The 259,380-nt window shown below is 43.7% G+C and overlaps 8 protein-coding genes, 1 long non-coding RNA gene, 1 other non-coding gene and 2 pseudogenes across 15 annotated transcripts; 7 read left to right on the top strand and 5 right to left on the bottom strand.

Moving 5' to 3' along the window:
* Positions 1-16,214: 16,214 nt before the first annotated feature.
* On the bottom strand, positions 16,215-18,477 carry LOC112441557 (macrophage-expressed gene 1 protein-like). Its single transcript, XM_024975615.1, has 2 exons — positions 16,801-18,477; positions 16,215-16,634 (listed from the first exon to the last, which is right to left on the bottom strand). The coding sequence occupies exons 1-2, from the start codon at positions 18,475-18,477 to the stop codon at positions 16,215-16,217; spliced, it is 2,097 nt and encodes a 698-aa protein (XP_024831383.1).
* A 2,730-nt stretch (positions 18,478-21,207) lies between these two features.
* Positions 21,208-22,279, bottom strand: LOC787861 (tropomyosin alpha-3 chain-like; annotated as a pseudogene).
* A 13,632-nt stretch (positions 22,280-35,911) lies between these two features.
* Positions 35,912-35,984, bottom strand: TRNAF-GAA (transfer RNA phenylalanine (anticodon GAA)). The gene has a single exon. It is a non-coding gene; the product is annotated as a tRNA-Phe (tRNA).
* Positions 35,985-56,431: 20,447 nt separating this feature from the next.
* Positions 56,432-63,684, bottom strand: CNTF (ciliary neurotrophic factor). The gene is made up of 2 exons (XM_003587031.5): positions 58,617-63,684; positions 56,432-57,393 (listed from the first exon to the last, which is right to left on the bottom strand). Exons 1-2 carry the CDS (start codon positions 58,728-58,730, stop codon positions 56,908-56,910), a joined length of 600 nt encoding a protein of 199 aa, XP_003587079.1. The 5' UTR covers positions 58,731-63,684; the 3' UTR covers positions 56,432-56,907.
* Positions 60,517-100,234, bottom strand: ZFP91 (ZFP91 zinc finger protein, atypical E3 ubiquitin ligase). 4 transcript variants are annotated; one of them, XM_024975932.2, is made up of 11 exons: positions 99,792-100,234; positions 94,407-94,435; positions 70,567-70,776; positions 70,278-70,314; positions 69,782-69,886; positions 69,120-69,254; positions 68,421-68,471; positions 67,909-67,987; positions 66,913-67,027; positions 64,415-64,514; positions 60,517-64,209 (listed from the first exon to the last, which is right to left on the bottom strand). In XM_024975932.2, exons 1-11 carry the CDS (start codon positions 100,124-100,126, stop codon positions 63,699-63,701), a joined length of 1,707 nt encoding a protein of 568 aa, XP_024831700.1. In that variant the 5' UTR covers positions 100,127-100,234; the 3' UTR covers positions 60,517-63,698. The 4 variants fall into 4 exon arrangements, with proteins under 4 accessions (XP_024831700.1, XP_024831701.1, XP_059731167.1 ...); XM_024975933.2 differs by having other exon boundaries at positions 69,782-69,883; XM_059875184.1 differs by lacking the exon at positions 99,792-100,234 and adding an exon at positions 99,436-99,586 and having other exon boundaries at positions 69,782-69,883.
* A 3,255-nt stretch (positions 100,235-103,489) lies between these two features.
* Positions 103,490-145,124, top strand: LPXN (leupaxin). 3 transcript variants are annotated; one of them, NM_001025082.1, is given in 9 exon segments: positions 103,556-103,640; positions 110,735-110,892; positions 118,910-118,956; positions 125,485-125,584; positions 130,267-130,434; positions 131,623-131,796; positions 131,899-131,980; positions 143,246-143,394; positions 144,207-145,123. In NM_001025082.1, coding segments are annotated over 9 exon segments (1,161 nt in total). In that variant the 5' UTR covers positions 103,556-103,627; the 3' UTR covers positions 144,477-145,123.
* Positions 145,125-162,560: 17,436 nt separating this feature from the next.
* LOC112441556 (olfactory receptor 5B21-like) lies at positions 162,561-163,433 on the top strand (annotated as a pseudogene).
* Positions 163,434-167,909: 4,476 nt separating this feature from the next.
* LOC101907482 (uncharacterized) lies at positions 167,910-176,135 on the top strand. Its single transcript, XR_237635.5, has 3 exons — positions 167,910-169,613; positions 175,184-175,355; positions 175,609-176,135. It is a non-coding gene; the product is annotated as an uncharacterized lncRNA (long non-coding RNA).
* A 15,819-nt stretch (positions 176,136-191,954) lies between these two features.
* Positions 191,955-192,908, top strand: OR5B142 (olfactory receptor family 5 subfamily B member 142). The gene has a single exon (NM_001389845.1). It carries the CDS (start codon positions 191,955-191,957, stop codon positions 192,906-192,908), a length of 954 nt encoding a protein of 317 aa, NP_001376774.1.
* A 17,650-nt stretch (positions 192,909-210,558) lies between these two features.
* OR5B150 (olfactory receptor family 5 subfamily B member 150) lies at positions 210,559-211,488 on the top strand. Its single transcript, NM_001390696.1, has one exon. It carries the CDS (start codon positions 210,559-210,561, stop codon positions 211,486-211,488), a length of 930 nt encoding a protein of 309 aa, NP_001377625.1.
* An 11,518-nt stretch (positions 211,489-223,006) lies between these two features.
* Positions 223,007-223,924, top strand: OR5B144 (olfactory receptor family 5 subfamily B member 144). The gene has a single exon (NM_001389962.1). It carries the CDS (start codon positions 223,007-223,009, stop codon positions 223,922-223,924), a length of 918 nt encoding a protein of 305 aa, NP_001376891.1.
* Positions 223,925-245,181: 21,257 nt separating this feature from the next.
* On the top strand, positions 245,182-246,126 carry OR5B143 (olfactory receptor family 5 subfamily B member 143). Its single transcript, NM_001389977.1, has one exon. It carries the CDS (start codon positions 245,182-245,184, stop codon positions 246,124-246,126), a length of 945 nt encoding a protein of 314 aa, NP_001376906.1.
* The last annotated feature ends 13,254 nt before the right edge of the window (positions 246,127-259,380 follow it).

Here is a 259,380-nt window from a genome sequence, read left to right as displayed (position 1 = left end):
TTGGAAAAGACCCTGATGCTGGAAAAGATTGAAGGCGGGAGGAGAAGGGGACGACAGAGGATGAGATGGTTGGATGGCATCAACGACTCAATGGACATGAGTCTGAGCAAGCTCCGGGAGTTGGTGATGGACAGGGAGGCCTGGCGTGCTGCAGTCCATGGGGTCACAAAGAGTCAGATACAATTGGGCAACTGAACCAAACAACTGAGAGGAGCCTGAGATTTATGATGGACAGGATCCAGACTTTCCCAGCTTCTATATGTTGGGATCTGATGGGAATCCTGAGCTATCACCCAACATGGTAAATATCCCACCCTCTCCTTCCCTACCTCTCCTTCCCATCCCCTCCCCGTGTTTAAAAGTCAAGTGACAATGAAGTAAATGGCCCAGGGGATTCCATTCTGAAAGCCCGGAATGCTCCTCCGTGTCATGGGCACCACTGACCAGCAGAGGGCAGTGCAGACAGCAAGCGACACCAGTTGGCAGGCTGGTGAGCCTGAGACTTTCCCGTTTTCCAACTCGGAACAGAAGCCACAGTGCTTGCCCTCACATCCTGCAAAGCTTTTTTAAATTTCAATCGTGAGAGTGGAGGCAGAGTGTGGAAAGCCTTACATCCACTCTGAACTGCTTGGCAGGCGAAGTGACCGTCACTTGTGGTATTGTTCCCATGGGCAAGCACTTAAAAAAAAAGGTTATTTATTTTATAGCTTGCTTTTCACTGTGAAAATTTGTTCATTTGTTCATTCCATACAGTGAACGTTAGTTCATTCCTTAGGAACAGAACATAGCAAGAGCGAAAGGAAGTCCCTCGGCAGATTAGGTAAGGACTTATTAGATCCTGCATCTGGTCACATCACTTCATGGCAAATAGATGCGGAAACAATGACAGACTATTTTGGGGGGCTCCAAAATCACTGCAGATGGTGACTGCAGCCATGAAATTCAAAGACGCTTACTCCTTGGAAGGAAAGTTATGACCAACCTAGACAGCATATTAAAAAGCAGAGACATTACTGTGCCAACAAAGGTCCGTCTGTCAAGGCTATGGTTTTTCCAGTGGTCATGTATGGATGTGAGAGTTGGACTGTGAAGAAGGCTGAGTGCCGAAGAATTGATGCTTTTAAACTGTGGTGTTGGAGAAGACTCTTGAGAGTCCCTTAGACTGCAAGGAGATCCAACCAGTCCATCCTAAAGGAGATCAGTCCTGGGTGTTCATTGGAAGGACTGATGTTGAAGCTGAAACTCCAATACTTTGGCCACCTGATGCGGAGAGCTGACTCACTGGAAAAGACCCTGATGCTGGGAAAGATTGAGGATGGTGGGGAGAAGGGGACAACAGAGGATGAGATGGCTGGATGGCATCACCGACTCAATGGACATGAGTTTGGGTAAACTCTGGGAGTTGGTGATGGACAGGGAGGCCTGGCGTGCTGCGATTCATGGGGTCGCAAAGAGTCGGACACGACTGAGCGACTGAACTGAACTATGTCTTGCCCACAGTCTCTCTCTGACTCTTCTCGGCTCCTCTGTTGTTGTGTTTTTTTTTGTTGTTGCTTGTTTATTTGCCTGCGTTGGATCTTCATTGCGCCATGAGAGCTCTTACTTGCCTCATGTGGGATTCAGTTCCTCGGACCAAGGACTGAACCCAGGACCTCTTCATTGGGAGGGTGGAGTTTTAGCCACTGGGCCACCAAGGAAGTCCCCCCTTGGCGAGTAATTAATCACAGGCTCTTTAACTATGTGAGTTACTGGGAAATGTAATATCTCCCCATTCTTCTAGTAAAAAATAAAAAAAAGAGAAAATGATTTTTGCCACAATTGAAAGAGAGAAAATCATAAGCACATAGACCACTGTCTCTGTCATAACCTATCATTTTTTTGGTTACCAAACCATTTTATTTTTCTTCTGACACATAGAACACACCGTCTTCTTCCCAGAAGAGATAAATGAAAGTTCCTTCCAACCAATACTTACGGATCACAGTTGAAGCATCCCAGGGATACACAGCAATCTGTCTGGCCCAGAGGCTCCAGGGTCCAGGTTCCACCTGCAGGGATGTTTTTTATCTCATCTTGGTTTAAGTACAGCTTGCACACCATCTTGTTCCCAAGATGTTATTTGTTCAAGGAAATCAATGTACTCTGCTCATGCTGTTTTTTATATGTATCCACATGCTTAGAGGGTTCTTAAATTACATTAAGCAAATATTTAAATTAAATGTTTTTCATTAGAGAAGATTTATTGAACATCAGCTATATGAGAAACACTGGCTAGGAACTCTAGAAACACAAGTAAGCAAGTTTAATGTCTTCCATATTTACTTATATGTTATTGTATAGTCGCTAAGTCGTGTCCAACTCTTTGTGACCCAAGGGCTGTAGCCCACCAGGCTCTTCTATCCATGAGATTTCTCAGGCAAGAATCCTGCAGTGGGTTGCCACGTCCTTCTCCAAGGGATCTCCAGGGGATCTTCCTGATCCAGGCATCAAACCTGCATCTCCTGCATTGGCAGGCAGATTCTTCATCAGTGAGCCACTATGTCCTATGTGTCCATTAATTACATGGCAGTCCCAGGTCTGTGTTGCTTGCTTTTTAATTCTTTTTGGTTACACCATGCCTCTTGCAGAATCATAGTTCCCCAAGCAGGGACTGAACCCACGCCGCAGCCATGAAAGCAGCAAATCCTCACCCCTGGGCCTCCAGGGAACTGCTCCCCAACCCTCAGGTCCTCATCGGACATCCCTGCTTTCCCTGGAGAATTTCCGAGGGCACACAACTCCTCAGGTGCCATCCACAGAGCACATCCATCTGCTTCAGGTTTGGCAGATGTTCTGTGTAAGTAGGTGTCCTGGTCCACACGGGAATACATGGGAAAGCTCAGCTTATTCAGAGCCTGGATCTGATACAGCAGAAGGTATGGGAGAGGAGAAGATCCAGGATAAGGTCCTGGGTACCCAGGCATTCACAGCTCTCAGGCTGGTCACTCGGGGTCCAGGTCTCAGGATTCCCATCAAATCCCAGCAGACAGCAGCTGCGGAAGGCCTGGATCCTGTACATCTTGGATCTCAGGCTCCTCCCATCCCCACCAAAATGCCAAAATTCACTCAGCAAGGGAGCCCCAGTGACATCCAGGGATGAAAGTTTAGAGGTCTCTTATACAAATTCTCATATAAATTCTGTGTATAGGAGATAACATATGATATTGTCTTTGACTTTTTTTCCCTCTGGGACTTCTCCAATGTTCTCAGCATCTGGATACCATCTAAGGCAAGCCTTTTGGCTGAAGCTTTATTCTAGATAAAGGGTCAAGAAACCTTAGGGTTTCTTGAGAAGAGCTGGGAGAAAGGAGACTCAGGATCACCCTGTGTAATGGTCCAGGCCCCCAGCAACACCATTTCCTTCTCTGGGATCATTAAGTGGGGCTCCATATCCATAAAGGGGATTCCACTGGCGAGGGCAGCTTTTTCATCTTGACGTTTTCCACCTCTGCTGATCATTTCACTGCCCTTATCTCCACTCATGCGTTTTTTTCTTCATTCAGTCAGTCAGCCATTTACTCAGTTGTGCGGTTCTTCACAGCAGCGTACAGGGTTCTTAGTTGCAGCCCGCAGGATCTTCCAGTTGTGGCAGGGGGATCTCGTTCTCTGATCAGGGATCAAACCTGGGCCCCTGAATTGGGAGCACATAGTCTTAGTTAGGTACAGGACCACCAGGGAAGCCCATATTCATGCATTTGACAGGATAGAATCTTCTTTTTACCACATTCCTTTCATTATCCCCAGACAAGCTATTCTGAGGGAATGTGAGGGTTCCGGGAGGAATTTGTAACTTTGACACACTTAGCAGAGTGGGCGGCATAAAGACCCTGAGATCCTTGAGAGAAGCCTGAGGAGACGAGGAGGAGAGAGATGAGGGACTAAGGATAAACTGCCCACGGTTCTCATACGATTGCAGCACCACGAGTCTGGCCTGTGCAACGATGCACAGCATCACAGCCTCTGCAGAGATTCTATGCACGCCTCCCCCGCTCTGCTTCTCCTGAGAATCTCAGGTCACCACACGTGAAGGCTCCAAGCATGATTTGGGTGAACTGCACAAGTCATGTGCGTCCAGCTTTCCAGCCTTCATAGGTATTTTCCAAGTGAAAGGCATTTCGCTGGTGCACGTTGAATCTGCAGAATCTGGCGAGCTGGGCCTTGTCTGACCCTGATTCAGAACAGATAAAAACTGCTTTCCTGCAACACCTGAGTTTGCCACCTGTTCTCTGGGAAAACTGTATTGACCATGGAACCACAAACTCAGTAGGTCTGAGCTTGGCTAATTGCTCCAGATAGGAAATGCAGTTATTATGCGGTCAGGGTAGGTCCCCTGACACCTCATGAGTGTGAAGATGAATTAAAGAATGCTTACTCAAAGCTGGAGTTGGAAGCCACGAAGGGAGGGTGTTCAGGCCCGTGCTCATCACTGCAGCTTGCGTGGATCAGCAGGGACAAGGATTTCCTCTCTCACCCAGCAACAGCAGGCTGCCCTGCTCTGCAGCCAGTTAGGGTCTCCACCGCTTCCAACTTTCCTTTCCTCCAATGAATTTCTGTTCAGAGCAACCCCTCCTTTCTCCTTTCTTCTATAAAAGAATGCTCTCCTTTCATTCTCTGGACTTGCCTATTTGTTAACCACAGTTTGCTTGTCTTGAAATGTGATTCCTCTGCAATGCCTGAATAAACTGGGTCTTTTTTTTTGGGGGGGGGGGGACTTACATAAAATCACCCTTGGCTCTGTTTAAGCAGGATATTCCCCAAAGGAAAACAAGTGGAAGGACAAGTTGACCTTGTCTAGTGAGGCAGCTCAGTGGATAGGAGCTTGCCTGCCAATGCAGGAGCCGCAGGGTCGATCCCTGGGTCGGGAAGATCCCCTGGAAAAGGAAATGGGTGCCCACTCCCATATTCTTGCCTGGGAAACCCCATGGACAAAGGAGCCTGGTGGGCTACGGTCCATGGGGTCACAAAGGATCAGACATGACTGAGCGATTAGACGACAGCAGCAAGGTGAGCAAATCCGTAGCAGAGCTGAGCCACGGGGAAGCCCAAGGACACTGGAGCGGGCAGCGCGCCCTGCGCCAGCGGGCCTTCCCCACCCAGGGATCGAACCCAGGTCTCCCGCACTGCAGGCGGATTCTTTACCAACTGGGTTATCAGGGAAGCCCTAAATAAGCATTCAGTTTCAATAAGGCTTTTCCTTCGTTTATTAAGTATGGTCATGTCATCTCCTTAATCAGTTCATGCTGTGGGTTATTTATATGTATTTGTTTCTTCTATTGAAGTTAGTGTATGTGTGTGTCCTCTGTTCTTAAGAGTTACTTCAATTCTTTTGGTTTGTCTTTGCTTAGTCCATGGGATCACAACTGAGCGACTTTCGCTTTCCAATGCAGGATACATTGCAAAAAACAGAAAAAAACCTGGCAGAGGCAGAACATTTCTTTAAGAAGGTAAATTTAGAAAGCTTCGCTGGACTCAGGTCAGACTTTCCTCCAGGGCATAAGTGGAGGAAACACATTCCTCTTGGTGGCAGACAAGGGATGAATTACTAAGCAGTGGTGTGAGTGCGGTGGGCTCACCTCCACTCAATGGCATTCAGGACAACACGTGACCCACCAGAGGGACAGCAGCTTACTGAGCTCTGGCTGATTATTGCCTCATGGGCAGAAGGTCTGCTTTGGCCAGATCTGAGATTTCAAGAGAACTGTGAATGAAATTCTGCATCAAAATGACCTATTTTTAAAAATGTTAGCATCTGAACCAACTGTTTCCTGAAACACTACACGGACCTCATTCCACAGACTCTGGAGCTTTGGAGGACGGGCTTCCTTCCTCTCCACCACCTGCTCCTTTGTTGCTAAGCACCTTCTCCTTGCATATTTCTGCTCGGTGTGTTAGTTGCTGGTGGTGTGGCTCCGCAGGAAGCGAAGGAAAACCCAGAAGAATAGGACAGCTTGTTGACCTCAAGGAGCTCACGGTGTGGTAGCACAATAGGCAACAACCTTAGTAAGAGAGCGGCAGAAGTGGAGCAATATTCAGCCATAAACAGAGGGATCTTGCTAGTTACACGGATGGAGGCACCTTGTTGGCGTTCAGTAGTTGGAATCTCTTTTTCCAATGCCGGGAGTGCAGGTTAGATCCCTGGTTAGGGAGCTAAGACATCACGTGCCTCTGGGCCAAAAAAAAAAAAAAAAACTCAAAACATAAAACAGGAGCAATATTGTAAGAAATTAATAAAAACCCCTTTAAAGTGGTCCACATCCAAAAACAAACAAACAAACAAAAAGACGTAAAGAATAAAATGAAGGAATTGGAGGGTATTGTGCTTAGTGAAATAAGTCAGACAGAGACAGACAAATGCTGTGTGTAATCACTTATATGTGGAGCCTAAATGTAAAAGAGAAGGTGATGAGAAGGCGACGGCTCCCCACTCCAGTACTCTTGCCTGGCAAATCCTGTGGATGGAGCAGCCTGGTGGGCTGCAGTCCATGGGGTCACTAGAGTCGGACACGACTGAGCGACTTCACTTTCACTTTTCACTTTCATGCATTGAAGAAGGAAATGGCAACCCACTCCAGTGTTCTTGCCTGGAGAATCCCAGGGACGGGGGAGCCTGGTGGGCTGCCGTCTATGGGGTCACACAGAGTCGGACACGACTGAAGTGACTAAGCAGCAGCAGTAAACATAAAACAAAGGGAGCAGATATAACCAAACAGAAACGGGTCACAGATACAGAGAACAAACTGGTGGTTACCCACAGGAATGAGGAAAGGGGGAAGGATGGGGTAGGGAGTTAGGAGTTACAAACTATGGTGTGCAAAAGAAGGGACGTGTTGTACAGCAAAGGGGATGTGGCCATTCTTCTGTAACTGCTTTAAATGGAGGACAAGCTACCAAAACTTTGGACCTCTATGTAGTACACCTGAAGCTAATATAAGTATTGCAAGTCAACGATGCTGCAATAAAGTATGTTTTCACTTGAAATAAATGCAAACATAAAAAGACATTTAACAGATGGAAAATCCCCCCCCCCCCCCCGCCTTAAACTATAATTGCTGTTTCAAGAGGAGAAAATATATAGGAGAAACTGCGGGGTCTCTGCAAATCCTTTTCTTTTCTTTTCTTTAAGAAATGGCAAAGTGACAGGACCTAACTTGAGTTAGTACACACAAGGGCCAGCTTCCCGGGCACAGCAGGGGCAGAAGGCCTTGGGGCTCTACCCGCACACCCAGCAGGGTGAAAGCGTGGAAGGGACACGATGCGGGAAACAGGAGCCCGTGAGTAAGGCGCACCGGTGTGCAGGTGTCACAGACGTGCCTAAGAGGTGGCTCTCGGTCGCCCTCTTGATGTTTGCTCTGCAACCTCGAATACCAGGAAGCCTGCTACACGCCGGAAGTTCTCATGCGATTCTTAACTTACAATGTTAGAGAACAGAGGAAAGGGGCTGTGCTGAACAAAGTGAAGTGAGTCAGGAAGAGAAAGATAAACACAGTGTAGTGATGCCTGCGTATGGAATCAGCAACACGGTACTGGCGAGCCTGTTTGCAGGGCAAGAACGGAGACACAGGCCGAGAAAACAGGCTTGTGGACGCAGTGGAGGAAGGCGGCGGCGGGGCAAACGAAGAGAGACGCACCGGCACATCCGCACGGCCGCGCGCAAAGCGGGCAGCTGGTGGGACGCCGCTGTTGAGCACAGGGAGCTCAGCTCTGAGCCCTGTGATGACCGGAGGGGAGGAATGGAGGCGTGGAGGGGGGCTCAAGAGGCAGGGAATGTGTGTACACGTATAGCTGGTCTGCGTTGTTGTACAGCAGAAACCAATACACGATTGTAAAGCAATTATCCTCCAATTAAAATAAATACATAAAACCCAAACTTGAAAGGGGGCGGGAAAGACTGAGTTTCCCTGGAGTGACTAGGACACAGAGACGACGGTAGCATGGTGACAGAATGCATAATCTGAACCCACTGTGGACCCTGATGAGGAGCGTGCGGCCGGCAAACTCAGTCCCCAGTTACTGACTGTAGTGCTGAAGGCATCAGGACCTCTTGGCAACCATTGGACAGTCTGTGCTCTACATGAAGAGCTAACAAGCCATTTCTTGAGAACCAGACGTTTGGTATTTTAAATCATTGCTGTAGTCATTCTTAAGGTGTTTCTAAGGTGGATGACACTTTACCAAGTGAGGAAGATGAAAACCACTGAAGAAAATATAGGAAAGAAATCATTGCAACTTGCGTAGGGGAAAGATTTTTCCATGGGATACCAAAAGCACCATTCATAGAAGCACAAATTAATAAGTTGACTTTGAAGGAAACCAGAATGCTAACCCCAAAAGAGAAAAACATACAGTTTAGTAAAACATGAAGTGCACATCATTCAGGAGAGACCTAAACCAAAAGTAACTCAAAACGGTGCCCTGGGACTCTGAAGTACATAGTGTCTTCAGCAAGAATAACAAATTTGTAGAGAAATGACAGGGTGAAGGAAGTTAGGCTTCCAAGGAGGGCAAAATATGAGAAGTTAAATATACGGGAGGAAAATTATGGGGCAAAGTTTGTTTGCAGATTCCTCTGGGCTGATAAGAATCTGGCTTGGAAAAAGTAGAATTTATATTCTGCCTTTAGGCAGAAAAAGAGGAGCTTTTCTGTTTGCTGGGACTTCCCTATAGCTCAGATGGTAAAGAATCCGCCTGAGTGCAGGAAATCTGGGTTCGATACGTGGGTCAGAAAGATCCTCTGGAGAAGGAAATGGCAACCCACTCCAGTATTCTTACCTGGAGAATCCCATAGACAGAGGAGCCTGGTGGGCTACAATCCATGGGGTCACAAAGAGTTGGACACGACTAAGTGACCAACACACACAATTTCTGTGTGCTGCTTCTTCAGTTCAGTTCAGTCCAATCGCTCAGTTGTGTCTGACTCTTTGCAACCCCATGGACTGCAGTACTCCAGGCCTCCCTGTCCATCACCAATGCCCGGAGTTTACCAAACTCATATCCATTAAGTCACTGATGCCATCCAACCATCTCATCCTCTGTCATCCCCTTCTCCTGCCTTCAATCTTTCCCAGCATCAGGGTCTTTTCAAATGAGTCAGTAATTGAATTTAATTCAAAATAATTATGTCAAAGAGCCTATTTGGGATAACATTCTGGTTTCCTTCAAAGTCAACTTATTAATTTGTGCTTTTATGAACGGTGCTTTTGGTATCCCATGGAAAAATCTTTTCCCTACTCAAGTTGCAATGATTTCTTTCCTATATTTTCTTCAGTGGTTTTCATCTTCCTCACTTGGTAAAGTGTCATCCACCTTAGAAGCACCTTAAGAATGAATGCAGCAATGATTTAAATAAAGAGTGGAAAATTCTTCCACATCTTCCTTACCTGCTACTCTCCCTACCCTAATGCCTCTCATAGTAAACAATCTGCCTGGAATTCAGGAGACCCAGGTTCTATCCCTGGGTCAGGAAGATCCCCAGGAGAAGGTCATGGCAACCCACCCCAGTACTCTTAGCTGAAGAACCCCATGGGGATGTTCATGGGGTCACAAAGAGTTGGAAACAACTGAGTGACCAACACACACACTGGCTTCCCTTCTCTGGATTCTCCAAACCATGAAGCGCAGCAAAGATTCCTTAAAATCCAGTCTGATTTTTGAGCTCCCAACATTTTGCTGATATGTTTGCCTATAACGTAATGATTGCCTATAACCTCAGATATGCAGATGACACCACCCTTATGGCAGAAAATGAAGAGGAACTAAAGAGCCTCTTGATGAAAGTGAAAGAGGAGAGTGGAAAAGCTAGCTTAAAACTCAACATTCAGAAAACTAAGATCATAGCATCCGGTCCCATCACTTCATGGCAAATAGATGGGGAAACAGTGGAAACAGTGACAGACTTTATTTTCTTGGGTTCCAAGATTACTGCAGATGGTGACTGCAGCCATGAAATTAAAAGACTCTTGCTGCTTTGAAGAAAAGCTATGACCAACCTAGATAGCATATTAAAAAGCAGACATTACTTTGCCAACAAAGGTCCATCTAGTCAAGGCTATGGTTTTTCCAGTAGTCATGTATGGATGTGAGAGTTGGCCCATAAAGAAGCTGAGTGCCAAAGAATTGATGCTTCTAAACTGTGGTGTTGAAGAAGACTCTTGAGAGTCCCTTGGACTGCAAGGAGATCCAACCAGTCCATCCTAAAGGAAATCAGTCCTGAATATTCATTGGAAGGACTGATGCTGAAGCTGAAGCTCCAATACTTTGGCCACCTGATGCAAAGAACTGACTCACTGGAAAAGGCCCTGATGCTGGGAAAGATTGAAGGCAGGAGGAGAAGGGGACGACGGAGGATGAGATGGTTGGATGGTGTCACTGACTCAAAAGACATGAGTCTAGGTAAACTCTGGGAGTTGGTGATGGACAGGAAGGCCTGGCGTGCTGCAGTCCATGGGGTCACAAAAGAGTCAGACACAACTGAGTGACTGAATGACTGAATTTAATGATTCTCAGACTTTCAATGCTGCAACATTCTTTTTACAACAAACACAGACTTTTTTTGCTCCTCTAAGCTGTTTAAAAAACATCATAGCTTTACAATTAAATTTAAAATTAGTCTTCATTGTCAAATTTTCAGGAACTCCTTGAGATAACCAGAAGCTATCTGATTTACAACAGTCCATCTCTATGGAGTCAGTACAGTACAAGTCAGTCAGTACAAGATGAGTCAGACCAAGCCTAAAGCTCCAGGTGGTGAGATTGTGGCTGAGATAAAGAGTGGGCGTGGAAGCTGGGGCTCAGAATTGACCAGGTTCACCCTTGTGACTGCTCAGCTGTTATCCATTTCTTTATATTTTAAAATAACATATGGTTTTTTTATGTAAATAAAAAATAAATCTTATAAAATTTGAAAAAAATGAGTTAAGAGGAAATAAAAATGCAGAAAAATTAGAGCTAAGATGGAGTTTAGTAACAAGAATGCTGTAGACAGGGCCAAATTTGGCTTGAAGCTCTCTGAAGGTCAAAATAAGGAGAGAGGCCTCTTTGTTCTGCGGGACTTACCATGAGATCGCAAGCACCCAGTGTCCCAGAGAAGCCTCTTTCAGGAGGAGGCGCTGTGTGATGTCCAAGAGCGCCTCCCGGGCAGCACGTGGTCCGTTGGTCTGCGTTCTGTGTTCGGCTGGGATGGAGTTTCAGCAGCCCCTCCACCCTGCTCCTCAGAGTTCTGAAAGGAACCTGGAGACTCGGGGCCCCCCGGCCAGCACTTCCCCTTCCCCATGTTTTTTTGTTTTTTGTCTATCTGCCTTGAATATCTTGAGTCAGTGAAAACTGAGTTATATTGATCATTGTATTTATTCAAGCACTTATACTGGGCAAAATGAGGCTTAAAACTCACTCATTCATGACTTAATACATGTAAGTATCCCAGAAGGGCAAGGAACCTAAAAGGATTTGATGGTTGAGGCTTATCACCTGGGGCCTCCCAAGATCTCTTCTGGTTTTCTTTCATCCAGCAAACTTGTAGAGCAACTAATGCATGTTCTGTCTGACACTGAGCTCTGGAAATAAGTCCAATGAGCACAGCACCTTCCCTTCCCCGATTCAGGGAGCTCCTGATCAGGTTAGATGAAGAACTCATAGCAAGGGACAGGCTCACAATTACATGCTAAAGAGGTTAGGAGGAGTAAGAGACAAATTCTTCCTGGGAGATGGAAGGAATGTGTGGCTTCCCTGGTGGCTCAGATGGTAAGGAATCTCCCTGCAATGTGGGAGACATGGGTTCGATCCCTGGGCCGGGAAGATCCCCTGGAGAAGGAACTGGCAACCCACTCCAGTGTTCTTGCCTGGAGAATCCCATGGACAGAGGAGCCTGGAGGACCATGGGGTGGCAAAGAGTCGGACACGACTGAGCGACTACCTGATGAGACGGCGATGTGGGGTGGGGGAGAGAGGGCAAGCAGACATGCATTCTCCTGCGTCCTCAGGGAGGTGACCTTTGACCCTAGTCCTTCTTTTCTTCCTTTATTCACTTTTGGCTGTGCTGGATCTCTGCTGCCACCCACGGGCGTTCTCGAGTTGCTGTGAGCAGGGGCTACTGACTGGTTGCAGCGCATGGGCTTCTCAGCCTGGTGGCTTCTCTTGTTGCAGAGCCTGGGCTCTTGGGCCCTGAACCCAGTCTGGATTGATGAGCAGGATTTCATCCGTCATCACTGGACATGCCGTGGAAGTCAGCGTGTGCAGCAGAGAGAGTGTGCGACACGGGGAGAGGCTCAGGGTGACAGAGCCGCCCTGTGCCCGCTGATACTGCTGTTGCTGCTAAGTTGCTTCAGTCATGTCCGACTCTGTGCGACCCCATAGATGGCAGCCCACCAGGCTCCCCCATCCCTGGGATTCTCCAGGCAAGAACACTGGAGTGGGTTGCCATTTCCTTCTCCAATGCATGAAAGTGAAAAGTGAAAGTGAAGTCGCTCAGTCGTGCCCAACTCTTGGTGACCCCATGGACTATAGCCCACCAGCTCCTCCATCCATGGGATTTTCCAGGCAAGAGTACTGGAGTGGGGTGCCACTGCCTTCTCTGGCCCACCTCCAAAAGCGGAGTGAGGACTTCCCAGCTGGCCCAGGGCTTGGGCGTCCACCTGCCCACACAGGGGACGCAGGCTCACCCCCTGGTGCAGGACGATGCCGCAGGCCGTGGGGCAGCTGAGCCTGTGCCCACGACTGAAGCCGGAGGGCCTGGAGCCCTCCTCCACGAACGTCATTTCAGCAAGATGCCCCCACACCGCGGCTAGAGTAGGCCCTGCTCAGCATAACTAGGGAAAGCCCAAGCCCAGCGAAGACCCAGTGCAGCCAAAAACAAAATCAACAAATAATTTTCAAAAATGTAGAGTGACGCATCTTTAATTTAACAGGCCCTAGGGCTTCCCTGGTGGCTCAGGTGGTAAAGCATCTGCCTGCAATGCAGGAGACTCGGGTTCGATCCCTGGGTCAGGAAGATCCCTGGAAGAAGGCAATGGCCACCCACTCCAGTATTCTGGCCTGGAGAATTCCATGGACAGAGGAGGCTGATGGGCTACAGTCCATGGGGTCACAAAGAGCTGGACCAGACTAACACTTTCACCTTCGTGTATTATTTATCATGCTTCTTTTTGGTCTCCTCAAGGGTCCAGATTTGGATGGTCATCACATAGTCAGTCTTAAAGGGCGGTCCCTCTTGCCCCCTTCCTATTTATTCCACACCAAATCCTTTTATTACACCCCAACCCCCGCCCTGCTTGGAGAGAGCTGTTTTTGAAGCCTGGAGGACGGTTGCAGGAAATGAATTGAGACCATCAGAAATGGGAGTTCAGTTTCTGTTGAAAGGATCCTCCCAGGCCAGTAGAACAGAACTAACCTGAAAATATGCCAAGCTGACCCAAGAGTCCAGTCCCATGCCAGAATTCCTATGAGTGCCTCCCCACCAGCTAGAATTTGTGGCCCTAACTCGCTTTCCCATAATGTTTCGTCTGAAGCTCTATGACATTGTTACTGCAGGTGATCTGTGTTTTGTAGGTGTCTTACCCACTCAACTGAGCCCCAAACACACACCTTTGTGTCCTGAGGCCTCATGATGAGACAGCTCACTGGGAGCTGCCAGATGAGAGGCCCCGTACCAGGGGACTTCCACGCATTTCTCATGTAATCCTCGTAAGAACGTATGACATCAGTCTACAGTCATCCCCATTTACCAGCTGAGACTAGTTCTCAGAGAGGCGAGTCCATCTTCTCATAGTCACGGTAGGAAGCAGCTGTGCTGGGACTCAAACCCAGTTTGTCTGATTTGATTCTGGAATGCCACTCTTAAAGCAGTGGCAAGTCAGACCCCATAATGCTGGTGTTAACAGTTCCAGATTGAGAAAGGCCAGGCTATTTAATGTTGGCCACCTGATGTGAAGAACCGACTTACTGGAAAAGACCCTGATGCTGGGAAAGGGAGGAGAAGGGGACAACAGAGGATGAGATGGTTGGATGGCATCACCGACTCCATGGACATGAGTCTGAGTAAGCTTCAGGAGTTGGTGATGGACAGGGATACCTGGAGTGCTGGAGTCCATGGGGTTGTAAAGAGTCAGACACAACTGAGCTACTGAAAAATAACAGCAAGCTATTTCAAGGGACTTTGCATCCATTAGCTAATTGAATCTTCTCAAGTAACCTGAGAATTTAACATGCTATCTACATTTAACAGAAGACCAAACTGAGGTACAGGGAATTTCCAGAGATGCATATCTGCCCAGATCAAGCCTGTGGATTTATTGTGGTCCTCAGCAAATAATTAAATGAAATAATCTTTCCAAAGGGCAAATTCTAAATATTCGGAAGGCACAAGACATTTTTTTTCTTCTTCTTTTCTTTAATTTTCAGACCATGCTACAAGGCATGTGGGATCTTAGTTTCCCGACAAGGGATTGACCCCATGCCTCCTGCATTGGTGGCATAGAGTCCTAACCTCTGGGCAGCCAGAAATGTCCCACAATTACTGTTCTTAATATTTGAGTCATGTAACTTTGGGCAGGTCAACATCTGAACCTCAGTTTCCTCACTCATATCATGAGAACTACTTACCTACTTAAGGTTTGTGAAGATGAAGTAAGATGCTATCATAAAGGTAACTTTCATGTAAAGAAAGCCTCTATAAATGGTAATAACCACAAATCTGGAGAAAGCTCAGGAGAGCCACTGGTCAGTCAGTTCTTAGCTGACAGCCTACTCCAACGTGCACATATCGGACCAGGAGAAATAGCTCAAATATCCCAGAATCACTTGGATTTCTATTGTCTGCCCTCTCAGGACTCAGACTTTGCACCAATACCACCCCATCAGGACCCTGGAATACAGTGCACTGTGTAGCTAGAGTCGGTGAAACAGCAAGAAGTAAAATGATTCACCTAGGTCACTCAGGCCATGGAAATACAGGTCCTGTCCACCCTAGGGGTGCAACACTTGCTGTTACCTAGGGTCTCTCCAAGTGCCTTCGGATCTGGCTCTAAAATTCCACATGAGGGAATCATCTGGACTTGGTCCTGCAGGTCCTAGGGTTTAATGGGACACTCTGAGTTTGTCCTTGTGACAACTACCGACCCACCCACACTCTGGGCTTAAATCGTGATGAGGCTTTTGTTGCAAGAACATTACAAATGGAACACTGGCCCCAAGAGACTTGTCTTGGATTAAAGAATGACATTTACTCTGGTGTACTGGAGATAAATAGAATATGCAAAGGGAGACCTTTTCCACCATGGGTGAGGACTCTTAGTTCTCCAAAGCTGAGTCTCACAGAATGGAGGATGAAATGGAAGAGCTCTCCCATGGGTTTCAAGTCTTTGGAGTGTGATCATCGCTTGTATCATATTTTACATTGTGATCACAAATATATGTGTGTGTATATACCTGCCACTTTAGGGTGAGGCAAAATGGTTGGATTTGGGCAATTTTATGTGATTAACTTATTACACAAAATAACCATTATAGCTGTTTCATGCAATATACTGTTTTCTGTCATTTAAAAAATTGCTTAAAAAATGTGATTAAAAAAAACACACCTAATTCATTCCATCATCCACAAGTAGGTCAGGCCCTATTTGGAAAACAAACAGACCTGACTTAAAACGAGTCCAAGAGGGAACTTTTGGGGTTCAAGGCAATGATTCTGGGAAAATGAATGGACAAAATGAATTTTATAACAATTACAAAAAAAAAAAAAAAAAAACTAACACAAAGCTATATCATATATCCTGGGGTCATTACTGATTCTACCTTCTCCCTTGCTTCCCCTCCTACCCCATCCCATCCCCCGCCAAAGAACACCAGGAACACACCTGTATTTGAACAAAGTTGGATTTATTGGCTCTTCGCAACAAAGAAAGTGCCCAACATAAGAATATGGCAAGAAGAATGGTGGGGGGGGGGGGGCGGGGGGGCGTTGCTCTCAACAAGAGGACTTTAGGGAAAGAGATTGTTCCAGGAATTGAGCTTGTATTAGGTGATTTGGGGCACGACTTGAGAAAGTACAGTTTAGTCCCTGTACCTTGAGAAAGGGGGCCCATTCTACGAGTAGGTATCGTACATCTGGTTACCCAGGCAGTGGGAGAAACAAAGTGGACTGAAGCTCTGACCAGGGACGAAGGACGCTGCCGTTTCGTCCAAGTCTAGACAGAATTGCTGGCATTCTCTGAGCAGTCAGACGGAGCTGGGCTCTCAGCAGTCTCTGCGGTCCCATAGACTGTCTGCTCCTCGGCCAGGATTCCCTCCGGCAGCCTCCTGTAACCCCGCTTCTGGTAGCGCCTGAAGCCCCAGGTTACCCCCAGAGCCAGAGCCACCACGCCCAGGACGGCCCCCAGGCAGGCGCCCACGACGGCCCCAGCACTGGGCTGGGACCCCCCCTGATCCCGGAGCTGGGCTGCCACGGATGGGTCGTGGATATCGGCCTGCCGCCAGCGGCTGGAGCCCTGCAGCTTCACCCAGGCCCGCTGCCCGCTGGCGTCCACCAGGACTGAGACCCCGAGGCCACTGCTGTTGCCCAGCAGGCTGGGGCGGGCCGCAAAGGGCGGCAGCCGGATCATGAGCTGCTGCGGGTTCAAGAGGAACCCCGGCCCGGAGGCAGTAGAGGATCTGGCAGCCACTGCTGAGGTAAGCCGGGTGTTGGCTGTAGCCCGCAGGGCAGGTCATGGGGTGGTCCATGGTGACGCTCAGGTTAAAGACTTCCTTCAGGAATTCGGAGCCCTGGCCCCTTGCCTGGGCCGCCAAGGGGTTGCCCACCTGGCAGCTGAAGAAACCCCCGAAGGGGACCGCGTGGGCCACGCCCAGCTCCCAGTCACTGCTGACGCACACCTTGAGATCACCCAGGAGGGTCAGCGGGAAGAAGGACGAGGGGCAGGCCTGGGCTCCGGTGCGGGGGTTGGGGCGGCCGGGGCTATAGAGGCCTCCGAAGAGGAGGCCGGGCGCGGCTGTCGGGGTGGCCCCCGAGGGCGCGCACCAGGACGCATTGACGCGCACGACGCGCTGGATCTCCAAGTTGCCACACATCCTGTGGCAGCAAGTGAAGATCAGCCAGCAGCTCTGGCACTGCGGCCAGCACTGGTAGCTCCTCTCGCTCCACACCTTGACCTCGCTGCTCAGCAGGCTGGCCGTGTAGTTGGCCGGGCAGGAGGTCTGGCCGGTGAGCGGGTTCAAGATGGTGTAGGGCTTGCACAGGCGGCCGCCCTCGGGGCCCGTGATCGCCTCGCACTCCTGGAAGACGCCCCCGAAGCTGAAGTTGGCGTGCTGGCCGTCGGTGCACGAGCCGTCATCCACGTTGGCCAGCGGGTCGAAGTTGGGGGCCCCGCGCTTCACGCACCCGGGGTGCATGTTGACCTCGTAGTAGCGGCCAATGGCGCGGCTCACGGCCGCCTCCACGCGGCGCACGGCGGGCGCCGGGAGCTCGGGCAGTGCCTCGGGCTGCAGCAGCGCGGGCAGCGGCAGGCCTGAGCGGCCGATGGCCACCAGCCGGTTGGCGACGCCCTCCTGCCACTTCTGCAGGGTGAGGCCCTCGTAGAAGGGCGGCCCCCCACGGCTGTGTATCTTGGAGGCCACTGTGCCCCGCTGGTATGCCTGCACCAGCTGGCTCTCCTTGTCCCAGGAAACCGCGTCGCCCACCCCGACCTTCCGGTCGAACAAGACGGAGGCGGCAAAGGTGACGTTGAGCCTGTCCTTGTCCTCGTTGCCCACAAGCTCCCGACTCACCTGGTCCTCCTGCACCAGGGTGGCCCCCACCTCCACCTCAGTGAGGACGTGCGTGCCGTATGCGAACACGAGCATCTCCGCCAGGTACTCTGCCTCGCGGGTCTGGTTGTTCTCCAGGTGGTCGCTGAGGGTCAGCAGGCGCTGCCGGAAGTCGGGGTGGAAGTCGGGGGTCCCCCGGACCCTCACGGAGTAGATGCTGTGCCGCCGCTGCACGCGGGTGGTGATCGTCTGGTACTGCAGGCTGTACCTCCGGACGTTCTGGCACTCCGCGGAGAACTTGCCGTTGAGGAAGGAGAGGAAGGAGAACTCCGCGTTGACCGAGGCCGCCCAGGCGTCGGTGTAGTTTACCCAGCTATCCATCAGGTCGGCGCGGGTCTGCACCACGGTCTCGCGCCGCGGCACCGCCAGCATGCCGTCGGGGATGAGGTACTCGCCGTCCTCGGTGGTCAGGCACTGCGAGTAGGCGCGCCCGAGCACCAGCCCCAGCTCCAAGTTGCGCAGGTTGTCCCAGCCGGCCCCGGGCAGCGCCCCCAGCACAGACACGTTCAGCTGCTGCTTGCAGCCTTGGAAGCCCCAAGGCCCCCCGTCCGCCCTGCCGCCCGGCCCGGCCCAGAGCAGGACCAGCAGGGGCACCAGGCCCAGGCCAAGGGCCGGGGGCGAGCTTCGCCGGTGCAGCTTGCAGCCTCTCATCTCCTCCAGGACCCCGAGGTCGCTGAGGGGGACCGTCCCCGGCCTGGAGCTGAAATAGGCTCAGCCTCAAAGCCCGGAGGGACTCAGCCGCGCTCAGGCCCCTCCCCAAGCCGGCGGCCCCTCCCAGGCGCCTCTCCCAGAAGTCCTCCCAACAGAGGAGCAAGGCGGTCTCTTATCAGAAGCACCGAGGCGCGTGAAGCTGATTCCAGGCTTGAGGTCAGAGCTGGGTAGATTAGACCAGGGAATGGCCTGACGACCCACCAACAGTCCAGGACTCAAGAACTTCTCTCCTCCCCTTGTATCTGCGAGGAGCTCTCTAGGGCCCCCCTCCCTGAGGGGGAGCTGCTCTAAATACGCTGCTGCTGCTGCTGCTGCTGCTGCTAAGTCGCTTCAGTCGTGTCCGACTCTGTGCGACCCCATAGACGGCAGCCACCAGGCTCCCCCGTCCCTGGGATTCTCCAGGCAAAAACTCTGGAGTGGGTTGCCGTTTCCTTCTCCAATGCATGAAAGTGAAAAGTGAAAGTGAAGTCACTCAGTCGTGCCGGACTCTTCTCGACCCCATGGACTCCATTTTAAACTCTCAACTCTCTCTCTTTTTCCTTTCTGACCTCTCTGTAGCTCAAACGGTAAATAATCTGCCTGCAATGCAGACTAGTGTTCGATCCCTGGGTTGGGAAGTTACTCTGGAGATGGGCATGGCAGTCCACTGCGGTATTCTCGCCTGGAGAATTCCACGGACAGAGAAGCCTGGCGGGCTACAGTCTGACTAACATACATGATAGTCTCTTTTTACACACTAGAAAATAGGCCCCAGAGAAGTCACGTAAAGTACCAAAATCCCAGGTCCATCTGCTGCCAAAGGACAGTTTCCATCCACTGATCTTGGTTTAGGGCTTCTTCTCCTACGCACTGTCAGGATCTTCTTTTTTGGAGGGGAAATGTGTCTGCAGAGTCACTCAGTCGTGTCCAACTCTTTGCGACCCCACAAACTGTAGCCCACCACGCTCCTCTGTCCATGGGATTTCTCAGCCAAGAACACTGGAGTGGGTTGCCATTCCCTTCTCCAGGAGATCTTCCCAACCAAGGGATCAAACCCATGTCTCCTGCATTGCAGGCAGGTTCTTTACCATCTGAGCCATCAGGGAGGAGCTCCTTCTTTATTTCAGAACAATGTTATCAATTTTCAGTATCAGAACAGCTACACTCTTGTTTGTTTTTTTTTCCTCCCAATTGATCCCTACAGAGACCACACCAAAGGAGAGAACGTTTTAAGCCAATTAAGCTGCAGCACACTCACCTAGCAGACCTCACTAGAACCTCACCCAAAAAGGGGGATTGGGTAGGGAAAGAAACTTTAAAAGATCAGCACACTGCCAGCCCACAGACTGTAGAGCACTCTCACAGCCAGAGGGGTCACCCGTGTGCCCCAACCCCAAAGAAGCAATGTACCACAATAATATAAAATTTAAAAACAGGTTTGTACATAAGCTCTTCCCGCTTTCTCCAGCAGTAACCAGTACAAAGCACAACGAGATGGCACTTTTAGACAGCAGCTTCAGACCCAGAAAAGGGTGATGAGAAGAGTTTCCTATGGCTAAATCAGTGGCAAAACATACTTTCCTTTCTTTCAAGGAGGCAGGAGAGAAAATGTGTTCGCCTCAACATAAGGGCCACAGGATCCATTCTGTGAGCCCAGGTTGGGAACAGGGTAGAGCTGGGACAAGGATTTGGTCTCAGAGGTTTCACCATCTTAAATTTGTGGGGTCACTTCTGATGAAAAAAGAGGAAGAAAAAGTTTCAACGATACTGTAAAGCTGAAACCTGGAACAGCACTTTTTTTTTTTTTTTTTTGCTAACTCCTCCTGCAATCATCTTTGTGGTTTGCAGGGTACTTTTCCCAGAGCAATGAGGTTTCCCCAAATGGAGACTTTCCCTGGACTGTGAGGCTCTCAGTAAGGCAGGCCCATACCTTTTCCCTTCCGCTATGGAGAAGGTCTTTGAAAAGACCTTGATGCTGGGAAATATTGAAGGCAGGGGGAGAAGGGGACGACAGAGGATGAGATGGTTGGATGGCATCATCGACTCAATGGATGTGAGTTTGAGTAAGCTCTAGGAGTTGGTGATGGACAGGGAGGCCTGGCATGCTGCAGTCCATGGGGTCACAAAGAGCTGGACACGTCTGAGCAACTGAACTGAACTGATGGAGAAGGCAATATGCATTAAGCCGAAACGTTACCTTCCAAAACTGAAAAAGGGGTTAGACTGTTGCTTCAGAACCATGGAATTGCCTGGAACATTTTTTCAAATGGTTGTTACATCAACAACAGAAAAAGGTAATTACAAAATGTGTACATCACAGCAGGCTTTTAAAGACACTTCGAACTGTGCTCACATTCCCTTAAACTTTGTCCCCAAAGGTGTTCCGCCTCCAGCCCAGCTGGGGTCTCTGGGGAAAGGCAGAGATAGTTTGGCGAAAGGGACACAGGGGTCGGGATGGGAGAGGTGGTGAAAGGAGAGAAGCAGCAGCTGCTGCTGCTGCTAAGTCGCTTCAGTCGCGTCCAACTCTGTGCGACCCCATAGACCGCAGCCCACCAGGCTCCCCCGTCCCTGAGGCAGACTTCCAGTTAAATAAAGATCAGCCCTAGTTTGCAGGTGAGCTTCGGACAGAGTGTTCTCAGCGGAGTCGGGGTCCAGGGAGGCACCACTAGTGGCAGGGGGCGACTGGGCGCTCTACATCTCGTTGAGGTCCAGCAGCGTCTGCTCCAGCATCCTTTGCTTACAGAGGTGCTCCTCTTGGTTACATTTCACTTTCTCTTCCAAATCGTCCACTCTCTTTTCCAGCCCAGCTACCGATCTCTCAGCAAATTCAACCCCTGTCTCTGCCTCCTTGAGTTTATAGGTAGAAATCTATCTCTTCCTCAGATTTGTCTCCTTTTCGAGAGTACTTCTCTTCAGCAGCTCTCAGACAATTCAGGTTCAGCTCCATCAGTCTGATTCTCTCATCCATCTCTCGGCAGTGGCAGTCTGCCAGCTCAGCTCACTCCTCTGTGCATGCCAGGTCTCCCCCAATAATCCCCAGCTTCAGTTCAGTTCAGTCACTCAGTTGTTTCCGACTCCTTGCGACCTCATGGACTGCAGCACGCCAGGCCTCCCTGTCCATCACCAACTTCCAGAGTTTACTCAAACTCATGTCCATCGCGTCAGTGATGCCATCCAACCATCTCATCCTCTGTCGTCCCCTTCTCCTCCCGCCTTCAATCTCTCCCAGCATCACAGTCTTTTCCAAGGAGTCAGTTCTTTGCATCCCAAGCTTATGAGCCACCTCTTCCTACTTCATGTCTGCCTCTTCTGCAGTGTGCTTAGCATCTTTGAGTTGGATTTCCCGGAATTCCAGTTCTTTCTTCATCTTCTAAGGCTCGGTTTTCATACCTTCATACCTCTCTCGATCTCCTCCACAGCTCTCTCAGCTTCCTCCAGCTCTTGCAGGGCAGGGGCCAGGCGCTCTTGAGCTCAGTCCAGCTCCTCTTCAACCAGCTGGATCCTAGGCTCAAGAAAGCCAACTCAGACCCCCCTGCCCTGGGCCTGCCTCTCTCGTGCACCTCTGGAGGTGCTCAGCACTCTGGCCTGAATCACCAGCCTGCTGCTGTGGAACCTGGACCTCCTGCTTCACCGCCTCGATGGTGCTGATCCCGGCCGTGGGCCCACCCAGCTCTCGCTCGGCGCTGCAGCTGCCTTTCGGGGTCTTCTTGGTTTTTGTCTCTCCTAGGACTTTTGGTCCTAAGAAGGCTCTTGGGGAGGGCATAAGGAATCACCTGACCCAGTGATGTCCCTACCAGTTACACCTGTTGGCAATGATGTGTTGGGAGCAGAGGTTTATTCACCCTACCTTGTGTGGGAGGTGCAAGACTCCCTTCCCTGAGGAATGGATACCAGCCTCACCTTCCCGAGATCTGAGTCAGAGCCCAGACTCTGTCATTTCATCAGTTGGGTGCTCCCACTGGTATGGTTTTCTCCTCCGAGTCTGCTTCCCTTGTCTGCTCCACGATGAAAGCGATACAAAGCTGTTCAGGTTCTAGCCACTGATGAAAGATGCCCAGCACATTTTCTGGCACAAAATAGGGTGTTCACTCAGTGGAATGAGTTCAGGGGCTGGCTCAAGGTCTGCGTTTTTGAGTTGGTGTGAATGCAAAGCCTAGTGCCCCGTCTACCCCCATGGGGTTCCCTCCCATCTCTTTGTGTGCTTATGTGTGCATTTCTTTGATCCAGAAGTGTCACCGGTTTATCATAAGATAATTTGGGAGGGACGATTTGCTAGGGAGAAGACTGTTCTCAGAGTAAGCAGTAAAGCTCTCCCCCAGCTCTGAGTGTATCTTCCTGTGACAAGGACAAGTCCTCAGGCTGCTTTCCCACTTTCTGGACTTGTGACTTAGGAACGAGCACCTCATGTCATAAATTCAAAAGAAGCTGGGTATTTACCATGCTGGGTGGCAGCTCTTACATTTGATAGCAGTGGAGCCGAGAAAAGATAGACCTGCTTCGGTGGAGTGGTAGCTGAGCACCTGCCAGTGGGGCTCAGATGCCAGCAGGAGGAAAGCAAGGAAAACTGTGAGGATGTTTTCTTACCAGCCTGGGCAGCATTGGCTGAGACTCGGGGGTTAAAAGGGTCTACGGGTGCCCAGCACTGCCATCCCCCAATTGTCCCAAGGCAGCGCAAGGAAGATACAGGCAGGACAGTCTTGAGTCAGATGCCATTGCCCTGTGGGACCTTAGACAAAAAGTGTGACTTCCTGTAAAACAGGAACAAATTGGACTTTTCTAGCTATTCACTTTTAAGTAAAAGTGAAAGTTGCTCAGTCGTAGTCTGACTCTTTGTGACCCCATGGACTATACAGTCCCTGGAATTTTCCAGGCCAGAATACGGGAGTGGGTAGCCTTTCCCTTCTCCAGGGGATTGTCCCAACCCAGGGATCAAACCCCGGTTGCCCACACTGCGGAGGATTCTTTACCATCTGAGCCACCAGGGAAGCCCAAGAATACTGGAGTGGGTAGCCTATCCCTTCTCCAACGGATCTTCCCGACCCAGGACTCTAACCCGGGTCTCCTGCATTGCAGGCAGATTCTTTACCAATTGAGCTATCAGGGAAAGCCCATTCACTTTTAAAAATCACAAGAAATGATTCTTATGGAAAATGAAGAGTCAAGAGATTAGATAAATGAAAACGCCTCCTTCGCCCAGTTCTACTTTCCATAAATAGGCACTGTTATCAGCTGGGTGTGTATCTTTTCAGCCACGTGCACCCAGGCACAGCGACATCTTTGCATGTCTGGTGCTGGGCCATATGTTGATTTTACTGCAGAGAAAGGGGTTCGCAGGGAAAATGGGGTCACACAGAGATAGACTTGGAAAGGAACCAATCTAAGTCCCCAGGTCTCGATTCGCAGGCTGAATCCACTCCCCACCCTGCCTCACAGCCATGGGCCATGGGGATTCCAGCTTAGAGCTTGGGGTACCCTGGCACACGGGCAGGAGAGGCAGTCTGAATTCCTAACACCCTGCTCGTGGCAGGGGAAGCCAGGAGAGCTCACTGGCTGTAAGCCGACCTCCGGAGGCTGAATATTGGCCCTGCCTGGAGGGATCTTCTGGTCAGACCCAAGTTCCAGTGTGCGATGCTGTGACCCTAAGAATCAGAGGTTTTCATTTTTATCTGTTTAGTATTTCTGTGACCCTAAGAATCAGAGGTTTTCATTTTTATCTGTTTAGTATTTCTTCACAGCTACACTTAGTCTTTGTTGCCTGGTACGGACCTTCTCCGGCTGCAGTGGGCTGGTGCTGCCCTTCGTTGCAGTGGCCTGGCTGCTCTTGTTGGGAACCGCAGGCTGGAGGTTCTCGGGCTTCAGTGGCTGCTGCACACAGGCTCGTCACTGTGACTCTCGGGCTCTAGTGCAGGCTCCGCAGTGTGGCACATGGGCTTAGTTACTCTGAAGCTTGTGGGATCGTCGGATCAGGGCTCAAACCTGTGTCCCCATATTGCCAGGAGGATGCTCACCCACTGAGCCAGCACAGAAGTCCCAAGTCTGGAGCTCAGAAAGGGTTGTTCCAAGTTGCTGGGCCAGGAGAACAGGCAATTCACACTGAAAAGACCCGCACTCCCACGGAGTTTTCCGGGGTAGCATTTCAAAGCCTAAATTTGGGGCGAGGACCTCAGAGTGCATGAGTTTCTTCTGATGGGTTGGTGGACGGGGGGTAACAGGAATCTCAGGAATCTCTGCCTTCTGGTTCCAACCAGCCTGGATCTATGCGCCTGCAACCTTGTGGTCTGCAAGTGTTCATCATCCTCCAGCAGGCAGAGTTGGGGGGAGGACGAGAGTAACTGAGAGATGCATATCAGACTGTTATCTACAGCCCTTCAGGAGGAGCTCAGAGTCCTGTGATTCTCTGTCTAATAACTGCTTGAGCCTGCTCTTTGGAACTTGGGGAAAGCCTAGAAGATTAAAAACATTTTTTTTTAGTTTTTAAAAATCTTTATAAAATTTGAAATTATTTATTTCTTTTACTTCTGGCTGTGCTGGTCTTCGCTGCTGCCTGCGGGCTTCTAGTTGCGGGGAGCAGGGATTGCTCTAGTTGCAGTGCCTTCTGTTGCAGAGCTTAGGTGCTAGGGTGCATGGGTTTCGGTAGTAGCAGCACACAGGCTCAGGTGCTCATGGCATGTGGGATCTTCCTGGACCAGGGATTGAAGCTGTGTCACCTAGAGTGGCAGGTGGATTCCTGACCACTGGACCACTAAGAAAGTCCTTTCTTTCTTATTTACTTTTTTAAAATAAGAAACTGGGGACAAGTAGGAAGTTTTATACCTAAGAAAGCGCCTCGGGGTCCTGTTTAATTTCGGTCTCATTTCACTCCCTACGTGTCTCTAGATGGTTAGTTGAGAACAGAACAGAATGAATGAGGATGAATGCAAAGTGATCTTAAATGGCACCAATAAGGAAGAAATTCCTTTCAATAGAACCACAGTATTATTAACTGCAGCATTACATATGTATATATTTTTAAAATAAGGACAAACGCCAAATAATCCTGCTGCTTGAAAAATATCGAGCTGCTTGTCAAAGAGAAGGAGGCAGTAAAGATAAAGGAGTAGTCAGGGGAGTTGAAGTTCATCAGAGCAGGGTTTGGGACAGAGCATGGTGCTTAGTCCCTGGGGGCTCAGATGGTAAAGACTCTGCCTGCAGCTCAGGAGACCTGAGTTCAACCCTGGGTTGAGAAGACCCCCTGGAGAAGGAAATGACAATCCACTCCAGTATTCTTGCCTGGAGAATTCTATGGACAGAGGAGCCTGGTGGGCTGCAGTCCATGGGGTTGAAAAGAGTGGGGCACGACTAAGTGACTAACAGGCTAATAAGTTCCCACTCATTAGCCTGTGAAATTCCCCGCCCATAAACGCTAATCACACCATATTTCTAGGGCTTCTCTGTGGCTTAGATGGTAAAGAATCTGCCCACAATGCAAGAGATCTGGGTTCAATCCCTGGGTTGGGAAGATTCTGTGGAGAAGGCAATGGCAACCCACTCCAGTACTCTTGCCTGGAAAATCCCATGAACGGAGGAGCCTGGTAGGCTGCAGTCCATGGGGTCGCAAAGAGTCGGACACGACTGAGCGACTTCACTTTCACTTTTCACTTTCATGCATTGGAGAAGGAAATGGCAACCCACTCCAGTGTTCTTGCCTGGAGAATCCAGGGCCGGGGGAGCCTAGTGGGCTGCCGTCTATGGGGTCGCACAGAGTCGGACACGACTGAAGCGACTTAGCAGCAGCAACCAACTAATGGTATATAATGGTGGCTGCGTGGGTGCAGGAGGGCCTAGAGGAGCTATTCCACGTTCAAGGTCAGGAGGGGTGGTGGGTGAGGAGATACCCCTCTTCCAAGGTAAGGAGCAGTGGCTGCGCTTTGCTGGAGCAGCCGTGAAGAGATACCCCACGCTCAAGGTAAGAGAAACCCAAGTAAGACGGTAGGTGTTGCAAGAGGGCATCAGAGGGCAGACACACTGAAACCATACTCACAGAAAACTAGTCAATCTAATCACACTAGGACCACAGCCTTGTCTAACTCAATGAAACTAAGCCATGCCCGTGGGGCAACCCAAGATGGGCGGGTCATCGTGGAGAGGTCTGACAGAATGTGGTCCACTGGAGAAGGGAATGGCAAACCACTTCAGTATTCTTGCCTTGAGAACCCCATGAACAGTATGAAAAGGCAAAATGATAGGATACTGAAAGAGGAACTCCCCAGGTCAGTAGGTGCCCAATATGCTACTGAAGATCAGTGGAGAAATAACTCCAGAAAGAATGAAGGGATGGAGCCAAAGCAAAAACAATGCCCAGCTGTGGCTGTGACTGGTGATAGAAGCAAGGTCCGATGCTGTAAAGAGCAATATTGCATAGGAACATGGAATGTCAGGTCCATGAATCAAGGCAAATTGAAAGTGGTCAAACAGGAGATGGCAAGAGTGAACGTCGACATTCTAGGAATCATCAAACTCAAATGGACTGGAATGGGTGAATTTAACTCAGATGACCATTATATCTACTACTGCGGGCAGGAATCCCTTAGAAGAAATGGAGTAGCCATCATGGTCAACAAGAGTCTGAAATGCAGTACTTGGATGCAATCTCAAAAATGACAGAATTCGTTTCCTTCGTTTCCAAGGCAAACCATTCAATATCACAGTAATCCAAGCCTATGCCCCAACCAGTAACACTGAAGAAGCTGAACGGTTCTGTGAAGACCTACAAGACCTTTTAGAAATAACACCCAAAACAGATGTCCTTTTCATTATAGGGGACTGGAAAGCAAAAGTAGGAAGTCAAGAAACACCCAGAGTAACAGGCAAATTTGGCCTTGGAATACAGAATGAAGCATGGCAAAGACTAATAGAGTTTTGCCAAGAAAATGCACTGGTCATAGCAAACACCCTCTTCCAACAACACAAGAGAAGACTCTACACATGGACATCACCAGATGGTCAACACAGAAATCAGATTGATTATATTCTTTGCAGCCAAAGATGGAGAAGCTCTATACAGTCAATGAAAACAAGACTGGGAGCTGGCTGTGACTCAGATCATGAACTCCTTATTGCCAAATTCAGACTGAAATTGAAGAAAGCAGGGAAAACCACTAGACCATTCAGGTATGACCTAAATCAAATCCCTTATGATTATACAGTGGAAGTGAGAAATAGATTTAAGGGACTAGATCGGATAGATAGAGTGCCTGATGAACTATGGACGGAAGTTCATGACATTATACAGGAGACAGGGATCAAGACCATCCCCATGGAAAAGAAATGCAAAAAAGCAAAATGGCTGTCCAGGGAGGCCTTACAAAAAGCTGTGAAAAGAAGAGAAGCAAAAAGCAAAGGAGAAAAGAAAAGATATAAGCATCTGAATGCAGAGTTCCAAAGAATAGCAAGAAGAGATAAGAAAGCCTTCCTCAGCGATTAATGCAAAGAAATAGAGGAAAACAACAGAATGGGAAAGACTAGGAATCTCTTCAAGAAAATTAGAGATACCAAGGGAACATTTCATGCAAAGATGGGTTCGATAAAGGACAGAAATGGTATGGACCTAACAGAAGCAGAAGATATTAAGAAGAGGTGGCAGGAATACACAGAAGAACTGTACAAAAAAGATCTTCACGACCCAGATAATCACGATGGTGTGATCACTGACCTAGAGCCAGACATCCTGGAATGTGAAGTCAAGTGGGCCTTAGAAAGCATCACTACAAACAAAGCTAGTGGAGGTGATGGATTTCCAGTTGAGCTATTTCAAATCCTGAAAGATGATGCTGTGAAAGTGCTGCACTCAATATGCCAGCAAATGTGGAAAACTCAGCAGTGGCCACAGGACTGGAAAAGGTCAGTTTTCATTCCAGTCCCAAAGAAAGGCGATGCCAAAGAATGCTCAAACTACCGCACAATTGCACTCATCTCACACGCTAGTAAAGTAATGCTCAAAATTCTCCAAGACAGGCTTCAGCAATACATGAACCATGAACTTCCAGATGTTCAAGCTGGTTTTAGAAAAGCCAGAGGAACCAGAGATCAAATTGCCAACATCCGCTGTATCATGGTAAAAGCAAGAGAGTTCCAGAAAAAAACATCTACTTCTGTTTTATTGACTATGCCAAAGCCTTTGACTGTGTGGATCACAATAAACTGTGGAAAATTCTGAAAGAGGTGAGAATACCAGACCACCTCTTGAGAAACCTATATGCAGGTCAGGAAGCAACAGTTAGAAATGGACGTGGAACAACAAACTGGTTCCATATAGGAAAAGGAGTACGTCAAGGCTGTATATTGTCACCCTGCTTATTTAACTTCTATGCAGAGTACATCATGAGAAATGCTGGGCTGGACGAAGCACAAGCTGGAATCAAGATTTCTGGGAGAAATATCAATAACCTCAGATATGCAGATGACACCACCCTTATGGCAGAAAGTGAAGAGGAACTCAAAAGCCTCTTGATGAAAGTGAAAGAGGAGAGTGAAGAAGTTGGCTTAAAGCTCAACATTCAGAAAACGAAGATCATGGCATCTGGTCCCATCACTTCATGGGAAATAGATGGGGAAACAGTGGAAACAGTGTCAGACTTTATTTTTTAGGGCTCCAAAATCACTGCAGATGGTGACTGCAGCCATGAAATTAAAAGACGCTTACTCCTTGGAAGGAAAGTTATGACCAATCTAGATCATATATTGAAAAGCAGAGATATTACTTTGCCAACAAAGGTCCATCTAGTCAAGGCTATGTTTTGTCAAGTGGTCAGGTATGGATGTGGGAGTTGGACTGTGAAGAAAGCTGAGTGCTGAAAAATTGATGCTTTTGAACTGTGGTGTTGGAGAAGACTCTTGAGAGTCCCTTGGACTGCAAGGAGATCCAACCAGTCCATTCTGAAGGAGATCAGTCCTGGAATTTCTTTGGAGGGAATGATGCTGAAGCTGAAACTCCAGTACTTTGGCCACCTCATGTGAAGAGCTGACTCATTGGAAAAGACTCTGATGCTGGGAGGGATTGGAGGCAGGAGGAGCAGGGGACGACAGAGGATGAGATGGCTGGATGGCATCACTGACTCAATGGAGTGAGTCTGAGTGAACTCTGGGAGTAGGTGATGGACAGGGAGGCCTGGTGTGCTGCGATACATGGGGTCGCAAAGAGTTGGACATGACTGAGTGACTGAACTCAACTGAACTGAACTGATACCAACTAAGGGTCAGATATGCCAAAGGGTCTGGGGGACTTTTAGTTTGTTCTGTTTATACTTCAGTACCAAGGGTTTGCATGCTCATTTGCTCAGCTGTAGCTGACTCTTTGCAACCCTGTGGCCTGTAGCCCACCAGGCTCCTCTGTCCATGGAATTCTCCAGGCAAGAAGACTGGAGTGGATACCTCCTCCAGGGTATCTTCCTGATGCAGGGATAGAACCCTGCATTAGCAGGTAGATTCTTTATTGCTCAGTCACCTGAGAAGCCCCAGTATCATAGGCAGACCAGACTTCAGGATTTCAACATCCTGAATTTGAGCTGATGGGGATTATGAGTTATCTAAGTAACTCCTGTCTCCTCTGGGAGCACCCCCATCCCCACCCTGCCATCCACACCTAAGAGTCACCTGACCAAGGGACTTGCAGGATCAAAGACCAGCTCCCCTTCCTTCCCTCCATCCCTCCAGCACCTTGGAATCACTGCCTCTTGAATTCTCCCTGCCTTTCCTGTGATACTTTTCCCCAAGGATTCTTCCTGGGTTTGCCTCACCTGGCAATGGATATATGTATTCTCTGCAGCTTAGCTTGGAAAGCTCAGACGGTAAAGCATCTGCCTGCAATGTGGGACACCTGGGTTCGATCCCTGGGCCAGGAAGATCCCCTCGAGAAAGAAATGGCAACCCACTCCAGTATTCTTGCCTGGAAAATCCCATGGATGAAGGAGCCTGGTAGGCTACCAGTCCATGGGGTCGCAAAGAGTTGGACACGACTGAGCAGCTTCACTGGTCACTGGTAGCTTGGAGAAGACCTAGAATCATCAAAGACTTGAGGAAACTGACAGGGGACATAAAATCCAGGAAAACCCTGACCACATCCCTGATTTAACCTGTATTTATACCATCATTGTATATATTTTGTATTTGTTTGTTTTGGCTGAACCTCGTAGCTGGTAGAACTTCCAGAACCAGGGATGAAACTGTGGCCCCCTGCGGTGGAAGCTTGGAGTCTTCACCACTGGGACCAGCCCTACCCAGAATCATTATATCTCAACCTACAATGGTTAATAAAATTCCAAAGTGGCTCAGTGGTAAAGAGTCCACCTGCCCGTGTAAGAGATGCAGGAGATTCAGGTTCAGTTCTTGGGTCAGGAAGATCTCCCGGAGGAGGAAACAGCAACCCACTGCAGTGCTCTTGCTGGGAAAACCTCATGGACAGAGGAGCTCGGTGGACTACAGGTCGCAGAGTTGACATGACTGAGCAAGCACACACAGAGGTTTGTAGCTTGGTAGAAGAGGAAAAATAATTTCCCTCCACCTTTCAGAGCTTGACTGTGATCCTCTGTAATAAAAATGGATCGACAAGAGAAAGACACATTTAAAACATGTCTACTTCATGTATGTGTGAGAGAGAGCTAGGGGGAAATGAATAGCTTAAAGAGGTTGGCTTTGGAATTTAGGCTTAAATATCCTCTTAATAGGAAAAGAGGAGTACCACATGGAGACTCCTTAGGGCAAGGATCTGCAGCCTCTAGGATCTAATACCTGATGATCTGAGGTGAAGCTGATGCAATAACAATAGAAACAAAATGCACACACATGTCACAATCTTGAATCATCTCGAAACTATCCCCCCGTGCTCCCTGGACCATGGAAAAATTGTCTTCCACAACACCAGAACCGGGTGCCAAACGGTTTGGGGACAGCTATCTTCAGGAACAGCAAGTGATTTTTAGGAAAGGTGAATGGGCCCTTAGGAGACAGGTGGGAGATGTGACTGTGATAAAGTTCATCTGGGTCTGTCCGGTGTTAACTTGTGTTGAGTCCATCTTCCCTGGATGATGAACTCTTCGGGAGGGGGTTTATGATGATAAAGTTCCTTTGAGATTATCTGTCTTCAGGCAGATAAGGAAAGCTCAAAAGGAGTCTCTTCCAGCATTTGCTACTTTTCAAATGCTTTTAGCTCAAAATAAGCAAAATGCCAAAGCCTCCTGTTTGTGGGGACCTGCCCTGCTACCCACCAGCTTATAGCCTTGATTCCAAGCCTGTGAAAAATAGAGGGTTTTGGGTTCCACCGAACAGGAGCTTTTGAACGTGAGTTCTGAGAATCTGTATGTTGACCATGTTCTGAGACCCATACTACCTATGCTCCACAGAGCTTACTCTTCATCGTAACCCACCACTCCATCCTCTCATTAGCATCACTTTACTGTTCCAGGAGGTTCTTCCCTAGACAAGTGGCCTAGTTATTCACCACTGAAATTTTCCAAAGTATTCCTCAGCTCCTCGAGGATAGCCTCACCAGTTTGTGCCCTAAGGTTATGTAATTTCTCTGCCTTCCCTTGCTTCTGCTGCCAGCCTTCGACTGTTGCGTTCTGATCTCTGCTCAATCTGAATCAAGACCACCCCCACCTTCATCCCAGGACTTCCCTAGCGCTCCAGGGGCTAAGACTCTGTGCTCCCAATGCAGGGGTCCCAGGTTCCATGCCTGGAACTAGACCCCCCATGTCACAGCTAAGAGTTGGCATGCTGCAACTAGCGGGCTAGGTTACATAAGGCCTAGACAAATGAATAAATTTTTAAAAGGACCTTCCCCACTCCCCCGGTGAGGGACACACCTTAAACCAAACGTCCCATTTTCAATCAATTCTAACCTTGCCCTTCCTCCTCTGAGAGGCTGCCAAATCTCTGCAGAGATGGAGTTCTCCTTGTCTCATCAGGGGGTTGTTCTGATAATATTTGGGGAGCTGGCATTCCCTGGTCTCCAGGAGATTCCAGGACGCAGTTTGATCAGAGAACTCCTGGACAAAATCACGTCCAAATTGCTGAGCCTAAGGTACAAGGTCCCTCAGGGTTGACTGTTGCCTCACTTATTACACAAACCCATTGCCCTCGGACTCTTTTTAAGAAGCCATGCACCAGCCCTCGTTCTTTTGTGTCTTTAGATACTCTGTGTTTTCCTTGCTTTTCTCTCTGCTCTTCCTTCTGTGTCTCAGTGCCTTTTCCACACCTGTTCTTGGAACCAGTCTCCAGTGGTCCTTAATTACCCATCCCTCCCAGGATTCACATGCCCTGTGAGGTCCTAACCCACAGTGAACCTGGACTGGCACTGTAACTTGCTGTAACTGATTCAACGTGGTAGGCATTCAGCTAGGCCATCACTGGGCCTAAATGTAAGACCTAGAAACAAGGAAGTGTGCCACCCCCAGAGCCCCGAGCCATCCAGCTATTCTTCTGTGGACGCTGCGCAGAGTGGGCCAGACCAGGGAACTATTTGGACAGCTGCAGGGTTGCTCTGCCAGCATCCCGGTTTCAGTCAGCCTTTGCGTCATCTCTGCAGAGACTACGTAGGTGAGCTCCCACCCAATGTCCCCTGGATAGAAAGAGTGTCCAGGAGCTTCCCTGGGGGCCCAGTGGCTAAGACTCAGGGGGCCAGAGTTGGATCCTGGATCAGGGAACAAGACCTCACATGCCTCAACTAAGACCTGTACAACCAAATTAATTACTTAATTTTTTTAAAAAGCATTCAGCTAAACCCAGAATAGTTAATCGTACAGAATTGCTATCTTAAGCCAGCAGTTGTGGGGGTCATTTGTCACACAGCAGCAGACCACCAAATACGCATACTTTAGACTTACCTTGATAGCCACTCCTTGGTGGGGCTTTTTTGCATTATCTCACTCCACTGCCTTCCCGTGGCCAGAGTGGGAAGCAGAAATCGCCTAGTTCCCTGCTGGAGTGGGCAAGAACACATGCAGCTTCCAGAATGGAAATTTCCAGCTTTTTCTGGCCTCCTCCTGAAGCGCCTTCCATAAATTCAACCTGTTTTATGTCCAGTGGGCCTTTTTAGGTGAGACAGCAGTTTAGGAAAAACTCTGCCAAGGATCAGAAAAATGTATGATATACACTACTGCCAGGAGATCGCGTCTTGCCTTATAGAAATTAAATCACTTTTCTTTTATTACTTCCCACTGTTTGATTTTACTGTGATTAATATGTCTACTAGAATATTTAAGAACACACGTGCCAAGTGCTTCAGTCCTGCCCAACTCCTTGTGACCCCGTGGACTGCAGCCTGCCAGGCTCTTCCGTCCATGGGATTCTCCAGGCAGGAGTACTGGAGTGGGTAACCATTCCCTTCTCCAGGGGGTCTTCCCAACCCAGGGAGTAAATCCATGTCTTGTTAGTCTTCTTCAGTGTAGGTGGGTTCTTTACCACCAGCGGCACCTGGGAAGCCCGACAGCTTTTCTTTAAAATCTTTTCTGTTTTTCATTTCTGTGACCACGCAGTGCGCTGTGTGAGATCTTGGTTCCCGGATCAGGGGTTGAACTACGCCCCCTGCAGCAGACTCGAGGGAAGCGGAAGTGTTGGTCGCTCCGTCCTTGTGCCCCCAGGGACTGTATGGATTGTAGCCCCCCAGGCTCCTCTGTCCATGGGTTTCTCCAGACAAGAATACTGAAATGGGTTGCCATTTCCTTCTCCAGGAGATTTTCCTGACCCAGGGATCGAACTCAGGCTCTCCTGCATTGTAGGCAGATTCTTTACCCTGTGAGTCACCAGGCAAGTCAAGATTTGTGGAGTCTTAACCATTGGACTGACAGGGAAGTCCTATCCTGAGAGCTTTAAAAAAATATTTTTAAAATGTTATTATTAAAATCTTTTTTGTATTGAAATATATTTGATTTACTATGTGTTAGTTACAGTTGTACAGCAAAGTGATTCAGATTTTTATATATATACACACACACACATATATAAGACGTCCATTATATATACTACTTCGTAGAGGAGACAGCAGGCCTTCCCTCATATCTCAGTCAGTAAAGAATCTGCCTGCTGATGCAGGAGACCCAGGTTCAATCCCTGGGTTGGGAGAAGGAAATGGCAACTCACTCCAGTATTCTTGCCTGGAGAATCTCACGGACAGAGGAGCCTGGCGGGCTACAGTCCATGGGGTCACAAGTCGGACACAACTTAGCGACTAAAGAGAGAGCAAAGAGAGATACATATATATGTATATTCTTTTTAGATTCTTTCTCATTATAAACTTATTGATGGACTCTTTGCAACCCCATGGACTAGAGCACGTCAGGCTCCTCTCCAGGCAAGAAGACTGGAGTGAGTTGCCATTCCCTTCTCCAGGGGATCTTCCCACACAGGGGTTGGGCCCACTTCTCCCACGTGGCAGGCAGATTCTTTACCATCTGAGCCAAGAGGGAAGCCCCGTAGCTCCCTGTGCTGTGCAGTGGCTCTTGTTTATCTATTTCGTATGTTTGGCCACCTGACGCGAAGAACCAACTCATTGCAAAGACCCTGATGCCAGGAAAGATTGAGGGCAAGAAGGGAAAGGGGCCACAGAGGCTGAGATGGTTGGATGGCATCATCGACTCAGTGGACTTGAGCTTGAGCAAACTCAGGGAGATAGTGAAGGACAGGGAAGTCTGGCGTGCTGCAGTCCATCGGATTCCAAAGAGCCGGACACAGCTTCGCCACTGGCCAACAATGAGCGAGAAAAACAAAGTGTGCCCACGTATTCAGGCCTCTCTCATCCCCATATTAGCAACTCCTAATTTATTCCCCTCTCTTTGCCCTGGAATCTAGCTTTTTATGTTTCAAATCACTCAAGTTACAGTTATCTGATAGAGGCTGGGATAAGTTTTTAGACGATGTGAACATATGGCCACAGGGACAAGTGTAAGGGGAAAAAGTGAGGGATGGCTTTCAGCCCTTTTGGTTTGTGCTGCAGGTTTTTGATGAGATACATTTGCTTTGCAATGCTGTGCTGGCTTCACTGTACAGCAATATGAATCAGCAGTGAACATACACACATCCCTCCCCTCCCTCTTGAGCCCCCCACGCAGGTCATCACAGAGCGCAGAGCGGAGCTCCCTGTGCTGGGAAGCAGCTTCCCGCGAGCTGCCTATTTCGCACGTGATAGTGAACGCACGTCAGCGCTACTCTCTCGATTCCCCCAGCCCTCCTTCTCTGAAAGTGAAATGAAAGGGGAAGTCTCTCACTCCTGCCCGATTCTTTCTGACCCAGGCCAGAATACTGGAGAGGGTAGCCTTTCCCTTCTCCAGGGCATCTTCCCAAGCCAGGGATCGAACCCGGCCAGGTCTACCATATTGCAGGTGGATTCTTTACCAGTTGAGCCCCAAGAGAAGCCCAAAACCACTGCCGAAACCTGGGACTGAACCAGGGACCTTTAGATCTTCAGTCTAACGCTCTCCCAACTGAGCTATTTCAACTATTTTTTCTCCTTCTCTGCCTGTATTTAAAAGCCCTGACAATGAGTGTAAATGGCTCCCCCTCAGTTCAGTTCATGCGCTCAGTCGTGTCTGACTCTTTACAAACCCATGGACTGGAGCCAGGCCTCCTTGTCCATCACCAACTCCCGGAGTTTACTCAAACTCATGTCCATTGAGTCAGTGATGCCATCCAACCATCTCATCCTCTGTCGTCCCCTTCTCCTCCTGCTTTCAATCTTTTCCAGCATCAGGGTCTTTTCCAATGAGTTGGTTCTTAGCATCAGGTGGCCAAAGTATTGGAGTTTCAGCTTCACATCAGTCCTTCCAATGAATAATCAGGACTGATTTCCTTTAGGATGGACTGGTTAGATCTCCTTGCAGTCCAAGGGACTCTCAAGAGTCTTCTCCAACACTACAGTTCAAAAGCATCAATTCTTCAGTGCTCAGCTTTCTTCACAGTCCAACTCTCACATCCATACATGACCACTGGAAAAACCATAGCCTTGACTAGATGGACCCTTGTTGACAAAGGAATCTCTCTGCTTTTGAATATGCTAACTAGGTTGGTCATAACTTTGCTTCCAAGGAGTAAGCATCTTTTAATTTCATGGCTGCAGTCACCATCTGGGTGATTTTGGAGCCGCAAAAAATAGTCTGTCACTGTTTCCACTGTTTCCCCATCTATTTGCCATGAAGTGATGGGACCGGATGCCATGATCTTCGTTTTCTGTATGTTGAGTTTCCATGCACAGTGTGGAATGGCTCCCCCGGTGGCATTTTATTCTGAAAGCAGGTAGTACCTGGCAGAAGGCAGTGCAGACAGCACCTGGCAGGCTGTTTTGTGAGCCAGAAAGTCTTTTTCCTTTTCCCTCACTCACGGTGACAAACGCGTAGCGGATGTACCCTCTTACCCCTTTCTGGTCGTGTTGTTCAGTAGTGTTAAGTGTATCCGGTGTTGTGGAACCAGTGTCCAGAACTTTTTCCTCTTTCAAAATTGAAGCTCCACACTCATGTAGCACCTCCCGGTCCCCACTCTGCCCGCCTCAGTCCCTGGGACAGCTCTCTACTTTCTCTCTCTAAGAACTGATTATACTAGATACCCAAGGTAAGTGGAACCACACATCATGTTCCTTTTTGTGACTGGCTTGTTTCAAGCCGCTTAATGTATTTCAGTTAGCTTAATGTGTTCAAGTTTCATCTGTGCTGTAGCATGTATCAGTCCATCCTAAAGAAAATCAACCCTGAATATTCACTGGAAGGACTGATGCTGAAGCTGAAACTCCAACACTTTGGCCACCTGATATGAAGAGCTGACTCATTGGAAAAGACCCTGATGCTGGGAAAGATTGAAGGCAGGAGAAGGGGATGACAGAGAATGAGATGGTTGGATGGCATCACCGACTCGATGGACATGAGTCTGAGCAAACTCCGGGAGTTGGTGAAGGAGAGGGAGGCCTGGCGTGCTGCAGTCCATGGGGTCGAAGAGAGTCGGACACGACTGAGCGACAACAGCAGCAGCAGGGCCTGAGGATCTCCTTCCTTTTTGCAGCAGCTACTTTTGCACATGTCTTCTCTCTTTCCTTTTCTCTTTAATCTAAGGGTTATAGGGCATTTTTTGGTCATTTTATTTATCTTTTTGTTTATTTTTGGCTGTGCTGGCCCTTCATTGCTGCACACCGGCTTTCTCTAGTTGCAGCAAGCAGGGATTACGTTGTGTGATGCCCCGCTTCTCATCGTGGTGGCTTCTCCTGTTGCAGAGCTTGGGTCCTAGGCACTCGGGCTCAGTCGTTGTGATGCTTGGGTTAAGTTGCTTCTGGTCATGTGGAATCTTCCCAGACCAGGGATCGAACCATTTTCCCTTGGATTGGGAGACAGGTTCTCATCCACTGTTCCACCAGGTAAGTCCTGTCTTCTCTTTCTTGATTCCACACTTCACGGTACATCAGGCAGCCCACTCCAGTGTTCTTGCCTGGAGAATCCCATGGACAGAGGAGCCTGGCGGGTGACAGTCCATAGGGTCGAAGAGAGTCAGACATGACTGAAGCAAGCTAGCGTGCGTCTATCTGGAAGTGGGGGTGTCAGTGTCTCTCATCAGTTTCTTCCTGGGCCAGCCACGTATACCTGTTTATGTGCACAGGCTGCGTACACGGGGTTCTATGGAGGAGAGATGGGGAAACTGACGTGGTCGCTGGGCCGCCCCTCAGCAGGGCGTCCTGGGTCTGGGTCTCAGAACCTGGCCATTGTTCATACTCCTTCCTTAATTCAACGTCTCCATGTCTGGGAATTTATTCCAAAGAAATGACTCAAGGAGGAAAACAGTATTCACATTCAACAATCTTGGAGCAGTGCATGCAGGCAAGAATGGCGGTGTAGCTCTCACATCTCCTGTGAGAGAGCCGGCTCTGCGGGCGGCAGGGGGCTGACCGCCTCCAGCTGCTGCCCCTTTGGGCTCTGCTGCACCGTTTGCCCCAGCTCTGGACTCTGCTTGGGAATAAGAAGGGCCTCTCTTAGAAAGTGGGCTTTAAGTGACTTCCCTGCAGCTCCAGCGGCTAGGACTCTAAGCTCCCAGTGCAGGGGCCATGGGTTCAATCCCTGGCCAGGGAACTAGATCCCCCGTGCTTCAACTAAGTGTTCACGTGCTGAAACTCAAGATGCCATGTGTCACCATGAAGGTCAAAGATCCTGCATGCTACAGCTAGGACTCAACCCTGCCAAATAAATCAATAAGTATACAAGAAAAGGGAAAGTGGGCTTTAGGCTAAAACATCAAGGATGAACATGACCTACTCAGGCAAAGAGTGGGTAGAAGAGTGTTCTAGCATATCGGTTATTCATAAGCCAAAAAAGAATAAAGTTTCACCCTATTACCTTGGTTACCAGGGGCTGTGCTTCCAAAGAACCCATCTTTTTTTCCACAGATGGCCTCAAAGATGCTTTCCCCTTGAATCTGTAAATGCTACTTCCAGCTGAAAATCCCTGGCCAGACAGGGCCCTCTTACCAAGGCCCTGGATCTTTCAAACAGACTTGGTAAGTGTTGGTATCATGATTAAGGTTATCTGTCATTTTCTGGATGGTTAGGAAAAGAAAGAAAAAGAAGGGTCTCCAGAATACTAGGGAATTTATGCAAACAGAGTGCTTGTTCATTTCAGCCCTGGTGTAAATATCACAGGGCAATCAAGTGGGGTTTCCACAAAAGAACACACACTCCTCCCTGTTTTGGTGGCCAAATGATGCCTGTGTTAAAATTGGTCCACCTGTCCACCAGCGCCCGAAGCTTGAATGGGCTGATCCTGCTTCTGTGGAAAAGGGTATCACAAACCTGGAGCAGCCCAAAGACTGGGGAGAGTCAAGACGTTGGGAGAGGGTCACAGAGCATCCCGTGTCTGTGGACAGACCTGGAGATGAATTCCTGGACGTTCAGGGCTGCTGGGGTTGGGGTCTGTGTGCAGCCTGTCCACCCAGTGGTATCTGCTTGAGCAGCTCGAGAACAGGGAGCCCATGACCTTCAGAGGCAACCCAATGTGTCCCTGGTCTGCTCGGACTATTAGACTTGCGCTTCGCTTGATAGGAATTGGTCTCCTTGATGATTTCACATCTCAATCTCATATCTGGAGCCACTGTGAAAAACTACAATTAAAAATTGTTTGGTTTGTGTTGGTTAGTGCTAGTGCTCAGTTGTGTCCAAACCATGGACTGTAGCCTGCCAGGCTCCTCTGTCCGTGACATTCTCCAGGCAAGCATAGTGGAGTGGGTTGGCATTTCCTTCTCCAGGGGATCTTCCTGACCCAGGGATTGAATGGCGTCTTCTGCATTAAAGGCAGATTCACACTGATGTTTCGTTGTTGTTCCGTCACTCAGTCACGTTCAACCCTTTGCGACTCCATGGACTGCAGCACGCCAGGCTCCCCTGTCCATGACATTCTCCAGGCAAGCATAGTGGAGTGGGTTGGCATTTCCTTCTCCAAGGGATCTTCCTGACCCAGGGATTGAATGGCGTCTCCTGCATTAAAGGCAGATTCACACTGATGTTTCGTTGTTGTTCCATCACTCAGTCATGTCCAACTCTTTGCGACTCCATGGACTGTAGCCCGCCAGGCTCCCCTGTCCATGACATTCTCCAGGCAAGCATAGTGGAGTGGGTTGGCATTTCCTTCTCCAAGGGATCTTCCTGACCCAGGGATTGAATGGCGTCTTCTGCATTAAAGGCAGATTCACACTGATGTTTCGTTGTTGTTCCGTCACTCAGTCACGTTCAACCCTTTGCGACTCCATGGACTGCAGCACGCCAGGCTCCCCTGTCCTTCACTATCTCCCAGAGTTTGCTCAAACTTATGTCCATCGAGTCAATGATGTCATCCAACCATCTTCTCCTCTGTTGTCCCCTTCTCCTCCTGCCCTCAATCTTTCCCAGCATCAGGGTCTTTTCCAACAAGTTGGCTCTTCATATCAGATGGCTGAAGTATTCAAGCTTCAGCTTCTGCATGAGTCCTTCCAGTGAATAGTCAGGACTGATCTCCTTTAGAATTGACTGGTTTGACCTCCTTGCAGTGCAAGGGGCTCTCCCGAGTCTTATCCAACATCACAGTCCAGAAGCATCAATTCTTTGTCACTCAGCTTTCCTTATGGCCCAACCCTCACATCCCTACATGACTGTTGGCAAAGTGATGTCTCTGCTTTTTAATACACTGTCTAGGTTTGTCATAGATTTTCTTCCAAGGAGCAAGGCTCTTTTAATTTCATAGCTGCAGTATCCATCCACCATGATTTTGGAGCCCAAGAAAATAAAGTCTCTCACTGTTTCCATTGTTTCCCATATATTTGCCATGAAGTGATGGAACCGGATGCCATGATCTTAGTTTTCTGAATGTTGAGTTTTAAGCCAGCTTTTTCACTCTCCTCTTTCACCTTCATCAAGAGGCTCTTTAGTTCCTCTTCCTTTTCTGCCATAAGAGTAGTATAATCTGCATATCTGAGGTTGTTGATGTTTCTCCCGGCAATCTTGATTCCAGCTTGTGTTTCATCCATCCTAGCATTTCTCATGATGTACTCTGCATATGAGTTAAATTAGCAGGGTGACAATATACAGCCTTGATGTACTCCTTTCCCAACTTGGAAATAGTCCATTCTATGTCCGGTTCTGACTGTTGCTTCTTGACCTGCATGCAGGTTTCTCAGGAGGCAGGTAAGGTGGTCTGATATTCGCATCTCTTTAAAAATTTCCCACAGTTCCCACAGATAGCATAGTCAATGAAGAATAATTAGATGCTTTTGGGAATTCACTTGCTTTCTCTATGATGCAACCAAAGTTGGCTATTTGATCTCTGGTTCCTCTGCTAATGTCTTTAGCAGCATGTAACTGTGAGCCTGTCCCTTTGCATGAGTTCTTCATCCAACCTGATCAGGAACTCTTTGAATGGCAGGATGGAAGGTGCTGTGCTCATCAGAATCATTTCCAGAGCTCAGGAAATGAGCAGAATCCCAGCAGATGCTCTGTAAGCTTGCTGATTGGAGAAAACCAGAAGAGCTCTTGGGAGGCCTCGGGTATATGACTCAGCTCTTAAATCCTTTTAGGTCACCTGCCCTTCTGGGATTCATAAATATATTATTATTTTATGTATGAAACAGTTTCAAGCTTCATTTTGCCTCGTATAAGTGCTTGAAGAAATGCAATGATCAATACAACTCCGTTTTCATTGTTTCCAAATATTGGAGGCAAGCAGACAAAAAATAAAGACAAAAAGGATGGGAAAGGGGGAGGGGGCAACATGGGGAAACCCCTGAATCTCCAAGTTCCTTTCAGAACCCTTAGAAACAGGGTGGAGGGGCTGCTGAAACTCATCCCAGCCGATGACAGAATGGGGACTGATGGACAACGTGCTGCCCGGCAGCTGCTATTGGACATCACACAGTGCCTCCCCCTGAAACTGGCTTCTTTGGGACACTGGGTCACTGTGATCTCATGGGCACTGTGAGTCGTGTCTCCTGTGCACTGGGTCACTGTGATCTCGTGGGCATGTGAGTCGTGTCTCTTGTGCACTGGGTCACTGTGATCTCGTGGGCTCTGTGAGTCGTGTCTCCTGTGCACTGGGTCACTGTGATCTCATGGACACTGAGTTGTGTCTCTTGTACATGGGATTGTTGTGATCTCGTGGGCACTGTGAGTCGTGTAGAACAAAGAGGTCTTTGTCATTATTTTGACTTCCAGAGAGCTCAGAGTAAATTTGGCTCCTTCTACAACATTCTTGCTGCTAAACTCAATCTTAGTTCCAAGTTTTCAACACTTATGTTCCCTCTTGATTAATTCACTGTTTCAAAATTTTATGATATGCATTTACATAAAATACCACATATTATTTTTAAAAAATAAAGAAATAGATAACAGAACTGAGCAGTTGTGGAGGGAAATTCACAAGGGTGAACCTGGTAAATTCTGAGCCCCAGCTTCCATTCCCACTCCTTATCTCAGCCACAGTTTCACTACCTGTAGCTTTAGATTTAGTCTAAACCATCCTGTGCTTTACAGAAGACAGACTGGTGTAAACCAGATAGTCACTAGTTAGCTCAAGGAGTTCCTGAGAATTTTACAATGAAAATTAACTTTAAATTTAATTTTAAAATTATGATGTTATTTTTAAAACAAGTTGGAGGTGCAAATAAAAATGGACTGTGTGTTTCTTCTGAATAGAGTGTTGCAGCATTGAAAGGCTGGCAATCACTAAGTCATAGGCAAACAAATCAGCAAAGTTGGGGGCTCAAAACTCAGACCGGAGTTGGAGGAATCTCTGCTGAGTGTCATGGTCTGGAGAGTCCTGAGTAGAGAGAGTTGGAGATAAGATGTGAAAGAAAGAAGGGTTTTCCATTCTTCCATTGCAATTATTCATGTATTCATTCTTTGGGCTTCGCAGGTGGCACCAGTGGTAAAGAACTCACCTGCCAATGCAGGAGACGTAAGAGACATGGGTTCCATCTCTAGGTCTAAAAGATTTCCAGTATTCTTGCCTAGAGAATCCCATGGACAGAGGAGCCTGGTGGGCAACAGTCCAGTCAGTCAGTCAGTTCAGTCGCTCAGTCATGTCCGACTCTTTGTGACCCCATGAATCACAACATGCCAGGCCTCCCTGTCCATCACCATCCCCTGGAGTTCACCCAAACCCATGTCCTTTGAGTCAGTGATGCCATCCTGCCATCTCATCCTCTGTCGTCCCCTTCTCCTCCTGCCCCCAATCCCTCCCAGCATCAGAGTCTTTTCCAGTGAGTCAACTCTTTGCATGAGGTGGCCAAAGTACTGGAGTTTCAGCTTCAGCATCAGTCCTTCCAATGAATACCCAGGACTGACCTCCTTTAGAATGGACTGGTTGGATCTCCTTGCAGTCCAAGGGACTCTCAAGAGTCTTCTCCAGCACCACAGTTCAAAAGTATCAATTCTTTGGCACTCAGCTTTCTTCACAGTCCAACTCTCACATCCATATATGACCACCGGAAAAACCATAGCCTTGACTAGACGAACCTTTGTTGGCAAAGTAATGTCTCTGCTTTTCAATATGCTGTCTAGGTTGGTCATAACTTTCCTTCGAAGGAGTAAGCATCTTTTAATTTCATGGCTGCAATCACCATCTGCAGTAATTTTGGAGCCCAAAAAAATAAAGTCTAACACTGTTTCCACTGTTTCTCCATCTATTTCCCATGAAGTGATGGGACCGGATGCCATGATCTTTGTTTTCTGAATGTTGAGCTTTAAGCCAATATTTTCACTCTCCTCTTTCACTTTCATCAGGAGGCTTTTTAGTTCCTCTTCACTTTCTGCCATAAGGGTGGTGTCATCTGCATATCTGAGGTTATTGATATTTCTCCTGGCAATCCTGATTCCAGTTTGTGCTTCTTCCAGCCCAGCATTTCTCATGATGTACTCTGCATATGAGTTAAATAAGCAGGGTGACAATATACAGCCTTGACGTACTCTTCCTATTTGGAACCAGTCTGTTTTTCCATGTCCAGTTCTAACTATTGCTTCCTGACCTGCATATAGGTTTCTCAAGAAGCAGTTCAGGTGGTCTGGTATTCCCATCTCTTCCAGAATTTTCCACAGTTTATTGTGATCCACACAGTCAAAGGCTTTGGCATAGTCAATAAAGCAGAAATAGATGTTTTTCTGGAACTCTCTTGCTTTTTCCATGATCCAGCAGATGTTGGCAATTTGATCTCTGGTTCCTCTGCCTTTTCTAAAACCAGCTTGAACATCTGGAAGTTCATGGTTCACGTACTGCTGAAGCCTGGCTTGGAGAATTTTAAGCATTACTTTACTAGCGTGTGAGATGAGTGCAATTGTGCGGTAGTTTGAGCATTCTTTGGCATTGCCTTTCTTTGGGATTGAAATGAAAACTGACCTTTTCCAGTCCTGTGGCCACTGCTGAGTTTTCCAAATTTGCTGGCATATTGAGTGCAGCACTTTCACAGCATCATCTTCCAGGATTTGAAACAGCTCAACTGGAAATCCATCACTTCCACTAGCTTTGTTCGTAGTGATGCTTTCTAAGGCCCATGGGGTCACACACAGTTGGACACTGCTGCAGTGACTTAGCACAGACACACGTGTTCATTCTTAAGGGGCTCCTAACAAAGATGACCCTTTACGACGTGGGGAAGACGAAAAACACCGAAGAAGAAAATATAGGAGAGCAATCATTGTGGAATGAGTTAGGCAAAGATTTTTAGATATGGTGGCAAAAGGACCATTCATAAAAGTACAAGTTAATAAGTTGAACATTGAAGGAAACCACAAAATTATTTTGAGCTAAAGGTCGTTAAGAAGCAGCAAACACAGAAGAAGCTCCTGCCTTTCTGCCTAAGGGCAGGATTTAAATTCTACTTTTTCTAAGTCAGACTCTTACCAGCCCAGAGATGGCACCAGACGAATCTGCAGGTAAACTTTACTCCATTAGTTTTCCTTTCAACCCACATAGATTTACCTTCCCATGGTTTGCTCACCTCGGAAGCCTACGCTTTTGTTCATCCAGTCCTTTCTCTACAGATGTATTATTCTTGCTGAAGATGGTACAGAAACTGGAATTTTAAGCCACCATTTTGAATTACTTTTGGTTCAGTTTCTTCCTGAGTAAAGTGCAGTGTGTGCTGTAATAAACTATTAAAAAAAAAAGAGAGAGCTTCGGCTGAAAATCTAAGGCGGGCAGAAGTAAAGTTTTGCCTTCCCTACAACTTCATCAAAGTTTAAAAATTAGGCTGAGAGGAGACGGACCCAAAGCTCTGAAACATAAAATTCATATAAATCTGGGGTCAGCGGACGTGGCCCACAGTCTGGGACCTGTTTTTTGTCAATAAAATTTTATCGGAACATGGCCCCACTCACTTGTTTTTGTCTCACCTATAACTGTCGATTTTATAAAACTGTGGACCCTCACACGTCACCACCTTACAGCTTAAAACGTCCAGTGCTTTCTCTTTGCAGTATTGATGCCCTTTAGCCAGAGACCACTCTGCAATGGCAGAGTTGAAGAGTTGCAACAGAGACCTTGTAACACAAAAGTCTAAAATACTTAATAGACCGTCTTTAGGAAATAGTTTGTTAAAGCCTTCATATAAAGCACAGAATGTCCAACGGCCACCAAGAGCTCCTGACCCCTTCAGCACTAGAGTGACTGAGGACAGAGGCTGCCAGACACAGTCCTTGTCATGCTCCCCCACTTCCCTGCAGCCCAGAGTGCCTCTCTCCTGGAATCCAGACCCCCTCCAAGGCAGCCCAGTGTGCCCGACAACTGGCATCATTTCCGTGAAAACGTTAGGGAAGCATCGATGTGAACAGTGGTCACCCTGGTGCACGCCACCTTCCCTTCTCTTCATCTCTGTCTCTAGCCGCCTCCCTCCTCTCGTCCTGGTAACCTTGGCTGAGCATCTACATTATTCCAGGGAAGACACAGCCTGGGCCTTCAAGGAGCCCACCTTCCAGCAGAGCAGAGACATGGACATAAGTAACGCTGTGTGACGTGCTGAGTCATGTAATAGCTATGGAAAGAGAAAGCATGGCTGGGGACTCACAGAGTGGCAGAACGGACCTTTGATGGCTCGTACACGGTGCTGTGTTTTAAATAGGTGACCAGCAAGGACCTTCTGTACAGCTCAGGGAACTCTGCTCAGCGTGATGTGTCAGCCTGGACGGGAGGGGAGCTGGGGGAGAAGAGATGTATGTATGTGTGTGGCTGAGTCCCTTCCCTGTTCACCTAAAATTGTCACAGCGTTGTTAGTCAGCTGTATCCCCATACAAATTTTTTAAAATTTAATAAAAATGTATGGCTTTTATTGAAGGCAGGAGGAGAAGGGGACGACAGAGGATGAGATGGTTGGATGGCATCACCGACATCGTGGACATGAGTTTGAATAAATTCTGGGAGGTGGTGATGGACAGGGAGGCCTGGCGTGCTGCAGTCCATGGGGACGCAAAGAGTCGGACACGACCGAGCGGCTGAACTGAACTGAACTGATGGCTTTTATATTCAAATAGTTTGGTTTGAATCGCAGCTCGGCCAGTTCCCAGCTCTGCCACACTGGGGAGTCACTTGGCCTCCTTTATGAACTCCAATTCTCTCCTCTGTAAGGTAGAAACGACACCAGCCTCCAGAGCGGTGGGTTTCGTGGGGGTGAGATGAGTTGCTTTGTGCAGAGCACCCAGTTCAGCATCAGCGCTCGCTGCTGTTCTCAGCAGCGGTCCTCACGGCAGTCAGTAACAGACGCCGTGGTGACAGTCGGCGATGTGGCCAGGAGGGCGGCGGCGGAGAGGAGAGGGGCACGGTGCATACACAGAGAGGCTTTCACGAAGGACGTGGTCTGTGACCTGGGCCTTGACGCAAGACCAGGAGGCAGTCGTGTGGAAAGGGAGGTGCGGGTACGGGTAGGATAAAAGGAACACGTTGAAACCCTTCTTGCATGATGCAAATTTGTCAAAGATGGGAAAGGCAGAACAGGGTGATTTTCTGATGCACCCGAAGTCTACTCCAGCAGTTATGACCATCAGAATAAGGGGGGGGGGTCTGCGCTTGGACGTGGACAAGGGGACCCTTTCAGCTGCCCTTAGGACTAAGGCAGAAGAACTAACCTGATCCCTGGGGAGTTTTATTTTTTTTCTCCTTCCTTCTTGTCCAGGTGTCTTTTATGTTGACTTTGAAGAGGGCTGCTGATCTAAACCGAGACCCTCGCGGTTGAGCCCAACTTCCCCTTTCAGCTTCCTTCTCCCCCACCCCTTGCACCCTGCTTCTGTGCTCCACACTCAGCGTATTTAAAAAACAGTCTTCCCATCTCCTACATTACCCCGCCTGCAATGCGGGAGACCTGGGTTCCATTGCTGGGTTGGGAAGATCCCCTGGAGAAGGGAAAGGCTCCCCCTCCAGTGTTCTGGCCTGGAGAATCCCATGGACTGTACAGTCCACGGGGTCGCAGAGAGTTGGACACGACTGCGCGACTTTCCCTTCACTTCCCATCGTGTTCCGCCCACCATCTGCAGGCGGGGATGCTCCTGTGTGTTCCCTCCCCTCCTGGTTGGGAGGGTGCTTTGCGGGCACTCCCTGTTTCTGGGGCTCACTGGCCTCATCACCATCTTCCCGCTCCAGGCCCTCTGAGCTGGTCTTCAGAGGCGTTCTCTGTGCTCCATCCCCACTGTGACTCTTAATTCGGGTTTTCCATCATCTGGATTTTTCTGTTTCTTTCTGGTCTTGCCCCCACAGGCCCATCTGTGTGTAGTGGTTCGATTACTCATTTTAAAAATACAGACCCTAACATGTCACTTTACAGCTGAAAACTCTTCCAATGCTTTCTCTTTGCAGGGTTGCTATCCTTTAGACAAAGACCACCAGACCAACACCTGGAGCAACCAAAGCCGGGTTTATTGGCTTGTTGCAACAGGCACCTCAGAACGCACGTGTTAGGGGGTTCAAAGCCACAGGCCTTGGCCTTGGGTTGGTTAGTTTGGGGAAGGATTCAATCAGGGGTCATTTGTTCTGGAATCAGAGTCTGTTAGAAAGCAGGGCTGGCTCTGTGACTGACATCTTGGTCACTTGTATCTGGAAGGAGCCACCCTGGTTAGCTACATGGACGTGCTTGTCACACACTGACTTCCATCAGTGTTGGCTGTCAGCCCATTGCCTGTGGTCAGCAGTGCGAAGAAAGCTCAGCTCCCTGTCCTCACAGAATCTTATTGTTAGGGATGGAGGAAGAACGTAGCCCTGGTGTCCAGGGATGTCCAGAATCGAAACAACGATCCCGCAGGACCATGACACTCTCACAGGTCGGTCTGCGGCTCACAGCCAGTGACCCTAAACGTTTCAACAATCTCACAGAGTTGAAACCTCACTCAGAGTTATCCTGAGCCTGTGATCCACGCCGCAGAACGAGGTCACTGCGTGGATTTTTCTAATCACACACAAAAGTAAGATCGCTGTGCCGCCGACAGAATAACCAGATGTGGACGTGCCTCACTTTCTTGCCTTCTAAAAAATATTTATTTGGCTGCACCTTCTCACTCACATAGACAGACAGACTTTATTTTTTCCTTAAAACTCTCTTGAAACTTGGCTTTGCAGACACGTTTTTCCCCGAGAAGCTAAACAGTTACCTTTTTATCTGGTGGCGCGTGAGGCCTCCCGGCTTCGCTGTGGCGCGAGGACCCCTTAGTTGCGGTGGGTGGGAGCTAGCGCCCTGACCAGACACGGAGCCCGGGCCCCCTGCGCTGGGAGCTGGGTGGCTTTGCCCCGGACCACTAGGGAAGCCCCAGCTCAGCCCTACCTTGTGAGAGCATCCAGACCAGAGCAAACCTCTGATTCCTTCCGCCCTCCCCCGAACCCCCCAACCAAAGCCTGCATGCCACACCAGGCTCTCTCCAGCAGTGTCTTGAGGACAGGAAGCTCCCTCTTCCTCGGGATCCGCGGGTAAGGCTCCCTTTGACGTCAGTGCTTTCCCCGCAGGTCTCCTGGCAGCTGGCTCGGGTCAGCATTCAGGTCTTAGGGGGACATAACCAGTTGAGAAAGGCCTTGCTGGCTTCCCTCAGTGATCCCGCATCACATTTTCAAGCTTCTACATGCACTTCACGACGCTCGGTCACAGCACCACCGCGCTGTGGAGGCCGTCTTTAGCGCGTCACCTTTGCCTCTGGCTGTGCTGCACGCGGGTGCGCGCGGGCGCTCTCTGCCGACGGTGCGGGCTTCTCGCTGTGCTTGCTTCTCCGCTGCAGACCGCAGGCTCAGAGGCAGGCTAAGGAGTTGTGCCCCTGGGCTTACTGACCCTGGGCCCGTGGGATCTTCCCCCACCGGGAAGGGAACCTGTGTCCCCTGAACTGGTGGGCAGATGCATACCCACTGGACCCACCAGGGAAGCCCCTCGGTCGTATCACTGTGAGCTGCCTGCCTCGCCCCACCCGAGCGCCGGGTCTAAGGGATCAGGAAAGCCTCTAACATTTGCACAAAGAGCTGGACGTACCTTACTGGGAACAGAGGAGCATCTTTTTAACGAGTCTCTGTCTCCCGCAGCTCCCACCTCTGATTGCTGTCTGAGTCTAGTTTCTAAAACAAAGGGCAGATGCCAGCGCTACCCATCTTCACAAACGTTTCCTAGAGTCCTTCTTCAAGGCGTCATCCACTTGCTCCTCTTGCCGGACCTCCCACTGGGGCTGTTGGAGAACCCCGAGCTGCAGGCATGGAGAACATTCTGGAACATGCCACATGCCTTCTGGCGGCCAGACCTTGACAAGGGCTGCTGCTTCTATCCGAGACGTTCTTGCCCATCCCCTACCCTGCCCACCGCCACTCCCCGCCCGGCTTATATTTTTTCCTGGGGGCAAAATCCTGGCCATTTTTCAAAGCCTGGCTCCCAAAGAAGCTCTTTTAAGCGGCTCTGCACCCCCCCCCACCTTCCTCGGGGCTCCTCCAGGCCTTGGTTAGACTCCGGAATGACTGAATCTGCACCCCACTTTCTGTTGTCTTTTCTCAGGAGAACATGTGTGTTTCTGGGGCAGGGGACCATCAATCCTTCACACCTCTGTTTCTCCAGCTGTAACATTGGAACCTCAGTACCTACCTCACCGGGTTCTCAGGAGGTGCCTGTCACTCTGGGTGTGAAAGAGTGAACACATGCAGAGGGGCCGCCCAGAGGCTCCCGAGGACGAGGCCAGTCTGATGGAGAAGCTGGGGAGCCCAGTGCAGAATGCCTGGATCAAACCCGTTCTCCTAGTGCGCAGCTGGGGCAGCGGGTGCGCCTCTGGCTTCCTTGTGCAGTGCGTCTTTTGTTTGCTTTTTATTCACGTATTTTTGGCTGCCCTGGGTCGTCACTGCTGCGTGAGGGTCTCTCCCTAGTTGCTGGCAAGAAGGAGCTGGTCTTCATTGCGGTGCAGGCTTCTCATCGTGGTGGGCGGCTCCTCTGGTCGTGGAACACCGGCTCTAGGGCGCCAGGCCTTCAGTAGGTGTGGGGCGTACACTCACTTGATCTGCATGTGCTGGATCTCTCTGGACCAGGGGTCGAACCCATGTCCCTGGCATTGCAAGGCAAAGATATTGTTAACCCCTGGACCACCAGGGAAGTCCTCCTGCAAGGCATTTAATGATGCGATTAAACTAAATGAAGTTTGAGTTCCCTCCCACGTGAGGAGGAGGGTGGTGGTACACGGCAGGATGACTCCAGGTCTAAAAGCGTGCTTTAACGCGTCCTGTGGGTGTCTTGAATCTTCCCTCTAGCTCACGTGGTAAAGCGTGTGCCTGCAATGCTGGAGACCTGGGTTCGATCCCTGGGTCAGGAAGATCCTCTGGAGGAGGGCATGGCTACCCACTCCAGTATCCTTGCCTGGAGAATCCCATGGACAGAGGAGCCTGGTGGGCTGCAGTCCATGGGGTCACAGAGTCAGACACGACTGAGCGAGTAACACTGCTCCTGGAGGGTGCCTCGGTTTGCATGTTTCCTTGGCTCTTTACCACGCGTCTCCAGAACGTGTGTGATGCTTGTGGGAACCGTCTTTTGGATGCAGTGGACAGCCTGGTCTCAGCTCTCCAGGGAGGTGGGTGATTTCCTGGAGGCTGTGCGTGAAACCACATCGGCCTCTAGTGGCCAAAGGCCCACAGTGCAACAAGCCAGCTGCCATCCAGGCTCTGGCCGAATGACCCCTAGGAAGCCCCCGGGACTTATCCCTGAGACCCTTGCAGAGCTCTCTTCTCAGCAAGAAGTCTGCCATTAGTCCAAGCTGTTGGAGGCGTTAAGTATACTCGATATTCGCATGTCACTGACAAATACTTTCGGATACTCAAACGTGTCTGCGCTGTATAAAAGCCTGTGAAGTGAGTTGTTACTGCCATTTCAGCTCAGGAGAGACTGACTTGCTCCCGAGTTTGGAAACTTAGTCCAGTTTGTTACAGAGACTGGCTGTGTGCAAGGAGAGTGAATCACAGGAATGGAGAATGGATGTTTCGGGATGGAGCGATCTTGATTCTTAGCGGTCCCACGGCAGCCAGGGGTAGTGGGGTGAGCTTTGGAGCCAGAACTCTCCAAAGCTCTCGTATACCAGAGGAGGGAATTCGGACAAGTTAACACTCATTGGTGTTTGCCCTGTTAGTCAGAGTATTTCAGGGGAGTTGTTGTTCAGTTGCTAAGTCCTGTTCAACTCTTTGTGACCCCCACCGACTGCAGCACACCAGGCTCCTCTATCCACCACTGTCTCCCGGAGTTTGCTCAAATTCACGTCCATTGAGTCAGTGATGCTGTCGAACCATCTCATCCTCTGCCGCCCCCTTCTCCTTCTGCCTTCGGTCTTTCCCAGCATCGGGGGCCTCAGAAGACTGAGTCAATGACATAAAACGGCGTAGAGGCGTCTAACGTCAGTCAGTGCAGTACCTCCTTTCATATGACTTTGAACATGTGGAGAAAAATGCAGAATCTCATAGGCATGTTTTAATGTTTTCCAGCGTGGATTTTCCTCAACTTGGTTTCTGCCTAAGGTTTCTTCTGTTGCATGTAAAGCTGGATAAAAGAAAATCTCCGTCAGCTGCAGGCAAGCTGGTAAACGTAGGGGAAATCTACCTTTTTGAGGCTGCCTGGCCAGCCTTGGGAGCTGTGCCCAGTGGCCTGGCATCATAGAGCTTTACCCAGCACACTCGAGTGAGCCTGGCCCTGGCCGGAGGGATTACGTTTCATCCCGTGTAGAAATCACTTGAAATTCCCCCTGTTCATCCAGATACAGAAATAAAAGCAGCAACTCGTGGTCTTGCTGAGGCAAAATCTTTATTGTTAGCCGTTACCGGGTCCCTTATTCTTTCACTTGGGCATCCATCTGCCAAAAATAGACTGTTGTCAAAATAGGGTATTTTGAGAACCACACGAGTGTGGATTTTCATACCTCACACCCCACACGTATTTCATCAAAAGATCAAATTATATTTTTATCATTTTTATCTGTAGATCTTAAGAGTTCAATAGAAGCTTCTGAATGAAATGATTACTTTCATTTTTATCATCTTCATTTTAAAAAAAATATTTATTTGGCTGTGCCAGGTGTTAGGTGAGGCACTCGGGGTCTTTGGTCTTCACTGTGGCATGCAGACTCTTTAGTCGCGGCACGCGGGATCTAATTCCAGGACCAGGGGTCAAAGCCAGGCCCCCTGCGTTTGAAGCTTGGAAGCTCAGCCACTGGGCCATCAGGGAAGTCCCTTGTTTTCACTTTTTAAATGTACTGTCATTTGGGTGGCCATTTCTTGGGTCTGAGGCTTGAAGCTGAGGCAGGATGAGAGGCAGGAGGCCAAAGCATCCTTTTTTAAATGCCCTGCCCGAACACTCACACATACACACACACAGATGCATCAATTGGAGTGACATCCACATCTTTCTTTTTCCCCCTTTTTCTCATCACCAATCCCTTTCTCATCCCCCTGCTTCCTGCATTTCTATTTTACCCAAAAGAAAGAGAAGGCGACCCGCTACGTCATGAGCTGAGGGTTCACAGAGAGAAATCCTTCTAAACGACTTTTCAGCTGTTTACCTAAAGGTCCTGTCCCTCTGACCGGCGGTCACAACGATGAGTCACCCGTCGGGCTTGAGTCCACAGCCGCCTGAATCAACTGCAACTCCCGGGCTGTGACCTCACACTTTCCATTTGTATTAAAACTCTCACTTCCCTCGAACCTGACTGTCTTAATGTCAATTTTCTTCCAGGCGTGGACTTTCAGTTTGTGCTAATTTTTGAGTCTTTTTCCAAATTACCTTTGGAAATCAATGCATGAAGAATTTGCCAACTCTCATACATGCAGTTCCTGGACAGGTTCAGGAGTGTGTCCCCACAGAGAGGCCTTCTCCGGCGGTAGTGTTTGTTTCTTTACTTCTGCTGTGCCGGGTCTTCATTGCTGCAAGCAGGCTCTTCGTTTCGGGGAGAAGGCTTCTCTGGCTGTGGAACACGGGCTTAGGTGTCTGGCAGCACGTGGGATCCTAATTCCCTGACCAGGAATTGAACCCATGTCCCCTGCATTGGAAGGTAGATTCTTTACCACCTGACCATCAAGGGAGTCCCAGTTCTCTTTACAAAATAGGAGTTAGGGGCTGTGAACTAAAATTTTACCTTTTCAGGCCTTATTAAGCCTGGTGCTCTGTGACAACCTAAAGCAGTGGGCTGGGGGTGGCGGGTGGGAGGGAGGTTCAAGAGGGAGGGGTCGTCTGCACGCCTATGGCTGATTCATGTTGACATATGGCAGAAACCAACTCAACATTGTAGAGCAATTACCCTCCAATTAAAAATAAATTTAAAAGAGGCCTTATTATATGTAGCATTATATATATGTACTGGAGAAGGCAATGGCACCCCACTCCAGTACTCTTGCCGGGAAACTCCCATGGACGGAGGAGCCTGGTAGGCTGCAGTCCATGGGGTCGCTAAGAATCGGCACGACTGAGCAGCTTCACTTTCACTTTTCACTTTCCTGCATTGGAGAAGAAAAAGGCAACCTACTCCAGTGTTCTTGCCTGGAGAATCCCAGGGACGGGGGAGCCTGGTGGGCTGCCGTCTATGGGGTCGCACAGAGTCGGACACGACTGAAGCGACTTAGCAGCAGCAGCAGCATATATGTGTACGAAAGATTGTCAGTCCTTAGTCCGTTGCATCCATTTCAGATAAGCAGGATGCAGCGTCTGCACATTCAGATCCACGCGTTTACGTCTTTGTTATTATGGACAAGTGCCTGTTTCCCCTTTATCCTTTTCTAAGAAGTCTGTCCACGTTTCCTGCAGGAGAAAGCGACACCCAGCTCCTAGCATGCTGCCGGGGAATGCCCTCAGAAGACACACTACTTCTGTGACCTGATCTTTCTACCTCCTCTCATCCAGTAGTCAGTACTTACACCTTTCCTGGACCCGCTGCCACTTCAAATGTGCATCTAGTAGATAAAAAGTCCTTCAGGTGCGACTCGGCAGAGCTGAAGCCACGCTCCACGGCGTCTGAAACTCCTGCAGATATGTGGCCTGCCACGTCCACTCAATGTGAACACACAGCAGGGACGTCCCTGGGGGTCCGGTGGCTAAGATGCCACGCTCCCGATGCAGGGGCCCAGGTTCGATCCCTGGTCGGGGAATGAGATTCCGTAGGCCCCACCTAAAGATCCCGCATGCCACCACGAAGACCGAAGACCCTGGGCACTGCACAAGACCCGAAGAAGCCAGAAAAATAAATACATTTTAAAAATTGCACAGGGACTTCCCTGGCAGTCCGGTCGTTAAAACTTCGCCTTTCAGCGCAGGGAGTGTGGGTTCCATCCCTGGCTGGGGAGCTAAGTAAGAGCCTGCATGCCTCCTGGCCAAAAAACCAAAACTTAAAACAGAAGCAATATTGTAACAAATTCAATTAAGGCTTTAAAAACGCCCTCCCCCTCCACCCTCAACACAAAATCTTTTTCAAAAAATTGTACCCATTGGGGGACTTAAAGGTGTAATCAGTACTTCTCACTAAGAAATGTCAGTCACATCATTCTTCATTAAACCAAAAGAGCCTCATGTACTGTGCAGATAAATCTAAGCATTTCATATCAGTAAGCAAGTGTTTTATCAAAATACTGCTCTTAAGCAGAAGAAACCATTGAAACAAGGAAAAGCTTGAATGAAATGCGCCTTTATGCATTCACTGCAAAGTGACACATTCCACAACCAGCGTTGCAGACACAGCAATGAATTTCTCGTGCTGACTGGACCCAGCTGTGCCTTATTGCCTCATTTGCTTCTGGTAAGGACACTCTTCCCTGGCTCTTCTCATGGTTTCTCTGTTCCTCCCCCTGCCTCTGAGACACACTGGACCCCTGCCTCCTCGGGAAGCGCCTTCTGCGCCCCCGCCGGCCTTCAGCCGCGTGCCCCTTACCCGCCTCTCAGACTCCAGTCCAGTCGGGCACCCCGCCTTCCCTGCGTGCCAGAGCCCTTCCCGAGCGCTGTGCACCCAGAGGTCACAGGGTGCGGGGCACAGACCCACAGGCAGCCAGCCCTCTCTGACTCGCAGTCTTTTAAGAAGAAAAGAAGGTGGTCCTTTAAAGAAGCAAAGAAGGCCCAAGTAAGTAAGCCAGATTGATCTGAGCCCAGCCCTGAGCGTGCAGCCACTGGCGTTGTGAAGGGAGCGACACCCGGGGACTTCTGATGCCCCGCCCCGCTGGCTGTAAGTGGCCTTTCCTGTAACACCCGCGTTCACGAGTCGGTGTCGGCGTTCCTCTCAGGAACAGTACGCGCAGAGCCGGGCCCTTTGCCGAGGCGTAGGCAGGCCGCGCTGCGTGGCCTCAGAAGCTCCGCTGGGAACACAGCGGGCCTCACGCCCTCCGCGTGACTAAGGCCAGAGCGCGGCCGGTGGAGGAGGATTTCCACTTTTTCAGCCGAGCAGCGTCCTACCCGCCGCTCAGGGAGCTCGGGGCTACAGGGCCTGTGTCACTCTGCGGTGCTGACTGCGGCGGCCTGAGGCAGCCTGGGCGACGCTGCGCCCAAGCGCACACCCAAGGGCATCCGCGGTACTCGAGAGCACGCCGCGGGCCTGCACACCGCCAGCCTCCAGAGGCGTGGCGGACCGACCTGAGGGTCTGCACTGCTCTCTTCCGGGCCAAGTGCCGGCAGCAAGTGCCAACGCTGCCTCTAACGCCCCCAGGACACAGCTGGGGGCTGTCTCCTCAGCCCCGGGGACAGAGTACACGGACGCCCTTCCCACCCCTCTGCGGCAAAGAGGAGCCGTGACAGAGGCCCGTAAGCAGGCCTCTGAAGTGAAGGGCACACGGGCTTTGGGACGCGGAACGCCTGGGTCTGCTAGGCGGGTAACCCTGAACAAGCTGTACCCACTCCTGCCAGCCTGTCTTCTCATCTGCCAAACGGAGATGCCACCGCCTCCCTCAGCGGGGTTGTGCGAGGTCGTGACTCCCGTAAAGCCCCTGGCAGGGCGCTTCAATACAGCAGATACTCAACACACGCTAATCACGATCTTTATTATCCGAGAGTCTGAGCTGGTGAGAGTCCATGATTTTTAATTCACTCTTTCAGTCTTCTCAGAAGAGTCATCCACAACTGGAGTTAAAAAATATATTTATCCTGTGAGGCTGTTACACGCCTGCAGAGGTTGTTGAGTGGGTAGGAAAGATGGGAACACTGCGGTGGGGGGATGCTGCCCTGTCCGCGTTCCTTTATGGCACGCGCGTGCACACACATGGACACACACACACGCACGCACCCCAGAATAAACCTGTGTGCCCATCATTCCTTTATGGCACACGCACACACACGTACACACACTCACCCCAGAATAAACCTGTGTGCCCATCTGTCCATGTCTCCAATCCTGTGAAAATGGCTGTGGTTTTAGAGGTTTTCAAAGCTAAGGCTGAGGCCTCAGAGAACACTGTCTATTTCGTCAGGAGAGAAAGCAAGTGAGAGGGAGCATAACCGCTACATTCTCTTGTCCTTGGTGGCACAACGGCTCCCACATGCGGGGACCCCACTTTGTCGAGAGATGGTCCTCAGGTCATGCACGGACCTCACTGTCCACCGAGAAAGCTCCTGCAGCACCTTCAGGCCCCACAGCTTCTTCTCAAAGAGACCAGCGTCCCCAGGGAGGAGGGGCGGCCCGCCGGCCTCCCTGGGGGGCACCCTGTGCTCCAGCAGCGCCATCAACTCCTCCAGCTGGTACGCGAAGGCCGCCACCTGGAGGAGGACAGCGTGTATCGCCTGGTGGAAGTCTTCTTCGGCCGGGGTGAAGTGTGCCCGCTGGTCTTCCAACAGCCGGGCCAACATCCCGTGGAAGGCGCGGTAGGCCTGGAGGTTCTCTTGGAGCCGCTCCGCCTCAGTCAGCTCGCTCCACCTGCTGGAGCTGGCCGTCGGCACGCCTTCCAGAGTGTCCAGGTTCATGTTCCCGTTCAGACCCTGATGCTTCATCTGGCCAAGGATACAGAGAAACGTCACCCCTCCTGCAGTCACTCCACCGTTCTCACGTCACCTCTAAGTCCCACACGCACGCTACTCACGTCCCTGGTCAAGGGTCCAGATTGTAAAGAAAATAGTCTACAAGAGGAATTCTTCCTTTGGGATCCGTGACTGGCATCCCAGAATTTATACACACCGCTTGGATACCTGTTCACTTTTCTTGGGGGAATCGTAGCTTTTGCTAGGTGCCAAAGGCTGAAAGCCACTGTCTGGTCTAGAATAGCTTTTCCTCCCCACTCGACACTCCCTGCTGGCACCTAGAATATTACCATCATACTGGAGTTTAAGTATTTTAAATATACCTAAAGACACTGGCCATACCTAAGCAGCTCTAAAATACAGCCTTGAAAGAATTGTTCTAACAGCTCTCTCCACTGCCCACTCTCACTGGTGAGGAGAGTCATTTATTAGAGAAGTCAATAGCTATATATATATTTAATCTGTATTTTAAAGTCTGATTTCTGAATGTTGGGGCTTTAGGAAGAGAAACCCACTCTCCGAGAACTTAAATTCAGAGCTCTCCACAGGAGTCTGCAGTTCCCACGGCAGGCCCTAGGTGAAGACTGACGGGAATCTTCCTCTACAGAAAATGTACCTAACCCCATGGTCAGCGCCTTAAGAACTGGACACCCTCCCCAGTTCCCCAGGGTTTCTTCCAGGAGACTTTTTTTTTAATAGGTGACCTTTCTATTTAGACACACAAACACTTCTGATTGTATAGGGCCCTAATACTGTAATAGGAAAAGCTGGTTGGTTTATACTGCTCTTCCCCCAGCTCTATGCACCTCCCTCAGCCTTATGTTTACATAGTTAAAAAGTCAGAACAACATATACATGAAGAACCCACACTTGGGAGGGCTCACGGTTCATCTACTCTGGAAGAATTCAGACAGGTATTCAAATTAGGAACAGCCTCCAAGACATACAGACAAACCTACCTAGAACCCCACGTATACTTCCTTATTTAAAGAGCATGTTTCCTAAATAGCATATAGAAAGAAACGTCTTAAAGGACTTCTCTCCAGGGAAAGGGCCGTGTCAAACGACAGGTGCCCAGTGTTTACAACAACTGCTTGGTTAGGGCTTCTGTAATGGATAACGGGGCGGAAATACGATGAAGGGTGGGGTCAGAAGAGAAGAAGTGAAAACAGACAACAGCAAAGTCGGCAACTTACGTAAGAGTCCACCAGAGCAGTCAGGTCTGAACGGATCTTCCGTGCTAGCCAGATGGAGCGGCTACACAGGTCCCGGCGGTGAGGGGGGAGCAGCGAATGCTCCGCGAAAGCCATCCCCTAGCTCAACGGCCAGGCCCAGCAAACGAGGGAGCTGGGTCTGTCTACACTGGCCCCAATCAGAAATGTGCCTCGCGGGCCAAATGCACTGGGCATCTCTCTCCTAACGGGACTGTGCACCCCCACCCCCGGCCTGGCTGAGGCGGCAGCGAATTCCTGGCTGTGGACTTTTGCGCCCGTGGAATCAGAGGCCCCTTCTCAATCGGCTTTTTGTCCTGCAGCGTCTGCCTCCATCCCTCTCCTCCTCAGCGCCTCGTGTACTTGTCCTCACGGCACTGTTTTGCTTTCGCACTTAGCAACAAGGTCGCTGTCACACTACCTCTCAGGATGCCCTGCCTGATGTGACCTATTTCATACACACGTTCAATCAGTCCATCTTTTTACCACCCGCCCTGTGCCCCCCAGGTCCCTCTCTCTCTTCTTTGGCCTAGTATACAATAATATTGTTACTATTACTGATACAGCTGCCATTCATTAAGCATCTACCCTGGGCCAAACATGGTTACCTGCTTTAAAGCCTTTATTTGATCTTTAGAATAGTTCTACAAGATAAAGTTTTCTTGTTTTACATATGAAATGCAGGCTTAAAGAAGTTAATTCATGTGCACAAAATCCAGTACCTAGGTTCAAAATTTAAATATAGGTCTTTGATTCTACAGCTGTTTCTCCCACTGACTTTCCAATTTCATTCTTTGGGTGGTTCATATTTTTCGAGACACAAAGTTTACATGAAATAGACCCTGTAAAAATACAGCACTTTCCCCACTCCCACCCTTTTGCTCTGTTTAAAACTGAATTTTCACTTGATTACAAGTCAGCTAAGGGAGCATCACTATCATCTCAATCATGGTGCCTCCCTTTCCAGGATGAGGCAGGCACTGTTTAGGCCTGTTCTCTTCCAAAAGACAGGAAACACCCAACCCTGACTTGCTAACATTTCTGAGGCAGTCTCACTCAAGTGACAACACGCTTTTCTTCTTCTTCCTTATCCCAGTCATACCACATTGCTTCTTAACAAAATGAAAATTCTTAACAAAATTCATAACAGAATAAACGGGACTGAGAAGCGAAGGCAGAGTTTAAGTGCTCACAGCACCACTTTATCCCATGTAACTGTAGGTTCCAGGGTGATGCCAACTGGGTTGAGTCACATGTCTCATCCCCAAAGGAATCAAGCAGTTCTATTTTATCACAGACACTACCTGTGAATCGAAACAAATGCCTTCTCAGGGGAAAAGTCCCACAAACAACGATCGAGGGACACAGAGGGAAAGAAATGGGCCGGGGGACTGTCACAACAGGCCTTTAAGGAAGGCAGCAGGAGTCTTTTTTTTTAACTCTGTACTTTTATGGACATTGAGTTTTGTGAAGGAGCACTGATATTAAATGCTATCAGAGTACTGTCATCATCAGAGTGAAATTAACCCCACAGCTTCCTTTACTACATTAAAATGGCCACCTTTTCCAGATTGTCGAAACACGGAAAGGATTTTCAATTTTGCCAAATGATCAGAATGGCATGTCAGTATTAGAAATCAAGAACTAAACAGAGTCAAAAGCTAACTACCTGATTCGCAAGAAGGGCAAACAACAGTGTCTGCCTCATCAACCTGTTCTGAGGGCACTTGGTTTTCTCATTGAGCAGCATCAATTATTTCACCCCAGCGTAACTGTAACTCAGTACAACCAAGGAAGACCAGTTGCTTCCATGAAGACAATTTTTATTTTTCTTCTTTACATTTTATTTTGGATATGCCTTAGCTAGATTAAGAGAAAACAAGGATTTGAAAAGCAGAGTATCCCTTTTATTATAGTTTCTTTTTACATAACCTTTTCGACCTAGATTCAGGTCTCTCTCCCATCAAAGGAGAAGGGTCCTGCACATTACAACAGGCAAAAAAGGCTTTTAGGAAATAAAATATTTTAAATTGATTCATTACAATTTTTCAATTTTCTTGAGTACATTGGAAGGTGGGAAAAAGGCAGGAGGGAAAGATGGTGCTTCAAACAGCCTGACCGTAATAACCTTAGTGAGGTTTAGTACACTCTATATTTTTCTCCAAACAGGTTCTAAGGAGGTTCAAGTGCTCTATGTGGGTGCTTTTCCATACCTTAATGTAGCTATTTTTACTCCCAGTCATCCTGGCCAGTGTTTATCTAAATTCTCTGCAACATATTAAGTCTCAATTATGCAAAATAACCCCAGGCAACCACAAACAAGGGGGAAGCACACCCTGGAGAAACAACGCCTGTTTCAAGTACGTTTCCAGAATTCAGAACTGCCAATTAAAGATGGAGAATACGCTGCGGGGAGAAGGTATTAAAAATGTACCAGAATTTGATTAAGAGTAGGAAACGGAGAATTTTAAGACCGAGTTCCTTAGAAAGATGGTGATGTAAACATCTGAGGAGCAGAAAGTTAAAGGGAAGAGAAACTGGTGACAGTCACTTAAAGCAACTCTTTCCTTTGCTGGCATCCCTTTCTCAAAAGGAAAAAAAACAAACTAAACCCGTGAAAAATACCTGAAAATTCACCTCAATCTGCTACAATAATTTATTGAAGCAAATTACAGGCAAACGGTAGCTATGAAGAGTGAGAAGGGGAGTTTCAAATCATGAGAACTGATGAGCTGCTTTTGGTGGGGAGGAGTGTGATAAAGGGAAGAAAACATTTTCCCTCTGTCTCCAAGTTTTCTTTTAAAAATGCAGTTTGCTTTTGTGTAGGCGGCTAAAACATTCGATGGCTAACCGCTGCAAGTGTAATTCACAGAGACCAAGGATAAGACAAATGTGACCGTGACAAGTGTCGGCTACAGACGCCTGCTAGGACTTCTACGGGGAAAGAACTTCGTTGTAGACCCGTCCAATTAATCTTATAGTAGTTTTACATCTACTCCACACACCAAAGTCAACTCCAAGTCCTCACTGCAGCCAGGAAAGCACATTCCATATTCCTTCCATCCACTCCACTCTCTGCCCAGCCCTGGAGGCGATGGCAAAGCCTCCACAGGGAACACAAACAGCACATGTCTAAGACTCTCACTGCAGACATGTCCCTCCCTACCCCCTGGCATCCAACACTCACACCCAGTGGGTGTAGAGCAAGCCTCTTTCAGAGATGGCGTTTCGTTACCCTTTTTTTTAGGAGGGGGAAAAATCAGAGAGAAAACTGACAAACTTTGTAGTTTTAGTGTTTGTGAAAAACAAGCTGTTCCTTATTCTGTTCTCAGCAAAGCTTCATTCTTTCCAACAGCCATTATACATTTCTAACAAACAATGAACAGGGCAAGCCTTTAATTCCAGTTTCTGAGGTATGTAGGATAGAAACTGCCCTTCTGGTTCTCTAAAAATGAGCCAAAATAGGTCTTTAGTCTTCTGGAAGTTATGAAGTTGTACAAAACTGTCTCTCTCCCATGGACTGTAGTAAGCGATACACCCATGAAAATCCCTACCTCAAGGGCAATGGTAATCCCTGGAATCTCAGGTGAAGGCCAAAGCATTGTGTGGACCATCCACTGTGCTGAAGACATCCTTTTTCTGAAGTGTCATTACAAGGGAAACACAACAGAACAAGTTCCCGTGACTTAAAACCGTCTGACTCGGACGATTCCTTCTCTGACAGCAGTGCCCTTCAACAACTGGGAGCTGAGACGAACCCATGATGAAACACAGCAAAGACAGAGGGGCCAGAGCTGGGCTGACAGGGGGTGTGTACAGAGGAATGACGGGCACAGAGAAGCAAATGAAGAACTCTCAGGAGAAAACCTTGCTCTGTAGTTCAGACCCTGAATAACCTTCATCCCCTCAAAATTCCTGAACCTCGATGCTCTGCAAGCTCAAAGAGCACAAGTTACCACACCCCCACTGTCCTTCCCTGAAGAGGCTTCCAGAAAAGCACTGTAGTGATTCTGTTGGTGCTGAGGACCAGCTTTCTGCAAAGGCCACTGGAGCGCTATGATTTCAGGGGCTGGCTGTGCTTCCTCAACCCTCTATCTTGCCTTCTACAAGTACCTCTTATGCAAAGGACCCCACGTCAGAATAATGTAATCTTGCCCAGCCCCACAAAATATAGCAACAAAGACAAAAAAAAAAAAAAAAAAATCAGACTTTCCATTAATAAATAAGGAATCTCAGGTTCCACAACACAAAAACACACATGTTCAAAGTGCAAATTTCTGTCATCAGTCTGGGACTTCTCACCGATAGAGCCCTGTCTATGGTCGGAGACCACGGGGCGGGCGGCCCCTCCTTGCCGGGAGCCTGCTTGCGAGCAAGTGAGCACCATTGAGAACCTTATGGAGGGACTGGGCGGCGGGGGGCAAGGAAGACGGAGAAGGCCAAGAGTAGGGAGGTGGTCCCCACGCAGCCTGCCTTCCTTCCTTCACCTGGAGAGAGTCGAGGGAGAGGGGGTGAGAGATGTGCGCTGTTTTAACAGCTCACCCTGCTCAGGGGCCCTAAAGTGCCAAGTCAAGCTGCCAGCCTCCGGAGATTAGAAGTATATGATACTTGGAAGATACATGTGCTGCAAGGGTAGAAGCCAGGACCACGGGGCAGCGGGAGAGGAGGAGGAGGGGAAGAGAGGGTATCAATATATTATTAAGAGTTAAAAGCTGATCCAGAGCACACTGAAGTTACAGGGTGAAAGGGGGCGTCTGCTGATGAGCAGAAGTCTGCCTGGTTGGAAAAGAGTTTAGAAAGAACCCTTCCTTTAAGAGCTGCTGCAGCGGCTTCTTTGTCGAGCTTTCTGAGAAAGGCAACGTCAATTTTATAAAGGGGACGACAGAGGGAGAAGAAGGGGTGTGTGTGTGTGTATGTGTGTGTGTGTGTGTGTGCGCTGTGACCCAATGGAAAGAGCAGGCCCTTCAGTTATTTCACTAGATTTTAAATGCTTTAAATTTTTTTTTTTGTCCTTTTTGTCTTTTAAATACAAAGTCTGAGCCGTCCCAGCGCCCGGTCCGCCCCTGGCTATGGCCCCGCCGAGTCCGAGTCTTCGATCAGGACCTCTGCGGTAGCACCGAGGATATCCGAGTTCATGACCAGCCCGTCTGCGCCCGTGCCGCCCCCGCCGCCCACGAAGAGCTTGCCGTCGGTCACCAGGCTCACCCGCTCGGCCCCACCACAGAAGGACTTGGACACACCCTCAGCTTCCAGCAGCAGGCACTCTCCGGGGGCGGGGTTTCCCAGCGGCTCGGGAAGCAGCGGCAGGCCCTGGCCGCCAGCGGGCGGGCTGAGGGCCTCGGGGCTTGTGCCCAGGATGTCTGTGCTGGTGATGAGCGCGCCGGCGTTGGCGGCCAGGGCCTCGGCGATCAGCACCTCGGGGTGGCTCTTCGCTTTGTGCGCCACCACGCTGTCCTTCTTCTCAAACTTTTTGCCGCAGATATTGCAAGAAAATTGGTAGAAGGAGTCTGCATCATGTTTCTTCATGTGCCAGTTAAGGGATGCCTTTTGCCGACAAGTAAATCCACAGATCTCGCATCTGAGAGAGTGAGAAAGAAAACAGCTTATCAAAAAGAGGAAGGGCCCTCTCATCCAAGGTCAGGGTTGCATGTACAAACGATGAGTCATCGAAACAGGTCCGTAGGCATGACCCCCCAGTCAATGCCCGCTCTCACATGGGGAAAAGCCATGTGCCAGGAGAGGGGCTTCCTCCAGCAGGGCGCACCCCAGGAACGAGTACTCACTGGAGAGGCTTCTCGCCGGTGTGAATCATCCGGTGCACTGCCAGGTTGTGGGAACTCTTGAAGGCTCGAGCACAATACTCACAGATATAATCTCTTTGATCTGAGAAAAACAGTGTGATTAGTTAGTGTTCCATTTGGAATCCCTCTTAACTATTTTTTCCTAGCTTACAAAAAGTAAGCAGATAACCAGGCAGGTGAATTTAGAGTAAAAGCAATGTAGAGTGTAAGCACCCTGGATAAACAAAACGAAAATAAACAGCAGGAGGGAATTCCCTGGCAACCCAGTGGTTTAGCTTCTTGGCCAAGAACAGTTCCTGGTGGGGCAACTGAAATCCCACACAGACTGCACAGCACACTCAGAAAAGTAAAGTATCATTTTCATCTTTTTTTTTTTCCAGTCTAGCCATTCATTAACATAAGACTGTGTTTACAGTAACAAAAATAAAAAACACAGCTAGAGAGAAATATGAGAACGTGAATCCTAATCTCAGTTTTACCAGTAAGTCAGATGCAGGATAAATTGCTTAACAAGTAAACAATTTTATTTCTCATAGCTTTTTTCTTAAAACAGCTTTTTCACAGATTGTGAAAGCTGAATGGTTACATACAAAGAAGCTGGCGTTCAACGAACAGCAGCATTAAAAAAAAGAATCTGACATTACCTAAAGAAAACCGATCCATACACAAAGTGGTACTCATAGCTTCTGTTTCAGGTTTAAAAAAAAAAAAAGTTACCCAAGATAAACAATTTAAACTTCTCTCAAAAATCCTATGGGGCAAAGGAGCACTGGACTTCTTTTCTTCTTTATCAACTGGTTGGGGAGAAAGTGGACCAACACATGCTCAATGTCTACTTGTTGAACAAATGGCCACTACACTCTTCGTATGCCTTTCACTTAAAATGACCAGAAACAGTCACAGTGAAAACAAGAGGCAAACAACACCCAATGTAATCCTACCCTCCATCCCCAACAGTTCTAAAAGCAAGTGTAGGAGAAGAGCCACGTCTCTCCCACCTGAACGCACGGAGGCGGCACCTGGGGCTCTAGGAGACACAGAGGCGGACTCAGCAGGTCGAGGCGGGGCCTGAGACACGCCGCCTCTAGCAGGGAGCTCACAATGCCAGGCCCATCCGTCTGCATTCCTCACCAACAGTAGGGTCTGAAACGCACACTCCTACCCCAGGGACAAAGCTTACCGTCTCTCAGGTCTGGGCCACATTCCCAGCTCCACGGGAGCATGACGAACCCATGTGGAGCATTTCACATACTTAAGGAAATTACATTTTCAAAAGAAGCCAATTCACACTCATTTGGAAAAGTAAAACTCTCTTAACACTGACATCATAAAATTGTATCAACTACATACAAATATTTGGAAAGGACTTTATTTCTAAACCAGTGTTTGTCATAGTCGGCTTATAAAATCCAGCTAAAGTAGTCTAAACTGGCTGTCAGAAATTATTTTCTATGGAATGAAACAGTGTAACAGGGAGAAGGGGCAGAGGAATGGCAGCTCCTTTAGAGAAACAGTGGGGGCAGCGTCCTCACTGAAGAGACGCAGCGGGAGGCAAGGACTGCAGCCTGTGGAGCCATGAAGACCTCAGGTACACCCCAGTGCCGGGCCCATCAGGTGCCCGGCTCCGTGCAGCACACAGCACCTTACACGTCGCCCCATTCCATCCTTATAATAACGCAGCGTTACTGGAATCATCACTAACCTTACCCAGCCCAATCTGTTCCTATTTAGCTGCACTTGACCACAACTGTCCAGTGGCTGAAAATGAACGCTGTCTGAACTCCTTCGACAACATGTGTCACACAGGTGTTCAGCTTCTCTTCTCCAGCCACCAGTTCCTGTAGGGGGCTACATGCGCGCACAGTTGCTCAGCAGTGTCCAAGTCTTCAGGCCCGCACAGACTGTAGTCTGCCAGGCTCCTCTGTCCATGAGATTTTCCAGCAAGAACACTGGAACGGGTTGCCAATGCCTCCTCCAGGGGATCTTCCTGACCCAGACGTTGAACCCGTGCCTCCTGTGGCTCCTGCACTGGCAGGTGGATTCTGTACCACTGAGCCACTTGGGAAGCCCCACAGGAGGTTACATGTGGATTCAATAGCTAGCCTTTGTGATTCCAATAGTAGCAGAAGTCTTGGGAGATTTTTAGTAGGTAATATAAACTATAAGCAAGCCTCCTCACCATTAAGGCTTTCTCTACATACTCCTCATTTTCAGTCCAGGTAGTTACTACAAGTATCTATCTAACTGAAGCAGAATTAGAAACCACCCCCAAAATTATTATTATTATTTTTTTGCTAAAAACTAGCTGTGTAACCACTGGTTACCTAATGCTGCTCAGCCTCTGGTTTATTGGCTGTAAAACAAAGAGTAGTATAAACAAACTTGGTGATGGATGGATGGATAGGTTAGAAAAAAATATTGTTACAATCTACACACTTAACAGGGCATTTAGCTACTTGATAAACATTCTAAGAAAGTACCTGTATGATGTTTGGCATGTCGGAGAAGTTGCTTCTGGAGCCTAAAGAGTCGTCCACAGGAGGGATGGGGACATACATATTTCTTCTTCAGCAAATGCTGGTATTTAATGTGGTGCTGAAAAAGTAAAACAAAGTGAAGAGAGAGAAAAATTAGGGCTTCCAGAAAGCTTAGCTCATTCCTTTGCAAAGTCAAAACTACTGAAAGAAAACCAAGCCCTCTGTACGTGAACAGGGACCACTGCCATGGAGTGCTTCAGCACGTGGCTCTGTTGCTCGCGCGCTCGTGACCCCGGAAGACACACCGCGAGCTCCAGTCCCCATGTGTAGCAGGGAGGTGACGACAACTGCGTCAGCGTTGTGGGAACAGACATCGTGTACTGCACAGTGCTTAGTGCAGCGAATGGCACGTGGCCAAGGAGTCATAGCCATCATTATCAGAACAGAACCAGAATCAGGGGGTAAGGCCTTAGTCGTATGTTATACTTGCTGCTAAAGACCAAACACTTCTTAAGCTTTAGTAATTAATATTTCATGTCTTCTGCCAGACCTAAATACAAGCTGTATCCTTACTCATTAAAAAAACTCACTTAAAATAAAAACCTCAAACTAAAAATTTATTCAAAATAGTAATCAAGAAATCTTACGTTTTAGTTTAACCTTATTCTTTAATAATAGACACTAAAAACAAAACCTGTTTAACTGTGTCTTGGTGTGTTATCACACAATCATCTATTATATCAGGCGCATTTGCACCATGAGAAATACTGGAATATCCCAAGATTCCAAGGAACCATTTACATTCAGGTTCTTAACCACTTAAAACAACAACAAAAGCCCAACTCAAGTCATTTGATGTTTAATAAATGACTGTTGTTGACATTACACAGTAATGATGAAGCCTGCACCAGTTCACAAACTAGAAAGTCTCAGTGAGCTCGGGAACTAGTAACGGGAAGCACTCTGCGAGTCCGCCTCCTCTGGAACAGCCCCACTGACCTGCAGGTAGCGCGGGTGAGCAAGGACGGTCCCGCAGCCTTCCATCTCACAGCGGACGTACTGGATGGGGGGCTTCTTTCTAGTAACAACATGGAAGGGAAAAGTCAGCAACAGCAGGGAGGCAGTATGCACACTGGCCTTTCACTCCGACTGCACTATAGGGGATAGCTATTCTATAGTATGAAGAATTAAAATCTCTTTTACTAGCTTATAGCTTGCACAGAATTTATGTTAGAAATAATCAGACTGCCAAATGTTTAGTTTTTTAAAAAAAAGCACAAAATAAACCAGTAACTCTCCCAAAGGCAAAGAAGTGTTAAATTTTTTAGAAACTTTAAGATCCTGCAATGGAAGGTAAAACATAGTAGCTGTGCATCAAGGACACCAATGAAGCTGCTTCTGTGAGATTCTTAGCTAGTCGTTCCCACAGGGTAATCCCAAGGCTTAACACACGAGTGAAGGGCCCACAGCCAGCAAGAAGGCACAGCCCTGCAGGACCGTAAATTACTCACCTCCTTTTGGGTAATCGTGGGCTTTTGTCATCTTTTCGCCTTCTTCCTCTCCTGTAATTAAAGAACAGAGTAACTGTCCACATAGTCCAGACTGAAGCTTATACAGTAAAAGATTAACTGAGGACATACACTCAAGACTGAACAGCTGGTGGCAGAAACAACGGATAACCCACAACACATAAACCCAAAAACAAATCCTGCAAAACCAAAGATTTCACTCTGAAGCAACTTTACCTATAAATAAAACCACACCACAAGTTAACTGAAAAAGTAGAAGAAATTAGTCTATTATCTAAAAGCCCTAAGAATATAAAGGATACTCTCCTTGTGAGAGAGAGAAAAGCCTACACGCTTAAAAGCGGCTCTCTCTGCAACAGGAACTAACTGCCAGGCACGCGCTTTCACCTGATCAAAGCCATTACATCACATGCCTTATTTGCCATACTTGTTTTTACTCTCTTTACTCCCTTCTCTGCGTCCCTGCAGCCACTGACCTACTGTACTCAATGGAACATCGTTAAGTACTGCTGTGAATGAAACTTTTCAAGCTTTTGAGAGAAGTCTTTCCAATCAAACTGTCAGCTGCTTGAGACAGCAATATGTACAGGTCAACATCTTTCCTCCCACTCCTACCCTTTTTTCCAACAGTGACCTGAAAATCTGCTAAGCCTCCATTTTCAGGAGTAACTGCCTACTCACTTCCTAGGAGGCTCCTCGTCTTCCCTGATTTCATTCTCTTCTTCTTTCACCTCTACCTCGACTTCCACTTTTATTTCCTTCTTCTCTTTCTCTTCTTTCACCTTCCCTGATTTTCTCCGTGGCTTTGGGGTTTCCCTGAAAATACAAACATATTTCAACATTGGCATCGAGCAAAGGATCCTTTCAAGAACATCTGTGATAGAAGGATAAAGCCTGGAGTTATCGCTGATTTATTATAAAATTATGCTCCTTGGGATACAAAATGTGGTTTCCAGCCACTATTTGTCATATGGACAGTAACCATACATATATTTAAAGCCAATGAGATGACCCCCACCCCCAAGCTAACAAAGCCTTAGAATCAAATCCCACTATAGATGTAAAGAAAAACAAAAGCAAAAAAAATTCTAAGTATTCAGGAAACTCATGACATCTTAAAACAGGCAGATGTCATAATAATTTGAATACGAGCAAAACAAAGTTCTACAGATGCGAGAGTGTGCTGTAGCAGGGAGTAACAGGATAATGCTAGGTTTGTAAAACAGGTGCAAAATTACTCCTTTAAAAATTAAGTCCATATCCATTAGTTTGGCAACAAGGTGAAATAAAAGCATGCAAAAATGCTTTCCTAACTTATTTTTCACCAACAAACCGAGACATGCCTTTCTAAGTGGGGTTTGTAAGTCTCATCTCTTGGATCATCTTTGAACGGTATTTCTTCTTCACTGATCAACATCTCTTCTTCCTCCTCCTCTTCCTCATCACTGCTAAAAAGAAGCCAACAGAGATTAGAAATCCCAGCTGTTTTAAGTCTATCTGACTGATTTTATTCAGCAATTTACTTAGACGCAGCCACAGATTCACAGCATCATCTAGGATTTTCATTCTAATGATCTAGCTGGACTGCCACCTAGCTCTTTCTCCCACAGAATAATAAGTGGAACTAAAAAGACAAAAATCCCAGACATTTCTCATTTCAAAGGCAAGCCAAAGATGGCTCAGTGACACTAACAGTTAAAAAACAACTATTATTTAACAACAGTTAGAAAACATCAATTATTTCAAGTAGAAAACCTCTGAGCCATGTGATCTGACTGACCAGCCTTCATCCCCTTTACGTCCCCAAGGGCTTAAATATGAAATAGTGCAGCTTCTTACCTAATGCCACCTGGAGACTGATGCTCTTCTGCAGCATCTAAAAAAGGTACAAACAGAACTTGTGGTATGAAGGTATAGATATTTTCTCTCTGCAGCCAAGAGACTCAAACCAAATTACAGTTTAGGGTTATTACACAAATGGAGAATTCTTTGTAAGCTATCAAAAAAGACCCTTTCTATAACACCACACGTGACCCTAAAAGTCAGGCTGTTCTGATAAGTGTTCAACATGACATAAAAATCAACAGGCAACTGGTGATTAAACAATCACACTCTCCTGGCACTGTACCATAATCGAGCTGATCTGTGTTTGGCTCTGACTTGCAGATGAGCTGCAGGGAACCAGTCTTGGACCGAGAGCTGCGGGTGTTCTCTGCGTCGCGATGCCGAGAGACGGATGTGCGGCTGCTGCCACGCCAGCCCCGGCTAGGCCGAGCTGTTGCCGAGGGAGCTTCCTGAGCGAGGGCAGATTCTTCCTCCTCTTTCTCTTCCTTGGGATCTAGAGGAAAACATTACCATTCTTTTAGAGTTTACACTTGGCCAATAATCATCTCTGTGTATCTCTGAAGATAACACTCACCCCCCACCACCTGTGGACAGAATTTTACTGATATAATAGAAGCAAGATGAGGGGGAAATGTGATAAAAACTTATCCTTACTGTCATCAGTCTAAAGAAACTGCTTTGTAGGTTGCAAAGCAGCAATTTTTATTTATAGTTTATATATATACTAAAAAATAAAATGCTAAGAGAAATATACCTAAGATCTAACCTTTTGTTCTATATTTTAATCATTAGATCTAAGACAGAAGAGAGTGGTCCCCAAAAGATGACCAGATCTACAGACACATGAGCAAGAAAGAAGCACAGTTCTAGATGGTTTAACAATCAAACAATGTTGCAAGTAAGTGCAAAAGAGCAGTTCCATCAAAAGGAATTCCTTTGCATCTATTCAATTTTACTCAGTATATTAAAAGTGAGCCTATTTTGACCATGGAAGATCCTTTCAATAATCTCAGAAAGGAAAAGTCCTTTGTAAGAACAGCATAGGATTTTAGGTCTTAAGACTGATACATCCAACTTTATAAACATAAAAAGTTTTCAGCATGTCAAATTCCACTATAATCAAAGTCTAACGGCCCAACAGAAAGATAGCAACTCAGTAAAAATGGTTTTCAAACGTGTGAACAAACCAAAACAATGACCACAAAGCTCAACCCACTCATAACAGGAGACACTCCGATGAAGCCAACAGTGCCATGGCAGTGTTCCCTTAGAATCCTGGCAACGATCGAAACGTCTGCCAACACACTGTATCAGCAAGGTTGTAGGAAAATAGGAAGTCTTGACAGAGATCAACATGTAGATATCAGTAAAACCTTTCTATAATGGACAATTTGGCAATATCTATCAAAATTTTAAGTACATATACCTTTCCCATCAAGTTCAACTACTAGGAATTTATCCTACAAAACTAAGATCACACTTATAAAACCCACATCCATAAAATGTCTAAATATTATATATGTATATATATAGATAGTATAAATCTACCTATCTACATATCAATCTATATATATCACAATACTTCTGTACAGATTATAAGAAACATAAATACTCGCCACCTTCCAGGGAAGATCTAAAAACACTTCCAGTAATTCCGCCTCACAGTATCTACCCTATGAAGAGAAACTGGCACATGGAGGCTCACTATAGCATGTTTAAAATAAAAAACGGAAACAATGTAACTTTCCGTATTTAGGGGAAAGTGCTTATTAAAAAAGATACAAAAAATTAGCTTCCTTTACTGCAGAGCAAGGTGGTGACTGGGAGTTGTCTCAGTTTTAACTACACTGGTTTGAAAGCTTTATGAGACCATATTAAAGTAATGAAATAGAATTCACTTGAAATGCAGAGATGAATAGCAGTGGGAACTTCACCTTGTTCAAGATCACAAAATTATCTAAGTAGACCTAAAATTAAAAATCCTGTCTTGGGCTAGTAATCAAGGACTTTTACATGTAGGTCACCACTGCTTTTAAGAAAATTTCTTCAAAGGGAGAAACTCAAAACCCTTTATAAAGTACTGCAACATTAAATAATAAAGAGAAAATTAAAAGTATTTCTTTTACTCAACCTAGCTACACTAATGTGGGCTTGAAACCTATTCCATAACCTCCTATACTCAATAAAGCTCTTCTCTACTTCATGATGAAAGGATACGCCCACATCTTCTCAAACTGTGGGTATTATCCACAGGACAAATGATGGTCATCTGATGAGAACTGCTTATCTTTACAAATAAAGCACAGCAGCCTGTTTTATTGAATAACCCACACATCACCTAAAACTCTATAGTTTTTTAAAAAAACATTGTCAAAGTGACAACAGCAAAACTGTCCCTCATCAGAAATGCACACACATACCACCTGCCACAATCAAGTCTGAGGACTCTGCGATACAGTCAAAGGTTGACAACAACCAAGTAAACACGGAAGCAAGAAACAAGCTACACAAGCCATGTAAGGAAACCTCTGTAGGTCATGAGCTGAGCAAAAGCAAGCAGCCTTCAGACAGACCACATAAGACAAAGAACATGGTTTTTCAAAATATGCTCAAACAGCTAAAGGAAATCTTACGAAACTAAAGGATATCAGAAGAATGATGGCTCAACAAACAGAAAAAATGCCAACAAAAAGATGGCAATTATAAACAGCAATCAAATTCTGGGGCTAAAAAGTATAATATCTGAAATGAAAAATTCATTAGACGATTTCATTAAACAGCAGATTGAGAAAGGAGACACATTAGCAAACTTAGGTCAACTGAGAGCATCCACTCTGAAGAACAGAAAGAAACAGAGACTAAGAGATCAGTGGGGGACCATTAAAACAAACCAATATACACAGTCCCAGAAGGAGAGTACAGAATGGAGCAGAAGGAATCTCTTCAGTTCAGTCGCTCAGTTGTGTCCTACTACTTGCGAGCCCATGGAGCACAACACGCCAGGCCTCCCCGTCCATCACCAACGCCCAGGGTTTACCCAAACCCATGTCCATCAAGTCAGTGACGCCATCCAACCATGTCATCCTCTGCCATCCCCTTCTCCTTCTGCCTTCAATCTTTCCCAGCATCAGAGTCTTTTCAAATGAGTCAGCTCTTCGCATCAGGTGGCCAAAGTATTTAGAGTTTCAGCTTCAACATTAGTCCTTCCAATGAACACCCAGGACTGATCTCCTTTAGGATGGACTGGTTGGATCTCCTTGCAGTCCAAGGGCCTCTCAAGAGTCTTCTCCAACACCACAGTTCAGAAGCATCAATTCTTCAGCATTCAGCTTTCTTTATGGTCCAACTATCACATCCTACATGACTACTGGGAAAACCATAGCTTTTACTGGAAAAACCATAGCTTTGACTAGATGAACCTTTGCTGGAAAAATAATGTTTCTGCTTTTTAATATGCTGTCTAGGTTGGTCATAACTTTTCTTCCAAGAAGTAAACATCAAAATTTTAATTTCATGGCTGCAATCACCATCTACAGTGATTTTGGAACCCAAGAAAATAAAGTTGTCACTGTTTCCATTGCTTCCCCATCTATTAACCATGAAGTGATGGGACCTGATGTCATGGTCTTCGATTTTTAAACACTGAGTTTTAAGCCAGCCTTTTCACTCTCCTCTTTCACCAAGAGGCTCTTTAGTTCCTCTTCCCTTTCTTCTTTAAGGGCAGTGTCATCTGCGTATCTGAGGTTACTGATATTTCCTGATTATCTTGATTTCCTACAATCTTGACTCCATCTTGTGCTTCCTCCAGCTCTGCATTTCACATGATGCACTCTACATAGAAGTTAAATAAGCAGGGTGACAATATACAGCCTTGAAGTACTCCTTTCCCAATTTGGAACCAGTCTGTTGTTCCACGTCTAGTTCTAACTGTTGCTTCTTGACCTGCATACAGATTTCTCAGGAGGCAGGTAAGGTGGGTTGGGATTCCCATCTCTTTAAGAATTTTCCACAGTTTGTTGTGATCCACATAGTCAGAGGCTTTGGCGTAGTCAATAAAGCAGATTTTTTTCTGGAAGTCTCTTGCTTTTTCTATGATCCAGCAGATGCTGGCAATCTGATCTGTTTCCTCTGTCTTTTCTAAATCCAGCTTGAGCATTTGGAAGTTCTTGGTTCACATACTGCTGAAGCCTCGATGGGAGAATTTTGAGCATTACTTTACTAGCGTGTGAGATGAGTGCAAATGGGCAGTGGTTTGAACATTCTCTGGCACTGCATTGGAATGAAAACTGACCTTTTCCAGTCCTGTGGGCACTGCTGAGTTTTTCCAAATTTTCTGGCATATTGAGTGCAACACTTTAACAGCATCATCTTTTAGGATTTTAAATAACTTAGCTGGGATACCATCACCTCCACTGGCTTTGTTCCACTGGCTTTGATGCCCACTTGACTTTGCATTCCAGGATGTCTGGCTCTAGGTGTGTGATCACACTAGGTGTGGTTGTCTGGGTCATTAAGATCTTTTTTTGGTATGGTTTTTCTGTGTATTCTTGCCACCTCTTCTTAATATCTTCTGCTTCTGTTAGGTCCATACTGTTTCTGTCCTTTATTGTGCCCAGATTTGCATGAAATGTTCCCTTGGTAACTCCAATTTTATTGAAGAGATCTCTGCTGCTGCTAAGTTGCTTTAGTCGTGTCCGACTCTGTGCAACCCCATAGATAGCAGCCCACCAGGCTCCCCCATCCCTGGGATTCTCCAGGCAAGAGCACTGGAGTGGGGTGCCATCGCCTTCTCCAGAAGAGATCTCTAGTCTTTCCCATTCTGTTGTTTTCCTCAATTCTTTGCATTGGTCACTGAGGAAGGCTTTCTTATCTCTCCTTGCTATTCTCCGGAACTCTGCATTCAGATGGGTACATCTTTCCTTCTCTCCTATGCCTTTTGTTTCTCTTTTTTTCTCAGCTATCTGTAAGGTCTCCTCAGACAACCATTTTGCCTTTTTTGGATTTCTTTTCCTTGGGGATGGTCTTAATCACCGCCTCTTGTAACTTCACAAACCTCCATGCATAGTTGTTCCTCAGGCACTCTATCAGATCTAATCCCTTGAATCTATTTCTCACTTCCACTGTATAATCATGAGGGATTTGATTGAGATCATACCTGAATGGTCTTGTGGTTTTCCCTACTTTCTGCAATTTAAGTCTGAATTTGGCAATAAGGAGTTCATGATCTGAGCCATAGTCAACTCCCAGTCTTGTTTTTGCTGACTATATGGAGGTTCTCCATCTTTAGCTGCAAAGAATATAATCAATCTGATTTCGGTGTTGACCATCTGGTGATGTCCATGTGTAGTCTTCTCTTGTGTTATTGGAAGAGGGTGTTTGCTATGACCAGGGCATTTTCTTGGCAAAACTGTTAGCCTTTGCCCTGCTTCATTTTATAGTCTAAGGCCAAACTTGCCTGTTACTCCAGGGATCTCTTGACTTCCTACTTTTGCATTCCAGTCCCCTATGATGAAAAGGACATCTTTTTTGGTTGTTAGTTCTAGAAGGTCTTGTAGGTCATCACAGAACCATTCAACCTCAGCTTCTTCTGCGTTACTGGTCAGGGCATAGACTTGGATTACTGTGATACTGAATCATTTGCCTTGGAAACAAACAGAGATCATTCTGTGGTTTCTGAGATTGCACCTAAGTACTGCATTTCGGACTCTTTCGTTGTCTATGATGGCTACTCTATTTCTTCAAAGGTATTCTTGCTCACAGTAGTAGATATAATGGCCATCTGAGTTAAACTCACCCATTCCAGTCCACTTTAGTTCACTGATTCCTAGAATGTCGATGTTTACTCTTGCCATTTCCTGTTGACCACTTCCAATCTATCTTGATTCATGGACTTCACATTCCAGGCTCCTATGCAATATCATTCTTCACAGCATCAGACTTGACTTCCATCACCAGTCAAATCTGCAGCTGGGTTTTGTTTTCCCTTTGGCTCCGTCTCTTCATTCTTTCTGGAGTTATTTCTCCACTCTTCTCCAGTAGTATATTTGGCACCTACCAACCAGGGGAGTTCATTTTTCAGTGTCATATTTTTTCCCTTTTCATACTGTTCATGGGGTTCTCAAGGTAGGAATGCTGAAGTGATCTGCCATTCCCTTCACCAGTGGACCATGTTTTGTCAGAACTCTCTACCATGACCCGTGCATCTTAGGTGGCCCCACATGGCATGGCTCATAGTTTCATTGACTTAGACTGATCCATGTGATCAGTTTGGTTAGTTTTCAGTAACTGTAGCAGAAACAACATTCAGAGAAATAAAGGACAAAACACCCCCACCAAGTCTAAGACACAAACCCATGCAAACAAGAAGCTCCACGATCCTATCCAAACAATCTTACATTCACAGGTTCTCAACATCTTTTGAGAGCAAACAATCCAATCAACAGAAAATGGCTCTACAAGTATCAAACAAAACAGACTTCAAGTCAAAAACTGCCGTAAGGACACAAAGTTAGACACTGTATATTAAAAGTCAATCAAAACAATGTAAATTATACATCTATACATATGTAATACATGAAGTAAAAACAACAGATTTGAAGGGGAAAACAGGTGTTACTAAAATAAGTTAGAAACTTCAATATCTTACTTTCAGTAATGGATAAAATGACTACTCAGAAATTCAACTAGGAAATAGAGGACCTGCACAACAGTATTTAAAATAATTAAAACAGGGAAAAAAAAAAAAACTAACAGATACAAAAACAACAGAATATACAATTTTCTCAAGTACACACAGAAGATTATCCAGAAAAGACCATATATTAGGCCACTTACGATATTTAAAAAGATTGAGTGAATTCCCTGGTGTTCTGGGTTTGCACCTACAGAGGCAACAGCACTCACCCAACAAAGGCCACAACGTATCACAAAACATGGACTGCAGCAAAAGCAGCAGAGTGGCATTAGCGGCTACATTAAAACACAAACAAACAAACAACACATGTCTAATCAATACGTAACTTTATACCAGGTCAGGAAGCAACAGTTAGAACTGGACATGGAACAACAGACTGGTTCCAAATAGGAAAAGGAGCACGTCAAGGCTGTATATTGTCAACCTGCTTACTTAACTTATATGCAGAGTACATCATGAGAAATGCTGGGCTGGAGGAAACACAAGCTGGAATCAAGATTGCTGGGAGAAATATCAATCACCTCAGATATGCAGATGACACCACCCTTATGGCAGAAAGTGAAGAAGAACTAAAGAGCCTCTTGATCAAAGTGGAAGAGGAGAGTGAAAAAGTTGGCTTAAAGCTCAACATTCAGAAAACAAAGATCATGGCATCCGGTCCCATCACGTCATGGGAAATAGATGGGGAAACAGTGGAAACAGTGTCAGACTTTATTTTTGGGGGCTCCAAAATCACTGCAGATGGTGACTGCAGCCATGAAATTAAAAGACACTTACTCCTTGGAAGGAAAGTTATGACCAACCTAGATAGCATATTCAAAAGCAGATACATTACTTTGCCAACAAAGGTCCGTCTAGTCAAGGCTATGGTTTTTCCTGTGGTCATGTATGGATGTGAGAGTTGGACTGTGAAGAAGGCTGAGCACTGAAGAATTGATGCCTTTGAACTGTGGTGTTGGAGAAGACTCTTGAGAGTCCCTTGGACTGCAAGGAGATCCAACCAGTCCATTCTGAAGGAGATGAGCCCTGGGATTTCTTTGGAAGGAATGATGCTAAAGCTGAAACTCCAGTACTTTGGCCACCTCATGGGAAGAGCTGACTCATTGGAAAAGACTCTGATGCTGGGAGGGATTGGGGGCAAGAGGAGAAGGGGACAAGAGAGGATGAGATGGCTGGATGGCATCACTGACTCGATGGACGTGAGTCTGGGTGAGCTCCAGGAGTTGGTGATGGACTGGGAGGCCTGGCGTGCTGCTATTCATGGGGTTGCAAAGAGTCGGACACGACTGAGCGACTGATCTGATCTGATCTGATCTTGACAGTTTGTTGATTTTGTCAAATGCCTTTAAACTACATCAACTGGGATTGATTTTTGTGTGTTGAACCACGCACCTGATCCTGGCATCACTTGGTCATAGTTTTAATGTGCTGCACTGTCTCGATATGCCAAAATAGATTGGCAAACAGTGGCTGACTTTATTTTTGGGGGCTCCAGAATCACAGCAGATGGTGATTGCAGCCATGAAATTAAAAGACGCTTACTCCTTGGAAGCAGTTATGACCAACCTAGACAGCATATTAAAAAGCAGAGACATAACTTTGCCAACAACAGTCTGTTTAGTCAAGGCTATGGTTTTTCCAGTGGTCATGTATGGATGTGAGAGTTGGACTATAAAGAAAGCTGAGCCCGAGAATTGATGCTTTTGAACTGTGGTGTTGGAGAAGACTCTTGAGAGTCTCTTTGGACTGCAAGGAGACCCAACCAGTCTATCCTAAAGGAGATCAGTCCTGAGTGTTCATTGGAAGGCCTGATGCTGAAGCTGAAACTCCAATACTTTGGCCACCTGATTTGAAGAGCTGACTCATTTGAAAAGACCCTGATGCTGGGAACGATTGAAGCCGGGAGGAGAAGGGGCCGACAGAGGATGAGATGGCTGGATGGCATCACCAACTCGATGGACATGGGTTTGTGTAAACTCTAGGAATTGGTGATGGACAGGGAGGCCTGGTATGCTGCAGTCCATGGGGTAGCAAAGAATGGGACATGACTGAGCAACTGAACTGAACTTTACACCTTAAAGAAAAAAGGGGCGGGGAACGCAAACAAAACCCAAAACTAGCAAAACAAAGGAATAAAAAGTAGAGATAAATAAGAAAACAGTAGGACAACAGAGAAAAAGATGAAAGCAAGTTAGTTCTTTGAAAAAATCAACAAAATCAACAAGCCTCTAGTTAGACTGAGGGGAAAAAAAGGAGGCTCGAACTACCAAAAATCTGAACACACTTAATAACAAGTGAAGACACTGAGTTGGTAATCAGAAACCTCCCAGTGATAAAGAAAAAAGCCTAGAAGGAACCTCCCAACTCCCCAACTCATTCCAGAAGGACAGCATAACTGATATCAAAGCCAGACAAAGATACAAGAAAACTACAGATCAATATTCCTGCAAATCAAATTCAGCAGCATATCGAGACAGTGCAGCACATTAAAACTATGACCAGGTGATCCTAGGATCAGGAGGGTGGTTCAACACACAAAAATCAATCCCAATTGATGTAGTTTAAAAGCATTTGACAAAATCAACAAACTTTCAATATAAGAACACACAATAGAAACTTCCTCTGCCTGGTAAAGGACATTTATCAAAACCCCAGAGCTAAGATACTTACTGGCAAAAGCTCCTTTCCTAAAATCAGAAACAAAGTATCGATGCCCTTTTCCTCCTCATGGATTTAACGCTTTACTAGAAGTTCTAGCCAGAGCCTTAGGCCAGAGAAGAAAGGCACACAAACAGGAGAGAGTAAAGCTAAATCTATCTGCAAATAAAATGACCTTATTTCTAAAGAATCTGCAAAGAAGAACTACTAAAGGTAACAAAAATTTAGCAGAGTTTCAGAATATAAGATCAACAGGCAAAAATTAATTTTTTAAACTATACCAGCAATGAGCAATCCAAAAAGGAGAATTAAGAAAATGATTCCACTTACAATTCAATCAAAAAGAAAAACATACTTAAATACTGCTAAAATGGCAATACTCCCCCCAAAGATCTACAGATTAAATAGAATCCCTATCAAAAATTTCAGCTTCCTTTTTTGTAGAAATTGACAATGTGATCCTAAAATTCATATGAAAATGCAAGCAGCCTAGTTTAGTCAAAACAATCTTGAAAGTGAATTTGGAGTACTCTGTCCAATCTCAAAACTTACTACAAAGCTGTAGTACAGTGTGGGCCTGGAACAGGGTGGAGAGTCACAGCCAGGGAGCCACGCGAACGTCCAGATGTGCGCCCGTGCTCTCTGTGCGCGCCGTCGTGTCTCTCTGTGACCACGTGGACTGTCGCCCACCAGGCTCCTCTGTCCACGGGATTGTCCCAGCAAGAACACCCGACTGGGATGCTTTACTTCCTCCAGGGGATCTTCCCAAACAGGGATGGAACTCGCATCTAATGTGGCTCCCACATTGCGGGGGATACTTTACCATCCAACCACTGGGAAAGCCCCCAAAACCCAAACACTTAACGGTCAAATAATTTGACAAGGTTGCCGAGACCGTTTGTGGGGAAAGAATAGCTTCTTCAACAAATGGAGATACATACAATGAATGAAGCCGGACCCTTACTTTATACCATACACAAAGATTAACTCAAAATGGATCAGAGACCTAAATGTGAAGAGCTAGCACTAAATAAATTAGAAGTGAAGTCTGTAGAATGGAAGAAAATATTTGCAAGTCACATATCTTACAGGAGTCTAATATCCAGAATATTAAAAAACTCAATTTAACAGCAAAAGACAAACCATCCAGTTAAAAAATGGGCAAAGGGAAGGGCTTGAACAGATATTTATCCAAAGACAGACAAATGCTCAAAAATCACACAAAAAGACGCTCACTATAAGTCATCAGTGACATGTAAATCACAACCACAATGAGATGACTACTTCATACACACCACAATGCCTACAACCACAGCAATTTTAAAAATGGAAATAACAAGTATCAGAATGTAGGGAAACTGGAACTCTTTGTACACTGCTAGTGGGAATGTAAAATGATGCAGCCACTGTGGAAAATATTTCGCAGTTCCTCAAAAAAACAAAAACAAAATTACCATTGGTTGTCGTTCAGCTGCTAAGTCATGCCCGACTTTTTGCGACCCCCAAAACTGCAGCACGCCAGGCTTTCCTGTCCTTCATTATCTCCCTAAGATTGCTCAAATTCATGATCATTGATTGAGTCGATGATGCCATCCAACCATCTCGTCCTCTGTCGCTCCCTTCTCCTCTTGCCCTCAGTCTTTCCCAGCACCAGGGTCTTTTCTAATGAGTCAGCTCTTTGCATCAGGTGGCCAAAGTACCTGTCAACTCCACTCCTACATATATGCCCTCAAAGCTGAAAACAGGTATTCAAATACCTGTGCATGGATGTCTGTAAAGTACAATCCACAAATGTGCAAACAACCAAGACAGCTGTCCAACACCGAATGGACAAACAAAACGCAGTATTTCTCATGAGGAGGAATCAAGCACCTTTGGGACTGACAGATACACACCATTATGTTTAAAATAGATAACGAACAAGGACCTACTGTACAGTACAGGGAACTCTGGTCAGTATTCTGTAACAACCTAAATGCGAATGAGAAGGATACATGTATAAGTGAATCCCTTTGCTGTACACCTGAAATGAACATAGTATTGTTAAACAGTACTCCTATATAACAAATAAAACTAAGTTAGTGTTCGTCAGAGGCTGGAAAGGGGCTGGGTGGGAAATGACTCCCTTTAATGGGTACAGGGCCTCTGCAGATCGAGGTGTTGGGAGCACAGCACTGTCAATGGACTAAATGGCACTGAATTCTATGTTTCATGATGGTTCACTCTGTCCCATGAGTACGGTACCACCAGCCACTGTGAGTGCCGTGAATACCACACGGTGGGATGAGGAAGAGCGGACAAACCGAGAGCGGGGGATGCTGTGAACTGAGACAAAAAGACACTGGTGCTGCTGGCAGGCATGCGTCTCCCAATTCTTCTAGGTACCAAGATGAAACATAAAGTGAATTTTCTCAATCTGAGAGTAGCTGACAATCCTTTTAAAACAATCTAACATCAAATCCAAAAGGCGACAGCCATTTCATCACGATAAAACACTTCAAGTTCTAAGTTTTACCCTAATATGATCTGGTCCTCCTTCAGACTGGCTCCTCACTTTTCTAATTGAGGCTGAGAGAAATTAAACAACTTATCCAAGATTACAGAGTTAACAGGGAATGGCTGGTTAACAGGCTGGAACAAATTAGAGTGTAAGTCTTATCTCTAATTAAATATTTACATTTTTGGAGGAAAACTAACAAACCTTAAATACTTGTTAAGTGCCTAATATTTTCTCCTTTTTTCTAAACTTAGTCCTCATAATCTTGCCAAATAATATTTTAATAGTTGAGGAAAACAAGTAACTGACTTTAGCAAGCTCACATATTAAATGGTGGAGCTAAGATTGGAACCCAGGTATATCTAAGTCCAAAGTCCACATTCATTCCACTACACCACACCTATCATATAAAAAAGAAATGGGAAAGTGCCAGTCCAAGAGCTTAATTCAGATTTGAGAGCTGGTTCATTTCCACCAAGTCTCAGGTTCAAGTGCCAAAAAAGCGGCTCATTTATGTAAGATACTAAAAGACCACAAGAAGAAGTATTTCAACAAAGTGAATTCTTAATCTAAAACTGCAGCGAACATTCACACCATCATTATTCACAGTAGCTATTTAAAAAGCAGATCAAGTGATGAACAATCTGTTTAGATCAAATGGAGTATTTTCACACAAAGGAATGAAAATATTTATACATGCTACAACATGGAGTAACCTAAAAAATTTTGTGCTAAGTGAAAGAAGTCAGACTCAAAACAGAAAACCTCACATATTTTAAGTACAAGTCTGTATACAACATGTCAGAAAAGATGTATCTACACAGACAGAATTACACACTTAAAAACATGTGTATTTTAAACTATTGATATGTAAACTGTGCCTCAATAAAACTGTGTTAATAAAATAGGTATTGCAGCACAGAGTCATAAAGGCCAGTAACTCAAACTACCCAAACGCCCGTCAGTAGTAAAAATAGATAAACTGTGATATATTCCCACAATGGAACAGTACATAGCAATGAAAATAAACAGTCCATAACAAATCCAACACAGAAGAACGTCACATAATGGGGAGCAAAAGAGGCCCTACACAGGAGTATGAAACGAATTACTCCACTTACATAAAACTCAGAAATTGGCAAAACTACTTTGTGCTGTTCAAAGTAACAACAGTGGTTACACTCAGGGATGGCTGACTGTGTTGTGTCGAGCTGGGTAATGTTTACGTGCCTGGACTTGCTTTGTGGATACACGATGCTGTACACGTCCCTAAGTGTGCTTTTATACATGTATGGTGTATCTTAATAATTTCTTAAAAAAAAAAAAAACCAATCACCTGTAATCTACCCTCCCTCTCCAGGGGTTGGGGGAGAACCTGAGAAATACCAAATGTCCTTCAATCAAGTAACAGTTAAATAAACACGGAACACCTACGTGTGGCAGTCATAGCTGGAAGCCCATGAAGTCACCCATCTCTTTCTCTTTCTCTTAGAGAATCAATCCCACTGCTAAAAACATGTTGGGATTTGAGTGGAAACTAAGGTTTTCACAGTGTAGTTTGCAAACTGCTATGGGTCCCCAATACTCTTTCAAGAAGTTTTCAAAGTCAAAACTGGTCACCAAAAAACCTGTTGGGATTTTGATTATACTGCACTTACAGATCAATATGGGGAGAAATAAAACCTTAAAAATGAGTCTTCAAACTCATGAACAAGGCACACTGCTCTTTTCACTTCCGTCGCTCAGCCGTGTCTGACTCTTTGCGACCCCATGAATCACAGCACGCCAGGCCTCCCTGTCCATCACCAACTCCTGGAGTTCACCCAGACTCATGTGCATCGAGTTGGTGATGCCACCCGGCCATCTCATCCTCTGTTGTCCCCTTCTCCTCCTGCCTCCAGTCCCTCCCAGCAACTTAGGTTTTATTAATAACTTCCCTCAGCAGTGTTTCGTACTTTTCAGTGTATACTTGACATCTTGTGTCACATTTCTCGCTAGATAATTCATACTTGTGGCACTATCGTAAGCAATGTTTTTACACACAAATACAACTGATTTTGCACGCTGATCTGGTTTCCGTGGGATGACTTCAAGAGGCCCTGCAGCTTCTGGACCGCTGTCCTGAGACCACACGACATGAGGATGTCTGACTGGAAGACCACGAGGAGAATGGCCCAAATGAAAAAGAACAAACTACTGTCTTTTAATCCACCAAGCTTTTGGATGGTTTGTTATACAATATATAACTGACACAGAAGTTTATAGAGAGAGTCACAGTAAAGAAAATGGGGTTTAGAAATTCTCAGAGTTAAAGTTACAAACAGAATCAGTCAATAAGAAGGTAGGATACTGGGAGTCTAGGATTAAACAAGCCAGTCACCTTTAAGGAGATATGTAAGCAAAAGACAGACCCTCAGGAATTCTCAGTAGGGAATTAACTGTACTAAAGCAAAAGGGACTACTTGCCTGGGTGTATTAACAGTGAGATCAACCTGGCTAGTTTTAATTCCGAGGAGCTTGATCCTTCTTGGGACTGAAAAGATCAGGGGTCATTAACTCAGAGCTAATTTCTTTGTGTCACAGGATCTTGCCCACCCACAATCTCGGTGTAAGGATAAGATTACGTCCACAGGTCCAGACGAGTATCTCTTAGGGGTTTCCGATTCTTATCTACTGAGTGGAGGTCTGCCCACTCAGGACCCTGGGCCTCTTCTGCCAGTTGCAACTCTCAACTGGTAGTGGAGGAAAAAGGATCTCAATATAACTATTATATATAAGTATTATATCTACTACTGCGGCAGGAATCCCTCAGAAGAAATGGAGTAGCCATCATGGTCAACAAAAGAGTCCGAAATGCAGTACTTGGATACAATCTCAAAAATGACAGAATGATCTCTGTTTGTTTCCAAGGCAAACCATTCAGTATCACAGTAATCCAAGTCTATGCCCCAATCAGTAATGCTGAAGAAGCTGATGTTGAACGGTTCTATGAAGACCTACAAGACCTTTTAGAACTAACACCCAAAACAGATGTCTTTTTCATTATAGGGGACTGAAATGCAAAAGTAGGAAGTCAAGAAACACCTGGAGTAACAGTCAAATTTGGCCTTGGAATACGGAAGGAAACGGGGCAAAGACTAATAGAGTTTTGCCAAGAAAATACACTGGTCATAACAAACACCCTCTTCCAACAACACAAGAGAACACTCTACACATGGACATCACCAGACGGTCAACATCGAAATCAGACTGATTATGTTCTTTGCAGCCAAAGATGGAGAAGCTCTATACAGTCAACAAAAACAAGACCAGGAGCTGACTGTGGCTCAGACCATGAACTCCTTATTGCCAAATTCAGACTGAAATTGAAGAAAGTAGGGAAAACCATTAGACCATTCAGGTATGACCTAAATCAAATCCCTTATGATTATACAGTGGAAGTGAGAAATAGATTTAAGGGACTAGATCTGATAGATAGAGTGCCTGATGAACTATGGAATGAGGTTTGTGACATTGTACAGGAGACAGGGATCAAGACCATCCCCATGGAAAAGAAATGCAAAAAAGCAAAATGACTGTCTGGGGAGGCCTTACAAATAGCTGTGAAAAGAAGAGAAGCGAAAAGCAAAGGAGAAAAGGAAAGATATAAAAATCTCAATGCAGAGTTCCAAAGAATAGCAAGAAGAGATAAGAAAGCCTTCTTCAGCGATCAATGCAAAGAAATAGAGGAAAACAACAGAACTGGAAAGACTAGAGATCTCTTCAAGAAAATCAGAGATATCAAAGGAACATTTCATGCAAAGATGGGCTCGATGAAGGACAGAAATGCTATGGACCTAACAGAAGCAGAAGATATTAAGAAGAGATGGCAAGAATACACAGAAGAACTGTACAAAAAAGATCTTCACGACCCAGATAATCACGATGGTGTGATAACTGACCTAGAGCCAGACATCCCGGAATGTGAAGTCAAGTGGGCCTTAGAAAGCATCACTACAAACAAAGCTAGTGGAGGTGATGGAATTCCAGTTGAGCTATTTCAAATCCTGAAAGATGATGCTGTGAAAGTGCTGCACTCAATATGCCAGCAAATTTGGAAAACTCAGCAGTGGCCACAGGACTGGAAAAGGTCAGTTTTCATTCCAATCCCAAAGAAAGGCCATGCCAAAGAATGCTCAAACTACTGCACAATTGCACTCATCTCACATGCTAGTAAAGTAATGCTCAAAATTCTCCAAGACAGGCTTCAGCAATATGTGAACCGTGAACTTCCTAATGTTCAAGCTGGTTTTAGAAAAGGCAGAGGAACCAGAGATCAAATTGCCAACATCTGCTGGATCATCAAAAAAGCAAGAGAGTTCCAGAAAAACATCTATTTCTGCTTTATTGACTATGCCAAAGCCTTTGACTGTGTGGATCACAATAAACTGTGGAAAATTCTGAAAGAGATGGGACTACCAGACCACCTGATCTGCCTCTTGAGAAATCTGTATGCAGGTCAGGAAGCAACAGTTAGAACTGGACATGGAACAACAGACTGGTTCCAAATAGGAAAAGGAGTACGTTAAGGCTGTATATTGTCACCCTGCTTCTTTAATTTATATGCAGAGTATATCATGAGAAACGCTGGACTGGAAGAAACACAAGCTGGAATCAAGATTGCCGGGAGAAATATCAATAACCTCAGATATGCAGATGACACCACCCTTATAACAGGAAGTGAAGAGGAACTAAAAAGCCTCTTGATGAAAGTGAAAGAGGAGAGTGAAAAGGTTGGCTTAAAGCTCAACATTCAGAAAACGAAGATCATGGCATCTGGTTCCATAACTTCATGGGAAATAGATGGGCAAACAGTGGAAACAGTGTCAGACTTTATTTTTCTGGGCTCCAAAATCACTGCAGATGGTGACTGCAGCCATGAAATTAAAAGACACTTACTCCTTGGAAGGAAAGTTATGACCAACCTAGATAGCAATTTCAAAAGTAGCGACATTACTTTGCCAACAAAGGTTCATCTAGTCAAGGCTATGGTTTTTCCTGTGGTCATGTATGGATGTGAGAGTTGGACTGTGAAGAAGGCTGAGTGCCGAAGAATTGATGCTTTTGAACTGTGGTGTTGGAGAAGACTCTTGAGAGTCCCTTGGACTGCAAGGAGATCCAACCAGTCCATTCTGAAGGAGATGAGCCCTGGGATTTCTTTGGAAGGAATGATGCTAAAGCTGAAACTCCAGTACTTTGGCCACCTCATGGGAAGAGTTGACTCATTGGAAAAGACTCTGATGCTGGGAGGGATTGGAGGCAAGAGGAGAAGGGGACGACAGAGGATGAGATGGCTGGATGGCATCACTGACTTGATGGACGTGAGTCTGGGTGAACTCTGGGAGTTGGTGATGGATAGGGAGGCCTGGTGTGCTGCGATTCATGGGGTTGCAAAGAGTCGGACACGACTGAGTGAATGATCTGATCTTATTATATATAACAAGATAAACTTATAACTGTGTTAAGATGGTTCTGATATGTTGAATCATAATAGGCAAATTATTATACACCTATCTTCTGTATATTTAAGGGACAGAAAGACTCATTGACCTGATTGAGAAAACATCCTATAACCGAAAGGAACTGATAATCAAGGCTTTCTAAGCCCATGTCACAATCCACACTAATCATGAGGTATGTCTGCACGTCTAGGAAACTAGAACAGAAAGGAAGAACCATCGGAGGCCTGGGTATTTGAAGTAGAAAAAAGTCTGAAGGCTACGGGGCATTCCTAACAAGGAACAAGTTGTTGAGCACATCTTTCTCACCCTGAGAGGAATAATGTGGTTCCTGTCACCTTAAGATAAAGGGCCAGGAAGGAAATAGGATAGATAAAATGTCTATCTAGTGTACTGTCAGCCTCTTGAGACATAAGCATTACAACAGTCAGAACTTGAGTCTCAGAAACCTGATCGTGTGACTCTTGTGTATTTCTATAATTAGCTCTACTTTGTTTTCCATAAATAATTAGTAAAGTCCATTTTGAAATATTAATATTAGTTGATTTCAACATATTTGAAGAAGTCAGGGAAAGCAAGTCCTTTGCTTTTTTTAAAAACTGAAAGCAAAACTAGTTATTTAAGCCAACTTTGGAAGAGTATCATTGTGAAGACAATGTTTTTTGTACATCCTTCGTGCAGAAACTCAAATGGTAAAAATTAAGTATTTATATACCACCACAGGAAAAGAGAAATACTCTGATGAAAACAATCTAAATAAATCCCTAGATCTGATTAACTCATTTGGTGATTCTGTCTAGGCAATCTTTTCCAAACATCACTACAACAGGAAGAGTAACTAAAAACAGCAAAATGATATTAAATAAAGGATGAAGCCCACACTTTAATACAATCAAAATTTTAAACAACCAGGATTCCAAACTGTTTCCTCCAAGCTCTAATTTCATTCGATATTCTTTAAGGGAAAAAAAGGAGGGGCTGTCTTACATGCAACTACTGTGTGTCGTGGTATATACACTGCACACCACCCAGAAACAAAGTCTGTGAGATCAGAATTAGCAGGTAAAGCAACACTGGGATTATCAGTAACTACACTGGAGCAAACCATTCCTTAACCTTCACTGTGTCACACTGTTAGAATGTCTTCACCCCACACTTATTTACCGCACAGCCTAGTATCTAGGATGGTGCTGGACACACAGCGAATGCTCAACCATCACCTGCTGAATGAACTATTCGTGAGGCAATTTTCTACTGCATTCTAGACACATCCACCAGGGTTAAATAAACACAGTAGGCACAGGGACCTAATGCACTTCTTTACTACTATTTCAGCTTGAAAAATGACCATGGCACTTTGCAATTCAATAATTTTAAAACAACAGCCAGTTCCTTTTTTGAGTGTACATTATCATTTATTCAAACATGTCCAGAGTTCTCACCTTTAATCAAAGGAGAGCACTTAATTTCCAAGTTGTTTGGAGTAAGAGTAAAAATAATCCTGAAAACATCTTTTTAATACTAATGAAACAAAGAGATATCTTTAGAAAATCGTCTCCATTTCTATGTTCCGTGATCTAGTTGTAGAACTATGAGACACTTACATACCTACATATGCAGCTCAGAGTTGAATGACTACTGTAGTAACTGAACTTACACAGAGACTGAGATGGGAGTTGGAGAGGATTTCTTTGAAATTTTATAAGCTAACAACAGTTACTTTTTATTGAGTCTTTACTGGATTCAGTTTACTAGATTATTTGCAATAAAAGGCAGAATTTATCCCATCGAAGTACTAACCAGGCAATAAAAGGCAGAACTTGAATTCAACCCAAGCTGTAACTGCAGATCCAGAGCATTTATCTAGGGGATTAAAGTGGGACTTAAAGACTGACTCACCCATAATGCAGGTGTTTCTCTGTTTTCAACTTTAGCGCAGATGACTTACGTCGTCGAGTTAGTGCCAGGTGTGCAAGAAAGGGACTCGTTTTACACACACCTACCCCCACCGTACTTTCTCAGGTTCTCTTCCATCATAACTAGACACTGACTATACTTCCCTGTGCTATACAATAGGTCCTTGCCGGTTATCTATTTTATATATAGTAGTGTGTATCTGTTAATCCCAAAGTCCTGATTCCACCCTCCTTTCCCTTTTGGTAACCATAAATTTAAGTTCATTTGTATCTTTTTTTTTTTTTTTCCAGATTCCACACATAAGCGATTATCTGTTATTTATATTTGTCTGACTGACTTTACTTAGTATGATAATTCTAGGTCTATTCATGTTGCTGCGAAAGTCATTATTTCATATGTTTTCATGGCTGAGTAATATTTCAGTGTGTGTGTGTGTGTGCACCCATGTGTGCACACACTGGAAAATATACATATATATACACACACACACACAATCACAATACACATCTTCTGTATCCATTCATCTGTGGAGGGACACTTGGGTTGCTTTCATCTCTTGGCAACTGTAAACAGTGCTGCGTGACACTGGGCATGTTTATCTTTTTGAATTAGAGTTTTCATCTTTTTCTGATAATACACCCAGGAGAGGGAGTGCTGGATCATGATAGCTCTATTTTTAGCTTTTAAACAAGCATCCATACTACACTCCACAGTGGCTGCACTAAGTCACACTCCCACCAATGGTGTGGAAGGGCCCCCCTTTCTCCACACTCTTCCCAGCATTTACTATTATAGACTTTCAGATGATGGTGATTCTGACCAGTATGAGGCAGTACCTCATTACAGCTTTATTTCCATTTCCCGAATAATTAACACTGATGAGCATCTTTTCATGTGCTCGGTAAGTCATCTGTATGTCTTTTTCAGATAAATGTCTGTTTAGGTCTTCTGCCCATTTTTTGATTGTTTTTTTCATATTGAGCTGCATGAGCTGTCTGTATTTTTTTGGAAATTAAACCCTTGTCAGTTGCAGTGTTTGCAAATATTTTCTCTTAGTCCACACTACTATCATTTACATAGAAGGATGTTTTTTGCCTACCTTCTCTGAGTTTTATGGTGTCATATCTGATATTTACATTTTAAGTCAATTTGAATTTAAGTATAGTGTGAAGCAGAAGATATTAAGAAGAGATGGCAAGAATACACAGAAGAACTGTACAAAAAGATCTTCACGACCCAGATAATCACAATGCTGTGATCACTGACCTAGAGCCAGACATCCTGGAATGTGAAGTCAAGTGGGCCTTAGAAAGCATCACTACGAACAAAGCTAGTGGAGGTGATGGAATTCCAGTTGAGCTTTTCCAAATCCTGAAAGATGATGCTGTGAAAGTGCTGCACTCTATATGCCAGCAAATTTGGAAAACTCAGCAGTGGCCACAGGACTGGAAAAGGTCAGTTTTCATTCCAATCCCAAAGAAAGGCAACGCCAAAGAATGCTCAAACTACTGCACAATTGCACTCATCTCACACACTAGTAAAGTAATGCTCAAAATTCTCCAAGACAGGCTTCAGCAATATGTGAACCGTGAACTTCCTGATGTTCAAGTTGGTTTTAGAAAAGGCAGAGGAACCAGAGATCAAATTGCCAACATCTGCTGGATCATCGAAAAAGCAAGAGAGTTCCAGAAAAGTATCTATTTCTGCTTTATTGACTATGCCAAAGCCTTTGACTGTGTGGATCACAATAAAGTGTGGAAAATTCTGAAAGAGATGGGAATACCAGACCACCTGATCTGCCTCTTGAGAAATCTGTATGCAGGTCAGGAAGCAACAGTTAGAACTGGACATGGGACAACAGACCGGTCCCAAATAGGAAAAGGAGTACATCAAGGCTGTATATTGTCACCCTGTTTGTTTAACTTATATGCAGAGTACATCATGAGAAACGCTGGACTGGAAGAAGCACAAGCTGGAATCAAGATTGCTGGGAGAAATATCAATCACCTCAGATATGCAAATGTCACCACCTTTATGGCAGAAAGTGAAGAGGAACTAAAAAGCCTCTTGATGAAAGTGAAAGTGGAGAGTGAAAAAGTTGGCTTAAAGCTCAACATTCAGAAAACAAAGATCATGGCATCCGGTCCCATCACTTCGTGGGAAATAGATGGGGAAACAGCGGAAACAGTGTCAGACTTTATTTTTCTGGGCTCTAAAATCACTGCAGATGGTGACTGCAGCCATGAAATTAAAAGACACTTACTCCTTGGAAGGAAAGTCGTGACCAACCTAGATAGCATATTGAAAAGCAGAGACATTATTTTGCCAACAAAGGTTCGTCTAATCAAGGCTATGGTTTTTCCTGTGGTCATGTATGGATGTGAGAGTTGGACTGTGAAGAAGGCTGAGTGCCGAAGAATTGATGCTTTTGAACTGTGGTGTTGGAGAAGACTCTTGAGAGTCCCTTGGACTGCATGGAGATCCAACCAGTCCATTCTGAAGGAGATGAGCCCTGGGATTTCTTTGGAAGGAATGATGCTAAAGCTGAAACTCCAGTACTTTGGCCACCTCATGCGAAGAGCGGACTCATTGGAAAAGACTCTGATGCTGGGTGAGATTGGAGGCAGGAGGAGAAGGGGACGCCAGAGGATGAGATGGCTGGATGGCATCACTGACTCGATGGACGTGAGTCTGAGTGAACTCCGGGTGTTAGCGATGGACAGGGAGGCCTGGCGTGCTGCGATTCATAGGGTCGTAAAGAGTCGGACACGACTGAGCGACTGATCTGATCTGATAGTGTGAAGAAGTGCTCTAACTTCACTGATATACATGCAGCTTCCCAGCTTTCCCAACCCCACTTGCTGCAGAGACTGTCTTTTCCCCACTGGATATTCTTGCCTCTTTGGTGAAGATTAACTGACCACAGGTGTATGTGTTTATTCTGGGCTCTCTATTCTACTCTATTGGTTCACGTCTGTTTTTGTGCCAATACCACTGTTTTGACTGTTGCTTTGTAGTACAGTCTAAAGTATGGGAGGGTTATGCTTCCAGCTTTGTTCTTTTCTCTCAGAATTGATCTGGTAATTCTTAATCTTTTGTGGTTCCATATTTATTTCTTTGAATCACCTTCAATTTCCTTTATCAACGTTTTACAGTTCTCCACATTTAAGTCTTTTACCTCTTTGGTCAGGGTTTTTCCTGGATATTTTATCTTTTTGAGGCAATTTTAAGAGGGATTTTTTTTTTTTTTTTTTTTACTTTCTCTGATATTTCAATGTTAACATAAAGAAATCTGTTAGTACAACAGGTTTCTGTATGTTACTCTTGTATCCCACTACCTTGCTCAATTTATCAACTCTAATAGTTGCTGTGCAGAGTTTATTTGCAATAAAAGACAGAAATTGAATTCAAACTCTGAGTTCTAACTCTAAATCCAGGGCATTTAACAAGCTGATTAAATCTCTCCTCAATGCAAAACTTTACGTAACATGCCAACTTCTGGTTTAAGAAATTGACACAAAAGATCAATTAAAAAGTTATCTACAACAGAGTTCTTAATTTCTACCACATTCTGTGAGTTCACTGCAAGGCAACCCAAAATAATGTCTTTAGACCCAGGAGATAATTCTAGCTGACAGATGCAGGTTGTGGCTTTTGTCTTAATAGAAGTTGCTGTTACTTGTCACCTGTCACAACATTCCCCCCACATCCTACAATTTCCAAAATGATCTCTGAATAAGGAACACAAGAGCTTCCATTCTTGGCAGACATATTCTAATTTCCAAGTATCAACAGCAACAAAACCCAAAACTTCCTAAACAAAACAGTCATGCAAAGCTTTCTACACAAAAACCTGCCTAGTATGAAATACTTCTGCCTGGTATACTATGAAATAAAATACTAGCAGATTCTAAAATTCAGAGGAAAAAAAAAACCTGGTCACTGATACCTAATTACTCACAGAGTAATTAAGTTACTGGTTCCTAACCATACTACCATTCTTCTAAATGGCATAAATTCAGGTTCTACACTTGACCTGTACATGCATATTGCAAAGCATTCTTTAAAAGAGAAAAGTCCACACTGAGAATAATATGTATTCATATTACATATATACATAATAAATTAACTGATTAATACTTTAGGACTGGACCAAGATTAGACAAAGTAAATGAAATATGCTTAAACGTATCTTTGTTTTAGTTTTAAGAAGGATGCGATGCATTTGAACGCAGTATCAAGGAACAAAGTCAATAACTAGGAAAAAAATTTAATAAATGAGCAACTGGCTCAACATGGTATGGGCAATTTTAATAATCCAATCTGCAAAGCCAGAACAGTCTTTTTAAAAAAGCGTTAAAAAAAAAAACAAAACTGACATTAGCTTCCCTTCATAATCCAGATAAGAATACTTTTAATACATATATCTGGTTTGCTATTTGAAATAACCTAATGAGCCCATTTAATTATTCACCAGGCTGCAATCTTAGAACACTTTTCTTTCTGCATTCTTCAAAATGCATTTATGACTCTCCACAAGAATCTATACTGTACTGTGTATACCGTGTATCATTTCGCTCTGCTATTTTACTGAAAAACCAAGTAACTTTAAAAATTACAATAAAGTGACATCAAATAATCTGATTTCCCATTATTAGGTTTTTAAATACTACTAAAATGTTCCACTTGCCCAAACCTGCCACTACTTAAATATGGCCTATCTATTCCAACAGTTCATTACTAAATAAGTCACTTTTAAATTGGAGCAATTTGAATAATCAGGTTGAAGCTCATTCTATTGTCTATCAGATTATAAAGTTGTCACGTAAGGTTTGAGTGCTAAGAAGGACCCATCTTACCTTTCTCAGTTGATACTTTTTCTATGCATCTGAAAGAAAAGAGAATCAAATGGTAAATGAATAATCTTGCACATTTTCTTAAAATACAAACATTTATCCTTTTCAGGTTCATCTCCAGAGTGATACATCTAGAGCAGCACTGTCCAGCTAAACTTTCTGCAATGATAAAAAATATTCTACATCTGTACTGTCCAATATGGTAGTCTCCTGAGCGACTGAAATAGCTATGTAGTTGAGGAACTGAATTTTCAGTTTTGATTAATATCATTTAAATAGCCACAAGTAGCTATCATATTTGACAGCACATAACTAGAGTATCATTCAAAATAGTTGTTTTTAACTGTAAAAAAATATCGATACAAAGAAACTAGGGCTAATTTTGTTGTATTAAATGGTGATAGAAGAAAAATGTCTTTATTTTACACAAATGCAGTAACTAGTGGTGCAATGAAATATTTGAGATATCCTCTAAAATACTTCTGCCAAAAGAAAAACAGGGAAGAAGGATAAAGGTAGTAAGAATGGCAAAACCTCGGTAACTGTTAAATCCAGGTGATAAATACTGAGGGTTCATTATTATCTCTACTTTGGATATATTTTGACAATTCTCATATTAAAAATTTAACGAACCTAAGAGAAAATCCTAAAATTATTCATTTGTTAAACTAAAGTCAAAATCTATTTCTAAAATGGCAGCAGACTGGACCTAGAAATAAATGTAACTTGAACTTTACAAATTAGATGGGAAGAGTAAAGAGTCTCGTGTGTAATAAACTGGCGGTTAAAAAAAATGTCATTCACATGTTTTTAATTTGGGGAAATTTCTATCAAATGTTAACTGCTGAGTACAGGATGATGACTCTCTTCTACAGCCCTTACCCAAATTCAAAGTTGATCTGTCTCAGATCTTTCCCAAGATGCCAAACAGCATCTCTGAGCAGTATAAAGTTTTCTCCTTTTTTTTCTTTTTTGAAAATAAACCTAATACAGACGAAGACTCTTACAAAGAATATCCAAGCACATACTAAAGCCACAGCATAATACAAATTCTGTTCTCTTCAGAGAGACTAGATATCATTTTTCTCATCTCATTTTTTTTAAAGCTTGATATTATAATTTATTATATTTTTAATGTCCCAATTAACAACTAACACAGGAATATTGCTCATCATCTTAGCTCTAAATGAAAAGTTACATAAATCATTGTTAGATGTTTAAATACTATGCAATAAACTTTCTGAAAGCCTATGGGAATGGTTCAGTGTTTCCTTTACCAAGATCACTGCAAAAGGAAAACTCAGGATTTCGGGCTTATACAATTGAAGCCTTCTCTAAAGAGCCACAGAATCCAGAATTTTTTCCAATTCAGAGTATTACTGCCTCTTCATTCTCACTATCATGACCATCACCTTCTCCTTACAAAAAGAAAGTGTGAAGCAAAGGCTTACTACCATTTTACTTTCCGCAAGAATACAAACCGCAAATGGAATTCCATATACTGGAAAACAGTGCAGTATTTGTTTCATTTCTAACCCATCTGAACCTGTAGGTTTACCACTAGGAATACTGTTCTAGCCTATATTCCTATATTCCTTATGGTGAGGAAAGAACAGCTTTTCTCAACAGCTAAGTGAGAAATTTAAAAAAAAAAGTATTTAAGTATTAAATTCTGAAATGCATCAGATAATCAAAGGACTTATTATCACACAGCAGGAAGAAAATAAGTGTTCTGCATTTAAAGTAATCTTATTTTAACAATTACAGTGTTTCCCTATTAGAAGAGAATGGATGTTTTAACTTCTAAATCAGAAATAAGCTGGAGTGTGTGTATGTATACACAGATACCTGTATATACGCATACATAGATACCTATAAACATCTGCATTTGAAGCATAACAATCTTAACTCTGGAATTTATTGGCTAAAATACAGCAAATAAAGAGCCTCTTAGTACTAATATATAACCTTTCTTCAAATTTGGTTTATCTTTCCTTACTATTAGCCTTTAAGCTTTTAATTTAAAATAATTGTAGATTTAACTTAATGCCTTTTGCTTCAGCACAATTACTGAAAAATTCTTTTTATTCCCCTTCACAAAGAGTTCCTATTCTTTTCATTAATTCCTGAGTATGTCAATGCAAATAGAAAAATTGTTAGATTAGCCAAGTTTATAAAAACAGTAATTGCCATCTAACTGTAAAGCTCATTCCACAAATCATAAATTATCAGCTAAAGATGAAGAAGCATATTCAAGGAGATTAAGTGACTTGCCCAAGGTCACTTAGTAAGCAGTAAAAAGCAATGCTTTTTTCCTATTTTGCCTTGTAAGAGGAAGTGATTACAATCAATCCAAGTCTATTTACTGACACTTGAAGTTACTGTACAAGTCACTTTGCTGTTTCCTTGATCAAGAAAAACAAAGGTAGGTTAAACAGTTGATTACTGGGAATTTATTGGGAGAAATGTTATTTGGAAAACAGAGCTGAAATCAAGGTCAGAAGGCACTTGACCAGGGTTCAGTGATCACACATTTCAAAACTTGAAATGTCTTAAAGGATAAAGTTTCTCAATTACTTTTTAAAATGTATCACTCTGAAAATCTGTAAACCGTGCATACATCTGACAAACCTCCACTAATTCATGCATTATCCCCCTTTACTGAAATCCATGTCTCATTTTTCTTTATAAATCCTGGCTCAGCACACTACCAGACCCAATTATTTGCTAAATCAAGGTTTACAGAGCTGAAATGCTGTAGGAGCCCTTCGATTTCCAGGGTATGTAGTAAATTGAAAACATGTAACAAAAAAATTATTAAAGTGAAAATTTACCAAACAATCCAATCAAAACTGCATAATTTAAAATATACAGTTAAGAAATAGTTCTGAGGCTTAAAGAACACTATGATCTTTTATGATACTGGATGAGAGAGAAATGGACTTTTAAGAATTAAGACTTTTCTTTCCTCCCCACAAAGAATACTGTGGAGAAAAAAACTGAAGGGATTTAATTAAGTCATCCTTATCCAACTTCAACTGTTGTAACGTTTACATTGTGGAAATAAAAGTACTCTGTATTTTTTTGACAGAAGTTAGGGAACATTAATAAATCATGAGAGCTGGTAAAACTAACACTTAAGATTTTCTCTAAGTAAAAGTGATGAATCAGTGGGAGGGAAAGGTGCTAAGGAGATATAGCCATATATAACTTTCAAATGGGTAGGTGAAAATGGAAGGAAATTTTAAAAGATTAAGTTATTAACCTTCCTGTGTATGGTTATAGAAAAAATTAAAAGTCCAATTTGGCAGAATTTACACGAAAAACTCCACTACACAGTAGTTATACCTCTACTATATAACAGGCTCCTCTGTCCCTGGGATTCTCCAGGCAAGAACACTGGAGTGGGGTGCCATTTCCTTCAACTACGTAACTCCAGTAGAGGTTTAACTACTCCGTAACTACACACAGTAGAGGTATATAATAGGCAGCATATCACTGCTCAAAACAAACACTTTCAGTATTTCCTACGTACCATGCTTTGAATTAAGTGCTGCACTTAAGTCTCACAAACTCATCTCATTGAGCTTAACATTATCTCCTACAGATAATGAAACTGAGGCACAAGCAGTTTAACCTGTCCAAGGAATTTATATCCAAATAAGGCCAATGACATCTTTTCAAATCTATGATAGTAAAAACTGTTTAAATTTTTTGTGTCTATGAAATTTATTTATAGCAATTATTAATAGAATTCTAACTGCAGCTCAATCATTTATAATTACAAATTTTTGTTGTCCACAGAAATTTAATTTACACAATTCTCTAAATTATGTTAATTGGTGAAAGTCGCTCAACTGTCCGACTCTTTGTGACGCCATGGACTATACAATCCACGGAATCCTCCAGGCCAGAATACAGGAGTGGGTAGCCTTTCCCTTCTCTAGGGGATCTTCCCAACCCAGGGACAGAACCAGGTCTCCCGCAATGCGGGCGGATTCTTTACCAGCTGAAAGAAAGTGAAGTCGCTCAGTCGTGTCCGACTTTTTGCAACCCCATGGACTGTAGCCCACCAGGCTCCTCTGTCCATGGGATTTTCAGGCAAGAATACGGGAGTGGGTTGCTATCTCCTCCACTTTACCAGCTGAGCCACATGTTAATCAAATAACATCCAATAATTTGAAAGCACATCTAAAACACAATATACCTTTGAATGTTACTTCTTTCTGAGAGTCTTCCAAGACAAGTACGCCACGATCAGAGACTTCACTTTTAATTGTGGAGTAGGTGTGTTTCAAATTTTAAATTGACCGGGCCTGTGTAAGCCAAATATTGTCAGGATCTCTACTGGGGAGGTAGGGTGGCGGCGGCGGCAGGGGCATTTAACATTGATTTCTCCCCTCACCTTCAATTTTTCCTGCTTTCACTTAAAATTTTTCACTTGAAACTCAAAAAGCCACCAAAGTCTTCAGCAACTAATTCCACGCCTAATGTTCTTCATTTGTACAATTTACAAACACGTGTGCTTCACTACTTTAGGCACAGAAACATTTTAATGAACCACTTAAAAAATATGTAGATTCCTGGTCATCTTGGTTCTTCTACGACCTCTCGAGAAGAATTCCTTTCATATTATTCAAAATTTTAAGGACGAAATCCCTATATTAAAACACATCCAAAAACACACACTAGTGTGTGCCTCAGTTTTATCTATAGGAGATAATGTTAATTAAGCTCAATGAGATGAGTTTGTGAGACTTAAAGTGCAGCACTTAATACAAAGCATGAGACGTAGGAAATATTCAAAGTTTTTGTTTTTGACAGTCGTCAAAAAAATAAACACGCATTTCAGAGTCTACACTTTAAATTGGCAAGCCACGTTTTAATCCTACTAATGTTTTTTGTTTTTTTTTTTTAAGAAAACCAGTGAAAAGTAATGTGAAAATTTAGTACGTTAACAAACAAACAAACAAACTGCATAACGATCCCAGTACAACTGAGACTGATCAGGAGGGAAGGGTGGGGGGACGACCTCATCCTGCGCACTGAGAGCGAAGCCCCCGCCGCCGGTTTCGCAGCCCGGACGCCCCGTAACAGCGCAGGCCGCCGCGCAGGGGAAGGGGCCGGCGGTCAGAGGGCGCGCGGACAGCCCGAGCCGGCGGGGCCGAGCGGCAGAGGCGCGCCCCGCGGGGGCCGCTGAGACGGGAGCGGGCGGCGGGGCGCGGGCGAGCGGGCGGCGGGGCGCGGGCGGGCCGGCGGCGGGGCGCCGAGCCGGCCGGCAGGGGGCAGAGCGGCGGCGCGTCACGTGGGGCGGCCGCTACGGGAGCCGCGAGGGCTGCGCGGGCGGAGGGGGGTCGCTCCCACCGCCGCGGAGACGGCGTTACTCACAGCAGGCGCGGGCTCCTCTTGCCCTGGGCCGGGGACGGCGGCTTCGCGGCCTGGGCCGGCTGCCCCGGGGCGTCGGCGGGCCTGGCGCTGGGGCTGCTCCTCCGCCGGCGCGGGTATTCGGCCTTCCTCCGACGGGACACGGCGGCGGCGGCGGCGGCGGCGGCCGCGGCGGCGCGGCCCCGGTCCCGGCCTCCCCTCAGCACGCGGCTGCTGGGGGGCCCCGCGGGCGGCGCCGCCGCCGCCTCGGGGGGCTGTGGCTGGGGCTCGGCCGCCGCCGGCCCCCCTCCCTGGTCCTGCCGCTCCGGGGGTCGCGGCTCTTCCGTCTCCCCCGGCATCGGGACGTGTCCGCCCCCCCACCCCCTGGTCCCGGCGGCGGAGGCGGCGGCGGCGGCGGCCGCGGCGCTGCTCCCCCCGCCCCCCGGAGCGGCCGGCTCACTCACTCTGCGCGCCTCTCTCCCCCCTCCCCTCCGCCCGGCTCCGAGGGCGCCCCCCCCGCCCCCTGCCACTCAAGGGCCGGTAGCGCTGGCGGCGCGCGCGCGCGCCCGCCACAGGCGCACAGCGGGCCAATCAGGAGGAAGGAGCGGCTCCTTGGCCCCGCCCCTCGCGGGTTTTCACGTCGCGGCGTCCCGGGCTTCCGCCCACCCCCACCCCGGCCTTCCACCAATCAGGAAACGGCTCCAAGGGAGCGCGCGAGGTTTCCTTCCCCGCGCACCCGTTCTCACCGTTAAACGGCTGCGTCTCGCGACAATCCCAAAGTGACCTTTTCCGCCCCCACCCCCCAACCTCCGGAGCTCAACGCGCGCCCGGGACAGTGGAGGGGCAGGCCTCGCGAGGGGGCGGGTGGGAAACGCACCTCCTTCCCCGCCTCGCGCGCACCCTGGGCTGGCTGCGCGCGCACCTGCCGCCCTAAGGAGCCTCTAACGCCACAAGGGCTTTCTATCCTTCTCCCTTAAACCGCGGAGGGAGCCTCGGCGTCCTTCCGCCTCCACCCCGGCCCCACTTTCCTGTCTGTGGCCTTTCTGTCCCCAGCGCCGCGAGGTCTTGCGGGGAAGAAGGGGGGGTATTTTTTTTTTTTTGAGCTGTTGCTTCTCCTTTAAGAAAAAAAGCCCCGTCGGCCGCCGGATGAAAGTCTCTGAAAAAATGGCGGCGGTGGAACAGAGGCGGGGTCGTGAGGGCAAGGAGGACCCGCCTTCTGGCGCATGCGCCTGGTCAGCTCGCTCCGAGGCATCCTGGGAAGTGAAGTTCCGCTTCCCCCTGAGCCTTCGGAAGACAGATGGCAACCCCGAGGCGGAGAGGATGCTGGGAGGCTTTGACCGTTGCGCGCTGGGAGAGGTAGTCGACTGTCCCGTTAGTTCGAATTCGCTCTTCCGGGAGGCGGCGTTTCCGGGTTGGGCCTGAGCGACCGCCCGCATCCGGGTACGACTACCGAGCCAGTCGCTGGTTGGAGTCGCCTGGCAGAGTTTTCCGTAACTTTTCGCTCGGTGTTGGCGAACCATGTCAGGGTGGCCACGCAGTAACCCTCACCTCTGGTCAGACGGCGCCGCCGCGGGGACCGGCCAGCGTTCACATACATCTGCACTATCCCATCTTCTGTGCGCGTCTGGAGGTCAGGAGTTGACTGGTCCCGTCGGCTCTTGGTGGGTCTGGCACAATTCCTGCCCCTCACCCGATCCTTAATAAAAGTTTGTGGAATGACTTGTGGAATTGCTTTTTTCCCCCTGGATATCAGGGCTGAGGACTGGCACCCGCTGCTTAGGCTTGCCTGTGCCCCCGGGTTGGAAGGAAGAGTGGTGAAGCATTGTTAGCGTGACTCTTGTGACCTCCCCAGACATCTGAAGGCTTCCCACCACCACCTCCCTCCACTCCCCACCCCGAAACCATCTGCTGCTGCGGTTTTTAAATGTCGCTGCTACACAGGAAGCACGGTCAGAACTGCAGCTTTGTAAGAATTTCTTTTTCTACCAGCGTGTGCAACTCAATGACTAGTGCATCAAACGGGAGTTTCCATTTGCTCATCTACCGAGTTGCCTTCGGTGATGGCTCTGAACTTCTTGTATTGCTTCCCTTTTTTTTTCCTTTCCTCCATTATAATGAAGGAGCGATCTGCAGGAATGCTTCTCAGTCCCGGAAACGAAAGCACCCAGGGTTAAAAATCTCCAAAGTGAGTGGCTGGAAACAAGCTCTCAGAATCCAATTCTACATTTCACATGAATCATTTAGTTGAACTGCAGATGGAGTCCAATATTTTGCAAGCCAAGTGCTGAAGAGCCTTTTTCCTTCCAGTGCTTTGGCTCAGTTACCACTTCAGATTGGGCAAATGTTCATCTTCTCTGTGGAGTGTTTTGCGCTTTGATGGGGCTGAAGGCATTTCAGTAGTAAAAACTGGCATAGTGTGGGTAGGAGTTTTTCAAAGCTGTGTTTGCAGTGAGCAGACTTTTGGAATGACGCTGACATCCAATGGCTGCGAAAAGTAATGCAGAGGTGGAATCTCCTTTACGTTAAAAAATAAAGTTTTTAAGAGTCACAAAGGAAGGGAGAATGAGTTATTCCTTTCAGTTAACCGTAAAAAAAGACCACTGGGTTGTAGAGGAAAGAACACAGGCTTTGACATTAAATCTATTATATGTATTATAGTAAGTAGCAAAGCTACTTACTAATTGTGTTAACTTTAGCAAATTTCTATTTCACTACTGGTAAGAATGGGGCTAATATCTATTTAACAAGGCCATAGTTTTACTTCTTTATGTACGGCCACCTTATAGCAGACCTTTTGAAATTGCTTTATTTTATTCAAGGTGAATAAAATGCCAGTAGCCAAAAAACAGGGAAAGCTGACCCCAGTGTCACTTTTGAGAGAAATTAAGGCCATATAACTAGACGGCAAGTGTGCATGACTGAAACATCTGCCCCTAAGAACCTGGTGTCAAATCTGCCAGTTTCATTCTTCATGACACTGCTAGATGATTGCATTTTAAACCACTGAAATAAACTTGGCCGGAGAATCCAACAGTAAGCCTGGTCCAGAGAATCCTGTTCTGCCTTTAATGGGTTGATGATCTATTTAGAAAAGCAAATAAGTATAATTTCTGGATAATTGGGTAAATAAAGACAGCAAAATGAATTGAATGCTAGTTAACTCTGATGGAAATTTTATGAAGGAGATTATGCTTCCATGGTCTTTCAGCATCATAGAAAAAAAAAATCAGGATCTTTCACAGCAGTCTACCCTACCCACTCTGGGAAAGAAACACAAATACAAATCTGCCATTCCCATGAATTCAAGATAAATCCAGGCACATAGTAGGTTCTCAAATTTTTCAAAATTAATTTTGCTTCTTTATCACCTTGGCCAATGCACAACCAGAACTCAAATCCAACAACCCATCTTTCTATGTCTCAGTTTTTAAAACTCTGACTTAGAAAAAAGAAAAAAAAAAAAAAAACTCATCAAAAGAGAGGAAAGTGAAGTCGTTCAGTCGTGTCCGACTCTTTGTGACCCCGTGGACTGTAGCCCATCAGGCTCCTCCGTCCATGGGATTCTCCAGGCAAGAATACTGGAATGGGTTGCCATTTCCTTCTCCAGGGGATCTTCCCGACCCAGGGATCAAACCCAGGTCTCCTGCATTGCAGGCAGATGCTTTAACCTCTGAACTACCAGGGAAGAAGCTCAGAGGTTAAAGAGAGGAAGTGCTAAGCAAATACAGGAACCAAAAAAGGGTTATAGAGGCTGCTTCACGCTGGCTCATTCAGTCCCTTTGTGGTCCTCTTCTCCAGCACATGCCAACACAGCGCTCTACAACCTGTGTGCGGGACCAGGGCATCTCGGCTGTGAGGCAATGGAGGAACTGGGTGAGTGAGGAGCTTCTTGGAGGAGCAACTCGAAGGGATTGAAGACTCGGCTGCCATTTCCATGTGTGGTGGGGTGTACTTCTAGCCAGATGGAGGATAGTGTTGGAAGATTTTCTTTTCACTGCTTTCCTGACCTCAGACCAACCAAGAGTGAAGCATGAGGAACTATGTTATTTTGGGGAACTATGGGTTTGCTGTTTTTAGAGGCACAATAGGCAAAGAATTTGGTACTAACCACAGAGTCAACTCTGCACAAATATTTTCGAACTGAATTGTGCTTGAAATCGTGATTTTGTTAGGAGCATTTTAGCTCCTTGGGGGGCTGCGAGGAGATCATAGCGGGGCTACAGAGTCGGTAAGTTCAGAAATGTGATTTGGGTGGGGGAGAAATAGGGGGCACTGGGTAAAGGGTGTCACAAGGAGAATAAACGGACTAGAAGTGTGAGAATGAGGGATCCGCAAAGGGTGGAGAAAGGCCAGAGTTTTTCATCTGTTCCATCGTTGAGCATTAAATCAAGAAGACACAGCACTGTTACTCCACCGCCTTCATTGCTAAGCTTTTTATTGAGAGCAGCTCTGAAGGAACAGATGACCACGGCCTGCAAATACGATACCTCCTTCCACGCCAAAGCAACTGAAACCGGCACTGAAACCGTGGGCCGCATTGCTCAGAGAGACCCCTGATTTCAGACCTTGGGCGTGCCGTCAGGCTTGTCATTCTCGGGACTCATGCCATATCCTTTGCCAATTTTTGTTGCCATCATGCTTACAAACACTGAGTCACTAAACTTTACCCAGTGTCCAAGCTGTATAATTCCACGGTGTCTTGGGTGGTAGTATGTCAAAAGTGCAAATGACAGCAACAAAAAAAATCTTGCATATTGTCTTTTTTTTTAAAAATGTGTTTTGAGAGCTAGAGGAGTAGAGGAAGGAAGAAAGGCAAATTACAGAAGGGAAGAGATGTTAATGAAAAGGAAAAGGGTATTTAATATTAAAATGTGAACTGTTTTGGAAGGAAAGTCTATTTTAATACGTGGAGTAGAATATATTTTGAACTTGGGGTAGAATCCCAATTCTTATCCTGTGTGAGGGTTGGAGAGATTCATGTTTTTGGCTGAGTTCCACCCGAATCCAGCTCTGCTTTTTTAGGGATATGTCATGGCTTTCAAGGAGAAGGCAATGGCAACCCACTCCAGCACTCTTGCCTGGAAAATCCCATGAATGGAGGAGCCTGGTGGGCTGCAGTCCATGGGGTCGCTAAGAGTCGGACACGACTGAGCGACTTCCCTTTCACTTTTCACTTTCATGCATTGGAGAAGGAAATGGCAAACCACTCCAGTGTTCTTGCCTAGAGAATCCCAGGGACAGGAGAGCCTCATGGGCTGCTGTCTATGGGGTCGCACAGAGTCGGACACGACTGAAGCGACTTAGCAGCATGGCTTTCATGGAGAAGAAAATGGGAACCCACTCCAGTATTCTTCCTGGAGAATCCCATGGACAGAGGAGCCTGGTGGGCTACAGTCCTCGGGGTGGCAAGAGTCAGACACGACTGAGCGACTAAAGAGAAAGATGGCTTTCATGTCGTAATTGGAAAGGGAACTAATCCTTATTCAGTGACTTAAGCTGAAACTCTACATTTTTATATATGTTAATCACGTTAGTGTTCCAAACAATGCTCTGAAATACGTAGTATCCACGTCTTTTTCTTTCAAATAAGGAATCAAAAAAACAAAATAACTTGTTCAGCGTCACCCGTAGGAACACCTGACTAAATGACTAAACCAAAGCCTGATTAAGTGACAAGGTGTTCCTTTAGAAGTCTGTTGGCCCTGGTGTTCCAGCCAATATGACAACCCAGATAATTAAAAGATTAAAAAAAGATAGATTGGTGCAGTTTCACATTTCCTCAGCAGGATGAATGGCAGACGAATTTGGTCCCGAAATACAGAAAGTACCAGGTGGCCTGGAGGCAGCTCTCACGCGTGCCAGCCAGGCGGCCGGACCTCACCAAGCCATTAACAACCGCACCTCCGCCACTCCTTCAGATGATCGGCAGCTCAGCGTCCACCAGAAAGACTTGGGTGGGTCTGTCTTCTCCCACGTGGGGAAGCAGTGGGGAGGACGAGTCAGCCCAGCGGGCCAGTATTTCCTCTTGGCAGCGTTGCCCCCATTGTGGGTAGTCTATGTCCACTAGGGAGATCTCACCCAAATCTGAACCAGGAGCAAACTGTAGCTCTGAACAAAGTCATTACAATCCACTGAGACACTCAAGAGACCTCCCTTAATTCTTTTCCTGTGAATGTTGACATTGCTGGATTTCCTCAGACAAAGGGCTATAAAAATGGATGGTAGAGTTTTCAGTCTGATACCCCCAACCCTGCAGCAGTAATCTCTTATTTGTCATACATTTGAAATTCAGTTCAGTTCAGTTCAGTCACTCAGTCGTGTCCAACTCGTTGTGACCCCAAGGCCTGCAGCATGCCAGGCCTCCCTGTCCATCACTAACTCCCGGAGTTTGCTCAAACTCATGTCCGTCGAGTCAGTGATGCCATCCAACCATCTCATCCTCTGAAATTAGTCATCTTCAAATTACAGAATCTGGCCAAAAGGCAAGATAATCTCAGAGTGTTGGTGATATGTATACGCATAGGAAACAGGAAGAGAAAGGGCTGTTAACTCATGACTGAAAGGAGTTTTAGTAACTCTGGTTAGCTGGTGCTTGTAAGGGTAACCTACTTTTAGGGAGATGGCTTGCTTCTCTTGTAGAGGGTCTTCACTCTCCTCTCATCTTTTTTTAAAATTTATTTAATTGGAGGCTAATTACTTTACAATATTGTAGTGGTTTCTGCCATACATTGACATGAATCATCCATGGGTGTACATGTATTCCCCATCCTGAACCTCCCTCTCTCTCCCCTCATCTTTATTGTAAATGCTTTGTTATTTTGAATCCGAGAGGAACCATGACTTCTGTTTTCAGTAAAGCTTTGGAAATAGAAAAGAAAGAAGCTGTATCTTAATAGAGGGCTACAGAATAAAAATATGGAACTCAGAAATTTGGCATTCAGTCTGAGAGAAAAAGTTTTGTTTTCTATTTCTATCTTAGTTTTCTTTAAAAAATTAAGAAAAAACCTTTTATTATAGAGAATTTTAAAATTTATAAGAGGAAAAAAAATACTTAAATCTGATGTACTCCTAAGTCACCTTAAACAGTTAACAACTCTTGGTCAATCTTACTTCATTTATACATCCACCCATCTTCTACTCCTAGATTATTTTAAAGTAATTTCAGGCATTGTATGATTTCATCTATAAACATTATATATAGTTATGCAAGTAACCCTAATATCATATCCATAAAATTCTTAATAGTAATTCCGGATGGACAGGGAGGCCTGGCCTGCTGCAATTCATGGGGTCGCAAAGAGTCAGACTGAGCGACTGAACTGAACTGAATGTCATGAGTGACCATTATCACACCTAAAATATTAACAGAAACTACAATATTATCAAATATCCTTGTCACACCTGAAATACATTAACAGTGCTTACTACTTATTGAATTTTCAGTCACTGAAATTAGTCACTATTTCTAATTCTTTCTTCTTTGGTTCTTGCTTGTTTATTTAAGATTCATCCACTACTGCTACTGCTAAGTCACTTCAGTCGTGTCCAACTCTGTGCGACCCCATAGACAGCAGCCCACCAGGCTCCCCCGTCCCTGGGATTCTCCAGGCAAGAACACTGGAGTGGGTTGCCATTTCCTTCTCCAATGCATGAAAGTGAAAAGTGAAAGGGACGTCGCTCAGTCGTGTCCGACTCTTCGCGACCCCATGGACTGCAGCGTACCAGGCTCCTCTGTCCATGGGATTTTCCAGGCAGTAGTACTCAGTTATAAATTTCTTGAATCTTTTTTAACCTATTGGTCCCCCTCTGTCTCTTCTTTTCCACTAAAGTTTATTTGTTGAAGGATCATTAGCCCTGAAGAGTTTAGCTCAATTTGTTTATGTCCAAAATGGTGCATACAATTCAATATATTTGTGAGACAGATGCTTGAGAAAGATCTGTAGAAGATTTCATTTGTAAAAAAAATGATCAGATCTTTTCTTATGCCATTAAGAAATACCCATCCCCCAACATCGGAAATGAAATCATTTTTTAATGACCTGTAAAGTTCATTTTCCCCATCTGAAGACTTTAGAGCTAGGTAGAGCTTCAGTCATGTCCGACTCTGTGCGACCCCATAGACGGCAGCCCACCAGGCTCCACTGTCCCTGGGATTCTCCAGGCAAGAACACTGGAATGGGTTGCCATTTTCTTCTCCAATAGGTAGATCCTTTAGGAATAATATAATCCAGTGTTTTGTAAAGTTTAAAACGCTACGGTCTCTGATAAGAAATTCACTGCAGGTTCACTCCTGGGTGTGGATCTGCAATTTAAAATCTACTATTGTGATACAATTGCTTCATTATGTGGATGAGAAAACAGCCTCAGAGAAGCACATGTCATGGAAAGATGACCCAGAGAATCCACATGGAAAAGAGGTCTGGCATTTCTGACTTGCAGACGTCAAGGATCATATAGTTCAGGATCAGCCAGGTTCTGCATTCAGTAGACTGTGCTTAGTCGCTCATATCTGACCCTTTGCAACCCTGTGGACTGTAGCCCACCAGGCTCCTGTGTCCATGGGATTCTCCAGGCAAGAATACTGGACTGGGTTGCCATTTCCTCCTCCAGGGGATTTTCCCGATCCAGGGATTGAAGCTGCATCTCCTTGCATCTCCTGCATTGGCAGGAGGACTCTTTGCCCTCTGAGCCATCAGCTGGCACTCAGGAGCAGTGTGACCTTACACAAGATATTTTTCTCTTTCTTAATCTACAAAATAAGGACAATACTATCACTTGACTCAAAGTATTAGGATGACTAATACATAAATATATAACTATTATATATATCATACAATATATTAATATTATATTTTATTTATATTTATATGAATAATGTAAATAAATATGTCCTGTGTTGATTTTATTAATTATTACTATTAATTTCCTGAAAACAGAAAGTTGATAGTGTAATACTCATACAAGAAAGTCCGTTGGTTTCTCCTAAGAAAACTACAAGAGAAACAAATTTCAACTGTTTGGATTGAAGCATCTTGTTCGATTTTGCAGTATGTTTCCAATCAATCCATTTTTCTCCCCACACTTTAAAAGACAGAGTACCAATACCTTGAGAATTTTGTTACATGCTGGGGATATTAAGGAAAAAAAAAAAAAACTTCAGGATTAAGAATCAGTTTTACTGTACTGGTATGTTTGGGAAAACTGTAAAATAATTGCTTATATTTTTCTGATAGGAAAACAGGTAGCATTTACACCTAGAGTCTATTATACAGAGCGAAGTAAGTCAGAAAGAGAAAAATAAACATTAAATATTAACGCATATATACGGAATCTAGAAAGACGGCACCGATGAACCTGTTTGCAGGGCCGCAGGAGATGCAGACGTAGAGAACATGCTTGTAGACACAGCGGGGGCTGGAGATGTTGGGAAAAACTGAGAGTGGTGTGGAAGCATATACATTAGCGTATGTGAAATTAGACGGCCAGCAGAAATTCGCTGTATGACGCAGGGAGCTCAAATCCATTGCCCTGAGACAGCCTAGCAGGGTGGGGTGGGGAGGGAGGTGGGAAGGAGGTTCCAGAGGGGGGCCATGTGTATACGTATGGCTGATTCATGTTGCTATATGGCAGAAACCAACACAATATTGTAAAGCAATTATCCTCCAATCAAAAATAAGTAATTTAAAAATGTATTTTAAATTTACTCATTTCCTTGGCTGTGCCAAGTCTTAGTTGCACACGTGGAATCTTTGATCTTCAGTGCGGCATGTGGGATTTAGTTCCCCGACCAGGGATTGAAACCAGGCCCCCTGCATTGGGAGTGCGGGGTCTTAGCCACTGGACCCCCAGGGACGCCCCTGTTTACATTTCTCTAATTGGAGATCTTCGTGGGTGATCAACTCTCAATGATAAAAATGAATATGGGGCAATATAGAAAGTCAAAGTGAAGAGGAACTCAAAAGCCTCTTGATGAAAGTGAAAGTGGAGAGTGAAAAAGTTGGCTTAAAGCTCAACATTCAGAAAACGAAGATCATGGCATCTGGTCCCATCACTTCATGGGAAATAGATGGGGAAACAGTGGAAACAGTGTCAGACTTTATTTTTTAGGGCTCCAAAATCACTGCAGATGGTGACTGCAGCCATGAAATTAAAAGACTCTTACTCCTTGGAAGGAAAGTTATGACCAACCTAGATAGCATATTCAAAAGCAGAGGCGTTACTTTGCCAACAAAGGTTCCTCTAGTCAAGGCTATGGTTTTTCCTGTGGTCATGTATGGATGTGAGAGTTGGACTGTGAAGAAGGCTGAGTGCCGAAGAATTGATGCTTTTGAACTGTGGTGTTGGAGAAGACTCTTGAGAGTCCCTTGGACTGCAAGGAGACCCAACCAGTCCATTCTGAAGGAGATGAGCCCTGGGATTTCTTTGGAAGGAATGATGCTGAGGCTGAAACTCCAGTACTTTGGCCATCTCATGGGATGAGTTGACTCATTGGAAAAGACTCTGATGCTGGGAGGGATTGGAGGCAGGAGGAGAAGGGGACGCCAGAGGATGAGATGGCTGGATGGCATCACTGACTTGATGGACGTGAGTCTGAGTGAACTCCGGGAGTTGGTGATGGACAGGGAGGCCTGGCGTGCTGTGGTCCATAGGGTCACAAAGAGTCGGACACAACTGAGGACTGATCTGATAGAAAGTCAAACTGTAGAGTGAGACTATGTGATTGAACGCAGCTGTCGGAAATAAGAGATAGGCTACAGTATGCAGAGGGCATTAAACATCTCCTGGTAAAACAGACCATATTCTTGAAGTCAAATAAGGAGTAAGGGAGGATGTTTGAGTTTAGATTTAACTCTTAACCTAAGAGAAGAGGGAGATAAATGGCGGCATAGTGGGGATACTCAAGAGGATAATTATTCTAGAAGATGTGCATAGTCCATATCATGATTCCCTTGTATCTTTTGATATAGATGCCTTGTTGGAGGAACTGGAATACTCTACGTTCCAGGAAAGTGATGAATACTCCAAGGCAGCTTCTCCTCCCCTGGATCAGCATTCGAGAAAGGAGAGTAACCTTGATGAGACTTCAAAGGTCCCTTCCGTTCCTGATGACACGAATCCCTTTCCAGTAAGTTTTCATTTATCGAAGTATCTTGAATATACCTATTTGAGTGCATTTCTGAAAATTAATTGTATCTCAAATAAAATTATGCAAAAAGGAGAATCACATATCCAAGAGACAGAAAAAACCTTCTCCTTAAAAATTAAAAAAAAATTTTTTTTAAATGATAAAGGTGGTTGTTTTTGGAAAGAGGAGGAGCACTGAGAAAAGTATCATAGAAGAATAAGTCTTTGGAAACTTTTTTTTTCTTATTAGAGCCTGGAGCTGGCAGAGTATTGTGTAATTCACTTGGGATATTCTGATATCACCATTTGGGTATCAGACATGCATGTTGCAGTTTGATTGGAATGTCGCTCAGTAAGGCCAGAGATCACCTGGGCAAGGCCAGGTGACAGTTTAGCTAAATCTTGTCAGGATGGCTTTTTTAGGGTATTCACTTTCTGGCTCTTCTTTTCTGCTGAATATATTAGGAAATTCAATTATTTGTATATGCAGAGGTGAGGAAGCTCTAAGGAACCAACACAAAAAAACTACACTCAGGAAAGATTATGAATTAACCTCCCCGGAAATCCAATTTATTAACTTCTGGTTAGAATTTAAAGGATCAAGTAGAGCAGATATGAATAACATTTGTTGATACATGTTGATATATATCCTTCCCTATGGATAAGTCTACATGCATCTACTTTATAATTGGAAGCTTACTTGGTGAGAATGGGTTACTATAGGAGGAATCAAGAAGATGCTTTTCATATCTGGTGTTTCTGAACGATGATTTTTTTTCTTTTTGGCCACACTGTTCTGCATGTGGGATCTTAGTTTCCCGGCCAGGGTTTGAACCTGTGCGTCCTGCACTGGAAGAGCGGACTCGTAAGCACTGTAGCACAGGGAAGTCCCTGAACTACGGTATTCTGACCCATCCTTGCACACCATATGAAGTCACCAGTAGCACAGACTTGAAATCCGGGCCTGTGGGAAGGCTTCCTCTTTAACCGCTCTTCCTTCCAGCTATGCTGGTACAGTTTTCAGGACACACATTTCTCTCTTTTCTAGGGAGCCATTGTCTCTGTTCTCACTGTGAGGTATACCCATAGACTCCTAACTGGCCCCCTCACCTGACCCCCTGCAATTTCTTCTCCAAATTGCAGTCAGGATAATCCTGTAACACTTAAATCAGATCACCTCATTCTCCTACTCAGAACCCCGCGATGAATTCTCGTCTCATTTGCAGTAAAAAGCCACAGTCTTCACACCGACCTGATTCATGGGTGACCATATGTCTTGGTTCACTTGGAAGAACCTGGGTTTTTGCTTATTTTCTTGACATCCTCTTATTGACTTTACCTTTTACCCCAGATTTTCCATATTTTTGTGAAATTTTAAAAATTAGTATTAGCTTTAAAGTAAGCCAGCATGGATTATAAACCCCCATTTGGTTCTTCTGGCTTCTCTCACAGTCTCCTGTGGGAGTATATAAAACACATGTGCCGTGAGCGGAGTCCTTATTTTATTATTGCTGTTGTTCAGTCACTCAGTTCTGTCTGACCCTTTGCAGCCCCATGAACTGCAGCACGCCTGGCTTCCCTGTTCACGCTCTCCTGGAGCTTGCTCATACTCATGTCCATCGAGTTGGTGATGCCATCCAGCCATCTCATCCTCTTTCAGCCCCTTCTCCTCCTGCCCTCAATCTTTCCCCAAATCAGGGTCTTTTCAAATGAGTCAGCTCTTCACATCAGGTGGCCAAAGTATTGAAGTTTCAGCTTCAGCATCAGTCCTTCCAATGAATATTCAGGACTGATTTCCTTTAGGATGGACTGGTTGGATCTCCTTGCAGTCCAAGGGACTCTCAAGAGTCTTCTCCAACACCACAGTTCAAAAGCCTCAATTCTTTGTGCTCAGCCTTCTTTATGGTCCACCTCTCACATCCGTACATGACTACGGGAAAAACCATAACTTTGACTCTATGGACCTTTATCAGCAAAATGATGTCTCTGTGTAGATTCGTCATAGCTTTTTTTCCAAGGAGCAAGGATCTCTTAATTTCATGGCTGCAGTCACTGTCCACAGTGATTTTGGAGCCCAAGAAAACAAAATCTGTCACTGTTTCCATTTTTTCCCCATCTATTTGCCATGAAATGATGGAACCAGATGCCATGATCTTTGTTTTCTGAATGTTTAGTTTTAATTATAGCTGGATCTAATAGATGTGGTTTAGTCACTAAGTCATGATCGACTCTTGATGACCCCACAGACTGTAATCCACCAGGCTCCTCTGTCCATGGGATTCTCCAGGCAAGAACACTGGAGTGGGTTGCCATTTCCTCCTCCAGGGGATCTTTGCCACACAGGGATCGAGCCTGGCTCTTCTGCATTGTAGGTGAATTCTTTGCCAACTGAGCTACAAGCGAGGTCTAGGATCTAAGAGATGACTAATGACAATGACTAGTCTCTCATTTCCTGATCCTGTTAAGACAAAATCTAACTGGCAGCACCGTTTGGAGGGTGATACTCATGGTGCTGGCTTTTATAGCTAGAGCTCAAGCACAGCAGTCAGTGGCAGCTGACTCCTCTGGGTTTACGTGGTGGCAAGAAAAATGAGGAGATATTTTTTCCCCTGCTGGCCACCTGTCATAGCACTGCTTGTGCCCTGCTGTGGTCTGTGAGATCATCTGTGAGATGCAGAGAGTCTCCTCAGGGTCAGAGAGAAATACAGGAAACTATGGCTTAACGTCACACGCATCTTGCTGAGGAAACGGAGGCTGAGCACTCTTGCCACAGGGTACAGATCAGAGCACATCAGTCGCTCAGTCGTGTCCGACTCTCTGCGACCCCATGAATCGCAGCACGCCAGGCCTCCCTGTCCATCACCAACTCCCAGAGTTCACTCAGACTCACGTCCATCGAGTCGGTGATGCCATCCAGCCATCTCATCCTCTGTCGTCCTCTTCTCCTCCTGCCCCCAATCCCTCCCAGCATCAGAGTCTTTTCCAATGAGTCAACTCTTCGCATGAGGTGGCCAAAGTATTGGAGTTTCAGCTTTAGCATCATTCCTTCCAAAGAAATCCCAGGGCTGATCTCCTTCAGAATGGACTGGTTGGATCTCCTTGCAGTCCACAGTTCAAAAGCACCAATTCTTCACTGCTCAGCTTTCTTCACCGTCCAACTCTCACATCCATACATGACCACTGGAAAAACCATACCTTTGACTAGATGAACCTTTGTTGGCAAAGTAATGTCTCTGCTTTTCAATATCTAGGTTGGTCATAACTTTCCTTCCAAGGAGTAAGCGTCTTTTAATTTCATGGCTGCAGTCACCATCTGCAGTGATTTTGGAGCCCAGAAAAATAAAGTCTGACACTGTTTCCACTGTTTCCCCATCTATTTCCCATGAAGTGATGGGACCAGATGCCATGATCTTCGTTTTCTGAATGTTGAGCTTTAAGCCAACTTTTTCACTCTCCTCTTTCACTTTCATCAAGAAGCTTTTGAGTTCCTCTTCACTTTCTTCCATAAGGGTGGTGTCATCTGCATATCTGAGGTTATTGATATTTCTCCTGGCAATCTTGATTCCAGCTTGTGTTTCTTCCAGTCCAGCGTTTCTCATGATGTACTCTGCATATATTAAATAAGCAGGGTGACAATATACAGCCTTGACGTGCTCCTTTTCCTATTTGGAACCAGTCTGTTGTTCCATGTCCTGTTCTAACTGTTGCTTCCTGACCTGCATACAAATTTCTCAAGAGGCAGATCAGGTGGTCTGGTATTCCCATCTCTTTCAGAATTTTCCACAGTTTATTGTGATCCACACAGTCAAAGGCTTTGGTATAGTCAATAAAGCAGAGATAGATGTTTTTCTGGAACTCTCTTGCTTTTTCCATGATCCAGTGTTCTTGTTAAAGCAGTTTTATCACTGAGTGTATACTAAAGATGTTAGTTTTATTATTTGGTAATGTTTTTAAATTCTGTAATGAACACTTCCAGCAGCATTTGGCCCAAATCCAAACCAAAACCAAAACTACACGATTAACTGTCTCAATAAAGTTGATGTTTGGGACTCCTCTGGTGGTCCAGTGCTTAAGCATCTGCCCCCTAAGTGGGATCTATTTATGCTTAACTTTTGAAGTAGATCTTGATGCTTCTTCATAATATTTGTGTCTTCTAGTTTTTGAACCAACAATGATATTTCTACTCCCCGCTGCCCCATGTTGGATGATAAATATTAACAAAGTTGAACAAATACTTTGTGCAGAATACACCCTCATCATCATCTCTTCTTTTTAAAAAAGCTTTATGATTTATTTATTGGTTGTGCTGGGTCTTCATTGCTGCGTGTTGGTTTTTCTCTAGTTTCAGTGGGCTTTCTCTTGTCAAGGAACATGGGCTATAGGGAGTGCAGGCTTCAAGATTGGGGCACCTGGGCTCAGTATTTGTCCGAGGATTGAACCCGTGTTCCCTGCTTGGCAGGCAGATTCTTAACCACTGGATCACCAGAGGAGTCTGATCATCAACTTTCTTGAGACAATTAAATGTGTAGTTTTGGTTTTGAGAAGTTAATACTTAAGAAGAACGTGCCAGGTGATGATGCAGTATGTGAAGCTGCAGGAGGTGTGTTTACACGCCATTGTGATACACACCTTCCATACGGACCAAATGACTCTCCTCAATTAATTTTGCTCATTTTCAATTCTAAGTTTTCTTGTGCTTGTAACTAAAGTGAACTAGTGATAATTAATTGACTCCTTTTGCAAGCCACCAGATAATGTCAGATTAAATCAGTTAGAGGCCTCAATTAGAAACTTTAGTTCCAAATTGGTTTAATTGTTACAGCTCATTCAAAGGACCACAGAAAAGTACTTAGAAGTTTATTCTTCTGTCTAAAATGAAACATCTGATATTGCTAATGCCATTGTAAATTTAGTTGAAAGGTTCAACAATGGAGATCAATGTTGTTTTGAGGGGGTGATAATGCTGATACAAATTTTGATGGAGCACAGCCTAATGGTAAAATCAATGTTTTTTTCATACTTGAAAGCCTGTGGAGCAGATAGGTAGTTGGAACTGGTCGTGATGTGCACAAAATTCATGACTGCATCCAAATAAGCTTCTGTATTCTACCAATCAGAATAGAAACTGTGGTTCTTAAAATTTACAAAGTCTCTCTCTATATATATTTACACACAATCAGTGGAGAAGGAAATGGCAACCCACTTCAGTATTCTCGCCTGAGAAATCCCAAGGACAGAGGAGCCTGGTGAGCTACAGTCCGTGGGGTCACAAAGAGTTAGACATGCCTGAGCAACTTATCACATGTGCACACACACACACAATCAGGGTGTGTGTGTGTGAGTGTGTGTGTATCTCATCTACAAAACTTTTGTGACAGAAGCTGTTGTTGAATCTAAAAATATATATTAGCATGGCTGTATATATTTTCTCTATTCATTGCCTGCCATCAACTGGGTTTTAGAAATGTCTGAGCCTTTGAAAAGCAACTTTGTAAAGCAACCTCAGTGGAGGCCATGTTATGGGCAAAATCAGTTGGAAATATTTAATCAGATTATTTAATGCATGTAGCATGAAAATTCAGCTTTTGAAGTTTTTAAACAAGTTGCAATTATGTGCAACAAAGTTTGCAAAAAGGAAGTAGCTCAGATTTCTCCTTACAAAAGCCTGGGAGGAAATGAACCAATCAAAAGATGAGCCCTCAAACATTTTCATGACCTAACTTGAAAATCATGTTTTGGAAACATCTCAACTTTGATGGACCTCCTGATTTTAGTTGAATAAATTTATATTCCCATCAGAATGGGTTGAAATTGTGAAGGCCTATGATTTTGCAGTATCTACATTTGATGAAACGTTAGAAGGCATCATTTAAGACCTCTGTCTTGTAAAAATATCGAAGAAAGTTGTGCTGAATGGAGGCAGAAATACTGCACATGTGAAAATATTGGAGCTGAAATATTTACACATTTTAATACAAAAAATAGGATTGAGAATATCTTCCACTCAGCAGAATCTGCTCCAAACTTAAAGGTTCATCACCATCTAGACAGGGAGTATCTTCTCAATTAAAATTATTATGGGCTATGGAGAAACAGTGTCAACAATTTCAGATATATTAACGGTAAGACACAGCTTCAAAGAAGACTGCAATTTAATAAAAAGTGTAAAAATAAATAAGATCATGTTGAAAAAAGGCATTTTTTCAGAAAAATTTTAGCATCATGATGTTAAAGACAATGGCTAAGTAGCCAATTAAGATATGCATACATATATCTCAAAAATATTTACTTGTGCCATTTTAAAATGCTCAAGTAATCAATATAAAAAGTCTAAAAATTTTTTTGCTTTCATGTTCATAGCTATGTGTCATTTTAAAATGTTCTAGAAAATTTTATTTTGAGTAGAATTAGTTGATTGGTCTACCAATATGATAAAATAAAAATATTGGTCCATAAATACACATTTTAAAAATTAATGTAATATTAGTTATTTTTAGTACTCTCTTTCATTTGCAAGGACTTCCTTGGTGGCTCAGCTGGTAAAGAATCCGCCTGTAATGCCGGAGTCCTGGGTTGGATCCCTGGGTGGGAAGATCCCCTGGAGAAGGGAATAGCTACCCACTCCAGTGTTCTGGCCTGGAGAATTCCATGGACTGTATAGTCCATGGGGTCACCAAGAGCCGGACAGGACTGAGCGACTTCCACCTCACGTCACTCTCAAACGTGTCGCAGCCTGAATAATAAAGTATGTGTTCACCGACCTGCATGAACTGGGCCCTGACTTCTTGTCTCACTGGTGTGCTCTACTCAGGCCACGTAGGTGCTCGACCGCGGTGCCCGTGACATCTGCACAGAGTCCTCATTCCCTTAAGTCCTTGCCCAAGCACTCCTTCCCAACCAATATATCGGTGGACGCCATCCCTCCCGCTTTCCTCGTCTCCCTTGTTGTTGTTTGGTCTCTAAGGAGCGTCTGACTCTTTGTGACCCTAGACGATAGCCCCTACCAGGCTCCTCCATCCATGGGATCTCCAGGCAAGAATACTGGCATGGGTGGCCGTTTCCTTCTCCAGGGGAACTTCCTGACCCGGGGATCAAACCTGCATGTCCTGCGTTGGCAGGTGATTCTTTAGCAGTGAACCACCAGGGAAGCCCCTTTCTTATCTCCTACCCATCATCAATGTTTATTATTTTTTTACATATTAATCATATGTCTCTCACCACCGTAATGTAAGGCTCAGGAACAATTTCTATTCTTTTGTTTTGTTTTTTGACTCCTGCATCCCCTAGCCCTCACACCTGACAGGCACTTAATAAATATTTGCTCATGAAATAAACTACGGGTCAGCTACCCTTTAGAGTCACTCCTTATTTTTACCCGTGTGTTAAATTGAACCGCATTGTACTCTTCCCCGACTCCGTCCTGTATAGTTCCAGGGGCTTTGCCCTGACTCATGTTGTTTTGTGGTTCTTTTCTGAGAGGGGTGGCGTCCCTGTTTCAGTGCTTTGAGGGCGGGGTGGGTTGGGTGGTCCCTGTATTTGTTCACAAGCCAGCTACTGTGCTGAGCATTTGGCCTTTCTCTATGGGACGGCTGCTACTCCTCTGCCTTGTGAAAGATTTCACATATGCTGGTCGTCAGTCCCCTTTAGAAGCTCCAAACATCTTCTAACTCTGGCTGTGGGTAAGTACTAGGATTCTTTTTAAATTTATCTTTTATTAAAAAATTTTATTGAAGCGTAGTTGATCTACAATGTTGTGTTACTTCCTGATGTGCAGCAACGGGATTCAGTTATCATCTACACACATGTATGTATGGGGTCGCACAGAGTCGTGCACAACTGAAGTTACTTAGCAGCATGTATGTATTATCTATTTCTTTTTCATAGTCTTTGCCATGATGGTTTATCACAGGATACTGAATATAGCTCCCTGTGCTTTACCGCGGGACTTTGTTGTGTATCCAACATGCAAATAATGAGAAATTCATTCTTACTTCTTCTCTGTCACTTGCGTGTCTTAGGTGCAGCTTGTGTATACTACCGAAATCCAGGGACCCAATGTCTACAGGTATTTTTCTTTTTCATTAAATATTTTAAAATGAAGGATACTAGAGAATTGTTGTCAACCTATGTCTGGGCCATCATTTGCTTTCTCAAGTGTTTGTTACTAGCATTCCTATTTCCCGCCCCTCATTCCATGGTCTGTGAGCAGTGGTGGAATTCTGCCCGCTGACACGTGGTGGTTTCTCAGGGAGCCTGGCTTCCAGACGGGTCATCTTCTCATCCGCGCGGGTGGGCGCTGTTGTTTCCTAACCTCCTGACAAAATGTAAACAGCCCGAGTCACCACAGGTGCTACGACCCAGCTATTCCAGATACCGTGCTTCCGTTCACTAAAGAGAAAACAGCCAAAGAAATGTCAGCAAGACGCTGACAAAATCAGAGCCAGGATCAGGGCAGAACTAAGACAGTGGTTTCCATGGCAGATTGATGAATACATGTGGTTTTTGTTCTGTTGCTAAGTCGTGTCTGACTCTGCAACGCCATGGACTGCAACACGCCAGGCTCCTCTGTCCTTTACTGTCTCCCGGAGTTTGCTCAAATTCATGTCCATTGAGTCAGTGATGTCATCCAACCATCTCATCTTCTGTCGCCCCCTTCTCCTTTGCCTTCAATCTTTCCCAGCATCAGAGTCTTTTCCAATGAGCCGGCTCCTTGCATCAGGTGGCCAAAGTATTGGCGCTTCAGCTTCAGTAGCAATCCTTCCAATGAATTTTCAGGGTTACTCAACATTTATTTAGCGGTGGAGGGATTTCCTTTTAATAAAAGTTACATATTGCTGCAGATTCTACTTACTAAATGATTTTTTCTGGGCAAGGCAGAGTTTGACGATCTAAAAAATTAAAGGGCCACTGTTTCTGTTCATCAGACAGCATTCTGGGAAAGAAATCAAAGGGTTTAAAATGTAAATGCTAAAGCTTCACGCTTGGTGAAGAGAACTACACCACATTAGCGTGGTTTCACAATTGCAACCAGTAACTCACACGTGGCACAAAGATACAAGGAGGGCCTGTGCTCTCTTCTGAAGCCTTGGCACGACTTCCCATCTTAGGGGGCTTTCTGTTCATGTGAGAGTGAAGCCAACTTACTAATACCTATCGCCAGCTTATTCCAGTGCTAGGAAGCTGCCTGCTGGGTATGCCCCTTAGGCCTTCCCGTCTCTTTCCTTTGTAAAAAGAAAAAAAAAAAGCAAAACATTAAGTACGTGGTACACTGTAGCTTCTCGCTTAATATTTTTTTATATTGAAGAAACCAAGACTTGAATGGAAACGCTAGTAGACACAGGGATATCTAGTATGAAACCCAGCCCGACCGGCGGCCACTTTGCCCTATATCTGGCCTCGTGACCCGCTGACGGAGCGGCCTCCTAACTTCCGGGCGCCTTTCCTCTGAGTACAGATCTTTGGGGAGAAGGAAATGGCAGCCCACTCCAGTGTTCTTGCCTGGAGAATTCCAGGGGCAGAGGAGCCTGAAGGGGTCACAAAGAGTCGGACACGACTGAGTGACTCACACACACACACAGATCTTTGGGCCAGGAGAGCTGACCCCTGCGGGTGGGGTTTTACCAGCTCCAGGGCCGTAGGCTCCCACCGGCTGCAAACAGTGGAAGGCGCTGGGCGAGACTGGGCGGGGCGGGTGGGGTGCTGGGGGGAGAGGGGTGCAAGGCAAGGCCGTTTAGGGCGCGTGCTCGCCCAGGCTCTCTCTCCTCAGTGTCTCTCCTTTTACGGCTTCTGATTCCCTCCTCTGCCTGGGAACCTGGGCTCCCGGGGCTTGGTAACTTTGCCTCTGCGTTTTGTGCCTTTGACTAACGGCTTCTTGCTGAACCTGATCTCTGAGCTCCCTCGGTGTTTCCTGTCTGCTTCTGAGCTCTCCATCACCCGTGTAATTAAATTGCTGAATTAAATTCCTTCTGCTTACTCTCAGTCTTTGAATTTTCCTGAGCAGATCTCAATCGATGCAAATACCACTACTGAAGGATACTCACCATGTCGATCTGTGTAGGAGAGTGATATGAAATGCAGGTGACCTAGTCAATATGTAGCGGGCTGATCCAAACCCGGGGCTCATAAAATTCGGAGCCCACAAGGCTTCCGTGTGCAGATTCAGCATGAGACACAGAAGCAAGATTCCTGCTTGCTGTTTCCACCATTCCCTCTGACTTGCTTAAATTAACCAAACATTACTTTCAACCTTGAAAGTATGTTCAATACCAGGTGTGGATATAACAATACGATGATTTTTAGAAATACATCTTTTATATGACCCGAAATAATTTTAGTTAAGAGTAGGGAGGGACACTTCATAAACATATTGCAGAGGAATAAACAGGGGAAAAAATAAAGCCCTTCACTTGGTAAGTCTTGAACTCAACTTTTATATTTGTATTTTTTTATGGTTTATCATAGGATTTTTTTCTTAATTGGGGGATACTTGCTTTACAAAGTTGTGTTTGTTTCTGCTGAACAACAACGTGAGTTGGCTCTAAGTATACATATGTCTCCTCCCTCTGGATCCTTCCCCACTCCAGCCCACCGCTCTCGGTCATCACAGAGCACTGAGCTGAGATACCTGTACTATACAGCAAATCTGGTACCTTAGACCCCTCGGCCATCCTGACACCCCTGTTGGTATTATTAAGACCTCTGCATAATGAAATTGTTACTAATGGCATACTTACGTGCTTTATCACGTGGCATCCACGTAAAGAACCCGTCTGCCAGTGCAGGAGACTAAGAGACACAGGTTCAATCCCTGGGTTGGGAAGATCCCCTAGAGAAGGAGAAGAGTACCCACTCCAGTACTCTTGCCTGGAGAATCCCATGAACAGAGAAGCCTGGGTGCGGGGTGTGGCGCTACAGTCCAGGGGATCACAGAGAGTCAGACACAACAGAATCGACTTAGCAAGCACGCATCATCTTAGAGATGGAGGGAGAAATCAAAGGAGCTCTGAGTCTTTTCAGGAGCGTTTCCTATAGTGAAGTCATCATTGACACTTCAAGAGGTCTTTCCTTTCTTATTTAGAAGTTGATACTGTCGACTCAGTTACTCCTAGGGTATTATGACAACGATCTTTCTTTCTACGCTGCACTAGGCGTCTGGTTAGCAGCTAGAGAGAGGGACTCCCCTGGCAGGCAGCAGTTGAGGGCTTGCACTCCCAGTGCAGGGGGCGCAGGGCTGATCCCTGGCTGGGGGACTAGGACTCTGCATGCCACATAGCACAGCCAAAAAAAAAAAAAATGGGGGGAACTAACCAGTGAGAGTCCTTTCACTAAGAACAAGGATGCCCATCTGCGGGATGAACAGGTTTTTGGATTATACAGGGCGGCGTGAGAAGCTGCATTTGTTCTACGCTGGGACACAGGAAAGAGGTGTTCAGTCCTGCCACCTATTGTACTCCTAAGACACGTGCCTGTGGCAGCAGTTCCTGAGGGATTAAGACTGAAAAGAGTTGTGGGAGAGAGAGAGAGCTCCTTTGCACTGTGTCCTTGGAAACCTCCAAAGACTAAATCCGTCACTTGCATACCTGACCATTTTTGTTCTTCGAAAAAAATAAAAAAAAAACCCAAACTTGTGTCTGGCCGGAAGCCACATTGTACCTAAAGGACAAAGTCCTTTAAGAGGGGAAAAGATCCACTTCCTCCGACATTGCCCTTGCTGTTAGATGTTCAAATGTACGTGAGCCAGTAGCACATGTTGCACCCAAGAGACGGTCTTTTTTTGTTAAGAGAGGAAGATGTCCATCTTTCTTCTACTTTTTCCCTAGTTGATAAATATATAAAATAAGTAAAATAGTAAGATTTTTGTTGTCATGTATGAAAACACATTTAGTGAATGCTTTAGAATATTTGACTTTATTTATGGCTTTATGTGTGTGTGTGTGTGTCTCTCTCTCTCTCATATACACACACATAGTTTGGTGGGTTGTTAGCTAAGCTTCCTAATTAACTTGATGACAAACACTACTCCAGATTCCGTTACTTGTATAATGCAGTGATTCCACTTCTCAGGATGTACTCTGCGGAAGTGAAGATATCAAACATTTATTTAGCAGTGTTGACTACAACAGTGAAAATCAGAAACAATCTAGGTATCTAACAATAAATGATCAGTTCAATAGATTATAGCACACACTGTATAGCCTTTATACATCTTTCAGAAGATAATTTAGTGATAGAGAACACCAGCTGAGCAGTCTGCAGGCCCAGACTCTGATGTTTGCCTTTTATATAGGGTACAGCAAAGGCTTTAACGTCCCTACGCCCCAGTTTCTTCATCTGGGGGTAGTGCTGCTGCTGCTGCTAAGTCGCTCAGTCGTGTCCGACTCTGTGCGACCCCATAGACGGCAGCCCCCCAGGCCCCCCCGCCCCTGGGATTCTCCAGGCAGGAACACTGGAGTGGGGTTGCCATTTCCTTCTCCAATGCATGAAAGTGAAAAGTGAAAGGGAAGTCGCTCAGTTGCTCATCGCCTTCTCCGGGGGTAGTACTACTTACCTCTTACTGTTTTTATGAGGATTTAAAGAGAACCCATGTAAAACTCTTTACAGAGGGCCTAGTGTTATATACTGGAGAAGGCAATGGCACCCCACTCCAGCACTCATGCCTGGAAAATCCATGGACGGAGGAGCCTGGTGGGCTGCAGTCCATGGGGTCGCTAAGAGTCAGACACGACTGAGCGACTTCACTTTCACTTTTCACTTTCATGCATTGGAGAAGGAAATGGCAACCCACTCCAGTGTTCTTGCCTGGAGAATCCCAGGTTACAGGGAAGCCTGGTGGGCTGCCGTCTGTGGGGTCGCACAGAGTCGTACACGACTGAAGCGACTTAGCAGCAGCAGCAGCAATGTTCTATACACACTCAATAATTGTTAACTATTATGGTTGCAAAGGATAGATAAGGATGTGAATTAGGGGATGGGAAAAATGTTAACTCAAAAACATGAAGAAAACCAGTAATATTCAAATTTCCTAAAATCATACACAATCATAGAAGAGTGTAAAAACATAAGGCATCGTGTCTAGGGTGTTCAGTGCCTCTCAAAAGGAGGAGAATATGTGCTTTTATTTTTTTCTTTGTATTCCTCTGCAGTTTTAAATGGCAATCCACTCCAGTACTCTTGCCTGGAAAATCCCATGGACAGAGGAGCCTGGTGGGCTGCAGTCCATGGGGTTGCACAGAGTCGGACACGACTGAAGCGACTTAGCAGCAGCAGCAGTTTAAAAATGTTCTACATTTAACATTACTCATTTTATATTGAACATAATTTTTCATAGGACTCGCAACATTGTGACTATATTAATGTAGTATACCGTAAGTTACTTAATGGAATCGTAGTTGGTGAATGCGCGTGTGCGTGAGAATCGCGCTGCTGACGCCCAGCCTGCCGCTCCTGCCGTCTCACCGGCTTCTCTCAGTGTCTCTTTCCTAGGATAGCTGACCTTTGTTTTGAAAATATAACTTCACACACACAATTAGTTTATGAACTCACATATGTAAAAAGTCAAAGAGGTATCTTCTGCTTACTATTGTGTATAAACCTAAACCTGCTCTGAAAAATAGTCTTAAAAAAAAAAAAACCAAAGCAGAGAATTCCCTGGCTGTCCACCTGGCTGTCCAGTGCTTAGGACTCGCGCTTTCACTGCCGGGCTCAGCTTCAGTCCCTGGTCAGAGAACTAAGATTCCGCAAGGCTCGCAGCGCAGCCAAACGCAAACCAAAAAACGTGAGACAAACCGGAAATATCCAGGGTGAGCTGCGAGACCACCTCCAGCAGCGTCTCTCCTCCCACCACCTAATTACCAGCTCGATAGGTAACTGCTGCCAGGCCTGTCTTCTTACAGATTTGTGTGTGCAGCTCCAGACTTATGGATCCGTGTTTCTGAAATGATGTCCATGGAAGGAGAGTTTTCATATTGTTCTGGGCCTTGGTTTTTAAGTTAGCAGTATAAATTAGAAGTCTTCCTTAGTTCATATAAATCTGTTGACATTTTTTTTTTAGCCACAGGGTATTTTATAGTGTGGGTGGACCATAATTTATGTGACTGTATCTCCATTTAGTTTTAATTTGCTCATAAGACTATACTGCTTCTGTGTTTCAAGGAATGTCTTTGTGTATGTATCTTTATAGATATGTCCAATTTTTCTGTAGGATAGGGTCTCAGAAGTAAAATTGCTGAATTGGTCTAGTTTTAGTCCTATCTAAGGGGTTAGTGGATCTAACCAGGTGGCACAGTGGGAAAGAACCCACCTGCCAATGCAGGAGAACCTGCAAGAGATGCAGGTTCAATCCCTGGGTCAGGAAGATCCCTTGGAAAAGGAAATGGCAACCCACTCCAGTGTTCTTGCCTGGAGAACCCCACGGACAGAAGAGCCTGGCGGGCTACAGTCCACGGGGTCGCAAAGAGTCAGAGATGACTGAAGTGACTTAGCATGCATGCAAAGGGCTAATAGTTAAAACTGCATTTTCTGGAATTTTAGGCACTGTCTAACACTTATTTGAGTTTTGGTGTGTTAGTTTGATTTTTTTCTTTCCTCCTTACAGTGAGATTCAAGAGCCAAAGGAATCACCACCAGCTTCTAAAACCTCAGCAGCCGCACAGTTGGATGAGCTGATGGCGCATCTGTGTGAGCTGCAGCATCAGGTGAGCTGGGATGCAGCCCGCAGGGCTTCTCTCTGTGGACCTCCGCCCTGCCCTCCCGCTTCAGAAACTCCCCCAAGTCCTTACTGATTCTGCCGGACTCAGTTTAACTCAGTGGATGAGCTCACTGAAGTGTAGCTGATTTACAGTGTGTTGAATTTGTTTCCGGTGTTCAGCAGAACGATTCAGTTCTGTATCTCCACCTATATCTCTATCTGACTTTTTCCTGTTAGAGGTTATTACAAAATATTGAGCATGGTTCCCTGTGCTGTACAGTGGTAGGTCCTTGTTGGTTATCTGTTTTATATATAGGAATGTGTCCATGGTAATCCCAAACTCCTAATTTATCCCTCCCACCCTTTACCCCCAAATGTGCTAAGCAGCTTCAGTCATGTCCGACTCTCTGTGACCCCATGGACCGTAGCCCACCAGGCTCCTCTGTCCATGGGATTCTCCAGGCCAGAAGACTGGAGTGGTTGTCATTTCCTCCTCCAGGGATCTTCCCGACCCAGGGATCGAACCCTCGTCTCTTACATTTCCTGCATTGGCAGGCAGTTCTTTGTCATTAGCACCACCTGGGAAGCCTTTTACCCGCTTGGTAACCGTAATTTTTTTTTTTTAGTCTATGGGTTTATTTCTGTTTTGTATATAAGTTTATTTGTGCTGAGTTTTTTTTAGATGTCTTATCTGGATATAAAAGACTCTGTGATACAGGTTCTGATTTCAAGGGGCTTGGAGTGTGCTTAATAAAATGAGATATAAAACGAGGTGACATTTATTAGACTAAAAGACAGACTGTTTGCCACTAAAGCTGGATAAAGTGTGGAAGGGCTGTTAAAGAGACCTCCCTGAGTAAGATAGAGGAGACCCATGGCAAGCTGGAGCATAGCAAGGGAGCGCAAGCGTGGCTTTGAAAGGAAGGATGAGTCCTAAACTCTTACTGAGAGAAAACCCACCCCTCTTGGTCTAGTCTCTGGGCTTCCCTGGTGGCTCAGTTGGTAAAGATATGCCTGCAATGCGGGAGACCCGGGTTTGATCCCTGGGTCAGGAAGATCTTCTGGAGAAGGAAATGACAACCCACTCCAGTACTCTTGCCTGCAGAATCCCATGGACAGAGGAACCTGGAGGCTACAGTCCACAGGGTCGCAAGAGCTGGACACGACTGAGCCACTAAACCACCACCGCCACCATAGCTGATCAGCAGTGTGCTAATTTCAGGTGCCCAGCAAAGTGATTCAGTTATATACACACGGACCCTTTTCAAATGCTTTTCCCATTTAGGTTATTGAACTAGAATTCTTAAGGTAGAGAATCCAACCATTCTGAATTGGTTGGGGTATTTGATACGCACACTTGAAGTGACTATGAAGTAATTTCAAGGCAGTGTATAAAAATGTGTGTGACTTGAAGGGCAGGAATCTTATCTCTGTGGCTCACCTTTGGCTTTCCAGTGCTGTTTCTGATGCATTATGAGTAATGCATATTATTAGAGAGACAATGAATAAATATTAGAAACAAGTTTTTTTTAATATTTACAATAAAGCTGAGTGCATTCCTCATCGCATTGTATATCTGAAAATTGTTGTTTAGTTGCTAAATCATGCCAACTGTTTTAAAACCCCATAGACTATAGCCCACCAGGAGCCTTTGTCCTTGGGATTTCCCAGGCAAGAATACTGGCGTGGGTTGCTATTTCCTTCTCCAGGGGATCATTCAGACTCCAGAATGGAACCTGCATCTCCTGAAGCGGCAGGCAGATTCTTTACCACTGAGCCACCAGGGAACCCCATATCTGAAAATACTAGAAAAAAAAAATCTACATTAACAGTTTTTATTGTGTGATGTTTTAAAATTGATTTAACGTGTGTCTTAGTTTGTTTACATTTAAAAATTTATGTTTATTTTTTGAATTAGCCATATCTTTCAGTTCAGTTCAGTCGCACAGTTGTGTCCGATTCTTTGCAACCCCATGAATTGTAGCACACCAGGCCTCCCTGTCCATCACCAACTCCCGGAGTTCACTCAGACTCACATCCATCGAGTCAGTGATGCCATCCAACCATCTCATCCTCTGGCATCCCCTTCTCCTCCTGCCCCCAATCCCTCCCAGCATCAGAGTCTTTTTCAATGAGTCAACTCTTCCCATGAGGTGGCCAAAGTATTGGAATTTCAGTTTTAGCATCATTCCTTCCAAAGAACACCCAGGACTGGTCTCCTTCAGAATGGACTGGCTGGATCTCCTTGCAGTCCAAGGGACTCTCAAGAGTCTTCTCCAACACCACAGTTCAAAAGCATCAATTTTTCAGTGCTCAGCTTTCTTCACAGTCCAACTCTTACATCCATACATGACCACTGGAAAAACCATAGCCTTGACTTTGTTGGCAAAGTAATGTCTCTGCTTTTCAATATGCTATTTAGGTTGGTCATAACTTTCCTTCCAAGGACTAAGCATCTTTTAATTTCATGGCTGCAATCACCATCTGCAGTGATTCTGGAGCCCAGAAAAATAAAGTCTGACACTGTTTCCACTGTTTCCCCATCTATTTCCCATGAAGTGATGGGACCAGATGCCATGATCTTCATTTTCTGAATGTTGAGCTTTAAGCCAACTTTTTCACTCTCCTCTTTCACTCTCATCAAGAGGCTTTTTAGTTCCTCTTCACTTTCCACATATCTGAGGTTATTGATATTTCTTCCGGCAATCTTGATTCCAGCTCGTGCTTCTTCCAGCCCAGCGTTTCTCATGATGTACTCTGCATAGAAGTTAAATAAGCAGGGTGACAATATACAGCCTTGACGTACTCCTTTTCCTATTTGGAACCAGTCTGTTGTTCCGTGTCCAGTTCTAACTGTTGCTTCCTGACCTGCATAGAGGTTTCTCAAGAGGCGGGTCAGGTGGTCTGGTATTCCCATCTCTTTCAGAATTTTGCACAGTTTATTGTGATCCACACAGTCAAAGGCTTTGGATAGCCATACCTTTACACTGTACAAAAATCCAGAGTACAACAGTGTTCAGTGAAGTGTTCCCAGCCATCCAGTTCTGCCCCCTGGAGGTATTCAGTATTTTCTATTTTTCACATAATCCTTTCAGAAGCACTCTGAAATATACCAGCAAATAGATGTAATTGTATATATAGACACAGACACATTGCTGTGTTTTTACTTAGTTATTTTCAGGCCTTTTCGATGTTAACCTTTAGAACACGAATTTCTTGAGCATGAACTAACATTATATAATAGGAGAGGGAGGAAGTGTGTCAAATGATAAGTTTCTCGAAGGAAAATGAGCATTTTGCTTAGTGAGATGGTGGGAGGTTGTCCCAGGCAGAGGCCTGAAGCAAAGGGAGCACTTTCTGGAGACTGCGGGGAGCCTGGCTGGCTGTACACAGTGGGGGCTTTTCCTGAGTAATCCAAGATGAAACGGGAAAGGTGAAGTGGGGCAGTGGGCGGAGACGCTGCGACTTCAGCGCCGCAGGCCGTGGAGAAGCACCACAGCCCCCTGGTCCGGAAGGCGCGGTCCTCTGGAAACTGGGAGTTGAGAGAGACGAGCTGGGCAACGGTTCTGTCACTCAAAGTCTCCCTGTTGAATGTTTTATCGCAGCTGCATTGGAGTTTCCCTTTAATAAATCCAACCGGCCACCAAGTTTTATCTGACCACCTCTCACCACCTTCTCCACCGTCACTGGGCCAAGTCATCTCCGATCCCAGCTGTGTTGAAAGTCTCCTGCCTAACGAGCGCCTCTGATGCCTCTTGCTTTGTCCATACCTAATTCCTCACTCAGCTAGCGCAGGGATCTTGTGAATAAGATTCTTTCCCTCTCACGCTTGAAGCGCCCTAATGGTTCCATCACCCTTGGAATAAAACCTGAGCTTTATTAAGTAATAACAATTATTTATTTTTATTAATAAAACCGAAGCTTTGTCCTGCGGGCTCTGTGTGATCATTGCCTCTTTTTCCATTGTTTTCTCCTGCCTCACTCATCTGCACTCCCTCTGTTCTAGCCTCCTGACCTCTTTTTACTTTTTATGTGTCAGACTATCTCATCCCTCTGGGCCTTCCTTCCCCCTAGAATGCTGTTCTCACAATTATCAATATTTCTGTGTCTCAGTAAATCACTCAAATATCTGCTCAGGTATCAGCTCCTTAACCTTCTCGGATTCCCCTCATCTGAATCCATTCTTCCTCACCATCCCACTCTCTTTTGTCTCAATATATAATTCATATCTCTAACCTGACATCATATCGTCTGTTATTTCTTTAATTGCTTACTGTCTGTTACTCAGAGAAAATAAATTCCATGAGGGCAGACACTTGGTTAGTCTTGAGAACTGCTCTGCACCACGAGCCTAGAACAGTGAGTGGCAGAAATTAGCTGCCCAATAAACACTGCAACATAAATACATAAAAAGATGAATTGTTGACCTGCAGTCATCACAAGAGATAAGGTATCCTCTTCCTATGTTCAATTTCCTACTGCCAGAAGAGATTGGCAAACAGGAAGACTAGTCAGAGTTCATTCAGCCTGAGGAACTTAGAGTGAAAGGGAGATGAAAGCTTTTTTTTTTTTTGGTGTTGCAATGTTAGATTCTTCCAGCGCCTTGGAGGAAGTTCAGGGAAAGACTAAGAGATAGTGCAGAAGATGCCAGTGAGGCTGACTCTCTTTGTGGTTCTCTTCTTGGTACAGGTTACAGCGAAAGCAGATGCCAGCAAGAAACCCGTATCCGACAGTCAGGATCACAAGGCCTCCCTGGACTCCATGCTGGGGGGCTTGGAGCAGGACTTGCAGAACCTGGGAATTGCCACAGTACCCAAGGGGCACTGTGCCTCCTGCCAGAAACCGATCGCTGGAAAGGTGGGGCGGGCCAACACACTGATGCTACGGCCATCCATGTCTGTGTGTGTTCGTCTCCACCCTCCAAGGACTGCTCTTTCTTCTTATGACCTAAGACGATGTAGTGATACTTACCAATCCTTCACAGTGCTCCGGGTGTGGGACTAAGCACCGTACAAGTCTTCTTTTATCTAATGGTTGCATTATCCCTTCAATCCTGAATTGGGAAGAGCCCCTGGAGGAGGGCATGGCAGCCCACTCCAGTGTTCTTGCCTGGAGAATCCCATGGACAGAGGAGGCTGGTGGGCTACAGTCCATGGGGTCACAGAGAGTCAGACACGACTGAATGACTGAGCACGCATGCACGCATACACACAGCCCTTCAATGGTTGCAAGCTCTTTGTAAAGAAGAGGAAACTGAGGGCCCAGGGTCATTAACTGACATATCCAAGGTCTAGTAAGAGGTCGATGTAAGATCCAAATCCAGGAGACTCTGGCTTGAGAGTTCAAGCTCATAACCATTTTCCTCTACTGCCTTATGGAGAATAATTTTCCCTCTGCTCCCTTGGTTCAAATCTTCCCAGTGCAAAGTGACTAATTATGACTTTCAGCTGCTCCCAGAATCATAGCATGACCACAAATTCCTGCTTGGGCACCATCCTTCATCCAAAGCATTATAAAGGGCGTCGAGACCTGACTTTCCACAGGGTGTGAGATGAGGTGTCCAGATCAGAGGAATAAAAACTGTCATTGGTCTCCTGTTCCCGGGATCCCTTCCAGGCCAAGCATGTCGTCTGTCACCACTGTGCTCTATTTTGTGTCTGTAATTTTCTGGGGCAGTATAGCAGAGTGAGCGTTTATTAAGTTGGGAAAGCGGACACCATGCCATTATCCGTGAAGTGTGGGCCACAGGTGGAGAAGGGAATAGCAGCCCACTCCAGTACTCTTGCCTGGAGAATCCCAGGGACACAGGAGCCTGGCCGGCTGCAGTCCACGGGGTCACAGACGGTCGGACACGACTGAGCGACTCACACATACACACATACCCACAGGCCGCGTGAGTGCACCCGAGGTCTTGGCCTCAGTGTGGCGTAACTGCAGGGGGTGTCGTTTCCATGGATGCTGTTGAAAGAGCACGCCCCAGAGTCTTGCACACTGCGGACCCCCGAGTGCCCGGGCCCCCACGCCAAGCTTTGCTTCACCCTCCAGGTGATCCACGCACTGGGGCAGGCGTGGCATCCCGAGCACTTCGTGTGCGCCCACTGCAAAGCGGAGATCGGCTCCAGCCCCTTCTTCGAGCGGAGCGGCCTGGCCTACTGCGCTGAGGACTACCACCATCTCTTCTCTCCGCGCTGTGCGTACTGCGCGGCTCCCATCCTGGACGTGAGTGAGCCCGCTGCCCCCGCCTTCGCGCAGTTTTTGTTAGAGCCCGGCTCGTGTTTTACAGCTCTGCAGCCTCCTAATCACTCTCCGTTGCTTTTCCAGAAAGTGCTGACGGCCATGAACCAAACCTGGCACCCCGAGCACTTCTTCTGCGCTCACTGTGGAGAGGTGTTCGGTGAAGAAGGTACGGCCCGGCTGGTTAGCAGGGCTTTTCCCTGATCTTCTCTGCTGGTCCTGGTTCCTGCCTCGACCACCCAGGTGCCCATTGCGGTACCAAACGCCATCCCTTCCAACCTGATCTGACATAGATACCTTTTGCTTAAATGAAAATTTTAAATCAAAATCATACAAATGCATAGTTTAAAATGCAAATACTACGCCAAGAGTAATATTAAAAAACACTCCTTTGCTTTTCCTTTTTCCACCCCCAAGTCCAGTTCTCCTCTCTAAATATTTTAACTTCTTCTGTTACTTACTTGTGGGGCTTTCCAGGCGGCGCTAGTGGTAAAGAACCTGCCTGGCGATGCAGGAGACGCAGGTTCCATCCCTGGTTCGGGAAGATCCCCTGGAGGAGGGCGTGGCACCCCGTTCTTGCCTGGAGAATCCCATGGACAGAGGAGCCTGGCAGGCTGTAGTCCGTGGGGTTGCAGAGTCGGACATGACTGAGTGACTAAGCACAGCACAGCACATTATTTACTTGTATATTTTAGACAGTATATTCCTCTGTATTGATTTTTTGTCCAATTTTAGCCATTACATGTTAACTTTCTACCAAGACAGATAAGGATTTAGAAATGTTATTACTCCTCCACCCACCCCCAACATAATTCCCCTCCCCTATTCTCTCAGTTATAATTAGGTCATAGTTATAAGTCAGATCAGTATTCAGTGTGTACATGTGGACATTCACATAAATATTGCTCACCACTGAGTCATGTAACACATGGTGATACAGTACAGGGAGGATTTGGGGTTCGTCTGCCTGGTTCAGACCTGGGCTGTGGCATTTATAGCCATACAGTGTTAAAGGGATCTTTGGAGCTTACTTTGCTCATGAGTAAAATGGACCTAATAATAATGCTTACTTTAGGACTTCCCTCGTGGTCCAGTGGTTAAGACTCTGCGCTTCCTATGCAGGAACGTGGGTTTGATTCCTGGTTGGGAATCGAAGCTCTCACATGCCATGGTGGCATGACCAAAAAGATTTTTTTTTAAGTAAGGAAAAATGATAATGCTTACTGTATAGGGTCATTATGAGGATTTTAAGAGACAATATCAATGTAGTGTTTGCAACAGTGCCTGGCACATGAAGATGACAAAGATGACGATCAATATCATGGTGTCCTTTTCATACACATGTGTTATTTCCTGAAATTAACATCTGGATCCCTTTTTCATTAGCTTAATTCTCATTGTAATTATCACTAATTTATCTGACACAGCTGCGGAATCCTTCTCAAAATGGTCATCCACTTCTGGTAATACGTCAGTTCCATTCGTTTCTTTTTTTTTTTCTTGGAGATATCTGTCCAGGAGACTTTCATCCTTCTGCTCCAGCCTGCCTGCTGAGAAGCAATACTTTATCTCGGGAATCCCTTGTACTAAATCCTTTCCTCCATCTTTGAATATGTATTATTGCTTTTATTTTGGTGGAGCACACCCTCCAGTACCTCCTGGTAGAAACTTTGAAACCTTGAGCATCTGAAAATATCTTGTCTGCCTTAAGTGTCCTGGACATAGAATTCTAGGTAGAAGCAATTTCCCTCATCATTCTGAAGACAGTGCTTCACTGTCTTCCTGCCTCCGTGGCTGAAAGTTTTTTATTAAGATTTTGTTCTTGTTCCTGACCCTTTCTGTGTGACAAGTTTTGCCCCTGTTGCAGGCTTTTTACTCCCTTCTGTTTTCTGCATTGTCTTGATTTTTCTTTCCTGACTTCTTCTTTTTATGTTTGTTTTGAACCAATATGACTCGTGTATGAAATCAGAAAGCTGCTTTTTTCTTTTCCTGTACTTTTAGAATTAATTCACAGGGAAAGTTTTCTTCTAAATAAAAATTTGAGGCAGTCTTATGTCTTTTTTGATTATTTTTAATAAACTACTCTAAATAGAAAAGTAAATTTAAGACACAAAACACAAGTCTAAATCCTTAGGTAATTCATTCTGTATAATGACTAAAGCCTCCAACTTATCTAAAGTGACAGCTACTCTCTCCCCTGGTGGGGTCTTTAAGCTGCAGGAGGCCAGGGAAGAGGGGTGTGGCCGGTCACGGGTCCTTTCTTGCTTTTATTCTCACACCCACTGCTAATCTCCATAGCTGACCCCTCCAGGGTTGAAACAGGGGTGGAAGGGTTTAGCCTGGAGGGCAGAAAGGTTCTAAGTTGTCTAATTTGCTTTGACCTCTCTGGGCTTGGTGTATATTTCACTCTGACTTTCTTTTTGTTGTTGTTTAGTTGCCAAGTCATGTCTGACTCTTTTGTGATCCCGTGGACTGTAGCCTGCCAGGCTCCTCTGACGGTGAGATTCTCCAAGCAAGCGTACTGGAGTGGGTTGCATTTCCTTCTCCAGGGGATCTTCCTGACCCAGGGATTGAACCTGGGTCTCCCGTGTTTCAGGCAGACGCTTTATCGTCTGAGCCACCAGGGAAGCTGGCTAGAATGACCGCACTTAATTTCAGGTGCCTCTCTCTATTCAGCGGCCATAGACCCTTTAACCAGACTCTCACCTGTGGATCTTTTCCGGGGATGAGTCAAATACCTTCACCTGTACCCCACACCTGGCAGGGCACCCATACCCAGCTCTCAGAGTGGTCCTGCTGCAGTCCCTCTCTTGACTTGAGGTTCCCGGGACCATACCTCATGCCTCCCGGCGATGGTGGTGGAGCACACTTGGCACAGCCTTCTCAAAGAAATCCCTGTCTCAGCTTCCCTTTCTCTTTGTTGTTGTTCAGTGGCTCAGTCATGTCCCGCTCCTCGCGACCCCGTGGTCTGCAGCATGCCAGGCTTCCCTGTCCTTCACCATCTCCTGGAATTTGCTCAGACTCATGGACATTGAGTTGGTGATGCCATCCAACCATCTCATCCTTCGTCTCCCCTTCTCTTCTTGCCTTCAATCTTTCCCAGCATCAGGGAAAAGATCCTTTCTCTATACCTGTTTGATATCCTAGGTGTAAGTGAAGAGTCCAAGATTTGTGCAGATAGTCCATAACTATCTACTCTGAGGGACGTCTTGCCGCCCACTTTGAACTTTGACATCTATCACATCTTGATGCCCTCTATCCCGTTGCATTGGTCTTTGCCAAGTGCTGCTGAGCTTTGCTTGCCCATTCTTTATTTAAGAATGAATGAGACACTTTAATGCTAACCAGAAGCTCTGTGGGTGAGGCAGAATGCACTGACTGGTGGGCTGGTACTCAGGTAGGGCGATGCAGTATTAATATGCAGACCCTTGCATATTAATATTTTAGGTCTTCTGTCTTGAATAAATTTTACCAAAGAGTTGTGCTCTCTGTCAGCTTTACAAAAATTAGTAAAAAGGGATTAGGGGATGGGGTTTTTACCATTCAGTATGCCAACTTTTATCTAATTCCCATTTTTTACTAAAACACGTAGAACTTTAATTCCGTCAGGCCTCCCTGGTGGCTCAGACAATAATGGCTCTGAGCTGCTTGTGGCTCTGCCTGCAATGCAGGAGACCCAGGTTCGATCCCTGGGTCAGGAAGATCCCCTGGAGAAGGGACCGGCAACCCACTCCAGTGTTCTTGCCAAGAGAATCCATGGACAGAGGAGCCTGACGGGCTATCATCCATAGAGTTGCAGAGTTGGACACGGCTGAGTAACTAACACTTCTAGTAGAAAGCTTGACTTCTTTTCTTATAACAAATGTCCAGCATCCCTGAACATTGAGACCCTCTGACTTGAAATTTACAGAAATAATCATTGCATCTATGGTTCGGATGGGAAATCTGATTTTCTGACACTTCTTCAGACTTTCGACCAATCCTGCTTCCAGCCTTGAAGACTATTTCATGAATTTAAAATAATCCGAGCCTGAGCCCCTTTGATGTTTTGGAGCTCAGGGTGGTTGAGGGTTTTTTTGGCCATGTTACTCAGCGTGAGGAACGTGGGATCTTCATTCCCTGACTAGGGCCCAGACCCGTGCCCACTGCAGTGGAAGCACAGAGCGTTAACCACCGGACCACCAGGAAGCCCAGGATGGCTTCAGTTTTACCAGCATCTCCCTCTTTAATTATCAGGTTTCAGGGTTTTTGTTGTTGCTGTTTGTTTTGTTTCTGCGAAGCTAGGTGCCACTCTAACACCTACTTTAAATTTTAGACGATTTTGATATTTCACCTGTGGCATGGTCTTCCCTCTTCTCCTTTTTCCCATGAATCTTTCTGTTTTAAATAAAGGGTATGAAGATAAGCCCCATGTTATGCTAGTTCTCCTGGAGGTCAGGTCTTAAATATCAGGCAGGTTAACATGTGTGTGTGCTAAGTTGCTTCAGTCGGGTCCAGCTCTTTGTGATGCCGTGGACTCCAGCCCTCCAGGCTCCTCTGCTCATGGAATTCTCCAGGCGAGAATACTGAAGTGGGTTGCTATGCCCTCTTCTAGGGATGGAACCCGACCCAGGGATCAAACCCACATGTCTTATGCCTCTTGCACTGGCAGGCAGCTTCTTTACCACTAGTGCCACCTGGGAAACCCTATGTGTATTCCTGACTGTTATTCACTTAATCCCCAGCACAACTTTGGGAGAATAATTTTACCAAGTATTAGGTGGAAGCACTGAGCATCAGGGAGGTAAAGTCACTGTTTTTTTTTTTTAAGTCATGCAGCTAGAAAATCAAAGAACTGGAATTTAGACTCAGGTTTCATTTCTGCATGTTCCGTGTTTTTTCTGCACCATCGTAACTGCCCCTTGATGGAGACTGAACCCTCTTCTGCTGTTGGGTCTCTTTGCTTTCTTGGCATAGACACGGGACAGCTTATTTGAAGACAGACCTGGGTAGAGTAGGACTGATAAAATCCACTAGTGAAGTGCTTTGTAGTAATCTGCTTGCTCACTCAAGCTTGTTCAGTGCTTTTCACAAATCATTAGGTCTTTCATGTTTAGATTGCACTGTAGTTAAACAGCATTTTTCATCGAGATTTAATCTAAGTCATGGTCAATTTATATTACACTGGTTGCCATAGAAGTCTGAGGGTGTGTTGGGTAAAAGAGTCAGCAAGTGAATACTGCCCATGGATAATTATGATGTGGAAGGTGCCTGAGAGCAGATACCAGTGCATACATATTTTAAGAAGAGACATAAGTTAAATACAAAAGAAAAATACCCCAATCCATAGGATAACCAGGAAATGCCTTGAAGGTAGCTAGTTCGTATTGTTTTTGGCTTGGGCCCCTTCTAACTAGACAAGGCTGAACTGGTCATTTATGACTTTATATAATCGATATGAAGCCACGCTCAAAGCATATTTATTGAGACAAGTGACAAAAAAGGCCCTTTACTAAGCAGAAGCTCCTCTTGGGATGTATGGTTGCTTTCATCCATTGTTTTCTGTAAACGTGCCTCCTGCCATGTGGTTAGTCCATTAATTAGGTGGCATCCTGCCTGGCCCAGGTCACATAGTCACACACGAAGTTTCTGTAATGACAGCACAACCGCTGAGCCTCCTGGGAAATTAAATTCATCTGCATTTTTGTTTCAGTTCAGAGGATTCCTCTCTAAGGCTCACGTTGCTAAGCACACCAGCCCTTAGCATCCTCCCATAGGGACCGGGTCCCCAGTGCTCGTGTCTTTCTCTTTAATTGTTCATTATCCAGGCCACGCCAGTGCCCCCTAATTTCCCCCGTGGCTGTGAGCCTCACCAGAGTACAAATGCCCTTCTTCTCTCGAAGGTACTTTTGCAAATTGTTAGTGTTTCTTATCTGTCCTCCAGAGTAATTGGTCCCGGAGAGAGCCTCCAAAAAGTTAAGTGCTGAAACTTTCTCAATTTGTTGGATTAGTCACTGCAGGGGTATCACAGCGAGTTGGGCTGATTGCTTTTGAGTCCTCTCCTGGGGCTCACCTGAGCTGAAACAGAGGCTGTTACTTCCCTACTGCCTCACGCTTGAGACCAGCTACTCTGTAAATGCCTAGACAAGGGTCATTCCTAGGGCGGTCGGCCTGTCTCACAGTTTTCTCAAGTAACACCTACTTCTAGGCAAGCTCAGTTCTACCTCATTTGTTTTATGAAACGTCAGCATCAGCTTGGGGGCTTGTCAAGGATGCATAGTTTCGAGCGCCAACCCAGACCTACTGAATCAGAAGCGCTGGGTGGGGTGGGGCCACGCAGTCAGCGTACTGACCGATTCTCCAGGTGACGGATGTGTGCTATAGTCTGTGTGCCGCAGAAGCAAGAAGGATGGCTGTGGGTGTTGGTTTGCTTGGCTTCCCCTGATGGCTCAGCAGGTAAAGAATCGGTCTGCAGTGCAGGTGACAAGGAAACACGGGTTCAATCCCTGGGTCGGGAGGATCTCCTGGAGGAGGAAATGGCACCCCACTCCAGAATTCTTGCCTGCGAAATCCCACGGACAGAGGAGCCTGGTGGGATACAGTCCAAAGGGTCGCAAAGAGTCGGGCACGACTGAAGTGACTTCGATGCCCGCTTTCAGCTGTCCTTGATCAGACTCTAGACGTTCTTTGACAAAGAGACCAACTGAGCTCTTCTTTGTCTCGGAGGCAGAAAAGAAGGACACAGGACAGCCTAAAAAAATTATTGGTTTACGTTCTTAGATCTAGAGGCCTCAGAAATCTATTAAATCATCTGCTTTTCAAAGAAAGCATAGTTGAACAAGGCGAGGCATATCACAAAATGACCTAAGGTTATGGATCACTGCGGCTGCGCGATTTGGGCTTGAACCCCTGGCTTCTCCTATTGCCTTTTTTGGATCCGGTTGCTACTGTCAAAGTGCAGAAATAATATTCTAGAAATAATGTTTCTTGTGTTTTGCTTACATGCTGTTTGAGTGGGGCACATTTAGAGCACTCTTCTACTTACCAAATTATTGGGTTATGATATTTAAGCTCAGCTGATACTCGCAGTTCCCATGGAGAGATCAAGGTGACAATGCCTTTAAGGTCAGGGATGTGACATCCAAGTTAGACTTTGAAGCTAGGCCTAGATTTGAATCAGTTCCTCCACTGCCTAGCTGGTTATTTGTACTTTTGCTGAGCTTCCCTTTTCTCCCTTGTAAAATGGGAGGGTTGCTATGAAGAATCTAATTTCGATTTAGTCCTGCAGGGAGAGCCCTCAGTTGGAACCAGTAAAACAGTAGGTGTTGCCAAAACAGGGTTCTGCTGGTTCTCTTTGTTTTAGGTGGAATCTCTAAGGAGAGTTTCTTCTAGAAAAGTTCACCTGTTTATACATGTTCCCGTTAATCTTGGCGCGGGGCGACCCTCTTCTGAAGCTGATGGTCTTAACCTTGCTTTTGCAGTACTGTTCACAGGTCTGCTAATTCGGTGCATGTTTTTTGAGCAGCTTCTATATATGTATCAGGTCCTATTCTAGGAACTAGGGAGACAGTGACAAAAAACAAAGTCCCTGAATTCGTGGTGCGTGTGTCCTAGTGAGAAAGACAGACGGTAATCAAACTAGCCAACTAACCGATTAACTAACTTACTCTGTACCTTAGGAGAGGGGATGAGGGACAGTAACAGGGTTCTACTTGAAATAAAGCAGTCTAGCTGTTGTTCCCTTAAGACCCCTGAGTTAAGTGAAGAACCAAACCATCTGGGTGTCTTAGGAAATGATTTTTGAAGCAGAGGGAATATATTACATGAATAAGTGCTTGGAGATGAATCAGTTTATTATATTTTTCTTTTTTGTGATGTGAAGACAATAAAACCTTGCATAAAATTTTATTTGTAATCTATTAACTTCTTAACCTAGTGCAACAAAAAATTTGTCCTACCAATATTTTTCTCCATTTATTAATATTTGTGTATATATAAAAGTTACAGTATACCTGAAATTCCTTTTTTTCCACTTAAGCATTTTCCCATGTTGTTTAATAGTTTTATAATAATTTTAATAATATCGGTTGCTCCATCAGGGCTTCATGTAGACAAATTTTAAAAGACTCTATGCCTGAAGATGTTTACTAAAGCATTATTTATAGTTCCAAATACTGAAAACAACTAAATGTATTTGTTGTCTTAGGAGAGCTGTAATGACCATCTTTAAACATAGAATTTTCTTCTATTGAATTATTTATGTAGATTAATTTCTAGGATCGAGATATTTATATATTTTAAAAATATTGATACACATTATCAAATGACTTCCTAAAAGAATAATGGAATAGTAACATTTATCTTTGTCACTAGGAATATAAAAATATATGAATACCTCCATATGTTTTGCAGCATTGCGTATATATTTATTTAACACTGTTTCTACTACTTAGCAAATTAGAAATTAAACTACTAATCAGTAAAACTTGGAACTTCAATACTTTCTTCTATGTTTCATTCTTAATCGTGATGTTGAACACAGTACCCCTAAAAGTATTTCTTCTTGGGCTAGTTGTCTATTTGTGAAGCAGACTTATTTCAAAGATTTTTAAAAGCAGTCGCCATGGGCTTCTTATCTCTCATCACCTGGACACAGGATCTTTAAGAGCCAGGGGTTTTCTAATCTGCACCTAGCAGTGAGCATTTCAAGTATTAAAACGAAAGCACTTACACCTCAACATGTTTATTTTTAAGCTTTTTATTATGGAAATTTCAATAAATACCAACATTTAGCCAAACAAATTTCTTCTAACCACTACTAAACCACCTAGCCTTTTCTTTTGAGGGAATAATTTAAAAGCAAATCCTAAAAATCGTGTCATCTCACCATTAAATACTTCAGCACACGTCATCTCCAACTGATAAACACCCTTCATACTTCACAAAACTAACAGTTCCTTATTTTCATTTAAAACCCGCACCCCAATTTCTCAAGCTTCTAAATGCCGTTATTCAGTTGCTTTGTTTGAATCAGGATCCAAGCAAGATCCTTTATGTACTGCCTTTGACTGCTTTATCCCTCAAAATTTTTGAATTCTGTAACAATCCTCTCTTCCTCACTTTTTTGTAGCATTGATTCATTAAGAAACTGGAACCTATGTTCTATAAAATGTCCCTTAGTCTTGATTTGACTGGCTGCTGCCTCATAATGAAGTTTACCTCATTTGCTCTATCTTCATCTTACCCCGCCTTCTCCTGTATTTTCTGTAAATTGTTAATTTAGATCTAGAGACTTGATTCAGTTTAGGTTTAGTATTTAGGGGAGAATAGGTCATAGATACTGGCTGCTATGTACTTGTTATTGAGTCATATCTAGAGGTATGCAATGACTGGTTGACCTACTTTTGAAAAATGAAAGTGTTACTTGCTCAGTCATGTCTGACTCTTTACTACCCCATGGCCTGTAGCCCGCTAAGCTCCTCTGAGCATGGAATTCTCCAGGCAAGAATACTGGAGTGGGTTGTCATTCCCTCCTCCAGGGGATCTTCCCGACCCAGGGATCGAACCCAGGTCTCCTTTATTGCAGGCGGAGTCTTTACCGTCTGAGCCACCAGGGAAGCCTGACCTACTTTTACTGATGCTAAGATTGACCCTGGTGGCAGCAGTGTTAGCCTCACCCCCCGTTTGCAAGTTCCCCGTTGATGATCATTGCCTATCACCAGTGATCTCAGCTGTAAAATGGTGACTTTTCCATCACTCTTTCAGCGTTTATTAGATGGGATTATATAAACAGTACCATTTCATCATTAACTATTTAGTTATCTTGAAATACATCTCATACAGGAAAACTGAAAAAATGCTTTACTATGAATAAATGGTTTTACCATGAATAAATGCTTTTGTAACCTTATTGAAAATAGTTTAAAAGATTTTTGTAGCTCTTTTTAGAATACAGCCTATGTATAAATAAATTATACAGTCAAAATACTGTGTTTTAGAGCCATTGAATGAATTGTTGCCTTCTTTAGTCATGTTATCAATTTGATATATGGTTAATTGGCTAAAACTTGATTAAAATTTTAGAGATTGGTTTTTCTTTTTTTTTTTTTACATTTTAGAAAACAATCATTGAAATCGTATATCCAGTTTGAAGCTCCTTGATTTAGTTATATTTTTCTGATATACAGGTAGCAAATATTTTCCTCAGTTTCTCGTTTGTCTTTGCTAATGATCTTTTTTGGCCATATATAAGTCATTCCTATTCATTTTTAATGTAGCTAAATTTATTCGTCTTTAACTTCCTTTTGAAATTTGAGCCAATTTTATCACAGTTTTCTATTCCCCAGTTAAAGAGGAACCCATGCATTTAAAAAAAACACAGTATTTGTTTATTTAGGGCTGTGCTGGGTCTTCCTCACTGCGAGGGCGTCTCTCCAGCTTTGGCAGGCGGGGCTCCTCTCTAACTGTGGGGCGCGGGCTTCTCCCTGCAGTGGCTTCTCTTGTCGTGGAAGACGGGCTCGAGGGCGCTGAGGCTTCAGGAGCTGCAGCCCCGGGCTCTAGAGCGCAGGCTCAGTAGTTGTGGTGCCCGGGCTTGGTTGCTCTGTGACACGTGGGATCTTCCCAGATCAGGGGTCTAACTGTGTCTCCCGAATTGGCAGGTGCAGTCTTTACCGCTGAGCCACCAAGGAAGCCCCCATCCATTTCTAATTCACGTGTTTGTATGGTTTGAATGATTACATTTGGATTTCTGCATCAATTTGGAAATTATTATTTAATATTGCTTTCTTTTTAAATATTAGGCACTTTTCTCCCCCCCCAGATACTGTTTTAGATACTGGGGATTATAAAGTGACCAGACCAAAATACTTAGTTTCCTTCAGGGCAAACATTCCAGTGAAAGAGAAAAGGCAATGGAAAAGAGATGAAGAGATAGATACAGGCTGCAGAGATTCTCTCTGATTAGAGGATATTTGAGTTGATTTCTGAAACACGAGGCGGGGCTCGCCATATCAAGGCCTGGGAATGCAGAGGCCGAGGAATACTTAGTGCAGCGGCGTTGAGGAGGAATAGACCTTAACGCTTATTAAATACTTGCGCAAATCAGACAGGCTTCCCTGGTGGCTGAGAGGTAAAGAGGAGACATGGGTTTGATCCCTGGGTTGGGAAGATCCCCTGGAGAAGGAAATGGCAGCCCATTCCAGTATTCTCGCCTGGAAAATCCCATGGGCAGAGGAGCCTCGTGGGCTACAGCTCATGGAATTGCAAAGACTCAGGCCCGATTCAGAAACACTGTGGATGCACTGCCTCGTGCGTTTCTTCTAACAGCCCCTCGACGTAGGTGTCTGTTAGCGCATTTTCAATGTGGGAGAGTTTACATCATTGCCCTCTTCTCCGTCTCTAACTTGGATTAAGGTCTCAGACTGCAAGAGCAAACCCTTGCTTTCCCTCTCTCCAGGCTTTCACGAGAAGGACAAGAAGCCGTATTGCCGGAAGGACTTCCTGGGCATGTTCGCACCCAGGTGTGGGGGCTGCAACCGGCCAGTGCTGGAAAACTACCTTTCGGCCATGGGCACCGTCTGGCACCCAGAGTGCTTTGTGTGCGGGGTGGGTATCCCCGCTTATCTTTTGGGTTTCAGGAAAGGCAGGGTTCTTCTTTCTGGGGCACGGCTGGTAAGCGGGTTCACAGCTCGGGAAGAGAATTTGACATGGGCTTCGTAAAAGAAATACAAGTTTTTCTCGGCCACTAGAAGGAATGAAATAATGGCATTTGCAGCCACGTGGGTGGACCTAGAGATTGTCTTACTGAGTGAAGTCAGAGAAGGAGAAATACAGTATGACATCCTTCTATGTGGAATCTAAAAAGAAAGAGGCTGTGTCCATGGGTCACAAAGAGTCGGACACAACTCAGCAACTGAACACCAACAGAAGAAATGAATTTATTTACAAAGCAGAAGCAAACTCACAGACGTCGAGAGTGAATTTATGCTTGCCGAGGAGGTGGGGAGGCTGAGGAGGAGGGAAAGTTAGGGAGTCTGGGATGGAGATGTACAGCCTGCTATACTGAAAATGGATAACCAGCAAGGACCTACCGAATAGCACAGGGAAGTCTGCTCAGTGTTATGTGGCAGCCTGGATGGGAGGGGAGTTTGGGAGGAAACGGATACATGTTTATGTATGGCTGACCATCTTGTTCATCCACTATACTCCAATACAAAATTTAAAGTTTCTTTAAAAAAAGAAACACGAGACACATCATCCATGTGGGCATTTGCTCGTCTGGTTTGCAGAGGGGCGATATCCTAACCTCTGTGTGTCCACTGGTGGGAAACCAGCAGGGATTTCCAGGCTGAAATTTTGCTGATATTTTACTTCTTGACATCTGCACCCCTTGTCTTTCTCTTCCCCCCACCTCCCAGGAGTGCTTCAGCGGTTTTTCTACCGGCTCCTTCTTTGAGCTGGACGGGCGTCCCTTCTGTGAGCTCCACTACCATCAGCGCCGAGGAACCCTCTGCCACGGGTGCGGACAGCCCATCACGGGCCGCTGCATCAGCGCCATGGGCTACAAGTTCCACCCCGAGCACTTCGTGTGCGCTTTCTGCCTGACGCAGCTGTCCAAGGGGGTCTTCAAGGAGCAGAACGACAAGACGTACTGCCATCCCTGCTTCAACAAGCTCTTCCCGGTGTAACCTCAGCTGAGCCCACACGCGCCCTCTTCCGATCTGCTGGAAAATTTAAGCCAAGAGGGGGAGGAGTACACTTCTAGTTCCTGACCTTCTGCTCAGTAGGCTTAGAGGGAAAGCAAAGGGGATGGGCACGGAAGGGAGCGCCTAGAGGTGGCGTGGCTGGCTTCCGGCTTTAAGTTTTGATCTCAAGCCTTTTTTTTTAATAATGCAGTTGAATTTTGATCTGGGACCTGCTGTCTCGTGCCTCTGCACGTGTATTTTCACACGCACACATTCGCTCCACTCCAGCCTTCCTCGGCTTTCTCCACTCTCACCTCTGTTGATGGTCCTACAGGGAGGTCTTGTGTGCTTAGCCTTAGAACTGGGTCTTTTAAGCTACCCCCATTTCCCTGAGACTGCCTTTCCCACAGTCCCTCTGTGGGCTTTGTTCCTGTTTTTTTTTTTTTTTTAACAGGAGGATGATTGCTTTACAGTGTTGAGGTGGTCACTGCTGCAGGGCTTTATTCTTGCTGTTAGGAATCACGGTGTCACTCTGAAGTTCCTTGTATTTCCCTTCAGTGTATTTCTCCTTTTCAAGAGAAAGTAGATTTTAACTGGAAAACTTCGACTCCTGACATCACTGATAAATAAAGGAACTTGTGGTTTTAATGACTCAGTGTCATATTAGTTTGGTAAATAAATTTTCTGCTTCCCATGTTGTATGCCAGGCACAATATGCAATCAAGTTTGTATCATACCTCTTGTTTACTTCCGTACAACGGGCCTTTTGTTTACATCAGAAGAAATGAAAAGGAGGGACTCCTAGTCATTGACTTTTAATTGGGGCCCGTAGCTTCCACTTTATTTTGTTGCACTTAAGTGATTGATTAAAAGATGGCAAAGCTTCTTAAAAGTTTTTTCATTGCTTCGTTTACCTTCAGAGGAAAATAATTTCCACTAGGCAGTTGCAAATTCACATTTGCATATGGATGCATATCTCCAAACTCATAAAGTTGTGTGTACTTGTCCAGTTTTCTTGTATATCAACTATATCTCAATAAGGCTGTTTTAAAAAGTGGAATGTGCCTTTTCCTTCAACTTCACAGTGGTCGCGTGAAAGCACGCAGGATGGCTGTTCTTAGAGCATCTCTGAAGAAGGGCGCTTTAAACCTCACCTCACCATTTTCCAGTTTGGATTACGAAATCCAACCCTCACTCCCCTAAAAAAAGCTCCACCTAAGTATTTGTTCCTCTGAAAAATATTATGAGTAAACCTGTAGAAAAGCTTGTCAGACTATTCAAGAGTCTGACTTGCTCAAGTTCTATCTCAAATCAGTTTTAAAGGGCGTCATGCTTCCTCAAAAGAGATCTTGATATGCTCTGTAACGTGTCTCTCTTACCATGATATTAAAATTAACCGTACGATTATTTGTTATGAAAAATTTTTAAATCACCGAGGAAATCCCCTTCCCTGGAGGTATTTTTTAAAATAGGGCTGAATTTTTAAAATAGACTGATGTCTTTAGATTATTAGTGTGGGGACAGAACTTCCAGGAGGGCAGGAATGGATGAAATGATTCTCGCCAAGCTTTATCCTGTTGGCCCCCTTTACTGGAGTGAATGGTAAGGGGGATTTGAGGGTTAAAAGGAAGTGGTAACAGTGACATTCGACAAAATAGGAACTCCAAATGCACCCGAGCTGTGAGGGAGGCTGATGAGACAGGGAGCCAGTTGGCCTTTCATCCCGCTGGCCGAGTACCAGACTAAGCAAAATACATATTCCGTTTCTAAACATCCTCTTGACTACATGTGACTCTGTGATGGTGTTTGCAGGTGTTCATGGTTGGTTTGGGATTTAACAAAAGAAACTTGGGGTTTTAACCAGAAAGAACGTTCAGGTGGTGAATTTTTTTTTTTTTTTTAAGGATTGGCTATTTTGAGCTTTCAGTAGAACCTATGTATTCAAAAATGTCAAAGAAAAACCGCAGTTTACTAAGGTAAAATTAAGAAGTGAAAAATTTTATTTTCATAATGCAAGTGGTTTTATATTTGTCCAAAAGGGGATTCTGTCTTCTGGACTAGTGTTTCAGCAACAAGGAAACCACTGAAAAGTTAAAAGTTTTCCTTTTTTAAAAAATAATACTTTTCTCATACTGATAATATACTCTTTACTTGGTTCTGAATAACTTATAGGTTTTATTAATTAATTTTATTAATTTTTTTTGGCTGTGCCACGTGGCTTGCAGGACCTTCGTTCCCCAACCACGGATTAGAACCCAATCCCCCTGCAGTGAAAGTGCAGAGTCTTAACCACCAGACTGCCAGGGAAGTCTCCAAAATTTTGTTTTTATTTTTGGCCGTGCCATGCAGCATGCAGGATCTTCGTTTTCTGACCAAGGATTGAACCTGTGACTCCTGAAGTGGAAGCATGGAGTCTTAGCCACTGAACTGCCAGGGAAGTCCCCTTTATAGCTTTTAAAAAATAAAACCTACTCTCAAAAGACAGAGTTCTTCCTGCCCATGAGGACATATATTTTTATAGAAGAATGTGCCATTGATTGAGAACTCTACTCTCAAGGAGGAATCACTCAGTTTGGCCAATGGTCCTTCGGAATAGAGTCCTCCAAGGTGATACTTAGACAAAGACGACAGTCATTTTCCCATACGAGTTCCAGCACGTAACCTTGTAGGATGGCTACTGGGCATAAGCTCCCTGTTTGTGAGCAGTAGAGGGAGACAGAGTGCTTTTCTCTAGCTTTGCAAGTGAAAGTCCTGAGATTCATCCTAACTGCAGTAGCTTAGATCACATTAAAAAAGAAAAAAAATCACTCACTCATGTCCAACTCTGCAACTTCAAGGACTGTAGCCCGCCAGGCTCCTCTGTCCATGAGATTTCCTAGGCAAGAATACTCAAGTGGGTAGCCTTTCCCTTTTCCGGGGTTTGGGGGTAGGTCGGGGGTAGGGGGGGTCTTCCCAACCCAGGGATTGCACCCATGTCTCCTACGTTACCCTCAGATTCTTTATTGTCTGAGCCACCAGGGAAGTCTGCATACCCACCAGTGACTTTTGCAGGGGGAATTGTACTATGCAGCCCGCCTTAAACCAAACTAGATCATTTCCAGAGTTAGGGTCAGAACTAAGTTTTTAAAAACACAAGGGCCCTGTGCAGGAGATGTGGATACTTAAAAACTCTGGGAACTGACCAAAAGAGGTCGCTGAATCTTGACTCTGTGTGAGTATATACGTTGAAGAGCAAAAGAGTTTCAAGATAATACAGAAGGTAACCAAGCAGATCTTTCCAGTGCCCTGGGGGAACGTGCCCGAGAACGTCACAGAGTGTAAAAGCGGAGGGGAGCCCAGAGTGCGGATGTGATGGAAACATGTGGCAGATTCTGACCTTCCTTGGGACCTGGGTGGGGGGTGGGGTGTGGGGGCGGGCACAGCATTAAGACACATCCAAAGCAGTTTCAGTTTGAGAATCTGAGAAAGGAGATCTTCTAGCTGAAATAAAAGTGAGCAGTGACGACTGTGTTTAAGGGCAAGCGTCACAGCTGTGTATGAGTGTGTGTTCAGTCACTCAGTCGTGTCCGACTCTCTGCGACCCTGTGGACTGTAACTCACCAGTCTCCTCTGTCCCGGGAGTTTTTCAGGCAAGAATACTGAGTCTGTTAGTCACTCAGATGTGTCTGACTCTTTGTGACTCCATGGACTGTAGCCTGCCAGGCTCTTCTGTCCATGGGATTCTCCAGGCAAGAACACTTGGAAAGGGTTGCCATGCCCTTTTCAACTGGATCCTCCCAACCTAGGGATCGAACCCGGGTGTCCTACATGGCAAGCAGATTTGCTACCCTCTGAGCTACAAGGGAAGCCCGTTAGGTGTCAGCAGGTCCATAATAAGAACAGAGGTGGCAGTCATTAAAATATGAGATTGAGAAAGTGACTACTTGCCCTCAAAATGCTGTGAGGTTAGTGTTATTAAATAAAACTCTCCATCAGAGCAGCATGTACGTGCTGAGAACCTAGAGGTGAAAGGGGAAATGGAAATCTGCTGAGAGACCCTGGATCAGGAGGAAAGAATCCTCAGACCAGTGCTGGAGCTTGAGCTGTGCTTGTTACAGATGTACAACTTAGCCAGAAGGCAGCAGTGTCTCGAATCTATTCCCAAATCTATGGAGTGAGGTAAGTCAGAGGAGAAAAATAAATATCATGTATTAACACATACAGGTGGACTCTAGAAAAACGGTGCTGATGGACCTATCTGCAGGGCAGGAGTAGAGACCCAGACACGTGTGGACACAGCGGGAGAAGGGCTGCGTGGGATGTGCTGGGAGAGTGGGGCTGAAGTATACACAGCGCCACGTGTGAAATAGAGACAGCCTCTGTATAGCACAGGGGGCTCAGCTCGGCGCTCTGTGACGGCCTCGGGAGGTGCGAGGAAGATCGGAGAGGGAGGCCAAACATGTACGCACACCACGGTGTCATCGTACAACAGAGAGTCGCACCACATACTGGAGCAGTCACACTCCAATAACGCCTGAGGTGAAATTCCTGCTACACGTGCTGCTTTGTCTGGTGCCCCTCCGTAGAAGATGGCTCGATCTTGAATGTCACTGTAGTACTGTGTATTTGTAGTGAGAAAATGTTCTAAAAACTTGATGTCTTACTTGCAGAAAAAAAAGAAAGACAATTTGGAAGATTGTAAGAGAATTGTATTTACCTTTATTCTGAAAACTGGTACTTGAAGAAAATTGGGTTAGAAAGAGTTGAGGAAGAGAAAGAAGATATTTATAGTAATTCTGAGAGGAGCTTGTAGGGACGCTTTTTAACGTTTTGGAGGTTGAGGGGGAAGGTTTTCATTATGTCCAGTGACACTTGGAAAATATGACTTTCCCTGTCTGGTTGCTCTTCCACTTGCAGACACGAGTTCAGAGATATTGGAAGCTCAGAAGTAAGGTGTGCTTGAGGTGTGCCTCTAAGGGGTGCTTCGAGGGAGAGAGATTTTCCTAAAATAATCTGAAATTTTTGAAAGAGAAGGGGAAAAAAGAAGGGAAGGGAGTTATGGGCTCTATAAGGGAATGTGTGAGTTGGACAAGTTGGAAATTCCGGGGCTTCCAGGAAACATGGGGAAAGAAGAAGGCTGGCACACAGCACTCTGTGGGCGAAAGAGACAGCGGTGGGGCTGGGCCCCGGCACCCAGCTAATCGCCTTACACAGGCTCAGCCTGCAGGGCCTCTTAGTTTCGGTTCTCCTGCAAGTGGGCCCGAGCCTAGGATTTGTGTGCAGTAGTTTATTTAGAAGCCTTGTGGGTGTACAGGCAGGAGAGTAGGGAAGTGAGGCAGGGACTAACGCGCACTAACAAACAGCTTACTGGGGTGGAAAGTCGGAGCTCAAAACTCTCGACGACTTCTGGGGTTTATTAGACCACATGAGACGACAACCAATCCCCCACCCGACCTCTGCTGCCTCTGGCCTGCCCTCTACACAAGCTGGATATGCTTCTGACCAAAGAAAGCCCTTAATCTGAGTGCCAGGTGCTTTCAGCAGGAAGCATCATTTGCCCCAGGTAGTGAGGGCCAGCAGACACAGGAACTCAGAGCATCAGTGGGGGAGTTATGAGGAGGTAAGCCCGTTAGAAGAAATTCACTGGAAACGTCTTCAAACCACATTTGGAGTGCGGGCTCGGACTCAGTCGCTCGGTCATGTCCGACTCTTTGTGACCTCATGGACTGTAGCCCGCCAGGCTCCTCCGTCCACGGGATTTTCCTGGGAAGAATCCTGCAGTGGGCTGCCATGGCCTCCTCCAGTTGGGATGTATAGTAAGTGTTTGTTTTCAGAACTTTAATAGGGTTCATGTATGCAGTAGAATATTACTCAGCCATAAAAATGGACACAACTGAGTCATTTATGGTGAGGTGGATGGACCTGGCTAGAGTCTGTCATACAGAGTGAAGTAAGTCAGAAAGAGAAAAACAGATATTGTATATTAATGCACACCTGTGAAATCTAGAAAAGTGCCAGAGATGAGCCTATTTACAGGGCGGGATGGAAACGGGGTGTAGAGAACAGATGTGTGGCGTGGGAGTGCTGAAGGGCGGGGATGGAAACGGGGGTGTAGAGAACAGATGTGTGGCGTGGGAGTGCTGAAGGGGGCTAGGGTGAGTTGGGAAATTGGGATTGACATATGCACATGACTGCGTGTGCAACAGATAGCTGGGGGCATAGCACAGGTCGTTCGGCCTGGGGCTCTGTGATAAGCTAGAAGGGTGAGAGGCAGGTGGGAGGAGGGAGGTCCCAGAGGGAGGGGCATGTGTTTACATAAGCCCATTCACTTTGTTGTACAGCAGAAACTAACCCAACATTGTAAAGCAACAATACCCCAATTAAAATAAAATGTCCCCAGTTCTAGAAAGCTTAATGCATTTCAACAACTGTAGCGATGGTTGAGGGGCTTTAGGGAGGAAAAGAGTGGGCATTTCCATTTTACCCATGAAAAACGACAATTACACAACTTGGCCAAGATTACTCAATTTTAGTGGTAGCACTAGAATGGGCTGATGCTTGCTTATACAATCCCTTGCCTGGGACACTTTCTCTTAGGCTTTACTTCAACAGTGTGAAATACATCTCAGAAATAAGGCCCAGTTTTCAAGGATGGCTGAGGGCTCTGGGGCAAGAAAGGTGATCCAGTGGTGTGACCTATGTTGTTTGGGATACAGTGGCCAGAACTGTAGCCTTGACATCAGACAAACCCAAGTTCAGAGGCTGAGTGTACCATTTACAGACGGTGTCAGCCTTAGTTAAGTTATTTATCTTCTCCAAACTTCAGTTTCACAATATGCTAAATGTGGGTAATAATCTGATGTGGGTTTGCTCTGAGGATTAACCAAGATAATAAGTGCAAAAGAGCTTTGTAAACCTCCAAGAACCACACATAAAAGGCGTTAACAAAATAGTCCAAGAGGTACGTGAGGAAGTCAGTACAGCTTCCATCTCTAGCATTTCCATGGAAACTATGAAACTATGGCAGGTTTTAGTTGTATTTATATGATTTTATAAATCTTTTTCGGGGCTCAGGAGGAAAGCTGGTGGAATTGAAAATGCTGGGAGATTAGGAGAAGAACTCGAGTGTGAGCTGATAATCTCCCTTTGCAGCAACATATTGACAAAGTAGTGCTCAAGACGAAATGATTTCCATGGTACAGGAAATCTATTCTGTTAGCTGCTTCCTGTAGATAGAAAACAGTGAGCCCAGGTTAAGGAAGCAGAGCCAAGGGGCGAGAGTTCAGGGGCCTTCCAAGGCGCTGGTAGGCACCGCCTGTCAATGGCCTGACCACAATTCAAACAAAATTCCAGGGAAGTCCTTGCCATCATCATCACTTGTATTGCCAGGGGTGCTATACCAAAATACCACAGCCTGGGTGGCAGAAAGAACGGATATTTATTTTCTTACAGTTCTAGAGGCCGGAAGTCCGCGATCCAGGCGTCCACGGGTTTGGTGTCTCCTAAGGCCTCTCTCTGTCTTGCTGGCCGCCTCCTCCCCGTTGTCCCCGAGTGTCCTTTGCTCTGTGCGTGTGTCTCCCTGGTGTTTCCTCCTCTTCTTATAAGAACAATAGTCCTGTTGTTTAGGGTCCCACCCTCATGGCCTCATTTAACCTACATTAGCTCTATCTCCAGGGCTTCTCAGGCGACGCTAGTGGTACAGAACCCTCCTGCCGGTGCAGGAGGCGTAAAAGACACGGGTTTGATCCCTGGGTTGGGACGATCCCCCAGAGGAGGGCAACCCAGTCCTTTATTCTTACCTGCGGAATCCCATGGACAGAAGAGCCTGGCGGGCTACAGTCCATGGGGTTGCAGAGAGCCGGACACGACTGAAGCATCTTAGCATGCATGCATCTTAAGATGAAGAAGATGATACTAAAGGGAACAGCTGAGATGGAGGCTGAGATGACACGTTTTAGGAAGGGTCCAGCTTCTGTGCGTTTACACACGCCAATGTTCTGGGACACAGCCGACGCAGCTGGTTTCTCTCTTAAAGGCGAGGGGGAGAGATATTTCAAAGCACCAGTCGAAGCTGCTTTTTTTTTATTTTTTACAGACAAAAAAGCCCTCAGGGTTTGCAAATCTACAAATAGATACTTTTCCATTTTCATTCCTAATGAGAAGCATACAGTGCTTTTTTAAGATTACCACGTCTGATGATCTGAATGCTAGTTTGGTGAGTTAGAGACAAATACATTTCTTTTAAATTGAGCTCCTCAAATGACATCTCTGTTCCTAGTCCACTTTATTAAACCGAGAATCAGGTAGAAGGTGCAAAACTCGGTAGGCTCATTCTGTTTTCAGGCACGGTTCTAGGCTCCTGAGGAAAATCTAAGGTGAGTAAGCCTTAGTCTTATCCTCGAGGACCTTACGGCCTAGGAAAGTCACATATCCAGGCCTGAGATGAGCTTGTCTGTACAGAAGGACTTCTTGCCTGGCAGCAGAGGTCAGGGCAGTGCGAGACAGAGGAACTAGGAAGGAAAACGAGAGGAGGCAGACGATGCACAGAGCTAAACAGATGGTTGGATAACGTCACTGACTCAGGGGACGTGAATTTGAACAAACTCTGGGAGATAGTGGAGGATAGAGGAGTCTGGAGTGCTGTAGTCCACGGGGTTGCGAAGAATCCGACACGACTTAGCGACTGAACAACAACAACAAAATATTACAAGGCAATTTGGTAAAGTGTTATAAATAGAAGGACACACATATGTTTTTCATAATCTCAGCAAAAAGCTTCATGGTGGAGATGGCTTTAATTTGAATCTTCAAGTGAAAATGAGAAAGGAAAACTGGAGCATTCCAACCCCAAGGGGAAAGGCAAGAAGTAAGCAAAGGGGAAAAGTGCTTGGTGTGTAGGTGGAGAGGAGTTCCTTTACTGAGGACCCACTGTGCGCCTTTTCGGGAGTGTACGATGAAGTAGGGTACTTGGTAGTAATAAAAGAGAATTAGCATATACATACTACTATATGGGCTTTCCAGGAGGTGCTAGAGGTAAAGAACCCACCTGTCAATGCAGGAGACATAAGAAATGTGGGTTTGATCCCTGGGCTGGGAAGATCCCCTGGAGGAAGGCATAGGAACCCACTCCAGTGTTCTTGCCTGGAGAATCCCATGGACAGAGGAGCTTGATGGGCTATGGTCCAAGGGCTGCCAAGAGTCAGACATGACTGAAACAATTAGCACACAGCACTCACTGAGTATACAGAAAACAGATAATCAACAAGGACCTACTGTATAGCACAGGAACTCTATTCAACATTCTGTAATCACCTATATGTGATGAAAAATGTGACAAAGAATGCGTGTATGTGTATGCATAACCGAATCACTTTGCAGTAGACCCGAAACTAACACAACATTGCAAATCAACTGTACCCCGATATAAAATAAAAAGTAAAACTAAAAAAAGAGAGAGAAATACAGCAAAAAAGGTGTGTTGGGCTAGTTGGGTTTGACTGTCAGGCTGGAGAAGTTGCATGTTATCCTGTAGGCAACAAGCGAGTCGTTGCAGTTCTGAACACGGTGGATTGAAGAGAGAAGGGGAAGCAGAGGTGGGTATGAGTGGAGGTCCCAAGCCTCCTGGGCATGTTCAGAGATTTTACCTGCAAAACACACATTTGAAGATAAAATTACTGATAACTTGAAAAGAGCAACTGCAGAGCATTAAACCCCAAGGACGGAGCCCTCCTACGCACAGGTCCCTGTATGATGGCAATGCCTGTGTGTCTGTGAGGCAGGCTCTGGAGTGGCCTTTCAGAAGACTGTTTCAATAGAACAGACGTGGAAACAGTTGAGGCTGTGGTGCAGTGGCTTGAGGGTGCGGCGGGAGACAATGCAGATGACAATCTTAATGGTAGAAGGAGGGATACTGGGAGAGCACAGGGTCTGTTAGGGTGGGAGAAAGCCTTCTGAGAGTTGGGGAAAGGGTGGGTAACTTACGCATGCTTGAGGACACACAGGGTAAGAGGAAGTGAGAGAAGGTATGAAGGATGGGCCAGTAGCTACAGTAACGCTCTCACAGGAGTGAGCAGAGGCTGGATCAACAGCACACTTCAAGGAGGAGGAGGAGAAGAGGGCAAGGCAAGGTCCGAGCTAGGAAGGCAGAAGGGGCAGTGTGAAAGTAGATGGGGTGACTGAAGTGACATTAAAATCAGGTGGCCCCAATCTTAGTAAAGCATATGGCGTCGCCCGTGGAAAGGGCAGAGACCTCAGTGGGGCTGAGGACTCGAGAGAAGCTTGGGAGATTCGGGGTAAACTGGTGGATGGAAATGAGTCAGGGGTCTCAGAGCCTTTTGTCGTTCAGTCGCTCAGTCGTGTTCGATTCTTTGCGACCCCATGAACTACAGCATGCCAGGCTTCCCTGTCCTTCACTATCTCCTACACTCAACCATGTCCATTGAATTTCAAATATATTGCTAACCAGTTTTGTGGCTTTGGGTGGACCACTTCATCTCTATAAATCTGTTTAATCCTCAATCAAATTAGATATTTATAAAATAACACATATTTATAGTGTTCAGTGTTCTAGGTACTTTATGTCTGCTAACTTGATTCTTACAACAACCCCATAATAAGAAAGAGAGGTATGGAGAGGCTAAGTGACTTGACCGAGACTTCCAGGCACAGGGGGCTTGGGGACGGGGAGAGCTAGGGTTTGAACCTGTTCATCTGGCTCTAGGGACGGTCCTTGTCTCCACTGGGCCACTGCTGTTTTGGGTACCTTAACCCCTCATGATCTCTTGAGTCTTAAAAGGCACTGACATCCATGAGTCCACAAAACTAGCATTTTAAGAAGACTAGTAGCTTCTTCACTCTTTGTAAGTCCAAAGCGTCTTTCCTCAGTGAACTCACTGGTCAGGGTGCCGGGGAACGTAGGCTCTGGTCCCCCAGCCGGCACCCCAGTAAGTTCATCGCAGGAAAGCCTTGCAGTGGCCGCGAGGTGGCAGCATTCAATCAAAGATATGTGGCCTTGAGCTAACTGAAAAGTCAGGATTGGCCCCTTCCTTCTCCTTCACTTTTCTAAAACCCCAGAGTACACCCGTTTGATGGTGAAGTCTGGGCTTGATCTTCTGAGGTTCCCAACAGTGAAGGAGCCACAGGAGTCCAAATGGAAGTGTCCCTCCCGGGAACTCAGAGCCTTTGGGAGAGAAAAGGAGGGAGGTAAATTCAGGACCACAGGGAACTGATGAGCAGCGGGTTCTCTCTCACCAACACCCAAGACTATTCCATTTTACCTTGTTAACAGTCTCCATTTTAAGCCGTTTAATTTGGTCTACAATATTAAAAACGGATAAAGGGGAGAACTATTTTATGGAAACAGACGTCCTGACTAGATTGTCTCGGTTAGGATGTTAGACGTACAAGGTGAAGTTTTCTCTTTCCCTTCTTTCCACTCCCTTTGCCTCTTCTCTTCCCTTTTCCTTCTTGTTCTCTTTCCTTCCCTCCCCCTCCTCCCCCTCCTCCCTCCCCCTCCTTCCCTCTCCCTCCTCCCACTCCTCCCTCCCCCTCCTCCCCTCCCCCCCTCCCTCCCTTCCCTTCTCTAACCTCCTTCTCCCTCCTCCTTCTTCTCCTTTCTCTTCTCCTTCCTCCCATTCTCCTCCCCTGTCTGCCTCTCTTTTTAAATCTCCCTCCCTCTTTCTCTCTCCATTCCCCCCGACTGCATAGTGATCAAATGGAAAGAGTGATGAGGAAGGTCTAGTCTTCAGAGTAGGATGTGCAAGAAGCTGAGATCCGCAAAATTCCAAGACTGGTGCAAAAACATCTTTGCCCTTTCAGCACCTAGCTTGCCACTTACTTTAGTCACTTATTATTACTCTTTTTTAATAAAAGCTTAAATTTATTCTAACACAAATTTTTTTGTAAAGCAGAATATTTTCATATAAGAAACAGGTTAATAAGCTTCACTTTTTTAGCCGACTCTATTGGAGAATGCATCTGTGAGTCCCTGTGGAAAAGAGGACGGTCTCTAGATTCTGAGACCATCCCTGCTCTTGTGCGTGGACCCCCAGAAGGAGTAGTAGAGCACGGTGCTGCAGTGTAGACGAGCGAGCCAGGCTTGAGCATCTCCTTACTTCCGGAGTGACGAGATGCTCCAGGTTTGACTGGTGTAGTCCTTGCTCTAGTCTTGGAAGCAATCATCTCTCCAAGGAGCCCTGGTTCCTTTTATTAGAGATTATTATTAGAAACAAAGATTGGGGTGCTAGATATAAACTGAAGTTTTTACAACTGTAAGACTGGAGACATAATAGAGTTCTCATAGAGTTGAGTGAACATTAAGTGAAATAACAATTAAAATTTCTCCCCATTTAGTCTTAGAAGGAAGTGAAGTCACTCAGTCGTGTCTGACTTTTTGCGACCCCATCGACTATAGCCCACCAGACTCCTCTGTCTATGGAGTTTTCCAGGCAAGGATACTGGAGTGAGTTGCCATTTCCTTCCCCAGGCAGTCTTCCCGACCCAGGGATCGAACCTGGGTCTCCAGCACTCCAGGCAGCCTCCTTGCCCTCTGAGCCACCAGGGAAGACCAGGAATGTTCATTACTTGGCTGTGCTGGGTCTTAGTTGTGGCATGCACACTCGTATCTGTGGCATGTGGGATCTAGTTCCCTGACCAGGAATCGACCCAGGTCCCCTGCCTGCAGCACGGAACCTTAGCCACTGGACCACCAGGAGGTCCCCAAAGTGAAACCCTCCAGGTGTGGCAGCGGCAGGGGTTCGAAGCCACACCATCAAAATGACTGGAGCCTAAATCCGGGGCCTTAGACCACTGAACCACACTACCTCTCTCCAAGTTTTAGAGCCAAATCCTGATACTCACAGGAAGTCTTCCACGGGCAGAGTGGGGATGGTTGGACCCAGCAGTTCCTTTGAAGGCATTTTGACGGAACTTGATCATCAATCATTTTAGCCTTTGCTCGAAGGCCGGGCCGTCCCCCGGGCCTCTCAGCCTCTTTCATATCACAGTCATGTCTTGTTCCCTCGGGAAAGCAGTGCTTTGATTCCTTGTTTGCGCAGTTCTGAGCCCTGGGTTGGGGTTGAGAACTTAGGCAACATCCTCCCAGAGGATTCCACGTCTACACAAGAGGTCCCAAGCCTCTCCTGTAGTTTGATGCCACTCACTTAAGCTCTGAAACTAACTGTAACAGGGGCTGAACTGCCTTTGCGCTCACTCCGTAGCCTCAGGAAATCTTTTACTTTTTGAAATCTGAGGCCTTCAGAGACTGAACAGCACTTCTTTTCTTTTGCAGCCTTCAAAATCCCTGTAGTTGAAGGCAGCTCTGAATTAAGACCTCACAATTCCCAAGGAACTGGGTTTGATTTCTCTGATTTTTCCCCCCAGCATTCTTCGTACTGTTGGTAAAAATAATGGGTTTGTCTCAGAGAAAGGGGCTCAGAAGCAGGTGTAAAAAAGGACTCAATTCCATTTTCCCACTTTACTCTGTCGTGTGAAAACCTGAGATGAGACAAAATCACCTAGGCAATTTTTTGGTCACCTTTTCTTAAACAGAAAATGAAGCAGTCATTTCTATGTAGATCGCTGCTACCAGCTGGTGTTAATAAAATCCAGGAACCGAGGTTATATGATTGACCAGTTGGTTTTTAAATTCTTTTATTCTTTTAATTGAAGTGTAGTTGACTTACAGTGTTGCACTAGCTTCTGGTACACAGCAAAGTGATCCAATTATGTGTACGTGTATACGCATATATGTTCTTTCTTATATGCATATGTATTCTTCTTTATGGTTATCACAAGAGGCTGAATATCGCTCCCTGTGCTGTACGGTAGGGCCTTGTTTATCTACTTTATATACAGTAGTGTGTATCTGTTAATCCCAGACTTCTAATGGATCCCTCCCCAACCTCCTTCCCCATTTGGTAACCATAAGTTTGCTTTCTCTTGATTGACCAACAGTTTAATAAAAAGGTAAATTCAGTTGTATTGAGGACCCACCATAGACCACATAGTGGCTAGATTTTCTCATATTTCATCTTACTTAATTCTCTGTTATTAGAGGAAATTGGCTTGCCTACAGGCCCACACTCGTAAGCATTAAAGCTGTGGTTCTCACTCAGCTGCTGAGTTTCGAGTCCATCCGTTCATTTAACAAATATTTAAGAATCTACTCTGCTCCTGGCACCAGCCTAGGCAGTGGAAATTGATGCACAGAACAGGTACACGCTTTATCTCTTTTTCATGAATTTAGTCTAATAGTTTTCCACTGAGATTCTTCTTTGGAAGATTCCCCCATGGAATGTGATAGCTGAGGGCGATTCTTCAAAGCCCTTTAGAAGCAATTTTGATAACACTTTTATTTGCAGATTATCTGTCTTGCTGATTTCAACTTTATAATCCCTTCATCCTTAAAGTTTTAATGTTTTTCAGTTTTCAACACACTTTCTCATTTGTTTTTTATTTATTCGGCCACATTGCATGGCTTGTAGGATCTTAGTTCCCTGACCAGTGATTGAACCTGGGCCCTTGGCAGTGAAATTGCAGCCTCTTAACCACTGGACCACCCGAGGATTCCCTCTTGTTTGTTACTTATTAAATAAAGCAGTATCTTTAATATTTGTTAAAATCTCTTTGCTTTTTCAAGGCTCCTTCTGGTATTTATTTCAGGGCTATGCAGAAAAGCTTGTCCTCTGGAGGGCTTTGGTGGGAAGGGCACAACACTCAGCAATGGGGTGTGGATTCAGGCCGTGAGGGAGGGTGCTGGGGACAAGTAGGGCCTTTCTGTCTCTGCCCTGACTCTGGATTCTCTCTGCTGCTCTGGGTCCGGACACATTTATGAACAGTGATGGCAATGCATAACGGAAAGGATTGTCCATCAGGAGAACAGAAACACTTTGAAGGCTAATAATGTACCAAGATGCCATTCTGAAGCAATTCAATAGGGGGAGTGGGTAATAAAGGTTAGAGATCAGACCTACAGCTTCAATTCACTTCAGTTCAGTTCAGTCGCTCAGTCGTGTCTGACTCTTTGCGACCCCATGAATCGCAGCATGCCAGGCCTCCCTATCCATCACCAACTCCCGGAGTTCACTCAGACTCACGTCCATTGAGTTGGTGAGGCCATCCAACCATCTCATCCTCTGTTGTCCCCTTCTCCTCCTGCCCCAAATCCCTCCCAGCATCAGAGTCTTTTCCAATGAGTCAACTCTTCGCATGAAGTGGCCAAAGTATTGGAGTTTTAGCTTCAGCATCATTCCTTCCAAAGAACACCAGGACTGATCTCCTTTAGAATGGACTGATTGGATCTCCTTGCAGTCCAAGGGACTCTCAAGAGTCTTCTCCAACACCACAGTTCAAAAGCACCAATTCTTCAGTGCTCAGCTTTCTTCACCGTCCAACTCTCACATCCATACATGACCACTGGAAAAACCATAGCTTTGACTAGATGGACCTTTGTTGGCAAAGTAATGTCTCTGCTTTTCAATATCTAGGTTGGTCATAACTTTCCTTCCAAGGAGTAAGTGTCTTTTAATTTCATGGCTGCAATCACCATCTGCAGTGATTTTGGAGCCCCCAAAAATAAAGTCTGACCTACAGCTTAGGTACATATAATTGGGTGGTCAGCATTAACCAAGAAAATTGACTAAGCATTTGAGAAGATGTTTTGGAATAGAATTCAGAGACCACGCTAAGTCAGCTGCCTTTCATTCCTGGAGTTTTTCCATCTTGTTTATCATAGCTCTTTTTGGGGAAGACATTTGGTTTATGAAATAGGAGGGTGGGTATCTCTTTAGTTGAGGGACCAAGGTACTTGGCCAGCAGTTTTCCCTTCTTGGGCTCACTCACCAGTGAGCAGCGATGTTTGCTGGAGCTCTGGATCTTGAACTAGTCAGTTTACCTCACCAGGTCTCAGTTTCTTCATACATACGCGGAGAATCCCATGGACAGAGGGGCCTGGCGAGCTACAGGCCATGGGCTCGCAAGAGTCGGACACAACCTGGTGACTGAGTACACACACCACACATACCTGAATATGGTCTGTAATATATATGTACGCCGTGAAATACATAATACACATAACTCATGACATTGTGGTCACATGAACTGTGAACACAGGTAGAGTTTTATAATCTCTTGAACAGTGGTTCTCAACCAGGGGTGATGCCATGGGCCTTTGGGACTTCTGGCAGGGTCTGGAGACATTGCTGGTTGTCGCAACTGAGGAAGGGGGTGTGTTCCTGGCATCTAGTGGGCAGAGGCCAGGGACACTGTAAACCTCCTACAAAGCACAGGACAAGCTTTCCCCCGCTGCCACTGCCACCTAGAACCAAACGACTGTTCAGCTCATAATATTCACGGTGCAGTGGTTGATAAATCCCGCTCTGGGACTTTGTACAGATACTGCAATTAAGAGGCCCCAGTGTTCTCATGTGTGCTATCAGGGAACTGCCTCCTGTAGATGGTGAGACATTGCGTCTGCTCACTTAGAGAGCCAAATGTCAAAAGGGAAAAAATAAAATAAAAAGGACTGGCTAAACGTAACAGTCCTGTGGCTGGTGACTGCAGCCATGAAATTAAAAGACGCTTGCTCCTTGGAAGGAAAGTTATGACCAACCTGGACAGCATATTCAAAAGCAGAGACATTACTTTGCCAACAAAGGTCCATCTAGTCAAGGCTATGGTTTTTCCAGTGGTCACGTATGGATGTGAGAGTTGGACTGTGAAGAAAGCTGAGCGCCGAAGAATTGATGCTTTTGAACTGTGGTGTTGGAGAAGACTCTTGAGAGTCCCTTGGACTGCAAGGAGATCAAACCAGTCCATCCTAAAGGAAATCAGTCCTGAATATTCATTGGAAGGACTGATGCTGAAGCTGAAACTCTAATTCTTTGGCCACCTGATGTGAAGAGCTGACTCATTTGAAAAGACCCTGATGTTGGGAAAGATTGAGGGTGGGAGGAGAAGGGGACAACAGAGGATGAGATGGTTGGATGGCATCACCAACTCAATGGACATGAGTTTGGGTGAACTCTGGGAGTTGGTGATAGGCAGGGAGTTCTGGTATGCTGCGGTTCATGGGGTTGCAAAGAGTCGGACACAACTGAGCGACTGAATTGAACTGAACTGAAACGTGATAGAAAGTGGTCCAGGTTGGGAAGTTAATTGGTACATTACTGAATGGAAATCTGTTAATAAGCAAGGGAAAGATAAAAATAGAAAATTCTAGGAATTTATCTTAATGGAAAAGAAAGAGGTGTGAGAAACATCTACGAGGGTATTCCTTGGAGCACTGTTTACGATGGTGGAAAGTGGACGCTAGGACTGGAGTATTACCATGGTTCCTGAGTGATAGCATTTCTCAGGCTAGCTGAGCCCATCTTCTGATGCCAGCTGCCACACTCCTGTGTGTAATTATCATCTGAACTCAAGAGGCTGGACTGTCTCCTTTCGTGTAATAAGAAAGGCCTCTTATCAGTCTGATTGCTGCAGTTGCAGATAAACCAAGGTCACGCAGAGCTGAAGCATTTTCTCCCTTGAATTCCTTCTTTCTCCCTTTCTCTCCTTCCTCCACATCTTAAAACCGAATAAATAAAATCTCAAAAACTAGTCTATCAGACATATCGTGGTTTTCCCAAGGATGTAAACAGGTAATAATTCAAATTTTGAGTGTACAGACTTTGGGTTCAGAAGTATAAAGATGGGAATTTAGTTCTGACCTCTACTAATTAGGTTGTTCTGGTCACTCTTAAGCACCCAGGCCTTAACTTCCTCATCTGTAAAGTGGGCATAATCAGTTCAGTTCAGTTCAGTCGATCAGTCGTGTCCGACTCTTTGTGACCCCATGGACTGCTGCACACCAAGCCTCCCTGTCCATCGCCAACTCCCAGAGTTTACTGAAATTTGTGTCCATTGAGTCAGTGATGCCATCCAGCCATCTCATCCTCTATAGTACCTGCCTTACAGGATTAACTGTTGCAATGTAATAGAAGGGTCTAGCATGCGCCTCACACACAGGACTTTCTCAACAGATGTTCTTTTTCTATTTTTATATCATTCCTCTATACTTTCATCTGAGTTTATGGTTCCTTTTCTTAGGCTGAGTTGAAGTAAACCTCAATGGAGAACAGCACAGAAGCAACAGAGTTCCGCCTCTTGGGATTAACAGAGGACCCCAACCTCCAGGTTCCCCTCTTTCTGGTATTTCTGTCCATCTACCTCATCACTTTGGGTGGGGATGGGGGGATTATGGTGGTTGTCTACTCGGACCCCCACCTCTATGCTGCATGCACCTCTTGCTTAGCAACCTCTCCTTTTCAGATCTGGGTTACTGATAAGCTGTAGCTCCTAAGATGGCGGCACTGCCCTCAGGGAACAAAGTCACCTCCTAAATGGATGTGCTGCTCGGTCCTCCTTCTTCGGGGGATCTGCCACCGTTGAGTGCTTCCTCCTGGCCTCCATGGCCTATGACCGCCACGTGTAGGCCCCTTCACCACACCAACACCGTGACCACAGGCGTGTGTGCCCTCCTGACAGTGGGCTCTTACGCAGACACCTTCAGACTCTCCTTCTGTGGTTCAAATGAAATCAATCACTTTTTCTGCAGTACCCCTCCACCCCTGGCTCTCTCGCACTCTGACGCACGCCGTCAGCCAGCTGGCAGTCTTCTTCCTCTTGAGCTTTAATGGCTTTTTCACCTTCCCAGTCATCTTCATCTCCCCTCTTCACATGCATCACCATGGCACACACACGTTCTGCAGAAGGAAGGAAGAAGGCCATCTCCATCTGTGCGTCCCACCTCCCGGCCGTGTCCATCTTCTCCGGGACAATCATCGTCATGTACTTACAGCCCAGCTCCACCCGTTGGTGGACACGGACAAGGCAGCATCTGTGTTTTATGGGGTGGGTGATTCCCATGCTGAACCCCTTGATCTACAGTCTCAGGAACAAAGAAGTGAAAAGTGCTCTCTGGAAAATACTCAACAAACCTAATCCCCAGTCTTTCAGTGTGAGTAGGAGGTAGGCCAATACACAGGCCACCTGATGCGAAGAGCTGACTCATCAGAAAAGACCCTGATGCTGGAAAAGATTGAAGGTGGGAGGAGAAGGGGACGACAGAGGATGAGATGGCTGGATGGCATCACCGACTCAATGGACATGAGTTTGAGCAAACTCCGGGAGTTGGTGATGGACAGGGAGGCCTGGCGTGCTGCAGTCCATGGGGTCGCAAAGAGTCGGACACGACTGAGCGACTGAAAAACAGCAACGACAAGGCAGTAGGCAGGTACTAATGGATGAAGTTTCCCTCAGATTTAGATGCCATCTCATCTTTGAGGCTTGGCAGATTTTAGTTCTTTCTTCTCCAAGAAGAGTGCTTACTTCTGCGCTTAGGTGAAGTGGTAAAAGGCAGCCCTTTGAAATGTCTCACTCAGAAGAAATAACCTTATATTTAGTGAACAACACCCTGGGATGTTTAAATCTTTCTTGCGTTCATTTCCTGACATGCTTTAAAGCAGAAGATCAAAGCATAGACCGAGTGCGCTGAATTTCCCTCTCCTTATTTTAATTGGAGGAAATTTCCATTTGTTGCTAAAATTGGGTAGAAGGACTACATCTTCATTGAATAATATTTATCATGGAATTATGCTTTTCATTTCTTTGATCCACAGATTTGAAAGTTAAAATTTCTAATGCTGACAAAGGAGGTTTCAATATGTTTAATAGCGTCTCAGAGAAGGTTGTAGTTGAAAGGATAGGGCGCTGGTCCAAGTATGAAGTCCTTCCCCCCAGCACCCTTCTCGCCTGCTCGCATTCCCAACCTCACTCACAGGTTGAACACCTTTGTATTCTCCATCTCCTCCAGCTAAAGTGTCCCCCACATGGTATTTATTTCCTGACTGCAGCACGCAGCCTGGGGGATCTTAGGTCCACACAAGGACTGACGCTCTGCCTGAAGCTCAGAATCTTAACTCCTGGACGACCAGGGAAGTCCCTCCCGTTAAAGTGTTAGCACAACCTTGGTAGGAAACAGTAAGCCACCTTGCTTCAGTCGTTAAATTGTTTAAAATTTAACTCGCATAACTATAGCTCCTTTTCGAGTGCCTGCACTCTGTTCTATGCTTTTGGCCTTGATCTAACATAACTACCAAAGGTTGCAGAAGGTTTAAAGAAAAAAAAAAAAAAAAGTTTGCCCAAGGGCTATGATAAAGGATATTTGTCTTTGAGTGAAATGCTCGTGTCTCTCACCCCTAAGTTTGGTGAATCTCATGAATACACATGGAAGTTTTTTGTGCCCTCATTGCTTCTGCTTTTTCAATAATTCAGTTCACCTCCGAAAATCCTGTTCCTTTCAGATGTTCTGTAATTAGATGAGCAAAAGTTGAAAAGCCTGCGGAAATGTACTTCTTAAGATCGGAATGACCATGACTCACAGCCAAAGTTCACCTTCACGTCTGCTTTGGTGGCCTAGGCGGTGTGAACGGATGTGAGTAGGTGGGAAGGGAGTGGTGATTAATCTTACTTCTCATCAACTGCTTGATGTTTATAGTTACCAGGAATCTAAGTTGTCACATACTTCATGTTTTCAAGATCTCAATATTTTTTTTTTTTACCTTAAATGTGAAAACCAGAGGTCTTTTTTTAAAAAGGTTTTATTAATTTGTTTACTCCTGGCTATGGTGGCTCTTTGTGGCCACGCCCAGGCTTTTCACCAGTTGTGCTGAGTGGGGTCTCCTCTCTAGTTGCGTCTGCAGGCTTCTCCTTGCAGTGGCTCCTCTTGTTTGCGAGCACCGTCTCTAGGGCCCACGAGCTTCAATAGCTTCGGCACAGGGGCTCAGGAATTGCGATGCGTGGGCTTAGTTGCCCCACCAAGTGTGGCATCTTCACGGGCCAGGGATCAAACCTGTGTCCTCTGCATTGGCAGGGGACTCCTAGCCCCTGGATCACCAGGGAAGTCCAAGACCAGAAATCTCAGTGGGCTAACTCAGGGAGCTTAGAAGGTCAAGTTGATTTTGAGATGATCAAACTCTACCATGCACAGGGCAGCCTCGGTCTGAGGAGGGTTGAGCATGGGTCTTATGGAGAGATAAGCAGAAACGGACATGAGTCCAAGCTGGAGGAGAGACCTTCCCTAGCACCTGGGTGCCATCACCTGAATGCACTGGGGGCTTCTTGTGGATGCAAAGCCTTGACAGCCTGGACCTGCCTCACCACCCTCCTGCCCCCCTACCTGGGCAGTGAGGACTTTTCAGCCACACACACCAGAGAACAGGCTTTAATGGCCAGGATCCACTTCACCGAGGGGTCCTTGTCAGCATCTCATAGGAGTTACAGAGCTCACCATGCCTGATTTGGAGGTGAGTGTTGGAAGCAGCTATGCGAGCATCGAGTCTACTCCACTCATAGCTCAGTTTCTTTTCCTACCTTGATAGATATCATTAAATTTTTCCTCTTCTTCCCCTTTAAAAAAAAACATTTATTTATTTTGGCTGTGCTGGGTCTTAGTTGCAGCCCGTGGACTCATAGTTGGAGCAGGCATGTGGGCCCTGGTTCCCCAGCCAGGGACCAGACCTGGGCTCCCTGCGCTGGGAGCAGTCTTACCCCCTGGATCACAAGGAAAGTCCCTTTCCTCTTCTTCCTGCTCCTCTTTTTCTACTTCCTTTTTTCCCTTCTCCTCTTCCTGTTTCGTGTTCCTTTTTTCTTTTCATCCTCTTTTCAACCTCAGCCTGGGCAAGAACTTCTCTCACCACTAAGCAATTAGGTCCTGTGAAAAATTAAAGTTTTTTTGTATTAAAACTATGACAGTACCAAGTAACGTGTGTTTCTGGGCATGTTTCTTTCTGCCTCTATCTCCCAGTTTAGGCCAAAAAGTACGTGGCTCTTCTAAGAGTTAAAAGCCTAACGCCTGCACGTTGCCTCTCTTCTAATTGGAGTCACCTCACACTAGCAGTACAGTTGATGGCAAATCAGGGTAAAGGTCCTAGTCCTAGTGTCAAGGGCTGGATGAAAATTCTTACTATTCTCAGTGCTATGACTTCTAGAAAGTCATTTGATTGCTTTGAACCTAACATTTGGGATAAACTGTAAAGATGTGTGTGTGCTTAGTCACTTAGCCATGTCCAGCTCCTTGCAACCCTGTGGACTGTAGCCCGCTAGGCTCCTCTGCCCATGGGATTCTCCAGGCTAGAATACTGGAGTGGGCTGCCATTTCCTCCTTCAGAGGATCTTCCTGACCCAGGGACTGAACCCATGTCTCCTGCATCTCCTGTATTGGCAGGTGGATTCTTTACCACCAAGCCACCGGGAAGCCCTAAACGGTAAAGATAACATAAAATAAAGTATGTCAACAGGCCCATCATAATGAGTGCATGTTTGATACAGTTGAGATTCCTGTAATAGCTCTCACATAACCGTTCTTGTACGTTCCGCTTTTGGCTCCTGAGCTGCTCCACTCTGTCCACGCTATTTGGGTCCAAGCCTTTATGTCCATCCATTACTTACCTTCCTGTCCCTCAAGCAGACCCATTTCAAGCTGATATTACATGAGCGTTAATTTACACAAGCTACTCAGAAGGAGACGTCTTGTTTCCAGTTACTGTGGGGACACAGAAATTTTCATGTCCACATGGGAAATCTGTCAAACAGAGACTATATGCTCATCTGGTTATTAGCAACCCCCACCTTCTCCCTGCAGGAGTGGTCCGAGGCAGGACAGACACTGGGTAAGGCCTGCAACTCAAGTTAGCACAATAAAGGCCGAGGAGGAATTCCGTCCTGAAATGTCCAAAAGCAGAATGCAAAACACACATAAATTGGGACAACTGTTTACATCAGGGTAGATTATCCTTTTGAATAAAGATTCATGATTGAATTATTTTAAATAAGAGTCTCCCTTTGTGGATGAGATAATTTGTTTAGGTTTTATGTATATGGAAAGAAAAATTAAAATATGTGGAGTCCTGGACAATTGAAGTGAACATTACAGACTCATAGACTCTTTAGCCAAGATAGACTTTAAAAATAATCTATACCAATTCTGTCATTTTACAACTGAAAACTCTGATCCCTGCAGTTTAACTTGCTTCACCTCACAAGAAACAAATCTTACTTGATTCTTATTCATCCTTTACCTTCTGTAAAACTCTTGATGTATCAAAAGGAAGTTTTACTTTCATTGGTTCACTTGGAGATGGATTTTCGTGCTTCCATTTGACAGCTGAGGAAATCAACCCTTTGAGAAGTTGACTTACTTGCTGAGTGGTAACAAAAGAAGCCCAGATTTGAACATAAATCTTGACGTCCCTGCTCAATCTTCTGAGAAAAGAAAAGTAGCCTTATATTGTAGTAAATTTCAATAGATGACTTACTTGATGTATAAATCATTTAAAGACAGCTTTTCATGATAAGTTCCTGCTGTGTGGCAAGGCAGTCTGGAGAATACAAACAGATTTAAGGATATCAGATATAATTCCTACTTCAACAAAGCAAATCCTCCTGCATATATGATGACTGATGTGATGCACTTTGGGATTCGTGACAGTGTTCAATGGCTTGGTTGGCAGGAAGTGTTCCTCTGTCTTACGGAAGCTGCATGGACCAGGGCATGTCATTCTTGTCATTCTAGGCTCTTTGAATGCTGCATCCCGCGGAGACAGCCAAACCCCGGCCAGGATTTACTGGGTACAAGCAGCGGGAAAGGCATGGTGTGAGGTCCGTGAAGGAACCAGGAATAGACGGCATTGTTCCTGATTCAGAAGGAGCTTGCAAATAGTGCGGTGGAACAAGACACATACTTTGAGATGGATGACCACTGAAGGCTTTTGTGGTTATATTTATTTTTAACGATGTTTATTTACTTTTGCTGCACTGGGTCTCTGCTGCTGTCCTTGGACTTTCTCTAGTTGCGGGGAGCAGGGGCTGCTCTTGACTGCCGTGGCCGGGCTTCTCATTGCGGTGGCTTCTCTCGTGGAGCACAGCCTCTAGGCACCTGGGCTCAGGAGTTGTGGCGCACAGGCTTAGTTGCTCCATGGCATATGGGATCTTCCCGGACCTGGGATCGAACCTGTGTCCCCTGCAGTGACAGGTGGATCTTATCCACTGTGCCAACAGGGAAGTCCTGCGATTATTGTTAAGGGAGTAGTATAGAAAAAACATTTAGGAAGCTATGATGGATGGAGGAGGGCCCCTCTAAACGATGACATTTTAAGCAAGGCTTGAAAAGAAACAAACCGAAAGATCCGGGCAGTGACATGGTTGGAAGGGAAAGACCTGGGAATTCATTTCTCGTCTTTTTTAAAAAATGAGTTTTTACTGGAGTGTAGTTGCTTTGCAGTGTTGTCTTAGTTTCTGCCGTACAGCAAAGTGAACAGCGATGTTTATAGCTGATACAGAGCTCACACGATGCATCTCCTCTTTTTTGGATTTCCCTCCCATTCAGGTCACCACGGAGCACTGAGTAGGTCTCCTGTGCTCTGCGTAGAGCCTCGCTAGTTATCTGCTTCACACATAGTGTCCCTAGTGTGTGCATCTTCCCAAACTCTGTGGTTTCAGCTTGTGTTACTGAGTTGGAAAGCATCTGATAAATTATCTATTTAAAAAAATAAAATAATATTTAGAACACTTCAGAGGTGACAAAGAATCCCGAAGGTGGGGAAAGCTCCCTGGAAGAGGTTAGAACTTGAGCCAGGCTCTGAAGGGATGATGAGAACGTCCAGAATTCCAAGACGGAAGAATTAGCCTCCAGTCAAAACTCTACCGCTTACTGGTGGTACCATCTCTCTAGACTCCATACATGTGTGTTAATGTAGGATATTTGTTTTTCCTTCTCTGACTTACTTTACTCTGTGTAACAGACACGAGGTCCATCCACATCGCTACAACTGACCCAGTTTCATTCCTTTTTATAGCTGAGTAATGAATATATACACACACCACATCTTTATCCATTCATCTGTTGATGCTGCAATAAAGACAATTGAGACTTGCTCCTATCAAACTGTGTGAAGAACCTGGACTTACAAGAACAGCTGTTTCCCCCCAGAGAAGTTCCACTTTATGGGGAAACTTCTGTAGGATATCACCACTCACCTATCCAGATCCAAGCCCAGGAGTCCTATCGCCCATTCGTAACATGGGATTTCTCAGTCGCTGGTCTGTGATTGACTCACAAGCAAGGTGTGTGTGTGTGGGAGGAATTGGATAATATTTTTGTAGTGTACTTAACCAACTAAAAAGTTAGTGTGTGTCTGCACTTGTGTTTGTATAAAATGTTTGTTTTAAACTTCTTACAAATCAGTGAGAAAAAGTCAGACAACCCAATAGAAAAATACAAAATTTAGTTGCTCAATCTATTGTTCATGTTGATTTGGTTTATCTCTAGGGTAAACCAAATAGCTCATCTTTACCCTATCTCTAGGGTAAAGATGAGCTATGTTGATGCGACCATTTTTGTCAAGTACTTCAGTGCACATATGCAGTCAGTTCTCTAGGGTGTATCTATTTTAAAGTGTAATTGCTGAATCATAGGCTATATCCAGTTTCAACTTTACTAAATAATATGTGTTATTTTCCAAAGTGGTTGTGCCAACTTATCTTCCCATCAACAGTGTGTGAATTCCCACTGCCAATGCTTGGTATAACTGGGTTTTTAAATTATGCCAATTTGGAGAGAAGTCAGTGTTTTTCTTATTGTTGTCCTAATTTGCATTTATTTGATTACTGATGAAATTAAACACACATGTACTTTTTTCCCCCAGACCTTTCAGCCATTTTCCTCTTATTGTGTAAAAAGACAGCAAACCACAAATGGATACAAACAGATGTATGGGAGTGGATGTACAGAGGCTGCTGTTCTATTTTTGACTTGGATGGTAGATATAGTGGGGTTTTCCACTATTAAACTAAACCTACATGTTTTATGCAGTTAAAATATATATATGTCTCGCAGTAAAAATGGTAACAAGGTAAATCAAATATACCTCCTATATTAAAGGAGTTTGTGTAAATTTCGGTTATGCTTTCTGTATAGGGTGTATTTCACAACAGAAATGTTTTTTAAAAAGTATATCAACCAGCTCCTGTATTAAAGAAGTTTATGGTATAAAGTAAAGTGAGGACAATATCTAGGTATAAGTAGCTTTAGTTCTATGTGGAAAATTATAAACAACTACAAGACAGGCACATAAAATGCTATGGCAGAAGAGAGGAAGGCTCGATCCCATGGTGGAGACTTGAAGAACACGGCATTTGTTCTGGACAAGAAAGAGACATGCAGGGAAATGACAAGGACAGTATGCAGATGTACTCAGCAAATAGTCTTGTTTGTCTGAAATGTAATAGTCTTGAAGAAAAATAATCGAAAATAAATTTGGAAGCCTGTGAGTTGGTGCCCAACTGTGGAGACCATTCTCTTTCAGATTAAGACTTTCAAGTTTACACTATAGATTTTCGCACCATTAAAGAAAGCTTAGATATTGTGCAGCTGCCAGAGCTCAAGGCAGAATCCCAGCTACTGCAGGAGAACACTTAAAACGGCTTTGCCTCTGCATCTATTTTAAAACGAAGCATTTGTTCGCTTTCGGCAAACTGTCCAGCATTTTATGTGTGAGCACATAGCCACCTAAAAAGTTGTTTCAGCACCTGTTGGAGCAGCCATTGATCGTTTTTTTTTTTTTTTTTTTTGATGTTTACCTACATACTGATTCATTTTTTATATACTTTCTTTTAAAATTTATTTTTAATTGGAGTAGACTCACTTTACAGTGTTGTGTCTGCTGTACAGCATCGTGAACCAGCTACAAGCATGCTACGTCCCCGCCCTCTCGACCTCCTTCCCACCCCCACCCCAGCCCTCTCGGTGATCGCAGCGCACGGGCGGAGCTCCCTGTGCTCTGCAGCAGCGCCCGTCAGCTGTCTGCTCTGCGCACGGCTGTGTACATAGGTCACAGCTTCTCTCAGTTCGCCCCGTGTGTTTGTTCTCTACGTCTGCCTCTCTATTCCCGCCCTGCTGATGGATTCATCCATACCATTTCTCTAGATTCCATATATATATGTTAATATACAATGCTCATTTTTCTCTGACTTACTTCACTCGGTATAACAGAGCCTACAGTCTGTCATACCGAGTCACCATTTCTTGATGTGTCCAGAATCCATATTCCTTCTTGAAAGTGTTCTGATTTCCTTGGAGAGTGGTCTCAGTTACTGGATGGATGAGAGGATCCCTGTGCCCACCCAAGTCTGTGGACACCGAGGCAACGAGCATATTTCCTCACCTGCCTTCTGTCGAGAGATCTGCGAGCAGTGCCATGTGGGGGGCAGAGGGGCCTCACAGGACTCCTCAGTTCAGCCAATAACAGGTTCTCATTTCCTCCAACTTAAATCTGCAGCAAATGAAGCAGGGAAGCATGTGGGCTCAGAGTCGCTTGCCCCGTTGGTAGGATTCAGGTCGGGCCGTTGCAGTCACACCATGGTTTCTGTGCTGCTGATTGTTCCTTGACCTCCAAAACGACTTTAGTTCCTCTGATGCTGAAGCTCCGACACTTTGGCCACATGATGAGAAGAGCTGACTCATTAGAAAAGACCCTGATGCTGGGAAAGATTGAAGGCAGGAGGAGAAGGGAAGACAGAGGGTGAGATGGCTGGATGGCATCACTGACTCAATGGACACGAGTCTGAGCAAACTCTGGGAGATGGTGAAGGACAGGGAAGCCTGGTGTGCTGCAGTCCATGGGGTCGCACAGAGTCAGACAGGACTTAGCGACTGAACAACAGTAGTAACCTGCTGCTTTGGTCCAGTTTCCCTTTGAGCCTCTTGATGTCCTTTCAGTTACCGGCATCTTCCCCCTTTATGTTCGCTTGAGCAGATCTCTGTAACACACATAACATATATCTATTGCGTGAGTGAAAATTATCCAGGGAGTGTACAGTGAACAGGAGACAAGAAATTGAAAAATAGAGTAGAAATGTAAAACGGCAAAAGAATAGGAAAAAAGTACTCAGTAATACAGAAGTCCATAAACATTTCAACGGGCATGACAGAAGGCAAATGAATGATACAGAGAAAGCCTTGCTACAAAATTAAACTTCCTGCAGAAAGCTAAGCAATTGCCAAGTCATCCATTTTTTTAACCGCATTTTCTTGCTGACAAGGTCGATTCAGATCTGGAGTTATTTGTACACAGGAATAAAAGAGACCTGAGGGTTAATGCCATCCAGTGTTGCGTGTTTAAGATGAGGAAGTCGAGGCCCAGGGAGGAGAAGTGGTCTCCCGTCCAGAAAGTGGCCAAGGCAGACCCTGGGACATACCCCACCGCTGCTGACACCTCACACACTGCAGCACTCCGGCTGGGGCCTCCACCCAGGCTGTGCTCGAGAACACCCACTTTTGCCTCTCCTTGGGTGTTTCTGACAGCATCATCCTTTGTCTTATAAACACGTTCCTTGCTGCCTTCTCGGAAAACGTCACTTCATACCTGCATGACATGTGGGCCTGGCGAGGGCTGGAGAAAGTCACATCCAAGAGCCAACTTGCTGTGCTTCAAGTTAATTGCAGCGTCTTCTTCTCTTTGATTCCCTAGTTGGCTACTCTTAACGTTTCCCCTTTCAGCTCCAAACGTCTTCTATGTCAATGATAGTGTCTTCCAGAGCGGATGCCGTGGTGAGCTGCTTGGACCCTATATAAATATATGGAGCTTCCCAGGGGGCTCAGATGATAAAGAATCTGCCTGCAATGCAGGAGACCTGGGTTTGATCCCTGGGTAGGGAAGATTCCCTGGAGAAGGAAATGGCAACACATTCCAGTCTCCTTGCCTGGAAAATTCCATGGACAGAGGAGCCTGGCAGGCTATAGTCCATGGAGTCACAGAGTCGGACACAACTGAGAGACTGACACAACAACCACATATACACACACACACACATTCTTTTCTGTATCATTTCCCATGATGATTTACTCCAGAAGACTGGGTATAGTTCCCTGTGCTATACAGTAGGACCTTGTTGTCTCCCCATCCTAGATCTAATAGTTTGCAGCTACTGACCCCAAACTCCCAGTCTATCCCTCTCCCTGCAGCCCTCCCCCACTCCTCTTTGGCAACCGCAAGTCTGATCTCTAAGTCTGTGAATCTTTCTGTTTCACAGATACGTTCATTTGTGCCAGACTTTAGATCCCACATATAAATGATATCCCACGGTACTTGTCTTTCTTTTTCAGACTTGCTTCATTTGGTATGATAATCTCTAGCTGCATCCGTGTTGCTGCAGATGGCATTATCTCATTCATTTTTGTGGCTGAGTAGTATTCCTTTGAATATATGTACCACATCTTCTTCATCATATGTTGATGGACATTTAGGTTATTTCCATGTCTTGGCCATTGTCAATAGGGCCACTGTGCATGTAGGGGTGGATGTATCTTTTGGAATTTTAGTTTTGTCTGGATCTATGCCCAGGAGTGGGATTGCTGGATCATATGGCGGTGGTGGTGGTGGTGGTTTAGTTACTAAGTTGTGCCCAACACTTGCGATGCTATGGACTGTAGCCCGCCAGGCTCCTCTGTCCATGGGCTTCTCCAGGCAAGGATACTGGAGTGGGTTGCCATTCCCTTCTCCAGGGGATCTTCCCAACCCAGGGATCGAACCCTGGTCTCCTGCATTGCGGGCAGACTCTTTACCGACTGAGCTACAAGGGAAGACGGATCATCAGGTAGCTCTATTTTTAGTTTCTGAGGAGCTTCCATACAGGTCTCCACAGTGGCTGCACCGGCTCGAATCCCACCAATGTTGTAGGAGGGCTCCCTTTTCTCCACATCCTCTGCAGCATCTGTTACTTGTAGATTTTTAAAACCTGCCCATTCTGACCAGTGTGGGATGGTACCCCTCTGTGATTTTGATTTGCATTTCTCTGATTCAACCTCATATTTGAATTCCCTTCAGGAATTATGTTCGCCTGAAGAGAGCCATCTCCTTTAGGGTAACTCGCACCCAAGACTGGTCAGTGAGGGACACAGTGGCCTGGCCCCTTTTCTTCTTGTGACAGCTGACAGTTCCCCAGGGCTGTCTCTGCTGCAGAGCTCATGCAGGGACTAGCTGAGGCCCTTGGACAGAGCTGCAGTCCCTATGGTCATACAGAGTCAGATACCACTGACTGAAAACGCATCATAGCCCTGGTCTGGCTGCCACGTCTCCCTCATAGGCGCTGACCCTAAGACACCCCCATTGAGCCACGTGCACATGAATCTTAGCCTCAGAGCCCATTTCTCAGTGAATATGATAAAAGAAGTCTCCTTGCTCACTCTTAATTCTATGATAGTTTCTGATTGCTTTACCTCCCTCAGGATCATGATTTCTATTGCTAACTATCAGAGCTAGACTCTTAAACCTCCAGACTTGTTTTCTGAAGAAAGAAGACAGTAATAGTCCTGAGGGTAGTACCACAGCATTCATATTCCCTATAGAGGTAAAGAGCCTAGGAGACCACCCCCGCCCTTCCTTAAATGTTTCCGAGGGTTTTCTGTGTTCCAGGAGCTGCTGAGCACGTTTGTTTCTCCCAATTACTCTATTAGCATTCGCCCTGGTATCCTAGTTTTATTATTTATTTATTTATTTATTTTTGACTGGAGTGTAGTTGACTTACAAAGTTGTGTTGGTTTCTGCTGTACAACAAAGTGATTCCGTTGTCCATATACGCACATTCTTTTTCACTTTCAATATAGGATATTGAATATAGCTCCCTGTGTCCTACAGGAGGATCCTGTTGTTCGTCCATTCTCCCTGTGATAGTTTGCATCTGATTAACTCCAAGTTCCCACGCCATCGCTCATTTTATGCTTGATAAAAGCCAAGGATTAAGGATGTGGAGTGACTTCCTAAAGGATGAAAAGCTGGAGGCGAGTCACTGTATCCTCCTAAGCAATGAGTGAGTTGAGAACAGCCGCTCTGTCATCTCTGCCTACGAGTCCCCGGCACCCAACTTAGCACCTGGCACGCAGCAGGTGTTCAGCACGTCTTCCTGAGTGGATGGATGGCTGAACATTCAGGGCGAGGCATTTATGATTTTATCGGGCACTTTTACCATGCCAGTTGTTTTCCATATTTTAATGTACATCATCTCTTCAAAATTCATACTAAATCTGTGAGAGGTGAATTAATTTTTTTTTTTCATTTTCCAGATGGTGAAACTGAAGTTCAGATGCACAGGAACTGAGGGACAGAAGCAGGATTCTAGCCCACACTGTTGGCTCTCCACGCCTCTTACTGTATCTTGATCTTCCTGCCGTCTCCTTTTTCTCAGATGAGGAAACTGAGGTACCGAAGCTTTAAGTGGCTCCACGCGAGACATGTTGCCCGAGAGTGGGCCCAGATTTCCCGTCTCCTGCCCCTCAACATCAAGTAGACTCCTGCCCAGCACACTCAGAATTCGTAGGACTCCAGCTGCCTTGGCCAAACATGTCCCTTTGGCCAATGGTTGGCAAAATGTCACTTTCATTTAGGTGACGAAGCTCCTCACCAGATACAATGCTGAAAATGTAGGCCACTTCCCCATGTGACTGCGTTTCATAACTCAGAGCTAAAGATGTCTCTCGGCTCACTTGGCCTGTTTATCACATATTAAAAACTCATATTCAAATTTACTCGCCTCTTGGATTAATGTCGAGATGATAGCTTTCCAGGTCTTTCTTTCTCCCTCTCTATCTCCCCCAGCAGGAAGTGGATTAGCCTTGTCCACATTATTTCCCACATGAATTACTGAGTGCTTATTTTCAAAGATGAATTTCATGACCTTATCTCTTTGCTGTACCTGCAGAATCCAGTTTGGAAGGCAGGACAGAAGTAGCTCCAGGGCCAGAGGTATTCTTTTTTAAATTTTTTTAAATTTAATTTTTATTTTATACTGAAGTATAATTGATTCTTTTTCATATTCTTTCTCATTATGGTTTTTCATAGGATATTGACCTTAGTCCCCATGCTATACAGTAGGACCTTATTGTTTATTCATTCTGCATGTGATCTTTTGCATCTGGTAACTGCAAGCTCCTGGTTCTATGCCCTCCAGGGAAGATCCCCTGGAGGAGGGCATGGCAACCCACTACGGTATTCTTGCCTGGAGAATCCCATGGACAAAGAGGAGTCCAGTGGGTTACCAGACTCCATAGGGTAAGACATACTAGTCCATAGGGTTGCCGAGAGTAGGACACGACTGGAGCGACTTTGCATGCATAATTGATTATGCATGCAAACTAACACAATTTTTGTGTTAGTTTCAGATGTACAGCTAACTGATTCAGTTATACACATACATATATCCGTTCCTTTTCAGATTCTCTTCCCATATTGGTTATTACTGAATATTGAGTATAGTTCCCTGAGCTATACAGTAGGTCCTTGTTGATTATATATTTTATAGTAATATATAGTAGTGTGTACCTGTTAGTCCTAACCCACCTCTTAATTTATCCTTTCCCCAGACATTTCCCCTTTGGTAACTGTGAGTTTATCTTCAAAGTCTGGGAGTATGTTTCTGTTTTCTAAATAATTTCATTTGTATCATTTTTTAAGCTTTTACATATCATTTTAATATTTTACATATTCATTCTTTGTAACGACTGAGTAATATTCCATTGTGTGTCAGGTACCACATAACATCTTCATCCATTCATCTGTCGATAGACATTGTCTGCTTCCATGTCTTGGCTAATGTCAATAGAACTGCAATGAGCACTGGGGTGCATGTATCTTTTCAAATATGGTTTTCTTTGGAGGAAGGCTATACATTCTTGAGCCAGGTATGAAACCGCTGTCTTAATTTCCTTGTCACTGAAATAGAGACAAGAGAATACCTCATTTCCTGGGATGATTGTGAGGATTAAACGACAAGAAAAAATTCATGACCTATGTTTAACTCAATTGCCAACACACACACACACATATACACACAGAGTGAACAAATAGAACTGCTGAAAATAAAAATTACAAAACAAAAAGTTACCACCACTGAGCATGACCTACTGGGCTTCCCTGGTGGCTCAGACAATACAGAGTCCACCTGCAATACAGGAGACCTGTGTTCAACTTGTCTCAATTTGCCTGGAATTTTCCAGATTTAGTAGAAAGACTCCAGTCCTGGGAAACCTCTGTTGGAACAGTTGGTTGGTTACTTGCTTCCCCATCAATAAAACAAACAAAAGGTTCTAAGTCATTCATTTATGCATGAAGCCTTTATTGAAAACTAAAACATTCAGGCATTTTGATGGCATTTGAAAGGTAAACATGTCAAAAAATGAGTCCTCACAAAACGCTCAGCATAATGAGAGAGAACCATGAATTATATATGGCAAATTATATACGGTTCTTCTGAAAGTTGGCATGAAATGTTCAAAGAATACAACTCTGAAATAAATTGCTCCCAGGGGATACTTTGTACGAATTTCATGGACTGCACACTTCTGTCTAATAGAGATTTTCCCCTCCAAACACTAATGCTATGCGGAAGTTAATAGGTTTACACAGGAAAAAGCTTTTTCATGAGGAGACGCATCAAACAGCTTTGACTGCAATACTTCTCAGCATCTTTATTAGGCTGATGAGCATTTGAAATCTAGGATGGGGATGTTTGAAATATCATTTCCAAACTTTAAAAATTTTGATGACACTGGATTATTTTTAGGATTTATGGAATGATACCAGCATTCCACAGGGCTCTGACAAAAAAGCCCATCTAGGGCTTTTATCTGGCACTGAACATACAGAACCCAGACTGGGGAGAAAAGTGCCAAATCCAGCTCCTCATGAACAGAGCAGCTACGCTTCAGTCATAACAGTTCTAGCTGTGGTCCTTAGCCTTTTTTGTTTCATGAACCGCCTTTCAGAATTTGATGAATACTTAAATGCACAGAAGATAAATGACTCAAATTAGCACCTTGAATTTTGCAGGGCATACTGGAGAGATGCTGTGTCTCCTGAGGAATTAAAAATTCTTATTCTCTAAGAGAATTTTGGGCCTTCATATCCTCAGAAATGGAAAAACTCTGCAAAGGCTGAAATAAATTCTGACCCAAGACAGAAATCCTGGTGTAGATAAGCATGACATATAGTATGCAGTGCTCAAAAGCAGTGCTTAGACAAATGAGTAATTATTTATATATGTATATAGAATGCTTGCTATGACATGCGTCATCGTATTTAATAAGAGGTAGCTTATCATGATAGTTTAGATTGCGGCTTCTAAAATTAAATATATTATAAGATATTATATATCGCTCTCTACATTATATATGCACTCCACATGCTTTTTTTATTCCCCCTCTTTCCTCCAACCCACAGAAACCTTTGGAGTCACTTGTAATATCAATGTTTTTAATGTAAGGAGTCTTGGTCTTTACCACTTAGAAATAAATCACTTCCGAAACCACTCAACTCATATCTAATTGTAAGAAAGCCAAGAAATGAAATTTCATCTGAAGGTTCATAAAATGAAACCAAGATTAGTGTTGGATGAGAATAAAGTTGGAGTAGCTGTCATTTGCTAGATTTTACTCATAGTCGGGTGTGACTTCAGAATACAAGGGGCACAGTAGACACAGAAGCATATTTGCAATACTTCTTTTTCTCATTCTGATTAACTTCATTCTAGGTTCATCCATGTCTCTACAAGTGACCCTATTTCATTCCTTTTTAATGGCTGAGTAGTAGTCCTTGATATCTGTGCCACATCTTCTTTATTCATTCATCTGTTGATGGACATTTAGATTGCTTCCATGTCCTGGCTACTGTAAATAGGGGTGGATTGGGAGATTAGGATTTACATATACACACTGCTGCTGGTGCTGCTGCTAAGTCGCTTCAGTCGTGTCCGACTCTGTGCGACCCCATAGACGGCAGCCCACCAGGCTCCCCCACCCCTGGGATTCTCCAGGCAAGAACACTGGAGTGGGTTGCCATTTCCTTCTCCAATGCATGAAAGTGTAAAGTGAAAGTGAAGTTGCTCAGTCCTGTCTGACTCCCAGCGACCTCATGGACTGCAGCCTACCAGGCTCCTCTGTCCATAGGATTCTGCAGGCAAGAGTACTGGAGCAGGTGCCATTGCCTTCTCCGATATATACACTACCATGTGTTAAATAGACCACCAGTGGGAACCTGCGGTATAGTGCAGGGAACTCAGCTTGGCGCTCTGTGGTGACCTACAGGGGTGGGGTGGCAGACTGAGAGGGAGGTCTAAGGGGATATATGTGTACATATGACTGATTCCCGTTGTTGCACAGCAGAAACTAACATAACATTGTAAAGCAACTGTACCTTAATTTTTAAAAAAAGGATATTTATTGATATAGCCAAAGAGAAAAAAAGAAGGAAAAAAAAAACCCCACAGGACTGATGGAAATAATGTTGTCTGAGGCCTTTGTGATTCTATGCCCCACCCCGTGTTCCTTTTCCTGCTCTCTGATGTCCGCATCAGCTGCTTCCAAGAATGTTAATAGCCTCATTTTCTTGATTTTTGAGAACAGATGGATATACTGGAGAAGAAATAACAACTCATACAGCCATGAATTTCCTTAGTAAGTTCCCTAAGGACTTGGTCCCCACAGGCAAGATTTTAATTAAAATATTCAGTACATGAGGCATGGAGCTGTGGATGAATCCCAGAGAACTGGTTCCTGAGAGCTTCATGTCCAAATAATCCCCTTCAAGACATCAGTCACCAGACTCTTAAATCCCAGTCTGGCTTCATTCAAACTCACTAGAGTGAGAAACCCTGGTGCCCAGGGCAACCTTGTTCACTTGATTTTATTTTCTCACAAGGTGGTCTTCAGGGTCTCAGAGCTGGAGGCCTTTACCGTCACAGGGACGTTGCCGTGGCGCATCAGTCAGGATGACCTTGGGCAGCACCGCCTGATAACTAGAGGAATCTTTTAGAGAGACTGAGTGATTTACTAAGCATTTCACATCTTTTGTTTTATTTCATCCTCAAAGCACTCTGTAAAAACATCAAGAGTGGTTATTAGTAATTCCATTAAAAAGTTTTAGAAAGTGAGGCTAAGTGATGTTAGGGAGTTTATTCTGTTCCCATCTGAAGCAAGAAATCTAGAACTGAAGACTTTTGAGGTTTGACATGCAGTGCCAAGGAATCCAATTACGGTCCCAAAAGGTGTAATCAAGAAGATGAAATAATTCAGAAGGTGCAAATTTACGGCTATACAATAAATGTCCTGGAGGTGAAATCTACAGCATGGTGACTATAGTCAATAGTCTTGTATGGCATATTTGAAAGCTACTAACAGAGTAGATTTTAAAAGTCCTCATCACAAGAAAAAAATGTAACTGTATGGGAATGGATGTTAACTAGACTTATTGTGGTGATCATTTTGCAATACACACAAATATCAAGTCATTGAAACTAACCTACTGTTATATGCCACTTATACTTCAAGAAAGAGAAATTAGACCTCAGCACAAAGAGGAAGCCATAACCTGCTTCTCCTATTATCATTTGATTTCATCTTGTAAGGATGTTGGTGGTTATGTGTTCTGACCAGAGAAGGAAAAACTATTAATAATAGAAAAGGCATTTGGATTACATCTTCGGGTAGCTTTAGGAAATGTTGATGTTACTTAGTGTAACTTAGGGCTTCCCTGGGGTTCAGATGGTAAAGAATCTGCCTGCAATGTGTGAGACCTGAGTTGGATCCCTGGGTTGGGAATATCCCTTGGAGGAGGGCATGGCAACCCACTCCAGTATTCTTGCCTGGAGAATCCCCGTGGACAGAGGAGCCCGGCGGGCTGCAGTCCACGGGTCGCAGAGTCAGACATGACCGAGTGACTGAGCACAGCACAGCATAACTTAAGTGGCAGCAGAAGCCATCTAGTTTCTTTCTTTTTTTTAACAATTAGAAAACAAATGTTTTATATTATCACATTTTGAAACCCAAATATATGTTTTCAGTTCAATATATTTCAGCTCCAAACCTTTTATCTTTGCCTAAACTTGTTGAACTTTAACACTCAATCAATCACTGATTCAGCTGGGTTTCAGCCAGCCACTTCTTTTCTATTTGCCTCACTTGTTCTTTGTTTCATTTTTTCCTTCCTTTTGGAATAAGGTTATCTCACAGGAAGGAATTAACTACTTTTGCTTTTTTGTCCCCTATTATTGCAACTTTCATCCTTCACTTATTAAATTGTGCATCAATATTTTTATTTTTCTTCATCAAGAAAACATTTTGACAGTGTAACATTTTGATTCTGATTGCTTCCCATTCCTTTATGCTTTAATGGTCATATATTTTAACTTTAAATATAATTAAAACTTTAGAATATTTTTCAACATTATTTTAAAAATCAATATATTTATTTTTATTATTCACACATTAGTCCCTCCAGAGGAATAATTCCACAGCCTATTCTAATCTCCTGTATTTTCATTTTGGAGCTTTTTTTTTTGGCTTGGAAGAACCTCCTTTAGTGTATCTTTCAGTATAGATCTGCCAGCAACTGAACCTCCTAATCTGTTGTCTGAAAGGTTTCGATTTTGTTTCATTTTTGAAAGATACAATATTTGATTACAAAATTCTAGATTGTGACTTATCCTTTTTACTTTTAAAGGCATCACTCCATGTATAACTGAGTCACTTTGCTGTGCAGTAGAAATTAACACAACTTTGTAAACCAACTATACTTCAATAAAATAAATAAAAAATAAAGACAATGCTCCACTCATTTCTGCCCTCCAAGAGTCTCTGTGTCCCCCAGTTCTATGGAAACTGTAATCAAAGCCCGCTGGCCTTCAAAGTCAGGTTCCCTGGGGACTCCCAGTCCCTTGGCTGGATTCCCAGGTGGGGGAGCCTGACGTGGGGCCTAGAAACTTCGCGGCAGTGCGAGAGCTTCTTTGGTATCATTGTTCTCCAGCTTGTGACTTGCCCACCCGGCGGGTATAGCACTTGGTTTTATAGTAATTGTTCCCCTCATACCGGTTCACTGTGGCTCCTGTTTGCCCTCGGATGAGCGGTATCTTCTCTTGGCGGGTCCCAGGATCTCACTGTCGACAGTTGTTCAGCAACTAGCTGCAGTTTGGTGCTCTGGCAGGAGATGAGCGCTCATCCTTCTACTCCGTCGTCTTAATCTCGTGTAAACGTCATTCCACTCAATTCTGAACTTGCTATTTATTTTGATAAATTAGCAATCAGGCACACTATAAATTATACTATAGTGCGTGCTTTGCTCAGTAGCTCAATTGTGTCCAACTTGCGACCTCGTGGACTGTAGCCTGACAGGCTCCTCTGTTCAAGAAATTTTCTAGGCAATAACACCGGAGTAGGTTGCCGTTCCCTACTCCAGGGGATCTTCCCAACCCAGGGATCTAACTCACATCTCTTGAGTCTCCTGCAATGTCTGGTGGGTTCTTTACCACTTGAGCCACCTGGGAAGCCCCTTTACTATACACACACACGTGCACGCACGCACACACACACACACACACAGTATACTATTAGTGAAATTAACATCACAATTTTTGTAAATTTAATAGTAACTACTTATACTTCACTGACCATAATCATCATTTGTAGCATAATAATTCCATGAGTGTTTTATATTCCAATTTTAACTGTAAGCTTCTGTAGTTCTTGGGGAAAAAAAGAGTTTAATACATGTGTTCTCCAGGAATATTTGTGAGTTAATGAAAGAATAAGAACAATCATAATAAAATTTTTGAGTGATTATCACTTTAGGCATTATGGTTATACTATATATATATACACACACATATCTATCTATATATATCTATATAAAATCTACTTCCAACTATATTATGATATGGTGATATCTATAGTACCATCATGCCAATCTTATTTCAAGGGCTTATTAAAGGTTTCCTAAGTACAAAATGGTATTTAAATCCAGATACATGTGTCTGCACATTATATGTTCGTATCTTCCACACTACATAGACACTGGTAAAAACACGAACTTAGAGGAAAGAAAGATTTCAAAGCATTTCCAGTAATAAGAGCAGCCGCTGTTTCTCTCAGGAGAAGTAGGAAGAACAGAAGCATTAACAGTGTAAGATGATGGTTAATGATATTTGCAGAATCTGAAGCCTTGGTGCATGAGATTCCATCCAGCCTTGCTTCAGTCCAGTAGATATGTGCTGCGCTAAGTCACTTCAGTCATGTCCGGCTCTTTGTGGTCCTTTGCACTGTAGTCCACCAGACTCCTCTGCCCATGGGAATCTCCAGGCAGGAACACTGGAATGGGTTGCTGTTTCCTGCTCCAGGGGATCTTCCCGCCCCAGGGACTTAACTGCAGCTCTTACACCTCCTGCCCCAGGGACTGAACTTCAGCTCTTACACCTCCCACACCAGGGACTGAACGTGCAGCTCTTACACCTCCCGCCCCAGGGACTGAGCTGCAGCTCTTACACCTCCCGCCCCAGGGACTGAACTGCGGCTCTTACACCTCCCGCCCCAGGGACTGAGCTGCAGCTCTTACACCTCCTGCACTGGCAGGCGGCTCCTTAGCACTAGTGCCAGCTGGGGATTTATAGGAGATTTTAACCACTAAAAATAACAAACTGTGTGTATCTTCTAGGAATTACTCTTCTGCGGCTTTTAAACTTGTAAGCTGTAAGGAATAATTTTTAGATACGATGGATGCTTCTCAAGAAAGAGGTTGTTACTTGACTTATAATAATGCAGGTGCTCAAACTGATTGGAATAAAAGGTACTCCAGTCTGACACCAATAACAAATCCCAATGGTTTGCTTATGCTGGACAAGATTTGAGCTATTTGTGCTTCCAGTTGTCTATACTGGCCCTGTGACCCAGTCATTCCTCTGGACATGCGTTTGGGAGGAGGTGTTTATTTGGACTCATTCAAGGTTTTGTTCTAGAAAGAACACAATACAAAGAGCCAAGGAAAAGGTCTGCTTGCTACACTGCACTTCCTCGGTTACTTAGGTTCTGCCAACTTGGACAATTTGAGGCCTTACCGTAACTCTTCCTGTTGTTTGAGCCAACCGTTGTTACCACCTCTATTCATCCTTTTTTTTAAAAATATTTTCTTGAAAAGTGAAAGTGAGTCCCTCAGTCACATCTCACTGTTTGCAACCCCATGGACTGGGGCTTGCCAGGCTCCTCTCCATGGGATTCTCCAGGGAAGAACACTGGAGTGGGTTGCCATTTCCTTCTTCAGGGGATCTTCCTGACCCAGGAATTGAACCCGTGTCTCCTGCATTGCAGGCAGATTCTTTACCATCTGAGCCACCAGGGAAACCATTCATTCTTTTTTAAAAAAAATTCTATTGAAAGATAGTTGATTTTATGGGCTTCCTAGGTGGTGCATTCCAGTCCCCTATTATGAAAAGGACATCTTTTTTTTTTTTTTTTTTTTTGGTTTTAGCTCCAGAAGGTCTTGTACATCATCATGGAACCATTCAACTTCAGCTTCTTCAGCATGCCCTGGTCAGGGCATAGACTTGGATTACTGTGATATTGAGTGGTTTGCCTTGGAAATGAACAAAGATGACTCTGTCATTTTTGAGATTGCACCCAAGTACTGCATTTCAGATTCTTTTGTTAACTATGATGGCTACTCCATTTCTTCTAAGGGATTCTTTTTCACAGTAGTAGATAGAATGGTCATCTGAGTTAAATTCACCCATTCAGTCCATTTAAGTTCACTGATTCCTAAAATGTTGACGTTCACTCTTGCCGTCTCTTGTTGGACCACTTCCAATTTACCTTGATTTATAGACCTAACATTCCATGTTCCTACGTAATATTGTTTTCTACAGTATTGGACTTTACTAGGAAGTCAAGTGATACCTGGAGTAACAGGCAAGTCTGGCCTTGGAGTACAGAATGAAGCAGGACAAAGGCTAACAGTTTTGTCAAGAGAACACACTGATCATAGCAAACACCCTTTTCCAACAACACAAGAGACAACTCTACACATGGACATCACCAGATGGTCAACACCAAAATCAGATTGATTATATTCTTTGCAGCCAAAGATGGAGAAACTCTATACAGTCAGCAAAAACAAGACTGGGAGCTGACTGTGGGTCAGATCATGAACTCCTTATTGCCAAATTCAGACTTAAATTGAAGAAAGTAGGGAAAACCACTAGACCACTCAGGTACAACCTAAATCAAGTCCCTTCTGATTATACAGTGAAAGTGACAAATATTCAAGGGATTAGATTTAATACACAGAGTGCCTGAAGAACTATGGATGGATGTTCATGCCACTGTACAGGAGGCAGAGATCAAGATCATGCCCAAGAAAAAAATGCAATAAGGCAAAATGGTTGTCTGAGGAGGCATTACAAATAGCTGAGAAAAGATGAGAAGCTAAAGGCAAAGGAGAAAAGGGAAGATATACCCATCCGAATGCAGAGTTCCAAAGAATAGCAAAGAGAGATAAGAAAACCTTCCTTAGTAATCAGTGTAAAGAAATAGAGGAAAACAATAGAATGCAAAATACTAGAGATCTCTTCAAGAAAATTAGAGATACCAAGGGAACATTTCATGCAAGGTGGGCTCAATAAAGTACAGAAATGGTATGGACCCAACAGAAGCAGAAGATATTAAGAAGAGGTGGCAAGAATCCACAAAAGAACCGTACAAAAAAGATCTTCATGACCCAGATAATCACGATGGTATGATCACTCACCCAGAGCCAGACATCCTGGAATGTGAAGTCAAGTGGGCCTTAGGAAGCAACACTATGAGCAAAGCTAGTGGAGGTGATGGAATTCCAGTTGAGCTCTTTCAAATCCTGAAAGATGATGCTGTGAAAGTGCTGCACTCAGTATGCCAGCAAATCTGGAAAACTCAGCAGTGCCTACAGGACTGGAAAAGGTCAGTTTTAATCCCAAAGAAAGGCAATGCCAAGGAATGCTCAAAGAAAGTGGAGTTGCTCATTCATGTCTGACTCTTTGTGACCCCATGGACTGTCACCTACCAGTCTCTTCCATCCATGCAACTTTCCTGGCAAGACTACTGGAGTGGGCTGTAATTTCCTTCTCCAGGGGATCGTCCCAATCCAGGGATTGAACCCAGGTCTCCTGCATTGCAGACAGGTGCTTTACCATCTGAGCCACCAGGGAAGCCTCAAGAATGCTCAAACGACTGCACAATTGCACATATCTCACATTCTAGCAAAGTAATGCTCAACACTCTCCAAGCCAGGATTCAACAGTATGTGAACTGTGAACTTCCAGATGTTCAAACTGGATTTAGAAAAGACAGAGGAACCAGAGATCAAATTACCAACATCCATCAGATCATCGAAAAAGCAAGAGAGTTCCAGAAAAACATCTACCTCTGTTTTATTGACTATTTCAAAACCTTTGACTGTGTGGATCAAAAAAAACTGTGGAAAATTCTTAAAAGATGGAAATACCAGACCACCTTATCTGTTTCCTGAGAAACCTCTATGCAGGTCAAGAAGCAACAGTTAGGACCGGACATGGAACAACGGACTGGTTCCAAATTGGGGAAGGAGTACTTCAAGGCTGTATATACTGTCACCCTGCTTATTTAACTTACTTGCAGAGCACATCACGAGAAATGCTGGACTGGATGAAACACAAGCTGGAATAAAGATTGCTGGGAGAAATATCAATAACCTCAGATATGCAGATGACACCACTGTTATAGCAGAAAGTGAAGAAGAACTAAAGAGTCTCTTGATGAAAGTGAAAGAGGAAAGTTAAAAAGTTGGCTTAAAGCTCAACATTCAGAAAACTAAGATCATGGCATCTGGTCCCATTACTTCATGACAAATAGATGGGGAAACAATGGAAACAGTGACAGACGTCGTTTTCTTGGGCTCCAAAATCACTGCAGATGGTGACTGTAGCCATGAAATTTAAAGGCACTTACTCCTTGGAAGGAAAGTTATGACCAACCTAGACAGCATATTCAAAAGCAGAGACATTACTTTGCCAACAGAGGTCCATCTTGTCAAGGCTCTGGTTTTTCCAGTAGTCATGTATGGATGTGAGAGTTGGACTATAAATTATTATAGTTAAACTCAAGTTTATCCCTACCCCTCGTCTTTCTCCTTTGGTAACCATGAGTTTGTTTTCTATTTCTGTGAGTCTGTCTCTGCTTTGTAAGTAAGTCCATTTGTATAATTTATTTTAGATCCACATATAAGTGGTATCATAGGATAAGTGTCTTTATCAAACTTACTTTACTTATTCTGATAATACCTAGGTCTACCCACATTGCTATGCTCATCCTTTCGGTATTGAGTGAGGTGTTAATTCATTAGTTGTCCTGAGAAAAATTCTCCTGAGAAAAAAAATGTCCCCCTCAAAATTGATTCTGACCAGTCAATTAAAAGTAGACCTTTTTTATTGCTCACTCTCATATGAGCACCTGTTCTTTAATAATTTTATATCCTTATTAGTGAGTTCATTTAATTTTTGTCTTCTCCAGTAAACTTAAGCACATGAGCCTAAGAACAAGTTTGCTTTACATGGATATGTACATCCAGAGCCAGGAGTGTGGCTAAACTCCTTTGAGAAAAATCAGTAGTTGAATGAATGAATAATTCTTATCAACGGTACAAATGTTTCAAGTGAACTAAGGAGTGCAATAGTTTCTATAATCCATTTGGCTTAGAGGCAACCCTCTGCTTCTATCCCATCACACTTAGATGTAAAGATGTAACAATGTTAGCATTATCTAAGGGAATTAATGCAAGTTACGGTAACACAGTCATGGTCTCCCAGAAACAAGCAGAACTGGATTCCTATAGACACATTCATTACTTGTTCTCCAGTACTGTGAGAAAGGGACCTGTTTTTGGTCTCGTGGGGACTTTGTCCCCTGGGAGCTCCGTGGCTGTGCGACTCTTTCACTCTTCACGTTCTCTTATGACTCCTTTTGGCCTTATGTTACAGGTAACAGGCCTTATATTATAGATAGCCCCTTACACTGTAGGTAACAGACCAAGGGCTAGAGCCCCTTGAGCCTTCATTCATTCTACTGATTGTCAACGTCCTTGGCAGTTGTAGGCGTCTATTGCCTTCTATGGTCTTCTCTCAAAATGAGATTTACTGGGAGCCTGCAGTAATGAATAGGGCAGATAGCTGCAAATAATGAGGACTTGGAGTATGATTATGATGAGTGCTCCTTTTCAGGACATTACAGGAGTCTCTCAGTCTTTCCGGAAGGATGTTGTTTGAGGGCTGCCTTTCTAATATCTCCATTATATAGATGAATATATAGTGACTTAAAGCAAGTAAGTGACTAATCTGAGATGACTGATCAGCAGCTCTTACCATACAATTCATGTTAGCTGCTTTCCTGGCATTAAATTTTTTATCTCAATATCTCTTTGTTCTGGAGAACTTTTCCCTTTTGATTAAACACTAAAGAACATTGCAGTAAAATGTTTCTTATCTTTTATGGATTGAGTTTTTGATTTGAAACTCACATGTGAAAGTGCTGAATTTGCCTGTTCATTGTTCAGGGAGCCAGGTAAGCCTCTGATCACATCTATGATCTGTATGAATTTTCAGGGGCAGCGGTAACCAGGAGAATACAGCAAGACACCTGTTTCCCTCTCGATTTATTCACAACTGAATACTGAATGTTTTGAATGTCATTATGTGTCTGTGATTTTTCAAAGGAGACTGTGTCACACACTTCAAAGAAATTCTTAAGGAGAATATGTATTTACTTTTGTGAAAAAATAAAATGAACAAGAGGGTCTTGAGTAGTCCTCGCTTTGCTATGCATGAGCTTCTAGAATTTGAACAAGTTGTTAAAACTTAACCACTTTTTACTTCCTCTTTTGGAGTATCAAAATATTAGCTACACTGGCTAATTCTAAAGTCTTTGAGAGTATCAAGTTGTGTCTCAATTGAAAATTTATTATAATCTGGAGAGCACATAATATCATTCATTAAAAAGAATAAGAACAGAGAGAAATAAATAAGGGGGACCCAGATTAAGAGAACAATTATAAAAGGAAAGAAAAGGTTAAACATCACACCGGAAGGAACAATTTACAGGAAATAGAGGACCTGGACTCCAGTTATAATTTTTTTAAATACTTATTTATTTTTATTTACTTGGCTGTGCCGGGTCTCCGGTTGCGGCACATCGGGTCTTCCTCGCAGTGTGCGAACTGTTAGTTGTGGCATGTGGGATCTAGCTTCCTGATCAGGGTTCGAACCTGGGGTCCCTGCCTTGGGAGTATGGAGTCTTAGCTGTTGGGCTACCAGGGAAGTCCCCCAGTTAGCTCAGTTATCATTCTGGAACTTTGCTGGCATTGGGCATCTGGAATGATTGACTAGTAGATATATTGGCTGGTGAAAGTGTTAGTCACTGAGTCATGTCCGACTCTTTGAGACTCCATGGACTGTAGCCTGTCAGGCTCCCCTGTCCATGGGATTCTCCAGGCGTGAATATTGAACTGGGTTGCCATTCCTGAACTAGAGTGTAAATGAGACCATGGTATGATCCCAGTGGCCTGAAGGGCAAAAGTAAAACTCTCTGCTTGGGAATAAAGAATAAGTTATCCCACAGTGATGATCATTTTGTGTATCTTTCTTGGTCTTCTATACTTCTTGATCAGGGAATACGTTTCTTATTTCATTGTAGACCTTACAATTAGCACACAACCTGATATACTATAAGCACTTACTTAGTACTGGAAGAGAAATAAATGTTGGGAGGATTACTGAACAAATTCCAGCCCTTTATGGAGCCTACTAATTGATGTTACACCCAACTTACGTTACTTTTAAATGTAGAAGTATTTTTTTTTTAAATTTTTTTCTTTTGAAGAGGAGGAAGAGGAATTCAACTGTAAACCTGTATGGATATAGTTCTTGTCACTCAGTTAGGATTTAGAAATATAGTGTATTAGCCAAGGTCCCACTAGCAAGTTGCATTGATTCCAAAGACCATGCTTTTTATTTCCCCACACTGCTTATGAAGTATGGACTCAATAAAGCAGTCACTCATGAGTAGGTTGATATAATGAGTAACTTTTTTGTGCCTGGGGCTGTGGTAGAGAATTTGGATTATATATACAATATTAGGGGGATATTTCTTAGTGATCGAGAACTCAGGCTTTGATTCAAAATGATGTGTGTTCAAATACCAGCTCTGCAATTTACTAGTTTTAAGAACTTCAGTGTGTAACTCCTTGTGAGTAAGCTTCAGTTTCCCATATACTAAATGGAGATAATATCTCACATAGTGAGGTAATAAATCAATGGGGATATAGTGTGCATGTGGTGCCCTTAAAATAGAAAGTGCTCAGTAGTTTCCAACTATCATAGTTTAATTCATTACTTAGGTCTACTTACACAGGATTGATGATCTATATGGGATCAGATCAGATCAGATCAGTCGCTCAGTCATGTCCGACTCTTTGCGACCCCATGAATCGCAGCACGCCAGGCCTCCCTGTCCATCACCAACTCCTGGAGTTCACTCAGACTCACATCCATCGAGTCAGTGATGCCATCCAGCCATCTCCTCCTTTGTCCCCCTTCTCCTCCTGCCCCCAATCCCTCCCAGCATCAGAGTCTTTTCCAGTGAGTCAACTCTTCGCATGAGGTGGCCAAAGTACTGGAGTTTCAGCTTTAGCATCATTCCTTCCAAAGAAATCCCAGGGCTCATCTCCTTCAGAATGGACTGGTTGGATCTCCTTGCAGTCCAAGGGACTCTCAAGAGTCTTCTCCAACGCCACAGTTCAAAAGCATCAATTCTTCGGTGCTCAGCCTTCTTCACAGCTTAAATTAAGATAAAGAAATTATTAGGACTAACAAAATGATCAATGGTACTTCACAGGTTATAACCAAAAAACAGTGTCTAGCGAGGGTGCACGAGTGCTCAGTCACTCAGTCATGTCCAGCTCTTTGCAAACCCAGGGACTGCAGCATATTAGGCCTCTCTGTCCTTCACCGTCTCCTGGAGTCTGCTCAGATTCATGTCCATTGAGATGATGATGCCATCCAATCATCTCATCCTCTGTTTCCCCCTTCTCCTACCCTCAAGCTTTCCCAGTATCAGGGTCTTTTCCAATGAATTGGCTTTTTTCCCCCTTTGTCTTTATCAGCCATGCTGCTATGGCTGATATATGTGAAATATTAGCCATGGATGTGAAATATTAGTTCCCTGACTAAGGATCGAACTTGCCTCCCCCTGCATTGAAAGCACGGAGTCTTAACCACTGATCTGCCAGGGAAGTCCTATAACAAATCTCACATTTAACAGATTTTTCCGATTATTTTGCATGTCTCTTTCCATCTCTGAACTTCAGTTTCAATCATTTATGAGGACAGAAGATTGGGTTATAGTATCTTCAAAATCCTTAAAAGTAGAGCATTCCATGTTTCTACCAATATTTAAAAATTACCTTTTGTTATTATGCATAAGTTAATACAGAAAATTCTGATATAAGGCGATCTTGGGCATCATGCTAGTTCTAAGTTCAGATACTAACCAGGCTTTGTTTTTTCATTGCTATAGGCCATTCACATACTGCACAAATGATCCCCAAGGAGAACAGTACAGTCGTGACTGAGTTCATTCTTGCCGGGATAACTGATGACCCACAACTGCAGATCCCACTCTTTCTAGTGTTCACGCTCATCTACCTCCTCACTCTGGTTGGGAACCTGGGGGTGATCACGCTGATCCTGCTGGACTCTCGTCTCCACATGCCCATGTACGTCTTCCTCAGCCACCTCTCCCTGATGGACTTTGGTTACTCCACAGCCGTCACTCCCAAAGTGATGGCTGGATTCCTCACGGGAGACAAGGTCATTTCCTACAAAGCTTGTGCTGCTCAGTTGTATTTTTTTGCTGTCTTTCTGATTGTAGAAACTTTTCTCTTGGCCTCAATGGCCTATGACCGTCATGCAGCAGTGTGTAAGCCACTCCATTACACCAACATCATGACACCAAGGGTGTGTGCTTGGATGGTCGTAGGATGCTATGTCTTTGGTTTTCTGGAGGCCTCTGTTCACACTTGGAATGCATTCAGTCTCTCTTTCTGCAGATCCAATGTGATCGATCACTTCTTCTGTGATGCTACTCCTCTCCTGGCTCTCTCATGCTCAGACAGCATCAGAAGTGAGATGGTGTTTTTTATTTTGGCAGGCTTCAATATCATCTTCACTATTATGGTCATCTTGATCTCTTACCTGTTTATCTTTGTCACCATTCTGAGGGTGCACTCATCTGAAGGACATCAGAAGGCCTTTTCCACCTGTGCGTCCCACCTCACTTCCGTCTCCATCTTCTATGCGACAGGCGCTTTCATGTACCTACAGCCCGGCCCCCGCCATTCCATGAGCACAGACAAGATGGCGTCTGTGTCCTACGCCATAGTCATCCCCATGCTGAATCCGCTGATCTATAGTCTGCGGAACAAAGACGTCAAGAGGGCGCTAAAAAAGGCTGTGGGGAAAGCAAAGTCTCCTCTAAGATACATATTTTAATTATACAGAAACAAATAAGATGGTTTGATATAGTTCAATCAAGCTAGGGAAAGTATTGACTTGCTAGGCCAACAATTATGTAAAATTTTGACATACCTTCTCAAGTTATTTTTAAATCTGTGAAGTAAATGTGTGGGCAAAGTGAGATCTCATGAAAAATAACTTTGGAAGAGTCAACCACGAACCTGTAATATATAAGATTTCTTTTGGATTACATTTTATTGTACATTTGCTTCCATGACCATCCACATTCACATGCACATTTATGCTCACATGCCTATTGAAGTACATGCCCACATGCGTTTTATTCATGCAAATCACATGCAACTCATACGATTCATGGTGGACAGAAAACTGAGTTCAAGAGACAAGCTAGACTTGTCTAGTTTTATAGCATAATTTGAAAAATGCTTTTGGTGTCTGGTACATTCTTAATACATTCTTAAATATAAACCTATATATTTTAAAATAGAAGTTATTGTTTGCTATGTGATATTAATTTTATTTTTAAAAACTTTTTACCTGAAGATAAACTCATTTCAATATTTGAACCAAACCACCTCATTCTAGATTTATTACTGAGTGCTTTTGTTTGGTTTATTCTTTTTTCAATGATAATAAGCATCATTACATGAGCATCTTTTTAAAACAATTTTATTTCTTTATGGCCGTTGTGTCTTCATTGCTTCATGCTGGCTTTCTGTAGTTGTGGTGAGTGGGGACTACTCTTCACTTCCATGTGCAGGCTTCTCATTGTGGTGGCTTCTCTTGTTTTGAAGCACAGACTCTAGGAATGCGGGCTTCAGTAGTTGCAGCTCTAGGACTCCAGGATACAGGCTCAGTAGTTGTGACTCATGGGCTTAGTTGCTCCCAAGCATGTGAGATCTTCCCAGACCAAGGATGGAAGCTGTGTCCCCTGCACTGGCAGGTGGACATTCAACCACTGGACCACCAGGGAGATCACCGTATGAGCACCTCTATTTAGCTCTGTATTCATCTTTACTGACTCATTACCCAGAGGAACAGCTTCATGTGATAACTTTGATGAAAAAAGAATAGCGCATATAAGACAAGGGAAACTAAAGAAAACATATTTTAATTCACTGAAATTAAAAAAAAAAAAAAAAAAACCCACCAGCATTTAGTTTTACAGTAAGCCTTGACTCTGTCTTCAGATGCTCAGCCCAGGATACGTTTTATGTTCCTTCCTTCCTGTATACAGTCAGGTCTTCAATGGATAGATCAGGCTCAAATTAGAGGTTAAGCTTACTGATACTTACCACACTCTAAGAATAACGTAGCATGACTTTTTTTTTTTAATTTATTTCTTTTAATTGGAGGCTACTTCACAATATTGTATTGGTTTTGCCATACATCAACATGCATCCACCGCAGGTATACACGTGTTCCCCATCCTGAACCCCCCTCCCTCCTACCTCCCTGTACCATCCCTCTGGGTCATCCCAGTGCACCAGCCCCAAGCATCCTGTATCCTGCATTGAACCTGGACTGGCGATTTGTTTCATATATGATATTATACATGTTTCAATGCCATTCTCCCAAATCATCCCACCCTCTCCCTCTCCCACAAAGTCCAAAAGATTGTTCTATACATCTGTGTCTCTTTTGCTGTCTCACATACTGGGTTATCATTACCATCTTTCTAAATTCCATATATATGCATTACTATACGGTATTGGTGTTTTTCTTTCTGGCTTACTTCACTCTGTATAATAGGCTCCAGTTTCATCCATTTCATTAGAACTGATTCAAATATATTCTTTATAATGGCTGAGTAATACTCGTGTAGCATGACTTTTAAATTTGGGTATATTAGAACACTAATTCAGAGATCTGATAACTATAAAGATATATTTTACAAAGAAAACAGTATCAAATTAATTGAGTCTAAAAAAGATTTCTTTGAATTATCAATTCACTATATACTGGTTTTTATGTGAATATTTATTTCCAGGTCAAATGATTTAGAACACATGTATAATAGAAAACATATGAAAATGTATGTTTATTTCAAACCATGGACTTATATATGGGAAGCGTGTAGTACATCATTTTTTCATGTGCTGTCTAAAATCTGGCATCGAGAGCTCCTGTGGTTTGACTTGAAGGGCCAGCACATCCCGTTATGGAACAGCATAGATAATTAAGTATGTATACCTCAGAACCAAGTGAAAAATGTAGCAACAGATTATCTCTCCTGATCAGATAAGATCAGATCAGTCGCTCAGTCGTGTCCGACTCTTTGCGACCCCATGAATTGCAGCACACCAGGCCTCGCTGTCCATCACCAACTCCCGGAGTTCACTCAGACTCACGTCCATCGAGTCAGTGATGCCATCCAGCCATCTCATCTTCTGGCGTCCCCTTCTCCTCCTACCCCCAATCCTTCCCAGCATCAGCGTCTTTTCCAATGAGTCAACTCTTCGCATGAGGTGGCCAAAGTACTGGAGTTTCAGCTTTAGCATCATTCCTTCCAAAGAAATCCCATGGCTGATCTCCTTCAGAATGGACTGGTTGGATCTCCTTGCAGTCCAAGGGACTCTCAAGAGTCTTCTCCAACACCACAGTTCAAAAGCATCAATTCTTCAGCGCTCAACCTTCTTAACAGTCCAACTCTGACATCCATACATGACCACAGGAAAAACCATAGCCTTGACTAGACGAACCTTTGTTGGCCAAGTAATGTCTCTGCTTTTGAATATGCTATCTAGGTTGGTCACAACTTTCCTTCCAAGGAGTAAGCATCTTTTAATTTCATGGCTGCAGTCACCATCTGCAGTGATTTTGGAGCCCAGAAAAATAAAGTCTGACACTGTTTCCATTGTTTACCCATCTATTTCCCATGAAGTGGTGGGACCAGATGCCATGATCTTAGTTTTCTGAATGTGGAGCTTTAAGCCCACTTTTTCACTCTCCACTTTCACTTTCATCAAGAGGCTTTTGAGTTCCTCTTCACTTTCTGCCATAAGGGTGATGTCATCTGCATATCTGAGGTTATTGATATTTCTCCTGGCAATCTTGATTCCAGCTTGTGTTTCTTCCAGTCCAGCGTTTCTCATGATGTACTCTGCATAGAAGTTAAATAAACAGGGTGACAATATACAGCCTTGACGAACTCCTTTTCCTATTTGGAACCAGTCTGTTGTTCCATGTCCAGTTCTAACTGTTGCTTCCTGACCTGCATACAAATTTCTCAAGAGGCAGGTCAGGTAGTCTGGTATTCCCATCTCTTTCAGAATTGTCCACAGTTTATTGTGATCCAACAGTCAAAGGCTTTGGCATAGTCAATAAAGCAGAAATAGATGTTTTTCTGGAACTCTCTTGCTTTTTCCATGATCCAGCAGATGTTGGCAATTTGATCTCCGGTTCCTCTGCCTTTTCTAAAACCAGCTTGAACATCAGGAAGTTCACAGTTCACATATTGCTGAAGCCTGGCTTGGAGAATTTTGAGCATTAATTTACTAGCGTGTGAGATGAGTGCAATTGTGCGGTAGTTTGAGCATTCTTCGGAATTGCCTTTCTTTGGGATTGGAATAAAAACTGACCTTTTCCAGTCCTGTGGCCACTGCTGAGTTTTCCAAATTTGCTGGCATATTGAGTGCAGCACTTTTACAGCATCATCTTTCAGAATTTGAAATAGCTCAACTAGAAATCCATCACCTCCACTAGCTTTGTTCGTAGTGATGCTTTCTAAGGCCCACTTGACTTCACATTCCAGGATATCTGGCTCTAGGTCAATGATCACACCATTGTGATTATCTGGGTTGTGAAGATCTTTTTTGTACAGTTCTTCTGTGTATTCTTGCCATCTCTTCTTAATATCTTCTGCTTCTGTTAGATCCATACCATTTCTGTCCTTTATCGAGCCCATCTTTGTATGAAATATTCCTTTGGTATCTCTGATTTTCTTGAAGAGATCCCTAGTCTTTCCCATTCTGTTGTTTTCCTCTGTTTCTTTGCACTGATCGCTGAAGAAGGCTTTCTTATCTCTTCTTGCTATTCTTTGGAACTCTGCATTCAGATGTTTATATCTTTCCTTTGCTCCTTTGCTTTTCGCTTCTCTTCTTTTCACAGCTATTTGTAAGGCCTCCCCAGACAGCCATTTTGCTTTTTTGCATTTCTTTTCCATGGGGATGATCTTGATCCCTGTCTCCTGTACAATGTCGTGAACCTCATTCCATAGTTCATCAGGCACTCTATCTATCAGATCTAGGCCCTTAAATCTATTTCTCACTTCCACTGTATAATCATAAGGGATTTGATTTTGTTCATACCTGAATGGTCTAGTGGTTTTCCCTACTTTCTTCAATTTCAGTCTGAATTTGGCAATAAGGAGTTCATTGTCTGAGCCACAGTCAGCTACTGGTCTTGTTTTTGCTGACTGTATAGAGCTTCTCCATCTTTGGCTGCAAAGAATATAATCAATCTGATTTCGGTGTTGACCATCTGGTGATGTCCATGTGTAGAGTCTTCTCTTGTGTTGTTGGAAGAGGGTGTTTGTTATGACCAGTGCATTTTCTTGGCAAAACTCTATTAGTCTTTGCCCTGCTTCATTCCCTATTCCAAGGCCAAATTTGCCTATTACTCCAGGTGTTTCTTGACTTCCTACTTTTGCATTCCAGTCCCCTATAATAAAAAGGACATCTTTTTTGGGTGTTAGTTCTAAAGGGTCTTGTAGGTCTTCATAGAACCATTCAACTTCAGCTTCTTCAGCGTTACTGGTTGGGGCATAGACTTGGATTACTGTGATATTGAATGGTTTGCCTTGGAAACGAACAAAGATTATTCTGTCGTTTTTGAGATTGCATCCAAGTATTGCATTTCGGACTCTTTTGTTGACCATGATGGCCACTCCATTTCTTCTGAGGGATTCCTGCCCGCAGTAGTAGATACAATGGTTGGCTGTGACGGGCGTGCCATAGCGCAGGTGGCTGCGACGGGCAGGCGAGAGGAGCCACCCCACGTCCGAGGTCAGGGGCAGAAGCTGGGAGGACTCCATGCCCAAAGGGCGGCGGCCAAGAGGAGTTACCCCACGTCCGAGGTCAGGGGCAGCGGCTGAGAGTACCAGACTGCCACAGCACAGGAACGGCAGAGAGGAGCTACCCCGCGTCCGAGGTCAGGGGGGGCGGCCGAGAGGAGATACCCCGCGTCCAAGGTCAGGGGCGGTGGCCAGGAGGAGCTATCCCACGCCCCTAAGCCCAAGGCCAGGGGCAGTGGCTGGGAGGAGCTACCCCCCCCCCACACACACACACACCTGAGGCCAGGGGCTGTGATGAGAGGAGCTACCCCGCGTCCAAGGTCAGGGGCAGCAGCCAGGAGGAGATACCCCATGCCCCAAGCCTGAGGCCAGGGGCGGTGGCCGGGAGGACCAACCCCACGTCCAAGGAGCCGTGGCTGCACGGGCGCTGGAGGGCCTAGAGGAGCTATCCCACATTGAAGGTCAGGAAGGGCGGCAGTGAGGAGATACCCCTCATCCAAGGTAAGGAGCAATGGCTGTGCTTTGCTGGAGCAGCTGTGAAGAGATACCCCACGCCCAAGTTAAGAGAAACCCAAGTAAGATGGTAGGTGTTGCAAGAGGGCATCAGAGGGCAGATACACTGAAACCGTACTCACAGAAAGCTAGTCAATCTAATCACACTAGGACCACAGCCTTGTCTAACTCAATGAAACTAAGCCATGCCCGTGGGGCAACCCAAGACGGGCAGGTCATGGTGGAGAGATCTGACAGAATGTGGTCCACTGGAGAAGGGAATGGCAAACCACTTCAGTATTCTTGCCTTGAGAACCCCATGAACAGTATGAAAAGGCAAAATGATAGGATACTGAAAGAGGAACTCCCCAGGTCAGTAGGTGCCCAATATGCTACTGGAGATCAGTGGAGAAATACCTTCAGAAAGAATGAAGGGATGGAGCCAAAGCAAAAAGAATACCCAGCTGTGGATGTGATTCTAGGAGTCAGAGAACTGAAATGGACTGGAATGGGTGAATTTAACTCAGATGACCATTGTATCTCTCCTGATAGGGAGGGGATATCTCCTTTTTAAGGAAAAGGAACTGACTTCTTCATTTTCTATGAGTTTTCCTTGTAAAATGCAAAAACCTCCTTGGAGATGTTAAGTGTGAAGAATCGTTTTTGCTACACAATCTGCAGTTCCCAGTGGAAAAACCAAAATGTCGAACCCTTTGTTAAAGACGTGTGATAATGTTAAGTTGGCAAGAGCAGAGCGCTAAACCCACAGCAGAACCTTCTAAGCACAAGGTCTGAGTGACGCACAGGATTTACGGTCATGAAGCCAGTCCTGAAGAGTCCTCCTCATCTTAGATAAAATCTTTAAAAATTCCCAAACCATTAATGTTTAAAATTGTTATTCTCCACATTTTATGTCATCATGAAAATGCGAATTAAAGCAACAATGGAGAATACTGCACATCTTTTAGAATGGCCAATGTCCAGAACACAGAAACACCAAGTGCTACCAAGGATATGGAGCAACAGGAACTCTCATTCATTTCCAGTAGGAAGGCAGACTAGTGCAGCCTCTTCAGAAAACAGTTTGTCAGTTTCTTACAAAGAGAAGCACACTCTTACTATATAATCTAGCACTTGTTCTACTTGGTATTTACCCAGAGGAATTGAAAACTTATGCCCAGGCAAAAAGCTAGTTCAAGGATATTTATAGCATCTTCATTCATTACTGCCAAAATTTGGATGCATATATGTCCTTCAATAAATGAAAGGACTAATAAGCTGTGTAATTCAAACAATAGAATGCTGTTCAATGTTAGAAAGAAATGACCTATCAGGTCATGAAAAGACATGGAGGAGACAAATTCATGTTTCTAAATGAATGATACCAGTCTGAAAAGACTATCAACTATGTGATTTTGTTATATGACATCCTGGAAAAGGTAAAGCATTGGAGATGGTAAAACAGGTAAGTGCTTTTTAGGAGTTTGGGCTTTGGAAAGGATAAGCAGATGGAATACAAAGGATTTTTAGTGTAGTAAAATTATTCAGTATAGTATAATAGCGATGGATAATATCATTATCTAGTCAAAGCTATGGTTTTTCCAGTAGTCATGTATGGATGTGAGGGTTGGACTATAAAGAAATTGAATGCAGAAGAACTGATGCTTTTGAACTGTGGTGTTGGAGAAGACTCTTGAGAGTCCCTTGAACTGCAAGGAGATCCAATCAGTCAACCCTAATGGAAATCAGTCCTGAATATTCTTTGGAAGGACTGATGCTGAAGCTGAAACTCCAATACTTTGGCCACCTGATGTGAAGAACTGACTCATTGGAAAATACCCTGATGCTGGGAAAGATTGAAGGTGGGAGGAGAGGGGGACGACAGAGGATGAGATGGTTGGATGGCATCACTGAATCGATGGACATGAGTTAGAGCAAGCTCTGGGAGTTGGTGATGGACAGGGAAGCCTGGGGTGCTGCAGTCCATGGGGTTGCAAAGAGTCGGACATGACTGAGTGACTGAACTGAACTGAATTGAATATCATTACATATTTGTCCAAATCCATAGAACAGACAACACTAAGAGTGAGCCCTGATGTAAACTATTAACTTTATGTAGTTATGATGTGTCAGTGTGTGTTTATCCTTGGAAAGTTTCTCACTACTTGCTTGTTTTCTGTATATTTCAGGCTCCCTTACAATCATATTGATAAAATTCTAATGGACACTAACTTTTTGGATTGTGGCAGAGAACAAACACATGCTTGTTTTGAAAATTTTCCTTCTACACACAAAGAAATTTCCTTGCAAAATGATAGGAGTATATGGTGATTATCTACAATGCATTTTTATCACACTCTGTCCTTCCATCTGCAGAAACCTTTGGAGTCACTTGTGGCAGATGTCAGTATTAATAAGTGTAAGAATGAGAAGGCCTGGTCTCTCTTTACTATTTAGAAATGAATTTTTTGAAAACTGCTCAACCCATATATGATTGTAAGAAAAGCAAGAAATAAAATTTCATCAGAAGGTATGCAATATGCATAAAAGGGAAGTAAGATTAGTGTTGGGTGAATAAAGTTAAGTTGGAATGCTTGTGATTTGCTAGATTTTACTTCTAGTTGTATTATGGCTTCCAAATTCAAAGGGCACAATAGACAGAGAAGGATACTTGCTTCCAAAGGGAAAAGAAAAAAAACCCCACAGGACCGATGGAAGTAATGAAACCTTGTCTGAAGCCTTTGTGACTGGTTCAGTGTCCCAGCCTGTGTGTTACTTCCTGCTCTGATGTCCACATCAGCTGCTTCCAAGAATGTCAATAGCATCTTTTTGTTTATATTTTGAGAACAGACGGGTTTATTGGAGAAGAAATAGCAACTCATGCACCCATGACTTTCCTTAGGAAGTTCCCTAAATATTTGGTCCCCACAGGCAAGGTTTTAATTAAAATATTCAGTACATGAGGAATGGAGCTGTGGATAGATCCCCGGGGGACTTGTTACTGAGAGCTTCATGTCAGAGTAATGCCCTTCAAGACATCTGTCATCAGACTCTTAGATCCAAATCTAGTTTTATCCAATCTCACTATAGTGAGAAGAACCTGGTGTCCAGGGCAACCTTGTTCACTTAATTTTATTGCTAGGGGGTGTCAGTGCTGGAGGTCTTTTTCTTCAAAGTGACATTGTTTTGATTCTTCAGTAAACATGACCTTGGATGGCATTTTCTGATAACAAGAGGAGTTTTTTATATAGACTAAATAATATGCTAAGCATTTCACATCTTTTGTTTTATTTCATCCTCAAAGCACTCTGTAAAACATCAAGGGTGGTTCTTAATAATTTTGTTAAAAAGTTTTAGAAAGAGAGGCTAAGTGATGTAAAAGAATTCATTTTATTCCCATCTGAAACAAGAAATCTAGAATTCTGAGGTTTGACATGTAGCACCAAGGAATCCAATTATGGTCCAAAAAGGTGTAATAAAATGGATGAGATAATTCAGAGGATACAAACTTACCGTTATACAATGAGTGTCATGGAGGTAAAATCTACAGCATGGTGACTAGAGTCAGTAATCTTGTATTGCATATTTGAAAGTCGCTGACATTGTACAGGAGACAGGGATCAAGACCATCCCCATGGAAAAGAAATGCAAAAAAGCAAAATGGCTGTCTGGGAAGGCCTTACAAATAGCTGTGAAAAGAAGAGAAGCGAAAAGCAAAGGAGAAAAGGAAAGATATAAGCATCTGAATGCAGAGTTCCAAAGAATAGCAAGAAGAGATAAGAAAGCCTTCACAGCAATCAATGCAAAGAAACAGAGGAAAACAACAGAATGGGAAAGACTAGAGATCACTTCAAGAAAATTAGAGATACCAAGGGAACACTTCATGCAAAGATAGGCTCGATAAAGGACAGAAATGGTATGGACCTAACAGAAGCAGAAGATATTAAAAAGAGGTGGCAAGAATACACAGAAGAACTGTACAAAAAAGTTCTTCATGACCCAGATAATCACGAAAGTGTGATCACTCATCTAGAGCCAGACATCCTGGAATGTGAAGTCAAGTAGGCCTTAGAAACCATCACTACGAACAAAGCTAGTGGAGGTGATGGAATTCCAGTTGAGCTATTTCAAATCTTGAAAGATGATGCTGTGAAAGTGCTGCACTCAATATGCCAGCAAATTTGGAAAACTCAGCAGTGGCCACAGGACTGGAAAAGGTCAGTTTTCATTCCAATCCCAAAGAAAGGCCATGCCAAAGAATGCTCAAACTACCACACAATTGCACTCATCTCACACACTAGTAAAGTAATGCGCAAAATTCTCCAAGCCAGGCTTCAGCAATATGTGAACTGTGAACTTCCGGATGTTCAAGCTGGATTTATAAAAGGCGGAGGAACCAGAGATCAAATTGCCAACATCCGCTGGATCATGGAAAAAGTAAGAGAGTTCCAGAAAAACATCTATTTCTGCTTTCTTGACTATGCCAAAGCCTTTGACTGTGTGGATCCCAATAAACTGTGGAAAACTCTAAAGAGATGGGAATACCAGACCACCTGAACTGCCTCTTGAGAAATTTGTATGCAGGTCAGGAAGCAACAGTTAGAACTGAACATGGAACAACAGACTGGTTCCAAATAGGAAAAGGAGTTCATCAAGGCTGTATATTGTCACCCTATTTATTTAACTTTTATGCAGAGGACATCATGAGAAACACTGGACTGGAAGAAACACAAGCTGGAATCAAGATTGCGGGAGAAATATCAATCACCTCAGATATGCAGATGACACCACCCTTATGGCAGAAAGTGAAGAGGAACTCAAAAGCCTATTGATGAAGGTGAAAGAAGACAGTGAAAAAGTTGACTTAAAGCTCAACATTCAGAAAACAAAGATCATGGCATCCGGTCCCATCACTTCATGGCAAATAGATGGGGAAACAGTGGAAACAGTGTCAGACTTTATTTTTTGTGGGCTCCAAAATCACTACAGATGGTGACTGCAGCCATGAAATTAAAAGACGCTTACTCCTTGGAAGGAAAGTTATGACCAACCTAGATAGCATATTCAAAAGCAGAGACATTACTTTGCCAACAAAGGTCCGTCTAGTCAAGGCTATGGTTTTTCCTGTGGTCATGTATGGATGTGAGAGTTGGACTGTGAAGAAGGCTGAGCGCCGAAGAATTGATGCTTTTGAACTGTGGTGTTGGAGAAGACTCTTGAGAGTTCTTGGAATGCAAGGAGATCCAACCAGTCCATTCTGAAGGAGATCAGCCATGGGATTTCTTTGGAAGGAATGATGCTAAAGCTGAAACTCCAGTACTTTGGCCACCTCATGAAAAGAGTTGACTCATTGGAAAAGACTGATGCTGGGAGGGATTGGGGGGGCAGGAGGAGAAGGGGACGCCAGAGGATGAGATGGCTGGATGGCATCACTGACTCGATGGACGTGAGTCTGAGTGAACTCCGGGAGTTGGTGATGGACAGGGAGGCCTGGCGTGCTGTGATTCATGGGGTCACAAAGAGTCGAACACCACTGAGCAACTGAATTGAACTGAAGAGAGTGGCATGGCAAATAGATGGGGGAAACAGTGGGAACAGTCACAGACTTTATTTTTGGGAGCTCCAAAATCACTGAAGATGGTGGCTGCAACCATGAAATTAAAAGAGGCTTGCTCTTTGGAAGAAAAGTTATGACCAACCTCGACAGCATAGTAAAAAGCAGAGATATTACTCTGCCAATAAAGGTCTGTCTAGTCAAAGCTATGGTTTTTCCAGTAGTCATGTATGGATGTAAGAGTTGGAGTATAAAGAAAGCTGAGCACTGAAGGAGTGATGCTTTTGAACTGTGGTGTTGGAGAAGACTCTTGAGAGTCCCTTGGACTGCAAGGAGATCCAACCAGTCCATCCTAAAGGAGCTCAGTCCTGGGTGTTCATTGGAAGGACTGATGCTAAAGCTGAAGCTCCAATACTTTGGCCACCTGATGTGAAGAGCTGATTCATTAGAAAAGACCCTGATGCTGGGAAAGATTGAAGGCAGGAGGAGAAGGGGATGACAGAGGATGAGATGCTTGGATGGCATCACTGACTCACAAGACATGAGCTTTAGCAAATTCAGGGAGATGGTGAAGCACTGGGAAGCCTGGCGTGCTGCAGTTCGTGGGGTTGCAAAGAGTTGGACATGACTGAGCGTCTGAACAACAAAAAATCATCACTCCCAGTGGTTATTGCTTTATGCAGGACAAGATCTGAGCTGTCCTTACTAGTTGTCCTTACTGATCCTATGATCTATATCAGTCTTTCTTCCTGACAATCTCAGTGTTTGGGATGAGCATTTTGTTTGCTTGGATTTGTTTAAAGATTTTTTTTTTTCTGGAAAGAATGTTAAATTGCCAAAGAAATCTTGCTTACTATCCTATAATTACTTGGCTTCTTTAGATTCTGCCAACTTCTTTGACAACTTGAAGACTTACCATAGCTTTTTCTTTTTCAGGGTAGTCTTTTTCACGTTACATCTATTCAGGCCTTCTGTATTGACGGAGATGTTAATTGTCCTGAGAAAAGCATTCTGACCAGTTAGTTCAAAGTCGAGTTTTACTATTCAATCTCACGTGGACATCTTGTTCTATTTGTAATTAAATCCTTATTTGTGTGTTTGCTTCATGCTTGTCTTCTCTGGTAAACTTCCGCACGTGAGATTAAGAACCATGTTTCTTTTGTGTTGAGTATGAACAGCCAGGGCCAAGACCGACTGAACTCATTTGGGACCAATAAACAGTTGAATGAATAAATAATCCTTATCAGTGATGCAAATATTCAAGCGACTTAAGGGATGCAATAATTTCTATGATCTATTTGACTTAATGACATATTTCTATCCCTGTTACCCATGTTTAAGTCAATATGGGTTCCTAGAGGCAATGATGTAACTTGATTTTAGCATGATCAAAGAGAATTAGGACAAATTATATTAACATACTCATGGTCTCATGGGTTCCTGGAGGTAATGATGTAACTCAGTTTTAGCATGATCAAAGAGATAATGAAGTTATATCCGTATACTCTCTATCAATGGTCTCTACCAATAAGCACAGCTGGATCCCTATAGATACATTCATCACTTATTCTCCAACAGTGAGGTTAGGACTTGTCATTGCTCTCGTGGGGGCTTTCCCCCTGGGAGTTCCATGGGTACATAAGTCTCTCTCTCTTCAAGTTCTCATATGACTCCATTAGACCTTATATTACAGGCAGCAGACCATGTGCTGGAGTCCCTTGACCAACATCCAACTCACTGGGATTGTCAACAGTTGTCTAATAGCTATAATGGCCTTTCTCCAAACTGAGATATACTGAGAGCCTGCAGTAATGACCAGGGCAAATGCCTGCGAATAATGACTTTGATTATGATTATAGTGATGGCCCCTTTCAGGACACTCCAGGAATTCTCTTATCTTCTCATGACAGAAGTAGTCTTTCACGGAAGCTGCTGTTGGCAGCTACCTTTCTAGTATCTCCATTTTATGATCATATAGAATCTCAAAGCAACCAGGTGACTTATCTGAGAAGAGAGATCAACAGGTGTTACCACATAATTCATATTAGCTACTTCTTATGGAATTACATATTTTTTCTCAATATCACCTTGATCCAGAGGACTTTTTCCCTTTTGATCAAAGATTAAGAAGAACATCTCAGTAGAATGTCTCCTTTGTTCCATGGACTGAATTTATGATTTGAGACTCACATGTGAATGTACTGCATTTGCCTGTTGCATTTTTCAGGGAGAAGGTAAGCCTCTGCTCAGTCTACAGTCTGTATAAATTTGCAGGGTCAGATTTTTCTAGGAAAATACATCAGTGCACCTGTCTCCCTTTGATTTATGTTTAAGTCAATATTGATCTTTTTGAAAATGTTATTATGTGTCTATCACTTTTAACAAGACAATATGGTGCATGCATCATGGACTTTTTAAGGAGAATATGTATTTATCTAATAACGAAATGAAAGGAACAAGAGGCTCTTGGGTTCCTGCCCTGCCATGTAGGACTTTGTATCACTGGGCCAAGTTGTCAGACTATCTCAATTTCAGTTTTCCCTTTTAGAATATGGAAATATTAGCTATTTCATCTAATCCCAAGGTATTCCAGGTGGCTCCGTGGTTACAACAAACAAACAAACACAAAACAAAACACCAGCAATGCAGGAGACGGGCTTGATCCCTGCCTCAGGAAGACCCCCTGGAGGAGGGAATGGCAACCCACCCAGTGTTCTCACCTGGAGAATCCCTGGACAGAGGAGCCTGGCGGGCTACAGTCCACGGGTCTCAAAGAGTCAGACACGACTGAGTGACTGAACAGCAACAGTGAGGGATACAGTTATTCTTTATTCCCATGAAGAGAGCATTATTTTTTTCCCTAACTTTGTTTGTTGTTCAGTCATTAAGTTGTACATTTGTCCCTAATAATTAATCATTATTCTGGGTGCCTAATGCCAGTAAAACTTCAAGTGATGGCTTAAGCCCAGGTTTCCTTATTCCCATAAACTGTCCTTTCTAGTGTGATATTTATAACTCTTATTTCCATGTACTTTTATAATTGCTGTATAAGCCTGAGTCTTCCTCATTCCTCTCTCTCTGTTTCTTCTCTTTTTTAATGTTGTCATGTTTTCTCCAGATTACAATGAATTTTCAAATTGAGATCAAATTTCATACTCTTAGAAGCTCACAGGAAGCTTAAGCTAAGATAAAACAAATTATTGTGAGTAACAAATGAGTTATGAGTCATTAATGGTGTTCCATAGGTTATAACAGGAAGGCGGCATCTAGAGAGGAGAAGTTGCTTAAGACTCTGTGTAAGTTTTAAAACTCTTGTTATTCTTTTGAAGAATAAATTTGAATTTTATCAAGGACATAGAGCATCTTGTCAGGAAGACTGCACTTTTTAAGTATCTCCTGGATACCAGTTATTTTAAGTGGCACAATCCATGAAAAACTTCAAAGAAACAAGGTAAAAAAGCCCGCCAATAATTTGAAAACTTTTTATAATTCTTACTCTCACCATTAGATTAATTTTATTGTAACAATGTACCTGAAACTAGCTTCTTTGCACACCCCCCCCCCCCCCCCCGCCATAGGAAAATGCTGGTTTAAGAATCACTCCTCCACTTTGTTGAGAAGAAAGAGGGTTACAAAATAAAATAAAATGAGTTTCAGTATATCTCCCTCCCCAGAATTAGGGACATCTAAGAAGAGTATTGATTGGAGAAGGCAATGCACCCCCTTCCAGTACTCTTGCCTGGAAAATCCCATGGACGGAGGAGCCTGGTGGGCTGCAGTCCATGGGGTCACTAGGAGTCAGACCCGACTGAGCACCTTCACTTTCACTTTTCACTTTCATGCATTGGAGAAGGAAATGGCAACCCACTTCAGTGTTCTTGCCTGGAGAATCCCAGGGACGGAGGAGCCTGGTGGGCTGACGTCTAGGGGGTCGCACAGAGTTGGACACGAGTGAAGTGACTTAGCAGCAATAAGAGTATCAATTAAGGTAAGTAAGAACAAAGCAGATGTCTTCTCTGGATAATAAGGCCTCCCAGTCTCCCTACCCCTGAAAGCTTGTTGTTGAGATGTGAAAGATGGAGGAATTCTTGTCCTCTGGAGGACAGGAATGCAATCTGGGCCCAGTGATGAGGTTTGATCACTCAGAGCTTTTGTGTAATAAAGTTTTATTAAAGTATAGAAGAGATAGAGAAAGTTTCTGACATAGACATCAGAAGAGGGCAGAAAGAGTGCCCCCTGCTAGTCGTTAGTCAGATGTTTTATGTCTGTTACAAAGCTGAGGAATCTCAGGAAAGCCCTCAATCCCTGTTAAATACTGTCCACAACTCTTCATATCTCTCTTCTTAAGCCCAGCAGCCCCTCCTTCCCAACTCCGTAAATCATTCTACTATTCCTTCTGGAATCTACAGTCAGTCATCAGCATAACCTGATATACAGTAACTTTGCCTCCTACTCCTAATATAACCTTAACTTTACATTAACTACTTGTCCAGCTGAAATCTGTGTTCTGAGATAAGGCTTCCCTAGCAGCAATCTCAGTGGTGAAAATATTCTTACCCACTTTCCTCTTAACGCTGTATTGTTCCATGATTTTGAATTTGTAATATTTTCATACTTTGATTTTTTTTTCTCCAAGCTCTTTCGTTAAGTGATCTTACTTAGTTTTGTGGATTCAATATGATATGAGAGGGTTAAATCAATACCAAATGGCCAACATAGTTGGAATTAAAATCTGATGCAACTAGCTTAATTATTTATGCAGCCCTTCTAAGTTAGATGGCTAGAAGGAATCTGAAATTCACAACACCTAACCTGCAATCGTCTTTCATGTTCTTTCTCAAACATCTGCTTCTTCTACACCATTCCCTATAGGACTATACACAAAATGGAATCATTATTGTTCTTTCTCTGATGCCTACATTCAATATATCAGGAAATCCAGCAAGCTCTATTTTTGAAATGCACTCAGAATTGGGTAATTTCTCACTGAGAGCCTGCTCCAAGCCATCATTAACTGTTGCGTAGATTAAGAAGTTGAATACAAAGAATAATGAAATGGGTGAAAGCGTAGTAATCCAGACTTCATTCTCACATGGAATCTTTCCTTGTGACACCTACATTTTGTGTGCCTAGACACATGTTGTCACTATCTTCTAATAATAAGAATATTTACATTGGTTGAATCCTGTTAAGTGCCAGGCGATATTGTAATATCCACTTGACACATTAAGAAATTGAGGCTCATACACTCTAGTTAATATCCAAGATGACTCAGCAAATAATCAAGTCTTACTTGGCATAGCTGGACAGTGCACAACTTGAATAAAAGAGGACTATTGCTTGAAAAATTGCAAGAAGTATGGACGAATATGAGGCTGAAAGGATTTGGGGAAAGAAGCAAATGAATGAGTGAGCATATAGAATGCTCAACTTCACAGTTATCTGGAATTCATCAATAGCAACATACGCTCTGTAATCAGTACATAGACCATTAACTCTGTCCTAGTCATAATGTGTGAAAGCCTACAATGCCAGTTTGCATTATCACTTCAGTTTGATAATGAGTTCAAGAGAAAACTGATGGCCAACTGATATTGAGTAACACCCAAAGTCAGTTATCTAGTACAAGGTGGAGCTAGAATTTGCATCCAAGCATCCCTAGCCTGGAGTCACACTTTAAACAATTACTCTCTGATGTCTGAATTTCTGTAGTATCCCACTGCCTGGGAATTACATTCTATGTGTCCTATTATCCTCTGAGACTACTGAAACCTAGAAAATGATATATGGAAATTTGTGTCTCTAGAATATAACATTGTTCTTGATATAACGGTCTTCCCTGTAGCTCAAAGGGTAAAGAATCTGCCTGCTACACAGGAGACCTGGGTTTGATCCCTGGATTAGGAAGATCCTCTGGAGAAGGGAATGGCGATTCACTCCAGTATTCTTGCCTGAAGAATCCTGTGGACAGAGGAGCCTGGCAGGCTACAGTCCATGGGATAGTAAAGAGTCAAACATGACTGAGCAACTAACACTAAACTTGATACAATAGTGATTGCAGTGAAATGCATTAAATTATAGTAACCTATTTTATTGCATGAATTTCCTTGTTTTTGAAAATATGAATTGGGAGGCTAAAAAAGAAAAATGTCATTTTAACATTTATTTTTATTTTTTGGCCACACTGAATGGCATGTTGTATTTTAGTTCTCTGACCAGGGATCAAACCTGTGCCCTTGCTTTGGGAGCATGGAGTCTTAACCACTGAATCTCCACTTAAGTCCGCTAACAAATCTCATTATAAGTAATCTCTGCAATCATCGTGTAGATGTCTGTTTACAATTCTGAACTTAAGATTCAATCATTTATGAGGACAGATGATTGGGTTATATTATCTTAAAAATTCTTTAAGCTAGAATATTCTGTGTTTCTACCATTGTTTAAAACTTAACTTTTGTTGTTACATCCATGTTAAACTGAGCGAATTCTCCTATAAGGTAGACCTTGGATAGTATACCTTATATAGTTATACAGTTATACAGTTACAACCCAGATCCACTTTTCTCATTGATATAGTGCATTTTGATAATGCATAAATAACCCCCATGGAGAACAGTACAGTCGTGACTGAGTTCATTCTTGCCGGGATAACTGATGACCCACAACTGCAGATCCCACTCTTTCTAGTGTTCACACTCATCTACCTCCTCACTCTGGTTGGGAACCTGGGGGTGATCACGCTGATCCTGCTGGACTCTCGTCTCCACACTCCCATGTACGTCTTCCTCAGCCACCTCTCCCTGATGGACTTTGGTTACTCCACAGCCGTCACTCCCAAAGTGATGGCTGGATTCCTCACGGGAGACAAGGTCATTTCCTACAAAGCTTGTGCTGCTCAGTTTTTCTTTTTTGCTGTCTTTCTCGCTGTGGAAACTTTTCTCTTGCCTTTAATGGCCTATGACCGTCATGCAGCAGTGTGCAAGCCACTGCATTACACCAACATCATGACACCAAGAGTGTGTGCCTGGATGGTCGTAGCGGCCTACGTCCTCGGTTTTCTAGTGGCCTCTGTGCACACTTGGAATGCATTCAGTCTCTCTTTCTGCAGATCCAACGTGATTGATCACTTTTTCTGTGATGCTACTCCTGTCCTGGCTCTCTCATGCTCAGATAACAACAGAAGCGAGATAGTGTTTTTTGTTTTGGTGAGCTTCAATATCGCCTTTACTCTCCTGATCATCTTGATCTCTTACCTGTTTATCTTTGTCACCATTCTGAGGGTGCGCTCATCTGAAGGACATCAGAAGGCCTTTTCCACCTGTGCGTCCCACCTCACTTCCGTCTCCATCTTCTATGGGACAGGCGCCTTCATGTACCTACAGCCCGGCTCCCGCCATTCCATGAGCACAGACAAGATGGCGTCTGTGTCCTACGCCATAGTCATCCCCATGCTGAATCCGCTGATCTATAGTCTGCGGAACAAAGAGGTCAAGAGGGCGCTAAAAAGGCTGTGGGGAGAGCAACGTTTTCTGTAAGATTCATGTCTTAATTATATAGAAACAACAGTAGTATGGTTTCCTATACTTGCTAAGGAAAATACTGACTTGCTAGGTCAATAATTATCTAAATATTTTATGTCCTTTCTCAAGTTCTTTTTGAGTCTAGGAAGCAAACATGTGGACAAAATGAGTTCTCAGGAATAATAACTTAAGGAGAATCAACCATGAACCTATGATTTATATTTCAAATTTTCTTTTAAATTAATTTTTACTGCATATTTGTTTCCATAATTACCCACATTCATATGTATATTTATGCTTATATGCATATTTAAATACATGCCCACATGCGTCTTACCAATGTAAACCACATGCAACTCACACACTCATGAGTGAACAGAAAAATGAGTTCAAGAGACAAATGGGCCTTGTCTAGTTTTATAGTATAGCCTGAAGCAATGGTTTTGGTGTCTGATAAGGCCGTGGCACCCCACTCCACTACTCTTGCCTGGAGAATCCCATGGATGGAGAAGCCTGGTAGGCTGCAGTCCATGGGGTCTCACAGAGTCGGACACGACTGAGCAACTTCACTTTCACTTTTCACTTTCATGCATTGGAGAAGGAAATGGCAACCGACTCCAGTGTTCTTGCCTGGAGAGTCCCAGGGACGGGGGAGCCTGGTGGGCTGTCGTCTATGGGGTTGCACAGAGTCGGACACGACTGACGCGATTTAGCAGCAGCAGCAGCAGCAACACATTCCTAAATATTAATCTGTATGTTTTTAAATAGAAATAAACATTTGCTATGTAAATTAAAGACACACACACACAACTCTTTATTTGAAGATATTTCATTTTAATAATATTTGTCCCGAATATCCTTTGCTCTAGGTTTACTACATAATGCTTTTGTCTTATTCTTTTTTCAGTGATAATAAACATCACTATATGAACCTCTTTTTAAAACGTTTTCTTTCTTTATTTCTTTATGGCTCTTCTGAGTCTTCATGGACTCGTGCAGGCTTTCTCTAAATGTGATGAGCAGGGGCTGCTTTTCCGTGCAGTGCACAGGCTTGCCATTGTGGGCGTCTCTGGCTTCGGAGCGCAGGCTCTCTGGGCTGGGCTCCGCACTTGCAGCTTGAGGCCCTAGAATGAAGGCTCAGTAGTTGTGGCTCACAGGCTTAGTGCTTGGCAGAATGTGAGATCTTGCCAGACAAGGGATGGGACCCTCACCCTGTGCACTGTTAGGCAGACTCCTAACCACTGGACAACCAGGAATGACCCCATATGAGCATCTTTACTTAGCTCAATTTTCATCTTTATTGACACATTACCCATATTATCATCTTTATGTGACAATTTTAATGAAAAAAGAATAGCAGAGTATAAGATAAGGAACTAATGAAAACATGTTTTAACTCACTGAAGTAAAAATAACAACTTTTAAGTTTACAGTAAGCCTTGACTCTTTGTCTTCAGATGCTCAGCCCAGGACACATTTTATGTTCCTTCCTTCCTGTGGACAGTCAGGTCACCAATGGACAGATCTCCATTCAGGCTCAAGTTGAAGGCTGAACTGACTGATACTTACCACACTCTAAGAATAACCTAACATACTTTTTAAAGTTGGGTATATTAGAACACTAAGACTCATTCAAAGATATGATGATACTTATAAAAATATCTTTTACAAAGAGAACAGTATCAAATTAATTGAGTCTAAAGAGAATTTCTTTGAATTATCATTTCCTATGTAGTGGGTAGCTCAAACTACTGCACAATTGCACTTATCTCACACACTAGTAAAGTAATGCTCAAAATTCTCCAAGCCAGGCTTCAGCAATATGTGAACTGTGAACTTCCTGATGTTCAAGCTGGTTTTAGAAAAGGCAGAGGAACCAGAGATCAAATTGCCAACATCCGCTGGATCATGGAAAAAGCAAGAGAGTTTCAGAAAAACATCTATTTCTGCTTGATTGACTATGCCAAAGCCTTTGACTGTTTGGATCACAATAAACTGTGGAAAATTCTGAAAGAGATGGGAATACCAGACTACCTGACCTGCCTCTTGAGAAATTTGTATGGAAGGTCAGGAAGCAACAGTTAGAACTGGACATGAAACAACAGACTGGTTCCAAATAGGAAAAGGAGTACATCAAGGCTGTATATTGTCACCCTGTTTATTTAACTTATATGCAGAGTACATCATGAGAAACGCTGGACTGGAAGAAACACAAGCAGGAATCAAGATTGCGGGGAGAAATATCAATAACCTCAGATACGCAGATGACACCACTCTTATGGCAGAAAGTGAAGAGGAACTCAAAAGCCTCTTGATGAAAGTGAAAGTGGAGAGTGAAAAAGTTGGCTTAAAGCTTAACATTCAGAAAACGAAGATCATGGCATCTGGTCCCACCACTTCATGGGAAATAGATGGGGAAACAGTGGAAACAGTGTCAGACTTTATTTTTGTGGGCTCCAAAATCACTACAGATGGTGACTGCAGCCATGAAATTAAAAGACGCTTACTCCTTGGAAGGAAAGTTATGACCAACCTAGATAGCATATTCAAAAGCAGAGACATTACTTTGCCAACAAAGGTCCGTCTAGTCAAGGCTATGGTTTTTCCTGTGGTCATGTATGGATGTGAGAGTTGGACTGTGAAGAAAGCTGAGTGCCAAACAATTGATGCTTTTAAACTGTGGTGTTGGAGAAGACTCTTGAGAGTCCCTTGGACTGCAAGGAGATCCAACCACTCCATTCTGAAGGAGATCAGCCTTGGGATTTCTTTGGAAGGAATGATGCTAAAGCTGAAACTCCAGTACTTTGGCCTCCTCATGCGAAGAGTCGACTCATTGGAAAAGACTCTGATGCTGGGAGGGATTGGGGGCAAGAGGAGAAGGGGACGACAGAGGATGAGATGGCTGAATGGCATCACTGACTCGATGGACGTGAGTTTGGGTGAACTCCGGGAGTTGGTGATGGACAGGGAGGCCTGGCGTGCTGCGATTCATGGGGTAGCAAAAAGTCGGATATGACTGAGCGACTGATCTTACCTGATATGATGTAGTGGGTTTTCCTGTGAATATTTTTCTAGGCTAAATGCATTAGAATACATATATAATATAAAATATATGAAAATATATATTTATTTCAAGGTGTAGTACATTTTTTTTCATGTGATGTCTGAAATCTAGTATCAAGGGCTCCTGTGGTTTGACTTGAAGGGCCAGCACGTCCTGTTATGGAGTGACAGAGATAATGAAGTATGTATCCCTCAGAACCAAGTGAAATATCATAGGAATAGATTATCTCTCCTAGTAGGGATGGACTATCACCTTGTACGAGAAAAGGAACCAGGTTCTTCATTTTCTGTGAGTTATCCTTATAAAATGGGAAAACCTCCCTGGAGATTTAAGGGCAAAGAATCACTTTTGGCTATGAAATTTGAAGATCCCAGTGGAAAAGCAAAGATGTTGAGTCCCTTGTTAAAAATGTTTAGTAATTTTAATTTGGCAAGGGCAGAGTGTTAAACCCAGAGCAGAACCTTCTAAGCACAAGGTCTGAGTGACGGCAGTGGATTCTTGCTCATGAAGCGAGCCCTGAAGAGTCCTCCCCTTCTTAGATATAATCTCTTAAAAATTACAACCATTAGTATTTAAAATTAAGTTAGTCTCCACTTTTTAGGTCATTGTGAAAATGCAAATCAAAATAACAATGAAAGAACACTGCACATTTTTCAGAATGGCCGAAGTCCAGAACACTAACACCAAATGCTGCTAAAGATGTGAACAGCTGAAAAAATATTACCATCTTGAGGAAAGGGATTTCTGTGGAGCACATTTTGAGACAAGTAGCCTTGTTGCGATCCACTTTTGACCATATATCATCTGTTCTGTACTGTGTATGAACACCCTTCTTAGCAGAAAAGCATACAGCTTAAATGTATTAATACTTAGTATTTCTAAAGCCTGAATTCTCACATTTACCTCTGCTTTGTGTTTTTTCCAAGTTACTTAACTTCTCAAATGTGTTTATTTTTTTCTTTCTCATTTTTAGAAGGCAATCATAATAATGTCTACATGGGAGTTTTTTGTGAGTGCTGTATTAGGTAAGGCCTGGCATATATGTTCAGCAGCCATATACTATATTGTGTATATTATTGGCATAACATACATGAAAAAGTGAAAGTCATGTCCGACTGTTTGCAACCCTTTTTCCATGGACTGTATAGTCCATGGAATTCTCCTGCCCAGAACACTGGGATGGGTAGCCTTTCCCTTCTCCAGGAGATCTTCCCAATCCAGGAATGAAACCCAGGTCTCCCACATTGCAGGCGGATTCTTTACCAGCTGAGCCACAAGAGAAGCCCATAGCATACATAATACTATATTTATATATATATATATATATACACATATACATACACACATACATATATACACACACACACACACACACACGCATTATACTACTAATGAAGGCAACATTACAGTCATTCTAAATGCTAATAGCACCTGATTGGCAACCCACTCCAGTACTCTTGCCTGGAAAATCCCAGGGACAGAGGAGCCTAGTGGGCTGCTGTCTATGGGGTTGCACAGAGTCGGGCACGACTGAAGTGACTTAGCAGCAGCAGACCATAATCATCACATTTTATTTGCAGCATAATAATTTGTATGCATTTTTTAATATTCCAGTTTAAAATGTAAGCTTCTGTATTTCTGGGAAAAAAAGGTTTTAATATGTTGTGTGTTCTTAAGGAATCTTTGTAAGTTAATAAAAGAATAACAATAACCATAATAACATTTTTGAGTGATTATCACTTTAGGCACTGCAATGAGATAACACATAAAAATTACCTTCCAAGCATATTATGATACAATGATGTATAAAGGTTTCATAGTACAAAGGATAGAATCTGGTGTTTAAATTTAGTTACGTTTGTTTGCACTTTATATGCTCATATGTCTGATACTATATGGATAGTCTGCACCATGAACTTAGAAGAAAGATTCTAATGCATCTCTGGTAATAAGAGTAGAACTGTTTCTACCAGGACAAAAACAATAAACACCAAACATTGTTCGTCTATTACTTATTGAAAGATATGTGCAGCCTGAATACTTTGGTGTATGAGAATTCTATTTGGTCGTTTCTCAATACAGTAGATATTAACCACCCCAAAATCACAAGGTAAATCCTAGGAATTACTCTACTGAAGCTTTTAAAACTCACAGGCTGTTGGGAATAACTTTAAATGTGATGGATTCTCCCTGAGAAATAGGATATGACTTGGCACACATGATACAGATTCCTAATGAGTGAGAATAAAATGTACTCCAATCTGAAACTAATTGCCAACCCCAGTGGTTTTTCCTTTATGTAGGACAAGAGTTGAGTTATTCTTACCAGTTGTCCATGCTTTTCCTACAACCCATACCAATCATTCCGCCTGATAATTTTATTTTTACATTAATTAGTTTATTTTAGTTGTCCTCCTGATAATTTTGACATTTGGGATGAGCAGTTTTGTTTGTTTGCATTTGTTTATGAATTTTATTCTGTGACAGACCCTGAAAACAAACTTCCAAGGAACACGTCTTGCTAACTGTGGGCAATCCCTCTGGCTTATTCAGATTCTGACAACTTCTTTGACAACTTGAGTCCTGACCATAGCTTCATCCTTTGTGAAGTTTTCCCCATGTACATTTATTCATCCTTTATGTATTAGCTGAGGTGTTGCTTCTCTTGAGAAAACATTCTGGCCTGTCAATTTAGGGTAGATTTTTATCTTATATGGGCACCTGCTCCATTTATAATTTTATATCCTTTTTCTGAGTTTCTTTCTTGTTTGTGTTCTCCAGTAAACCTACGCATATGAGACTAAGCACATGTTTCTTTTGCCTGGATATGAACACCCAAGGCTAGGACTATGGTTCAACTCATTTGGGACCAATACACAGTTGAAAAAATGATAATTATAATTAATAGTTCAAATATTTCAGATGAAATAAGGCATGAAATTCTTTCTGGGATCCATTTGGCTTCATGGCAGACCTCTCTCCCTATCCTCCCATGTTTATGTCAATACTGGGCCCTAGAAATAAAGATACAACTTGATGTTAGCATGGTCATAGAGAGTTAATACGCATTATGCTAATACACTAATGACCTCCCTCAACAAGCAGAGCTGGATTCTTATAGACACATTCATTACCTGTTCTCCAGTAGTGAGATTAGGACCTGTTGCTCTCATGGGGACTTTGTCCCTGAGAAGTCCATGAGTTTATAATGTTCTCTCTCTCTTCCAGTTTCCAATAACTCCATCTGGCCTTTTATTATAGGTAACAGACCAAGGGCTAGAGCCCCTTGACCATTCATTCATTTAAATGATTGTCAGTACTTGTCTAAACAGATATGATGGCCTTACCCAAACCGAGATGTACAGGGAGCCTGCAATAATGACCAGGGCAAATAATCATGACTTTGATTGTGGTGATCACCATTTTCAGGACACTACAAGGATTCTCTTCTTTTCTCATGACAGCGGTAGTCTTTCAGGGAGGGTGTTGTTTGGGGCTGCCTTTCTAATATCCCCATTTTCTAGATGAATATATAGTTGCTTAAGGAAATTAAGTGATTTACTTATTAAGAAGAAGAAAGATCAGCAGCTTTTTCTGTGCAAGTCATGTTAACTACTTTTCTGCCATTCAGTAGTTTTTTGTTTTTTTTTTTTTCAAAATCTCTGTTTACTGTGAAGAACTTTTTCCTTTGGTCAAAGACTCAGAACATTTCAGTAGAATGTTTCTTTTCTTTTATGGACTGAATTTCTGATTTGAGACTCATATGTGAAAGTGTTGAATTCGCCTGTTCATTGTCCAGGGAGCAAGGTAAGCATCCAATTAAATCTGCAATCTGTATAAATTTTTCAGGGCAGAGGTAACCAGGAAAATACATCAAGGCACCTGTTTCCATCTCTATTTATTCATAACTGATTACTGAACATTTTGAATGGAATGTTACTATGTGTCTGTAATTTTAAAATAAGAGACTGTGTCACCAACGCCATAGAAATTCTTAAGGAGAATATGCATTTACCATGTTAAAACAAACAAAAGAAACAAGAGGGTCCTGAGTCTCTGCCTCCCCATGCTTGACTATGTAGAATTTAAACAAGTTGTTAAACCTTTCTTATTTTTAAATTTCCTCTTTGGGGGTATGGTAATTGGTAATTTTAGCTCCATTGGCTAATCCCAATGTCTTTGCATCTCAACTGGAAAATTTATGAAAATCTGGAGAGCACGTGACAGTGTTTATGAAAAGAGGAGGAATAGAGAGTGATAAGCACGGAGGGTTCAGGCTAACAGACCCATAGTAAAAATGCACTGAAAGAAGAGGTGTAAAAATCACGTCAGAAAGGAGAATTCACAGGAATGAGGAAACCTGGATTGCAGTTTCATTCTTTTTTTTTAAAATATTTGTTTGTTTTTGTTTGTCTCCCGGCACCAGGTCCTAGTTGTAGCACAGGATCTTTAACCTTCCTTGCTGCATGCAAACTTTTATTTGCAGCACGTGGGGTCTGATTCCCCAACCAGGAATCAAACCTGGGCCCCCTGCATTGAAAGTGCAGAATCTTAGCCAATGGACCACTAGGGAAGTCCCCCAGTTGTCATTCTGAAGCTTTGCTGGCATTAGGCACCCAGAATTATTAACTATTAGATATATTGCCTGGTGAACTAGACTGTAAATTAGATCATGGTACCATCCCACTGACCTGAGGGACAAAAGTGATGCTCTCTTCTTGGGAATAAAGAATAAGAATATATCATAATAATGATCATTGTATATAACTGTCTTCATCTTATACACTTTCTGATCAGGGAATATATATATATATATTCTTATGTCATTGTAAACCTTAGAATTAGGACACAACTGGATATACTGTAAGCACTTACTTAGTACTTGGAGAAAGAATAAATGTTGGATGAATAACTGCACAAATTCCAACACTCTATGTGGCTTATTAATTGAGGTTACTCAAAACTTATGCAACTTCTAGGTGTAGAAGTATTTTTTTTTTTTTTTAATCTTTCTTTCTGGAGAGAGGGGAGAGGAACTAGATGGTATACTTGTGTGGATATCGTCCTTATCACTGGGCTGGGATTCTGAAAGATAGTGTATTAAGCAAATTACCACTAGCTAATTGTATGTTTGATTCCCAAAGCTAAGCTTTTTACCTCCTACATTGCCTGTGAATGATGAACTCAAGAAATCATCTCACTCATGAATAAGCCAATATAATAATTTTTTTTGTGCCAAGTGCTGGGATAGAGAGTTTAGATTATATCTAAAATATTAGGAGAATATGTTTTAGTGATCAAGAGCTCAGGCTCTGACATGACTTCAAGTACCAGCTCTGCTACTTGCTAGCTTTATGGATGTCAGTGTGTAATTTCTTGTCAGCAAGCTTCAGTTTCCCCATATGTGAAATGGGAATAATATCTCCCATGATTGGGAGATGAGTCAATGTAGATATGCACAATGTTATATGGTGTCCAGAAAATAGAAAGCGCTCAGTAGTTTTAACTCTCATAGTTTAATCCATTACGTTTCTCCACTTATACAGTATAGATGATCTGTATGGTGGATGAAGCTTAACTTAGGATAAAACAAATACGACTAACAAAGTGACCCATGGGGCTCCATAGGTTATAACGGAAAGGCACTGTCTAGAGAGGAGTTGCTGAAGACTTCATGAGAGCTTTGAAACCCCTGTTATTCTTTGAAGAATGAATCTGAATTGTAATTGAGGGCACATAGCTTCTTGTGCACTTTTTAATTATGTCCTGAACACCCAATATATGCTGATCTGATCCATAAAAATCCTTAAAGAAAGACTGCTAAAAGGTCAATACATGATTCAAAGATTTTTATAATTCTTATCAGTAGATTAATGTTATCACAAGAATGTGCCTGAAACTATTTTGTCTCCCTTGTAGGAAAATGCCCAATTAAGACACACTCCTTTACATTATTGAGAAGAGAAATGGTAAAAAATAAAATGAAATGTTTCCAGTATATTCTTCCTCCCCCGATTTATGGACATCTAATATATGGGCTTCCTTTGTAGCTCAGTTGGTAAAGAATCTGCCTGCAGTACAGGAGACCTGGGTTTGATCCCTGGGTTGGGAAGATCCCCCTGGAAAAGGAAATGGCAGCCCACTCCAGTATTTTTGCCTGGAAAATCCCATGGACAGAGGAGCCTGGTGGGCTGAAAGAGCTGGGCATGACTGAGTGACTAACACTTACTTACTTAATATATGAGTATTGACTTAGGTAAACAATAAACAAGAAGGTATCTTCTTTGGATAATAATGCCTCCCTGTGACCTCCCTAACACCACCAGCAGGGTCAGGAGGCTTCCGTCAAGACCTTTACCCTCCCTTTTCAGCCCACAGGCTCATAGGCTGGTCATCATCGCCTACTGTGTGTCACTCACCACGAAACTAGCCCAGCAGCCACTCCTGCCCAACTCCTGAAATTACTCTACTCTTCCTTCTGGAATTTACAGTTATCAGTATAACCAGTATACACTTAACTTCTCCCCTGGAAGGTCCCTCAACCTACTCGCCCAGATGAAAACTGTGTCCAGGGACAGAGCTTCCCTAGCACTCATCTCAGAGGTGACAATTTTCTTTCCTTCTTCCCTCTTAGAGCTGTATTGCTCCATGATCTTGACTTTGTAACATTAGCATACCCTGATTTTTTTTGTCCTCCAATCTCCTTCCTTAAGTGATGTCACTTAGTTTTGTGGATTTCATGTAATATGAGAAGGTTAAACCATAGCAATTGCCAATATACTTTGATTTAATAAAATCTGATGCAACAAGTCCAATTGTTTATGCAATCCTTCTAAGTTAGATGGCCTAAAAAATCTCGAACTCAGCATGACTAATCTGAAATCATCTTTCTTGTCCTTTCTCAAACATCTGCTTCTTCTACACCATTCCCTCTAGGACTGTACAAAAAAAAAAAGGAATCAACACTGTTCCCTCTAATGTCCGACACTGAATACATCAGGAAATCCAGCAAGCTCTATTTTGAAATCACACTGATAACTAGATTATTTTCACTACTTCATTCACTATCACCTTGCTCCAAGCCATCATTAACTTCTGCAGAGATTAATGGGATTAATGCACAGAAAAATGAAATGGGAGAAAGCACAGTGCCCCACACTTCCTGCTCGAATGGAAGTTTTCCCTAGCCTCATTGATGTTTGGGTCTCTAGACAGATTCTGTCACTATCTTCTAACAGTAAGAATATCTATATTGATTGAATCTGGTTAAGTGCTAGATGGTATTCTTTATTCCATTTTACAGGAGAAACCGAGGCTCAGACACTCTGGTTAATACACAAGATGACTCAGAAAATAAATCAATTCTGACTTGGCATAGCTGCACTGTTTATGACTTGAGTAAAACAGGGTTATTATTTGAAAAATTGGAGGAAATTATGGACAGAATATGAAAGTGAAAGGATTTGGGGAAAGAAGACAAGTGAATGAGTGAGCATATAGGATGTTTGATTTCAGAGTTATCTGAAATTTCTCGATTACAGCATTCACTCCTGTAATCAATGCATAGACCAATAACTCCGTCCTAGTCATAATGTGTATGGCAACCCACTCCAGTATTTTTGCCTGGAGAATCCCCATGGATAGAGGAGCCTGGTGGGCTACAGTCCATGGGGTTGCAAAATGTCCAACTTGACTGAGTAACTAAGAAGTCATAATGTGTAAAAGCCTACAGTGCCAGTTTGCATTATCACTTCAGTCTGTTGATGAGTTCAAGGGAAAAATGATGGCCAAATGATATTAAGCAATACCCGGTCATCTCATACAAGGCGGAGATAGAATTTGCACTCAGATATTCTTAGTCTGGACTTACACTTTAAACTTTTACTCTCTGATGTCTTTATTTTTTATAGAGGACTTTCTCAGTATCCCACTCTGTGGGAATTACTTGTTCTATGTATCCTATTACCTGTGAGACTATTGAAGTCTTGAACATGATATATTAAAATTTGCATTACTAGAATAAAATACTGCTCTTGATACACCAGTGGTAACTACAATGAAATGAATTAAGTTACAGTAATCTATTTTATTGCATGAATATTCTGTTTGAAAATCTGAATGGAAGGATAGCAAATCTAAGTTTAATTAATTTATTTACTTTTTTTTTTTGGCCATACCATGTGGAATATGAGCTCTCCATTCCCAACCAGGGATCAAACCTGCACCCCCTCACTGGGAGCATGGAGTCTTAACCACCAAACCACCAGGGAAGTACCCTAACAAATTTCATTTTTAACAGATCTCTGCAGTGATTTTGCATAAGTCTCTTCATTCTTATGCCCATGTTAAATTCGGACAATTCAGATATAAAGCATAACTTGAATGCAATTATGGTTCTGAGCTCAGTTACTACCTGAACCCTCTTTTCTCATGGATATAGTGCATCTTCATAATGCATAAATAACCCCCATGGAGAACAGTACAGTCGTGACTGAGTTCATTCTTGCTGGGATAACTGATGACCCACAACTGCAGGTCCCACTCTTTCTACTGTTCGCTCTCATCTACCTCCTCACTCTGGTTGGGAACCTGGGGGTGATCACGCTGATCCTGCTGGACTCTCGTCTCCACACTCCCATGTACATCTTCCTCAGCCACCTCTCCCTAATGGACTTTGGTTACTCCACAGCCGTCACTCCCAAAGTGATGGCTGGATTCCTCACGGGAGACAAGGTCATTTCCTACAAAGCTTGTACCACTCAGCTTTTCTTTTTTGTTGGCTTTCTTGTTGTGGAAACTTTTCTCTTGGCTTCAATGGCCTATGACCGTCATGCAGCAGTGTGCAAGCCACTCCATTACACGAACATCATGACAGCAAGGGTGTGTGCCTGGATGGTTGTAGGATGCTATGTCTTTGGCTTCCTCCAGGCCTCCATGCACACTTGGAATACATTCAGTCTCTCTTTCTGCAGATCCAATGTGGTTGATCACTTTTTCTGTGATGTTACTCCCGTCCTGGCTCTCTCATGCTCAGACAGCAACAGAAGTGAGATGGTGTTTTTTATTTTGGCAGGCTTCAATATCATCTTCACTATTATGGTCATCTTGATCTCTTACCTGTTTATCTTTGTCACCATTCTGAGGGTGCACTCATCTGAAGGACATCAGAAGGCCTTTTCCACCTGTGCGTCCCACCTCACTTCCGTCTCCATCTTCTATGGGACAGGCGCCTTCATGTACCTACAGCCCGGCTCCCGCCATTCCATGAGCACAGACAAGATGGCGTCTGTGTCCTACGCCATAGTCATCCCCATGCTGAATCCGCTGATCTATAGTCTGCGGAACAAAGAGGTCAAGAGGGCGCTAAAAAGGCTGTGGGGACCCTGAGAATGAGCTTACGGTTGCTGGGGTAGGGGGAATGATGGGGAAGGGATAATTAGGGAGTTTGGGACGGAGATGCACACACTGCTGTATTTAAAATGGATGAAGGGCCTACTGTAGGGCGCATGGAACGCTGCTCAATGTTACGTGGCAGCCTGGATGGAGGGGGAGCTCGGGGGAGAGTGGATGTATGTGTATGTCTGGCTGAGCCCCTTCACTGTTGATCTGAAACTATCACAACATTGTGAATCAGCTATATCCCAGTACAAAATAAAAAGTTAAAAAATAAAATAAAATAGACCTAAAAATGGCTGTGGGGAAAGCAAAGTCTTCAATAAGACATATATTTTAATTATGTATATACAACAACAGTATGGTTTCATATAAGTCATATCAAGCTAGGGAAAATATTGACTTGTTATGTCAACAATTATAAAAATGTTTTTACATCCTTTCTCAAGTTCTTTTTAAGTCTAGGAAGCAAATGTGTTGACAAAATGAGATCTCAGGAATAATAACATTGGAAGAATCAATCATGAAGCTATAATTCATATTTTTAAATTTCCATTTTAATTACTTTTATTGTATATTTGTTTCCGTGATCATCCACACTTTCATAAGCACATTTATACTCACCTGCATATTTAAGTACATGCTCACATGTACCTTCTTCATGCCAATCACATGCAACTCACACACCTATGTGTGGACAGAAAAATAAATTCAAGAGACAAATGGGATTCACCTTTTTTTTTATATTATAATTTGAAGCAATGGTTTTGGTGTCTGATAACACATTCTTAAATATAAACATATATACTTTTAAATAGAAAGAGTCATTTTGCATGTCATTTTATTTTAAAAAAAAACTCTCTATTTGATACTAATTCATTTAAATAATTAATGTTCATGCCAATCATCCTTGCTATAGGTTATTACTGAGTGCTTTTATTTTATTCTTTGTTCAACGATAATAAACATCATCAAATGGGCATCTTTATCTCAATTTTCATCTTTATCAACTCATCACCCAGAGTAACATCTTCATGTGATAATTTTAATGAAAAAAGCCTTGCAGAGTATAAGACAAGGGAGATAGTAATGTAAGCATATTTTAATTTACTGAAGTAAAGATAACATTTAGTTTTACAGTCAGACATGACCCTTTGTCTTCAGATGGTCATCTCAGGACACATTTTATGTTTTTTCCTTCCCATATACAGTCAGGTCACCAACTGACAGATCACCATTCAGGCTCAAAGTAGAGGCTGCTCCGATTGTTCTTGTGAACCTCTAAGAATAACATAGCCTAGCTTAAAAAAAAGTTTTTTATTATTTTTTGGTGTGCTGGGTCTCCATTGCTCTGTAAGCTTCTCTAGTTGTGTTGAATGGGCAGATCACGGGCTCTGGGGCACGTGGGCTTCAGTAGTTGCGGCCTGTGGGCTCAGTTGTTGCCATTCCTGAGCTCTAGAGCACAGGATCAACAGTTGTGGCACATGGGCTTACTTGCCCTGGGGCTGGAATCGTCCTAGACCAAGAATCAAATTCATGTCTCCTGAATTTGCAGGCAGATTCTTTACCACTGAGCGAAGAGGGAAACCTTAGCCCAGCTTTTAAATTGGTAATATTAGAATACTAAGAATCGATCAGAGATATGATAATAGTTATAAAGATATCTCTTAAAATGAAAATAGTACCAATTCAAATGATTCTAAAAAGGATTTCTTTGACTTATCAATTCTCTATGTATTGTTTTCTTCTGTGACTATTTCTTTCCATGCTAAATGATTTACAACACATATAAAAATATATATTTATTTCAAAACAGTGGACCCATACATGGGAAGAATGAAATACATATGCTTTCATGTTATGTCTTGAATCTAGTATTGAGGGCCCCTGTGGTTTGACTTGACATGCCAGCGTGTCCTGTCAAGGAATAACAGAGATAGTTAAATGTATATCCCTCCGAACCAAATAGACATCAGTTCAATCCCTGGGTCAGGAAAATCCCCTGGAGAAGGGAATGGCTACCCACTCCAGTATAATTGCCTGTAGAATTCCATGGACAGAGGAGCCTGGCAAGTTACAGTCCAAAGAGTCACAAAGAGTCAGAATTGACTGAATGACTAACACACACACACACACACACACACACACAGAACCAAATGAAAGACCACAGCAATAGAGTGTCCCTAATGATAGGGATAGTTTTTCCTTTTGGAGAAAATAATCAAGAATCTTCATTTTCCAGAAAATTTTCCTTGTGAAGTACTAAGCCCCTCTGGAGTATTTCAAGTGTGAAGAATGATTTTGCCTACATACATTGCAGATCCCAGTGTAAAAACTAAAATGTTAAGCTCCTTGTTAAAAATGTATGACAATTTTAAGTTGGCAAGAGCAGAGCTTTAAACTCAGAGCAGGACCTTCTAAACACAAGGCCTGTATGGAGGCCCCAGATTCATGATCAGGAAGCCCCCTGGAGTCCTCCTCATCTTAGGTATAATCTTTTTAAAATTCACAAACCATTAATATTTAAAATTAAATCATTCTCCACATTTTAGGTCATCATGAAATTGCAAATTAAAGCAACAATGGAGAATACTGCACATCTTTTAGAATGGCCAGTGTCCAGAACACAGAAACACCAAGTGCTACTAAGGATATGGAGCAACAGGAACCCTCATTCATTGCCAGTAGGAAGGCAGACTAGTGCAGCCTCTTTGGTAGACAGTTTGTCAGTTTCTTACAAAAAGAAACACACTCTTACTATATAATCTGCACTTGTTCTACTTGGTATGTACCCAAAGGAACTGAAAACTTATGCTAAGGAAAAAGCTAGCTCAAGGATATTTATAGCATCTTTATTAATTACTGCCAGAATTTGGAAACAATTAATATGTCCTTCAGTAAATGAATGGATTAATAAGCTGTCCAACCCAAACAATAGAATGTTATTCAATGTTAAAAAGAAATGAGCTATCAAGCTATGAAAAGACATGGAGAAAACCTAAACTCACATTTCTAAATGAAAGCTATCAGTTTGAAATGATTATGAGCTGTGTGATTGTGTTATTTGACTTTCTGGAAAATATATATCTATGGAGACTGTGAAACAGATCAGTGTTTTTTTGGAATTAGGGTGTTGAACTGGATGAAGATCAAGCTGGAATCAAGATTGCCGGGAGAAATATCAATAACCTCAGATATGCAGATGACACCACCCTTATGGCAGAAAGTGAAGAAGAATTAAAAAGCCTCTTGATGAAAATGAAAGTGGAGAGTGACAAAGTTGGCTTAAAGCTCAACATTCAGAAAATGAAGATCATGGTATCTGGTCCCATTCAGTTCAGTTCAGTTCAGTTGCTCAGTCGTGTCTGACTTTTTGCAACCCCATGAATCGCAGCACGCCAGGCCTCCCTGTCCATCACCAATTCCCGGAGTTTACTCAAACTCACATCCATTGAGTCAGTGATGCCATCCAGCCATCTCATCCCCTGTCGTCCCCTTCTCCTGCTGCCCCCAATCCCTCCCAGCATCAGAGTCTTTTCCAATGAGTCAACTTTTTGCATGAGGTGGCCAAAGTACTGGAGTTTCAGCTTCAGCATCATTCCCTCCAAAGAAATCCCAGGGCTGATCTCCTTCAGAATGGACTGGTTGGATCTCCTTGCAGTCCAAGGGACTCTCACGAGTCTTCTCCAACACCACAGTTCCATTACTTCATTGCAAATAGATGGAGAAACAATGGAAACAGTGATAGGCTTTCTTTTGGGGGGCTCCAAAATCACTGCAGATGGTGACTGCAGCCATGAAATTAAAATAAGCTTGCTTGCTCCTTGGAAGAAAAGTTATGACCAACTTAGACAGCATATTAAAAAGCAGAGACATTACTTTGCCAACAAAGGGCTGTCTAGTCAAGGCTATGGTTTTTCCAGTAGTCATGTATGGATATGAGAGTTAGACTATAAAGAAAGCTGAGCACTGAAGAATTGATGCTTTTGAATGGTGGTGTTGGAGAAGACTCTTGAGAGTCCCTTGGACTGCATGGAGATCCAACCAGTCCATCCTAAAGGAAATCAGTCCTGAATATTCACTGGATGGACTGATGTTGAAGCTGAAACTCCAATACTTTGGCCACCTGATGTGAAGAACTGGCTTATTGGAAAAGAGCCTGATGTCGGGAAAGATTGAAGGCAGGAGGAGAAGGGGACAACAGAGGATGAGATGGTTGGATGGTATCACCGACTCAATGAACATGAGTTTGAGTAAACTCCAGGAGTTGGTGATGGACAAGAAAGTCTGGCATCGTGCAGTCCATGGGGTTACAAAGAGTCGGACATGACTGAGTGACTGAACTGAACTGAACTGAACTGAAAGGATGAGTAGATGCATCTAAGAAGATTTTTAGTGCAATAAAAGCACTTGGTATGATACTTCAATGATGGATAATATCATTATATATTTGTCAAAATCCATAGAATATACAACACTAAGAGTGAACTATAATGTAAACTAATAACTTTATGTAGCTCTGTTAATGTATGTTGATCCTTGGGAAGAAAATATTCTCACTACTTTTTTGGTTGCTGCATATTTTAGGCTCCCTTACAATCAGATTGATAAAATTCTAGTTGATGCTAACATTTTGGATTGTGACAGAGGTCAAGTACACGCTTGCTTTGAAAGCTTTCTTCTTACACACACAGAAATTTTCTTGCAAATGTGATAGGAGTGTATGGTGTTTCTCCACCATGCATTTTTTTTTTATCACACTCTCTCCTTCCACATTCAGAAACCTTTGGAGTCACTTGTGGGTGATATCAGTATTATTAAGTGTAAGGATGAGAAGGCATGGTCTCTGTCTATCTCTTAGAAATAAATTGCTTGGAAAACTACTCAGCCTATGTGTGATTGTAAGAAAACCAATAAAGAAAATTTCACCTGAAGGTATACAATATGCATAAAAGGGAAGCAAGATTAGTGCTGAGTGAGAAGAAAATTGGGATGCTTGCCTTTTGCTAGGCTTTACTTCCAGTCAGGTTATGATTTCCAAATTCAAGGGCACTAGAGACACAGGAAGATATTTACTCCCAAAGAGAAAGTGAAGTGAAAGTGAAAGTCACTCGGTCGTGACTCTGCGACCACATGGACCGTATCCATGGAATTCTCCAGGCCAGAATACTGGAGTGGGTAGCCTATCCCTTCTCCAGCACATCTTCCCAACCCAGGAATCAAACTGGGGTCTCCTGCATTGCAGGAGGAGTCGTTACCAACTGAGCTGTGAGGGAAGCCCCTCCAAAAAGAAAGGAAGAAAATAAACTCCATAAGTTCTGTGGGATTTTATTTTTTCATCCAAAGAGGGAAGAAAAAAAATCCCACAGAACTTTTGGAAGTCATGTTGTCTGAGATCTTTGTGACTGGTTCGATGCCACAGCCTGTTTCTTTGCCTGCTCTAATGTCCTTGTCAGCAGCTTCCAAGAATGTTAAAATAATTGTTTCTTTATTTTGGGGAACAGATGGGTCTACTTGAGAAGCAATAACAACTCTTACACCCACGACTTTCCTTAGTAGTTTCCCTAAGTACTTGGTCCCCACGGGCAAGATTTTAATTAAAATATTCAATACATGAGGCATGGAGCTATGGATGTATTACAAGAGAACTTGTTCCCTAAGAGTTTGTTGCCAGTATAATCCCCTTCAAGACATCAGTCACCAGACCCTTAAATCCCAATCTGGCTTCATTCAAACTCACTAGAGTGAGAAACCCTGGTGCCCAGGGCAAACTTGTTCACTTGATTTTATTTTCTCACAAGGTGGTCTTCAGGGTCTCAGAGCTGGAGGTCTTTACCTTCACAGGGACTTTGTTGTGGCGCATCAGTCGGGATGACCTTGCATAGCACCGCCTGATAACCAGAGAAATCTTTTCTTAGACCGAGTGATTTACCAAAGGTTTCACATGCTCCATCTTATTTCATAATCAAACAACTCTGTAAAACATCAGGGGTGGGTATCACTAATTCCATTAAAAAGATTTAGAAAGTGGGGCTAAGTGAAGGAATTCACTTTAGTTTCCATCTGAAACAAGAAGTCTAGAATTGAGGACTTTTGAGGTTTGTCAACTAGAGCCATCGTGTCCATTTATGAACCAAAAGTAGTCAAAAGAATTAGATAATTCAGAAGGCAAATCTTGTGGTTATAAAGTAAATTAACATATAGCATAGTGACAATAGTTAATAAACCTCTACTGCATATTTGAAAGTTGCTAGGTGACCAGATCTTAAAATTCCTCATCACAGGGAAAAAATTGCAATTACAGGTGGGAATGGATGTTAGCTAGTCTTATGATGATCAATTTGCAATCCATACCAGTGTCCAATCATTATGTTGTACACCTGATATGATGCTATGTGTCAGTTATACCTCAGCTTTAAAAAGGTAAATCAAGACTGTGTACAAAGAGGAAGCCACAGCCTGCTTCTCCTGTTAAGTTACCATGCAATCTCATCTTGTAAAGTTGGCTCCTTGAGTGCTATGACTTTGAAATGTAACAGAACCCTATGGTCCTTCCCCACCATGTCTTCTGCCTGCCTCTTGTCTGTAAAAAGACTGTAGCCAAAGATTCAATTTAATCAGAGAAGTGAGAAAATGCAGAAACAAAGGGAAACAGTCAGGACCAAATAATAATAGTTTAGTCATGAAAAGGAGTCAGGTACCTTTGGTTCCTCCTTAAGTGCTGTGTGTAACATTCTGTTTTGTAGACACTGAAACCTCATTAGGTGGAGGAAATTAATTGTGTGATGGCCAGGTTGTAGCCATGGCAGAAGCTGCCACAATTTTGAGAACTGGCCTCAAATAAATGGGAACAAGCTGACCTGGAACTAAAGATTAAGTGCACTTAAAACAATCAAGATGACACACATCAGACCTCTGATGACCAGTTTCAACAGGACTGTCAGAGCTGACTGGGCTGTTTCTGCATGTAGCCCCCTCCCTCCACCTATACATCCCTGAAAATCCCCATTTAAAGCTCCTGCCCACTGAGTATGAGTGGGGAAGTGGCCTTTGGACACGAGTCCATCCTACACCCTACTCCCACCCCAACTGACAGCCTCCAAATAAAGCAACCTTTCCTTGCCTCTTTATTGGCTTTAAAGTGGCGAGCAGCCAGACCCCACTTTTGGTAACAACTGTGGGAGAAAAAATAGTAGAAAAAGAATTGTGATTGCATCTTCTTAGTGTAGCTTTAAGAAATACTGAAGACTAATTTGCATGATGTAAGGGTAGCAGAAGTCATTTCATTAATTTTTTTTAACAATTAGGAAACAAGTGTTTTATTATCACGTGTTTCATACATAAATATATATTCAACTCAAAATATTCCAGCTCAATAAGCTTTTCGGTTCAGTTCAGTTCAGTCATTCAGTTGTGTCTGACTCTTTGCAACCCCATGAATCACAGCATGCCAGGCCTCCCTGTCCATCACCAACTCCCGGAGTTCACTCAGACTCACGTCCATCGAGTCAGTGATGCCATCCAGCCGTCTCATCCTCTGTCATCCCCTTCTCCTCCTGCCCCCAATCCCTCCCAGCATCAGAGTCTTTTCCAATGAGTCAACTCTTCCCATGAGGTGGCCAAAGTACTGGAGTTTCAGCTTTAGCATCATTCCTTCCAAAGAAATCCCAGGGCTCATCTCCTTCAGAATGGACTGGTTGGATCTCCTTGCAGTCCAAGGGACTCTCAAGAGTCTTCTCCAACACCACAGTTCAAAAGCATCAATTCTTCGGTGCTCAGCCTTCTTCACAGTCCAACTCTCACATCCATACATGACCACTGGAAAAACCATAGCCTTGACTAGACGGACCTTTGTTGGCAAAGTAATGTCTCTGCTTTTGAATATGCTATCTAGGTTGGTCATAACTTTCCTTCCAAGGAGTAAGCGTCTTTTAATTTCATGGCTGCAGTCACCATCTGTAGTGATTTTGGAGCCCAGAAAAATAAAGTCTGACACTGTTTCCACTGTTTCCCCATCTATTTCCAGGCAAGAGTACTGGAGTGGGGTGCCATTGCCTTCTCCAAGAATAAGATTACCTAAGATTAAATAATTAATTTTGCTTTTTGTCTCTTATATAGCAACTTTCATCCTTTATGTATTTACTTGAACCTTTATACTTTTATTTTTTCATCAGTGTTAAAGAGTTGTATGAAATTTTGATTCTGATTGCTTCCCACCCCTTTTTGCTTTATTGTCAAATATTTTAACTCTACATACAATTAAAACTTTAGAATTTTCAGCATTATTTAAAGCAGTTAATATATTTATTTGTACTACCAACATATTAGTCTTTCCAGTGCTTTTTCTAATCTCTTATATTTTCATTTTGAAGCTTTTTTTTTTTTTTTCTGGAAAAACTTTCTTTGCTTTTCCTCTCAGTATAGATCTGCAGGCACCTGGATCTCTCAATTTTATTGTGGGAAGAGGTTTTTGCTCTTTTTCATTTTGAAAGATATGATAACTGGCTATAACATTCTTATTTATGAGTTACTAGTCCTTAATACTTTTACAGACATCATTCCCATCACTCCTGAACTTGTTATTTATGTTGAGAAGTCAGCTGTCAGTCCCCCTTTTGCACCTTTGAAAGTGTTTGTTTATTCTTTGGCTGATTTTGAAATTTGCTTTTTGACTTTCATTAAATGAAAATATGATGATGAATCTGAGTAAGATGGAAGTATTTTGGGTTTTCTGTTTGTTTGTTTGTTTGTTTTTAAGTTTTACATTTTGATTGAACACTTAAGTGGAAGTGCCAAAATGTAAATGGATAAATAATCTAGACCTTAGAACAAAGGTCAGGAGAAGAGGTATGGATTTGGAAGTCATCCATAAATAGATGAGATCCCTGAAGAAGGGAATGACAACCGACTCCAGTAATCTTGCCTGGAGAATCCCATGGAGAGAGGAGCCTGGTGGGTTCCATGGCCACAAAGAGTCTGGAGTATAATTGCTTCAAAATGTTGTGTTAGTTTCTGCTGTACAACAAAGCGAATCACCTATATGTTTACATATGCCCCCTCCCTCCTGAATCTCCTTCCCACCCCCCTCTACCCACCCCTCTAGGTCATCACAGAGCACCAAGCTGAGTTCTCTGTGCTGCCCAGCAGCTTCCCACCAGCTATACATAGCCCTGTCTACATCAATCCTCAGTTGACCTCAGTTCAGTTCAGTTGCTCAGTCATGTCCAACTCTTTGAGACCCCAAGGACTGCAGCACACCAGGCATCCCTGTCCATCACCAACTCCTGGAGTTTACTCAAACTCATGTTCATTGAGTCGGTGATGCCATCCAACCATCTCATCCTCTGTCATTCCCTTCTCCTCCCACATTCAATCTTTCCCAGGATTACGGTCTTTTCCAATGAGTCAGTTCTTCACATCAGGTGCCCAAAGTATTGGGGCTTCAGCTTCAGCATCAGTCTTTCCAACGAATAGTCAGGACTGATTTCCTTTAGGATGGACTGGTTTGGTCTCCTTGCAGTTCAAGGGACTCTCAAGAGTCTTCTCCAACACCACAGTCCTAAACCATCAATTCCTTGGCACTCAGCTTTCTTTATAGTCCAACTCTAATCAAAGCAGGCTCTCCTGCATTGCAGGTGGATTCTTTACCATCTGAGCTATCAGGGAAGCCATGCCAATACTACTCTCCCAATTCATCCACCTCCTTCTTCATCCCTCTGTATCCACAGGCCCATTCTCTATGTTTACATCTCTACTCCTACCCTGCAAATAGGCTCAGCTGTACCATTTTCCTAGACTCCATATATATGCATTAATATATGATATTTACCATGGGAGTATTTAAAAGATGCTACTCCATTTTATCCTCAAACTTATTTGATAAAAAGTTAATAGGAATTCCTTAAAAAGTAGATTTAGGATTAAAGTTAAGGGAACATTGGATCTGTCAAATATAAACTTAACTTTAAAGTCATGTATAAGTTGGTGTCCATGAAAGGATTATACAGCATATTATATATATTTGAATAAGTAATACCACCTTGAAGAAATACAATTCTATGGAGCACTTTTTGAGACAACCAGACTTATTGTGATTCACTTTCTACCATAAACAAGCTGTGATATACCGAAAGTGTAACATGCTTTTCAGCAGCATAGCATACAGTTTAAACATAATCTTTATGATTTTTGTGGCCTGATTTCTCACATGTACCTGTTGTACGTCCTTTGCAAGTTATATAACTTCTCCAAATGGTGCTTTCCCCCCTAATTTTAGAAAAGAATAGTAATAACATCTATATAGGAGTTTTTTGTGAGTACTGCATTAGGTAGTACCTAACTTCCCAGTGGTAAAGAATTCAATGCAGGAGATGCAAGAGATGTGGGTTCAATCCCTGGGTTGGAAAGATCCCCTGGAATAGGAATGGCAACCCTCACTTCAGTATTCTTGCCTGGAAAATTCCAAGGACAGAGGAGTCTGCCGGGCTACAGTCTCTGGGGTCACAAAGAGTTGGACTAACTGAACATACAGAGCATATAACATATGTTCAGTAGCTATGTATATTATATATTATTGTTATAATATATGTAATACAATAATACATCTGCAGAGTACATCATGAGAAATGCTGGGCTGGATGAAGCACAAGCTGGAATCAAGATTGCCAGGAGAAATATCAATAACCTCAATTTGCAGATGACACCACCCTTATGGCAGAAAGCAAAGAACTAAAGAGCCTCTTGATGAAAGTGAAAGAGGAGAGTGAAAAAGTTGGCTTAAAACTCAACATTCAGAAAACTAAGATCATGGCATCCAATCCCATCACTTCATGGGAAATAGATGGGGAAACAGTGGCTAACTTTATTTTTTGGGGCTCCAAAATCACTGCAGGTGGTGACTGCAGCCATGAAATTAAAACAAGCTTGCTCCTGGGAAGAAAAGTTATGACCAACCTAGACAGCATATTAAAAAGCAGAGACATTACTTTGCTAACAAAGGTCTGTCTAGTCAAAGCTATGGTTTTTCCAGTGGTCATGTATGGATGTGAGAGTTGGACTATAAAGAAAGCTGAGTGCTGAAGAATTGATGCTTTTGAACTGTGTTGTTGGAGAAAACTCTTGAGAGTCCCTTGGACTGCATAGAGATCCAACCAGTCCATCCTAAAGGAGATCAGTCCTGAATATTCATTGCAAGGACTGATCTTTTCAGGACTGATTGGATGGCATCACTGACTCAATGGACATGAGTTTGAGTAAACTCTGGGAGTTGGTGATGGACAGGGAGGCCTGGTGTGCTGCAGTCCATGGGTCACAGAGAGTCAGAGAGGACTGGGTGCCTTAACTGAACTGAACTGATACATACATATATATATGTATACACATGCATATGTGTGTGTTCTCACTCAGTTGTGTCCAACTCTTTGGACTATATTGCATTATATAGTCCCTTATCAGATCAGATCAGATCAGTCGCTCAGTCATGTCGGACTTTTTGCGACCCCATGAATCACAGCACGCCAGGCCTCCCTGTCCATCACCAACTCCCGGAGTTCACTCAGACTCACATCCATCGAGTCAGTGATGCCATCCAGCCATCTCATCCTCTGTCGTCTCCTTCTCCTCTTGCCCCCAATCCCTCCCAGCATCAGAGTCTTTTCCAATGAGTTAACTCTTCCCATGAGGTGGCCAAAGTACTGGAGTTTCAGCTATAGCATCATTCCTTCCAAAGAAATCCCAGGGCTGATCTCCTTCAGAATGGACTGGTTAAATCTCCTTGCAGTCCAAGGGACTCTCAAGAGTCTTCTCCAACACCACAGTTCAAAAGCATCAATTCTTTGGCGCTCAGCCTTCTTTACAGTCCAACTCTAACATCCATACATGACCACAGGAAAAACCATAGCCTTGACTAGATGGACCTTTGTTGGCAAGGCAATGTCTCTGCTTTTGAATATGCTATCTAGGTTGGTCATAACTTTCCTTCCAAGGAGTAAGCGTCTTTTAATTTCATGGCTGCAGTCACCATCTGTAGTGATTTTGCAGCCCACAAAAATAAAGTCTGACACTGTTTCCACTGTTTCCCCATCTATTTGCCATGAAGTGATGGGACCGGATGCCATGATCTTTGTTTTCTGAATGTTGAGCTTTAAGCCAACTTTTTCACTCTCCACTTTCACTTTCATCAAGAGGCTTTTGAGTTCCTCTTCACTTTCTGCCATAAGAGTGGTGTCATCTGCATATTTGAGGTTCTTGATACTTCTCCTGGCAATCTTGATTCCAGCTTGTGCTTCTTCCAGTCCAGCCTTTCTCCTGATGTACTCTGCATATAAGTTAAATAAATAGGGTGACAATACACAGCCTTGACGAACTCCTTTTCCTATTTGGAACCAGTCTGTTGTTCCATGTCCGGTTCTAACTGTTGCTTTCTGACCTGCATACAAATTTCTCAAGAGGCAGATCAGGTGGTCTGGTATTCCCATCTCTTTCAGAATTTTCCAGTTTATTGTAATCCACACAAAGGCTTTGGCATAGTCAAGAAAGCAGAAATAGATGTTTTTCTGGAACTCTCTTGCTTTTTCTACGATCCAGTGGATGTTGGCAATTTGATCTCTGGTTCCTCTGCCTTTTCTTAAACCAGCTTGAACATCAGGAAGTTCACGGTTCACATATTGTTGAAGCCTGTCTTGGAGAATTTTGAGCATTAATTTACTAGCTTGTGAGATGAGTGCAGTTGTGCGGTAGTTTGACCATTCTTTGGCATTGCCTTTCTTTGGGATTGGAATGAAAAGTCCTTTTGCAGTCCTGTGGCCACTGCTGAGTTTCCCAAATTTGCTGGCATATTGAGTGCAGCACTTTCACAGCATCATCTTTCAAGATTTGAAATAGCTCAACTGGAATTCCATTACCTCCACTAGCTTTGTTCGTAGTGATGCTTTCTAAGGCCCACTTGACTTCACACTCCAGGATGTCTGGCTCTAGGTCAGTGATCACACCATCGTGATTATCTGGGTTGTGAAGATCTTTTTTGTACAGTTCTTCTGTGTATTCTTGCCACCTCTTCTTAATATCTTCTGCTTCTGTTAGGTCCATATCATTTCTGTCCTTTATTGAGCCCATCTTTGCATGAAGTGTTCCTTTGGTATCTCTGATTTTCTTGAAGAGATCTTTAGTCTTTCCCATTCTGTTGTTTTCCTCTATTTCTTTGCATTGATCGCTGAAGACGGCTTTCTTATTTCTTCTTGCTATTCTTTGGATCTCTGCATTCAGATGTTTATATCTTTCCTTTTCTCCTTTGCTTTTCACTTCTCTTCTTTTCACAGCTATTTGTAAGGCCTCCCCAGACAGCCATTTTGCTTTTTTGCATTTCTTTTCCATGGGAATGGTCTTGATCCCTGTCTCCTGTACAATGTCACGAACCTCGTTCCATAGTTCATCAGGCACTCTATCTATCAGATCTAGGCCCTTAAATCTATTTCTCACTTCCACTGTATAATCATAAGGGATTTTATTAAGGTCATATCTGAATGGTCTAGTGGTTTTTCCATACTTTCTTCAATTTAAGTCTGAAATTGGCAATAAGGAGTTCATTGTCTGAGCCACAGTCAGCTCCTGGTCTTGTTTTTGCTGACTGTATAGAGCTTCGCCATCTTTGGCTGCAAAGAATATAATCAGTCTGATTTCGGTGTTGACCATCTGGTGATGTCCATGTGTAGAGTCTTCTCTTGTGTTGTTGCAAGAGGGTGTTTGTTATGACCAGTGTATTTTCTTGGCAAAACTCTATTAGTCTTTGCCTTATATAGTCCCTTATAGTCCAACCTTTTGGACTATAGCCCATGAGGCTCCTCTGTCCATTGAATTTTCCAAGCAAGAAGCCTTAAGTGCATTGCCATTTCCTCCTCCAGGGGATCTTCCCAACCTAGAGATTGAACCCACCTCTCTTGTGTCTTCCACATTGGCAGGCAGATTCTTTACCACTGTGCCACTGGTAAGCCATATATATATACATTATACTATTAATGAAGACAACATCAGAGTCATTCTAAGTGCCAATAACTGACATGTACTTCTCTGGCCATAATCATCACGTTTTATTTGTAGCATAATAATTTGTGTACATGCTTTATATTCCAGTATTAAGTATAAACTCTGTATTCCTTGGGGGGGAAATTTTCAACACATTGTATCCTCAAAGAATTCTTTTATTATGAGTAAATGAAAGAATAAGAATAATCTTGTGTGTTCTCAAGGATTCTTTTGTTGTGAGTCAATAAATGAATAGCAAGAATCATAATAAAATTTTTGAGTGATTATCTCTTTTTTGGCAATGTAATGAGATTATTAAAAAATTGCCTTACAAGTATATTATAATACAGTGATGTATATAGCACTATTAAAGTCAATCTTATGCAAATGTTTGTTAAGGGTTTCACAAGGCAAAATGAAGAATCCTGTATTTAAATCTGAATATGTCTGTCTGCACTTTATATGCTCATGTATCACATGTTATTTAGATACTGTCCTCAACATGAACTTAGAAGAAAGATTCTAACACATTTCTGGTGATAAGAGTAGCAGCTATTTCTACCAGGGCAAGAACAATAAAAACCAAACACCGGTAGCCTAAGACGGTGATGAATGATACGTACAGAGTCTGAAAAATCTTGTGTATGAGAATACCGTTCAGTCATGCCTTGATGGAGTAGACATTAATTACTCAAATATCACAAGTCAAATTCTAGGAATTCCTCCACTGGAGCTTTTAAAACTATAGGCTGTTCAGAATAATTTTAAATATGACAGGTTCTCCTGGAGAAATGGGATATGGCTTGGCACACAATGATACAAGTTCCCAAATTAGTGGGAACAAAATGTACTCCAGTCTGAAATTAATTGCCAGTCCCAGGGGTTTTTGCTTTAGGTAGGACAATGTTGAATTATTCTTACCATTTGTCCATGCTGGCCCAGCCATTCCTTCTGATAATTTTAATGTTTGGGATGAGCATTTTGGTTGTTTGCTTTTGTTTCTGAATTTTATAATGGAAAGGAAGCTGAAAACAAACTTCCAAGGAAGAAGTCTTTCTAACAGTGCTGTAGTCCTTCTGGTTTCTTTAGGTTCTGCCAACTTCTTTGACAACTCGAGTCCTTACGGTAACCCTTCACTTTGTTTGGGCAATCTTTCCCACGCTACCTCTATTCATCCTGTATGTGTTGACGGAGGTGTTCATTCTCCTGAGAAAAACTTTCTGGCCTAACAATTTAAGGTAGATTTTTACTGTTAACTCTCAGAAGGGTAACTTGTTCTAGTTATAATTTTATATCACTGTGAGTTTCTTTCATGTTTGTTTCCCCAATAGACTTAAGCACATGAGACTAAGAACATGTTTGTTTTGTATGGAATGTACACCCAGGGTCAGGACTACCACTAAACTCATTTGGGACCAATACACAGTTGAATGAATTAATATTTCTTACCAATAGTTCAAATGTTTCTGATGAATAAACTCATGCACTTCTTTCTGGGACCCGTTTGGCTTAATGACAGACCTCTGTCCCTACACCCCATATTTATGTCAATATTGGAACCTAGAGGTAAAGACGTAACTTGATTTTAGCATTATCATAGAAAATTAATATACATTACAATAATACACTCAGGGTTATCCTCAACGAGAAGAGCTGGATCCCTAGAGACACATTCATCAGTTGTTCTCCAGCAGTGAGATGAGGACCTGTTATTGCTCCCATGGGGGCTTTGTCCCCTGAGAAGTCCGTGAGTGTATAACTCTCTCTCTCTCCTCCGGTGTCTAATAGCTCCATCTGGCCTTATATTACAGGTAACAGACCAAGTGCTAGAGCCCTTGACCATTCATTCATCCAAATGATTGTCAATCGTTATCTAACAGGCACGATGGTATTTCTGCAAACAGATTTACAGGAAGCTTGGAATAATGACCAAGGCAGAAACCTGCAAATAATCCTGACTTTGATTAGCATGATCACCATTTTCAGGACACTATGGGGATTCTCTTATTTTCTCATGACAGCAGTAGTCTTTTAGGGAGGATATTGTTTGGGGTTACCTTTCTAGTATCTCCATTTTATAGAGGAATATATAATGGCTTAAAGCAATTAAGTGACTAATTTAAGAAGATAGATCAGCAGCTTTTACCGTACAAGACATGTTAGCTACTTCTCTGCCATTAAGTGTTTTTCCCTTAATCTTTCCATGCTCTGAAGAATTTTTCCCTTTTGACCAAAGGCTGACAAGACCATCTCAGTAGAATATATCTTTTCTTTTATAGACTGAACTTCGGATTTGAGGCTCATATGTGAAAGTGTTGAATTTGCCTGTTCATTGACCAGGAAGCCAGGTAAGACTCCAATCAAACCTGCAATCTGTATAAATTTTTAGGGACAAAGGTAACAGGAAAATATATCAGTGCACCTATTTTCATCTGGATTTATCCATAAATGAATATTGAACACTTTGAATGTTATTATGTGTCTGTGATTTTTAAAAAGAGACTGTGCCACAAACACTACAGAAATTCTTAAGGAGGATGTGCGTTTATCTTGTAAAAAAGTAAAAGGAATGTACGGGACTTGAGTCCCTGCTTTGCCATGCAAGGGTTTGTAGAAATTGAAAAGTTATTCAACTTTTCTCACTTTTTGTTTCTTCTTTTGAAGTATGGAAATATTAGCTCCATTGTCTAATCCCAAGATATTTGAGAGTATCAAATTGAATCTCGATTTGAAATTTATTAAAATCTGGAGGGCATGTAACACCACTAATGAAAAAGAGAAGAAATAGAGATAAATAAAGGGGACCAAGTCTAACAGAACAATCATAAAAATGCACCAAGAGAATGGGTGTTAAAATCACACCAGAAGGAACATTTTCATGAGTGAGGGGACCTAGACTCCAGTGATCATTCTTGTGGTTTGCTGGCATTAGGCACCCAGACTGATCAACTATTAGCCGTATTGACCAAAGGGTAAATCAACATTCATCATTTTATATATCTTGCTTGATCCTCTGCACTTCCTGATCAGGGAATGTTTTTCTATGTCATCGTGGCCCTTAGAATTAGCACACAACCTGATCTACTGCAAGCACTTAGTACTTGGAGGAGAATGAATGTTGGATGATTTACTGAAAAAAATTTCATCACTTTACAAGGCTTATTAATTGATGTTATTTATGTAACTTTTATATGTAGAAATATTTTTTTCTTTTCATTCCTTTCCCTTTCCCTTTTTCTTTCTTTCTTTTGAATGAGGAGAGGAATTTGATTATGAACATTGTGGATCTAGTTCTCATCATTTGGCTGGGTTTCAGAAAGATAATGCCTTAGCCAAATTCTCACTAGCTAATCATATGTTTCATTCCCAAGACCATGCCTTTCACCTCCCATGTTACCTGTGTTTGATGAACTCAATAATTATCAGTTCATTCATGAATAAATCAATATAATGAGTAACTTTTTGTGCTCAGGACTGGGGTACAAAGTTTAGATTATATACAAAAGATTTGGAGAATATTTTTTAGTGATGAAAAGCTCAGACTTGGGACTTTCCTGGCAGTCCAGTGGTTATGATTTCACATTTTAGTGGTGTGGGTTTGATCCCTGGTCAGGGAGCTATGATCCCACATGCCACATGGTCAAAAAACCAGAACAGAAACAATAGGAGCAATATTGTAACAAATTCAGTAAAGACTTTAAAAATGATCCACATTAACACAAATCTTAAAAAAAAAAAATCTCAGGCTTTGATTCAAAATGATATGACTTCAAATACCAACTCTGCTAACTCGCTAATTTTATGGACCTCAGTGTATAACTCTTTGTCAGTAAACTTCAGTTTCCCCTAGGTGAAAAGGGGATAATATCTCACATAGCTGGGGCATAAATCCATGGAGGCATAGCATGCTTGTGGTGCCCTGAAAATAGAAGGTGCTCAGTAGTTTCTAACTATCATAGTTTAATTCATTATTTAAGTTTGTTTACTTCTACAGAATTGATGCTCTATATGGGAAATGAAGTTTAAATTGTTGTTGTTCAGTTGCTCAGTCATGTCCAATTCTTTGTGACCCCATGGATTGCAGCATACCAGGCTTCCCTGTCCTTCACTGGCTCCCAGAACTTGCACAAACTCATGTCCATTGAGTCTGTGATGTCATCCAACCATCTCGTCCTCTGTCATCCCCTACTCTTCCTGCCCTCAATCTTTCCCAGCAACAGGGTCTTTTCTAATCAGTTGGCTCTTTGCATCAGGTGGCCAAAGTATTGGAGCTTCAACTTCAGCATCAGTCCCTCCAATGAATATTCAGGGTTGATTTCTTTTAGGATTGACTGGTTTGATCTCCTTGCAATCCAAGGGACCTCAAGAGTCTTCTCTAACACCACAGTTCAAAAGCCTCAATTCTTTGTCACTCAACCTTCTTTATGATCCAACTCTCACGTCCATACATGTTTAAGTTAAGATAAACCAAATCATTAAGAGTAACAAAGTGATGAATAGTGCTCTGTAGTTTATAACAGAAAGGCCGTGTCTAGAGAGAAGGAGTTTTAGAAGACTTCATGGAAGCTTTGAAACTCCTGTTATTCTTTGAAGAATAAATCTGCATTGTACTGGGGGCACAGGGCATCTTGTGCACTTTTCAATTATATCTGGAACACCCAATATGTGGTAGCCCAATCCATAAAAACATTTTTAAAAGACTGCTAAAACAGTCAATACATGATTCAAAGGCATTTTATAATTCTTAACATTAATGTTATCTCAAGAACATGCTTGAAATTATTTTTTCTCCTTAGGAAAATGCTGGATCAAGACTCACCTCTTCACTTTGTTGAGAAAAGGGATGGTGAAAAATAAAATGAAATGCTTCCAGTGTACTTCCCCTATCCCTCAACTTACGGATATCTTTGTATTGATTAAGGTAAGGTGGAAACCAAGAGGCTGTCCTCTCTGGATGATAATGCCCTCAGTGGCCTTCCCACCACCAACAGCAGGAGTAAAGAGGGGGTGAGGAGCTGCAGGCTTCTGTCTAGACCATCACCCTCACTTTCCACCCCACAGCCTCATGGCCTGGTTTCCCCCTCTATGTTGAGACCTAAGGACTAATCGCATGATTCTCTTTACCAGCGGGTCACTCACCACGAAGCCGAGGAATCTCAGGTCAGCCCTCAACCCCTGTTAAATAACAGTCACATCTCTTCATATCCCTTTTTCTAAGCCCAGCAGCCACTTCTGCCCAACTCCTGATCATTCTACTCTTCCTTCTGGAATTGACATTCAGTCATCAGCATAACCAGCACACACTTAGTTTCTCCTCTGAAAGTTCCCTACTTGTCCAGCTGAAATCTGTGTCTTGAGACGGCCATCTCTGTGATGGCAATTTTCTCTTCCACTTTCCTCTCAGTGCTGTATTGTTCCAGGTTCTTGACTTTATAACATTATCATACTCCCTGATTTTTGTTCTCCAAAGTCTTTCTTTTAGTGGTCTTATTTAATTTTGTGGATTTAATGTGATATGAGAAGACTAACTCACTAGCAAACTGCCAATATAGTTTGAATTAATAAAATCTGAGGCAACAAGTCCGACTGCTTACACAACCCTTCCAAGTTAGATGGCCAGAAGGAATCCCAGACTCACCATGACTATTTGGAAATTGCTGCTCTTGCTATTTCTTGAACATCTGCTTCTTCTACACCATTCTTCTGTTATTATACAAAAAATAGAGTCATTATTGCTCCTTCTTTCCCTAATGCCTACATTCAACATATCATGAAATCTAATCAGTTCTGCTTTTGAAATATATATATAATTGCATAACTTCTCACTACCTCCCTCAGTAGCATCCTATTCTAAGCCATCATTAACTGTTGTATAGATTAATAAGCTTAATGCAAAGAAAATGGAAATGGGTGACATCATAGTAATCCAGACTTCATTCTTACATGGAAGTTTTCTTTAACCTCACCTACATCTTGGGTCCCTAGATAGAATCTGTCACTATCTTCTAACAGGAAGAGTATCTACATTAATTGAATTCTGTTAAGTGTCAGGCAATAATGTTAGACCCATTTTACAGATGGAGAACCTGAACCTCAGACACTCTAGTTAATACACAAGATGATTCAGAAAACACTTGGCACAGCTGGACTGTGCACAACTTGAGTGAAACAGGATTATCGTTTGAAAAATTAAAGGAAGGTAAGGACAGAACATGAGAGTCAAAAGCTTTTGGTAAAGAAGCAAATGCATGAGGGAGCATTTAGGATGTTTCATTATAGAGTTATCTGGAATTCCTCTATTACAATGTCCACCCTTCTAATCAATGCATAGACCAATAACTCTGTCCTAGTCTAACGTGTAAAACCCTGCAGTGCCAGTTTGCACCATCACTCCAGTTTGATATTGAGTTCAAGGGAAGACTGATGACCAAGTGAGAGTGAGCGATACCCCAAGTCAGTTATCTAGCACAAGGCAAAGCTAGAATTTGCATTTAGATGTCCGTAGTCTGGACTCACACTCGTTAACTTCTATTCTCTGGATTTTTTATTCCTTGTACGGGAATTTCTACAGTATTGAACTTTGTGGAAATTACTCATTCTATGTATCCTATTATCTTGTGAGACTATTAAAGTTAGAACTTGATATATTAAACTTTGTATTACTAGAATATAGCACTGCTCATGATACAAGAGTGGTAATCACAATGAAATGAATTAAATTACAGTAACCTATTTTATAGCATGAATATTCTTTGTGTCAGAAAAATCTGAATTGGGAGACTAACAAATCTCATTTTTAAATTTATTTATTGTTCTTTTATTAGTTTTTGCCCACACTGTGCCGCATGTGACATCTTAGTTCGCAACCAGGCGTCAGACCCACGCCCCTATGTTGGAAGCACAGAGGCTTAACCACTGAACCACTAGGGATCTCATTTTTAACAAATCTCTGCAATGATCTCATATAAGTCTCCTTCCATTTCTGTACTTCAGTTTCAATCATTTATGAGGATAGAGGTACTGGGTTATATTATCATCCAAATCCTTTAAGCTAGAACATTTTATATTTCTAACATTACTTAAAAATTACTTTAGTTGTTATGCCTATATTTAATTTAGAAAATTCAGATATAAGGTATAACTTGAACATAATTATGGTTCTAAGCTCAGGTATCACCCAGATCTTCTTTTTTATTGATACAGTGCATTTTCATAGTTCCTAAATAATCCCCATGAAGAACAGTACAGTCGTGACTGAGTTCATTTTTGCCGGGATAACTGATGACCCACAACTGCAGATCCCACTCTTTCTAGTGTTCACGCTCATTTACCTCCTCACTCTGGTTGGGAACCTGGGGGTGATCACGCTGATCCTGCTGGACTCTCATCTCCACACTCCCATGTACTTCTTCCTTAGCAACCTCGCTCTGGTGGACTTTGGTTACTCCACAGCCGTCACTCCCAAAGTGATGGCTGGATTCCTCACGGGAGACAAGGTCATTTCCTACGAAGCTTGTGCTGCTCAGTTGTATTTTTTTGGTAGCTTTCTCTCTGTGGAAACTTTTCTCTTGGCCTTAATGGCCTATGACCGTCATGCGGCAGTGTGTAAACCACTCCGTTACACCAATATCATGACACCAAGGGTGTGTGCCTGGACGGTCATAGGGTCCTACGTCCTTGGTTTTCTAGTGGCCTCTGTTCACACTTGGAATGCGTTCAGTCTCTCTTTCTGTAGATCGAATGTGATTGATCACTTTTTCTGTGATGCTACTCCTCTCCTGGCTCTCTTATGCTCAGATAACAACAGAAGTGAGATGGTTTTATTTCTTCTGGTTGGCTTCAATGTCCTTTTTTCTAACCTGGTCATCCTGGTCTCCTATCTGTTTATCTTGGTCACCATTCTGAGGATGCGCTCATCTGGAGGACATCAGAAGGCCTTTTCCACCTGTGCTTCCCACCTCACTGCTGTCTTCATTTTTTATGGGACGGGTTCCTTCATGTACTTTCAGCCCGGCTCCCACCATTCCAGGAGCACAGACAAAGTGGCGTCTGTGTTCTACGCCATAGTCATCCCCATGCTGAATCCGCTGATCTATAGTCTGAGGAACAAAGAGGTCAAGGGTGCCCTAAAAAAGGCTGTGGGGAAAGCAAAGTCTTCCATAACATTCATATCTTAATTATATGGAAACAACAACAGAATGGTTACATACACGTCAAATCAAGCTAGGGAAAATATTGACTTGCTCGGTCAATAATTATGTAATTTTTTTTTTTTTTACATCATTCCTCAAGTTTTAAGTCTAGGAAACAAACATGTTGACAAAATGCAATCTCAGGAATAATAACTTTTCAGGAATCTAGCATGAAACTATAATTAATATTTTTTAAATTCTTGTAAATTATATTTTATTGTATATTTGTTCCATGACGAACCATACTTTCATATGGACATTTATGCTCACCCACATATTTAAGTACATGCCCCTTGCACCTTATTTTCATGCAACTTACATGTAACTCACACAACCATGGATGCAGAGAAAAATGAGTTCAAGAGTCAAATGGGATTGGTCTGTTTTTATACTGCCATTTGAACCAATGATTTTGGTATTTGATGATACATTTTAAAATATAATTTTATGCATTTTAAAATAGAAATAGTCATTTTGTATGTGATTGTATTAAAAAAGAACTCTATATTTGAAATTATTTCATTTAAATACTTAATACTCCTGCCAAACATCGTCACTATACGTTTATTACTAGTGCTTTGTTTTTTTAATTCTTTTCAATGACAATAAGCATCATTAAATGGGCATCTTTATTTATCTCAATTTTCATCTTTATGGACTCATTACCCAGAGTAACATCTACATGAGACAATTTTAACAGAAAAAAGCATAGCAGAGTATAAAGGGAAATTAATGAAAGTATAATTTAAAGCATGATATAAAAATAACAACATTTAGTTTTATAGCCAGGCTTAACTCTTTTTCTATAGATTTCCAGCTTAGGACACATTTTATGCTCTTTCCTTTCCAATTACAGCCAGGTCACCAACTGATAAATCACCATTCAGGCTCAAATTAGAGGTTGAGCTGACTGGTCCTTCAGTTCAGTTCAGTTCAGTTCAGTTCAGTCACTCAGTAGTGTCCAGTTCTTTGTGCCCCAATGAACTGTGGCATGCCAGGCCTCCCTGTCCATCACTAACTCCCGGAGTTCACTCAAACTCATGTCCATAGAGTCGGTGATGCCATCCAGCCATCTCATCCTCTGGCGTCCCCTTCTCCTCCTGCCCCCAATCCCTACCAGCATCAGAGTCTTTTCCAATGAATCAGCTCTTCGCATGAGGTGGCCAAAGTACTGGAGTTTCAGCTTTAGCATCAGTCCTTCCAAAGAACACCAGGACTGACCTCCTTTAGAATGGACTGGTTGGATCTCCTTGCAGTCCAAGGGACTCTCAAGAGTCTTCTCCAACACCACAGTTTAAAAGCATCAATTGTTCGGCACTCAGCTTTCTTCACAGTCCAACTCTTACATCCACATATGACCCCTGGAAAAACCATAGCCTTGACTAGATGGACCTTTGTTGGCAAAGTAATGTCTCTGCTTTTCAATATGCTGTCTAGGCTGGTCATAACTTTCCTTCCAAGGATTAAGCATCTTTTAATTTCATGGCTGCAATCACCATCTGCAGTGATTTTGGAGCCCCCAAAAACAAAGTCTGACACTGTTTCCACTGTTTCTCCATTTATTTGCCATGAAGTGATGGGACCACATGCCATGATCTTCGTTTTCTGAATGGTGAGCTTTAACCTAACTTTTTCATTCTCCTCTTTCACTTTCATCATGAGGCTTTTGAGTTCCTCTTCACTTTCTGCCATAAGGGTGGTGTCATCTGCATATCTGAGGTTCTTGATATTTCTCCTGGCAATCTTGATTCCAGCTTGTGCTTCTTCCAGTCCAGCCTTTCTCATGATGTACTCTGCATATAAGTTAAATAAGCAGGGTGACAATATACAGCCTTGACGTACTCCTTTTCCTATTTGGAACCACTCTGTTGTTCCATGTCCAGTTCTGACTGTTGCTTCCTGACCTGCATATAGGTTTCTCAAGAGTCTCAAAAATGATAGAATGATCTCTGCTCATTTCCAAGGCAAACCGTTCAATATCACAGTAATCCAAGTCTATGCCCCAACCAGTAATGGTGAAGAAGCTGAAGTTGAACAGTTCTATGAAGATCTACAAGACCTTTTAGAACAAACACCAAAAAAAGATATCCTTTTTATTATAGGGGACTGGAATGCAAAAGTAGGAAGTCAAGAAACACCTGGAGTAACAGGCAAATTTGGCCTTGGAATACGGAATGAAGCAGGGCAAAGGCTAATAGAGTTTTGCCAAGAGAACACACTGGTCATAGCAAACACTCTCTTCCAACAACACAAGAGAAGACTCTACACATGGACATCACCAGATGGTCAACACCGAAATCAGATTGATTATATTCTTTGCAGTCAAAGATGGAGAAGCTCTATACAGTCAGCAAAAACAAGACCAGGAGCTGACTGTGGCTCAGATCATGAACTCCTTATTGCCAAATTCAGACATAAATTAAAGAAAGTAGGGAAAACCACTAGACCATTCAGGTATGACCTTAATCAAATCCCTTATGATTATACAGTGGAAGTGAGAAATAGATTTAAGGGCCTAGATCTGATAGATAGAGTGCCTGATGACTTCTGGACTGAGGTTCGTGACATGGTACGGGAGACAGGGATCAAGACCATCCCCATGGAAAAGAAATGCAAAAAGCAAAATGGCTGTCTGGGGAGGTCTTACAAATAGCTGTGAAAAGAAGAGAAGTGAAAAGCAAAGGAGAAAAGGGAAGATATAAACATCTGAATGCAGAGTTCCAAAGATTAGCAAGAAGAGATAAGAAAGCCTTCTTCAGTGATCAATGCAAAGAAATAGAGGAAAACAACAGAATGGGAAAGACTAGAGATCTCTTCAAGAAAATTAGACATGCCAAGAGAACATTTCATGCAAAGATAGGCTTGATAAAGGACAGGACTTAACAGAAGCAGACAATATTAAGAAGTGGCAAGTATACACAGAAGAACTGTACAAAAAATATATTCATGACCAAGATAACCATGATGGTCTGATGACTCACCTAGAGCCAGACATCCTGGAATGTGAAATCAAGTGGGCCTTAGAAAGCATCACTACGAACAAAGCTAGTGGAGGTGATGGAATTCCAGTTGAGCTCTTTCAAATCCTGAAAGATGATGCTGTGAAAGTGCTGCACTTAATATGCCAGCATATTTGGGAAACTCAGCAGTGGCCACAGGACTGGAAAAGGTCAGTTTTCATTCCAATCCCAAAGAAAGGCAATGGCAAAGAATGCTCAAACTACTGCACAATTGCACTCATCTCACACGCTAGTAAAGTAATGCTCAAAATTCTCCAAGCCAGGCTTCAGGAATATGTGAACTGTGAACTTCCAGATGTTCAAGCTAGTTTTAGAAAAGGCAGAGGCACCAGAGATTAAATTGCCAACATCCGCTGGATCGTGGAAAAAGCAAGAGAGTTTCAGAAAAACATCTATTTCTGCTTTATTGACTATGCCAAAGCCTTTGACTGTTTGGATCACAATAAATTGTGGTAAATTCTAAAAGAGATGGGAATACCAGACCACCTGACTGGTCCTTACCATTCTCTAAGAATAAGCTAGTCTAGCTTTTAAATTTGGGTATATTAGAAGACTAAGACTCATTCAGAGATATGATAATAATTGCTTATAAACATATCTCTTAAAGCTAAAATAGTACCAACTTAACTTAGTCTAATGAGAATGTCTTTGAATTATCAATTCTCTATGTATTTGTTTTACTGCAATTATTTCTTTCTAGGTTAAATGATTTAGAACACATATAGGAAATATATAAGAATGTAAATTTATTTCAAAACCATGGACCCATATGTGGGAAGCAATGTTTTGAATGGGATGTTTTGAATCTCGCGTTGAGGGCTCCTGTGGTTTGACTTGAAGAGCCAGCTTATCCTTTTATGGGATAATGGAGAGTGGCTCAGTGGTAAAGAATCTGCCTGCCAATGCATGAGCTGCAGGAGCCATGAGTTTGATCCCTGGGTTGGGAAGATCCCCTGGAGGAGGAAATGGCAGCACATTCCAGTATTAATCCTAGGATAATCCAATGGACAGAGGAGCCTGGTGGGTTACAATCCATGGATCGCAAAGTCAGACATAACTGAGCAATTGTGCATAACAATGAAATGGAGATACTTAAAATGTATATCCTTCAGAACTAAGTGAAAGATCACAGCAACAGATTATCTCTCCTGATAGGAAAGATTTTTCCTTTTGGAGAAAAGGAACCAAAGATGGTAACAATAACCCTGTGTACGAGACAGCAAAAGAGACACTGATGTATAGATCAGTCTTATGGACTCTGTGGGAGAGGGAGAGGGTGGGGAGATTTGGGAGAATGGCATTGAAACATGTATAATATCATGTATGAAACGAGTCACCAGTCCAGGTTCGATGCACGATACTGGATGCTTGGGGCTGGTGCACTGGGACGACCCAGAGGGAGGGTATGGGGAGGGAGGAAGGAGGAGGGTTCAGGATGGGGAACACATGTATACCTGTGGCGGATTCATTTTGATATTTGGCAAAACTAACACAATATTGTAAAGTTTAAAAATAAATTAAAAAAAAAAGAAAAGGAACCAGGTTCTTCATTTTCTATGAATTATCCTTATAAAATGCTAAAGCCTCCCTGGAACATTTCAAGTGTGAAGAATCATTTTGGCTACCTGTTTTGCAAATCCCAGTGTAAAAACAAAAGTGCTGAGCCCCTTGTTAAAAATGTATAGTAATTTTAAGTTAGCAAGAACAGAGTGTTAAACGCACTGCAGAACCTTCTAAGCACAAGGTCTTCATGGCTACATGGGATTCATGCTCATGAAGCCATCCCTGAACACTCTGCTTCCTCTTGTATATAATCTTATAAATTATTGGTCATAAAGTTTGTTCAAGTTTTTCCATAACATCTTATGGAAATGAACTTTTTGGCCAACCCAAATACAAAACCTTAATATCTAAAGTATTGTCCACATTTTATATCATAATGAAAATGCAAATTAAAGCAACAATGGAAGAATACTGCACATCTTTTAGAATGGCCGAAGTCCAGAACACTGACAACATCAAGTGCTACTAAGGATGTGGGGCAATAGGAACTCTCATTCATTGCCAGTAGGAATGCAAAATAGGACCATCTCTTTGGAAGACAGTTTGTCAGTTTCTTACAAAGCTAACCACACTCTTACTATATAATGTAGCACTTGTTTTACTTGGTATTTACCCAAATATGTTGAAAACTTAAAAGTAGCACACAAAAAGTAGCTCAATTTATAGCAACTTTATTCATTATTAAGAAAACATGGAAGCAATCAATATGTCCTTCAATAAATGAATGGATTGATATTGTGCAATTCAAACAATAGAATGTTATTTGGTGTTAAAAAAATGAGCTATCCAGCCATGAAAGGACATGAAAAATATTTAAATTCATATTTCTAAGTAAAGAGACCAATGTGAATCGACTACCAACTGCCTGGTTTTGCTATTAACATTCTGGAAAAGGCAAAACTATGGTGATAGTAAAAAACAGTGCTTTTTAAGAGTTCAGGGTTTGAAAAGGATGAGTAGATGGATCACAGAGGATTTTTAGTGTGTCAAAAATAGAGAAGACTTTTGAGAGTCCCTTGGACTGCAAGGAGATCCAACCAGTCCATTCTGAAGGAGATCAGCCCTGGGATTTCTTTGGAAGAAATGATGCTAAAACTGAAACTCCAGTACTTTGGCCACCTCATGGGAAGAGTTGACTCATTGGAAAAGACTCTGATGCTGGGAGGGATTGGGGGCAAGAGGAGAAGGGGACGACAGAGGATGAGATGGCTGGATGGCATCACTGACTCGATGGACGTTGAGTCTGAGTGAACTCCGGGAATTGGTGATGGACAGGGAGGCCTGGCGTGCTGCGATTCATGGGGTCACAAAGAGTCAGACACGACTGAGCAACTGATCTGATCTGATAATGAAAGATAATACCATCATCAGTTTTCAGTTCAGTCGCTCAGTCGTGTCCGACTCTTTGCGACCCCGTGAATCACAGCACGCCAGGCCTCCCTGTCCATCACCAACTCCTGGAGTTTACTCAGACTCAACGTCCATCTAATCAGTGATGCCATCCAGCCATCTCATCCTCTGCCATCCCCTTCTCCGACTGCCCCCAATCCCTCCCAGCATCAGAGTCTTTTCCAATGAGTCAACTCTTCACATGAGGTGGCCAAAGTACTGGAGTTTCAGCTTCAGCATCAGTCCTTCCAAAGAAATCCCAGGGCTGATCTTCAGAATGGACTGGTTGGATCTCCTTGCAGTCCAAGGGACTCTCAAGAGTCTTCTCCAACACCACAGTTCAAAAGCATCAATTCTTCGGCGCTCAGCCTTCTTCACAGTCCAACTCTCACATCCATACATGACCACAGGAAAAACCATAGCCTTGACTAGATGGACCTTTGTTGGCAAAGTAATGTCTCTGCTTTTGAATATGCTATCTAGGTTGGTCATAACTTTCCTTCCAAGGAGTAAGCATCTTTTAATTTCATGGCTGCAGTCACCATCTGCATACACTTGTCCAAATCCATGGACTATCCAACACTAAAAGTGAACCCTAATGTAAACTGCTACCTTTATATGGTTATGAGGTGTCAATGTATGTTCATTCTTGGCGAGGAAAAATAGCATTCTAGTGAGTGATATTGCTAGTTGGGAGGCTATAAATGTGTGGTGACATGGGGTGTATCGCAGAAATGATCATAAAATTTACACAACTTAATTGAGATTGATCAAGAAAAAAGAGAGAACACTGAAACTACTTAACAGAAATAAGAAGGTTTAAAAGAATTCTAAGAGGAATTATATGGTAACAGTTGACAGACGCAATTTCTATAAAAGACACAAACAAACACTATAGATTCAAGAACAAATAAAGAGATAAATGAACTTACACTAAGTAAAAAATTAGATTAATCATAACTAAAACACTACCCAAAGCAAAAATTTTATGTTCAAGTGGCTTCACTGGTGAATTGTCCTAAACCTTTAGAGAAGAAATTAATAACACAATATTGCATAGAATATACAATAGGGAGAAACACATTTTTGTTTTGTGTATCCCTTACCTGTTTATTGTGGATGTAGATACTTTTATTACTTTTGTCTGTTAACCTTCGTACTAACATTATAAATGGTTAATTTGCTACTTTTTTTGTATAATTGCCTTTGCCAATGAGATTTCTCCTTTCAGAATATTCTGTTTGTGGTTGTAGCTTATTCCTTTCCACTTAGAGAAGTCTCATTTACATTTCTTGTAAAGCTAGTTTGGTGGTCCTGGACTCTTTTAGATCTTGCTAAGCTGTAAAACTTCTGACTTTTCCTTCCAATCTTAATGATAGCCCTTCCAGGTAGAGTATCTTGGTTTTCCCCTTTCATCACTTTAAGCATACCATGCCACCTTCTTCTGGCCTGCAGAGTTTCTGCTGAAAGTTAGATGATGTCCTTCTGGTTGCTCCTTTGTACATGATTTGTTGCTTTCCCCCTTGTTTCTTTTAATATTCTCTCTTTAATTTTTGCCTTTTTAATTACAAGGTGTCTTGGTGTGGACTTTTTGGAGTAGATCCTGTTTGGGATTCTCTGTGTTTCCTGGAGTTGGATATCTGTTTCCTTTCCCAGGTTAGAGAAGTTTTCAGCTTTATGTCTTAAGATATGTTCTCTTCCGTTTTCTCTCTCTCTTTTCTTCCTGGAACCCCTATCACAAGAATTAGTTTCCTTGATGTTGTCTTAGAGGTCTCTTGAACTATTCTCATTTCTCGATGTTTGTTTTTCTTTTTTTCTGTTCTGCGTGTGTGATTTCCACTAGCCTGTCTTCCAGTCCACTGATTCATTCCTCCATATCATCTAATCTTCTGCTTACTTTTTTCTAGTGTATTTTTTAATTTCAATTATTCTTCAGCTTTGTTCAGATCTTCTTTATGTTCTCTACTTTGTTACAAGTTTCACTATGTCCATCTTTTCTTCTCCTGAGTTCTTTGAGCATCTTTTGGAGCAAACCCTTGAACTCTTTATTGGATAGATTGGATATATCCATTTAGTTCTTATGAACTTTATCTTGTTATTTCATTTGGATCATATTATTTTGTTGCCTTATTTTGACTGATTCATTAATTAGTCAAATTCGCTACTTTATATGTATTTGATAGGTTGGTTATGTTCCCTGGTCTTGGAAAGTGGCTTGATGTAGGAGACATCCTACATGTCCCAGCAGGGCACTCCCCTCTGCTCCCCAGGGCTCTGTGCTCCAGGGGAGGCCCCTGTATGGGTGGTGGAGTCATTTTGCTGCAGCAGGATGACTTATCTGGGTGTGCAGATAGGTGTGACTGGCCTCTGGTCTGGCTGGTCACTGGGCCTGGCCTTGTGCGGAGGCTGTCAGCTGCTGGTTGGAAGGCCTGGATCCTAGCCAGGCTGACTGTGTGTCTAGGAAAGTCCTCTGTAGTGCTGGCCCAATGGTGAGTCAGGCTGGGTCAAGGTGGCTGGCTATAAGCCCCCAGGGCACCAGGAGCAAGTGCTGCCCTGCTGGTGAGTGGAAGTGGGTCCCCGGCTGACTCCCTGAGGGTCCCAAGGAGTGCTCAGGTACAGATGCCTAGGTATAAGAGAAACAAGTTTTGAGAATGTATGTACAGCATAATCACTACAGTTAATTATACTCTACTGTATATTTAAAAGTTGCTCAGAGGGTAGACCTTGATTTCTTAACCAAAGAAAATAAATTGTAATTACATTAGGTGATGAATATGTTAATTAAACTTACCAAGGTAATCATTTAAGTATATATATTATATACATAAAATTAACACATATATACATATGTGTGTGTGTGTGTGCTTCAGTTATGTCTGACTTTTTGTGACTTTGAAGACTTTTGAGAGTCCCTTGGACTGCAAGGAAATCCAACCAGTCCATCCTAAAGGAAATCAGTCCTGAATATTCATGGGATGGACTGATGTTGAAACTGAAACTCCAATACTTAGGCCACCTGATGTGAAGAGCTGACTCATTTGAAAAGACCCTGATGCTGGGAGGGATTGAAGGTGGGAGAAGGGGACGAGAGAAGATGAGATGGTTTGATGGCATCACTGACTCGATGGACATGAGTTTGAGTAAACTCCAGGAGTTGGTGATGGACAGGGAGGCCTGGCATGCTGTGGCCCATGGGGTCGGAAAGAGTTGGACACGGCTGAGCAACTGAACTGAACTGAACTGATGGTGTGTAACCTGCCAAACTCCTCTGTCGATGGGATTATCCAGGCAGGAATACTGGAGTGGATTGCTATGCCCTCTGCCAGGGTTTTTTTTCCAACTCAGGGATTGAAATCCCTTGCATCTCCTGCATTGGCAGGCAGGTCTTCTTACACTGGTGCCCCCTGGGAAGTCATATACATATATATATGTATATACTCAGCTTGGTGGTTGTCAAATTTCTATAATGTCATATAACAATTATATTTCAAAGAGGTGGGAATAATAAAAGTAAACATTATTTAGAGATACTTAACAAACTCATCAGAGATCAGAATAGGATATAATTTTCTATTATACTTTGCATTTGAATGGGAATGTATAGAATTATTTCTCACTACTTTTTGTTTGCTATATATTTCAGGTTCCCTGAAAATCACATTGATAAAATTCTAATTGAACTAACTTTATGGATAGTGGCAGAGATCATATACACGCTCACTACAAAAGTGTTCTTCCTACACACAAAGAAATGCCTTTGCAGATAGGACATTTCTTTGCAGATAGGTGTGTACGGTTGTTATCCGACATGCGTTTTATCACACTCTCTTGTTTCACTTACAGAAACCTTTAGAGTCACTTGTGGAAGATGTCAGTATTACTAAGTATAAGAATGAGAAGGCGTGGTCTCTCTTTACCACTTAGAAATGAATTACTTGGAAAACCACTCGACCCTTATATGACTGTAAGAAATCTGAGAAATATAGTTTCATCTAAAGGTATGAAATATGCATAAAAGGTAAGCAAGGTTAGTATTGGGTTAGAATAAAGCTGGAATACTTGCGATTTGCTAGGTTTTACCCCAATCAGGCTAAGATTTCCAAATTCAAGGGGCACAATAGGCACAGAAAGATATTTACTTTCCAATGGGAAAGAAAGAAAATCCCACAGGATTTATGGAAGCAATGTCTGAGGCTTTGTGGTTCGATGCCCCAGCAAACCCCCCTGGAACAGGAAGGATGTGTTTTCCTTCCTGCTCTGATGTCCACATCAGCAGCTTCCAAGAGTGTTAACAGCCTCTTTTTCTTTATTTTTGAGAACAGATGGGTATACTGTGGAAGAAATACCAACTCATACACCCATGACTGTGCTTAGTTGGTTCCCTAAGTATTTGATCCCCAAAGGCAAGATTTTAATTAAAATACTGAGTGCATGAGGCCTGGACCTGTGGATGGATCACAGGAGAGCTTGTTCCTGGGAGGTTCACGTCAGAGTAATTCCCTTCAAGACATTTGTCATCAGACCCTCAGTCCCAACCTGACTTTATTGAAACTCACTAGAGTGAGAATAACCTGGGGCCCTGGGCAGCTTGTTCACTTGATTTTATTTTATCACAAGCGGGTCTCGGTGCAGGAGGCCTTTTCCTTCACAGTGACATTGCTGCAACACGTTAGTCAGAATGACCTTGGCTAGCACGCTCTGACAACAAGAGGAGTCTTCTATGTGGACTGAGTGATTTACTAAGCATTTCACATCCTCCATCTTATTTCATCTCCACCGCTCTATGAAACATCAGGGGTGGGAATCACTAATTCCATTAAAAAAATACAGTAAGTGAGGCTAAGTGTAGTGAAAGACTTCACTTTTGTTCTCATCTGAAATGAGAAATCTAGAATGGAGGACTTTTGAGGTTTGAAGTGTAGTGCCAAGGAATCTACTTATGGTCCAAAAGATGTCTTTAAATTAATGAGATAAGATAATTCACAAGGTACAAACTCATGGTTATAACGTAAACAAATCGTGGGAGCTACAATGCACAGCATAGTGAGTACAGTTCATATTCCTATACTGCATATTTGAAAGTTATTAAGTGAGCAGATCTTAAAAATGCTCATCACAGGGGAGAAAAATTGTAATTATATCAGAATGGATGCTACCTAGACTTACTGTGATGATCATTTTTCAGTACATTCAAGTATCAAATCATTACGCTGTACATCTGAAAGTGATATATGTCAATTTTCCCTCTATTTAAAAGAGGTAATTTAGGACCATAAGAGGGGGAAGCCATAACCTGCTTGTCCTACTAAGCTTTCATCCAACCTCATCTTGTAGGGTTGTTGGTAGTTATGTTGCTGTGACTTGAGTAGAAAAGTTAGTAGAAAAGGAATTGGGATTGCATCTTGGAGTAGCTTTAGGAAATATTGACCATTGCTTTGCGTATATAAGCCATCCAGTCATTTTTTCTTAAGAGTTAGAAAATAAGTGTTTTATATTATCAAGTGTTTGATTCCTTAATATATATATTCACTTCAATATATTTCAGTTTAAAAAGGAAATTACTGGACTTTGACACTGAAATTAATAACTGATACAGTGGGTTGAAATCTGCCTCTTGTTTTCTATTCAACACACTAGTTTTTCATTTCATTTTTGTCCTTTGCTTTGGACTAGAGTTATCTCAGACTAAGTAATTAATTTTCCTCTTTTCGTCTCCTATTATTGGGACTTTTGTCCTTCACTTATTAAGTTGTACCTTGATATTTTAATTTTTCTTCATTATGAAAGAACTGTATAAAATTTTTATTCTGATTGATTCCCACCTCTTTTGCTTTTATTGTCAAGTATTTTAGGATCTTCCCAACCCAGGGATCGAACCCGAGTCTCCTGCATTGCAGGCAGACGCTTTACCATCCGGGCCACCAGGGAAGCTGGCATTTTAGCTTTACATGCAATTAAAACTTTAGAAGAATTTTTCAATAGTATTTAAAACACTTCATATATTTATTTGTGTTATCAACATGTTAGTTTTTCCAGTATTTTTTCTAATTTCCTCTATTTTTCATTTTGGAACTTTTTTGCAGAAGAATCTTCTTTAATAATTCTGTCAGCATAGATCTATAGGCAATTGGATTATTCCACTTCACCCTGAATCAGTTACTTATGTTGAAAAACTGTAGTCAGTTTCACTGTAGCTCTTACAAAAATAATGTTTAGTTTTCTTCTCTGGCTGCTTTTCATATTTACTTTTTGATTTTCATTAAATGAAAATATCATGATCAATCTGAGGAGCTCAGGAGTATTCTGAATGATACTACACTTATTCTCAAACTTATGCTATATAAAGTTTGTAAGAGTTCCTTTAAAAGTAGGTCCAGAATTAAATAAAGTTGGGAAAACATTGGATTTGTCAAATCTAAACTTTAGGATCACTGATAAGTAAATTCCCATGAAAGTGCTACACAGCATACCACAAATATTTGAAAAAAGAGTCCCATGGATCACTTTTTGAGACAAGCCATCTCACGGTGATCCACTTCTACCATATACCAGCTGTTCTGCACTGTGTATGAACACCCTTCCTAGGAGATGAGCATAAAGTTTAAATGTCATACTTAGGATTGCTATAGCCTGATTCCTCACATATAATTGCTGTGTGTCTTTTGCAAGCTGCTTAACTTCTCAAATGTGTTTTTTTCTTCTGAATTTTAAAAGTTGATAGTAATGATGTCTATATGGGAATTTTTATGAGTACTGTATTAGATTGGGCCTGGCATATAATATATGCACAGCAGTCATGTATATCTTATGCAAGTAATATATAATCTAAATTTTATGTATATACACACACACACACACATATATATACATTATACTATTAATGAAAACAGCATTACAGTAATTCTAAATGCTAATAGCAACTGACTTGTAATTTTCTGACCATAATCATCACTTTTTATTTGTAGCATAATAATTTGTAAGAATGATGCTGAAGCTGAAACTCCAGTACTTTGGCCACCTCATGCAAAGAGTTGACTCATTAGAAAAGTCTCTGATGCTGGGAGGGATTGGGGGCAGGAGGAGAAGGGGATGACAGAGGATGAGATGGCTGGATGGCATCACTGACTCAATGGACGTGAGTTTGAGTGAACTCCGGGAGTTGGTGATGGACAGGGAGGCCTGGCGTGCTGCGATTCATGGGGTCACAAGGAGTCGGACATGACTGAGCGACTGAACTGAACTGAACTGACTGAATTTGTAAGCATGT

Source organism: Bos taurus, chromosome 15 (genome assembly GCF_002263795.3).
Source record: "Bos taurus isolate L1 Dominette 01449 registration number 42190680 breed Hereford chromosome 15, ARS-UCD2.0, whole genome shotgun sequence".
In the NCBI taxonomy this organism is placed as follows: domain Eukaryota; kingdom Metazoa; phylum Chordata; class Mammalia; order Artiodactyla; family Bovidae; genus Bos; species Bos taurus.
The sequence above is the reverse complement of the archived record's forward strand: the minus strand, read 5'-3'. Positions and strand labels throughout refer to the sequence as shown.

Excerpts from the sequence above, each read along its gene's own strand:
- CNTF (XM_003587031.5), bottom strand. The coding sequence starts at position 58,730 with ATGGCTTTCGCGGAGCATTCGCTGCTCCCCCCTCACCGCCGGGACCTG. Across the intron at positions 57,394-58,616 it reads CTGCTCTGGTGGACTCTTAC|ATGAAGCATCAGGGTCTGAA; the intron begins GTAAGTTGCCGA and ends ATCCTTGGCCAG.
- LOC112441557 (XM_024975615.1), bottom strand. The coding sequence starts at position 18,477 with ATGAGAGGCTGCAAGCTGCACCGGCGAAGCTCGCCCCCGGCCCTTGGC. Across the intron at positions 16,635-16,800 it reads GCAACCCCTTGGCGGCCCAG|CAGCTCATGATCCGGCTGCC; the intron begins GCAAGGGGCCAG and ends TTGAACCCGCAG.
- LPXN (XM_010812935.4), top strand. The coding sequence starts at position 103,569 with ATGCCAACACAGCGCTCTACAACCTGTGTGCGGGACCAGGGCATCTCG. Across the intron at positions 103,641-110,734 it reads TGAGGCAATGGAGGAACTGG|ATGCCTTGTTGGAGGAACTG; the intron begins GTGAGTGAGGAG and ends CTTTTGATATAG. Across the intron at positions 125,585-130,266 it reads TGTGTGAGCTGCAGCATCAG|GTTACAGCGAAAGCAGATGC; the intron begins GTGAGCTGGGAT and ends TTCTTGGTACAG.
- OR5B142 (NM_001389845.1), top strand. The coding sequence starts at position 191,955 with ATGATCCCCAAGGAGAACAGTACAGTCGTGACTGAGTTCATTCTTGCC.
- ZFP91 (XM_024975932.2), bottom strand. The coding sequence starts at position 100,126 with ATGCCGGGGGAGACGGAAGAGCCGCGACCCCCGGAGCGGCAGGACCAG. Across the intron at positions 94,436-99,791 it reads AAGAGGAGCCCGCGCCTGCT|ATGCATAGAAAAAGTATCAA; the intron begins GTGAGTAACGCC and ends CTTTTCTTTCAG. Across the intron at positions 64,210-64,414 it reads ACCGGCGAGAAGCCTCTCCA|ATGCGAGATCTGTGGATTTA; the intron begins GTGAGTACTCGT and ends TCACTCTCTCAG.
- OR5B143 (NM_001389977.1), top strand. The coding sequence starts at position 245,182 with ATGAAGAACAGTACAGTCGTGACTGAGTTCATTTTTGCCGGGATAACT.
- OR5B150 (NM_001390696.1), top strand. The coding sequence starts at position 210,559 with ATGGAGAACAGTACAGTCGTGACTGAGTTCATTCTTGCCGGGATAACT.
- OR5B144 (NM_001389962.1), top strand. The coding sequence starts at position 223,007 with ATGGAGAACAGTACAGTCGTGACTGAGTTCATTCTTGCTGGGATAACT.